The sequence below is a fragment of the Nyctereutes procyonoides genome, unplaced genomic scaffold, assembly GCF_905146905.1.
Source record: "Nyctereutes procyonoides isolate TBG_1078 unplaced genomic scaffold, NYPRO_anot_genome, whole genome shotgun sequence".
In the NCBI taxonomy this organism is placed as follows: Eukaryota; Metazoa; Chordata; class Mammalia; order Carnivora; family Canidae; genus Nyctereutes; species Nyctereutes procyonoides.
In genome coordinates, this window is record NW_026575134.1 from 28371104 (window position 1) to 28659461 (window position 288358).

The window sequence follows — 288358 nt, forward strand, 5'->3', positions numbered from 1 at the left end:
AAATTGATCAATGAAGTCAGTATTTTTTAATTATTTGCTTCTGTAAAATAGTGATGATTTTTACAAGGTTTTTAGCCATTTGTCTTCATTTTTATCTCCAATGGTTCTTCATCTTCTTTACCTATTCTTCTATTGAATTATAGGTATTTTCCTCTCTGGTTTATGGTGTCTTAGGCTTTACTTTTTTAAAATGCTTAAATTGACTTTTCAAGACTTAAATTTGCTCCAAATTTATACATTAATATGTCAGAAATAAAGCTGAAGATTGTTAATTTTGCATAGTAGTACTCTTGAATTTTTCAACCATCTGGTTTAGATACAGATAGATTTTGCTATATTTTCTTTAGAATGATTTAATTTTCTTGCTTTAAAAAAATACCAGTAATAAAGTAATAAAGTCTTTATCAAAATCCAAAGCATAACACTGAGCTATAATTTACAAAGAAACCCTCAGTAAAAGCTCCATATTACTGTTCAAATATACAATGTCATCCCTATAGTTTTCAAGCAAAAGGAACATCAATTTATATTTCTTTTTACAATTGAACACCAACCTTGCCACTAACTCAGGCAAAGGAAAGTCGAGATATGAAAAGTGACACATCAACTGTGATGACTGTCTTTGTTTCGGTAATTTGAACTCTGAAAGAAGATAAAGCAACAGAATTAATAAAAAAAAACTATAAGTTATTATAGTTTATATATTTTAAGTTAGGAAATAAATGAGAAACATCAAGCATCACTTGGTTTTAAGGTTTTTAACAGTTGAGTTTCCTTTCAACGGTCTTTGATGCTGTGACACCAGCAGACAACTTGCAAAAGAGCCACTGCAAATTCCGTGTTCTTAGTTTGTTTTGTGTGGCCTCTACCACCCGACGGTATATCCCTAACAGGAATATATGGGCTTGTGAGTTAATCCCTGCCGGTAAAACCTTGACCTTCAAATCTGCTCTCACCATAGATAAGTAACCTTATGGATTAATTTGGGCCTTTTGCAATTTAATTTTCCCCTCTCTTTGCTCTTCTGTATTTATGAAAGACAATCTCATTTGCCCTTAGTGAAGGGGATCCAGAATAAACAGACCTGGGATCATACATTGGAGATAAGTAATCAAAAGTTCCAATTCTTTCTGTATAGCCCCCATCCCAATTCATTCATCCATCCCATCCACTGCCACGCACAGTCCTTAATCACAGTGTCTTTAAAGGATAGCAATTTTCAACAAATTAGGTAGGTAAAAGTGGGTGTATAATTGCATCCTAACCTAACACTTCATTTTCCTATGTTTTCCCTGTTTCCTAGAGTAAGGGAATGCAAACAGTACTAACATTTGAACTCTCTACTGGCTTAATACTAACTCTAAACTGGCAAACAATATTAATACCTGAACTCTATACTGACCTCTATACTGGTGAACTTCTCATTTTTCTGCCCATGGAAACAAAAAAGAAATCAGAATTCCATATGCATAGTTTCTTTTACCCATTAGCCGTGTATATTGGAAAACAGCATATTGAATAGAAATAACCATATGTCTGAGCAGGATGGGTAGGGAGATGAAGGGGAGAGTTACAGAGAAAAATTAATATATACTAGAATAATGGAGAATATAAGCAATTTTAATGAAATTGTTCCTCAAATAAAATTTCAATTATTTATTTTATTTTTTAAAAGATTTCATGTATTTATTTATTTGAGAAAGAGAGAAAGCACAAGCTGGGGGAGAAGCCAGCGGGGAGCCCGAGATGGGGCTGGATCACAGGGCTCAATCCCAGGACCTTGGGGTCATAACCTGAACTGAAGGCAGATGCTTAACTGACTGAGCCACCCAGGTGCACCCCCATTCCCAGTTATTTATTTTAAAACACTATAAGGAAGAGTGACATACATACAGGCAATCTTTCAATTTTTAATCTCTTGAAGCCACATATGCTAAATTTTCAGTAAGTGCCAGTTTCCTCTTTACTCAAAGTATTAAAGTCACCTTTAAATTTTATAATTGTCCAAAAACATGGAGTTACCCTTCACTATTGCTCTTTACAGAAGCTCAAAAAAAGAGAAGAAATTAATAGAATTACAACTAAGTTCTACTTATTGTCCAGTCACCTAAAACACTTATGATATTAAAAGCAGTACTCTATGATATATACAAAGTTGTTGCCAAAAACCATATGTTACTGGTGATCTTGTTTATGTTGGGATCTAGGATTAAAAAAAAAAAAAAAAGAAGAGCTTCAGTATACTTAGGATGTTCAGTCAACCAACCAGTATGTTGCTTATTTTATGCAAGTTACTGCTCTTGGTCTTCGGGGTAAGACAGAAAGCAATATGACCAAAGTACCTATCTATTAAACTTATAGTCTATAATATTACAAATTTTATACCACATCACTTCACTTTAGAGCTCCATTAAGTTTTTTTGTTTTGTTTTCCCCATTTAAAAGTTGGAAAACAGCAGGTCCACATTCATTGAACTCTATTCCACTCAACAGGCGTAGAGTTGGGGTGTTTTTTATTCTAAATCCCATGCTATTCTCATTATATTGTGAAAGATAAGGCATTCTGTAGTTTGGGACAACCACTCAACTGTCCAAAGTAAATATAGCATACCTGACACAAACTTCTTTTCTGGGTACAAAGAGATTACTGATGGCAAAGTGGTGCCTATCAATCCTGAAGCAATCTAAAGAATCCAGCTCCTACAGAGTTAGATAATATGTTTCTGGGAGGACTCCAATGTGCGGAAACACTACCTGTCACATTGGGCTGTGAAGTCTGCCTTAATAAAGTGGAAGAAAAGGTGCAAAAACACCCTCCGGTCCTTTGTAACTGGTTACTCATCTTGAAACAGGAATAGGAAAAGGGTGAACACAAACATTCATCTATGGCTTTCTGGAGGCCCCTCAGTCATGGATGAATCACAGCTCTGCTCCCCTGCAAACCTGTAACATCAAGAACCTCTCTCTCTCTGTATAAACCAGTGGCCAGAAATAGTGCCACGCTTTTTCTCTATTAGACCCCCCCAAATTTTATTTTCGATGAAGGTAACACTGAATATATGAGACTCATGTACATTCCATACAGACCTCTAGAGAAAGTTTAGGTAGTATTAATTATTTCCCTGGAGTCATTTTCATTTTAAACATCATTTCTCAAATGGTTTTATCATGAGATTGTTATCAAGAGAAGTTTTCTGAGGAATGAGGTTAGTGTGGGTATACAGGCCGCGTGAGTGGTAGTTCTTACATACATTTCAGTCATGATTTTGATAATACAGGTTGCTGTGTTTTGATTACTTCTGATTAAAATTTGTTTAAAACTCTGCCTTCCAGAAGTCAGCAGCATGTATCCAAGCAGAATTTTAGTCCCATGAAGTGTTCTATACAAGTAAGAAAAGGGGAAGAGAGATTTCTGTAGTCAATTAAGTTTAATAAATACTCCAAACAACTAAGAGGTTACTTCAAGGAGAGTCACGATGCATACAATCACATTAAATTCTCTGAACTTCCCTGTAAAAATGGGATCTGATTAACTTTATTTAGCTAAATGATTCCAAAACATATTTGACTATTAAATCTTTTTTTTCCACATCAAATTCATTTACTGTTTGAGAACACATTATTTGCAGGCCTTGACTATTATGATAGAAAGAAGACAAGTTAAATTTCCAAACAGTCATAGGTTCATATGGAAAATTTAGTCAATGGGAAGCCTGGGTGGCTCAGTCAGTTAGGTGTCTGACTCTTGATTTCAGCTCAGGTCATGATCTCAGGGTCATGAGATCAAGCCCTATGTTGGGCTCTGAGTTTGATGAGGAGTTTGAGGAGTCTGCTTCTCATGAGAAGACAAAGTGCTACCATTTTGTTGTTGTCGAGGCTACTGTAATAGCTTCATGGCTGACAGCTCAGCTCTCATCCTGCCCCTAACCCAGCCTCTACACAGGAGCTAGAGTGATTACTTTTTAATGCAAATTACAATGTGTCATCTCCCTACTGAAAATCTTCCAGTAAAATCCACAGTCTTTACCATGGTCTGTGAAATCACTACCAGTCTTTCCCCTGGTTGCTTCCAAACCCTCTTCCCACTCAACTCCATCCCAGCTTGGCTTTCTCGTTAATTCTCGAAAATTCCAGCCTACTCCCACACCCAGGGTCTTTGTTCTTGTGATTCCGTTTGCCTGGAGTGCTTATCTAATAGCGATGCATGTCCCTCTACCTACTTCACTCAAGTCTTGCCTCAGATGCCTGCTCCAAAATGAGGACTTCCCTGGCCACTCTCCTCCACATTCTTCACTTTTGTACCAGGCACTTAGCATTAGCTGATATAATGTTTTGCATTTATTTCCTTTTCCCTTCACACTCATGGAAGTAATGTTAAATGCTATCGGAAATAAGCCTTGTGATTCTGGCAACGTAGTACAGTAGTAGACAGTTTGCCTATTTGTACAATGTCAGTGGCAGCACGAGGTGAGACTAGGGGTCTACGCTACACAGTAGAAACCAGGACTGACGCCCTTGGCCTTTTGCCTTCACGCTCATCCTGGCATATAGCCAGAAGGCAATGGAAGAGAGTAGATGGCAGGTGGGAAATATCTAGGAGCTGTACTTGCAAGTAGTGCACACACGTCCTTTCACAGTTATTTTGCTAAAATTCAGTCTTGTGCACATGCAGCCTTATAGGGGAGATTGGGATCTGTAGTTCAACTGGCAAGAAGGAAGAGGAGAGAGGTTTGGTGAGAGGCTACCTAGATTCCATCATAGCCACTCAAATTAGAAGGTAAATTATTTACGGCGACGATTTTGTTCTGATTCACATTATGCCCACTTGGCAAGGGCAGTGCCTAACATATGTTGAACATAGCAGATGTCAACAAAAATAAATAAATATAAACCCAATGCTCACATAATGCCTAATAGGTGTCAGGCTTTGTTCAGAATGTGTGGAATAGAGCACGTTACAAAAGGATCCTATAGGGTCATGTGATTACTGTCACGTTTTACACATACAGTTAATGAGGTGCAGAAACAATGGGGAAGTTTCCTGAGGTCTTAAAGCTACTAAAAGTCACAAGAGAGATCTGAATTCAATTTGTCTAGATCCAGAACTCAGGTTCTTTACTCCACACGGTGCCATTCTAGGTATGTATGGAATGAATAACTACATAAGTAAGGAATTCCAAAAGTTTAGCAAGCTCCTTCTATTTTACACAGACAAACACAAAAAAGTGAGTTCTTTCTTGCTGGAGGTATATTATCAGAGGCAGGATAACATCAGAAAAGGAGAGAGAATAAGAGATTCCTACTGTGGGTGGACATCCGAACTAGGAACATCCAACAAATAGTAACTACAATCCTAAGATTTCCTTCTTCCCTATCCTGGTCACCTAATATATTTTTCATGCTATAGCAAAGCAAACACAATTGGAATTCATTCCATTTTTATTAAATATTAATTCTTTATTTTCTGTTATTTTGGCTATTTCATTGGGAATGAGGCTTGAAAAGCCCTTTAATAAGAAAGTTCACCTGCTGTCTTACATCCCAATAACAGAGGACTTACGCGTAGGGTTTATAGACTAAAAGAGAAATGTTAAGCCTAATTTCTAATTCAGAAATCTATTTTTGTGATCTGTCTTTAAATGTCATCTACAGAAACCCGCCTCCTTCTTCTCCTTCTTGATGTAATATAAATACCAGTAGAGTGAACCTTCTTCTAGCACAGACACAGGTCACAACATGACTTCTGTGTTCACCGTAATGTTTTCTGCACCTGAAGGAACATAACACAAGACACGAGAACAATGATGAGACGCTGCCATGTAGGAAACTTTTCACTTTACAAAGGCCTGCACTTTTTTGTTTGGATATTTTTTGAATAGGACATAATTTAAAAAAAAGAATAGGATATAATATTATTTATGAGTGAAAAATCTATGGTTGCCTCATTGTTCTAAAAGTTATGAATACCTAGGATTTTGTGGATCAGCTAAATACTGGTTAATTAATAATTTACAAGGACTATTAATAACTGAGTGAATGATTTCAACAATGTCCAGGGGGTCAGATAACCATTATCCTATCGCTGTTGCTGCTGTTTCCATTGCTAATTTTCTTCTCACATAATTTTGCTAGGGTTATAGAATATAGAAGAACTCTGGGGGCGTTGAATTATAGATATATCACTAACATTAAACCTTTTGAAAGTTTTGAGTCTGAAAGGAATCTAATTCTTTCAAAATGGAGTAGAGAGGGAAAGTGCTTTTGCTAGTAACTCCAAAGGGTTGTCATAATTCCCATTTACGAAAGGGGCCATAATAGTGAAGAGTGAGCCCAGAGTAAAAGTTTTAGACAATGCTTTCAGATTACATTCTCCTGAGTGACAGCTGGTGATCTGTAGCAGAGAACATACTGAAATGAAAAAAAAGAAAAAGAAAAAAGAAAAGAAAAGGAGGCATAGGGGAGGAAGGAATGGGGAAGGAGATAGGAAAAGAGAGAAAACTAAAGTAAAAAATCTGGAGGGCAGGGGGTGGGGGTGAATGTGTGACGGGCACTGAGGGGGGCACTTGACGGGATGAGCACTGGGTGTTATTCTGTATGTTGGCAAATTGAACACCAATAAAAGATAAATTTATTATTATAAAAAAATCTGACACGGATACCCCTGATTATGTTGACACTTTATCAAAGCTCACTCTGATGACTGGCCGGGTGGCTGGCTCGCTTATTGACATTTATGTGTGTGTTTTATATAATACGTGCAGGGGTGTGTATTTTATTTGTGTGTGTGTGTGTGTGTGTGTGTATTTAGATATACAAAATATATATTTCTCTTGTGACTTCAGTATTCCATTTAATGCTTTGTTCATTATTATGCACATAATTGCTGGATTCTTGCAAGTAACCACAAAACATTGGGGATTGAAACCCCGGAAGGGAAGGACATTAGAAAGAAACATCATGTACCCTAATTCACACTTAAGCGTTGATGGGGAAAGATGTAAAACCTCTTATTGTGGGTTGAATTGTGTTTCCCCAAAACATATATTGAAGTCCTAACCCCTAGTCGCTGTGCATGTGACCTTATTAGGAAATAGAATTTCTGTAGATATAACCAAATTAAGATGAAGCCATGCTGGATTAGGACGGGCCCTAAATTCAATGAGTGGTGTCTTTATAAAGAGAGAGACATTGAAAGATACAAAAAGACACATGAGAGAAGGAAGAAGGCCTGTGAAGGTGCAGGCGGATATTGCAGTTATGCCGCCGCCTGCTAAGGAACACCCTGGAATCACCAAAAGCTAGAAGAGTCTAAGAAAAATTCTCATAGAGTCTTAGAGAGAGAGCAGGGCCCACCCACGTCATTTTTGTTGTTGTTGTTAAAATTTGAAACTCAGACAAATAGTGCATATATCTGAGTCATACTTACCCACTATTCATTGTTTATCTGGAATTTGCTTTTAAGTTTTCCAGCTTTTTCGAGATATAACTGACATATTGTGTAAGTTTCAGGTAGACAGTGTGATGCTCTGATCCCCACATCGATGGCATAATGATCGCCAGAATGAGGTTAACTAGCACCTCCATCCCCTTACATAATTATAATCTTTTTGTGTGGCGAGAACATTCAAAATGTAGTGTCTTCACAACTTTCAAGTACAAAAGACAGTCTGTTACCTACAGTCACCATGCTGCATGTTAGGTCCTCAGAACCTACTCATCTTATAACTGGACACTTGTGCTCTTTGACCAGCATCTCCCCATTTTCCCCACCCGGTTAGCCCCTGTGAACTTCCATGCCACTCTGCTTCTACAAGTTGTGATTTTTTTTTTATGTTCCCCATATAAATCAGATCATACGGTATCTGTCATTCTCTGCCTGACTTATTTAGCATAATGCTGTCAAGACCCATCCATGTTGTTGCAAAGGCAATTTTTTTTCTTTTTTTTTCCTTTCTCATTACTGAACACTATTCCATCGTGTGTATGTGTGTATCTCACTTTTTTTTTTTCTATCCAGTTCACCCATTCATGGACACCTAGTTTGTTTTAAGGTCTCGCCTATTGTAAATCGTGCCACTATATCTGTACAGAATATATAGTATGAATGTGGGGATACAGACATCTTTCTGAGATCCTGATTTCATTTCCCTCATATGCTTACTCAGAAGTGTGAGTGATAAATTGTATGTTAAAGCGATCTTTATTTTTTGAGGGGACTCCACACTGTTTCCCATAGTGGCTATAGCATAACCATGCATTCCTACAACAGTCCACAAGGGTTCTCTCTATCCATGTGCTTCCCAGCACTCATTGTCTCTTGCCTTTCTAATAACCTGACAGGTTATTAAATAATAATAATATTATTAATATTATTATTATTATAAATAATAATAAATAATAATAACCTGACAGGTGTGAGGTGATTCTTATCATTTTGATTTGGTTTTGATTCGCATTTACCTGATGATGTTATGTATCTTTTCACGTATCTGTTGACTATTTGTATATCTTCTTTGTAGGCAGGGTCTATTCAGTTTTTCTTTGCCGATTTTTTAACTGGACCCTTTGTTCTTTTTCCTCTTGAGTTGTATGAGTACCTTATCTATTTTAGATATTAACCCCTTATCTGACATATGGTTTGCAAATATTTCCTCCCATTCAAGAGATTGTATCTTCATCCTGTTGATTGTTTCTTTTGCTGTGCAGAAAGGTTTTAGTTTGATCAGTCCTACTTGTTTGCTTTTGTTTCCTTTGCTTTTAGTGTCACATCCAAAAAATTGTTGCCAAGACCAACATCAAGGAACTTTTCCCCTACTTGTTCTTCTGGAATTTTATGGTTTCCGTTACTGCACTTAAATCTTTAAAGCATTTCAAGTAAATTTTTGTGAGTGGGCTAAGATGGGGGTCCAGTTTTACTCTTTTGCATGTGAATATCTAATTTTCCCAGCACTAATTATTGAAAAGTCTATCTTTTTCCTGTTGAGCCTTGATGGCTCCCTTGTCAAGGAGTAGTTGACCATATATGCACAGGTTTTTTCTGGCCTCTCTATTCTGTTTCATTGGTCTGTGTATCTGGTTTTATGCTAGTACCATCTTGTTTTAATTAGTAGAGTTTTCAAGTACAGTTTGAAATTTGGAAGTGTATGTCTACTGCTTGGTTCTTCTTTCTCAAGATTGCTTTGGATATTTGGGGTCTTTTGTAGTTCCGTACTAATCTTAAATTTCTTAAAAATTTTTGTTTTAAATTTAAATTTTAAACCACCTGAGTGGTTCATTCAGGTTAAGTGTCCTACTCTCGCTCTCAGCTCAGGTCATGATCTCATGGGTTGGGAGACTAAGCTCCACAATGGGCTCTGCGTTAAGCAGGGAGTCTTCTTGAAGATTCTCTCTCTCCCTCTTCTCTTCCCCATGCTTGTGCTTTCTCTCTCTCTCTAAAATAAATAAATACTAAAAATAAATAAATAAATAAATAAATAAATAAATAATAAAATAAATAAATACATCTTTAAAATAAAATAAAATGTAATAAAATTTTTGTGGAAAATGCCATTAAAATTTCGATAGAGATTGCACTGAGTCTATGGATGGGTTATAGAATATAGAAGCATCTAATATATGCCTCATATACAGGAATATATCTAACAGAGATATTTTAACAATATTAATTCCTCTGATCAACAAATACATGCCATCTTTCCATTTATTTGTGTCTTCTCCAGTTGTTTCCATCAATGTCTTATAGTTTCCAGTGGACAAATCTTTCAACTCCTTAGTTAAATTTATTCTTCAATTTTTCATTATTTTTGATGCTATTGTAAATAAGATTATTATTATTTTTTATTTTTTAGATACTTCATTGTTACTTCATTGTTAGTGTAGAGATACGTTACTGATTATTGTATATTGATTCTGTATCCTGAAACTTTACTGAATTCATTTATTAATTCTAACAGTGATCCCACTGAGCTCCTTCCCGGGGAACTAAACACAGTATTCAGCATCAAGCCAGCATACCTTTGAACTGTGTCTGTGAGCATTTGTGCTTTGTCTCAATTTATTTTGTGCATCCATTAGCAAGATGTGTCCTAAGGTATCAGAAATTCCTGAGAGAGCTTATTTTTGTATGTGATAATCCAAAAAAAAAAATCTCTATCAATTAATGGGAATCACATTTTCATTTTATGGCATTTCCATTTACAAAAGGTTCCCTTGGAAGCTCTACTTTCAAATAGTGGAGGAAACCTGTGCTGTATTATGGCAGTCCGAGGAAGCACATGCCCTGCTGGAGTGTACAGTATTCAATTTTGAAAGGCCACAGGTGTCAAGAAAACTTCATCAGAATACTGTTTCTCCAGCATTAATTCTTATGTTACGGCACTTGGGCCAATGCTAGAAATCTGATCTTAAACTCTATCACATAAGCAACTGCAATTCACATATATTCAAATACAACTGCCTCTTTTTCATTAAGTTAATACCAGAATGGTCTAGCTTGTTGGATTTGGAGAATAACACTATACCAAGAAGGGAAGTCACTGCCAAGTGACGGTGCAGCCTCTACTTGAGTGCTCAAGTGACAATAAACTCACTACCTTTAAAGGTGGCCTCTTCTACCCTTGGAGAGTTTTGTTGTTTAGACATTTTTCATGTTAAGTTGAAATGGCCTTTCCGGTCACTACCATGTGCAGTTCTTATTCTAGGCCTTGAGGCACACAAAACCATTATAATCACCCTTTCTGGAGCACCTGGGTGGCTCAGTGGTTGAGCATCTGCCTTTGGCTCAGGTCGTGATCCCGAGGTCCTGGGATTGAGTCCCACATCGGGCTCCCTGAGTGGAGCCTGCTTCTCCCTCTGCCTGTGTCTCTGCCCCAGTCTGTGTCCCTCATGAATAAATAAAATCAAATAAATAAATAATCAATCACCATTTCCCAAAACAACCTGGCTACCCTGATTCCCTGCCAGTGTCCCCCGAGTCTGTTTGCTTTCTGCAGCCTCCACACCTTGCTGTCCCATCAGCAGGGCTCCTGCCATGTGGTTCCAGTTCACAGCACCGCCTCAGTGCCCCCCCCCAACGCATTGGCACTAACCACGTGCCCTGGCATGTCAGCTCCACGTCATTTTGCTGCTAGTCAGCACAGCCCTGGCCTCTGTTCTCCCGTGACATCGCTGTATGGCTAACTTGCCCAAGTAAAACAAGGTTTAATTAAATCTTAATGTTGCACCCGGCTCTTGCAGAGCCGTTGTTTTCACATCCTTGTGCCATCAGCAGAATGCATAATGAGAGCAGAGCGTATGAGTACAGCTTCAGTCCCACTTATAAAAAGTAGCATTTTGTCACTCACAACTTCCTTTCAGTGAGTTTACTTTTTTGGCTTACCACCGAGGTCTCAAGTTTTCCTCACAGACAAACAGACTTATATTTAGGGCGGTGTTTGTGATTTTTGAGTTATGGAATTGGCATCAAGAAAAGCTTAAAATACATTAAGAACTCTAAATGAAAAGAAGCAGTATTTGGTTCAGAAAGTTTTGTGGGTTTCCCTGCTCTTACCCATGACAACTCTTCTGCATTAATGAATTATCTAAGTTGAAACTACTAGTCTTTCTGAACTCTACAAACACTAAATAGACCGTACATTATTCTGTTTTTGAATTGAGCGATCATTCCTCTCCTGTTTTTAATTCATGACAGAAATCACCACCATGGGTTTTACTCTCTGGGAAACATAAACTAAAAAGTGATAGCACCCAGCAATCCCTGAGAGGACTAATTTTTCCAATCTGGTCACAAATCCCTAGAAAAAGTCCTGCATCTCAATTGTTAAATGCTGATCCAGTAAGAGTTATTTCAACAGTTAACTATCATTGCCTCCCCTAGAGAAGTACAGGATGGAATATGATGACATGATTTGATATTTGCATGATACTCATCAACAACTTCAGTTGTGTCCAACAGTGAAACTACCTGTGGACTTTTTGGTGCCGAATCATTGAACTGTTAATGATGTGAATATATTATTTCTGGAAGTTCACCTCTTACTTTCTTAACCTTTTTGCTTCAGGTGATAGCAATGATTTGCTCTGTTTATTCTGTGATAAAAAACCAAAGAGCTTAGCAGACTTTCTGGACACCAGACCCCCTCATTCTCATGTTAAATAAGAACAGTTTAAAGCAGCTACATAGTACGGGGCCCCCTCCCCCTTCAGGTAAAAATACCACAGCACAGAAGCTTGAGAGATCTCTTTTCACAGGAACCAGCCCATGGGAAACTAAAATATCGGGTTTGGGTGTAGATGCCCTCACTTTAGTTCCTCCTATGCAAACTAAATTCTTTTAAAATATATGTGAAAATCTTTCAATCTGAGTCATCTATGAACCTATGCGTCTATATTATGTGTCTGCTAACATGTGTAAAGATCATGATTATTTATATATAATGACTAGTGCCATTCTTTAAAAAAAAAGAATATCAAGTGCCAGTTAGAAACTGGAAGTATAAAATGAAAATAAAATCTGATTTTCTAAAAGATTTAAAGTTTTCAAAGATCAAACATAAAAGCAATCAATTTTATTATGTGTGTTCCTTAATTTTTGCAATAGCCCCAGAGTCAATATAGGGTGCTGTGAAGTCGATTTTCTGAATTGAACTCGGAATATTTTTTGTGAGCATTTAGTAGACTAAATATCTAGTGGATGTACAGGCAAAAGAGGGGTTATATAAGACTCATCTCTAATACCTTGCCCGGTGCATGGCTAATTTCTAGGAAATATTTATCAAGTGAATTTCTGACCAACAGATGAATTGACTGACCAAATCAATGACTATGAAAACATTCATACACTGAACTAAGAGTCAATAATTATTGGGAAGCCCCATAGCTTTTGATTAATATTGTCTTCTTAATGATGGCAAAGATAGAAGCCCTCTTCTTGGTCATTCACTGTCTACAAGAAACGGCAAGATTCAATTTATTTGAAATAAATCTGAAACACTGAGGCATCCCTTTTGGATCCTCCTATATATGCATGGAAAACTGGATTCATTATATCAACAAGACACCTCACATGATTCCAGAGTGCATGTACCTTCGCAGGTAGTCCCTGCTGGAAGGTCTTCAGTGGGAATCCACAACTTTCTGCATGAATCTGTCCAGATTTCCTCTGCCATTGCTGGAGACACCCCTTCACTGTAAGCCTGAACCTCAGCCCTCCAACACTGACCTTCTCCAGCAGCCACATTCAGCACTGAAGATATTCCAACCGTTGCCCCAAACCTAGGAGTCTTACCGTGTTACATTTTTCACTTCCAATCCAGGAGCAAATCTTAAAGGGATTTCTTCCAAAATACATCTCAAAGTCCTTCCACATTTTTCATATCCATTTCTATCCCTGGATGTGAGCCTTCATCACTCCTGCCTGGATTTATGCCATATTCTTCAACTTTTCTCCCTGCCCTCAACCCTTGCATTCCATCTTCTACACATTGGTTTATATTGTCTTTAAAAAATGCAAAGCAGATCAGTGTCACTATCTTCTTCTATCTTTGAGAACCCCTATTACACTGAGAATTAAATTCAAAACTGTTACCAGGAGCGACAAGTCCCTGCATCCTTTGTTTCCTGCCTACCTCTCTGATACCGATATCTCACAGTATCTCTTATCACACTCAAGATGCCACAGTTTCCTGTTTACTCCTTGAACATGGAAAGTGTCACAAATCAATCTAAGCTGAGTTGGTCCTGCTCCACACACAGGCATGAGAATTTGTGATAGATAGGCAAAGATAAGCAAAGAAGCCTGAGTTAGGTAAAGGTTAACTATACCCTCAGTACTAGGTTATATTAAAACAAAACACTGATTCAATTTTGCCAAATCCACAGATATTTATTAGGCATACATGTTTGTGTTAGTGAGTGAGCACAAAACAGTTTTAACAATAACCTTCTGAGAGGGTAAAAAAGTTATATATATATATATATATATATATATATATATATATATATATATATTTGTTCTTTCAGGTGCTCTGAATGTGATTAGCAGAGAGCATTCCAGAGGCAGTATTAGTATACATTTAAAGTAGGATCAGCCAATGAAATGTTATTCTAACTCATGCCTGGACAGGAAACCATTTATGGATCAAGCCCAGTGTATCTTCTGTAACCTAAAGATAGAAGCTTCATGCCCCACTAGATTCTTAAACTGTGCTGAAATAAGTGTGAGGAATATTTCAACAATACGTAGGTCAATTCCACATATCATAAATACCTTTAATTTTTCAAAAAGAAGCCTCATTTATATTATTAATAACGCTAAGTATCAAGATATTTATTTGCCAACTAATACCTCTTAGTAGTTTTTATATTGAATCACCTGGTGTTGGTCAACACATGGACTAAAGTCTTGGTGACTATCTCTGGAATGTGACTTTTCTTACATAATTTTAGCAGATGACCTCTGGATTATGGGTTCTTGATTGAGACAAGTGATCCCCTCCTCCTGGAGTCAAAGCCTAAGCAGCTGGAACTTACATAATATCATTCTATCCACCCTGAAATAGTCTCAGTAAGTTGAAGAAATTTTAACGTTATTTCAGGAATTTTGCTCTTGTTGCTGACTCTATCTAGAAAATTATGTAAATACCCTTCCTAAAGCTCTTCACATGGTTAGCTTCTTCTCATTCTTTAGGCCAAAGCCCAAATTTCACCTTTTGGAAGAGGGCTTTCCCTACCAAGCTATCCAAAGAATAGTAATAGTAAACACAGAGTAATGATAGTAACCACAACTATAATAGTAGCTAATAATTTTGAGGACTCCTATGTGTCATTGTACTAGGCTACTTACTGTACATTTTTTATCTCATTTAATCCTCACAACAACCCCATGAAGTGGAATTTTTATCCTCAATTATATAGATGAGGAAGTTGAGGCACAGGATCTTGCCACCATAACATAATGGGAAATGGCAGAGCTGAGATTTCAATCTAGTGAAGCCTTGTCCAGAGTTCACCCTCTTTACAATTCAAGCAACACTGACTAACCCCATGCTAATTATTGTCACAACATCCTGTTTATTCCTCAATAGGTTTAACCATAATCTCTAAATATTTTTTTATTTACTTCATTGTTCTTTCTCATCTCTCACCAAAATGTTAATTTCTTGAGGGCAGGCATCATGCTGTTTTGTTTATCACTCCACCACAGGATCTCATACTTTTCCTGTTACCTAGTTGGTGCTCAATAAGTGTATTTTTGCAAAAATGAATGAGGGTAGTAGAACACAGGTACACGATTGCTAATTATGTTTCTTTCTTTGACCCATATCACTCCACTGTCAAAAGGAAAGCTATGAGTCCTGGAATTCCTGATTCTCTGACATTCTCCACCACCTGTTTCTTGCATCTGGTATCACAAGAAGCCATCAGAGGTTTGCCAGGGCATACTTTAACATCTGACAACATTATGAAGAAAGAACAGCTCACATTTCATCTATTCTCTACAATGTTGCCAAAGTAATATTTCTTAAATCAGAATTCTAAATAATTCACTAAGACAAGAAAAAGAAATGAAAGCTATACTGATTGAGAAGAAATAAAACTTTCTCTGCAGATGGCTTGATCATCTATTAGAAAGTCTGAAAGATTCAACCAAAAAACTCCCAGAACTAATAAATGATTATAGCAAGGTCGCAAGATAAAAGGCTAATACACAAAAGTCAATATTTTTCCCTTACACCGGCAATGAGCAAGTGGAATTTGTAATTAATAACATACAACTATTTATATTACATCCACAAAAAAATTAAAAACTTATGTATAAATCTAACAAAGTAGGTGTAAAATCTATATGAAGAAAACTACAAAATTCTGATGAAAGTTGTTAAAGAAGAACTGAATAAAGGGCAGATATTCCATCTTAATGAAAGGAAGACTCAATATTGTCAAGATGTCAGCTCTTCCCAACTGGATCATAGGTTCAATGCAATTCCAAGAAAACTCCCAGCCAGTTTGGATATTGACAACTGAGTCTAAAACTAATGTGAATAGGCCAAACAGCCAGAATATCCAACACAATATTGAAAGAGAAAACCAAAGTCAAGGAAAGGACACTACGCAATTTCAAGACTTACTGTACACTATGGTAATCAAAACTGTATCACATTACTGAAAGAATAAACAAATGGATCATTGTAACAGAATAGGGAGCTCAGATATAGACCCACATGAACATAGTCAAGTCATCTTTGACAAAGGGGGAAAAGGCAGTACAATGGGGAAAAATAGTCTTTTCAATAAATGGTTTTGGAACAAATGGAAATCTAGACACAGACCTCAACACCCAACAAAAGCAAAAATTAGCCCCAAATGTATCATAGTCCTCAAAGTAAAGTGTAAAACTATAAAACTCCCAGAAGATAGCATATGATAAATCCTCGGTGACAATGGGTATGGCAATGACTTTTTTACACAAAGCACCACAGACATGACCCATGAGTGAAATAATCAATAAATGAACTTCATTAAAATTAAAAATTTCAGCTCTATGAGAGACACCGTTGAGACAATGAGAGGACAGGTCACAAACTGCAAAAAAAATACATCTGATAACGTGCTAATATACATAATCTTCGTAACACACAAAGAACTTTCAAAACTCACAGGAAGAAAACAAACAACCCTGTTAAACATAAGGCAAAGATCTGCACAGACACCTCATCAAAGAAGATATACAGATGGCAAATAAACATATGAAAAAATGTTCCTCATCGTATGTCATCAGGGATATGCAAATTAAAATAACAAAGAGATACCACCACATACCCACTAGAATGGCCAAAACTGAAAACACTGTCAACACAGATGCTGGCAAGGACCAGGAGAGACCCTCCCTTATTGCCAGTAGGAATGCACAATGGTACAGCCAACTTTGGGAGACAGTTTGGTGATTTCTTACAAAACTAAACATCTTTGTATCATGTGATCCAGCAGTTGCACTAGCTGGTATATACCTAAAGGAGCTGAAAACTGAACATCCATACAGACACCTACACACACAGATGTTTGTAGCAGACTTATTCATAAGTGCCCAAACTTGAAAGCAATCATGATGTCCTTCAGTAAATGAATGAATGAACAAATTGTGGTAAATCCAGACAATGAAATATTAGCACTAAAGAGAGATAAGCTGTCAAGCCATAAAAAGCTATGGAAGAGACTTAAATGCATATTTTAAGTGAAAGAAGCCAATCTAAAAACAGGTTATATACTCTATGGTTCCAATAACATTTTGGAAAAGGCAAAACTATAGACACAGTGAAAAGACTAGTGGTTGCCAGGGGCTGGGGGGCACGGAGGGATGAATAATGGTAGAGTGCAGAAAAATTTTAGGGCAACAGACCTACTCGGTTTGAATCTGCAACGGTAGATCTATGTCATCATATGCTTGTCAAAACTCACAGACTGTACGACACCAAGAGTGGATGCTCATGTGAGCTGTGGACCTTGGGTGATGACCATGTGTCAGCATCGCTTCATTAATTTGGACAAATGTACCACGGTGGTGAGGGATGTCCATGGTAGGAAAGGTTTTGTCTGGTTGGGGATAGGAGGGGTCTTTCTCCTTACTTCCTGCTCAATCCTGCTGTGGACCTGAAACTCCTATCTACATAAGGATTGTGACAAACAGACAAAACCACATCACAACTTCTGCATCTGCATCATTTTAAGGACGGGGCCCAATCCTTAACCTGGCATATGAGAGCTTTCTGAACTCATCCCCGCCTAATCATCTAACTATGCCTGTTAATTTGTTATATACCCACTCTCGTTTACCACCACGTGTACACACACGTGCACACACACCCTTGATGCCCCCTCTCATACCATCTTTTAGAACTTCTTGCTTAGTTAAGCAGAGGTGTCAGTCTCCCATATAGGCTCTCCCCTCTGAGCGGTGAGATTTCTGCTCTTCTTTGATTGACTAATGCCTACTTGCCTTTCAAGCCTCATTTCTTCAGAAGCTGTTCTTGGTTCTCCTCCAGTCTTATTCGGGTGCCTCGGACTGCACCCAAAATGTACCTTCTATCATTACAGAACATGCAATATGATTCTATAATCGTTTATCCGTGCGACTATCCTTCCATACATGAGGAGTTCCTTGAAATAGAATCGGTTGTTTCAGCACAGTTCTGTGTCCATAGTAGGTGTTCTAGAAATATTGGTTGGGTAAGATTAATTAAGGGAAAGGGGGCAGCAAGCTTTGATCCCGGCGCATTCCCAGGCCCGACAGTCATCTATGGCAAACTGCCCTTCAGGGAAGGTGTGTGCAGTTGCTGGAAGCATTTTACATCTTTAGTGAACAGGGCCAACTTCATTCCCTGGTGATGTCAATATGGCATCTTTCACCAGCCTGAAAATCCTCTGGCACTGAAAATACACAAAGTCTGGAAGCTGTTTATGAGACTGAGAAGGTGAGTCAATAGACCCTGTTCCAAGTTGGCAAGAAGGGACATAGTCCTAAACATCTAAAGCTCCATAATTCACATTAAGCTTCTCATTAATTTAAATGTTAATGTAAATTTAAAACATGTTGTATTGATTTGGAACTATTTTTGTATGAATATTGCATAACTGAGCTTTCGAACAGTAGAATCCAAATGGACATCCCTTCACATCAATTATGATGAAGAAAAAAAAGTGAGGCTTTCTATTTTTCTCTCTCTTTTCATTGTGTAGAATCATTTGTTTTAGTTACACATTCTAGCTATGAGAAGCTAGGAGAACCTCTGCCTTTGGGTAGAATTGATTTGGACAGTCCCAAGCAAAAAAGATAAATTCCTCAATCTCTTCTTTCACAGTATTACACATATGATTTCAGATATGTACAGAGACTGGTGTCTTGTCACCAAGGAGAACCTGAAAGTCTCTATGACCATGCTGGTGACTACATTCTGTTTTGTTAGTTTTCAGCCAGACTCTCCTTTCATTGGGATTTATATTTCCTTACCTAAAAGGAAAACACAATTTTCAGAGAATGTCTCATTATGTTAGGCTCTCATAAAAGAGATTATGGTGATGTTGATAATGATGATGGGGATGATAACTGGAAATTTTGCATGTGCTTGCTTACTCTGAGCTGGACCTTGATGCAAAGTCTTTTATAAAAAGTTCCCTCATAGGGGCACCTGGACGGTTCAGTGGGTTGAGCATCTGACTCCTTGTTTGGCTCAGGTCATGATCTCAGGGTTATGAGGTAGGACCCTGAGTCTGGCTTCCCGCTCAGTGGGATGTCTGCTTAAGTCGCTCACTCTCTCTCTCTCTCTCTCTCTCTCTCTCTCCCTCCACCGCTTTCTCTGCTCTCTCTCTCTCTCTCTCTCTCTCTCTCTCAAATAAATAAATAAAGTCCTCATGTAATCCCCAAAGCAGCACAGAGAAGGGGGCTACTCTCATCACCCTGTTTTACAGATTAGGAAACTGTCCCATGGAAATATTAAGCCTTCCCTAAAGTTCCAGAAGCAGAAAGGGACACTCCTTGCCCTAAGACTCAAGCTGGTCTGACCCCATGGTCTTTCTCATCACCACCAAGCTCTCTAGGTCTTCAGCCACACAATGTGACTGACACAGACAAACCTTGAACGGTGAATTTCTGTTTCTAAGAGACGCCTATAATGTACAATTGAGGATTCGATTATACTATTGAGAAGCGGGGTGGATGGGTGATCTCCAGAAATCCACTTGCTGGTTCATGAATACCTCATATCTTACTTCTTTCAACTAAACACTGTGAAATGTGAACTAATTGGTTAGTGAAGCTTCTTCCAGCCCCACATTCTATGAATCTGTGTCATATGACTCACGTTGTTCTAAACAACAAACCCTCTGGCCGGTTCTCCTCTTCACAGCCACCCACCACAGTGCTTTTTACACCCAATGCCTCTGCCTCTGCAGGCAGCCCCCCACCCCCAGCTCTGTTCTCTGTACAAACATGGGTACAAAGTAAGCATCCTGCCATCGACACATTTCTTTGAAACATGCTAAATATGAGGCAGAAAACTCAGACTACGAAGATGGGAAAAAGGAGCATTTTGTTCCCTTGAACATAGAAATGAAATACAAAAATAATAGTCCTGGAGCCAAATCAGACAAGGCCTTCTTATATCAAAAGTATATGAACCAGTGCATTCAGAGGCTCGCATACATATGGGCCTTGGAGAACCTATTGAAACGGAATATGTACTGGCCTAGGTGTAGCCAACAAGCTTTATAGTATCAGGATATATGGGATAGTGAGAAGGAGGATTGCTCTGGGGTCACACACACCTGCTGGCTCTGCCACCTAGTCCCTCTTTCTGAGAAATTGATTCATGCCTCAGTATCTTTACCCATAAAATAAGGGTCATAATTCAACATTTTCGTAGGGTTATTAGGAGGCTTACTCTGTAAAATGATGTAGGTAGTTTATCCCCATGTCAGAAACATGATAGAGCTTTGAGTGAGTCTCCATTATTCTAACACAACAAATCTTTTGTGTTAGTTTTTAAATTATCCTTGTAAGTAGTAATTTCAGCTACTACTCAATTTCCAATTTTAGGAACTGTTTTGTTTTTGCAAGACAATGACATATGGAACACCAGTTAGGTATGAATGTTTCACTCAGAAACATCTTTCCCCCTTGGGAGATACCTGAAAGGGGGAGGATGGGGAGGGAGTCATGATATAATGTCAAAATCTGTAAGCTGGCTTACAGGTTGCCCACAGCTTTCTCAGTTTCTTCAAAATTATAGGTTCTTTCCCTTAACATTAGGATAGCAGAAAAATAGATAAATAGAAAGATAAAGAACTAGATAATGATAGATAGATGATAGATGATAGATAGATAGATAGATAGATAGATAGATAGATAGATAGATAGATACCAGACTACTGGTCATTGGATGCCAAAGTACCATGAATCCCTTGAGTTAAAAATCAGATTTTCCTTAGTTCCATGACATACGCAATTGATTTTTTTCAAATCAATAGGTGATCCTGAAATTAATTGACTACAGTCACCTTACTATCATTTAATTATAAGTAACTAATTGTTCAGCAGAGATCGAAATGAGTAATTAGGTAAATATGATAAATTTATAAAAATTCAGGCTTTTTCTAAGCATGATAGGTTTGCTACTGCAAATTCTTCCTAACCATTCTACCTATACCACATCACATCTTGAGAAGAAAAATTATCACAAAATGTGAAAGATGGAAGGGCCCCAGGAGCAACTTTCTACAAAGTCTTTAATTTTTTATATGGAGAGACTAAGACCCAGTGAGGTTTGAACACTTGCCCAAATTGCCTGGCTAATTATGGCAGGGTTATTAAGTGAATCCGGTTCCGATTCTCAATCCAGTGCCTGTAATGACCTATTTTCTTGTTGCTATCCCAAACTGAGAAACCTATAAATTACAGTGGCTGTTTTATAGTTTTCTATGTCTGTTTGGCTGTTAGATTTGAAACAGAGTGATAATTATCTGTATAGTTTTAATCTATACAGATAATCTATACAGATTAATTTATAATCTATATATTATAGATTATTAATCTATAATCTATAATTAATTAATCTATACAGATAATCTATAATCTATAATTATCTGTATAGTTTTAATCATGACAGATGATTAGGTAAGAAAGAACAAGAAGTCCCTCAAGTGTATGTTCAAAATGATATTTATAGACAAATATCTTTTCCAGTGAAACACATATGGCACATTTCAATAATCAATGCAATGAACATTGGCAAAAGAAAGATTAGCAAATCTAGGATAGATACACTAAATATATGTATATACGCATATATGTGTGTGTTATATGTATATATGTTATATATACACACATATATCTTATATCACATATATGTGTTATATGTGTATATATATTGTGTGTTGTGTGTAGGCAACTAAATACATATAATACATATGTGTTATAGACATATATATTACATATAGACCCACATATTCACCTAGATATATGTGTGTGATATCTCTATCTATGTATTTTTGTTAGAAAGATGAATATTGCATCAATTCATTTTATTGGATGAAGTTGGCAGGCAGGAATGTCTACCCTAAATTTGTTCTCATTCATATAATATGATCTAAAAATATGTTATTTGTGTTGTCTTACTCCAGGTGTAAAATAAACATCATCTGCTGAAATCCAGAATGCTTCGTTAAATTCTTTGGGTTTTCTCAGGAAGATCAGAAACGGTTGGAGAAATTTTGATAAGGTAAGCTCCAAACACTATTAACCTCTTCTCCTGGAGTTTCCATTCTAGCTGCCCAAGTTCAGAACAAAGTGAGGTTTAATCAATCTAAGGAATAGGCAAATGGCAAGGTGGATGCCACTTTAATTAATAATGCAGCTAATATCTAAGTATGCTGTTCCAGGGTATGGCTAGAGTAGGCTTCCTACCATTAAACCCTAGACTTAGATAATCTGATTCACCCATCCAGACCCATGGCAGGATGCACACAGGAGACCAATACAGGGTCCCCTGACACGACAGCCTGACCATAAAATTCCAGCACGGAAGAGCAGATTCAAATGCACCTGTCAGCAGCCTGCTGTAAAGTTAGGAGTAAAGGGAATGAGTTAAACTAAAACTGACAAAGTCGTGCTCCTGAGTTCATGAATTAAATAAACAACTCTAATAACCAAGGAGAGAAGAGAGTACATGGAGTAAAAAGAGGCCAGGAGAAATACTATGGTGCAGTTTTCTTCAGATGAAAAATAATTAGAAATAGGGAATCAATAGTCTCCCCTCATCCCACTGTATAGGAGTGGTATAGGAGTGACCTGCAAAAAAAGAAGGGCCAGTTAGGGGTTGCATCAGGATTTTCTTAACCTTGTAGCACAGTAAGAGAATTTCTCCTGGGTCAGGGGGTGACCACAGCACCACGATTTCTCCGGCTAACCAGAATAAAGGCAAACTGCTACCAATTGTCTATTAGGAGTCATGTCTTTCCAGAATCTCAAGGGGCATATTGTCTGTATTGTCCTAAAGCAGAAAACTCTATGGTAGACTGTTGACATTTATGGTTTTAACTACTAAAGCAAAGCCCACTAGATAATTTTTTATTTTTCAGGCATACTCTTAAATTATTCTGTAAAGAAGATGTGGAGGGAACAGTTTATCTAGAGAGCACGTGAGCTTAGGTAACTCCTCAGTATTTTTGCCACAGTGGGGATTTGTAATTATAATCTAATAAATCATCAATGTTACTTAGATTTATGTGTTGGTAAAAATAAAGCCAAGGGAGGGGAATTCATTGAAATGACTGGAAAAGAACCATAAGCATGAATATAAGAATAAAATAATGTACCTGGTGCAGAACTATGACCAAAGCCAACCATCTATATAGACAATCTTGGTAGCAAGGTCCACTTAATATTTTCATCTGGATGATGCCTTTAGAAAGACGGAATGCTATTTCTTTTATATTTGTGTTTCTTTAGTTGAGGATATAGATCATGCAAGAAAACGTTTGCTTTAATTTTGGTCATTTCACTTGGTCCGGTTTTGGTGACATCCCCTCCCCTGACATTTACTAGCTAAGGATTCGCAAAAGAAAAATATAATGGATTAGGACAACTTTGTCTCCCATAATGGAGGACAGTCATCTGGATTCACCCATACACCATGAATACATATCATAGGGAAGAATGAATCATCAAAAATGAGATAGGATATCATCACGAAGAAGGAGTTTGATATTATTTGATATGTGATATTATTTGATACAAATAATATTTTATATTATTTAATACCACCTCATGACATAAGATGGTATTTCACCTATTTACATGAGTAATCTCCAAAAATGTATGGACTACATTGACAATTAGAAGGTTGATTATTAATGGGGCTCCTGGGTGGCTCAGTAGGTTGGGCATCTGACTCTTGGTTTCAGGTCTGGTTGTGGCCTTGAGGTCATAGAATCGAGCCCTGAGTTGAGCTCCATGCTCAGTGGGAAGTCTGTTTGAGAGTCTCTCTCTCCCTCTCCTTCTGCCATCCCTGCCCCCCACCCCTCTAAAATGCATGAATAAATCTTTTTTTTTTAATTGATTATGAGCAAAGGTCTCTTGGATATATCCTTAAAGAATGTCGAGGGACTATTCAGTTTGACACTCAAAACTTGTGCTTCTGCAAATTATGTAAGCTCAAAAGTAAGATCAAATCTATAAAGGTCCTGATCCTATCTTGTGCTCATTTTGAAAGGAAGGGACTATCTTTTGTTATGAGACCTCTGCTTCTACTGGGAATGTGGACTTCTGATATTTAAAAGAGGAGCCTGGTTTCTTAAACCCATCCCATTCAAGGGTGGAATGGGATCCCTTTTGATTTAAAATATTCTTCTAGCAACATCTATCCAAGCAACCAACCAAAAACAGTTTAGTGTTGTAATCTTGACAATGGGTATCTAAAACCACACTTGAACTAATGAAACCATACAAGAGGAATGCGAAAGAAAATTTAGTCATTGAGAAGGTGACCTCAAGAAGGGACATGTAGAACGGTCCAAAGACATTTTAGTGCCTGCTACAGATTTTGAAATCAGAAAGTACAACCACAAATGCACATATTGAGGAATTTGTTTGGCGTATCTCTTGTTGTCAGTGAGGTATGAAATGGATAGAAATGGGGCAAGTGTGTAATCTGTTTTCAGTCCTAGAATTTGGAGCCATGACTTCCTTCTGCTGTGATGCCAGTCCAGAGACCCAGCTATAATTAAATCCTGGGGGGAAGTAAAGCTCATTCAGTAAAGCGACCAGTCCCCCCAGAAAAACAAACAAAAATATTATGTTGAAAGAGAGAAGAGGAAAGTAAGGAAATAAAAAGACTGAGACCCCCCCCAAAAAAAAAAGACTGAGACCACCCCCTAGGGGAGCCAAACCTCTAAGTCCTTCACGAAACAAAGACCTTTAAAGAGGGAAGAAAAAAAAAAAGTGGTCCTAGGTCAGTAGAGTTTCCTGTTCCAGAAAGGAGCAAATGCAAATATTAAAATCTTTGGGGAGATCAGAAAATAGAACTACTCCTTTGACTAATTATCACATTGTGTATAAACACTGGCACATAGATTGTTGTCCCACTTGGAATTTTTATCTTACTCTGAACTGGCCCCGTCAGCACTTAAGTTTATTTCTGACTTCTCCTCGTTAATAGAAGGACTGAGAATTATTGTCTTCTGTAAGGTGGTTAAATGGACAGAGCAACAGATAATAACAAGTAAAGTTTCAAATAGCCCAGTCAGGTCTGTGATTCATATACAAAGAGTTGACATCTCGTGGTTAAGTTGCAGCGACTGTTCCTTTATGATTGATATTTTTATTTAGGAACAAATGGAGTTCGCTTATTCCTGGAAACATATCTATAAATTAGATTCCCCACGGTCTAAAATGAGATACGTAATTTCAAGTGAAACAATATCATTGCCTCAATCTTAAGAGAACTAAAAGGATACTTGCTATTATCACATCCATGGGAATTTTCTGATGAAAAGTATATAGCTTTTTCCAGTTTGGATTGTCTCTGAAATGTGGCTGTATTGGTAGTGACTGAAATAGTTATTTGATCTGATTCATAGATTTCATGGTAATAGAAAAAAACAGGCCCGCATTCCCATGACTCGGGCCCTGGCTAACAAATCTTCACCCCATAAATCTAATGTAGCCCTACTGAGGGAGAGCTCAAGCCCTCTGAGATGCCTCCTCCTTGGCCTTTAAATTAAAAACAGAATTAAAACACCCAGGAGTGGCAAGAGTATAAAGAAAGAACATTTTTATAAAGTGCTATCGAGAGAGTAACTTGGTGTAACCCTTGCAGAGACCAATATGGCATGTTACCAAAAGCCTTTAAAAGTCAGGCTGCCTCTGACCTCACATTTCCTTTTCTACGATTTATCTTAAAGAAATCAGTGGACAAACGGGTTGCAAATATCAGGAATAACCTATATATCTGACAGTAAAGGACCTGTAATATGGCCTAATGATTAAAAAAAAAAAAAAAAAAAAAAAAACGCCACACAGTCATTAGTGACGATACCATTGCTCTGAGGGTACAGACATGGAAATATGTTCACGATGTATTATTAATCTAAAAAACCTGATCATAGGAAATTATGTCTGGTACTGACAACTTATATATTATGCATTCATATGCACAGAAAAATATCTGAGTTATGAGATTATGGCTTATTCTCTTTATATATTCTATTTTTCTAAAGAAGAGACCAATAGGCGTGTAAAACAAACTTAGAAAATAAAATAAATTGCAAAAGAAGGGAAAAGATTTTCAAAGAATGACACTTTGCCTCCATGAAATGTCATGTACTTGTACCTTCTTTTTATAATCCATATAGTTTTCGCACCAGACGGAGGCCTGAGCAGGAAATGGATCTGTGGGGCAACCCTGGGAATGGGGCTGAGCTATGACTCCTATTCTCCTGGTTTATAACAGTGACCATCTCTTACCTGTTGTTTTAAGGTCTACGCCCTCTAGCAATATGCTAAAAAGCAAGTGGAAGAGGCCCCAAAACTAACATAAACTAGACCAGTTGATCATTTAGAAGTAGGACTACACAAAAAGAATGTAAGATATCATTCCCAGGGCCTGGGACTAAACAGAGACTTTGAAGATGGTTGGAAGGCGAAAAGCAATTTTACGCACACAATGCACATGCTGCTCAGCAATGAAGTAAATCCTAGATTACCCCGGGGGTGCTAGGTGTTTGAGGCTCAGCGAAGGGAGTGCATGATTGGTGGAGGGATGGCAGTACCAGGCTCACAATGCTGCAATCCTGTGAAGTCCAGAAGGAAGGGTTCCAGGAGGGTGCCAAGGCGCTGCTTCAGCCTCGTAGAACCAAGGTCAAATCTCTGGAAGCAGCTAATTGCTCAAGTAAATGCCCTTAAGGCTACGTCCCCTCCTGATTCGTCCAGGTTGTTGACCCTGCCCCTTGCCCTGGGATCATGGAACCACCACTGCTCCATACCCTGGAGGTGAAGAGTGAATCCTTGGCACCCGAGGCTAAAACAGGAGTAGCCCAATGGCTGCAGGTTCCATGGAAATTGCTTTCCTCTTAGCATTCTTGCATGGATCCTGGATGTTGATGCCATGAAAGGTTGGGAATCCCTCGAAGAGGTTTCGTTCCAGGGGAGTCTCTTTAGCCCAGGGCGCTTTATCATGGTAAAAATGGCAGAGAAAGTCAGGGAGGGGGAATTCCTGGGTGGCCCAGTGGTTTAGCACCTGCCTTCAGCCCAGAGTGTGATCCTGGGAACCCAGGATCGAGTCCCCATCGGGCTCCCTGCATGGAGCCTGCTTCTCCCTCTGCCTGGGTCTCTGCCTCTCATAAATAAATAAATAAATAAATAAATAAATAAATAAATACATACATACATACATACATACATACATACATAAATACATAAATAAATGAAAGAAAGAAAGAAAGAAAGAAAGAAAGAAAGAAAGAAAGAAAGAAAGAAAGAGAAAGTCACGGAGGAAGGGCCTCCGGTGCAGGTGGCTGGACGTAGGCTTCCTTGCGGGAATGATCTCAGTGGACCCTCCCAGCACCCCCTCTACCTTCCTTCAGAGATAAGGAGAAGTTAAATAACCTGCCCAGGGTCACCTGGGGTCACTCGAATAGAAAGGAGAAGGGTGAGGGATTCGCATCGGGGTCATGGGCCGCAGCCGTAATCCCTGGAGCCCTTCTGAGTCCCAGAGGAGGGAATACATTGTGATGACCATTGTTCAAAGGAACAGTAGCCATTGGGCTGACATCACATGTAACGAGGCAAGGGGTCCCTGGGACCCAGAAGGTTGACTTTTTGATCTTTTCACAACAGGAGAGGGTGGTTTGGGAATTAGCAGGCCATGGCTCTCCTGTAGCGTCCTTGTTCTGCACCATCATGGTCAAGAGCAAGAGGGGAGCGGGCTCCACAGCTCAAGGAGGCAGAGAGCTCGGGACACGCTGGCGTCCTGGGGCCCTGTTGCCCCCCACGGGGGGGGGGAAGCACACTCTTAAGTTCTGCTCTATCTGGTAGGTGGTGGCCCCCACATGGAAAAACAGGGGTGAAATGAAAATGTCCTGCTACATCGCAGCCATTCCACAGCGCATTTCAGGGGAGAATGCTTAAAAATAAAATACCTGAAAAAAATAATAATAAAAATAAAAAAATAAAAAAATAAATACCCGAGAAGGCAGGCTATTTGCATCTCTGTTGTACGTGATCGGCTTTTCCGCATGTGCGTGGAGAGAGGTGCCTTCCAGGTTGTCACTGTCATCACTGAGCGCTCCCTCGCTCATTCAGCAAATACTTACCGAGCATGCACATCACCCCAGGGAGCTGAGCCCAGGGTGGCCCAGGTGCATGACCGTGTCCTCCCTTCCATGCAGAGGGGCGAGGACGGACCCCGGGATCTTAGTGCCCTGATGGTATCTGGTTGGGCTGAGCGGAACAGATGCACATTAACCTAAAGACGCATAGGCCTGCCCACGTGGGCACGTGGTGGCTTGTCGCCGCAGGAGGCTGACATCAATCACACTGAAGACATCGACAGGCTGTCTGGGTGGCTTCCACCTCAGTCATGGAAGATTTCATGGACGAGTTGAGTTTTGGAAAGTTTTTTTGGGGGAAAAAGAAAATGCCCGAGTAAAGGGTCGTGGCACAGGACGTGGAGACATGTTCTGTGTTGGCGCAGGTGGCTTCGCAGAGGATCTGAAGGAGTAGAGCTGGAATCAGGAGACCGCGCAGGTAAGACACCCAGGTAGGGAGCCAGTATCAGGACTGATGCACGTTTCCAAGTGGCCGAGAAGCAGAATCGTCCTAGAGTCTAAACACCGCCTGCAGGGCCTCCCTTGGGAACCTAGAGCCGCCGTGCAGGACACGACGTGGAATTATCACCCCTTCGTTCTAATGAACAAACGCGAACCTAAATCCTCTGTGAAGGCTTGGTCCGTACAGCAAACAGGGGTAAAGCCCTTGCTTTGCAAATTACTTTTCAGACTTTGCAAAAGCGACTTTGTCTTGGGAAAGGGAGGGCCCCGGGCCCGGAATGCCGCACCTTGTCTGGTGCACAGGACACGCTCTGTGCACGTCACCCAGGTTTTCATCGGCAGCACCTCTTTATGGTCTCACTACGAACCTGACACGGAGATCCCGGGCCTGGGGCCTGCTGCGCTCCCGTGCACGGCTGGCTTTGCTTCCACAGTGAGTGGATGGGCCATGGCCACCAACCAGTTGCCGTGGGGAGCATGTGCTCCGGTTCCAGGTGACCAGGGTAGAGCCCCAGCTGCCAGGGCCCCGAGTGGCCTTAGCCCCCCACCCCGCCCCGTGTGTGCTTTTTCTCCCTGTTAATCTCCAGGCACCCGGCGATCTCCACGGAGCTTCGGGTCGCCAGGCACCACCTCGGGGGCCTCTTGCACATGTAGTCTGGAAGCATTTCTTGCACTTAAAAAAAAAGTTCCAGGTAATTAAGTCTTTTTACCTCCGTTACCGTGGGATCCTCACACGTGGTCTTCTGTAAGGCAAAGCCAGGGCTGGAGGGTGAGGGGTGGGTGATGGGAGTTTGGGGGCAACTGATGACTTAGGGATGCACCTGAGTGGCCCCTGCCAAGGGCACTAGTGACCCAAGCCCAGTCACCTGGGTCTGGAGCGAAGGAGGCCTCGGTTTTCCTTTTGAGCTCGCGTGGGGCCAGCTCTGGGGAGCACGGGAGGCCGTGGCACGTGCCCATGGCCTTCCCAGCCTCTTTGTCACCACCCTCTCCCATCTGGCCACACGTCTTTCCCCGCCACTTCAGGGTCGCTGCCCGGCCACTGGGGTCACAGCTCTGCTCCTTTCTTCTCCGTCTTCTGCAGACAAAGCAGTCGTAATAGCCGGAGTGGCGTGTGGCAGACCCACAGGCTGGAGGGTCATTTGGTGATAGGCAGGAGTGACCCTGGTCCGTCCTGTGACACGGGGATGCCTGGAAAGCACGACACCCAGAGAAGGCAGCCAGATGCCAAGGATGGGGAATGGCCACTAGTGGGGTCGTGCAGGCGATGAAATGTTCTCCGCTGAGAGGTGGGGTGGTTGCCCACGTGTGAGTAGACTGAGAACCACTGATTTAGGTGTTCCGGTGAGTGAATTGTGGGGCACGTGGGTTACATCTCAATACAACTTTTAGGCAAATCATAATCATGGAAATAATCAAAATTATTATAACTAGGGACACCTGGGTGGTGGCTCAACAGATGAGCATCTGCCTTTGGCCCAGGGCATGACCCCAGGTCCCAGGATCAAGTCCCCCATCGGGTCCCTGCATGGAGCCTGCTTCTCCCTCTGCCCGTGTCTCTGCCTCTCTGTGTCTCTCATGGATAAATAAATAAAGATATTTTTAAAAATTATTATAACCATGTCATGTCTGCATGTGGCAAATATTTTTGCGTATGTTAATTTTGAGTCTCCTCTTCCTAAAGATTTTCTTTATTCATGAGATGACTTTGCATTATCTACTGAACCCTCAAAATCACATTCTAAGGCCGCTCCCATGTTTATTCCCATCCTTTGAAACAAACAAACTCAGAGAGAAAGTGGATCTTCTAGGGCCCCACATTTAGTACATGACAGAGTTAGGACTTGAATTTAGGATGTCTAGCTTCAGAATCCTGTCCTCTTCGTGACGTCCCTGTCCACGTCCTACTGACAGCCTTCCTCTACCCTTAGATCTCTGTGATCTGGACACATGGTTGCGGCGACTGCGCCCAGGTTTCTCCCTCACACGTATTTGGGTATTTTCTTCTTTCCCTTTTCATTTCTCCCCATCAGTGAGGTACGATTGGTACACAAACACAGGACTCCTTAAAGTGTACGATTTCATAAGTTTTGACATCTGCAGCATCATGAAACTATCACACAATCAAGATAATCAATATGATCTGGATAATAAATGTATGCGTCATCCCCAAATGCCTCCCCATGTTCCCACATCCCCCTTACGACCTGATGCTCCTCCCTCCACTTGGTCCCAAGCCACTGCTCACCCTTTTCTGACTCTTACAGATTCGTTTTTATTTTGCGGAGTTTTAGATCAAGGGAGTCATACCATAAATAGTCTTTTTTGGTTGTTCAGATTCTTTGAGCCAGCATAATTATTCTCCGACTTCCCTGTTATCGTGTGCCTACAAGTTTATTTGTTTTCATTGCTGAATAGTATTCCGTACATGAACATGCCACAGTTCTCTCTTATTCGGGGATTGGTGTGACGTTTGGATTTTTTCCAGCTTTTAGCTGTTGCAGAGAGAAATGCTACGGATACTGGTGTACAAATCTTTGTAGGGACATATCCTCCACCCCCCCCTTTTTTTTTTTGCATGAATGCCTGGGAGTAGAATGGTGGAATCATACGGTAAGCCAAACTCTTTTTTTTTTTAAACTGGTTGTGACATTTCACATTCCCACCATCAGAGTGTGAGAGTTCTCGTCCTTCCACTTACTTGCCAACACTCTTTGCTCTTAGTCCTTCTAGTAGGTGTGTGGGGGTATCTCATGGTGGTTACAACATGCCTCCCGCTAATCACTAATGGTGTTGAGCATCTTTCAATGTGCTTATTTGCCATCTATATGGCTTATGATTTATTTACCATCTTTCTAGTATGGGTTGTCTGCATTCTTACTATTAGGTATTATGAGCCCTTTGTATATGCTGCTTATAAGTCTTTTATGAGATACAGGGTTTGCAAATATTTTCTTCCAGTTGGGAGCATGTCTCTTCTTCGTCTTAACAATGTCTGTCCCAGAGTTGAAGCTTTTAATTTTGATGAAGTCTAATTTATTATTTCTTTTCTTTTATGAATTATGTGTTTGGTATCATACCAGAAAGATCTTCCCCAAACCCAAGATCATAGAGCTTTCTCTCCTATGTTTTCTTCTATAAGTTTTATAATTTCACATTTTACAGTTAGGTTTATGATCCATTTTGAGTTAACGTTTATATTTGGCATGTGGTATGGACCAAAGTTCACAGCTTTGCATATGGATATCTAATTGTCCCAGCACTTCTTGCTGAAAAGACTATCCTTCCTTTACTGAATTATCTTTGTCAAAATTCATATATATATACATACATATGTATGTGTGTATAAGAATATTTATTACTTTCTCATAATCTTTGCTTATCAAAATCCCAATTTTCCTCAAAGTCAAGTTTAGATGCCTCACACTCTAGAAAATCACCCCAAATTCTCTTACTTATGATACTTTGTATTCATGATCAAGTAACAGGAAAAAAAAAAAACTTCTATATTAACAGTGATTATCTCCAGCTGTGGGATTTGTGATGATTTATATTTTGGCTAATATACTTTGTCAGTATTATCTGAATTGTCTACCATCAGCATTTATACTTCACAGAGAAAAAAATAATTTGATTTTATGTATTTATAGCATATTCTTTGCCACACAGTTTCACATAGATTTTTTTTTTCTGTTTTGAGTAAATAAAATTGAGCTTAACTATTAGACATATAGATACACACACGGGAACACACACACTTTATTGTCTCATATAACCACACACACACAAAAAAAAAAATCTCAGAAGAGAGTAGCCTCAGGCATGGAAAAGTCTAGATGCTTAATAGCCAGTATGTGGAATCTATCACCGCTAATGTCCTAGTCCTACTCTTCTCACTGCTCACCTTTTCCTCAGGCAGTCTCTCCTATGCAGAAATCCCCAAACCACCGCAGGCTTATGTTACTTTGGCAGTCTTGGGGGATGAAGGGTGGCTCCTTCCCTACTGTCCTTGTAAAAAGGTTTGTGGTTGGCCTGCCTTGTTACGTGCCGTCTCACAACCAATTGTGTTGACTGATTGCTCAAGCCATTCCTCAGTGCATAACCATATTAGGTGGTCAGTCCTGAGTGTCTGAGGGTTCTGTCTGGAGAAGATACATTGAGGCACTATATGGAAGGAATAGCTAAAACATAGCAAAAAGTCTAAAGTAACCGATGTCTACTACTTTCCCATTTTTATATCATCCAAACAATCTGGTTACATAGATATCACCTAAATCTCAGGAATTTGTAATGGAAATAATTCAACTTCACTGTCATAGTTTTCTATAGCTGCTGTAACAAATTACCACAAGCTCAGTGGCTCAAAACAACACAAATATATAATCTAATGGTTCTGGAGGGGATACAAATCAAGGTGTTGGTAGAGTTGCCCTTTTTTTGGAGGCTGTAGGGGAGAGTCTGTTTCCTTGGCTTCTCCCACTTCCAGAAACCTTGGCTTGTGATCCTTTCCTCCGTCTTCACACATCTTCAGAGCCAGTGGTGTGAGATCTTCAAACTGCTCTCTCTGTAACTTGGACCCTCCTGCCTCCCTCTTCCAAGGATCCTTGCGATTATATTGAGCCCACCTAGGTAATCCAGGATATTTTCCTCATCTCCAAATCCGGACTCATTCACACCCGCAAGGTCCCATTTGCCACATATAGTAACAATTCCACAGGTTCTGGGGATTAGGATGTGGACGTCTTCGGAGGGACAATTGCATTCAACACAGTCACAATGGGATTAGGTGGTAATGTTGAGTCTGAATTAATTAATAATTAATTTAATATATATTTTATTTTATTTTATTTTATTTTATTCTATTTTATTTATTAATGTTGAGTCTTTAAACCTTGTTTCCCAACTTGAAGATCAGTGTCTTTTCTCCTGTGTCTTTTCTCCTGTGTCACTACATCATGGAACAGTGGTTGTGTATCAGCTTATCTAGATTTCACATTCTGGGAGATCAGGGAATTTCATCTCCCATAGCAAACAAATATGTGTGGGAGCAAGGGGTTGCTTTTTTTTATTAAGACACAAGGTGGGGAAAAGTCGAATTTTACTTGTAACTTACATCATTCCACACTGGCAGTTGCCTCCTTGGCCCTGCCTCCTGATTAATAAAGCAATAGCGTAGATTTGTTTGCACCTCCTTTATTTGATAAATTATGTTTCTAGCAGAAGAATAGAATTCCATCAGTAGGCAAATCACTTAATAGTTTTCAAATGACAACTATAATTCTTTCTCAGTTGTTCCTACATATGCAAAGAGAAGCAGAGAACTAAGGCAGTTGTATGAATTATTTAAACAGTAAACCTCCATTGGCTCAATTATCTGATTATTTCAACAAGGATCTGGATTCGTTGTTAATTTTTTATTCTCGAAACTGTTTTAGTCTACTTTCATTGCCTTTATATAAGTCACTTATTTCTTCTATGTCTCAAATTCAACTTAATAAACAACACTTAACGAGCGACCACTATATGCCCAAAACTGTGCTCACATCTACGGTGGCTCAAAAAGACAGAAAACAAAGAATCTCATTCTCTGGGAGTTTTCGGCCCCAACAGGAGGGGTGATACGATTACACCAATAACTATACAGTATGGCAGCGGGTAAAGGTCATGATCGGAATGCCAAAATGATGATAAAAGTATCTAGAGGGAGAGAGATCATTCGGTTGAGAAGAATCAGGGGAAACTCTGATAAGAGAAGCATCCTGGAGGGTAGGGAAGAATTTGCAAGGCAGTGGTAGGGTAGGATAATGTTGCTGTAGAGAGACATGCAAAGCAAGGAAACCTAGGACTAATCTCCGGAGCCATAAATTCTCTGATGATACCAGGGAATGAGAAGGTACAAGAAGGTCCCCAAAACTAAGAGACTGAAAGGAACAGTTTATGTCCAGCATCTAAAGGTGTCTAGTTTATTCATCCCAACTATCCTAGTAGTTTTCAACATGTTTGTTGTGAGGGGATGATGTTTAGACAATGTCTGCAGATATTTTCATCTAAATGGGGGTGGGAGGCAAATGGGGGAGGGAGAGGGGAAGGTGATACTGCCATCTAGTGGGTAGAGGCCAGGGATGCTGCTAAATATCCTACAATGCACAGACCATGCCCCAAAACAAAAGACTTATCTGACCCAAAATGCCAACTGGGCCACCGATAAGAAACTCTGCGATAACCTCACGAAGTTGTAGTATTATTTTCTTCATGTTACCAGATGAGGAAATTGAGGTCTTTTTTTTTTTTTTTTTTGAGAATACAAATCTTGTCTGAGATCATTAAATGGTAAATGGCCTAACAAGAATAGGGCCACATTATAGGGCATGAGGAATGTGAATATATTTAAGCAGCTCATGAGATGCTCTGAATATGGGCAGGACAATCATGGGCACGACAGTTAAATGACAATGCGGGTGAAGTACTAGAGCACAGCGCCTGGCACATAGTAAGCGCTCAATAAATGTTCCTTGCTGCTTTGAATGACAGCTCGTGCTTTCAGCGACGAGCGTGAGTGCGCTGTGAGCTGGATAGGAGGGACCCAGGGCTTTAGGTTGGCCTGGGACTAGGGCAGGTGTTCAGAGCCTGAATTGGAGAGAAAGCATGCGGCGTGTAGAGGAAGGAATGCATGCAGAAATAAATGTTCCCCACAGAGAGCCAGAGAGCCTGATGAGCCAATGAACGTGTTGGTACGTGCTGGGGGGGGTGTGGTGTAAAGGTGACTCCGGTTTTGAGCATAATGAACTAATTTTCACCTCACTACCATGAAGTAGGCAGCTGCCCCATTAGGAGTTACTCTTCTCTCTTGAAACAGACAAACTGAGGTGCGGAAAGGTAAAGCAATTAGTGCAAGGTCACATCACATTCTACGATTTCTTTAGAAACTTACAGAGAAGGAAAATGTGACCTTTTGGAGGATACAATGACTAAATCTTTATAGGGAAGATAAGGACAAAACGGCATTTTTCTTTAATGATGCTTCCAAAAACAGCTTTAACAGTTATTTTGCTATGTATCTGTGTTGGTGAAAGTTACTTTAACCTCTCCCCAGGCATCCTGGCTGAAGGAGGTATGTGGAGGTATCACGGAAGAGTTTGCCCAACAGCATGGAGTGAGATTCTAGTCTCTTTGTCACACTGGCTGCGTTATTAAGAGATAGCCAGGTAACAGCGCGTGGAAGAGAAGAGAATCAGTGGTCCCTGAAGGCTTGGGGTGTTTACAAATGGTGGGATGTGCCCCCAGTTTGGAATGAGTACCCGATAGATGCCAGCAACTGGGCTAATGACTCATGTGCATTATTTTAATTTAATCTTCCTAACTGTGTAGAGTACATATGACACCACTGATAGATGAGGTCTTTGAGGCTTGGGGAGGCCTAATGATTTACCCAAGGTCATACCCCGAGGAAGTAGCCGACCCAATACTCAAACCCCAAGCGTTGAACTCAAGTGCCCAAGCTTTTACCCACATTATAGATGTATGGCTAGAAATTAGAAACAGAAATTCGTCCTCTTTTTTTTGTTTGTTTGTTTGGTTGGTTGGTTGGCTTTGACAAATTTAAAGAAGACCGCACATGTGTGGTCATTCAGTTAAGCCCCACCTAAGGGTGAGGACAGAATGGCTGCTAAAGGAACAGCCTGCGTCCTTCTCAAATCCCCACCTTTACGCCTTATCAATGCTGTACAGTGGCTTCCAGGTCTCACTCTTACCGCGTTAGCACTTCTGTCAAAAATTTGAATTCAGCATCTTCACTGTGCATTCTGAGTAGACGAGATAACAGCGGACAAGAGAGGTGTCCCAGGAACAACACATTCCAGCTTAGGTACTCCACAGGTTTGTTGTTGTTGTTGTTGAAAAAAAAAAAAAGACGATCAGATAAGCATTCTACTCAGAATTAAAATATGGCGATGTGATAGGTAGACATTGGGTAGATAATTCACCGGCTTGGGAGACATGGCCCGTCTTGGGTCCAGATCAATGTCAGCGCCAGCAAAGAATGTAAAGGAAGCGTTCTAGGCCCAGGGAACAGCCAGGGTCAAGATGCTACTGTTGGCACAGAAAGGAGGCCCCGTGAAGCTGTAGAAGCTGGAGAAGCAGAGAAGCTAAGAGCAGGAGCTGATGATATAAGATATAGTTGAAGAAAGACTATAAAAGGATGTGGATGCCAGGATGACGTGATCTCACCAATCAGTAGAAGGAATCCGAGTTTTCTTCCCAGTACAAGGAGATGCCCTCAAGAAGATCTCAACTCTTCCACCTGGGGGACTAATGTTGGAAAGGTTATGGGATAGGGAGGATTGTAAAGATACCAAGAAAAACGAATTCTACTTTGAGTTTATATGTTAATATTTCATACGAGTAAGAGAGAAAGTGAGAGAACCCCCAAACCCTTTCAGTAGCTTCATTTATATCTGAAAGGCCCGTTTTTGACACTTCAATCAATCAGTGGGCGCCATTAATCTGCATATTGTGTTACAAGAAGCTGCCTTTCTTCTCAATTTTCCTTTTCTTTTTGTTCTTCTCAGGAAATTAATTCATGTCATTTCCATTTGAAATCCCGTGGCATTTGACTGCACAGGCACTTAGAGGCACCCTTCTATGACTTGAAGCGCAGTGTAATGGCATCGCTTGTCAGCAGCGCTGCTTTCCATCTTAAGGAAAAAGAGTCTGGCCCCTCAAGATACATATAGAAAATGGCTTGATACATGACTGTAGGTGTGTGTGGGGGGGGGGGGGCTTCAAAAGGGTTGACTTTGGTGACTGATGGTTGTCAGTTTGGTTCTTAACATTTTCCCAGTGTTGGGTTTTGCTGTGAATGGAACATTTGAACAAGTGTTTATAAGATGTCATCGATTTCACTTTAGAAATGTTGCTTTCTAAAAAGGCTCTACTTGGAAACTTTGGGAGCATTTTCTGCAGTTTAATAGTCTGACACGCTGATTTGTTTTAGGACAGGCTGAATAATGTCAATCACACTGTTCTGTTGATCTGCGCAGAAACACTTCTCAAAGTAGACATATTCCGATAAAAGCATAAAATTTAAGAGTCCTAAGGGCGCCGAAAGGCCATCAGTGGAGGCCATCAGACTTTAACACCTTTCATGTCATTAACATGAATAAATATACGGTGGCTTGACAGAGTGTTCCCGAGTATTTATTTTACCAGATATTTACTGTTCAAACATCACCAAATAAAAATTAGGAAAAAGGAAATTATAGTTGTAAAAATATAGGAAAGAATCACAACCTGAAGATAGTTGCTTTCAATTCAACTAATTAATAGGACAAACCTACTACATTGCCCTCACTTGCCTCATTTTGCCATAGTGGGCCGGTGGACCTTTAATCGAGGACAATGTTTGCAATTGCCTTGTCCAAACTAAGCCTGCCTTAGAGACCCACCCACAACCACGGGCTGTGCTTGAGCAGCTCCAGTGACAGTTTTACCTGGCAGCCCGTTCCCTGTTCAGAGAGCTTTATTTTTAGGAAGTGCTTCATTATACTGCAGGAAGTTATGTATAGTCTCCATCTAGAACATCACACATTTCCATACACATACACAAATGAGCAAACAACAAGCATGCACATTAATGAAATTTTGTAGATTCTAACACTTGGCATGTTTTATACCAATCTCCTCCTCTCTAATCCCAAAGCTGTTGCCTTTGTTTGCATCCTCACAAGCTCCCATAGTTTCCAAATTGCTCTCCTAGGTCTGCTTGTTCTCCAATTCATCTGCGTAATGCCCCTTGAAATGTCTTTTGAAAATCCCAAACTTACCATGTTACTCCTTAACTTAATGTCCTTCGATGATACCCCTTTGTTTTTTGGATGAACTCCTTCCAACACACACACACACACACACACACACACACACACACAATCCTTGATCTGGCCACTGTAGGATCTTGACATTTCTTGGCATTTCAGCTCTTTCCCTGCCATACATTCTCCTTAAGCTTCGACCCTAACATATTTTCAGTTCACCTAACATACAGACAATGAATGTTTGTCGCATTCTAACTCAGGTCCTCACGATTCCAATCTTGCTGCTCTTGGCCCTACTGCATGGTCTGGGATCAAGCATATCCTCTTGCAGAGGATACACTTACCCTTTCTAAAAATGTAAGCACCTCTGAGGAATAATGAAAAGTTGTTAATACTTTGCCCAGTTGTAGCCTACAGAACCCACGGAAATCGGTACTAAGTGAAAATTTTGTTAAATAAGTGAATGAATTGGATTAGATTGAATTAAATTGTTAATTAGCACCTATTTGCAAATGTGTTTATTTTGTGTGTGTGCATGCGTGTGTGTTTCCTGGAGAAGGGAAATACCTATGATTGAGGCCTTAGGCTTATATAAGGATGAATAAAAAAGGAAAAGAGACCCAAAGGGGGCGGGGGGTAGTTCTCTTCAAAGATAAAAGCTTTGTTCCAACATCATAATTTGGCCACCTTCTAACCCTCGAGATTTAAAAAAAAAAAAAATAATTGAGAATAGAAAAGGTGGGAAAATTCAGTGGACTTTTTAATGCAGCCACTAAAATAAGAATAATAACAAAATATTTGGTTTTGAGTAATTGTTATTAAAAGGTAAAATAGGAAAACACATTTCCATGCAGCATCATTTGTTTTCTGTATCTTTGATGTTTTCCCCACCTTTTTGGAATATAATTGACCTATAACATTGCATGACTTTAGGATGGACAGTGTTATGATTTGACACATTGTGAAAGGACTATCACGGTAAGGTAACACCTCCACCACTCGCCTCATAATTACCTTTCTTAAGGAAGAGGGTGAGGACTTTAAGACCTACTCCTTCAGCAGCTTCCAGGTCATTAACCACAGTCATCATTTGATCCCTGAAACTTCTTCATCTTATAACTGGATGTTTGTGCCCTTTGAGGAAGTTTGTACCCTAATTCCCCGAGCCCCAAGCCCCTGGCAACCACCACACTATTCTCCTTTTCTAGGAGTTCAGCTTTTACAGGATCTCTTTCTCTAATTTATTTCACTTAGCATACAGTAAAATAATTAGCATAACCAGATGGACTTCAAGATCCAACTGTGTTGTCAAAAATGTCCTTCCTTTTCATGGCTGAATAATATTCATATCTATCTTCTGTAGTGGCTGCACTGATTGATAGTCTCACCAACAGTGTACAAGAGTTCCCTTTTCTTCAAACTCTGGGCAACACTTGTTACTGCTTGTCTTTTTTTTTTTTTTTTTTTTTTCCTAAGGGATTGAATCTAATTGAGTTTAAATGGTTTTTTGGTTTGTTTTTGTTGTTGTTGTTGTTTTTTTTTTTTTTTTTTTTTTTGGGAAAGATGGACGGGGAGAGGGGCAAAGGGAGAGGCAGAGAGAGAATCTGAAGCAGGCTCCATGCCCACCGCACACAGCAGATATGGAGCTCAATCTCACGATCCTGAGATCATGACCTGAGCCAAAATCAAGAGTTGGCCACTTAACCAACTAAACCACCCAGACACCCTTATCTCCTGTCTTTTTGAGAATGGCCACTCTAACAGGTATGAGACAGTATCTCACCTTGGTTTTCATTCACATTTCCCTAATGATTAGTGATTTAAGCATCTTTGCATGCACCTGTTGGCGATCTGCTGTCTTCTTTGGAAAACATCTATTTAGGTCCTCTGCAATGTGTCATAATTGTTATTTTAGGGGAAATATGAATTGCCACAAGATTTATTTAAACTTTTACTAAAAATCCTTTTTCAGGAAGATTGTCAACTGAAAGTTGTAGTAAAATGTCAAAGCCTCAATCACTTTACCGGTTACCCAGTGTTCAATCCGTTCAATAAGACCACAGTTCCATGACGTGTCTTACAATCATCATCTGCCACAGGGGTACTTATTTTACATCCCATTTCCCCTATAAAACTCATACAGTTGTGGATGGCTTAAAAAAAATCTGTGTAGTGAATCAAAGGATTCTCAACTCCCTCCCATTTTGAAAGTTGAGTCTGAGTACCATTTCTATATATATGCTTATTTTTGGTGGTTAGGGAATTCTTTCGTTCAAATGATAAAGGTGTTTGAATTTTCCTTGTAAATACAACAGATTATTATTTTTTTTCAAATCTGCACCTTCTCCCAGTCATTAACTTTCCTCAAAAATGCTGTGTATGTTAGAAACCTGGACATTTAAAAATGCAGATTGTTTCACATTATTTGAATCATGTGCCGCTAAATCAGCTGGAGGCCTAGAATCACAGATGTGCTAATGCATCTTCAATGTGAAGAGAACTGACTTTTGAAATCTATACACTTCATTTCCTGAAAACACAATAGTAATATGGTGGGGGAAACAAGGCTATCATTTCTCGAATCTGCACTGCATGGCTAATGCTGAAATAAAGTGACATTCTTTAGAAGTTGTTTAGTCTCGAGTGCTGATTTAGCTAGATAAAATGCAGCTGTCTTCTCAAATTACACAACTGGATTCACACCATCTACTAATTCCTGGTGGAGTTTTAAAGATACCTTTATGGCCAATTTTCTTCTCGGTGCAAGGAATCCTAATTTAGACAGTACAAAAATACCACCATGTAGTTTCTATGCACAAATCCCATCTCCCTTAGAAACATTTGATAAAGGAGACTGTGTTTTACAAGTGCTTGGGTCACCATTTAAAAAAGGATTTCTGAAATGTAATTGGGTCTAAATTGATTTAGAACTGGTTGCCAAATTGTCGTACAATTGTCTCTGTCGGCTTTCTTATTACCTTAAGTCACGCCTACAACTTGTCATGGTGCCTAGACAGTCTGAGAAAGGAAGGATCCTCCCTAAGATGATGCTCCCTTTCACTAGTGCTCTTCCTTCCAGATATCATTTGCTCCCGATATCCTCGAAGAAGGAACCTTTTAAGATTTCTTCCAAAATCTGAACTCTCTTGATCGCTATATGGCATCTAATATTCTGATCATCTCTTCCATGGCTGAGTACTTAATTTAGCTCATCTTTAACCCTGCTAATCATTGGACCACAATTTTTTTTTTTTTTGTAGAATGCACCCTATCCCTTGTTCTCTAGCTGCAAAATGGCAAACCCACATCCATCAACTGTATGCTAACATTCATGAAGCTCTTCACCCACTTAGATTTCCTATTTGTAAAGTCCTCTGGGATTGCCAACAGTCCTCACGAATTGCCTCCTCTGCTCCCCGCAGCTCTTTACACTTAGTGCTGGTAAAATTCTGTCCATATCATGTCATCGTTGCTCGTAATTGGCATGCCTACTATTTACCCACTTTCCTCACCCAAGTAGACAGCTCACTCATCCATCAGTCAAAATGTTGTAAGAGGCTAAAGGGCAAGGCACTTTGCTAAGTAACATGGATACCAATAAGTGTTAAAATAACCAGTTCTTCTGCAAATTGACTAATACTGTATTTTTCCCCACTCACCTGTACGGTTATTTTTGTTTTCCTTATTTATTTCTAATAGATATTTCTAAGAAATAGTTACATATTTAAAATAGGAATCCTTTCTCCTATGCATTGTGGAGAGTTTCCCCACTGTGGTTTTCTGTTGTCCATGCGGAACATATTTTCCCCCTTATTGTTTCTTTTTCAGAAGCTTCCTGGCACTAGAGATAGGGTGGCCCAGGTAAGAAGAAAGGGCGGTGGCAAAGGGTCTGCAGAGGAACCTGAGGGAGGTCTCCTAATGTAATATAGTAAATAAAGAGAATCGGGCAGATGTTGAGCCATTTTTGATTAGCACTAACAGACATGATCAGGGCAGTGGGGGTAGGAAAGGAGTCAGTGGCGATTTTCATAATGCATGACACATCATGGGACGTTAATGCCCATCTGTTAAATAACTGACTGATTGAAGGATCCCTTATGCAGAGAATTTTCTGTCCTATAAATCCCAGTCATTGTTCAGGAAATTTGTTATTTGTAAGGGATAGAAATTGGGGTTCATTGCAGTGACCACCCTGATTCTTCGCTCTCTTTTGTCATGTAACCTTACTGTGGCCCCCCATATGGGAGGATGACCTGTCCCATTCCTTGACAATGGGCTCAACTAAGTGATTTGCTGTAGCCAACAGAAAGTCAGCAAATTTGATTCATACAGAAGCATGAAAACGTACCCGTGCCTTTCTGCTTCCTCTCTTGGACTTCTCCTGTTGCCAAGAAATTCGCTTAGGCCAAGCCGATGAAGGGAGAGAGACATCGGGCGTGGAGCTGAGTTGCCCCAGCGACCCCAGCAGAGCCCATTTTAGATCAGCTAACAGTGAACCCAGCCAAGATCAGGAGAGCTGCTCAACCAATCTCTGACTGACCTAGAAAGACTCATGAGAAATAATAAACGATTGCTGATTTCAGCTACCAGGTTTGGGGATGGTTAATTATGCAGCAACAGCTAGCCCATACAGAAGTTAGAATTCTCTGATTAAATTATTGTATTAGTTTTCGGTTAGTAATTGCAGTAAGTACCTCGTCTTTCTAACGTTTGTGTGCCATAGTGAAAAGAACTCCGGCAAGAGCCAAAAGACATGCATGCTTCCATTGCCTAATGTCACAGTCTTAGATATTTATTCATTCAACTCTGCACACAATATTAGAGATAACAACAACAACAACAACAAACCCTCTCGTTAAATCAATCATGCTTTAGGGGGAGAATACAGACGTGAGCAAATCATTTCCACCCGGTGCTATAGGTAATAATAGGAAGTATCTGTTATAACCATGATCTCTGAGGTGAAATAACCTGAGTTAAAAATACCACCTCCATCACCTCCTGGTTGCTCCTATTTAACCTCAACTCTACTTTCATTATCTGTAAGATGGGATGGGGGAAAGAATTACACCTACTTCACAAAGTTGTGGGGAGGATTGCATGAGTTGATATCTGTAACATACTTAGAACATACTTTGAACTTGGCACTCATAAACTATCATTAAATGCCAGTTATTGCTTAAAAAAAAAAGTATGAAAGCACTGAAAAGGGATGCCTGGGTGGCTCAGTGGCTGAGCGTCTGCCTTTGGCTCAGGGCGTGACCCCGGGGTCCTGAGATCAAGTCCCACATCAGGCTCCCTGCATGGAGCCTGCTTCTCCTTCCCCCTATATGTCTGCCTCTCTCTGTGTCTCTCAGGAATAAATAAATAAAATCTTCAAAAAAAAAAAAAAAAAGAAAGAAAAGAAAGAAAGCACTGAAAAGTAAGACTCCATGGGGTGGGAGCTGGGTGGAGCTGGAGCCACTGTAGAAACAGAAACCTACAAATGTGCTTGGACTTGAGTATCTGTATTTCAAGGAGCAAAGAATGGATGACAACTAGGATGTCTTGTAGCTCTGAAATACAACATTCTTGTCTAGCATAACATTTTGGCTAGTATGACACATGCAGTAAGTTCCCACTAAATTCCACATTTTATCATTGAAGTAGTTCTCAAAAGAAGCTGGTCCAAAGAGGTTAATTCACATGTCATCACGTGTGACTATCACGTGTGAGGCAAGCTTGGTGTGATTATCACAGGACAGTCTGGGCCTGTCTCATCGACTCGGAGGTGAAAAGGGACGACGTGTTCCCAGAATTTATAACGTAAAGACCCAAATCATAAGTATGTATCGTGCTTGAATAGAGCAGCTTAAAGCCTGTTAAATCAAGTTAATAAACACCGCAGGCAACATCTGTATTTTCTCAATGTTGAAGCAGAGTGACTGAATTCCTTCTATTTGCTATTTTGTATTTCTGGTTACAAGATGCTGTCCTCTGCTGTCTGCTGAAGATTACACCAGGTAGAGTCACCAGCACACAGTGAAATAACACGATGGTTTTGTTTCACCGACCATAAAGCCTACAAATCAGGGCTGGAAAACAAATAGAGAATTCTGTACGTCCTTCGATACACCTGCCCTATCAGCGCCACGTTCCTCTTCTCCGGGGTCCTCTGGTTTTAATGGCACTTGTCCTGTCCAAGCGTTTGGTAACCCCGACGTGCTCCCTGGAACTGTGACCGCGTTACCGACCCCATTGCTCATCGGGCGATCACCGCCTCTGAACGAGCTCTGATTGGGAACTTCACTTGCACATATACCCCGTCACTGTCCACAGCACCTGGTAACTTCCACTGAATAAGTCTCTACATTCATGTCACGTCCAGTAACAGTTTAGTCTGCGTGTGTATGTGTGGCAGCTTGTTTGCTACTTATTTCAATCCTCTTTGAGCAAGATCACTGGGTGACAAATGTGGCAACTGCATTTCCCCACAGGGTTCCACATTCACCTGTGGGGCTCCGAGCTGAACACCGGGGCCTGCACGCCTGCGGCTGCTTACACATATCCCCCATACAATCCAGCAGCAGCAGCCAAGCCGGGAGAATTGGCAGCGAGTAGATCTGGGTTCAGGACCTGCCTGTGCCATTTACCGAGTGTGCAGCTTTAGCGTCACTTGCCCCAGCTTTCAAATTTCCCAAGGGGTTGTTTGGAGTTTTCAATCCACTGATGTGTGCGGGACGTCAGCAAAAGCCCATGCCCTGAGGATGCCCGGTAATCCCTGGATCAAAAAATTGAAAACCACGTGACTGATGCAAGCTCCTAGGGTGTGACGTGGAAAAAGAAATTGTAGGTGCCGAATGGGAAGCTACATAGGAATGGGAAGCCTTTCCTTTCTCCTTTTGGCTAAACAGCACTGATCCTTCCCTGCTGCTTTGTTTGATAGATTAATTCATTGTGAAAGCCTTTAAAGACGTCTGGTAGGTAGCTAATAATCAGCTTTGAACAACAAATCATTGGCCTTTCCCTTGCTGTCAAAGTCTCTAAAAAGAAAATTTGCATTTCAAATGGCTTCTGGTTTCCTTCAGAACCAGAGGGTAGACTCCTTTGAAGCCATCTAGAGCAACTAGTAAGTGTGCTTTTTAATGGTTTATTAGTTGATAAACTGTAATTGGCATATAAGGGTAAGAGCTTCAAAAGACAAAGTTCTAGTCAACTGCTCACTAATGTCTTAAGTCGATCAATTCAGCATTTGTTTCAAAAGAGAGGCAATGCCATCACGCCTCAACAAGTTCACCTGTTGATGAATTCATAACTCCACCAAAGCTCTCCCAAAAGATGGGGGAAGTTATAATAAATCACAATCCGTGGGTAAAGAAAGGCCTTTCCCCTTGCACATGCTGACATTTAAGACACATATTGGGGCATGTGCTTAGTACCCAAATAAATGTATAGATGTAGCTCTATTCTAAATGTCCTAATGCTAGTTGAGAAAATATCCATGTACTATAAAGGGAACAGGGGGGAAAAAAAGAACATTTGTTGTGAACTTGTATATGCCTCTGATGTTCCCTTAGCAAAAAAAAAAAAAAAAAAAAAAAGTCTAATGGCATCTCTCCTTATGATTAACTCACTTGGTTTAAAAGTGTCTTTCAGCCAAGTACATATTCTGATCTCTCAAAAAGGGAGAAAACCAGCACAAAGATGATGGGCCGGGGAGCCTGGAGCAGGTGCATGTTTGCCCTTCTCGTCCTCTGCGTATACTTCTTAATTTATTTATTTATTTATTTATTTATTTATTTATTTATTTATTTATTTATTTATTTATGATAGTCACAGAGAGAGAGAGAGAGAGAGGCAGAGACACAGGCAGAGGGCGAAGCAGGCTCCATGCACCGGGAGCCCGATGTGGGATTCGATCCCGGTTCTCCAGGATCGCGCCCTGGGCCAGAGGCAGGCGCCAAACCGCCGCGCCACCCAGGGATCCCCTGCGTATACTTCTTTACTGGCGAACGAGTAGCTAGCGGAGAAAGAAAGCAACAGGAATACAGGGCTGGTGTTCTGCGGGGCCCCCGGGCTTCCTGAGATGGCCCCGTGAAGGGGAAGTGTGCCCCTCGCACCCTCCTCCCCACCCAACCCCTTCCCAGGACCTGATGGAAAAGCCTACAGCTGGGAGCAAGGCTGCCGGGATTGAGCTGTCCAGGGAAGGCCCCTGTGCTGACACGGCCTCCTGCCCCAAGGCCCCCTCCTGGCTCCTTCCTGGCCCCTCCTGGTCCCCTCCTGGTTCCCTCCTGGGTTCCCGGGATGAGCGCATCCTGGGCAGCACGCGCGTGGGCCCTCACCTGCTAGCAGCCCGCCTGCCCGGGGTGAGGGGGGGTGGGGTGGAGTGGGGTGTGTGTGTGGGGGAGTGTGTCTCCTGCCCCCCACTCGAGGCAGGGGCCCTTGAGTGTGTGCTGACACTGACATCCTAGTGGGGACCTGGTTTCCGCGCCTTTTCCGTCCCTCCTGGTCCCCTCCTGGTTCCCTCCCGGTCTCCTCCTCGGTTCCTGGGATGATCGCATCCTGGGCAGCAGGTGCAGTGGGCCCTCACCTGAGAGCAGCCCACCTGGGGGGGGTGTCTCCTGCCCCCCCCCCCCCACTGAGGGCAGGGGCCCTGGGTGTGCGCCAACCCTGAGATCCTAGAGGGGACCTGGTTCCCTCCTGGTTCCCTCCTGGCTCCCGGGATGAGCGCATACTGGGCAGCAGGTGCCGTGGGCCCTCAACTGCGAGCAGCCCGCCTGCCTGGGGGGTGGGGGTGGGGGTGGGGTGTGTGTCTTCTGCCCCCCCCCCAGGCAGGGGCTCTGAGTGTGCGCTGACCCTGAGATCCTAGCGGGGACCTGGTTCCCTCCTGGTTCCCTCCTGGTCCCCTCCTAGTTCCCGGGATGAGCGCATCCTGGGCAGCAGGCGCGCGGACCCTCACCTGCGAGCAGCCCACCTGGGGGGTGTCTCCTGCCCCCCCCGTCCCCACCGAGGCAGGGGCCCTGGGTGTGCGCCGACCCTGAGATCCTCGCGGGGACCCGGTTTCCGCGTCGCCCCCTCGGAGGCCCGCAGGGTGAAACCCGTCAGGCTTTTGGAACAGACTGAGCCCCGCGCCCCCGCCCCCGCCCCGCCCCGCCCCGCCCCGCCCCCGCGGCTCCGCGCCCCGCCGTTCCCGCTGCGCCCTGCAGGTGGCAGCGCCGCCCCACGCTCGGGCCCCGCGCGCCCGCGGCCTCGGGGTTCCCGCGCGCCGCCAATCAGCGCCGGGATGACGGGAGGTAATGGGGTGACTGTGTCCCGCCGGGCGGCAGCCGGGGCAGGGGACCGGGAGGACAGGGGGCGAGGCGGGACCCGGGGCGGGGAGCCGGGGGCCAGGCGGGACCCGGGGGGGCGCAGGGCCGGGGGCGGGGTGGGGGCGCCCGGAGCCCTCGGGGCGCGGGGGGCGCGGAGGGGGCGCCCCGGGCACGCGTGTCCCCGCCGGGCCCCGCCGACACCCGCCAACTTGTGGCTCCGGGAGGCGCGCGGCGCAGCGGGGAGCGAGCGCGGACCTGCGGGCGCCTCCGCGGGGGATGCCGCGAGCCAGCGACCGCTTAGGGACCCTCTTCTCTTTCTTTCCTCCTTTCTTTTTTCCCCTTTTTTTACCATTCCTATTTGTTTTACATTTTTAATTCCACATTTTTAATGTTAATGTCACATTTTTTATTTTAATATCCTTCATTCCTTTTTTTCCCCGTATTCCCTCCTTTTTTTTTCCTTCCTCCCCCCCCCCACCGCGCACCCTGTCGCTCTCTTTCCTTATTATGATGATTTTGTGAATTTGCCTCCTTCCTCCCTCCGCCCGCCTCCCTCCTCCTCCCCCTTCCCCTCCCTCCCTCGGCCTTCCCCGTGGGAAATCAAAGCCCCCTTGGAACTCCCCCCGCCCCCCGCACCCCGGATGCGCTGGCCGCCCACGGAGGAGGAGGCGGGGGCCCCCCGCGACCGCGCGCCCCGGTGAGCCCGGCCGCCCACGTGTGCAGGTGCACCTGCCACCTGCAGGACCCGCGCCCGCGCCGGGGTCACGGGGGGGCGCGGCCCGAGCGCAGCGCTGCGCCCCGGGCCTGGAGAAACCCAAGAAGAAGAAAGGAAGGGGGGAAAAAAGTAGCTGCCGGGAGGGGAGGGAGGGGAGGGGAGGGGAGGGGGCGGCGCGGGGCGGGAGGGGAGGGGAGGGGAGGGGAGGGATGCTCGCTTCTTGACAGCTGACGGAGCCTGGAGCTGCTCCGCCGCCACCTCGGCCCCCGCCCCCGCCCCCGCCCCCCGTTTAACGTGAGATTATGAAATTGCAGAGGCGGCGGAGGGAAGGAGACGGGCTCTAGCCGGGACCCGGGCGGCGGAGAGGGAAGGACGCTGGCTGGCCCGGGGGCTGGCACCGAGAACCCAATTGCGCACTGGGTTGTGATGAGAAACCTAATCAGATCTTTGGAGAGGGGCCCGGCCTGGAGGCTGGCGACCGGGGGGAGCTGATCCCCAGGTTCTTCGGAGGAGGAGCTGGGGAAGAGCAATCCACCATGTAACCGGAGACTTTTTTTTAAATATTTTTTTTATTTATTTTTTAATTTGTATTATTTTTTTAACCCCCCTTTTGGTGGCGGTGGCGCTTGGGTGCCTTGCAAACATGAAGGATGCGGGACGCAGCTCTCTGTTGGACCCGAACGCAGTGGACGGACTGATTGTGCAAGAGAGGCGGAAGAAGGGAGGTTTTCCTTGCAAGACCTGGATCCTAACACAAACGTGTGTGTGCGCGCACAGGGAGCCTCGGGGAATGCAATAAGCCAGTGTCAGACCCACGGGGCTTGGTGTGCTCTGACATACATAAATCATAATAAAACAGCCGTGCCTCCCCCACCCTCCCCCTTTCCCCCAAAAGGATGATTGGAAATGGAGAACGGAGGATCCACAAAGGAAAAAGTATGTTCGCTGTTCTCTATCAAGGAGAAAGTAAGCCAAGGAGATTATTTTCGGAATTCAAAGTTTGGGGCTTTTTTCTTTCTTTCTTTCTTTTTTTTTTTTTTTTTTTTTTTTTAGGAAAGTGAAGACCTGCTATGGTGGCGGTGTTTTCTTTCCTTTTTTGAATTTCCCACAAGAGGAGAGGGGATTAATAATACATCTGCAAAGAAATCTCGGAGAAGAAAAGTTGACCGCGGCAGAATGAGGCATTGATTGGGGGGGGGGGGGGGGGGAGAAACCAGCAGAGAGCACAGTTGGATTTGTGCCTGTGTTGACTAAAATTGATGGATAATTGCAGTTGGATTTTTCTTCATCAACCTCCCCCCCACCTTTTTTTTTTTTTTCTTTTTGGTGTCAAGATCATGCGTTTTCACTTGTTCTTAACCACCTGGATTTCCATCTGGATGTTGCTGTGATCTGTCTGAAATACAGTGAGTGATCCTTATTTTCTTATTTTATTGATGAAGAAAATGCCCATTCGTTTAGCGTTCTCGGTTCCTTTATCCCCTCACCCCCTTCAGTGTGATTTTTAAAGACCTGGCTTGAAGGGGTTGGGGTGGGGGGGATGAGTGGGAAGAGAGAGAGGGTGGCCCAGGCGTTTGTTCCATCAGGTTGTGCTCACCAGTGAGCTGGTTTGCTATAATGATGCAGGTTGTCTGCATCCTGGGCAAACGCCTTTGCAATCGTTCACTAGAAAAAAAAAATCTCCCCAAGAAAGCCGCTGCAGTGTGGGGTGCCTGTGCTGAGTGATTGACACTCTAGAATGTGTTTAAGTTGCATGGCAGCCCTGGAGTTGGAGGCACAAATGTTTAGCCATTGGAAATCGAAGGGACCCAATTTAAATTTCATTATCCAACCTGACATTGCAGATCAACCGAATGTATTAACACAAAAATATGATAATAAACCAGGCTGGGGAAGGCTGGCTTCTGGCGGGTGGGTGGATGGAGGGAGGGAGAGTGGGCAGGGGGGAGGAAGTGGTGGAGAGAGGTGGCTGCACTTTCCTCTCTCTCCCTCCCTCTCCCTCTCTCTCTCTTTCTCTCTGTCTCTCTCGTGCATACCAGGGCCAAGCTCAAATGTGGTCTTCGGATGACCTAGGTTCCCACCAGTGCTAAGAACGGGCGGGAGGACCCACTTCTTTTCAACCCCACCTCCCTTCAAACCAACCACTTCTTTGGAAGCAGAAAGGCTGCACAGAGATGGAAGGTGGCTTGGGCAGTTGGCTTGGGTTTTGCCAGAAACCTCCCCAACATCCCCAAGACAGGGCTCTGGAGGAAAGGCAGACATGTAGTGTCCTGTGGTAACTTAGACAAGCAGCTGAAGGAAAGGTCCGTATGTCGGTGCTTCTCATGTGCCAGCTTTGTCTTGGGAGAGAGAGAGAGAGAGAGAGAGAGAGAGAGAGAGAGAGAGGCCGATAAAGAAAAATAAGAGAAGGCTGAAAAGGCTTAGAGAGCCCAGGGGCCTGGAGGGGCCTGGAGCATCACCCCTCTTTCCGTCTTCTTCCTTCCCCATGGCTTCCAGGGTCAGGGAGCTGGCTGGCTGGCTTCCTTTTCCTAACAGAACTCCTCCTCTTCATCCTTCTCTATTCCTCTCTGGGGTCTTCCATCAGAGTCATGGACTCACATAACTTTAGAGCCAGAGGACTCCTCCGAGACCTCACGCCCGTAAAACTAGGAAACTGAGGCCTAGAGATGCCATAATTGTGACCGGCAGCCGAACCTTGGGAGACAGGTAACTCACAGGAGCCTTAACCAGCAGACGAAAGTCAGTCTGGGATCTAAGCTGGACAAGAATCAACCATACACAGCCTGGCTCCTTCTGTCCCCACAGCTGCCATTTTTATCCAGAAGGGTCAAGGAAGGGGCCTGTCCTGAGAGCTTGAAATAAACTCTGAGCGCTCTGGACCTCAAGAGCAGCCCGTCTCCAATATCCACATGCTGTCTTTGACTTGTTTTAAGCAGCAGAGCTCGGATGTTTTAAGTAGCAGAGCTCAGATAACCCTAGTTTTAACACTAAAAAAAAAAAAAAAAAAAAAAAAAAAAAAAAAAAAAAAGCCCCAACTCGGGCATATCCCAAAGGAGATAAGAGGCAGACACCTCCTGGGTCGCTCCACGGTGTTGGGCACATTTAATCTGGTGAGTGGTGGTCCCTGGAGAGCCATTAAGCACCTCGGAGTTAGATTTATATTAGAGAGGTGATAATAGAAACCAGAAACACCCTGCTGAAAGCCTCTGAGTCTGTCCTCACACTCACATCATCTATTCTTATCCTTTTCATTACTCCTTAACCAGCCTGCAGCTGAGCACTTCTTTAATTTATTTTTCTGGGCACATGTTTCCTGTTGGGACACAGATGGGGCAACACATTTATCAACCTATGAACATAATCGTGCAGGATTATTTTTATTTTTTTCCGCTCCCCCGAGCTCCTTGCAGGCTATCGCCGACCTTAGGATCCCTTGCAGGTTTGTGTGTGTTTATTTGCTTTTTTTTTGTGGTTCGTTCTGGTTTTTACGTGGCCATGGGGAGGTCTCTGCTTGCGATCACAGATTGACTCAAGTTCTCTCAAGTTGCTCTTAAGTTGCAACGTAGCACAGCTGACAAACGGAGAAAGAAAACAGTGCTCTGATGTATTTTTTTTTTTTTTTTTTACTGCTCAGCTCTGGACTTCACGTGGGAAACCCACGCAGTCTTGCAGTCAGCCTGGCGTCTGCCAATCAGTGGAGGTCTGTCTTTCTTTTCCTTCCTTCCTTCTTGCCTTCCTTCCAGCCACCCTTCCTTCCTTTTTTGAATTCAGATGTCTTCACCGCTACTCCAGTTAGACCTCCCAGTATGTTCCTCTGTTAAACGTTGTCAGCTCCCCTCAGCCCCCCACCTCCCCCCAACACTAGTGGGACATGTGCAAATGTCTCCCTGAGAAGGAGAGGGAAGGAGGGAAGGGCTGGTGGGCGTGGGGGATGGAGAGAGAGAGGGGGTACAGGTATGTTTAAGGTTGTGGGCTGAAACGTGTCCTCCCACCCACCACCACCTAACATGTTCTGTGGGGCTAGAGCGGATGGAGCATCTAGGGTGGCATCATGCTTTGTGCACCTGGTTAGGGACCCATTGCCCAGCTGGGGGGCGGGGGTGGTGGTGGCTAGCTCCTTTCCTTTGATGTGCAGAGTTGGCCCAGCGTGTTAGGCAACTTGCTGGAGGACGGAAGGAAGAGTTAGGAGCAGGCCAGACCAGGAAAGTTACCCCGTGGCAGCTCATTCCAGGGCCAAGCCAGGTGCCCAACGAGCGGCCTTTATGAATAGGGTGGTTGGTCGTATACTCAGATTCTGCGGAGGCCGTAGGCCCGGAAAGCTGCTGGATTTTGCAAGTTTTGAAGTTACTTTTTCAAATGCCCCCCCCCCCCACTCTGCTGTCATTGCTGCGCGCCCTCGGGGCAACAGCAACTTGAATTGCTCCCGACACTCAGTTTTCTCATCTCTCTAATGGGAACGATAATGTCAACAAATTAGAAATTGTTTTGTGAATTAAGAGCAACATTACGCAAAGCCCCGAGCGTCATAGGCCCTTTAAGGAGGGCTGTTGGTTCTGGTTGGTCTCCGATCCATTTGGCTTAACTTCCTGGGAACTAGTACAGACTGGCTGAGCCCTTTACCAGTCCTAGTGGTTACACTTGAGCCCCGGGGAATGTGCCACCAACCTTACAGGAGTGGCCACATTCCTCTTTTGATGTCTTATCAGGACAGATTGGCTGCAATATTATCGTTTTAGATATGAAATGCTGCTTCAGGCCAGAAGCTGAAAAATCAGGATTTTTCTCCTTAAAGTACAGAAGCCTGAATCTCAGCAAAAGTAATACTGGAGGAAGATTTTAGGGGAAAATAATGCTGTTGTGTATACTTTCGGTCTAAAAGTTGCGTATGATGGCTCCTATATATTAAATGTATAATTTTAGCTATCTGTTACATCGCCTGCCTCCGGAATGCTCCAAATACAGGCAGATTTCTCGGCGATTGTATAAAGTAGGCAGTGTAACGCTCCGTCGCTAATAGGAAGGGCCCCAAGTCCCCAACTTGGATGCACAGTCCCCCGGATAGAAGGAACCCCGGTGTCAGTTAAACACCCGTCGTGGTGGGATGAAGGCAGGACGGAGTGCATGAAATCCAGATTTCCTGTAGACACACTTGTCTTTGTCGTTCGCACGCGCTGATGTTCCAGCACCAGCCTGCCGGTGGCTTCCCGAGGCAGCCAGTCGCGGTCATTGCTCATAATTTCATTGTCCGCGACGGCAGCCCGTGTGCTGTCCGTTTCCTCAAGATGTTTCCGGAGACCTGTTCTCTCTTGGAGGGGAAAAGCGTCCCACTGCCTCAATTATTGTCCTCCTAGACAGCCTACCTGCAGAGGGTCACAGGACAGCCAGGCTCAGCAATTGCCCACCGGAGGTTTATACGGTTTCTGTCCACTTAGGAAAACAATTTAAAATCTGTTAATTTTGGGGGGGGGGGGAGGAAGCAGGCTGAAGCTCATCATTTTCCCTAAGGAGAGATGGAAATCATCGATGAAAGTCCTTCCCATTTCATAACATCTTACTTCTTTGGCGTGTTTTGTAAAAGCGACTAAGAAATTAGGCGAACTTGGGCTCTGGCGTCTTCCGTGGACTCGAATATTCAGCTCTGCCCTGGCACGCACCGCGTGACCTCCCTGAGGGGTCTGTGTGCTCATCTGTAAGGCAGAGGTAATAACCCCCACGTAGAACTGACGGCCACGGGGATGACTGCATGTGTCATGCACACTAGGCATTCAATGAATGCATGCTTAAACTGAGCATCAATGATTTTAGTTTAAGTGGAAAAAAAAACACATAAAAACTGGTATGGTCTTGTTTAGGGAAGCCGTTCCTCTGAATTCGTGTTGGTAAAGATTTTTAAAAGGTGGGCTACATTAAGGAGGCGGGAGTAACACAAATAGGTACATTTTTGGTAAGAGCCTCTGCTTCTTTAAGTCTTTATTTTAATCACCAGGTGCTCATCGTGGCACGTGCCCTCCTCAATCCCCATCACCTGTTCCCCACCCACCTCCTCACCCCCTCTGGTCCCATCAGGCTGCTCTCTATAGTTAAAAGTCTGTTTCTCAGTTTCTCTGTCTCTCTCCCTTTGCCCATTTGTCGTGTTTCGCGAAGTTCCTACACTTTTAAAACCTACCTGGATGTGCTTCAGTGAATGGCGTTCCCTCAGGAAAGCCCGAAACATGCTTAGCGTATCATGGAACGTAGACTCCGTGTTCCTGTAAACTTTCCTTAGATCACCGAGTGCTTTGTGACACAAATATGAAAATATCAGTGATTTATAAATTGTGTCTTGGAAGACTCTCCAAGGTAAGCAAGAGCCTCTTGCATCTTACTCTCCTTCAAAATGATTTCTCTGGAGAAATGTAAATTGGACGGTTGAAATCGTGGTGCGGCTGAGACAGTGCGCTTGTCCCGCTCCCTGGCGGCAAGAATCGCGTTTGTCCCCTGGCGCGTTCCCGGCACCTCGGGAAGCTGAAATAGTGTGCAAGTGTGCAAATAGTCTTCGAATGACGAACTGGGTCTAGTTTGAGACATCCCCTCCAAAAAACCCAAATGCCTGTGTGTCTGCGTGTTTGCACCTGCGAGCGGGAGCACGCATACCTGCAAGGCCGCCGGCTCTCGGGAATCTGAGAAATACCAACGGGTGTGCTGACTGTGCACGTAGTCACGTCCGTACACACGCGCACAGATATTAAGCAGCTACCGAGGGGCTTCCTGAAGTCACACAAGCGCAGGCCTGAAAGGTGATGCAGTGTATATTTCCTACCCTTGGTGTGGCCAGTAATGGGCTGCAACAATTCCTCTAAGTCACTTTGCCTCTCTTAGGTCAGCCTTATAGTCTCCTCTACAAATAGAGGCACAAACTAAGATTCCTTCAAGCTATGATTTTTGGCTTCTGCATTCCTAGTTGACTACCTAGGGACTCAGGATTCCTAGCAGCATCCTATCCATAGTATCCTATCCATACCTAGCGGTATCCTATACCATTCCTGGCAGCCTCCTATCCATACCAGGATACTAGTTGTTGCAATGCGGACTGTAGTTCTCTGAGAGGAGAGCAGAGCCACTGTTACCATGGTCGGTATGGAGGGTAAAAAAATAAAATAAATAAAATTTCTTAAAAAGTGAAGGAACTCTCTAGAGCGTTTGTAGGGGAACCATAAAGCGGTTTGAAATAGGCAAGCATTGCGTCCCAACTTTGTTTCCCACCTGTTAGCAGGTGGATCCTGAGGAGCAATTCACCTAGCAAGGTCTCGGTTTCCTCAACGATCAAAATGGAAATAATGTTTTATGCCGTTGTTTTGGGAGCTCTGAGATGTCTACGTGTTCGGCCCTTGGTCGGTGTGTACTAAATGCTACCCCTCTTCTTTTTGTTGAGATCCTTGGTTATTTTTCACAGAAATGGGAACATTGACCTGAAAGTCTTGTGCGTTGCTTTATACTTTATACTGACGATGTAGGAGTTTTGTCTTTTGTTTTTTGTTTTTGTTTTGTTTTTTTGCTGACTTTGCTATCAAAGTCGGTAATATTATCTTTGACGATCTTTTCCAGCGTCACTCATATGTATGATGAACTCTACGATGATGAAACACTTGTGTAAGGTTGATAGACTTATTTCTGCTTCTGCATAAGCTGATGGCAGATTTCTATGCTTATGTCATGGGAGCTTTGAACAGTTATGGAGGTGACAAGTATGATTTCTTGGTTGCCGTAGTGACTACCATTGATCTACTGAGCATTCGCTATGCACCGGGCACTACGTCGAAATTATGTATTTCTCTGCTCGCTTCTCGCCTGGGGAACTGAAACACAGAGAGGCTAAGTCATTTGTCCAAGGTCATATAGCAACTAGTCCGTGGAGCTGCAAGTAGAAGCTACATTTCTTGTGACTTTAGGCCCCGGGATGAGAATCAGTAAATCCAAACCTGTTGACTTGGGAACACACACACCAGCGCGCCACTGTGCGGCCTCATGTCAGTCTGGACATTCTCATTGAGACCCAGATGGCTGCAGGCCCCCCTCGCCCTGCTTCCTCTTAGCACAAAGGTCACGGCGAGATGCTGAGGACATGTGGATGTCGCACATTTTTGTCGGTCTTCGGTTGCAGCCAAGTGTGCATCTAAGTGAGAAAGGGACCACTCAGAAACCCTTGCAAGCAACTGCCCCAAGTCGCTCACCATCCGAGCAGAAGGGCTAAAGGGCCGGGAGACCTTCGGGGACCCCACAGCTGTGTGCGACATCAGGTCACGGCTGACATTAAGTTCGGTGCTCAGTTAGGATCGTGCACGAACGGGGGGTGCCCCGACCGGTGGGCACCCGGGCTCTCAGCAGGGTTAATGCATCTGCTGCTCCTGCCACCAGGGCTCCCTGTGGCCTCCTGAGACCCACCACAGGGCTAAGGTGCTGCTCACCCTCCCCGCCTTTACTAGGCTCAGCCCTCCTGCCCCCCCTTAAATGTTGAGGCCGCCCCCCTGGGGATTTGTCCCACTCTCCATCTCTCTGCGCCCCCAACAGATGTGGGCTGGGCTTATGGTGAGAGAGGAGCTGGGCACCCAGGCCCCGCCGGCTCTGGCCCCCTGCAGCCCTGCTCACGCTACCCTCAAGGCTTGGGCACTTCTAGTTTCAGGCGCCACCAGCACCTCGTCCACGTCCCTTGCACCCAGTGACTCCTCCAGTCGCTCATCAACCTTCTCTCTGTCTCAAACCCAGCTCCCTAGTCCCTCAGTGGTTTGGAGTCGGCTCCTTCTCTGCTGGATGTCTGCTGGTGATGCCGACTTTCTCCCGTGCAGCCCGTTCATTCTTTCTCTGAAAGCACGAGTCCCTGAAACATGGCGGGACGTCCTCTTCTCTAGACTCTAGAAATCCATTTACAGACGGAGCTCGGACTCCTCCTCTTGCTGGAAGGGTCTGGCCCACCTGCACGCACCTCTCCGCCGGCCTGCATCCCCTGCAGCTACGCAGGCTGCGAGCGGCTCAGGCTTCCCGAGGCCTGAACCGTGCTTCTGGCAGATGCTCAGATGTCCAACCTCAGGCCAAGTCCCCTCCTCTGGGAAAACCTTCCCCAGCCTCCCTAGAGCCCCCCAGGCGCCCTGTCCTCTACATCAGCCATTTATTTATTTATTTATGTATTTATTTGTTTATTTATTTGTTTATTTATTTATTTATTTGTTTTTTTACATCAGCCTTTTGTTCATAGCTCTGCTATAGCTCTTGTCACTCTTGTAACATCTATTGACTTGGCTAAAACCCACTAGATGGTGACATTTTTTAGGATATGGACCTCATCTGTTTTTTTTTTTTTTTTTTAGATTTTATTTGTATATTTGAGAGCAAGAGACAATGAGAGAGAGAGCACACGAGTGGGGCGAGGGGCAGAGGGAGAAGCAGACTCCGCATTGAGCAGAGAGCCCAGCGTGGGGCTCCATCCCATCCCAGAACTCCGGGTCCTGACCTGAGCTGAAGGCAGACACTCAACCCACTGAGCTGCCCCAGCACCTCTGGACCCCCCCTTCCCCTGTCATCTCCCGTGTGGAACTAACATAGTGCACAGGAGCTCCATCAGTCTGCTAGTGCCAATAAGTGAGCGGACTGGCCCAACACTTCTTTGGGGTGAAGAGTTTCCTTCAGTTTGGCTTGTGGTGTAGGTAGGCCATTATTCTGGCATTTGCACCATTGGGATGACTTTTTATTATTTGTGTTTATTATTTGCTTCCTTTGCAGGGACCCAATGTTTCAGAACTACTCTGATCCATAAATACATTGCAATTTTTTTTCCCCTCCGTTTCTCCCCAGTTGAAACAAATACGTGCCAATCACCACTCTTGAAATAGCCCAGGTAAACATCGCCGCCACGGCTTGATGTAAACTGAGCCAAAAGAGAGGGAGTTTTAACTGCCGTATGCCATCGTCCGAGTACGTGCGTGATTTTGAATCCGCTTTTAGAAATATTGGTAATAGCTGCTGCCTTTGAGGATCCCAGTTTTGAAAATAGTTCTATAAATAGATCGAGCATGAATTCTTCTGCTCTCATTTATAGCTGCTAATAGGCTCGCGGCAGGCATTGCTATGCAGACTCCTCGATGGTTCTGTTCACAAAGGATATTGTTTACAGAGACCAAGGTGCTCCTTGGAATCGCAAACCACACAGGCTGCACAGTTACGTGAAGTGGGCCTTTGTCCTCTTGAGTGACTAGTGGAAAGGGACTTTGCCTTTTGATTTTAACTGTTGTCCAAGTATGGACTCATGCAGTGGGAAAATAAAAAAAAAAAAAAAAAAGGAAAGATGGTCACTTTAGTAAAAATTCCTGGATTGGGATCCCTGGGTGGCTCAGCGGTTTAGTGCCTGCCTTTGGCCCAGGGCGTGATCCTGGAGTCCTGGGATCGAGTCCCGTGTTGAGCTCCCTGCATGGAGCCTGCTTCTTCCTCCTCCTGTGTCTCTGCCTGTCTCTCTCTCCCTCTCTCCCTCTCTCCCTCTCTCCCTCTCTATCATGGATAAATAAATAAATAAATCTTTTAAAAAAATGCCTGGATTGAACAATTTGGTGAGCTGTAGTCACTTTTTCCCACACGTCAACAGCTGATCTCAGGGAGCCTGGTACGTCTCAGGAGATGTTCTGGCTTCAGGCTTCAGAAGGACCCCCCCCCCTCCTTTCTCTCATAAGAAACAGCAGAAGACCCTGGATTTGATTTTTTTTAAGTGTTAAATATTAAAGACTACTATGGTTTTATTTTTCAATCTTTGAATACAAATAAATATCTTGATTATGTTGAATTAGAACATTTCTTCTTAGCTCTTGTCTTTTTTTTTTTACAGTTCTTCTAGTTTTAGGTGTTTTTTTTTACCCCCTCCAGTTTAGAGATTACTATTGTTGATCTCTAATAAGAGTAAATAAGAGAACATTAATGTAGTGCTTCATGGTGCTTTTTAAATCCAGCTCTCCTGGGACACCCAAGTGGTGCAATCAGTTAAGCACCTCTTGGTTTGGGCTCAGGTGGTGATCTCAGGCCCTGCCCCTACGTTGGGGACCGCCTTCAGCTTGGAGTCTGCTTGAGATCCTCTCTCTCTCTCTCAAATAAATAAATCTTAGGAAAAAAAATCCTTTTGAATCCTCTCTACATTTTGGTCCCAGAATTTCCAAAGCAATCATTCTCTATTAACTACATCCTTTGTGATAAAGCATCAGGATCTGGTGTGTGTGAGGGGGGAGGAGGGGGGTCGTGCAAGGAAAGGTTTCTTTAGAAGATCAGGCGCTATATTTGGTCTCTGGTTCTTGCCAAATTATAAACTATGGAGATAGCGGTTTTCTTGGAGGGGCCCGTTTGTTTGATCCAATCAATTTTGGGAGAATTTAGCCGTTCAATTCTATTTCCTGAGGTCTTGCTAAGGTAGATATCTGGGATCGGGACAGGTTCTCCCATGAAAAAAAACAGTAAGGTCTTTTTCTTATGACTAATACTGTCCCCTAATGATTAAGATCATCTGTAATTGTGATGTGGCCCTGCCTTAGAACAAGTTTTTGGTTGATTTGTGACGCCTCGATACATATCCTGTTGTTGGTACAGCCGGTCATTTAATAGGGTTCTTGGAGCCTAAGAGACTATTCTCAGGACAATAGATCGATTTTCTTGAACCAAGCACTTGATGGTGAGAACTTCAGGAACCAAGTAGGGGCGCTGGGGGATGTGGCTAGACAAGGTGCTCGGCATCTGCAAATGCAGACAGGAATGGTTTGGGGGGAAATGCTGTACAGTTGTGGGGTTCACAGCTGAATCTGAGGCAGGACTCAGGTGAGAGTGAGGTGGGGAGGGGGCAAGGGAGAGGGGAGGGAGGGAGAGCCGGGGAGGTGGAATGAGGTTCCCCCCTCCCCCCCCTCCGCCCGCTGTGACCTGAGCAGCCGGAGTGAGGATGCTTTAGCCAGATGATCCCTAGAGGGACTCACCTGCTGGGACCCGAGCAGGTGTGTGTGTGTGTGGGGGCCCGCCAGGGCCTCTGCTCGCTTCCAACAGGAGAAAATGGGAAGACACCCCAAAGAGTTAACATCTACCCAGTGGTGTTCGGGGACTGTGAAGGCTTTCTCTGTATGTTTGAACGTTGCCATGGCAATAGTTTCCAGCCAACTTCCCTGGTTTTCAGTGCCCAGCCTCACACAGCCTTGCCCTCCTGCTCGGCCTCCCTCCCTCGCTCCCTATCTCCTGGCCGGGTCCCTATCCCCCCCCCACTCCCTCCTCCCGCCCTCCTTGCTTTGGTTCTCACTTTCTCAACTGTTCGTCGCCCCAGCAAACCTATACCAACCCCGCGCGGTCACTCCCAGGCCCAGAGTGAGCCAGACCCATGGCCTGCACCCCGGGTTTGGGTCGGGTTGCCCCTGGGCCTTGGCCTTGGGGGGTCCCCTGCCCCCCCCCCCGGCAGGTGCAGAGCCCCGGGCTCTGACAATTAGAGGGAACAATGGCTTGACTATGAGCAGCCTGCACTCCTAGCCTGGGAGGATTAGCATGCCGGGCAGGTCTCTAGAAGGTTCTTGCAGCCCGCCCCCCCCCCCCCAGGAGAGCTCTGCAGTTGGAGCTGCCTCCTGGCTCCTTAAAGCTCGGCTGCTGCTCCTCGTGCACCCCCACTGGCTGACACCCCACAGCAAATGAGAGGGGTGGTGGGGGGGCCGACCTGGGGCAGGAGGAGCCCACTGGGGGTGGTGGAGGGGGGCAACCTGGGGCAGGAGCAGCCTGCTGGGGACCGCGATGCAACCTGGGGCCGGAGGAGCCCCCTAGGGACGGGGGGAGGCTCCACCTGGGGCAGGAGCAGCCCGCTGGGGGCAGTGGGAGGGGCAACCTGGGGCAGGAGCAGCCTGCTGGGGGCAGTGGGGGGGTGGATACCTGGGGCAGGAGGAGCCCGCTTGGGGCAGGGGGGGGGTGCGACCTGGGGCAGGAGGAGCTTGCTGGGGGTGGTGGAGTAGGGACACTGGACAGCCTGGGTGGCTCAGCGGTTTAGTGCCACCTTCGGTCCAGGCCTGGTCCTGGAGACCTGGGATTGAGTCCCACGTTGGGCTCCCTGCATGGAGCCTGCTTCTCCCTCTGACTGTGTCTCCGCCTCTCTCTCTCTCTCTCTCTGTCTCTCATGAATAAATAAATAAAATCTTAAAAAAAAAAAAAGAAAGAAGAAGAAATAATGCTAGCTAAATTAAGGCAGGGGGTATTTATTGGCCCTTAACAGTTGAAAAGTCCTGCAGTACACAGAGTTCAGGTATGGTTTGATCTAGGTGCTAACAAGGTCATAGGGACTCCTGCTCTGTTTTCTCTGTAATTCTCGTAGCTCAGCCTTCTTTCAGGGGCCACTTTCACCCCCAGACTATTGTTTCCCTCACTCACCTGCCAAAAAAAGATCCTCACTCTGGTCCCACCATTTGCAGGAGACGTCCTGGGACCTGAGCTGACTGCACTAGCTTAGGTTCTGTGCCCCCTCGTTGACCCAGCACTGGCTTCAGGGCAATGGAGCTGACAGTCCAATCCTTTTACCCAAATGAAACTCAGAAGCTAAGAAACAAGATGAATTAGGTGCTGGGGAGATGACCACAGGGAAATACCACCTGTCGGACGGGGGGTGGTGGAGGATGGGGTTTTCTACTCCCTGGGGTAACTTGCTACAAGTGTTGATTTTGTTCACACTTCCCTGAAACACTACATTTAATGACCACCTAGAGGGGTTCCTGCTTCCTGCAAATCATCTGGCTGGAGCTACCAGTTTTTCAGAGGAACCCGCTCACCTGCCTTCATTGCTATTTTTGCATCCCTCCTTTCATCTCCTAGGAGCTGGCTCTTATTCCTGAAGGGGAGTTTAGGAGCTTCTCTAAAAGTGTGGAAACAAGAGCAAAAACAAAAGCATCCTGGAGGGGCTCAGTGAGTGAGCGTCTGCTTTCAGCCAGGGGGCCTGCTTCTCCCTCTGCCTGTGTCTCTGCCTCTCTCTGTGTCTCTCTCCTGAGTAAATAAAATCTTAAAAAAAAAAAAAAAAGCCTTGTCTTCAGGCAGAGGCAGTTCATTGGACAGGGTTGTCTACACAGCCCCCCACGGCCATGTTCCCGGCCAACTGCACCAGCCACGGTTGTGCCTCGGTCCAGCTTTGATTTCCTCTCCCCCGTCGTGGCAGAGATCTCAGCAGAGAGGCATCCCTGAGGGGTGCACCTGCCTGCCCTCCGCGACACAAAGGTCCCAGGAGTGCGGCCCCGGGCCCTCGGCTCCTCAGTGGGGAGAAATGACTCCCTGGGCTTTGGGTCCCAATGTTTGGATGCCTGTTCAAAGCCCAGGATGATGGCCCAGGCCCTGGGACTGCGAGCGCTCCCCTCTGTGGTCCTCACGCCATGTGGGCCATGCCGTGGATGCTGATTCCCGGCCACCTGGGCACTTCTCCGAGCTGAGAGCCCGGGCAGGTCCAGATGTTTCCGAGAAGGGCTGTGGGAGCATGAGCTGCTGATAGAGTAGGCTGCGCCTAGGAATGGACACCAGCTCACTGACCTCCTTTTTAGGGTGGAAGTTGTAGTGGGTTATTTTTTCATCTGATCTCCTTGGACCCTCACAAAAGCCACAATAATAATAATGATGATTAAAAAAAAAAAAACAATGCAAAAAAAAATGCCGATAATAGTTGACATTGACCGATTGCGTAGACACTCTTCCAAGAACTTTACCTTTGTGATGACGTGGAATCCATCAGCAAGTAAGCTTTTTTTTTTCCATTTATTATTATTATTTTATTTTTATTATTATTTTTATTTTTATTTTTATTTATTTTTTAAAGACACGAGGAAAGAGAAGTTTAGATAGGCTCAGTTGACATACATACCCATGTCCCAGAGCTACCAAATGACACAGCCCTGCTTGGAAATTCTGGTCAGCTCTGTGGTTGGTCTGTTTTGCGAGGCTGCCTTTCACGAGAGACGACTTCATTTAAACAACGGCAGCAAAACGCCACAAAAACTTGGTTTCTTTCTTTCTTTCTTTCTTTCTTTCTTTCTTTCTTTCTTTCTTTTTTTTTTTTTTTTTTTTGTAAACTTGGTTTCTGGAAGCTGAAAGCAGTCAGAAAACCAAAGACCTGCAACTTTCTCCTTTAACCTTACTTGCTCCTTGACCCCCCCACCCCCCGTCCCTGGCCCCCGACCTGCGTGCTCTGGGCCTTGCCGATCAATGTGTTGTCCTGTTTTGCAGCCTCGGGTTTGGTGGAGGGCAGCTGCCAAGCCACAGACTCTGGATATCTAAAAGCAAAACTTTTTCCTGGGCCCTTTCTTGCGAATATATCAGCCGTGTGAGGTCACCTCGAGTCGGGCCCGTAGGTGCTCTGGGAAGCCTTGGTGTTTGCGGGACATGGGCTGAGTGAGGACCTGCTTCCTGCCACCATCGTGGCCCTGCTACCCCCATCCGTCTTGTTTGTAGTCATCGGAAGACCCGTCCATCCTCCACACATAAGGCACTCGGGCCACCATCCCTGAGACTCTCCTGTCCCCGACGGGCATGGTTGTGGGACAGGCTGGAGGGGAGGGACTCTGGGCCACCGCTTTGGGGCCGTTCCCAAGCAGCCACGCAGTGACGTTGCTGACCCCAGGCGCTGGGCCAGGCAGCAGGCAACCCCACGCAGGTCCCCTTTCTTACCCTGGGGCTGTACCCCACTGTGTTTTGCTCACAAGATCACACCAGAGGGCCCAGGCAGCGGGCACGCCCAGCGCCGCTACAGGATTGTGGACACCTACACTTGCACACTGTGCACCTACACCTGCACCTGCTCGTGCGCCGTCCCACCACAGATGCCCGTGTTAGGAATTCCCACCGGCTCCTGGGAGGCCTCGAGCTGTTGGGCTGTGTGTTTGACCCAATGTCTTCTGTTTAAAGGACACAAGGTGCCTTTAACATCAGTCGTGGCTCCTCATCCCCAAATCTAATGCTTTAGGCAAACACACGGCAGAGGCCTGATGGCTTGTCGCGATGTTACGATACCTGGACAGCCGCCTCCCGTCCCGCGGAGCTGGCAAGACGGAGCGGCGCTTCCGCACGTCCCTGCAGATGACACCCCTTTGCAGCCGTCACCCAGGCTTTTGGCACCGCCAGGCCCCGGGTCGCTGAAATGGGGTACTGCGTTGCCCTTCTCCTCCCCGTCCACCTTCTCCCCCAACAGACCTCACCTGGAGCACGAGTGCCCTGGAGCCCGGCCCTGCTCCATGTGGCCCTGCTCTAGGTGGCCTTGCTCTGGATGGCCTTGCTCCAGGTGGCCCTGCTCCAGGTGCCTCTTCTCCCAGCCCTGCCCTGGGCTGCAGGAGTGCTCCCTAGCTCCGCCGCCTGGTCTCTGCCTCCTGCTTGCTGCTGTGCAGGGCCGAGCGTCCTTTGCACCCCATCCTGGCCTCCGCAGCCGGAGCGAAGGCTCCCCAGGTCAGCCCCTCGGCTCCCCGGGCTGCGTCCTCGCCCCCGGGCCTCACCCAGGAGGAGGCACGGCCTCCAAATTCACAACAGGACAAGTTTGACCCATAAACTTCCAACTGCTGATCTTGAAAAAAAAAAAAAGAAAAAACAAAACAAAACAAAAAGCAAGCCTGGCTTTGTCTCCCAGGAGTCTGCCATTAGTTGCCCTGATAGACGGGCTCCTAGGCTCCACGTGGAGCTAGGCGACCCCGCCGACCAGGGCCCCCACTGGCGGCGTGTTATGCTGGTGGCGTGGAGCAGTGGTCTGGCTGTGGGATCCCCTGGGAGGGCCGCCGCCCGCAGGGCCCTGAAGCTGAGCCTGGGCTCCCGGCGGCCACTGCTTAGTGGGCCGGGCCCGCAGCTCCCGGTCACTGGTCACCGTGACGGTCTGGGCGCAGGGCCGCTTGCTCCTTCGGTCTGGGCGCAGGGCCGCTTGCTCCTTCAGACAGCCGCCTGCTTGGCTCTGTCGGGGCGCAGGGCGGCCCAGGTGGGCTCCGCGGGGCTCGCTCACACGCAGGACGCTACTTTCCCCAGCTCCCGGTCGGGCCACAGCGGGGAGCACGCCATGAAGCTGCAGCTCCTGAGGCTTTAGGTTCCCTGCCTGTGTCTGTGCAGCCCTGGGACCTGTGGCCTCGGGCCTGAGGGTGCGTGGGGAAGCCTCGGGGCCCCGGGGTGCGTGGGGAAGCCTCAGGGCCCTGGGGTGTGTGGGGAAGCCTCGGGCTCAGGGTGTGTGGGGAAGCCTTGGGGCCTCGGGGTCGTGGGGAAGCCTCGGGCTCAGGGTGTGTGGGGAAGCCTTGGGGCCTCGGGGTCGTGGGGAAGCCTCAGGGTCAGGGTGCGTGGGGAAGCCTCAGGGCCCCGGGGTGCGTGGGGAAGCCTTGGAGCCCCAGGGTATGTGGGGAAGCCTCAGGCTCAGGGTGCCTGGGGAAGCCTCGGGGCCTCGGGGTCATGGGGAAGCCTCAGAGTCAGGGTGCGTGGGGAAGTCTCGGGGTCAGGGTGCGTGGGGAAGTCTCAGGGTCAGGGTGCGTGGAGAAGCCTCGGGGTCAGGGTGCGTGGGGAAGCCTCGGGGTCAGTTTGCATGGGAAAGCCCGCACCAGGAACCAGACAGTGGCCACGAAGCAAAACGTTACTGAGAGTCTCCCAAAAGTAAATTCACACGATTTCAAAAGCTGGCCTCTAGTTTTACTCCTTTGTCATTTTGTTAGGGTCAAATGTCCTTTCTTTTTTCTTTTCTTTTCTTTTCTTTCTTTTCTTTTCTTTTCTTTTCTTTTCTTTTCTTTTCTTTTCTTTTTTTCTTTCCTTTCTTGTTGAACGGCTATGATATATATATGCTGTTTAAAAATGTTTTCTCCTAATGTCATTGTTGGGCAGGAGGATACGAGTTTTATGCGTTCTCGTGTGTTTAGGACATGTGGCCTCCGTGTCTGTCATTAACTTCAGTGGCTCCGCGGAGGCTGGGACCGTGCAACGACCTACAGACACTAGAGTCCTGGGAAGAGCCTAACACATGGTTGTGGGTAAAATAGAGAATGTGAGCCCATGGCAGCAGAGCATTTTTTTTTTTTTAAGATTTTATTTATTTATTCTTGAGAGACACAGAGACAGAGGCAGAGACACGGGCAGAGGGAGAAGCAGGCTCCATGCAGGGAGCCGGAGGTGGGACTCGATCCCGGGACCTCGGGATCACCCCTGGGCCCAAGGCAACTGCTCCTGGGCTGAGCCCCGAGGCGCCCCAACACCACAGCTCTGGCAGTGGCCCCTCCCCCGCTGCCCGCCAGCGCCCAGTGCTGAGGGTGCTGCCCCCTGGCCTGGGTGCTCTCAGGATGCCCCCCTCTCAGCTGCGGTCTCTAAAGCGATGGGTTTCCATGGAGAGGCCTCGCTGCCCTGCCCTCCCTGAACTCGCAGACGCTCCCAGAGCTATTTGCAGGGAATAGGACGCGGGCCAGGGAGGGTGGAAATGCATCTTCCCGTTCCCCTCCCCAGGGATCCCCGATGGCGCATTTCCTCCTGCACATCTCGCCCTCCTCTGCCCCCCCACCCCCGGCCCCCCACTTCTTGCTTGTCGAATGCATTTCTTCCCTCTTCTATCTCTGCCCGGCCTAGTCCTCCACAGGGAGAGTTGCCTTTTGGGTGTGTGTGTGTGTGTGTGTGTGTGTGTGTGTGTGTGTGTGGCTATTCCGCAGGGTCAGCACTTCATTTCAGGCTTGCTTCCACTAATTAACTACGAAATTAAGTAGGTGAATTCATTGATTCAGCACCGGGGTTGATGTTTATATTAACTCATTAAAAGGGAAGCCCTGGATGTGGCCAGAGGCTTGACGGGAATTGTGCCCCCCCCCGCCCCCCGCAATCTCCCCTGACTTCCCACACTCCAGAGCTCTCCGGCTGTTTCTCAGAAGCATTCATGCATCTGGGGCGCAGCCAAATGATTGAAACCGGGATGGGCAGGAGTTCCATTCCCGGTGTAGACGGAACGCGGTGCTTCCTGGCCCTGCTCCGGTGCTGCTTCCCACGGGCCTGGTGATTCCCTCGGGGTGCCCACGGGGATCCGGGTGGGCTCTGCTGCCGGCCCATGGCCCAAGGACCACTGCGCACCTGGCCCCCCGGAGGAGAGCAGACCTCCTCGGGGGTCGCCATCCTCACCTCCCCTCCATCAGAAAGAGCTCACTCACATCCCAAGCTTTTTTTTTTTTTTTTTTTTTAAGATTTTATTTATTTATTCATGATAGACACAGAGAGAGAAGAGAGACAGAGACACAGGCAGAGGGAGAAGCAGGCTCCATGCAGGGAGCCTGATGCGGGACTCGATCCCAGGTCTCCAGGATGGCACCCTGGGCCAAAGGCCGACCCCAAACTGCTGAGCCACCCAGGCATCCCTGACATCCCAAGCTTTAACAGGGGTCCACACCCTGCAGCCGAGCCCTCAACCGGTTTTCCGGAAAAGGATTGACTTAAAATCTATCTTCATTTTTGTTTGCAGCAATCACATCCTGTTTCGTTCTTCTTCGCCTTGCACGTAATAAGCACAAGCGAATGACAGGAATGGTGGCCATTTGTCACAGACTTGTGCTTACCTTTTTTTTGGGGGGGGGATATCTTTTCCATTTATAGGAGGCTTTGTGTCTTTTTTTCCAAATCTCTATAAATAGGATCTAGCTGATAAACGTGCTTTGTGATAAACTAGAGTGGAGTGTGGTCTGTAATGGAGCAGCGTCCATCGTAAAAGAGGCCTTCTTTGGAGCCCATCCAAGCAGTTCAGTTACTTGTCTAAAGTAATTGGATTAAAAGAAACACATACTAAATATATGTTGTCTGACTTTCTCTCCCTTCTATACCTTCCGCCCTTGTTAGAAATCCCCAACTAAGTGCCGTTGCCTTCAGACAGGTCATTTTATTTGTTCCGTTGATTAAATTGTGTGTGCTGATTGGTAGCATACATTGGCCTTCTCTCCCATCGCGGCCGTGGCCGTGACCTCTACCCGTCTCGCCCAGCCCTTCAGATGCACCTCCGCCGTGGCACTTAGCATGTCATTTGGTAATTGCATCTTTATTAATATTTTCCCCACAGCAACCTGAGCTTTTCTCTGCATAGGGAGCCTGTCTTATTCTTCGTGGAGCTCTTTGACACGTAGTAGGTACTCCATCAGTGCTGGAAGAAAATAAATGAAGTAGTGAACACCACAAACTTGGAATTCGTTTAAAGTGAGATGCAATCCCTCTGAGTATAATGCAGTTTGAATTTGAGTAAACTTTTTTTCCCCCTGCAAATGTCGTTTTCATAATATTATGAATCACAATGTCAATTAGGACTATTAGGGTTTGTTGTATGCATTTGTGTTTTAAGACGCTACTTTGAGTTTTAAGATATTCACACTTTTTTTCTTACATATTGTTTTTTTTATTTTTTTAAAGACTTTATTTATTTATGATAGACACACACAGAGAGAGAGGCAGAGACACAGGAAGAGGGAGAAGCAGGCTCCATGAAGGGAGCCTGACGCGGGACTCAATCCCGGGTCTCCAGGGTCACGCTCTGAGCCGAAGGCAGCGCCAAACCACTGAGCCACCCAGGGACCCCCTCTTACATATTGTTTTAACGTGAATGAATGTAATTCAAGAAATTAGCGTTAATCAATCCGTTGTTGACCTTTGGTGACTTAAGAGATCTTTTTCAAAATAGCTCTTCATTTTCTAGTGCAATCATTTTATATTTGCAAATTTATCCTGAAAGAAATAGACAAAGAGAAGAAGCCTCAGGTCATATTGGCTTGTCTTATATGGACCAAATTGAATTGATGATTGTCAAGTCCTTTTTAACTTCCCATAGAATAAACATAGACACGAAAGCTTTTCCTAATACTTTGGATTTAGATTTTAAAATTTTCCATTTTAATATTTGAAATTTTTATATGTACTTGTGCATATGCATATAAACATGTTCGCATGTAAAAATATATACATGTATCCACACACACAAACAGATACACGCATGTATTTCTTGTTATATCATCATTTTGAAGTCTAAATTCTACTTGTGGTGTTTTCCTGTATAAGACGTTGCAACATAACAGCATTACACTACTGTCAAGATAACCAGTTGAAAAAAAAAATAAAATAAAAAAAAGATAACCAATTGAATGTGGGAGATAATAGTGTAATGAAGGTTTTTTTTATGTTTTTGCAAGAATGACATATTTTTCATTAGAAAGGGGATCTACTTATGGTTAGAATTAAGTGTAATGGAATTGTTGCTCATTCAATGATTCGTACAACGAATATTATTTCAAAATAACGTTCCTTCAAAATGCAGATACTATTGGTTTAGCTGTTTCTAGCAAAGATCACAACCCAACTAGAAAGTTAAAAGTAAAGAATAAAAAAAAAATGCATTAAAGAAATGTCCGCATTGCTTTCCATTTGAGAGCTTATTTGCTGCTAAATACCAGCTTCTAACAGATATTTCTGCACTTGGCTAGGCTAATTGATTAAAGTAAAATGAAGTCTCACAAAGTAACATTGGGATTTGGACAGTTCGGATACAATTTTTATAAGTATGGACTCGAGAGAAATGTGTGCATTCCACAATATAAGATCTGTGGGAAGAGTAGGAAGGCTAGTATATACAGATTATCAACCTTTAGTCAAGGACCTTGGATTTTCACATACACCGCTCCATTTAAAGGGTGAATTATCATCCAGAAATCCCTCCCTTTGAGGGGGGAATGCATTGGGTGTCTTTGCAGTGACAGAAAAAAATAAATGAATCCTAGGTTTACACTCTATGCATGAGTCTGGATAATTTAATTAATGCTTTTATATTAAGACTTGCTTTCCTCCAAGATGATTTTTATTTGAGACTTTGAAGCAAATGAAGATGTTTCATTCAAATTGTGGTTTCCACTAGCAACAGTTTTCTTTTCTTTCTCCTTCCTTCCTTCCTTCCTTCCTTCCTTCCTTCCTTCCTTCCTTCCTTCCTTCCTTCCTTCCTTCCTTCCTTCTTCTTTCTTTTTAAAGAGTTAACTGGCCCAGGAGCCAGTTGTCCTTTCTCTTTGGATCTCATACACCTTAGAAATGTAATTAAAGCTGAGGGATTTTCCCCTCTTCCTTCCATGGACATGACTTTTCAGCTATTTCAGGGAAAACCCCCTCTAGGGGTCTTTGCTAACCAAGGGCTGTTCCTTGAAATGGTCTTATGTGCATCATCTACAAGGCTGGAACCCATGGCCATCCTTGTATATCTTGTATAGGCTTCAGTTTTTGAATCAGACATGGGAGGATGTATCAAGGAAGGTCTGGGTCCATTATGTTCCTGGATGTTTGTCTTCTCTTGTTTCATGAAGTATTCAGAATTGGAGTCATAGTGGTCTACACTTTGTGGACAAATTTTGTCATCGATATTTGCTTGCTTTTTGTTTTTGTTTTTGTTTTTGTTTTTTGAGTTCGTGAGAAAAAAGGCAAAATACAAAATAGCTCTTATGGAGATGTCAAGTTTTTGTTTTGTTTTGTTTAATTTTCCTTCTTTTCATGTAACTTCTACTTAAAGCCTTCAGCTTTCTGGAACTCCTAAGTATGTCTGTGTTTAGTTCAGGTTCAGGTTGGAGGATGCCCGTTCTAATGTGCGGGAACGGATTGGCTCATCATACTAAGGTTTTCAATGACATTTTTTATGGCAATGAACTTCAGATAGAACCTTTAAGAATAGGACTCAATGCTAGACTGCCGGGAATTATATTAATAAGTGAATGAATTGGGAGATGCAACACGTGGCCTGCATACCACAGTTCCTTCCTAGTTCATCACATCATAAGATGCGATGGAAGAAAATGCGATCATGTGATTTCTTGAGTCCATGATGCAGTTCTGGGTGAAGCCACTGACCTCTGCTGTGATGTTGTCTGTCCATGCATGTTAGCCGGGAAAGAGCTCTTCCCCGTGAGAGCTTCATGTGCCCTTGCCTAGATTGGCAAGTGGGGGTCTACACTCGGGGTTGATGGAAGTGGAGGATGATGAATACCCCAGTAAGAGGCATAGGGTTGAGCAGAAATACTGTTTTAGTAGCTGGAGGTGGCAGGGCAGTCCAAGCTCAATTCATTGAGGCGGCGAGCCTCCTGGAGCCAGGAGGTGAGCACACTGGATTTAGCTCAGCTCAGAACAAGTCATTAAATGCCCGTTACAGAGTCTGCTAGTCACCACCACCATGTGCCACTCATGAAATCCTATCTATTACGAGGAGTTCTGAAGCTAGGAAGGGAAGAAATTCGACTCTCATTCTCCACCTTTGTGTTCTCTAATTTAGGAAAAGTCATTTAATCCTTCAGGAGCTCTCCACCTTCATCTGTTCAATGCGGCTGCTGTGCTGTGTCTCTCACGTTCAGTGTTGTTGAAAGGAGGGAAGCAGTTGGTAAAGCTACATAATTTTTATATAAGAGAGGCTTCGGGTTTGCAGTCTGCTGGAAAGGAAGGGGTCCCTTGGAGACTGGTTTTGGAATAGCAAGCTAGTTGCTTTTCCTCCGGGAGCATAATATATCTGGGTCGAGTTGGGAGTCGGAGGGTTGATTTAAAAAAAAAAAAAATGTTTTGAGACCTGAAGTGCATCCGACTCTGTAGGGTATGAAAGTCTCTATAGGTCTTTAAAAGGACACTCTGGGGCACCCGGAGGGCTCAGCAGCTGAACATCTGCCTTTGGCTCAGGTCGTGACCCCGGGATCCCAGGATCGAGTCCCACATCACGCTCCCTGCATGGAGCCTGCTTCTCCCTCTGCCTGTGTCTCTACTTCTCTGTCTGTGTCTCTCATGAATAAATAAAATCTCTAAAAAATACTAATAAAAAAAAATAAAAGGATACTCAAATAGAGGGTTCAAAATTCTGTAGCGACACCTGGCTTACTGGCGTGCACCGGTGTCATTCTGCTCAGCTTTTATCCCCGGTAACCAACTTATTGGAGAAGGAAAAATAGGGAAAAGTATTAGAGCTGGCTCACCCAGGCTGTTTGTATACACTACATGATCAAGATCCCCGGACACGCATGGTGACTTTCAACTTCGTTCTGCCTATAAACAGTCAATGATCTTGTTAGTCGTAGCCGGAGCCCCAGTGGCAGTGGAAATCTTTGTTTATTGAATTTCCAGCTTCCAATCAACTGTGCAAAGAGCAGCTGTGCAAAAGTAAAAGTCACTAGTCACCCTCTTCTCTCCTCCCCTCTGCCTCCTTGAAAGAAGGATCCGAGTTCATGGATTGGTTGCAAGAGTAGACATCCTAGAAATACAGCAGAAGAGAATCTTTCTCTATTTTTTTTTTTTAAATGGTCATGGGCTGAACGGTGTCCTCCAAAGTTCATAGCTGGAGGTGGTCCTGACCCCCAGGGCCTCAGATTGTGACTGAGTTTGGAGACAACTACCTCTAAAGAGGCAATGGAGGGAAATTGAAGTCTTTGTGCTGGGCCCTCATGCAAAACAACCAATGACAACCTTAGAAAGAGGGGACGTTTGGACACAGGCCTGCCTGCACAGAAGACCGAGAGAGGACAGCAAGGAGGTGGCCATCCTCCAGGTCGGGAGAGAGGCCCTGATGAAGCCAGACTTGTAGCCCCCTTGATTTTGGACCCCCCGGTCTCCAGGACTGCAAGGAGATGCATGTCTGCCGTTGAAGCCGCCCCGTCTGGGCTGTCCTGTTACGGCAGCCCCAGCGAAGTGAGACAGTGCCTGTGCACCACGTCCTTACCCGGATGGTAGGGCCACGACGCCACAACAGGCAAAAAGCACAATCTGATGCATGTACCCACGCAGAGGAGAACGTTGTGTCGATGTCACCTCCAGCTGGTAGGGCCCGTAAGCCTGGTCGTCCTCCCGAATGGCAGGCGAAGGGCGCCAGCATGGCTCTTCCAGGAGAGTTGCTGGGTTGGCCCTAGAGGCCCCCCTCGTGGGCTAGTTTCATGCGACTTGGATCACGTCACCTACTTCCATTCTGTACTTCTTTAAGGAGACGTAGATTCCGGGAAAGAGTCCTGAGCTCTAAGAGGGAACTTCCCAGCCAGACATTTCAGGATCTGCCTTGACTAGGGGGATGCCCTTAGGCCCCCCCGTGTGAGTTCCTAAAACTGGCCGTGCAAGGATCCTTTACCCCTGGAGAGAGGTAGATCAAGACATGGCCTTGCCCTGGAGACACAACCCAAGGCCACTTGGCAGTAGCCTATCCAGGATTAGCACGACTGTGCTGCCCACAGGGCCACCTCGTGGCACACCTCCTACTGTCCTTTACTGAGAGTGAGGGCTTTTGTTTTCTTTCTTCTTTCTTTCTTTCTTTCTTTCTTTCTTTCTTTCTTTCTTTCTTTCTTTCTTTCTTTCTTCTTTCTTCTTCTTTTTTTTTTTTTTTGACAAATTTGGAGTGTCAAGACTTGAATGCAGGAAGCAGTGACTCCAGACATGGTAGAAATAGCCAAAGAAGGAGAATTCGGAAGCGTAGCCCAAAGATGTGATGGGATCGTGACAACGTCATGGTAAAACTTGAATGGGTGGGGAGCTGCTTCTCGCGAGCGAGCAGAGAAGGTGGTTCCTTGAGATGGAACCTGCTCCTGGTGAAGATGCTGGGGAGATGCGTGGAATGACAGCAGTTGACTTCAGGTGTCCCCAAAACTCAGGGGATGAGGCAGGGCCAGGGTTTGGGAGGATGAGCTCCAACCCTGGAAAGGTTCTCCTGCGGAGAACTGGGCAGGACCACGTGGCGCAGGGAGCACACTCGTAGAAGGAAGAGCCCGTCGATGCAGCCGACTTCACTGTCATGTTACTTCCAGAGATCACCCCAGCCGTCAGCACCCACCCCCTGGCTTGTCCGCAGCCAACACCATGAGGCAACACCCTCCACCAGCAGAAAGATCACGACTCCTAGGAGCTCAGACGATGGTTAGCAATTTTAGTGACAAAGTATTTTTATTTATTTTTATTTTTTTTAAAGATTTATTTATTTACTTATGATAGAGAGAAAGAGAGGCAGAGGCACAGGCAGAGGAAGAAGCAGGCTCCATGCCGGGAGCCCGACTCAGGATTCTATCCCAGGACACCAGAATCAGTCCCTGGGCCAAAGGCAGGCACCAAACCGCTGAGCCACCCGGGGATCCCCCCGACAAAGTATTTTTAAATCAAGGTATGTGCATTACTTTTTAGATATGACGCGATTGCACGCTACAGTGTGCCTAATTCTATTTAAGCAGAATTTTTATTCGTACTTGGAAACCGAAAAACTCACCTGCGTCACCTTTTTGCAATACGCGCTTTGCTGCCACGGCCTTGAGCTCCCAGTGCGTGACGTGTAGCATCTAGTGCCGCAGATCTCGGATGAAATAAAGGAGGGAGACATGGTGGGACTCCGTTTGATTTCGGCCTTGTTGTAGGGCAGTGGTGGTGATCCGTTGGGCGCGTGTCTGAAGCAAGATAGACCTCAGACGTGGTCATCACTGCGTGTTATCGCCTCGGGCTCCTTTGGAACCGTGTTTCCTACGTGTTTCCTTTCCTCACCATCAACACAGCTAAGAGGGGCGTGATACAGTCACTGCAAATGGGGATGCGATTAATACCCACTTCGTTCTGTTATCGAAAAGAGCAGAAAAAGAAAAGAGCCAGCACCGAGCTGACCGCTTGGCACCTACCAAGGATTCAATAAAGCCTGACTGGTAGGAATTAGCCCATAAGGCCTTCATTTTCAACACATTCCTTTTTAGTGGAAGACCTTTTAGGCCAAACGGTTATGTTGTGCCAACGTGACTGCTGGGTATCGCGGCTCTTTCCTCTTGTTGCAAGATGTAGCATGTTTCTAGCATGAGGGTTGCAGCTGGGAGGAGACTCCAGAAATGCTCCAAGACAGCAGCATCAGCTGTAGATTTTAAATAAATTCCCAGTGATCCTATGTGAGGCCTGGAGGCCAGGGTTCTAGCTGAAACACAGAGCCTGGGTGCCTCGTTTGCACAGTAGGCAGCGCGTCAGTCTCATAAAACTAAGACCCTTGGGATGCCCGGGTGGCCCAGTGGTGGAGCATCTGCCTTCGGCCCAGGGTGTGACCCTGGAGACTCGGGATCGAGTCCTGCATCAGGCTCCCTGCGTGGAGCCTGCTTCTCCCTCTGCCTGTGTCTCTGCTTCTCTTCTCTCTCTCATGAATAAATAAATAAAATCTTAAAAAAATAAAACACAGAGCCCTTCAATGGCAATATTAGCTTCATCCTTCGGAAGGTGAAAGCTGAGATAGAATCGCCAAGAGCTGTAGAAAGGGTGGACAGCCACAGGTAAAGGAAGATCCGTAAGTGCTTCCCCCAGCGTGTCTGGGCCTGTGGCCCCCGGCCGCTGCTGTGCACCCGGGCCCCCCGGAAGCGTCCGGTGGTCCCAACCCGAGCGCAGCCTCGCCTGCTGACTCAGACTCTCCAGGGACGGGTCCTGTGTATGAGCGCGTTTCCTTTTGGATCGCTCCATGCGTGATCCTGAGGCACATATAGCCTGTGTGGATGATCAAGGTTCTAAATAGATTCTCCATATGGGCCCCAAAATGTCATGTGTTAAACGCCGTATTTTTAAACCCATCTTATTTTCTTACCCGTCTCCTTGCCAATGCCACAGTTTGATGTTATATAAATACTAATCCAGTCTCTGCAAATGATGGGGTTTTCCTAAAGAATGCTTATTTATGTTTTCAATAGTTCCCCATCCTCTCTTCTTTTAAATATATGCTGCCGTTCAGAGGGATACGATTTCAGGCTGCGTTTTAGAGCTCCGTGTAAAATGATAAAAAAAAAAAAAAAAAACGTAAGCCGTATGCGGTGTTTCCCTAATATAAACTCAGAATCACAAAGCAGTTTGTTTTGTGCGCCATTGAGGAAGCATCATGGTTTCTCCCAAGTTTTCTCGAAGAGACGGTCTGTGATGCAGCGGGAGCTACGACCCTCCTGCGTTTCACTTTGAGGTGTCGTTGGCTGTTTAATAGGTAACGGTATCCGTTTCCCCTTATGAAAAGGGGGGTACTGGGTGATTTGCTAAGTCACCAAGCAAGTAGAAAGCCCTGTTTGTGTCTAAAGGAGCTCAGCACCTAGCAGGATGCAGGTTAGGATACGATATTGCCCTGTCTCCCACGAAAGCATCCTTGCTCTTTCCTACGCTGCGCGGAAATTTGGTGACACGATGGTGCATGATCCATCGCTTGGTAGGAAGCTCCATGCCATTCTCTTAAAAGACCGGATTTCCCTTCCTTTTATTGGCTTGCTGTCCCTACACAGTTTCATCTCCAGATGGAACAGGAGCAGGGGAAGCGATGAAGGTCTGAAGCAGGGGGTTTGCGAAACAGAAAGCCGATGATTATAGAAAGTTAAATATGTTCCTGGAGAAGGCAGGGAGTCTATCACACTTTCCGGGATTCAAACCTAACATTAGTTTCATTGAAGTGCATTTTGTATTTCCCTGCCTTATGGGACAGCGCTCCTCCCATTTAAATGAAACAAACTTAATACTCGAACGTATTTACACCTTAAGGTACGATGATTAGTTCCATACAAAGGGACCCCCACAAGGTCCAGTTAAGCACCTCATTTGAACACAGTAACTTCATTAAAAAAACATATTTGTACTCAACCAGACGGAAAGCCCTACTGTGTGGATTAAAGGACCTCTCATTAATATCATATAATTCAGTTATAATAACTCAGTAAATCGCTAAGTTTTAGTTAAACATTGATTAGGAGGCAAGATTATTATTATTATTTTATTTATTTATTTTTATTATTATTTTTAAAGATTTTATGTATTCTTGAGAGAAACACACACACACACAGAGATGCAGAGGGAGAAGCAGGCTTCCTGCGGGGAGCCCGATGGGGGACTTGATCCCAGGTCATGCCCTAGGCCGAAGGGAGACACTCAACTGCTGAGGACCCCCGCCTCCCACCCCCCGGAGCCCCAGGAAGCAAAATTGACATATTTCTTAAGTGGAGAATTATTACATCCTATCTGAGGACACAAAACTAGTTCTAAGAACTAGTTCCTGCATCCCTCGGCGCTGGTAGGTTCTCAACAACAGAATTCGGTAGCAAAACAGTACGTGCCAGTGACCGTCAGAAAGGGAAGGTTTTAGGATGAAAGTAAGCTGAATCTGTCCATTGACAGGGAGGAAAGTAAGAGTGACGTGTGTGTGTGTGTGTCTGGGACAGAAAGGAAGTGTTCTATGCTCTGGAAGACAACTTCTGAAATGAACTTTGGGTCAACCAGTCTGGGACAGTGGGAAGAACATGGATATTGGAGCCAAAGCAATCTTGGGCTAAGGCCTGCCTCCTTTTTTATTGACCAACTATATTCTGTGGGGAAAGATAGGAATCCTTTCTTAGTTTTTTCCCATCTTTAAATGGGGTTCATAGAGAGTCCTTGTAAAGATCCCATATGCTACCTATGCCTGGGATGTCAAGGGTGTGTGCTCCTTCCTTTCCCATTCACAGTACCTCTGGCAGCGCTGTGTTCACTATGATACATGAGAGACTCGCCAAAGAATCAAAGAATTTAGATGGTGCCATGGACTAGGACCTGACTGGAGCAGTTTGTTTGTTTGTTTGTTTATTTATTTATTTATTTATTTATTTATTTATTATTTTTTATTTTTTTATTTTTTATTTTTATTTATTTACTTTTTTTTTTTTACTGGAGCATTTAAAAATTTTTTTTATACAAAGTTGGAAGATACGCTCCCCCGTTTTACTGAAATATCAACCATCCCCAAAAATGTTCACTATGATACATGAGAGACTTGTCAAAGAATTTAGATGGTGCCATGGACTAGGACCTGACTGGAGCAGTTCATTTATTTTTTATTTTTATTTATTTACTTTTTTTTTACTGGAGCATTAAAAAAAATTTTTTTTTTTACACAGCGTTGGAAGATACACTCCCCGTTTTACTGAAATATCAACCATCCCCAAAAATGTAGAGATGAACTATCTGTATATATTTAAAATCTGTCAAATGCTTCCTTCTGAGCCTGTAAACAAACAACTTACGTGTAGATTTGCCATCGTCCCCGCGGCAGCTCAGATCACCGTGAGCCACGCAGACTCCTGGCGGGAGGATTTTAATGGTTTATTTATGTATGCATATAATCCCTCCATCGAATGCCGACCACATACTTGTCTGCCTGAACTGAATTTTATTGATATTTTTCCCCCTTGCTCCTAACTCTACTGTTCAGATTTTAATTCCTGACAACGTGTTAGTGCCAAATGGCACCATTAGTGCTGTTAGGAGTTGGGTTTTGCTGAAATATTCGAGGCCTGCTGTGTCTGTCCTCCAGAAAAGAGAACAATTTAATCTTCTTCATTGGTTGTGACTTTCGTTGAAGTGTGGTTTTAATTTGAGACACTTGGGGGTTGCAGAAGGAGATCACGGAAAACCTAGACCAGGGAGGATTGAGAAAGCGGGGCACAGATCGAAGCCCCCTTTTAAGTGTCTAAATCGGCGCCGTTCACTTCGAAAAATAAGTTTCCTGGCGTTATGTATATTTTCAAAGCGCATTTCAATTCCTTCAACAGCTGCAGTAATAAAATGACACTGGAAAGCATGAACAGGAAATGCATGAGGCAAAGTAAAAGGGCAAAGTAATGAGATCAATCATGCCAAGAGGATAATGAAAGACAGACCTACAACAGGGCCTTCTCAGGGAAGGAAAAAAAAAAGGCATGGGAGCAGATATTTAGGGCACAATGGAAGAAATGTCGATGGAGTGTTGCACAGAGTGCTTTGGGAAATGGGAGAAGGAAGCAGTGATTGTGCTGGAGACGGAGGGAGAGGGAGCAGAGGAAGGGAAGGTTTTCTTTTAAATCCACGTCGCCTTTGCAACAACTGACCTCCCAGTGGGTCCCCGAACATGGGTCCCCGAACAACACCGCCCGGACTGCCCTTTACACGTGCAGCCTGAGCCCCTGACCTTGAGCTGTTGGACTGGGTGTTGCAATGCAGGCCCGGACGGGGTGTTCCCGGTCCCCCCAAGGAGCCCAGGGCCGTGCACGGAAGCAGAGACACGTGGTGTGTGTGGCCTTGCAGGCTGTGCATTTGCAGAGGGGGGCAGATGGGCCTGGGGCCCTGGAGGCCGGGGCGGGGAGCTCCTTCTTCTCCCCCTGGATGGGGCGGGAGATGAACACGGGCTCCAGTGGGACAGCCGGGACGGAGTCCTGAGGGCCACATGCCTCCCCTGGGCCCTTCTGCCCCAGGTCAGCACCGAGAGGAGAGCGGAGTGGAGGCCGGGGAGGCCTGCACACCTGCCCGGCCCAGCAGCACGGACACCAGCAGCCCAAGCCCGACGGCGGCAAAGCACCTCTTCTGGGCCGAGGATGCGTCCTCTGCACCCAACAGTTGGAGACTCCAGCCTGGGTGGTAGGCGCAGGGCTCCTTGGCCTCCCTGCTTCTCCCTGCCAGGGTTGATGGGGCGCCCACGGCCCAGAAGGACAGCCGGCGATGAGTGCAGAGCTGGCTGCCAGGTCAAATTCAGTACCATTGGTTTTTTACCATTGTTTTTTTTAAGAATCATGATTTTGAATTGAGAATAGCAGTAAAAATTGGGGAAGGTGGGGGGAAGAGGAAAACAAAAACCCAAAAAAGCAACAACTTCAGCTTATAGGGGATTTTAAGGTGTTGGCAACTGACGTGCTCAGACCAGTACCCTTGGCTTTTCGACCCCGGCGCTGGAGGCAGCAACCGTCTCCCCGATGGGAGGGGACCTGGGCTTCAGGGTGCATGGTGTTGTTTTCAGATCCTGGTGAGGTCGGGAGGACGGAGGGGACACGTGGGTGTGGACAGAGTGAGAGGCCCTGTTATGATGCCCCAGGTGTGGTGACCTGCCTGGTAACCCACAGTGACCCTCCTGGTGACCTGCCAGGTGGCCTGCCAGGTGGCCCACCAGGTGACCCGTGGTGACCCTCCAGGTCACCCCCCAGGTGACCCACTCTCGTCTTCATCTCTATAGGCAGCTGGCCCAGGCTGTGTTTGAACTCACGGCTGAGGAATCCGGATAGGCCAGCCAGGCGGGTGGGCCGCCCCCACCACTGTATTTCCCTCCTGCCTCAGAAGCCAGTATGGTCCTGACTGGTAGCTCGGGGCTGCCAATACAGCGATATGATTACGATTCTGCTGTATTCTGGGAACTAGGGAGTATTGGGGGTTTGCTTGTTTGCTTGTTTGCAGTTTCAGTTTTAGTATTTTGCTTTGTTTTTCCGGCAGGGGGGGAGATTGAGTGGCTGGATTCATTGAGCATATGGTGGAGATTTTACCACATGATCCCCCCCACACACACACACTCACACAAAAAGCCCTTTTCTTTAGCTGCATTGCTGCACAGAGCGTTTGTTTCTGGTACGATGTGGTCATGGTCTCTGTTCAGGATATGTTTCCCATAATTGAACCTATGAGTATCAGGCCCTTTCTCTAGATCAAAACTTTTGAGACTTGATTTTTTTTATTTGTTCATGAGAGACACAGAGAGGGAGGCAGAGACACAGACAGAGGGAGAAGCAGGCTCCATGCAGGGAGCCGGACGTGAGACTCGATCCCAGGACCCCGGGGTCACGCCCTGGGCCACAGGCAGACGCTCCACCGCTGAGCCTTCCAGGCATCACTGAAACTTTTTTTATCTTCCAGATGGATAATCTAGTTAAGTGTTGGCTTGGCAAGATGGAAGTGCTCTATGGTCTTCCATTAAGGACACACATATTTGCTACCCACTGAAGAATGCCTTCCGCTGCCTTTTCCCGAACCCTGGAAAACATTTCAACCCCAACAAATGGTCTTTTCTTCTAATAAAACTTAACCCCAACCTACCCTATTTTGGAGGCACTATATTATGAGAGACAAATTCTAGTGAACGTTAATTTGTTCTTCTCTTTTACCAAAAACATTCGGTGCCTCTCTTTTTTTCTTTTTAAATTTACCATATATTTTTTTGTTTGTTTTTTTGTTTGTTTTCTTGTTTTGTTTTGTTTTTTTTAAGAATTGCTTTCTCGGGACCCCCGGGTGGCTCAGCAGTTGAGCATCTGCCTTCAGCTCAGGGCATGATCCCAGAATCTGGGATCGAGGCCCACGTCGGGCTCCCTGCATGGAGCCTTCTTCTCTCTCTGCCTGTGTCTCTGCCTCTTTCTCTCTCTCTGTGTCTCTCATGAATAAATAAAATCTTAAAAAAAAATAAAGAATTGCTTTCTCTATATTTTCTGTTAGTCATTTTGTATATGCATGCATCTTGCATTTTTTTCTGGGTATCTTCTAGAAAGATACTCCCACCTGTGGGCGAAGCAAGTTCAAACAAGTATCTGAGCATTTAGTTTGGGTCCAGATCCAAACTGGAGGACCAAACATTCGGATGCATCCCTACAAACGACCCCCCTCACTATAATTGCAGGTAGAGATGAAAGATTCACGTAGGAATCGTGAATAATGAGACAAATGAATCACAGTGCTCAATTTTGCTATTTTTAGGAGACAGGCCCGTGACTGTAACTTTTAACCATATGCAGAGCAACTCGCTTGGTAATTCCCGAGTCCCTAAGGGGTGTGACAGGGTTCCTGTGCCCTATTGGTGCTTTACCACGACCTGCTACAGGCTTTACAAACTGTTGTCCCGACTGGCTTTTCAAAGGTAAAGGCCTTCCTTTTCACGTAGCGCAGGACGTACGGAGGACGAGTGCTTCTGGGTCATCTCCGTGGCTCAATGGCAGCATCCAGGGTACACATCACCGTCTGCCTGCCGCCCGGGTCTCTGGCCACCCCCCTCCCTCGTGGTCAGGAGAGATCCACATCGGTCATGGGCGTCACGTCTACTGAGGAGTGAGCCCAAGACCGAAGAAGAGTTCCTGTCTTCCTGGAGTCTTCTTAAGGAAAACTGTCCCCAGAATCTCCCCTGAACCCCCTTTCTTGATCGTCTGCCCCAAGCAGGGGCCCACAGAGGAACTGGAATGACCCTGGTTGTCCAGCCGAGCCCCGTCTTAGAGGGAGCCTTGAGGGCTTCAGGGAGGGGGTCCACCGAGGACACTAGGCGGGCCAGGCCACGGCTACGCGGGGTTGGGCGTCGGCTGTATCTGTTCCACTTGACACCCGGCACAGTACCCTTACTTTCTTATTTTTCTGAAAGACATAAAGGAGGCAAGGAAGGGAGGAAGAGGGAAGGATGGAAGAAAGGCCGGGAGGAGCACAGCGAGACACACAGGGCTTAGGCTCTGCTGCGCAGCCGGTAGTGTTCTTCTCATCTGTTTGTCGGTTCCGGGTGAAGCCAGTAAATGCCTCCCGGAGCCGCACCTTAGGAGCCTCTTGGCAGAGGCTGACTAGAAGTGGGTGGCCACGGCTCCTTCCTTGGCAAGGGGGCGATCCGTTGCAGTAATGCATTAAATAGTCCTGCAAAAAAAAAAAAAAAAAGAGGAGCCAAAAAACCAACGTCCTTTGGAACGAGCGCCCTTAAGCAGTATCCAAATTAATGGCAAGTGTCCACACTAATGAACTGAAACATCAGGGTTTTGGCAGGAGGTGGTTGGCAGAAACACCCGGTGGCTTGATGCGTCTGTCTCCTGAAAACATCAGCAAAGCCCTCCTGGTAAGGGGGATGGATCCCCGTGGCCAGGCCTGGAGTGCTGGTCTAAGAGGGGGACCCCCTGCCTCCGCCCCAGCACCTGGTTGCTCAGCTCTCAGCCCGAGCGCCCTGCACCTGCTAAGTCAGCATCCTGGCTCTAGACACAAGAGCCACCATCAGCCGTCGTAACCACTACACCATTTGGCGTCTTAGCAAGAGAAGACACCACAACGGGATGTCGTTCCTGGGGTCATGTAGTTGGCGGGTCGACGTACGAGTGTCCTCATTTTGCTTATTCATTCAGTGACCCGTCCACACGTACCTTCAGGTAACCGCTGGAGCGTCTGCTCTTTCCCAGGCCTCGCCTCGTGCCGAGCACCTCGAGGCCACCCAGGCTTGGTCCTGCATGTGGACCACGTGCAGGCAGTGAAGGAAGGCCAGGGAACAATGCCGGGCTCGCCTCCACGATGCTCTCCACATGGATGCCCGCCTAACGCTCCGCACAACCCTGTGGGGTTTCCATCATTCCCTCCGGTTCCAGGAAAAGGAAATGGAGGCTGAGACATTCAGTGGTTTGTTCATCGTGACCGTCCTTACTGGCGGTGACCTTAGTGTTGAACTCACAATTGTGTTATTCGACAGCTGGGGGTCATCCGGCCTCCCCCCACTGCCGTGAGGCAGATTGTTTTCTCCCCGAATGACCCATGTAGCCTGATCTCTAGATGCCCAGATAGCTTTGCTAACAAGTCCCGCGTGTTAGTTCTCAGGTTTGATTCTCTGGGATGCACGAGTGGATCCAAGCCAACCCAACGTGACTAAAACGATGGTGCGTCTCGGAGCTGAAGTCAGCCGGGGGTAGTACTAGAAACTTATGGACTCAAGAATATTAGAATTCTGCCTACGGAATGGATGGATGAGGCAGAATGAGAGCTTTCGAGCTTCTCTAGAAATAAAACTTATGAGAGTCTGCTTGAGATTCCCTGATTCTCCCCCCTCTGCATACACACTCTCTCTCTCAAATAAATAATATTAAAAAAAAATTGAGCGGCACATTGCTTACACCGTCCTGTCCAGCCTTTCTATCCCTCTTACTCCCAATTCATGGCGTCACTCTGCTCCATTCAGACTTTCGGTGCCTTTGTGGTCTTCTCTAACATCCATCAAAGTCAACTTTCTAATCTTCATTTTACACTAAAGTGTGAACAACTAGCATCCTTGTACTGGTCTGATAGGACTGGGCCTATCATGCTTTCTGTAGGAGTTAGGATGACTTTTTGTCTCTCTGAAGACTTGTTCTTGGCAATTTGGGGCTTGGTTTTGGGGCTTTGTTTGGCAGTGGGGAGCCTTGCCACTTTTGGGCCGGGTAGCACTGACACTCATGACACAACCATGACCCAACTGTCGCCAGGAAAGGAACAGGGAAGGTCAGAAAAGATTGGCCCTTGGCATTAAGCGTGCTCGCCAGATAGCCGCAGTCTTCTCTAGGCACCTTAGAGATTAGATAAAGAGAGATTGAATTCATCTCACCATGTGATCTTCTGTTTGGAAGATTAACACAAGGGGCAAGGGCATGATTTATTACTATCATGGATTACATAGTGGGGATGACATTGTTATAATGGGTAGGGTACCTCAAAGTAATACTAAATGTTTAGTATTACTAAATACTAAATTCTAAAAGAAATATTTAATTAATATTTAATTCTAAAAAAATAATTTAATTTAATTATAAAAAATATGTGTACTTAAATATCTCAATGTTTTCCCATTTTAAAGTTGAGAAATCTGAGACTGGGAACGGTTAAATGACTCACACAAGGTCCCTCAGCTGAGTTTGAACCCAAGGCAATGGATAATTACTGGACTCTGGTGCCTCTTCAGGGGTAGGTTTTGATAATCCATAAATGAGCTTATTTTCATCATCTCCCTTACCAAGAACCAACAATACTTCGAAAAGAGGTAGGAACAGGACAACAGAGGACGTTGCTTACTTTGGTCATCTGACTCGATCGTCCTGAGTATTTCGGGGATAGTTACTGTTATTCTCATTTTTATAGACAAGATAACTGAGACTTACAGAGATTGAGTAGCAAGTCTTAGGTCCCTCTGCTAGAAGTACCCAGGAAGTAACACGAGGTTTACCCGATTCTACACCAGCTCTGGCTTCTGGGTTGAGAGTTGGTCAAAAACACCAAGTACACAGGCAAAACGAATAACAAGAGACTGTTTTGGGTGGGTTTTCTGGAATACCTCTGGTCTCCAATAACATCGTTATAAAGTCAAACATATGCCAGACAGTAAAATCTTGGACAACTCCCCTTGAATTCCACAGTCCAGAAGTAGCCTTGGGGATTTGGGCATAAAAGTATAGATTGAGAATGTGGGTGAATGATAACTCTGGGATTAAGTACAAATAGTTTTGCAACCCCAATAAAAAAAAAAGGTTAGGAATTGCTACCCTTTGCATAAACGCCACATGACGTTTTATACATCCCTTGGGGATTAGGTGACATTTCTCCTGATACAAGGATATTTCCTCTCCAGTCACAGACATCCCTAAAATTTCACCCAGACATCATGAAAGTGTTTGCTCAAGCACTTCATTTAGTAGCAAAGAGGCAGTTTTAAAGTCTGGGAAGATGTCTACAGTCTTAAATTTGTCAAAAAGCCAATATTGATGTTTTTTTGCAGCGATATGTCTATATGAAAGTGCTTTGACAAGACATTATTTATGAGGAAACATCAAACATGCCAGATATTTTAATATAGGAATTACATAAAGCTTTTGATTGCCTTGCTTTCATTTCTCCTGTGTTCTCTCCTGCAACAATATAGGAGTTTTCCATTTTGTGTATTAAAGGTCATAGGGACAAGTAAAATTGATCTCAAGCCCACATTTATCAGCTGGGCCATTTTATCTTTGCCATCCTGTGGGTTCCAAACCTTCTCTGCTCGGCACAGAAGCCCTGAATGAAAGCAAAAAGGAGTAAATATTTTCAGAAAGAGCTTTTTATTTATTTATTTATTTTTTTGTCTCCTCTTGGAAAGCTAAATCGATACTTGACCTTTTCACACCCCTATCAGAATAAAATGGACTCTTTCTGTACTGGCTTGGAATTCTAAAGTGTGTGGTAAGATCCATTTGTCTTGAAAGCCCTCCGTTCTTTGAGGCACTCCATGAGAGCACACACGAGTGTGTGTGCGTGTCTGTGTTGTACAGAATTGCCTGGTCCCTAGATGTGAATAATATTTTGTGGGTTACTCAATGCTTCCACCGGTAACATTTCATTTGACTCTTTGGATTCTGTGAAATACATTGGATGGATGGATGGATGGATAGATGGATGGATGGATGGATGGATGGATGGATCAATAAATAATAGATACATGACAGATAGAGAAGATAGTAGATTGACTATCAATGATTCTCTAAAGCTCAGTGAAGCCATGTTCATGTTTAGTTAAAAGATGGGACCCCATGAAACAAACCTTCTAACACTACGCTTGAAAGGGGGCCTCCCAAGATGTACCCACAAAATATAGGGGCCCTAGGTGAGCGTGTGACCTCTATTGTATCACTGCACAAAATGCTGCAGCAAGAGTAGCAGAACATGACATTTGTCAAAGCGTTCTAAGGAGCAAAATCTGTGTGACGCGTGATGTAAGCTCTTTTAAATTAAAGTCACTTATTGGCTCCCAGGTTCTTTATGCTGAAACCAGAGAAAAGGGGACCCATTGGTATGCAACCGGGCGGTGGAAGTGCTTGCTGTTTCTTGGTCTCTTGCCTCAGGTATACAAGCCCCCCAACCTCAGCATCGCACTCTTCTACAAATGGCAAATTCTTTTGCATTTCAGTGGCTTGTACTGTCCTTCCTGGTGGCCTCTGGGGCTTGGGGCTGAGGTCAGCCCAGCGGGTGAGGAAGTGAGGATTTGGGAAGTAGCTCAGGCTGCAGGTTTGAATATGAATGTGGGTGCTCTTTGGAGGAGGACTAGGGGGTGTGCCAAAGGACCTGCTGGGTGCTCCGGGTGCTTGCTGTGTGTACCTGAGAAGAATCCAGGGGTGAATCAGTAAGTGGAACAAAACACTACTGACTGAGTAGTTAAATGACATCACACAAATTTTTAATTGTCTTGGTATCGAGTCACTTCCTCTTTGTAGGAGCAAGAATCATCACTATCTCATAGTATTGTAACAAAAAGTGGAATCAAGGTATCCACAACCAAAAAGAGGCAACCAATGAGACGTTGGCTCCTGAAATTACAGCCTCGTAGGATTCCTAGGAGATCACGCGGAGTAGTGCCGGGTGACCTCCTTTCTGACTGCTCCCGAGGGGCTGGTCTGCTTTTTGCAGTTGTTTCTTGCAAAAATCACCAACTTGCCAGATGCACCGCTGCTGCTGACAGTAGTGTAGCAGTGGGGGTAAGGGGCCCATAGATCTGCGACCATGAGGAGAGACCAATCTGTCTCACGTTTGGAACTTTAATTAAAGACTCAGCTCGGGAGACAAAGGAAGCTAGGCGGGGCCAGTGAGAAAAAGCCTTTCAGCACAAACTGCTATGAAGATCAGAAGCCGGTTCTGCTTTTCAGTCCAAATAAATGGTTAACTAACTAGTCGACAGAAATAAGCAAAGTCGGATGACTTTAAATTGTTCTGCACTAAATTGGGAAGAGATGACTATCGTATCAGGAAGAAAGGCGATATCACACTGTCTGTGCTGCTTTATTGAATCAAGTCCCTCCAATTTTGAAATTTCAAAATAAGCATCACTTTTTTCATGAATGGATCTTGGGGGGGGGGACGTGTGGGGAGCCCTAGCAATTCACTGCATATTTTAGCGAACAGAGCATGTTAGGTATGTGTTTAGACACGTCAGATTACTTCTCTGTGGTTTTCCAGGAAAGGTGATCGTGTTTATGGGTGCATACATGCACCCATGAACTATGTATTTCGTGTATAAAAATACAGGTAATGCATACTTTTTTTTTTTAATTTCTTACAAATAGCCAGAAAAGTATTTTTGGTCTATCTATCCTGACGTCCAGTGGCTTTTGATCTCACTTTCCTTGAATCCAGAGTTTAATTTAGCAGTCATGTTTGTTTCACTTTGAACAAAGTGTGAATTTAGTGCACTTGATAAGTCAGGATGTAGGTATTGGGAAATGAGAGTAATTTAATTCCAGCCAACAGATTTTAATTAACCGTTTGCTGTGGGCCTGATACTCCCTAGTGTACTGGATGGAAAACAGTACAGTGGCTGCTCCTGCGGTCCCCATGATCTAAAGAGGGGGTGTTCATGGGAGGCGATCCCACCCTCCCTTCAGAGGAGACTTGACGATATCTACAGACGTGTTTGGTTGTCACAATGGAAGGGGAGATGCTGCTGGCTTCCGGTGGGTAGAGACCTGGAATCCCACTAAACCGCCTGTGATGCGCAGGGCGACACCATTGCGAAATAATTACACTGTCCCCCCAAAGCCAGCAGTGCTGAGGTTGGAAAAAACACCTGTTCTGTGGAGTGAGAAATATGTAATGCACCATGATAAGCGCTATGTTAAGGACTTGATAAAGTGTTTGGGGGAAAACTCAAAAGAAAGAGAACGAGGGGTGGGGAGATGCTAAAAAAAAAGCTTTGTGGAGGAGGTGACATAGGAAGAATGGTTTGTTTCGCTAGGGAAGGTGGAAAAGCAGAGAGCATTCTGGGTAAGGGTGCAAAGAGGAGCAAAGCCCAAGAAACTGGGGCTTTCCACAAAGCCTTCACGGTACACAAATGCCACTGAGGCCGACCTCGATTCTTGCTTGTTCAGACATGTCAGGTGACTGACCGAACTTTGAGTGAGAGGGTATTTGTTCTTGTTGCTTTGTCCTGTGTGTGTGTGTGTGTGTGTGTGTGTGTGTGTGTGAATTTAAGCTGCATGCAAAACTTCCTGAGACAAGAGACCTAAAATCATTTTCCACTAGTGGGAGGAAGCTTTCCCCCTGGTTTCAGCTTTTCCAGGGCCTGGTCACTATGTCTACAGGTTGACTAAGCTAATTCTTGCTGTCTTCCAAACCTTTCTAGAACCAGAGCTCAGGGAAAGAGCTTTACACAGCTTAGAACCATTTTGGATTTAACATGGTCCCCACGTCTGGACAACCCAGGATAGTAAGGCCTTCAAAGAGCTCTCTGATAGGGGGAAAAAAGGACCAGGATGTAGTTCAGCATTTCCTTAGTAGCAGTGGTGACTGGGTGCAGTGACCGAGGGTGGCATCTGGAGTCCCACCTCGAGAACTTACCCAGCATGTGACTTTTGATAAGTGGTAAATTTGTTTTTTGTTGTTCCCATCATCTTTTTTTTTTTTTTTTAAGTGAGCATAATGGTTTCTATATCATAGGGCTGTTTTGAAGACTACGTATCATGCATTTATGGACCGATATGCAGTAGGCATTCAAGAGTAGGTCTTTTCAATTCACCCATTGTGGTCGGAAAACATGGGGATTTGGTGTAAGGACCAGTCCTGTGTTTTGGGAAATACTACAAGCAAGATTCTCACCCTTCTGGTTGGTAGAGAAGACATTGCAAAGACAGCTTTGTAATAGGAAAATGCTAAGTGCTGTGGGCAGATAATGAGGTTGTTTGAGATTCATTCAATTAACAAAATGAAACAAGTGTGGTGCACTCAGTGGGTGCTCTGAAGATATCTTCTGAAATGTTGATGCCGAGGGCGCACACATGGTGATTAAAAATGGGTCCATATTTAAATTAGTAAAAAAAAAAGAGAGAGAAAAAAAAGAAAAGAGAGAAGAGGAAAGAGTTATAGGATCAGTGGAGTAAGGTTGAAAGCAAGCAAGATTAGTTTAAATAAAAAAAAAAATCAGTCTCTTGAATGATTAAAAGACAACCATAAACTCCACCTGGGGAAATCATGCCACTTCATCTCCTGATGAGAAGTTGGTATTATTCTTTGCTTTTGTGTGTGAAATGTTCAGTTTCCTATTAAGTCATGGCAGGAATAGTAAACAAATTATTTTTTGCTTTCTATGAGTATTAATACTAGAAGAAATGCTATATCACATATACACTTTTTATTTCTGATGTTTATATTTCCGTTTGAAATCTCATTGAATCACGAATTTTATCATTAAATAATGATCTCTTTCAATAATCTAAAAAAGATGGAAATAAAAATATGAGACTTGTACTTAAAGCCTCCTAGGTAAACAGTGATTTGATGTTCAAACTAGAATTGTTAAAAAAAAGTCAGAAGGCATGTTTGTTTCTTTTAGTTAATATCATTCCTCTGGTGCAAATATTAGAGGTGAGGGAAACCACATGCTTCTGTTCATATTTCTTCCACGAATAGAAGATGAGCTGACTTTCATCACAATTAAGTTAGAAGAATGAATCTGTCGTATATGTCACCTCATAGAAACATCTAAATGAAATGCCAGTATTATTATTTTCCACATCCCTTAATCACTATGGAGGTTAAGTACGTACTAAATCATAAGTCCCCAGAGTTAACCACAACCAAAGTGATATTGAGTATTCAATGTCTGGAAATGTATGTACCAATTCTGTTCTTTTCTTTTTCCTTTCCCCTAGTAACTGATTAAAAAGTGAAGAATTCCCTGATTTGACAATCCGTATCATGTGTATGAGAATCTAACGTAAGACTCCAAATACCCTTAAGTAGAATTAATGATAAGAATATAATAATCAAAATAGGTAAAATAATAACATCTATAAAAATAATTAATGTGTCTAAACCCCAAGCACAGTGCTAGCAGTAGTATTTTGTTTAATACCAAAATCAACCCTCTATAGATATAGCATTATTATCCATATTCTACAAATGAGAAAAATAACCCTTAGAATAAATGGACAAGGTGACTGAACTCATGCAGCCACACAAGGTGCCAAGACAAAGTCGGTCTGATCGTTCAAAAATCTGCAATTTTATTTAATGAAATAGATTGAAATCAGATGGAATGGAAGAAAGTAGGATAGAATGGGATGGGATGGGATAGCATAGAACAAAAAAGCTAGAGTGTACCACATGTTGCAAGCTTTGATCAATGGAACTTTGTTTTCAGTTTTGACAGTAGGGGAAAAAAGAGAGAGGGAGAGAGAGAAGGAGAGAGAGAGATGTTGCACAGTACAGTGGATTTCTTACCGGGAGCTACAATACCCAAACTAAACATTTGGAAGCAGCTACGCTAAAGAATGCTGGCCCCCCTCCAGCCCCTATGTTGCCATTAAACGATCCAAACAAAATAAGTTTCATATTCTGTACCTGGTTGACTCTTGTAGTATTTAAAGACCTGAAAGAATGCGTCTCTTGCAGCATTTCAGCCAGTTCTATTGGGTTATAGAGACATAGACTCAACAATGGATTGACCCTCTAATCCAAGATGGCACAGCTAATTGGTGGCATATTTGGAAGTGGACTATGGATATCGTACTACTGTGAGATGTTGTGCTTTGCATTGCTTTCTTTCTATATTCCTTTCTTTCTTTTTTTTCTCCTGGGAGCCGAGGATTAAATTAATAAAGCATCAGAAATAACAAGTTGTAGGCTGTCAACTCCTACTCATGGACTAGTATATCTGTAACACATGGGAGCCTCTCTTTTGCAATGAAATTACAACAGTGACTATTTGTTAAGTGCCTCTTTAGCAGAACATTGTATTTAGCTAAAGCTATGCCTCATATTGTCTCCAGCTTCTAGTATAGATGAGAAAAAAAAGGTATTCATTTATAAATAATGTAGTGACATATGTAAATACTAGGTTAAAAAAATATTTTTCAAGTGAAATGTACAGACCATTGCATTGTTCAGAGGAGGGAGAGGACATTTTGACTTAGGTGAGAATTGTCAGGGAATTGGGGAAAAAGCAGAAATGAGTCTTCTTAGAAACTTAAGTGGTGTCCGGATATACCAAAATTGATGAAGATCTGGTCAATTCCTAAATGCTTCCTGAGTTAATAGGTGAAAAATCAGGATTGTCACAAACAAAGCCATTGAAGAATGAACTGCTCAGTTGCTGAATGCCTCTTTAGGAGCCTATTGATATTATAATGTAATTTTGTACTGGTTGTTCATGAGCTATTAATTGGGGGAAAAATCTATTTAGGTAGTTCTCCCAATGAGCATGTGTCAAGAAATCCAGGTGCAATGGACTATGCCAGTGTTTCTGGTACAATATACATAGGAATAAATGCTTCAGGGTCACATTCTACTTCTTTGAAGCCCATTCAGATTATTTTTTTTAATTTTTTTAAGATTTTATTTTTATTTATTCATGAGAGACACGGGAGGAGGGGGAGAAAGAGAGAGAGAGGAAGAGAGGAAGAGAGGCAGAGACACAGGCAGAGGGAGAAGCAGGCTCCATGCAGGGAGCCTGACGTGGGACTCCATCCTGGGTTTCCAGGGTCAGGCCCTGGGCCCAAGGCAGCACTAAACCGCTGAGCCACCCGGGCTGCCCCACTCAGATTCTTTTTTTTTTTTTTTTTTTTTTTCCCACTCAGATCCTTAAAGTCAGTCCATACTGAGCTTTTTCTCTCTCACATATAAATTGCTACCCAGCATGTAAATATTGTCCTGATGCTGTAAAACAAATGCTTTGTTTGTGCATCTCAGATTCTTAGATTATAGACTTTTAGCTGATCTCGAATTTTTCTAATCACATTCTTAGTTCTTTGTACATGCTATGTGATGAAAACAGATTTGACGATTGGTTAATAGAGATAGGATGTCTCTTTATATATATAGCTTAGGAAATTACAAAATTAACTTCTCAAATTCTCTTGCTTTCCTGTGGTGTTAATTACATGCTGCCAAGTGTTGTAACTCTATACTTGGTACATCCCCACTGTCTTTTAAATGCTTGTGACAGGTAACAACTCTTACACTCACCTTAGCAAACTATACCATATGTAGTGCAGGCGACTAGTAGATATTAAGTGAATAATTGTCAAATGGAGATTGAATGAATTTTAAAAATAATAAGCATAATAAATACTGGAAGTCTACCTACAGAATGGGCACAAGGAAAGCTCTCAATAAACATAAATGAATGAATGAGTCATGGATTCTAAGTTTTGCCATTAGCTACTTGTGAAACTTGATCAAATCAGTTTCCCTTTTGGGGGACGCAGTTTTTTTTCATCAAGAATATAAGGCATTTGGAGAAGAAGGCTTGTTTTCTAACTACTTTTCAGACTCTAAGAAGGTACTTAAGGACTTCCATGAAAAATGAAGTGTTTTCTTAGCCAATGATATTCATTTAAAGGGTCTTAGTTTATGGTGGGCCTCGGATACTCTTTAAAAAGAAGAGTCCAAAAAAAAAAAAAAAAGAAGAAGAAGAAGAAGAAGAAGATTCCAACTGCTAAAATTACTTGAACAATATTGGAGTAAATTACAGCATGGAAATTTTTCTTTTTCAAACCAATTTGAACACATGCAATTTATTTATTCTTATTTTTTAAAGATTTTATTTATTTATTCATGAGAGACACACACACGGGGGGGGGGGGTGGGCAGAGACACAGGCAGAGGGAGAAGCAGGCTCCATGCAGGGAGCCCGATGTGGGACTCGACCCCGGAGTCTCCAGGATCATGCCCTGGGCTGCAGGCGGCGCTAAACCGCTGAGCCACCCAGGGATCCCGAACACATGCAATTTAAAAGTCCACCTGCTGTCTGCTATTCCAGATTCAGACAAATTTGACATCAACTTCCTAGGAACATTGGAGACAACGTTAATATATTTCAAAGGCACTTAGCAGCTCTTGCACTATGCGAAGAGAGAAATATATGTTCATTTGTAATTCATACAACAAGCATCAAAGAAGAGTAATTTTTAACAGTTTGAAATAAGATATTTCATTTTTTGGTCTTTTCCTCACCCCATATTCTCTTTTTTTATTGAAGAGAAAAGCGTGTTGAAAATACTTTATTGAGTTGCCTGTTTGATGAACTCTTGGGTGGTTTGGGTGTGTTTCCTTCTACCCAGACAGTTTAGATTGACAGATTGACAGGTAAAATCTTGTTGCTTTATTTTTTATTTTTTAAGATTTTATTTTATTTATTCATGAGAGCCACAGAGAAAGAGAGAGAGAGGCAGAGACACAGGCAGAGGGAGAAGCAGGCTCCATGCAGGGAGCCTGATGTGGGACTCGATCCCGGGTCTCCAGGATCATGTCCTGGGCTGAAGGCAGCGCTAAACCTCTGGGCCATCAGGGCTGCCCCTCTTGTTGCTTTAATTGACCTATTGGAATGTAAAAATGACTATTGATTGGTACTTTTGGGACTATAAAACCAAGATCCTGGGATGCCTGGGTCTCTCATGAATAAATAAATAAACATCTTTAAAAAATAAAATAAAACCAAGATCCTGAGCCTGACATATTCTGTGACTTAGTAATAATCACAATAATAATGGTAGTAAATATAGTAGCAACAATAACTAAGAGCTCTATTTAATTGTATTTTTTGCTTACTAGGGACTAGGATTAATCCTTTACATACGCAATCATGTGTTCTTCGTGACAGTCCTATGTGGTAGGTTCCATTATTACAGGAGAGAAAATCGAGCACTTTCCCGAAGTTAATACTGGGCATGCGGTAAGTCATGATTCAGTCAACTTGCAGTCTGCTAGGAATGAGAACAAAAGGACACACTTAGATTTCACATGAGATAGAACATAGTAAGTGCTATGGGAAAGACAAATCAAAGTCATCATCCTCTAAGATTGTTCATCGATGTTTGGATTCATTTGTTTGTGCAGCCATACTCTTGGTGTTCGCATATGCTGAACGTACTTGTGTCCAGAATTCTAGGGTTGGTGGGTCCTTACCCCAGTTCTTCTGTCCATGGCCTGAATCCCTCTATAGAGAGCCGGTCCCAGAACCCTGTTCCTGAACACTCCCTATGGGCAAGTGTATGTGCTGCTCAGCTGGCAGGTTAGTTTCCCTGTACCTTCCCTGTACCGTCCAATGGTTTCGCTCAGTAGAGCCAATTCATAATTTATGATCATTGTTTTTCAACAAGCTAATTGTTGTTGAAGGCCAGTGTTTGGCTCCCTTCCATCTCCACGTGTCTTTTTTCAGGGTTAGCACTGTAGTGTTTCTCTAAGGTTAGAACTTTGTAATCATGGAGTGTATTTGAGGAGAGTGCACGACACATAATTTGTGATATATAAATAATAGATGATAATGATACTAATAATAGCATGATTATTATTTATTGGATAAGACATAGTTTACGGGTTAGAACTTTGTAATATGCAATGTGTTTGGGGAGAGTGCATGACACATAATAAGTGATATATATGAATAATGGATGATAAAAATGATACTAACAATAACATAATTGTTATTTATTGAATAAGACATAGTTTATAGAATTCTTATTCTCCTGGTTGAGATGGTATAGAATGATTTAGATATAGATTCCAGCTTTCCTTAAATATGCTACTGCTAATAGGACACAGTACTTCAGGTCCACTTGTGTATGTCATTAAAATGAGGCCAATAAATTAAACTTAGTTTAATGATTGACTTAATCAGTAGGGATATTGGCGGTGCCCATTTTTGCATAAATAATGTCTGAGTTCGCCTCATGGAGTCCTTATATTTAAATACCCTTTTAAAAACCTAAACCATTGCCTGACTTTTTGATCGCTCATTAGAAAATAGTAATAATAGGGGAATCCCTGGGTGGCTCAGCGGTTTAGCACCTGCCTTCGGCCCAGGGCATGATCCTGGAGACCCAGGATCGAGTCCCGTGTCAGGCTCCCTGCATGGAGCCTGCTTCTCCCTCTGCCTGTGTCTCTGCCTCTCTCTGTGTGTGTGTCTCTCATGAATAAATAAATAAAATATTTTAAAAAATAGTAATAATGAAAAAGAAAAAAAAAGGGAAAGATGGAAACTCACCTAAAAAAAGAATAAATAGAAGCCATTTCAAAGATAGAACCCTATCTAAGAATGATGGCAGGAAGATAAATACATGTACTTGAAGCATTATCAGGGCAGCCCTGATCATTAGATTTTCATTAGAAAATAGTAATAATGGGAGATCCCTGGGTGGCTCAGTGGTTTAGCGCCACCTTCGGCCCCGGGCATGATCCTGGGGACCCAGGATCGAGTCCTCCCTCTGCCTGTGTCTCTGCCTCTCTCTCTCTCTCTCTCTCTCTCTCTCTCTCCCTCTCCCCCTATATATATATATATTATATATATACACACACACATATGAATTATATATATAATGAATGAGTTATATATATAATTAATATGTATAATTAATTATATAAATATATAATTAATAAATAAATAAATAAACTCAAAAAAATAAATAAAGTATGATCAATGATAATGGAGATCCTCTACTCAAAGGCTGAATTCACTTTTTTTTTTTTTTTTACACTAAGCAAACAATTCTTTATTAACAGAATGACATTGCAATAAAATGTGGGGACCTGGCTGGCTCAGTCAGTACAGCACAGGACTCTTGAACTCGAGGTTGTGAGTTTGAGCCCCATGTTGGGTATAGAGATTATCTCAAAATAAAATCTTCAAAAAAAATTGCAATAAGATGACAAGGTTTCACTACAGATCAAAGCCAGACCGCTGATTAAAAGATGCCAAAATGTTCAGCTCCCTGGAGCCTGGAGTCCCTTTTAAGATTGATTTTGAAAGACTTGTCCAAGCAGGGAATCTATCAGGAGGAAATGCATCTTTGTCTAGGGTTAGGTCAAGGGCTGGATGCCCATGGCTCCCGTGAACCTTGAGGAGAAATCTCTGAGGCAGAGCTCAGACAGAGGAAGTCACTAGATCCTCGGAAGGAGAGGAATAGATCTGGACTGATTTTCATTTGCAGCACTTCTCGGGTAAAGGATATGCCTGAAGCTGTTCTGTCCTGGTTTTCCCATTGGTGGTAGGTACCAGCAACCCATGTGGCTCTGAAGTCTCAAGTTGAGGTTCCACATCAACAAACTGGAACACTAGGAGCACCCAGTGCCATTTACATTATCTTTTCATCTTCTTGTATGTTGCTTTGGGGGGGGGGGGCTCTTCTAGGATGTGGCTCTTAGTCTTGTAGAATAATGACATTTTCAGGCTTTCTGGAATCTCCCATCATCTAATCCAATCACCTCATTATGCAGATCAGGAAACTGAAACCCAGAGAGAGGGGAGTTGCCCAGAGTTACTCTAGCTAGTCAGTGGCAGACAGCAGTGGAACTTGTGCTAAGTTGTGTAGCCTCTTTGGGCTTCTCTTTGTGAATCTATAGATTGGAAACGAATGGTAGGCCTACATGATTGCTCTAAAATTCCTCCTTATGCTAACATTCTACTTGTGTGATGTTTAATTTTAGACCTCTGACTTCCAGTGTGATTCCCATTTTGTAATAATAAGAAGCTTTTACAAAAAGGATGATAAGTATATGCCTAAATGACAGTGTTCAAGCATTCCGATGAAGGCTAACATCTAGTTAATAATTTTGCATTATGTACAGATATGTACCTCTGTATATGGCATAGATTTGGATTAAAGATTTTGAAAATGCACCTGGTTTTGAATGTGGTTGATGATTTGTTGTATTATATCCCAAGGCTACAAACCACTTCTTAATGGACCTACAGTAGTAAATGTTTCCTTATGGCTATTGCCTCATGTTGTTTTATTCATTGCTGGAAAGTTCAGGTCACATGAATGAGTAAGGTTGCTCAGGAAGTCCTGCCATATAGAATAGAAATGCCCAAGTTGGTTTGTGCTCATTGAAAACTCCATTGCTTGTAAGCAAGGATTGGCCTTTTTTTTCCCCTCTCATTTCTTTAGCAGGCATAGTCTCAATAAACTGACAGCAAATCCATTACATAATGGCAGCTATAAGAGCTTCATCAAGAGTGTGCATATTTAGTATCTCTGTATAGGATAAATTGAGGTATGGCAGTGGCAAGGGCAAAAGACTTGAGAGTAAGATCCACCTGGGGTTTCAAGTCCTTGGTGCCATGGACTTTGGCTGGAGGTTGTGGGGATAATAGGAGGAGCAAGGAACTTAATATCCCCTCTTTTGTCTGTTTCCCCTAAGCTCATGAGATACAAGTTTTTCCAAACTCTGTGAGATACTTTAAATATCCATTTCCCCCTCTTAAATATGTGGATTCAATTATTTTTTTAAAAGTATAGTTCGTGGGGATCCCTGGGTGGCACAGTGGTTTGGCGCCTGCCTTTGGCCCAGGGCGCGATCCTGGAGACCCGGGATCGAATCCCACGTCGGGCTCCCGGTGCATGGAGCCTGCTTCTCCCTCTGCCTGTATCTCTGCCTCTCTCTCTGTGTGTGTGTGACTATCATAAAAAAAAAAAAAGTATAGTTCATAACAGAGAGAATTCTGAAGGTAGAGAATTCATCGGTTACAGGGGAAGCATCTTTATGCCGGTTCTCAGACACGTATTACCTACATGACATTTGACAAGTTATGCATAATGGTGTTTACAGAGATATCTGAGGGATGAAATGGAATAATGTACATGAAAGAAATGTGCACAATTGAAAGCATGAACAATCCTTGTGGAGTTTTTTTATACCACATTTTGAAGGAAACAGGTGTATAGAAAAGAGTGAAGGGTAGAGAAGGAGAGGCTGTAAGAAGCAAATATTTTACTTTCACAATGAAATCATGGCTTAGAGCAAAGAGTCTACTAGGATGCAAGTGAGATGTTGCTGCTAGAATATCAGGTGTCCATGCTTCTTAAAATATTATGTACAGTTGAATCACTTGGGGGTATGTTAAAACGCAAATTCTGGTTCTTTAGATCTGAGGTGAGGTCTGAGAGTCTGCATTTCTAAAAAATCTTCTAGGTGATGCGGAGGCTGCTGGTCTCCAGCACCCTGAGTAGCACGGTCCCATTCCATCAGATTCGCAGGGATAACCAAAAGTCAACTAAGTATTTTACTAGGAAAGAAATCATATTGTTTACATATTCTTGAGGATTCATATATCAAGGAAATACCATCCAACCTGGTTAGTGTCCCTCCTCCTTGCCACCGATAAAAGAGCTTTCTGCACTCTCTGATTTCATTATTAAGTGTTGAGAAAGCACTCTGCGACTACTAGTTAGGGTTTCTGGCTAAAGGGTAGTAGCAAGATAGGGGTTTATATACGGTATAATTAGGAATGCGTAAGATCTAGAGAATCAATGCATTGTGAAGGCAGTTGAGTTGCTTCTTGTTCCTTTACCAGGTCTTACCTAGTAGAGGTCATTGGATTGTGCCATAAGAATTTTGCATATGTGATTGGTTGTCTTAAATCTCTTTTATTGCCTAGTCGCATTGCATATTTACGTTGTCTTATATCACTCATTTCCCTAAAAAAAGTATGAACAGGGAGAAAACATGATATAGTTTAAATATTTTAAATTCAATTCAACACACATTTACAGAGTACTGGGTACACAGTGGTGGACTAGGTACGCACTGGGAAGGGCATAAGGATCTGGAAAGTAGTCCCAGGGATTCTCTGTTTGCGTTTTGAGGATACAGGTAAAATAAATAACCAAATACAAGGCAGTTTGAATTTTAAAAACTGCTAGATCTGAAAAGGAGATAATGAAATCTGAAAGTAATAGTAGACAACAGTTCTGCTGGGGAGGGACATAGGAAGACATTAAAAAGGAAGAAGAATTTGGAACATGGTCATTTGCACAGAGAAGCCAGAAATCAGCTTGAGGCAAAATCCTTGTCATAATGTAGACATATAAATGGAGAGCAAAAGCAGAGACGTAGGTCAGTGTAATTCAACTAACACAGTGCTGAAATTAAAATATCCTTCTTTGGAATTCAGGCTAAAGCCTAGAGCTTGTGTGGGATCGCTGGAGGTAAGGAAGGCCAGACTCGGTAGTGTTTTAGTTGCTATGTCTCTCGAACTCTATCTATCTATCTATCTATCTATCTATCTATCTATCTATCTATCTATCATCTATCTATCTATTTATTTATTTTCTTCTTGGGCCTAATTCCCTAGAATCTGCAGGAGAAAAGATCACCTTTTCTAGAAACATGTCTCCTGGGCATTTGGAACACAGCATGTTAGAAGACATATGAATCAGGAATGGGAAAGAGAGAAATGATTCCAAATTGCCTTAAACTTATACTTCCAGAACTCATTGACTCTTTAGGTGCTTGGACTCTTTACACCTCTGACACTCAGATGTGATAATGTTGCTCATTTCTCTAATTTATGTGAAGTTAAATTTCTTTCCAAATAAATTTTTGCCCTGAGAGTTACTTGGGAGTTTTAGGGGGAGGCTTTCATAGCTCTTTCCTTGACACGCTGCTGGTACTTAGCCATTAAAAAAAAGTGGGGGAGGGGGGCTCTGAAACCCTTTTCTGAATACTAATTGCCCTGGCTGCTGCCACTACCTGTGTAGAATGGGGCGGGAATGTTACCTGGGGTCACTGTAGTCAATCCCGTCTGAGAATCCAGTGCAGATAAAGGGAGAATAACCAAAGAACATTAACGGTTATCAAATCTGAGGGCAAGTTTGGGGTCGTAGTCAGGAGGTGAAATAGGTGAAATAAGTTCATAACTCAGAGGAACATATCAGGAACCAAAGTGGACCAGTGCCCACTTGAGGAATTACAGTCGTGGTGCTTGTTCTCACTGGATTTGACTTGTTGACTGAGACTGGCTTATAGGCACAAGAACGTATCCGAAAATGCCATTCCATCTTCTTTATTACCCACTCTTGGAAGATATTTTCTTAGGAGCATAGAAGAACATGAAGCTTCTGTTTCTATCTAAACTTCAGAATCTTTTGCATCCCAGTGAGCAAAGTGGTGTACCCCCTGTGTTGGATTTGCCTTACATTTATCTGAATGAATTAAAATCCAGGAAGCTATAGGCAACAGTGACTCCATGAGACTCTATTTCCTTTTTTTTTTTTTTTTTTTTTTTTTTTGTAAAACTCCATTTAGCTGTGGCTGCTCACAGGTCACTGCACCCTTTGTCATTCCTTCTGTCATTGCTTATTTATCTTTAATGCCCATACTCTCCTGCTCAGGCTCCAATGATGGTCGTATGGGATAGCATTTTTCTGTTCTTGCAGCATGCTGTCAATTCCAAATTCCCAGTAATAAGCAAACTTCAAGGGCATGTATATTTCATACTGAGAGGTGTTTTGAGAATCATCTAGCATTCATCCGCTTTGCCTATCAGTCGAAACAAAGAAACCAGACATTGAAAGAAAATATGGGGGAAGGCTAAGGAGAAGGAGGTGAGATCAAGAGAAAGAAAATGAAGAAATGAAACCAGTGTTATATTATGTGCTAAAATATAACAAACTCTGTTAGGTTCTTTGTATACATTGGGCTACTTAGGTGTTGCCATGACCTTGGGTTCGGATCATCTTTGGGCCCACTTTATCAGAGGGCAAACAGAGAGTAAGAGAAATTCTAATTAGAGGTCACAATCATGCAGAGCGGAGGTGAGAACCTGGATCTCTCAGGCTTTCTAGAACCAAGCTGAAACGGCAGATGGTGGCGGCTACAGTGAAAGTGCTATCCTTTCCTTGTCCCAGAGTAGCTTGAACTACAACACGATATGCCATTTAGATAAAAGGCAGAAATGGGATGAGGAAAAGTCACAGATCACATCCCTTCCAACCAAATTACTCCCTTCATTCATTTTGAACCTAACATATACGGGCTTCTTTATGGAGGTAATCATCTTTTTGCATGAGCATGACCTGTCTGTTCCTTAGTCAGCAACATGCACTCACGCCAGCTAGCCCCTGAGCTGTGTAGTGGCTGATAAATAGTCTGTACATGCTTAATATGCAGAAATTGATTTTTCTAAAATAAATCAAGATGACTTTTCTCTTCCCTTATAAGCCACATCTAGAGTTCGGTGTTTCTACTAAATGGTGATCTCAGCCCTGCCCATTCATTCCTTAAGGAGCTCCATAATAAGCCCGTACTATACACTAGAAACCGTGTTAGGAGCTCTAATATTCAGAATTGCCTACATTCTGCCGTGATAACACAACAACCCTGAACTCTAAGTGGATTCGCACAAGCCAAGTTTTTGTCTGTGCATGCTAAGTCTACTGGGGGCCTCATTCCTGAGGGCAGCTCCCTCGAGGGATGTGTGACGGGGCCACGCTGCCTCCACCCTAGGGCTTTGCCTTCTGAACGCATGGCTTTCAGCTCACTATCCCAGGGAGGAGAGAGCTGGAGATACATCAGGGCTTTCCTCTGCCTTCCCCAGAAGTGACACACTTCTATTCTATTTTTAATCCATTTGTCAGAAGTCACCTGGCCCCACCTAACTAGGAGGGTGAGAAAGCTGGGAAGTGGAATCTTCTCTCAGCCTATGAAAGAAAGAATTAACAGGTCCTTGTAAGTACTGCCGATGTATCACAAGTTCCAGGAGAACAAAGAACGTTTTTTGAAAAGGTGTTTCAAGATTTACTTATTTATTTTAGAAAGAGCATGTGAGGGCAGGGGGAGGGGCAGAGGGAGAGAGGGAATCTCAAGCCAATTCCTCACTGAGCACAGAGCCCGTTGGGCTGGGGCTGGATCTGAAGACCGGGAGATCATGACCTGAGCTGAAACCAAGAGTCAGTCACTTAACTGACTGAGCCACCCAGGCTTCCCACAAAGAACATTTTTAAAGTCATCACCTTCTATGAAAGCTACGCAGACATATGAGGAAAGAGGAATTCCAGGGGAGTACTGAGGGCTGTATTACAATTTGGCAGGGCCTACAGCTCCTTAAGCCGGCAGCTGCTGTTGTCTTCAGAGCATTCCTTTTTTATCCATCTGAAATAATTGAGTTAAGACTTAAAAATTCCTTGTGGTTTTGTGTGTGTATGCGCCTGTGTGCTCATGCTGTCTGCTTTGATTTCTTAAATAGAGGTCAAAATGTGTTTGGCAAGTAGGCCTGGGTCTTAGAACTTCTTTTCTTGAACCCATGGCCTTGTGACCGCCGTCGCGCCATAGAGTGAAGGGGATTTTCGCTGCTCACTGTGAGTCATGAAGGCTGCAAGGAAGCTGTGCACCCTCGTAGCTCTTTCTTTGTTGGGCTCTTGCTCTTTATAGATGTCCCGGCATGTGTGACTGGCGTGGTTAAATATTGAGATAGTTTCCTGGCATTAACCATTCAAATAGCAAAGTGTATACAGCTGGAAAGATCTATACTTGAAGGAAAGAAAAGAGTGGCAATAAAAAATAAAAAATAAAAAAAGACCATGCAAGTAAGTTTAGGCTTGAGAGCATGAACGTAGAGCTGGGTCAAAGATGATAGTCTGCTAGAGAGTTTAGATATTGTCTTTTCATGTTTTGTACATAGGTTTCTGTTAAAGCTCTTTTATTTAAAAACAATCAGTGAAGGACTGGAAAATTCATGTCATGTTGATTTGGAAGGAATGGAAAAACAAAGACCTGTACCATTTTTTTGAAAGTTCTTACAGTGAAAACAATTTTCACTCGTTGTGACTTATCTGTAACTGTAAAAGCGTCTTATCCATTGACTTAAGAATCTGAGCTTTCACTGTCAAATACTTCCTCTCAATTCTCTCTGTACCTTGATTTTCAACATCTCTTGACTTCAAGTTATATCCGTATAATGGATTTGCTTTGGCATATAGATGTGTGATAGCCTCCAAGTAAATATTTTCGATGACATTGGAGAGGAAGTATGATGGTCCCTAAGCTTTTGAAGACAAACGAGAAAGGCAAACTGTGAAAATTATACACATAATAGTAATGATAATAATAATAAAATGATGAACATTAATTGGGCATTCATTATGATCCAAGTACTGACTAAATGTTTTTTAAAAGGTGTGTTCATTTAACCTACATATTGATAAGGGACTATTATCAACTTCATTTTAACAAGGGGTTTAAAGAGGTGTTGAATAAATTGCCCAGTGTCACATGACCAGAAATCACTTGTTTGACCTACTTAAAATTAGCCAAGGTTTGTCCCACTACACAGTATTTCAGTGGTTTCTAAATGTGTGTATAATCGATGACACTGAAATATGAACAAAGGAAATTTCAGCCTAAACTGTGTATTTTAGGGGCACCTGGGTGGCTCATCGGTTGAGCGTCTGCCTTCAGCTCAGGTGGTGATCCTGGGGTCCTGGAATCGAGTCCCATGTCGGGTTCCCTGGAGGGAGCCTGCTTCTCTCTCTCTGCCTCTCTCTGTGTGTCTCTCATGAATAAATAGAATCAATCAATCAATCAATCAATCAATAACCAAACTGCATATTTTAGCTTGCATAAAGAAGCTATGTTTTAACTAAAGTACTGTAGTGAGAATAAAGCTTGGAAAGAAAAGTGAAGGAGGAGGAGTGTGTTCAGTTTTCATCCAGAAGTATCCCAAAGAAAAGTTGACTGTCTAGTGCAATGGCTCTCAATCAGGAGCAATTTTGCCTCCCAACCCAGGGAGCATTTGGCAAAGCCTAGAGACATTTTTCTCCTCGTGACTGGGAGGAAGGGTGCTCCTAGCATCTTGCAGGTAGAGGCTAGAGCTGTGCTAAACATCCTCCAGTGTGTAGGGCGGCCCCATGTACATCCACACGGAAATGTCATTAGTGCCAAGGTTGATCTTGTGTCAGAGTCTTGTCTTATTATACAGAGTCTTGTGTGTAATTAAGGGCTCAATCTTTGGAGTCAGGGTACTTGGAGTTCAGTTCTGGCTCTATTGCTTGACTTAGGGAGCTCAAGCTCTCCAAGTCTTCATTTAGTTGCAAACACACTGGAAATAACCATACTTACCCCACATGATTGTTCTGAAGATTAAATGAGAGAACGTATGCAACGTGAGTAGCGTGGTCCCTGGCTTTCATAGATGATCAATAACTTTAGGTGAGAAAATTATAAACTTTAGTTAAACTGTTGTTGTATTGGTGTTCAAGACACTCCAGGAATGCTGTTGAACAGGTGTTAAAAGAGAATTGTCTTCAGATCGGACAGCTTTGTTTTAGATCTTCTTTCCTTTTCTTATTAACAGTATGACCTGCCTGAGTGCCTTAGACCTCTGTGCCTTGGTTCCCTTATCTGTAAGATGGGGGTAGTAAGAAGTATTATCGATCTTTTAGAGTTTCTGTGAGACTTAAATTAGAATATAAGTGTGAAGTGCAGAGAACAGTGTCTACCACTTAGAAGCAGACAGTCGTTAGCTCTTATTATTAATTTACTTAATATTGTTAGGTAAGACATAGCATATAAATTAATTTTCTAAGTAACTGAACCTTGAAATACCAGGCTCTCAAATACTTGAAATAGCTCTGGAAATGCCAACCCTTTGTTTTATTTTAGCAATTAGAATAATGGAAATATCTCTAAAATTATATCTTAAAACTATTTGCTTATTTAAAAATAAATACTGAGGACTTTTTCATGTTTCGTGGTTAACTCAAGGTCTCTATCCTTGTGCTATCATTTCTTGTATAGGATTATGATACATGGATTTTTTAAAACTATTGAAATATGAGGATTTTCCTTACCCTAGGCTGCTGGACTGTTGAATTCTTTGATCTGCTTTTTAAAAATACTGTTTTTGCTTCCTTACTATCAACAATCAGCTGTCTTACTCTCATAGTCTCTACTTGCCTTTTCCAAATTTCTGCATCTTGATCAGTTGAACAGTATTTATTGAATGTATTATATGCTGTGCTCTCTGAGGTATGTTAATGACCAGAACAAATTACTTCTTACATGGAGCTTACTCTTTATCAGAGATAAACACGGAAGACGTAACAAGTTAAACAGTCCCTTGGTTCCAATGGACCTATGCAATGACTGAGAAGTATCAATCACTATGCTCAGAAGCAAAGCCCTCTAGTGTGGGCTGTAAGACAGGCCTTCTGTAGAATGATCACGAAGTATCAGTCTGAAAAGTGAGCATCTCTGGCATTAGCAAGGCAAAGACAATAAGCATTACACGTAGATGCAATTGCAAAAGTAAAGCTCCTGGTTTTGGACAAGGCACAGCCGTTAAATAAAGGAATTTTTAAAATCTCAGTATGACTAAGAGACCGGAAACAAACAAACAAAATCCAGGTTTATGGTAGCATTGATGAGGCTGAGAGGGATAACTAGGGTCTCGATCATCCAGTCTTCTAAAGCACGTACAAGTTGGCTTTCTGCAATAGACAAAGGCCATTGGAAAGTTGAAGTGTATTGTTGACCTGGTAGATTTTTATGCAAAGAAGGGCTTAGAAACAGGAATGAATGTAGGAAAGGTAGAGACACCAAGCTGAAAACTATTACAGTAGGTCCAAGTAGGGTGTGATGAAAGCAGTCCAGATTGTGTCCATATTAGAAGTGGTCTCTGATGACGAAGACCTGAAAACTCTCCCGAGGGAGGAGGGCTGATATTTAGTTTGTGGTCTTGGAAAAATTTATTTGGCTGTTTTGGCTATTTACCTTCTACCTTGTTCTTGGCTACATTCCAGAGGATTGCAGTTGATGAATAATCAGTTTCCGAAAGAGTGAAAATACAAAGCAATGACAAAAATGAAATTCTATTTGTGTAATAGTTGAAACTCTTTATTTTTATTGCATTGAATCAGCAGCTTTTCCGAACGAGTGATTTTCACCCACCCTGTCCTGAGAAGACTGCGTTCTTAGTTGACGTACCTTAATTTATGGGCAGTAGGAAATTTCTCCCTCATAAGAGGAAATTCCATTTGTCCTGTCTCACGGAGAAAGTTAAAATTGAGCAGAAGTGGTCTTCCATATTGTTCTTTGCCCTGTAGGAGAGATATAAAAATGTTGATTTATGAGATCCTGTTTGAAACCACTAGTGCCAAAAAAAAAGAAAAAAAGAAAAAAAAAAAGAAACCACTAGTGCCTTGATACAAAATAGAAGACTTTAGTTATTTAAAAAAGATGTTTACCGACATCTATACATGCAAAATATATGCTGTGTGAAATATGAATCGTGTGAATATTAAATACATACACATACACAGCTGTATTGTGTAGGGCCTTGAATGCCATATTTTTAAAAAAATCAAATATCCCTACTTTGAACATCTAGAAAAACTGTACAAAGGTCAATAAATGTCTGTTTCTAAAATATGTGTCTAAAATAGATACAATAAAAATATATAAAAATAAATAAAAATAAAATAGATATACTAATTGCTTTCTCTTAGGCTGATTGTGAGAATTAAATGTGCCTCATTTAGCACCTTGCATCTAATAAATATTTAACACATTTAAATATTCATTCATACTTTAAATATAATTTTATCATCGCACATTGGCTATATGTTTTTTTTTATAAATTCATATATATTGGTAATCTGACATAAAATTACATCACAGAGTTCAGTATACACACATGCACATAGATGCACTATATCCGCTATTTATTATTATAACAAAAAATGGTTGAGCCATGATATTCAACATGACATATAGTCTTGACAGCTGTCTTTGATAAATTGAGTCTTGTTTTGTTTTGCTTTGTTTTCTGATTATTTTCTCTCCTGGGAGGTTACCATGAATCAGAAATTGAATGTTAGCCCTGAAGATACGGCTTCACAGGAGTTGAGATTCTGACCCAGTTTCTGCATCCTGCTTTCTCTCATTTACTCATTCATTCCTTTATTCATTATCTAAACAAATATTTACTGGATCTCTACTCTGTGCCAGCCACCATACCCTGTCTTACAGTCTGGCAGGGGAACAAACATGCAAGCAAATTACTGCAATAAAATGGTGTGAACATCCTGCAATACGTCCTTTTAAAGTGAAGAGGCATTCTGCTCTCCTGCATGACATGTGGTTAATTATTATGTACATATTCGTCTATCATTAAATTAAATAGAGAAGAATAGAAATGAAATAGAGGAAACTTAAAAGAGCATTTCTTTCTAAGTACCTGTTTTTTATTCATTCTCTTGTCTTCATCTACCACCCACCTGCTGAAGACATCCAGTGATTATCAGTAATTGCGATCACTTTCCCTTACCCCAGAATCCTATTTCCATCTGACTTTTGGCAATCTGTAGGTAGATGTTCCATAGATATCTCAAATTCATTCTGCTTAAGGCAAATTCATGATGTTCCTTCCGCTCACAAAAATTAGATTCTCCTCCTTATATATATATCTAACCCTTGTTAAAGGTTTTATCTACAAAGACACCCCAAATGAGGTTTCGGGGATCCCCCGCCCGTCAGTGTTCAGCGCCTACCTGTAGCCCCCAGCCACTGGTTGTGAGATGCTTCTCATCCTGCCAGTCTCCTTCCTCCCCCTTCTAGGTAAACACATGCACACATACCTCATGCCCCAAATTAGTAGGATAAGAAAGCAATTTTCAAGTTGCTAGGCAGCAACAGTTGAAGAGAGAAATTAAGTTGGTGACTCGGTTATTAAGTGTTATCACTATGTGGTCTCTTTTTCTGTGACTAGAGAATGTTTCTCTTTAACATGGAATAATAACATTCAATTCTGTTGATCTACGAACTTCAAAAAACATCATCGTACACATCTCCACATCGATACACTTGCTGAATTTCTCTTTCGCTGCCATCGCTGATATGTTATGCTTCCAAGGGCAGTTCCAGCTGTGAATCTCGGAGTCCTTTTCCGATGCCTAACTACTCAGGATCTGAATGGGAGATTCCTACTGCAGTTCATGTTTCTGGAGGAGTATGTTAGCTGCTGATATTCGTCACTGAAAAGAAATGATTGACATCACAGTATGAAAGATTTCATCAGTTGGCCCTGATCATATTCTGAGTGGTCCTGAAATTCCTTTCTGGCTCCTACTCTTAAAGGGTGACTTGTAAATTCATAAGCGTAAGTGTAAAACTACCTGGAACATGTTAGGTCCAAAGTAAGCGGTGCACCCTATTCTCTCTTGTAGAACATCTTTTAAAAAATTAGTAAGTGTTGAGTTCTCTAAACCACCCTAACCCTAGGAAAATGTGAAGTTCCTAAGGAAATTACATTGGAAGAGGAAATAGAAGTTTTCTTTTTCCTTCTTTAATATTTATTTATTTATTTATTTATTTATTTATTTATTTATTTATTGAGAAGGAGAGAGAGAGAGTAAGGTGTGGGGAAAGGAGAGGGAGAGAGAATCCCAAGCAGACTCCATGCTCAGCACGGAGGAGATGCAGGGCTTGAGCTCACAGCCCTGAGGTCACAGCCTGAGCTGAAGTTAAGAGTTGCATGTTTCCCCGACTGAGCCACCCAGGCACCCTTCAAGATCTTATTTTTCAGTAATCTCTACACCCCACATGGGGCTCAAACTCACAACCCCAAGACCAGGAGTTGCATGCTGTACTGACTGAGCCAGCCAGACACCCCCTCTGCTTTGCTTTGCTTTGCTTTCTCTTTTTTTTTTTTCTTTTCTTTCTTTTTTTTTTTTAAGTGCTCCTAAATAGTTTTATATCCTGGCAAGCATGTGGGGTTGAGGTTAACGTTAACTATAGGTTAAAATGAAAAATTTAAATATCTTTAAAATGTGGTGTTTTAAATGGGATAGTACAACAGATAGAAGGAAGGGGCTGCTTGGGGAGGAGGAACAGATAAAGGAGACAATTATTCCTGGAAGAGGTAGACGAAGAGAAGATTAAAATTGGCTTTGAATAGTTCTTAAGGAAATGGATCATTACTTTCTGAGCTCCCAAGGGACGATTTTCCTTCCTTTTATGAAGAATTGAAACTTCTGATGTGTCTTAACGTTTCACACCTTTTTTGGCCTGTGCATCCTCGTCTGACCTGAGCGTAGCATCGCAAGCACGCAGCAGTGTTGCTGATACATGCGGATTTAATGGGCCTCTGCTAAAATGAGTTTTGCTGAGCAAATAGATTTTGTGCATCCCCCCCAAACAGATCATTTCCCAGGATGCCCAGGGAGACACTAACAATGGGTTTTACTTTGTCCTTCATCAATATGTTATCATATTTACCAAACAGGGTAAGAGAAAACTGGACCACGGGGGGAAAGGTAGTGATTCACTAACGTAAACGTCTCAGGTGCGGACAAGAGCCATACATTTGAAAGGATGATTTGTGAGCATCATCACACAAGCAAAGGATCGTTGTTAGCACCTGCTTATAATGCACGGTGGGTGCTTCAGGATGATGTTGCCACTAGTCATTGTGTTGCAGTTATTCTGCTTTCTGTGACCCAGATGAATGTAGGATTATGTGCATAGGCCCAGCTTTCAGCACGGATGTAGGGGGGAAGTTTATTACCTGTTCTCTGTCCTCCCCTGGGAGAGATTTGTTTCATTTTGAAAGAAGATTCTCATAAAAAGGCTGCAAGTCATAATGCATGTTGTAATGGTCTTGGAATGAAGTCCAGACTATAGTCCCTTCTGCTTTGCAAATTGGTCCAGAAGCCACACAAACATGAGCGAATCTGGGGATCAGAATTCAGCTCGATTTTTGCCCCACTGGAAGTCCACACTTGAGGTCGCCCTGCGAATATCCAACCTTTCTGACATTGTTTAGTTGAGCTGGGCTAATGGGACCTTGTGCAGCAGAGCTGATTGGAGGAGATGAACAAAAGGACAAGCTCTGAGAACCATGTGAGTTAAGGAAAGAACAAGCTCTTGGCAGGGGACTCCAGGTGAGAGAGACCTAGGTTTCGTGTTTTTTGTTTTGTTTTTTGTTTTTTGTTTTTTTAGATTGATTGACTGATTGATTGAGAGAGAGAAGGAGCATGCAGGAGAGGGGCAGAGGGAAAGAATTTCCAGCAGACTCCCTGCTGAGTGGGAGCCTGGTGCGGGGCTCCATCTCATGACCCCAAGATCGTGACCTGAGCCCAAATTTGGACGCTTGACTGACTGGCTCCAAGGCACCCACTGGACTTGGATTTTTATTCTCTCTCCTCTTGTACCAGCACCTTCTCTCAGCCTCACTCCCCTCTTTTGCAAAACACATTTGTCCACCTGTAACGCACCTGCTAACCAGATGATACGGGGAGCATACGACTAGCCACGCCCTTTACCTTGTGGGCTGCAAGTCTACCCTGAGTGGGGGCTCTTTGTAGCTTACCTCAAAGTTTTTAATTGAAATTCATGTTCTTTGTCAGGTTTCTTATTTTTCAACTAACCATGCTTAGGCATGTATAATATTTTGTGGTGCTTTTGTTTTTCTTGTCCTAGTATTCTTATACTCTGTTCTTTTTTTGTTTTGTTTTGTTTTGTTTGTTTTTTTGTAGAACCCATTGTTTCAATAGATTATAACCCTCTGCTCCCAACCAGAAATCACTTTTGTAGAACCCATTGTTTCAATAGATTGTAACCCTCTGCTCCCAACCAGAAATCACTGACTCAGAGTGCAGGGGAATGATCCTGCATTCAAATGAGAAATGGCCAACCCTCTATCAACCTGTGACTTTATACCTCCCACCTCCCTCCTCTCCTTCCAGAAAACAAACAAACCTGTCCTTCAGCTTTATGACCTTTTGAACCAGATGTATACATAAATATTTGGGCAGGGGTGGGGGATAGAGGATGGTGTCACCAGGAAACTCACTGACTTAATTCTAACTCTGAAGAGAAGCTGTGTTTGGGAGGAAGATAGAATAGGGGAGGCAGACTCAAAACTGTCATCAATATAATCATCTTCAAAGGAGCATCACCTGCTTTCATAGATTGAGAAAGAGAAATATAGGGTCACTTTTATAAGGTCTGATAAGCTGTTGGAAGGAGGGAGAGGGGGAGATCATTGATTCAACACTGAAATTATTGTCAATTTTTAAAAAGATTTATTTATTTATTTATTTATTTATTTATTTATTTATTTATTTATTTATTTGAGAAGGAGAGAGCGTTAGGGGAGGGAGAGGGACAAGCCGACTCCACACTGAGCATCGGACCCTGAGATGAAGACCTGGGCCGAAATCGAGTCGGTCATTTAATCGACTGAGCTACCCGGGTGCCCCTAAATTATTGTCAATTTCAAAAAACAACTTCATCTGCCAGAGGCTCCCACCATAAAGATGTTGTACCCCCCATGCCAGCTTCCCCATTCAGCTCATTTGCACCCTGTGTCCTCCACCCAGCTTCTTTTTCAGACAAGACCCTCTGTGTGGGTTGCTAGGTCCTTAGTGCACTTGTTCCAAAGTTAATATCATTTTGCTGGCACCATATGGGCGATGGCAGAGAATATCAGCCTTTGAGGTCTCACCTTTCAGGATAGGGGTGGGGGTGTGAGACTTAATTAATGAATGATGTAAGATCCTCTAGAATCCCGAGATAAAAGATGGTTTGTAGAATCAGAGACCTGCTATTTCTTTAGTTCTAAATCAATCCTTGCTGAGCTAACAGGTATTTAAATAACTAGATGCAAAATGTGCAGTGTGGTTGTGTGTGTGTGTGTGTGTGTGTGTGTGTGTGTGTGTGTGCAATAAAGTACGTAGTTATCCTGGAAGGGAATTTAGGCTATCCCTCTTATATTAGATCTTTAAAAACTGAAGCTCAGAAATGAATGTACTTATTAGGGCCAGATACCAAACTAGAAACCAGATTTCTTAAACACATTGTTTCCTGCACCCTACAAGTCAGCCTCCTTGCAGATGCTCTGTGCAGAATCTATGGAACCTGACCAAGAACAAAGGAAAAATTCTTTGTGACTGGCCTTAAACCATTTTTAAGCATCAGCAGGATTATTACTGTTACAAGAAAGATCGTAAATGACTTTTCATCCCATTGGGTGTAGGAGAAGATATAGGCTGAGAGCCAGCTCCATGCTAGGGAAGTATTACTGGCAACATTCCATGTCATTTGCCAAAGCAACAACCACCGTCCATGTGGAGTGGGGTTTAATGTATCATTGTGGTGGCGTGAAGCCATTGTTGAAAATTCCTCATAGGAAGTACGTAGAATTTTATTTATTTATTTATTTATTTATTTATTTATTTATTTATTTATTTATTTTAGATAGCTAGCCAAAAGAAAGACTCACAAGTGAATTTATTGACCCAATATTGATCTAGCTTAAATTGTTGTCGATAGGGTAGGAGGAGTCTATCAAAATGGAATAAGCTCTGGATTTGAGATTAATTACCCAGACCAACATTCCTGTAACTAACTGTGTGATTTCTGACAAGTCCCTGAACCTCTCTGAATCGCAAGGTACTCTTTGGAAAACAATCAAAATAATAATTTCTAGTTTATGTAGTTTTGGGAGGATTACATAAGATAATTAGGGTAAAGTTGCACTGCCTAGTGCTTATAACGGATTTTGAATCTAAATCTAGAGAAACATGTCCAGAGGCATTAGGAAGCATGGTTAGGGTTTGTTGTGTAGAAGGCAGCCCTCCAGAGACCAGCAGTGGAGGAGGACGTGTTTATATAACCAATTAGGGCATCTATATCCTCCACTAGTTATGTAGCTTCCCTGAGAGACCGCATTTTGAGATGTTACCTCCCATTGCCTTACATATGGGTGGATAGCAGCTCTTGAAAAGGGTGAAACAAACAAACAAAAAAATAGAGACTGTTGGGTTGGAAGCTTCATTTTTATAGGAAATTTCCACCTTCCTTGTAGCTTTATCTTGTGACAAGTTGTGTGTGTGCGTATGTATATTTGTATTTATTTCACGTTGGCACCAGAGTCAGCTTAATCACTGAATCCTAGGGGCTCCTCGTTGGCTCAGTCAGTTAAGCATCTGCCTTTGGCTCAGGTCCCAAGGTCCTGGGATGGAGCCCCGCACCAGGCTCTCTGCTCAGCCGGGATCCTGCTTCTCCCTCTCCTTCTTCCTACTGCTCTGCCTATTTATGCTCCCCCCCCCCTCTCTCTGTCAAATAAATAAATTAAATCTTAAACAAAAATCACTTAATCCTAAGGTTGCAAGGAAGCCATACTTATCTCTATCTTTTAGTGTTTGGTCCAGTGGTGTTCAAGCTAGTTCCATGCCAAAGGTTTTGGAACTTCAAATAACTGATGTTTTGTTTTTTTTTTGTTTTGTTTTATTTTTTTATCTAAGAATAATGGAATTTGGCCATTGTTTCAAGTAGCTTCAAGTGGGTAATTAATGTTTTTATAGAGGCAGCTTATGGGGATTCATTTCCACAGTGTCTTTTATTGTTCTCATCATATTTTACAATCACTTTAACTCTTAGTCAATAATAGTGGCCTATACAACAGATTCTTATGAGTCATTGTGGCAAATCCATTTTATCTTAAGAGAATGGGGTCGACCTGGTCTATCTGACATTGTTTGGATGGGTTTCTGCCTGAGGGAAGGTGATGGAAGACAAACAAAACAACCTTCAGGAATAATCCAACTTTTCAAAGCTTTGGAAGCAAAATCAGTAAAATTAAAGGAATGGATGTCATGAGTCTTACTCTGTAATTGATGACTTCAATTCAGAATGGCTTATTAATTAATTCATTTAGTGCCTCTTTTGTGTTATGTTGTTAGATGATGGAGAGACACCATGAGTTAAAAAATATGTTCTATGTGAAGTAGCTCCAGCTCTTTTGGGGCATAGGACCTGAAGAGGTAATCGTATTATAGTGTGGTAGATAGAGTGCAAATATCATGACAAAAACTAAGTGTTCTGTTAAGTTCTCCTAACTGAATTTGGGTGGAGTAGTTTTTGGAAATATTTGCCGAAGAGCTAATGCTTGAGCTACGGGTTAAAGGGGGTAGAAATTAGCCTAGAGAGAAAGATTGAAGGAAGAGTTTAAGTTCTTAGCTTCTGTCCCATACCTTTTTTGCTATTACTCCAGTACTGTCAGATGACAAAACATGATACCTTCAGGTGGCCCTTTACGTTAACAACTGAGGGAACATAATGAAGCACAAATAGACCATGTTTTGTTAGAAGTACAAGAAATGGTAGCAAAAGAAGGACTGTTTGCCAGTGGGGGATGAGGAAGGTGTCTTGGGATCAAAATGCTTTAACATACTTTGTAATAAACATGTGTAATCCCAACAACAAATCCGTAGGTCTAACTTTTTATTATTTGGAGTTTATTAATGAATCAATTAATAAAGACTTATAGGAAACATAGGTTGTTTTCTCACATACATACAGATAGTGCAAGAGTTGAACTAAGAATCCGGTTGGTTTACTTGAGTCTAAAGATTATGATCTTTGGGCTATGTTGCCTTGTCTTTAAAAATTGTGTTTGTTTTATTGCATTTATTTGGGGCACCACAAGTCTTGAAAAGTGTAAGGTTATTCGATAAAGCCCACATCATGGGGAGAGGATTTATACATACGTGTTGAAAGATGCTAAATGGAATTGGAATTATATATAACCCAGATCAACATTATATAATAAGAATTTTAATGAATGTGAAGGCTATTGAGTATTTGACAGCCTCTATAGAATAAAAAGCTATTGGATTTTGAAAGTCATCTCATGGGAAATATTGGAAGCTGAATCACTTGAGGAATGTAAAGCTAAATTGGATGAAACATATCTCCAATCTCCAAAATGATCTCTCTGTGTAAAACGCACGCACAAACACACATACATTCAAACTTTTAATTTTTACAAACTGCATGTCTCTGTGTATTTAAATAAAGGTTTTAATCTAAGTAAGTACAACAGTTAGAAGAGAAAACCTTTTTAAAAATCAATTTGTAAGCAAAAACTAAAGCATTATAGGATAAGTTTTAGAAACTGAAGGCTCCTTATAGTTGGACAGAAAACATGCAGTCATTTAAAAATAATTAGTTTTGCAAAGGGATACATGAATGGAAGGTCTTGGAAAGGAGGCAAAGAATTAATTTCCCAAAAGGCTCTGCAGATAAAATTGTGGTTGGCACATTTCATTCTGCAGATACACCTCTTACTGGTATCTTGTCTATTCTCTTGGGTGACATTTTGGAATAGTGTGTGCTTAAAAGATTGTCCAAGAATGCAAATGAGAAAGGCACCTTTCAGACATTGCACTCTGGACAGACACTCTGGTCAGTTCCTTCTTAAAGAGGTCTAGAAAGAAATAGAATTAGTTGCCCAGACCTCTATTAAGCGGGAGGTCTTATATCTATTTCCCCCCCGATTCTCCTTATTTAGCAATGGAAGAGAAGATCGTGATACTGAAACGAGCCATCCAACTGGCCTGACATTTTCTGTTTGTTTGCCCTGAATCCTGGGATCACACTAGCACTCATGTTCTCTCTATGCTTACTTAAATGCTGGTGCCCTTTCTCCTGGTTTCTAAGAAAAGATTTTTCTATGTATTTCATTTCTTGCACCCTAAATCAACCCAGGCCTCAACTGCTTCCCTAATGACATGATGAGATATGATGCTGGATTTCTCATTTTAACTAGTACCAAGTGGACTCAATGAAATCTGCCATGATATCCCTATCGCAAACATAATTAGGATAGACTCATTATCCTGTGCTCAAAGTATTTTATAATATGAAAATAGTCTATGTTTCTAACCTTTTCTTATATTTTCTTTTCTATACTTCTTAACCTTTTCCACCATAAGCTTTTGCTCCAGACTAGTGGCTAACTCACTATTCCTGAACCTTGGCTCATGGTTGGCCACTTTCCAGCATTTGCTCAAAGTATTCCCTCTGCCTTGACACCATCTCCCTTACTCCTTGTGCTCTCTCTGTTCTATTTACATTATCTACCTGTTGAGACTGTACTATCAAATTCTAAAAAAAAAAGCAGACCTTGATCTTCCCTGCTAATGAATTCCATCCCTCCACTGAGCCTCCATAGCACTTGCCTGGGATCTCCCTTGTGCACTCATCCTAATCCACTATGGGCACTCATTGTGTTATCTGAGGTTTTTGTCACAGGGATTTTAACATGGAAGGTAACAGATAAATATTTATTGAGTGTATAGGAATTATTTTTTTGAAATCCATTGCTTTATTCAAGTGAAAACTGAAATCAGAAGCATATAAATGCCCAGAGGTAAGAAGATGAATAAATGTGTTATAATACATCCATATATAGATTATGCTGCAGTCATCAAAATCAGGTTTTCTAGGAAGTTTCTTTTTTTTTTTCTATTTTTTTTTAAATTCCAATATAGTTAACATGCAGTGTTACATTAGTTTCAGGTGTACAATATAGTGATTCAGCAATTCTATATATTACTCAGTGCTCATCATAATAAGTGTACTTGATCCCCATCATCTATTTCCCCCATCCTGCCACCCACCTTCCCTTTGGTGACCATCAGTTTTCTTTCTATAGTGAAGACTCTGTTGTTCATTTGTCTCTTTCTTTGTTCATTTGTTTTGTTTCTCAAATTCCACGTATGAGTGAAATTGTATGGTATTTGTCTTTCTCTAACTTATTTCACTTAGCAAATACTCTCTAGATCCATCTATGTTGTTGCAAGTAAGATCTCATTCTTTTTTATGGCTGAATAATGTTCTGTTAGGTTTACAAGGAAGTTTTAATGCCAGGAAAAATGATTCTAATATGCAGTAAATATTTTATATCCACAAGGAATTCTTCTTGCTCTCTTTAGAAGAGCCTCAATTTTTAATAATAGCATAATAATAGTAGCTAACCCTTACTGCTTATTCACAACATGCTAGGTCATCTTGAATTGTCCTCTGTTCATATTTGATCCATCACTTGTATATTACTTGGATTTCTGTTTGTGTCATTAACTATATAACAGACAAAAACAGTTATGTGTATCAAAAAAGACACCTAAATACAGTACTTACTTAGCACTGCACCAAAAACAGAAAGTGCTCCTCCAAAGTACGTATTTGCATTTTCAGAGTCTAGGATGGTACCTCACTAAATGAGTATCTGCAGAGTGAGTGAAGAAATGTGAGCAATGTCTGAACTCAAGTCTTATTGGCAGTCTTCAATGTGTTTTCCTACCTCTGAGTGACATCCTTGCATTAGGGCAAGTTACTACATACACAGCAATGAGTATAGAGAAAAAGAGCCACATTGAGGTCCAAATTATGGGCGTTTTAATAGACTCACTCATTAGCTTAAATTATTCATATTCCCCTCATGAGTGAAATTTGTATCTTGGAAAAATACAAATGATAACAAGCCAGTGGCATTTGAAATAAAGAGTTGAATATATGAATGCCAAGGATGGTTGTACTGTTAAGAAAGGACAGCTGGAGGGTGGGGGGCACCTGGGTGGCTCAGTGGTTGAGCATCTGCCTTTGGCTCAGGTCGTGATCCTGTGATTGAAGTCCTCATCAGGCTGCTTCTCCTTCTGTGTCTCTGCCTCTGTCTCTGTGTCTCTTATGAATAAATAAATAAAATCTTAAAAAAAAAAGGAAAGCTGGAAATAAAGTAAAGATATATAACATTGTAAATACTTATTTTAAAAATAGGGTTGGAAATAGACTCAAAAGAACTATGCCCAATATTAAGAGGGATTGCATTTGTAATATAAGGTTATACATGATTTCCCTTTTAAATATTTTTATTTAAATATTCTGTATACTTTTTAATATTCCATTAAGTTCAATTCTGTTTATTATAAGAAAATGTATGATAAAAATAAACTCAGTTCTATAAAAGTTAAAAATACTGAATTTTATAGCTACAGATCTAGAATTTTCTGAGTTATAAGAAACGATTTTTACAAGGCAAATGCATATCTAAGCCATAAAATCAAATAGATTGACTGATGGCCTCCATCCACCAGCCATCTATATGTAACCACCATGATGTGGGTATGAAAAGCCCCCTGAAATGAAAGGCTCAACTCCTGAAACTTTTATGATGGTTGACAATTTTTGGCAGGCTTAGGAGTTGACAGACTTTTATGCCATATATCTTGACACATTTCAGTGATTTTCACTCCAGCACAGAAGACAAGTGATTACAAAAAAACCCGTAGTCTTAAAAGATTTACCGTTTAGAGATATTTGGACAATTATAAGCAACATATAAAGTAGCTGTGGTGAAATGCAGCTGAGGGTGATTTGCCATGTTGAAATAACCTTGGAAGAGGAGTAATGCAACTGTTCTCTTATTTCTGACGTTTTTAAGGGGAAAAATGAATGGTTCTGTCTAAATCCATTTATTTATTTATTCAGCAGATATTTATTGAATATCTGCTATGGACGATGGACTATACTAGGCACTGGCCATCAATGAGTGAGGGAAAAAAAAAAAAACAGACAAAACTCCTGGCCTTTTGGAACTTACAATTTAGGGTGTGCATAGGTGAGTTGGTAGGGGGGATGATGACAGTAAACAAATATATAAAGTGTACACATGCCTGAAACAGCACTGTCCCACAGACATTTCTTCAATGATAGTAATACTCAATAGGTGTGCTTCCCAATATGGTAGCCATTGACCACAGGTGGCTATTGAATACTTGAAATAAGCCTAGTATGACCAAGGGGCTGGAATTTAAATGTTAACTCATTGTGACTAATTTAAATCTAAATTTTATTTTAAATTTATTTATTTATTTATTTATTTAAAATTTATTTATTTTATTTAAATTTAAATTATTCACATGAAGATAGTGGCTACCATATTTAAGAGCAAAGGCCCAGACAGGTAAGAGTTCAGAGCACATATGGGAAGGTAGGCAGAGTGTAGAGAAGTGGCTGCAACTATAAATAGAGTGGTCAGAAAAGGCATCTTGAGGAAACGTGGGTGAATATCAACAGAAGTGAAAAAGTAAAACCTGCAGATACGTAGAGGAAAATTATTCCAGGCACAGGGATTGGAAAGTACAGAGGGTTTGAGCTGGGTGCCACCTGGCTTAGAAGAGGAATGGCGCAAAGGCCAATGTACATGCCAGAGTAAGCATGTGAACAAAAGGTAGATGAGCAGACCCAAAAGGCTATGGTCATGGTGAGGAATCAGGAACTCCACCTTAGGTTCAGTTAATTCATATATACACACATATGTACAAATATATATAAAAAGTAATTTGTGTATATGTATACACATGAATTAACATATATTAATATATATTAATATTAAGAATATATATAAAAACTCAGCCTCTAGGTTTAAGAATCAAAAACAATAAGAACCTCTTTATGTCTATAAAACTACTTGTTGTTCTTATCAGTCTGCATTTTTACTTTGTAAGAGATTCCAGAATTTTAGATGTTCTGTGATTCTCCAAGTCGCTCCCAGACTTGCATTTCCCCGACCCAGCTGAGTAGCATTTGTGACCATGACAATCTTGAGGCTTCTCCTTGCCACAGAAAATTTGTTATTTTCTTGGGATTTAATTTATCTTTAAAATTCAAATGTAGTGGGTACATGTTACGGAAGAAAATATGCCACTTTTTATAAACAGGCAATTCTGTAAAATTAATGAGAATTATAGGCCATGGTGCAGAAGGAGATCTGAATGCAAAACGTTTTTAGAACAAAGAGCATTAGTCACGTAAAACTGTACAGGGTGTTCAGGAAATTGCAGGTATTCAGATTTATCTTGAATTTCATCTCGCTGAAATATACCTGTCACATCTTAAACCTTCTCGACACGTATTGACACTTAGCCACCGTATGATAGACTTTTATCTTGGATTTTGGCTTTACCTATGACTTCATTTTTAAAAGGGGCCTGACTTCTTTGTTAAGGGTAGTTTTAATACCCTCTTTCCAAAGTGGACTTTTAATCAAGCAGATGTATACACAGGACCATATTTTTCTTCAATTATCGGAATTGCTATCTTCTTCATTTACTTTTTTTTTATTATTTATTTAGTTAGCTACTTAAATAGTTAGTGAGTAGTCCTTATATAAAGAGAGATGGGAAAGGATGAGAAAAGACAATTGTTTTAGTGTCCACTGTGTACAGGGTCTGTAAAATAATAATAATAATAATAATAATAATAATAATAATGTTATTTTTGAATGACACAATAAATTTGAGTGGACAAAACAATGAAAAATGGCTTTTATTATTACTGCCTTTCACTGATATACTATGCACTATACATGCATTATCTCATTTAATTTGTATACCAGACTTGCAAGGTAGCTAAGGATGCTTTTGTTTAAAGACCAGAGATAGAGGGATCCTGGGTAGCTCCGTGGTTTGGTGCCTGCCTTCAGCCCAGGGCGTGGTCCTTGGGGCCTGGGTTCGAGTCCCACATTGGGCTCCCCGCATGGAGCCTGCCTCTCCTTCTGCCTGTGTCTCTGCCTCTCCCTCTCTCTGTGTCTCTCATAAATAAATAAGATCTTTAAAAAAAAAAAAAAAAAGACCAGATATAGAGGAGATACACAAATCTGCTTAAACACAGGCACTCCTAGTACATGAGAAAACCAGGACTCATCCCAGAGCCCTTTTGACTATAAAGCCTCTGTTCCTTCCATCACCTTTTCTCTCTCAACTTATATTTTAATAGTATCTGAATTATGATATTGTGGCTTCCTGGCTTTGCTGTTTACTAGCCGCATTTTACTCTTTCTAATTAAAGTTACTCACTCTTGCTAGGCTTTCATTTCCTTATCTATAAAATGGGATCCTAACATTAAATATATTGTAAAGCCACTGTGTTACATGGGATGATCTATGTAAACACACAACAAAGTGCCTAGGACACAGTAAGCACTCAACAAATGTTAGCTATTATTGATTACTTTATCCGAGTTTCTGTATGTTACTAAGAAATGGAAGAAATTATTTCTCATGTTAATTCCGTGTGGTGCAGTAAAACAGATTTTGTGAATCTTGTGCTCCTTCAGTCTTCCCAACCACACAGCTCTTAAATTTGGATCTCCCATAATTTACAGACTATGGGCAGCCAGATACCGTTATTAATGAGCCTAAAGGAAAATTGATTAACCACCTAATGACTTCCTTCCTCAGAACTGAAAATGATCCTGGATTTCCCCAGATGCTCTGGGATCGCAGCTGTCTGCCTGCAATCAGTGTTGTCAGAAGAATTGACTCTGGCATCTTGTTTGTCCCTTACTTTCTACCTCTTTTTAAAAAGTTGAGGTCTTCTCATTACTTGGTAACAAGCTAACAACTTATTACCAACCCTGTTCCTTTGTGGTGCAGAACCTTGACCCGCATGCTGTCAAGGTGACACCTTGGTTTTCATTCTCACTTTTTCCTAACTGGAGAAATTCACAGAAAAACACTATGTTGTTCTGCTAGTTTCTGAGAAGCCCCTGGGTCTTTCTCTTGCAGTTCTGGGTTCCTTCTGGGCGTCCTAACTCCCTTGTTTCCCATCTTCTAGTTTATCACATGGTATCAGAGTTCGCCTGTTCTAATCCAAGGATCCATTTGGCATCATGTCTTTCTACTGAAACAAACCAAAATTCCCTAGTCAGACAAAAGGAAAAATGCTAGGTGGCACCACCTTCGATCTTGTAGGCCACACTTGGATCCATAGAACGTAGGGATGATCAGTGAGGGGATATGGGAAATCTGTGTTTTGTTGGCATCTGAATCTTTTTGGCTGGCTGATTTTGGGAAACGATCATGTGGACATTTCAGCTCTGAGGACCGGGGGCTTACAGTGGCTATAAGAATAACCAGATTCTATCATCCATCCTCCACCACAAATGAAAGGGTCAGGTTTGTCTTCATTGTGCAAGTATTAGCAGAATATATGAAAGCCACCATACGGCTGGGGTTCTACTAATCGTAGAAGTCTATAGCTTTGCCAGTTTATAACTAAGTAGAAAAAATGAAAAAAGAAAAAATACAAGAGGGAAAGGAAGGGGATGAGGTCTCTGTTCTTACATATAAATAAGTAAAAACTTTCCCGAAAGCGGTGGATGCTGAGAGCAGCACCCCAAAATAATACATTCCAAAAGATCAATGTTTGAATAGTAACCTATTAACAAGAGGATTTTTCCCTTCTTTTAGTTGCTCCATGTGTTCACAAAGAGATTAATCTCATTACCAGCTTTGAACAAAGAAGGCCATGTTTCTAGACTCTCAGACCTTTTCTCTCTGTTTTCTTGAACGCTTCACAAATTTCTCTCTCAGTTCTCTGGCCTTCGGGCTTGCCAAAGAGTCCTTATTTTTTGAATCCTCTCCTTAGACTTTGCCTTCCTAGAAGATCTTAATTCTTTTCTTTGTTTCTATCTTGAGCCAGTCCTGAGCTTGGTCCTGTCCCAGACCGAGTGTTTTCTCTCCATGGAGAAATTTCCATGGGTCCCCTCACATTTACTCAGTCAATGCCAGGGTTATGTCTTTTATTTATTTCTTGGCCCCAGAAGGAGCTTCCTGCCTGTTTTTGTATGTCCGTTTCTGAGTTAATTGGACTAATCAATCTAATGAATTTTCTCGAAGTTGTTCAACAACCATTGTAGCTCCAAGAGCTCTCCGGACAACAGTTAGTGCAGCTAATCTGTGGCCCCCCAAGGGCTGAATTTAGTTTTGCTGGACATCTTTTGAGAGCCTAGTGCACCAACTGGAAATAATTCCTGCCATCCTGAAATGTATTAGGCTTCTGGGAAACATATTTAAAACATGATAAAATAGTGGATGTGAATGTGCTTGGTAAGAAAGATGGACATGCAGGCAAGTTTAGAGGGAACAGGGTGGGGAGCCCTGGATGGTGATGAGGGACCTGGATTTGTGCTTTGACTGCCCTGATGAGCGAGCCCGGTCGGTCTCAGCAGCTCTCCCAGTGCCACTTGCCTCATCTGCAGGGTGGGGAAAATGCTTTGTGGTGGGAGAGGGTGAAGACTTGTCATTAGAGACGAATCGCTGAACTGTTTTTAAGAACTGTCCTCGACTTTGAGATGCTGGTAGTGAACACAGAATAGAACCAGGATAGTGGAAGGAATAGTAATAGCATAAACTGTGGGGGTCCTGGGGGGTGACAGGGTAAGCATTTGGCACCCAGGGGCATATTTACTTTATTAGTTAATGTGGATTTTGCAGATGGCAGCAGGGACTGCCAGGTAAAGACATGCAAACTGTGCACTGCACAACCCCAGGGAGCACAGATAACAGAATCGAATATAAAATGAGGGCTCACCAACTCTGTAACTATTTTTCCTTTCATTCCTCAGATGTTTTAGAGCACACTGACTAGGCGTGGCTTAGCAAAAAGAGCAAAGAAAAATCTGTGGAGTGTTTTAGTCTTCTAAGCTGCCCTAACCAAGCACCAGAGGCTGGAGGGCTTAAACAACAGAAATTTAGTTTCATATGATAGTGGAGGCTGGATTTCTGAGATCGAAGATCAGGGTGCTGACATCTCGGGCTCTGGGAAGATCTCCCTTCCTGGCCTGCGGGTGGCCATCCTGTCGTGTGTGTGTGTGTGTGTGTGTGTGTGTGTGTGTGTGTGTGTGTGTTCACACAATGAGGGGAAAGGGAGCTTTCTGCTGTCTCCTCTTATCAGGACACTATTTCAGTGGGATCAGTGCCCGACCCCTATGACTTCATTTGACCTTAATTACATCCACAAGATCCTATATCCAAACAGTCACATTGGAGGTTCGGGCTTGGATATATGAATCTGGCGGACGGGGCATGCACAGTGTAGTCCACAGCATGGAGTGAGACAGGTCTGAATTTAAATCCCTTTTCTTATAACCAGCAAACTGTGTGGGCTTAAATTTCTCTCTCTGCCATTTTGTGGGTGTGTCAACTTGCGCTAGTACTTAAATTCTCTCTGAGCATCCTTTTCTGTTTGGGATTATATTGGAGATTGTGTTACCCACCACGTAGGCTGTAATAAGGATTACTAGGTATGTAAAACATATTACCAAAGACTTGGTGCACATTAGATGCTCAATCAATGTAGCAATCGGGGGGAAGGAAGATGAAACTCAGGGTAGTTAATGCACCAACCTTTCTCTGTCGCTGGAGAGGCCATCTGCCTATGCTCATAGCTCTCTGAGTAGGGGAATCACATACCAGAGCATCGTGATTTTGTGAGAGGAAGCTCTTGGGGATTGGGGTGTTCCATTGAATGCCCTTTTGGGCTGCCCTCCTGGGAAAGACAAGTCACCATAATTTAAGGGAATCTGCTTAATATCGTTTGGCTACTAAATAGCTGAGCCAGGATTCCTGGCCTCTTGACTCCAGGCTAGTGTCCTTTCCACAACACCTGCTCTTCCTTTTTGTCTGCAGGTGTTGACTGTGTGACAGATCCCCAGGGATGCTGGCAACCACTAGTTTGGTTACATTAGCCAAACACCATTCATTTTGCTCTTACTCAAAGAAAAAGATGAAAATGCAAGCACGTGGGAAAGCCTCTCTCTGGGAAAATGTTGAATATCTTCTAATTGTAAGGCTGAAGGCATCATTTTCAAACTTTACTACTCCACACTTACAGCAAATCACTTGGGCCATACCTCAAAATATTGGCCTACTTGTAGTATTTCGTCAAAGAGGTTGAGAATCAGGGGCACCTGGGTGGCTCAGTCGGTTAAGCACCTGCCTTTGGATCAGGTCATGATCCTGGGGATCTGGGGATCGAGCCAACACTGGACTCCCTGCTCAGAGGGAAACCTTCTTCTTCTTCTTCTTCTTCTTCTTCTTCTTCTTCTTCTTCTTCTTCTTCTTCTTCTTCTTCTTCTTCTTCTTCTTCTTCTTCTTCCTCCACTCCCTCTGCTTGTGTTCTCTCTCTCTCTCTCTTTGTCTAATAAATAAATAAAATCTTTTTAAAAAAGAGGTGGAGAATCAATGCTCTGAGATGAATTCAGCCTTTTTTTTTTTGAGAGAGAGAGAGAGAGAAAGCCAGAGAGAGCTCAAGTGGGGGTGAGTGAGGAGGGACAGAGAGGGGAGAGAGAGAATCTCAAGCCTACATGGATCCTGACATGGGGCTCGATCTCAAGATCCTCAGATCAAGAGTCGGACACGTAACCAGCCGAGCCACCCAGGTGCTCCTGAGTTCAGCTCAGCTTTAACCAAGAGGGGACCACAGCACAGCACTTACAGGTGCTGCTGGCATCCTGGTCCTGAGATGTGTGGCCTCTACCTCTACATTTCAACCTCAGCCCCTGTGGCCTGGGCATCATTTCCTTAATTTTCTCTGGTTGGCAGCATTTCCCATGTGGCCACGTCACTAGAATTTCTCAGGATGAGCCCCACGTCATAGTTGCTTCACAGCCGTCTCGAGGCCATGACGGTCTGATGGCTGAGCACGTGCAGTCGGAAGCTCCCCTGCTTAGATTCCAGTCTGGGGTCCAGTGGTGACCTGACGTAGGACCTGAGAAGGTTATGTATCACTTTCTCATCTGAAACACGAGGAAAACGGTAGTATCTATCTCAGGATGCTGCTGTGATGCTCATATCATTCATTACGTGTAATTTATATCAGTGAATGTGGGGGCCTGAAGGGAACACCATGCATAGTAAATACTCTTACAAGTGAGGGCTATTATTTGTTCCCTGGGAACAAAGTCTCGATCTAACCCCTTTGTACAAACTAGAAGAGACATAACAATTCATTTGTAATTCCCAGGCATTTAGCTTCCTAGTAGCTCCAGAGAGTCTTAAAATACAATCCCTTTATTTTTCCTTATGTTTGTCTTGCTTAGGCCCTGTAAAAGTTGTGTGTTTTTGCAAACTACTAGAAGTTTCCAATCTGAGCATGTAATTACCCTGAGTGCTTGGCTCCTAAATCCACAATAACAAGCTTTTAGTTTGTTTTTCAGAGCTATTGTGCATAATTAATATTTATGCAGGACTTAGTGAAATCATGAAAATTAACAGATGTCTTTATCCAAACAGGTGGTGAATGTATCAACAATTGTAATAAGAACAGTGATGGTACAACCGTTCTTCTTTAGATCACTCAGACTCACTACCAGACTCAGAGTCTGGTAAGCGTGGTTTCCACATTTACTACCAATCTGGTAAGCGTGTTGTCAGGCGAGTAAACAGGGCTCAAAATATTTTAAGATATTCACATGAAATATGAACTCTACTTCGCGCATAAAAACAAAACGAAAAATAACACGGACATCAACTCCCAAGGGTTATTCTGTTCCACGGAAAAGTCTAGGAACAGTGCAGAGTGGGTATGATGGCCCTAGAGAATCACACAGGACCGGGCTTCGTCTCTGTCTCTGCTCCATCATTTCTAACACCAGGTTTCAGCCTCAAGGTTAAAACATGACCCACAGTGGCTGCTAAAGCTCCAGCCATTATGTCCGTATTCCAGGAGGTAGAAAGGAAAAATAGAAAAAGGACGCTTTAAGGTCATCTCTGATCTGAATTTACTCCTTGAAAGCATTATTCGTGAAGGTGTTGTTATTCCCGTGGGTCACTTTGATGTATCTCCCATCTGGCCGGAACTTCGTCATGTAACTACACCGAGGTACAGAAGATTCTGGAAAATTCACTCTTGTGTTTGGGGCTCAGTGTATGACCCAGAGTGGGATTTTAAGGAGAAAAGGTAAAAAAAGCCTTTGGATGGGAAACTAGCACACTTAAAATTGACCTTTTATTTTGTCTCTTGGCATATTGTTGATTTTCCTCAGAACTTAAATTTTTAAGATATATTTACTTCCTGTGAAGCATTTTTCTAAACCCTTTGAAGTCTGTTCCTAATTAGTCATTTTTTCCTGTTTTTTTTTATTTTCTTCAAATTTATTAATATATAGCACTTGTTTTCAAAAACTCTGAGAAACTTTTTGTACAAGAAGGAGGGTCATTTGTTTTCTCATTCATCTTATTTAACACAAATGTACTATGTGCCCCCTATGTCCCAAGCCCTGGTTAGGTGCTAGGAACAAAAGAGTGAGTGACACAAGGTATCAAGCCAATATGGGGCTGACATACGGATGGGGCAAGTTAAAGAATAAAAAGATCTGTAATGTAAGGTCGCGTTGTAGTAAGTAAAGCCAGGTGAGGGACTAGACCATACTAGATGACGAAGAGTGCTATTTGGGGCTGGGTGATTAGGGTCAGCGTTCTGGCAAAGAGAGCAGCAAGACAAATGTCCTCGGGGGAAGGTTCTAGAAGGGGCCCATCCCCACTGTGCTCAGGAGCAGCGAGCAGGGCAAGACGCCTGGACATCAAGGAAGGAAAAAGAGATTTGTAGGAGATGAATTGCACAGGGAGTGAGATCAAAGCCAAGTAGATCAAGAGGAGGGCTAGCTCCAGCCCTTTGAAGAATACAGCCAGCACCCTACGGCTGCCAAAGAGAAATCGGCAAGGAAATGCCCAATTCTGTATTCAGGACTGATTCTTCTCGACTTCTGTTTACCAGTTATTTAACGTGTGAGACTCTGAGACTCTTCACTTAGGTCCAGAAGAAGAAGCATGAATCTCAAACATTCCCTGTCCTCCAGGCTCTTACTCTCTAGAGACTTCAGATGAGCTCAGAAAGCTTCTAAGCGCTGACCTTTGCACCTGTAGGCCCCGGAAATTTCATTTCTTCATATTCTCTTCTGCTTAGTGGATCCATGAAGGACAAAATGAGCCTTAAACACTAGAGCTTGACTCTAAGTTTGTTTGTCTTCACTCTTGAAGATGGGCAGAAAGCTCACTGCCCCATCCCATCAGGGCACCTGCCTGACCTCTTTTCCTGAAGGATCCTGTATTGTGTACGTGTGTCGAACTCTGTGTGCACAGCTTCCTCTGCTCCCTCCCTTCTCAGACAAAGTCTTACTCTTCATTCACAGAATCTCCTTTAAAAGGATTTTGTCCAGATCACTCTCACAGAGTTAACTGCTTCTATCTCTATCCGGTCCCATACTTATCGGAGGCATCATAGTCTATTGGGATTATCTGCGTATATTATCCTTTACGTTCCTTAGGAATAGACTGTAATCCTTATTTATTATTAAACCTCTGATACCAGCAAAGTGCCCGGCATATAGTCACTGTTGGAGAACATGTTTTGTTACGTGAAAAAAATGCCCCATTCAAGACAAATGTTTATGTTCACCGCGCAGAGTATATAGAAAATTCACAAATTCTGTGTTGCTTATGCAATCTTTTCTCTCCGCAAAATCATTATTTGAGGGGAAGCTTTTAGCCTTTATCACAAGTTATTACTAAGTAAGATGTGTGTTTTTACATTCCAATGGAATCCTCTACATAATCTACTATTTATATCCTTTGAAACATCTAGCGGCTTCACACTCCTGCATATTTCTTGAATTGCATTGGCTTAGATTTAATCTATTTTATAATAGACAGTAGGCACAAGTCTGTTGTGAAACCAGCCACCTAGGGGAAGCATAAACCCAAGAACAACCCCACGTTGATAAATTCGTAAGTTTATTTACTAGACCGAAAGCTCTTCACTAGACTGTGAACTCCTGAAGGACAGGGAGCCTAGCTTATTTCCTCTCACGCAGCCTGAGCAGAAAACACACACACACACGCACATGCACACACCCTGACTTGCAGCATTTGCCTACTTTCTTCTGTAAATATTCTCACCTTGGGTAATTCCAAGCCACCACGTTAAAGTCACTGAATGAGAAGTTGAGAAGAACACACACGGTGAGTAAGGCGTAAGCGGATTCCCACACCCTGACACACCATCGCTAAAGTTCCAAACGGTTTCAGAATTCAGAAGATCACTGATTTTACGGAGCTAATATGTCAATAGGCTGTATATTACATAACACCTCCAGACTCATCTTGGGCATTATTTGCAATAAAATATGTTAATATTTCTACACCAAAATAAACAGACATCACACTAGGACACATATAAATACCAAATGTATAAAAAAGTAGCTCAGCTTTCAGGATTTTTTTTTTTGTAATTTAGAATTACATAAAAAAATATTGAGACTCTCTATCCACATTTTTTAAAAAATACAGTACTTGAGTGGAAAACCATTCATATCTATTATGTTCCCACCCAGGTCATTTGCATCTACTCCCATTCATTGTCTTTGCACTATTTTACACTTCTTTACATTCCAAGCAGCTGATGGATATGCAGCGTCTCTCTGGTCCAGAGTATTTCAATGGACTTCCCTCATCCCCAGTGAGAACATCCGTTTGCCTTCACTTGCATTTTAGCTCGACATTCCTTTGTCCCATGTAATTGTGTAGTATTTTGACTTTAACTTTTTTTTTTGACTTTGACTTTAAACTGGTGTAACCCCTTCTTAGTTCATTCATGTCATATGAACAAAATCAATTTGTGAGCATGTATGCATCTTTACATGTCCGTGAGAGCCATGATTTTCCTTTTTTTCTGAAAATTTCTTTTAAGGCAATATAGGGAAGAGATTAGGCATTTTCGAAGATGTTTCTGAGGGCCAATCGTGGATTGATGTAGGACCGTAGGAGAAGTTTCCCCAGTGTCAGACACGTGGAGCCAGGTAACAGTGGCCTGGGCTTCCCTGGAGGATGGATTCCTTTCACTGAGGATACTCCAAAGGGGCTTCGTGCCTCTGACTGTTATATGTAAGGTGGTGCCATAGGACTGGATGAAATGCTATCTTTCAACTTTAATTGAAGTCTAAATCTAATTATTTTTTAATGGTTCTAGCTCCTCATTTGAGTGTGAATCAAGTGACATAAAAGACTCAATGAATCATTAATTACCTAAGATGAGCAGGAGCTTAGATGAACCCATGACTATATACAGATAAAGCTGATAAAGGCAGGCCTTATTGGTATCTGGTATGACTAATGGATTCATTAAAGTTCTTTCTTAGGAGATCAAAGATGTTTTAATTATCAGAAAAGTAGCTTTCACAAATCTCTTGACTTTCTTATCCTGTAAAGCGATGGTGTCTGGCTTTATGCATGACTGTGCCAGATTCATAATTTCCCACAGCCTAGAAAGCTGCTCTGTGTTTATGTTCTCTCATTCAGAGTTCTCACTTCTACTTCCAAATGAATCCGTTTGCAGGAACATTAAAGGGAGGAGAAGGATCCATTTCAGGTCCACCAACAATTCTGTACGGTATATTAAGATTGACCAGGGCTTGGGTAATGAATTCATGAATAGTGGCTATCTTCTGGAACTAAAAATGTCAGAGGCTTGATAGGTTGAGTTGTGGATAGAAAGGGCTGCCACCACTCTTCCAAAATAAGGATCTAAGATTTCATTTGTTGGTGAGTGGGGACAGCATCCCTCTTTCCCCCAAATTTATACCTCTGGTTGCTTTTATAATAGAGAAGGCATTCCTTTTAGAGCCAACTTGAATGAATATAGGGGTGTTATCTGTTCAGAATAGAATGAAAGCTGGCAAAATGCAAGTTTGGTCCTCCCCACCTGCACATTAACATACATGTGCACACACATACTGAAACTGAGGAGTTGGGCTTCTAGTGTGTCCCTCTAAATAGCGAGAAATGACACACATCTCCAGCAGACATGGATCCCGGTACTCTAGGTGTAATTGTTCACCCCAAGTCATTATCATCAGATGTCCAGTCACTATTAGGAGGCATCGTCTCCCACACTGAACATTAGAGAATGACTTAACCTCTCTGAAAAGTGGTAATAAATAATAATTTCTCTATCTTACAGGACTGTTGGGATGATTTACTTAACTAATTTTCTCAATTTTTATAGCTTTGAATATATTTATTGAGATATACTATGTGGCAGCACTAGGCTGGTTATTATTGGCCGTATGGTTATTATGAGATATTTATATAAGGATAAATAGCTTTGCCCTTGAGAAACTCTCAGCCCAGAAGAGAAGATACCATCCATACATAGTGCGATAAAGTTGATTTGAAAGATAATCCATAAAAAGTGTACCAGTAAAATACTATTCAGGTTGTAGAAATAAAAAAAGATGACTTTTGAACCGAAGGGGTCGTAGGAGGGAGTGGCAGAGATGGTGGATATAAATTTCTTCTAAGAGGAAAAGTCATGTGATATTCCTGTGGTTTCCATCCTTCCCTCGAGCACCAAGTGTGCCCCTCGGGGTCAACTATTAACATACTTGTAGCTTATGGTATTTTCTTGGGTGGAAAACCTACTTAAATAATAAAAACTGATCGATTACTTGTTTGAATGGTTGTCCCTTTATTTTAAACCAGGTCTGATAAAAGGGGACATTAGAGAAGTACATTTTGATAGAGGTGAGAATATAGGAAAACATCCAGAACAGGCCAATGCCTGGACCTTAAAGTGGGGAAACTTCATGTAATTACGGAGGGAGAGTAAATACAGGAGTGCGAATCACAAAGTCTGCAAGGGAGACGTAGAATAAAACAACTAATTTTATGAATCTTACAGGTTTTTCAAGGTTTGTACTGTAATCATGATCAGAATTGCCAGCTCTTATCCTTCTCACCCTCAAAACTGGATGTGCAGTGTATATTCTCGGTGGCTTTAGGAGACAAGCACCAAGGACTATTGGTGTCCTTACCCCCGGCCACTCAAACCTCAACCAGATTGCTTTTATTTATAGGGTTAAGAAAGCATTACTGAAAACGGAATTCATTTGTAATTCATCCCGGTGACTCCTGTTTTGTGAGTCATACATCCATTATCACACCATAACTTTATGTCTTCCTGAGGTAAAACAAAACCCCTTCAGTTGCTTTTTCTGGACCAGTAGGCACTGTATCCTCAGGTATTACCTTAGGGAGGTCTTTGGACAAAGCTAAGTTCAAGCCCTAAGGCTCAGAGCCCTCTGTAAAGGCTGGGGAAGGCTGAACATGCAGGACAGACGTTTTCTTTAGTAATTTAAAGGGTGTGCAAAATAATTAGGCTTATTCCATTTCAACCCCAAAGGCAGAACCGGAGTTGATGAGTAGAATTCATAACGATCATGATTGAGGTTCCTTGTAAGGGAGAATTATCTAAGGTCAGGGAGGATCAAGGGGTCAATGGCTGCCCACGGAGGTGTTTGGGACCCTTGCTCATCATTAAATAGTTTTAAGCAGGAACAGGATTAACATGTCAAAGCAAAAAATTGTACCGGCCAAAGTTAATCAGACAAGGAAGACTACTTGAGGCGATAGCTGTAAGGACCAGAGGCCACAACTATGTCAAAACTCATCTCCACAGAAGAAGAGGTAGGGTTTTCTTTTTCTTTCTTTTTTTTTTTTCTTTTTTTTTAATTTTGTTTTTGTTTTTGTTTTTATGGGCTCATGTGAGCTAATGCAAAAGTCCTGGAGGATTTTAGGAGAGAGTCATAGACCTGGGCTTGCTAATTGCCTTTACCCAAAGGGGGGAAAAAAAAAAAAACTTCTCACATCTTTATGACAGGAGATGTTTTGCAACTTGGAGCAAGGCACTCGCCAAAGTTAGGTTTCTACCTTCCTGTTGAATCTGGGAGGGAGATTGGGATACTCGTTGCTGGTTCCATTTCAAGGAGATGGTTCCCAAATCCTCAAGAAAGACATCCCTGCATTGTGGGGTCGTGAAACTGGAAAGAAGCTTTTGAGAAAAAAAAAAAAAAAGATTTGCATGTCAAAGGGGGCAGAGAAGAGATTTGTTTATTACAAATTACAAGTTTTCTTTTTTTTTTTTTTTTGGTCTGATTTATTTTGGAAAAAATCTTTTTTTAATAATAAATTTATTTTTTATTGGTGTTCAACTTGCCAACATACAGAATAACACCCAGTGTTCATCCCGTCAAGTGCCCCCCTCAGAATTACAAGTTTTCTTAAGTAAATGCTGTAAGAAAAGGGCGTGAGGGAGTCCGGAAGAAGCCTGTCTGAAGTTGAGTCAGGCTGTGGGAAATGCTAAGGCCACCGTGGTGAGACAGGTAGTAGGGATGTTATAACTGGAAGTCAAGAATAGAATGTGTGGTTAGGGGATCCCTGGGTGGCGCAGCGGTTTAGCACCTGCCTTTGGCCCAGGGCGCCATCCTGGAGACCCGGGATCGAATCCCACGTCGGGCTCCCGGTGTATGGAGCCTGCTTCTCCCTCTGCCTGTGTCTCTGCCTCTCTCTTTCTCTCACTGTATGCCTATCATAAAAAAAAAAAAAAAAAAGAAAAGAATGTGTGGTTAGAAAGATGATTATTCAAATATCTGACAAAAAAAATAAAAAAAAATATCTGGCAAGTCTGAAGTTTCCTGTGCCCTTGGTTTAGCTAGAAAGATCAGGAGTAGGGGAGAGGGGGTTCATCAAGGAATTTCACGCATTTAGATAAAGGGCATCCAGTCGGCACCTCCTTCGACGCTTCCTTGAACTGCCTACACTTTGAATGGAACCTTGATCTAAAATCCAGCATCCAAATCCAGCATCCAAAGCCCCATTCCCCCACTGTGGCTTCTCTGGGGCTTTTCTCCAGGAGCCCCACTGATGTCTCACCTGTTTGTAGAAGCCAGAGATTTCAGACTTCACCCCTGTGCAGCTGTCTTCAGCACCGTCAGGTGGAAACGTTTGGTGGTGCCTCCCATAAAGCTTTGCTAACTTCTACTTCCAGTGATAAACTCATTCATTTTGTTAGGGGAAACCCAGGAACTATGGAGCCAATGAAATCCAGCAATCCCTCGTCCCCTTTATGGCACCTGGATGGAAGGAGGGCTTACAAATACCAACAAAACCCGTACACTGTTGTTTAAGAGCTGCGATGAGAAGAGAGAAAAGTGTCACTAGAGCCTTTATTCTGCTCTTAGTAAGGGGCCTTGTTATTGGTTGGAGTTCTTGTTTCTATTGTCTCGTGTGCTTTGTTGTTCACTGAGATTCATGGTGTTGCGTGACTCACAACAGGCTCGGATCATCGCAGACTGACTGGGATCCCGGGCCCAGGCGTCTTTCGGGGGGGTCACAAGCAGTACTACCCAGTGGCAGAGGGGTGATGGACCTTGCCAGGAGGGCCCATGTGAGGCTTGCTACTGGGGGGGGGGAGCATTTTCAAACGTTACAGCAGCTAGGATTCCCCTGGAGAGGTCACTTGGGCTTAGCTCGCCAACCAGCGTTTAAATGATATCATTTTCAGAATCATGTGCAAAGAGGGATGAAAAAGTAAATAAGTGATCTCAGGATTAATACTGTAAGTGTGACTCATTCAAGACCCATTTGTCTTTGTGGGAGAAGCAGCTGGGCCCTCGCTGGTGTCCTGCTGCAGGCTGCGAGGCCCCGGGAAACGATCCCAGAGAAAAAGCAGTGAATTTGCCTAACAGCCGCCCCATTAAATGGTCAGGCTTTGATCATTACCCTTAATAGCGTTGCCCCCTCCCTGCGGCCGCCGAGCCCCGTGGGCAGGTTTCCTATCGCTTCCCTTCTGATCCCCTAATTGGAATTGATAACTGCCCATCATGCAGGAGCCCGAGACAGAAACAGCCCCTCCTCTGTGGGGGAAATTAAGCAGAATTTTAGAATTTGGAGCCTCTGAGCTCGGTCTAGCCCAACTCATTCATTTTACACAAAGGGAAATGAGGTCCAGGAAGGTTCTGTGACCTGCCTGTGGTAGTATAATTTGTTGGGCACAGAGGGAGAATTATAACTCAGATGTTCTCTCTCTGCCTGGCTTTGCCTCCAACTGACATCATTTCTTCCTGATTGAGTAATTTCCTCAAGGTTAGGGGAGAGGTTGGGGCTGATTTGTGAATGGAAACACAGTTGTTAATCAGTTATTCTCTCCAAAACACCGCCTTCTTTTGGACAGCCTCCCCGTGGCCACTCTACTGGGGAGTCCCCTCTTTGCAGTCATCAGCCAGAAGCCCGCAGAGGAAGGCTGTTTAGGTTCGGAGTTGAATACACATTTCCCACACTTTATTTTCCTCAATGAACCAACCACTTCGCCCTACTGTACCCCGGAGCTGATGAGAGCCAGAAGCGATCCGTGCTGGCCCGTACCTCGGCTCTGAGTGCAGGACATGGCATTTGAGCAAGGGCTTCGGGGAGTCTTACAACTGGGTCCTTAGCCAACCTGCAGCGCTAGTTGGGCTGCATGACCATCCTCGTGGGAACAGCCTATGGAACTAAGTAGGGGGGCCAGAGTGTTCGCAGTGAGGACCCTGTGAGGTGACATTTGCTGCCCGGGACTCCTTCCTCTCTTTCTACCCCTCCCACCCCCTCTAGCATTTCAGCCTAGGTTAGATCCCCACCCCCCTTGGTCACTATGGAGACGAGCAGCTGTCCTACAACCTTGGCTCCCTTCAGGAACTGATTTGCCTCCAAGGTATGCAGCCTGGAAACAGCTCCAGTTCAGGATGGACCCATGAGCCTTCCTGGGGGTTCTCTGGGTCAGACTCACGTGCTTCTGTGGGCCCTGGGGACCTCCCCCGACCCTCGACCCTCGGAGAAGGAAGCCACCAGGACAGCAAAGAGCTGCTAAGTGAAGGCATCCACTCCCACCCCTGAGGGAGGAAAAACGAACGCCTCTCCATTGCAGTCTACTTGGGAAGATAAGAGCGCAAGTCTTCTTTTCTTTGAAGTCGGAGGAAAGATTTGTTGACTTGTGTTGCCGTATCTAGTAAGACTAATGCCTTTCCTTGGGTTGGGGTTGGGGATACTGGTTTAAAAAAATAGTGAAAAAAAAATAAAAATAAAAATAAAAAGTGAGGGAGTGAAAGAATGACAGATGACTAGGAGAGAAGCAAGATCTGCATAGATGGATCAAATATTTCATTTGCAAACTGAACTATAAAGAAAACAAAGTTGGTCATAGTAAGCAACTGCCACTGCCAAGTATAAGGTCCAGGGCTCAGGCTGGCAAGTTGGGGCCGGCTGGTATGTGCTTTCTGCCTCATGTGCCCTGGGGATGGGACCCAGGGGCATGGGGGTGGCTGTACGGTCGCATGGCTGGAATCCTGACCTGCCTCTCTCATCCTCTCCCCTTGCCCTGCACTCTTGCACACACACCACATGATGCACCCCCTACCCTCCCATGCAGCTCACCTCTGGAAGCTTGCTTTCCGCTGGCTCTTTCACAGACAGCACACGTTTTCAGGACGGCTATAGTTTGCTGGAAGAGCCAACAGAACGGTATGACCCTCAAGAGCACAGGGTTAGGGGTGGAACTTCACCTGGCCAACCAGGGCTCCAGTGGTGGCTGTCTGTGCTTATTGAAATAGTGGAAGGCAGTTTGCAAAGCTCAGATTTTTATTTTTAAAAGTTATCTTAGAAATTTTAACTGTCAAGCAGGGAACATTGGGTCAGCAGGGGATCTAAGTCCCCAAAGGCAGTGGGTCCTGAGATCTAATTTTGTCACCAGCATCTCTAGCCCATGTGGTCTTGGGCCAATTGCTTTCTCTCAAAGTGTGTCTTCTCATTTCCAGGAAAATCATGCCTACTTCCTAAAGGTTCCAGTGCGGGTTAACTGGAACATTTCTGTGGTCATTTTAGCTGGACGGCGGAGGCTGATTTTCATATTCTATCGCCCTTCTACTTTCTGCAAGAAAATTTCCCATAAGAGAAAACAAACCAAAAAAAAAAAAAAAAAGAAAGAAAGAAAAAGAAAATTTCCCAAAAAGGAAACTAGTTGAGCAGCAAATATGTTAACAGATTAAAGAAAAAAAAAAAAAAACCAGAATCAGATAAATTTTGGCAATCTTAAAGGGATACTATGATTAAGCTCTAAAATACTTAATTTCCCTGTAACAGGACCAGTCGTTCCATCCCACTAGGTAAGGTATCCTCTTGCATAATTACTCAAGCTCAGTTCAGGAAGTGAGAGGGAATCCTTTAAAAATAAGTCCTTTGAATCACTTTGTAGCTCAAAGCCCAATAGTCCATTTCAATGTGGGTAAAAGCCTTATTTTGAATGATGTCCCACAAGGCCCTATGCGGTTGGCCCCCATTTCTTCATCGGCCAGAACAAAGGTAACACCTCGCCCTCAACTTTCAACTCCCTGGATGCATTTCTATTCTTTCAACCGGTTGGGCAGGCTGCTGCCTTCGAACCTTCCTACTTGTCTCTCCACTGCCTGAGTCATTACCTCCCATATACGCACACCGTGTACTCTGCTGCCTTCTGGGAGAGACGTGGAGAAGGTAATCCCACCCCCACGTTATACTTCTGTGATTCATCAGTTACGAGAGGGTCAGTTTCTGACCTTGTGCCCCAATTCCAAAGTCCCCTGGAGCTCTGTTTATTCCCCGGGCCCATGACAGCAAATATTTTGAAAGCTTGCTGAATAAGCCGATGGAGAGAATGTAAATACATGTAGAATTATTCCATATTTCAGAACCAGAAAGGCCTGTGGACACGGATGGGTGCGTGTGCTAAATCAGGGCTGGCGTAAATCTTCACCGAGAATTGGAATTTTAAACTGAACTTTATTTGAGCTTTCAAATGGACTTTAACTCCCTCCAAGGAATAAATAAATAAATATAAAAATTGATTACATGCTATGGTGCATCTTGACATGTAGATTGGGGAAATTTGCATTGAGATTATAAGAAAGAGTATTTGTGGAGGAACTGTCTATCTCATAACAATTGTTAATCGAGTAAGGAAGGTAATTGAATCGTTGAGCTTAGATTTCCACTAATTCAAGTGTGTAATGGAATTGTGGTGGTGGATCTCTGCTGAAAGTAGATGGCTGTAGATTTATGAGTTAGAGTCAGAGCTTACGCTTCTCACAGTAAGTATGTAGATAGGTGGTCTGTGGGATGTACGAGTCTATCTCTAAATTCATTTCTCTATCTATTGACACGTAACCAAAGCACAGGAACATGTAATTATACTTTTTTTTTTCTTTTTCTTTTTTTAAGAAGGAAAGAGGGAGTGGGAGAGAGAGGGAATTTTAAATAGGCTCCATACCCATCATGGAGAGCTCAATCTCCCGACCCTGAGATTATGACCTGAGCCGAAATCAAGAGTTGAATGCTTACCTGACTGAGCCACCCAGGGACCCCCGTAATTAGAAGTCTTTAACACCTGCTCTTCCTCTCATCTTCCTTCTTTCCTTGAATCAGTTATCCATTCAACGGGGAGATGGTACCTGCTATGGAAAGCCGTCTGGATCCTCACCTTGTAGCCACTATTGCACTTCCTCCTCCAGAGCATGAATTTGTTTTCCATTCCCCACTTATCGTAATTCATTGAAAGTGCTGAGAAAGTAATTGCCTCATTCTTATTAAGTATAAGAATTTTACTGTTACAAACGAACAGCAAACATGAAGCACCTGGATGGCTCAGCCAGGTAAGCATCCAACTCTTGATTTCAGCTCAGGTCATGACCTTAGGGTCCTGAGATCGAGCCCCAGATTGGGCTCTGTGCTTAGAAGGGCATCTGCTTCAGGATTCTCTCTCTCCCTGTGTCCTTCCTCCCAGTCTCTCTCTCTCTCTCTCTAAAATAAATTAATTAATCTTAAAAAAAATAGAACGGTAAACAAGTCTACCTTGTTCACTGTTGTATTTTGGAGTAATTAATATTTGGTATATCATGGGCGCTTAATAATATTTGTTTGATGAATGGATGAACTGACCCAGTGTTGACCAGTTATGAAGCACGGTATAGGGCTCTAAAAACATTTAATATCAGAAATAGTTTTAGTCTCCCAGGAGCTTGCAGTTTTGTTGTGGAGATAAAACCCATTTTCCCACCCTGGTCAAATACAGTAGACTATGAGGAACACAATGATTGCTAAGATCAGTATTGTTGGAATTCAAAGATGAGCCAAGGCCTGTGGGCTGTTCCATGGGGGACGATACAGCAGAATTTGGATGAAAAAAAAAAAAAAGGGAAATGTGGTGGAACCGCAAGACTTACATGCAGGTCAGACCTATTGGACAGTGGCTTGATGCAAAAAAATGGTGGTGCACAAATTTGGATTAGAGGGTGGGTCCATTCTGTGGAAAGCCGTGAATGGGAGCTGAGCTGTGGAAGCCTCGGTCATTTCTGAGCAAAAAAGGGATTTGATGGAATCACGCTTTCAATAAGATTAATATCTGGCCACGTAGTGCAGCATGGATTATCTATTGCCAAATAAAGTCCATTTTTGTGTGAACCCATGAAGTGCTAGTCTGACTAATTACAACTCCCCCGGGTCAGATAAGCAGGTAAATGGAAGGGGCTAATCTTGAGGTTAGCACAATTTATGAAGTGTTGCACTTGAGAGAATTTAGTGCAGGAAGCTTCAGGGTACACAACATTAATTTTTCAAGCAGAAACAAACTTCTCCATCAATCCCATAGTTTGTGTCTCTGAGTGAGGCTAATAGACTATAAAATGTCGTCTGGCTCTGGCTTAGGTTAGCCGTTTTGTCATTGTTTATTATTTTGTTTGACTTTTTGGGTGTGGGTGGGGGTAGGACATGTTTTTAATCCCTTCAGGATTCAGTGTCCAGTCTGGATACCCCTATTGGAATGCAGTTTGGCACAAGAGAAAAAAAACATAGGCTCCAAGGCCAGTTACCCCAGGATTTTAATGATAATACTTCTCCTCACTGGTAGCCTTGGCTAAATCACAACGTTGGCTGATTGTGCCACACTGAATACCCTCATAGGACCATTATAAGGATTTGTAATCAGATTGGCACATCCAGACTCATCAGCCTCTTTGACAATCTTTCCAGCTTTACTGAGATATTTATTGACTTAGAACACATAAGTTGAAGGTGTATAATGCGATGATTTAGATACACGTACGTATCATAAAGTGATTACCAGAATAAGGGCAGTTAACATCTCCACCTCTCTACATAATTTCAGTTGTGTGTGCGTGTGTGACGATAACATTTAAGATCTACTCTCTTAGAAACGTTCAAGTACGTAACACAGTGATGCCAGTTACGGCCACCATGCGATGCAGAACAATGGCGTATTTAAGGTAAGACACATGCCCCTTGACTTATCGGTCAAATTAGAGGGTTTCTGTCCTGTGAAATGTTATTCATGGATTTAGGAAATTAAAGTGGATCGATTATCAGAAAGTTGTTCAAGCCCGTTTAACGTGATCATTTTAATGACGGTTAATATTCACCTGTTATATTTTTGCTGCCATGTGTCAGCCGCTGTGCTCAGAGCCCAAATCGAGTATCTCATTTAATTGAACGGATACTTAAAAAAAAAAAAAATAACAGGGCAGCCTGGGTGGCTCAGGGGTTTAAGCGCCTGCCTTCGGCCCAGAGTGTGATCCTGGGGTCCCGGGATCGAGTCCCATGTCAGGCTCCCTGCATGGAGCCTGCTTCTCCAGGCTGTGTCTCTGTGCTCTCCTCTCTCTCTCTCTCTCTCTCTATCATGAATAAATAAATAAAATCTTTTTAAAAAATTAAAAAATAAAAAAAAAGTCTTAGATCTACTCCAACCCACTGCAGGAGAAGTATGCCCCATTAACGCACGTTGTTCTGTCTTGTTTCCACCTTATCGTGCATAACTGTGCCTGTGTGAATATGGGTGCGTGTGCACGCATGTGTGTGTGTTGTACAAGAGAGATAAATGCAAGGTGGGTAAAAGCTGGCAGGTAGGTTACAAGTTAGTCTGGTCACCAAGAGGCTTATCACCACAGATCAACACGTGGGCGGGCCTGTGCGGCACAGTTGGTTTTGCTTTGGCTTTTCCCCTTTATTCCTTTGCGTGGCCCAGGATGGTCCTGGCTGGTTTTCCATCACCATCCGGCTGGCTGGAGACTGGCTTCTCTAATTGGATCACAAATTCCATAGAATTAGTGTATCTGTTCCCTGAGGGTTTTATTTCTTTATGTCCCAGGTTTTCATTTTGTTTGGACCATCCTTTATTTCCACAAACCACCCCCCGCCCCCGCCCTGCCCCGTTGTGTCTGGGCTAAATCTTTACTAAGCTTTCCTTGTCAAAGCCTTTGTTCACTCGCTCAATTCCTATCCACAACCAAGTTAAAAGCTCCTGCTAGACGCAGTTTAGTCTGCAATGCATTGCAAAATTCTGGGTTAGAAAGAAAAAGAAAGAAAGAAAGAAAAAGAAAGAAAGAAAGAAAGAAAGAAAGAAAGAAAGAAAGAAAGAAAGAAAGAAAAGAAAGAAAGAAAGAAAGAAAGAAAGAAAGAAAGAAAGAAAGAAAGAAAGAAAGAAAGAAAGAAAGAAAGAAAAGAAAGAGAAAGAAAGAGAGAGAGAGAGAGGAAGGAAGGAAGGAAGGAAGGAAGGAAGGAAGGAAGGAAGGAAGGAAGGAAGGGAGGGAGGAAGGGAGGGAAACTGCTTTCTGAGAAACTGAGATTCTCTAAGCTTTATGATGCCCATGGTTCAAGTAAACTGTCTTTAGCCAAAATATAAATTCACTTTTATGTAGGACACTATATAGATTTTTACTAAAGTGTATCGGGAATTCCATTTGCGGTGATTTTTGACAAATTGCCCAGCATTATAAATGCTCCATGTCTCCACATTGTGGCCTTGTTCGCTATCTTTTAGAGAAGTTCTAAGAAATTCTACGCATATATTTGGACTTTCTAATCAAGCCATGCTTCATCCTCTGGAACTTAAGGGAATCTCAGGACTCGTTATTATTCTTAGAATAGTCCACATACCGATGTGGTCAACGTCTTCCAGATTCATCATTGTGTCCATGTAGTGTTCACATAGACCCATATTTAAATACGAAATGATTCACGGGTTTATGTAACGCTTATGGAATTTTAGACTTAAAAATCAAGAATAACTTTAGGGAATATATAAAGTCTGAATAGCAAGTAGGTCTCACCCTGCACGCCAACTCCGATTGATCAGATGTGATTACCTAAGTTGCTTCGAGGTGGGGGACCCTTGACTGCATCCAGCTCCCACCATCACTCCGTGATGTGCTGATGTGACAGGAGTGGGGAGGGACCTCGGCAGGCGTGCCAAATATTTGATAGCTGTCCCCCTTTTAAAATTAAGGGAAAAAAAACAACTGAGGTGCAAGAGTATGTCTGTGACTTGCAAGTTTGGGGTGTGGTGTAAATGTGAGTTTTGAGTGTGGATGTGAGAAGATGAAACATCTATTTTGGAAGTAGAACTCAGTTGGGGAAGGTGAAGGAGGGAAGCAGGGAAGCGGGTCCCTGGTAAAATCATTGAAGTTTGGGTCTCTTAGGCTCAATTTGGTATGTGAGGCTGTTTATGGGAGGCGGTCAAGCAGCCTTGGCGTCAGGTTACCCTGCGTTCGAATTCTGGTTCCCACCTCTCTGAGCCCTTTGCCCCCCCACTCTTTTAAGATTAAATACTGGATCGACTGATGTGACCCTGTGTTAACTGACGTGCTCAGCTGCTCGACATAGAGCTACATCTGTGAGTAATCGTTCAGGAGTGGTAGCGGCGGTGGCTGTTGTTTTCTCTGGCTGGATCAGGGGACTAAATGAACTAATTTTGACCGAATGAAAGACTTCATGAACCTGCAAACACCACAAGCTCCCTTTGATGTAGCTCTTCCCTTCACAGAATTGGGGCAGTGGTGGCTTTCGAAAATGCTTGGAAATGCAGTTTTCAGCAGGCTACCAAAAAAAAAAGACATAAAAATGAAGTGTAGCTTTCCTATTCTTATCATCATGGGGTTTCTTCTTCATCGTCTACTGTACCTTGGTTCTCGAAGGCTCCGTGTTTGTGACTATTATTTAAGGAATTCTTACTTTCTAGATTACATCCCCAGGTGAGGTCTTTTCATGTTTTAAAGACTTCGTTAGACTCTCTCCCCCTTTTTCTTTAGGAATCATCACTTATATATATAAAAAAAACCTCTGTGTTCAAAGCATATCTAAGCAAGAAGGTGACTTTTCGGGTTCATGTTCTAATTGATGATGCAAACTGCTAATTAAATGCATCTGTGTCTAATCAAAGCATATCTAGAATTAAGCTGTTGCAGCTGTGTGCCAGGGGAGCCACATGATAGAGCTGATTGGTGATGGCATAAGGACATAATTTGTCCTTCGTCCAGTGGTCCCCAAATCCAGTAGAACCTCAGAATCAGCCAGAGGAGCTTTTAAAAATCATCCAAACACTCTCTCTGCCCGGCCTCCAAAACTAGTGCCCTCCACAAAACTGGATGAATTTTTTTGACCTCCTAAGCCAAAGGCTGATGACCAGGTAGGATCAGAAGCCATAAGGCCTAGATGTGAAGTATAGTTTGATGAAGTTGGAAGCAAGGCCTGGCTTGGTCCAGAGCTCTTGATTTGCCTCTAAATTCTCTCCTTGTCTTCAAAATCCCCTTTCAGTCTTGCTTGTTACATCGCTCCTGTCATCCCTGTGGGGTTTTGCGGCCATGGAAAACTGCAGCTGTTTTTATTTAAATGGAAAAGGCAGGTGAGTCTTGGGCTTTGTTTCAGGGCTCGGTGACTGTGGAGGTTTCATTTAAAATACTCCGCTTTTTGCAAGTGTCACTTACGGTCATTCTTTGCATGACCATGAAGATTTGGTCCGAGGTAACTATACGTAGGTCCCACGTGAAACAATGACGGGTTCTTGTCAGTGACAGGAAGAGTGACAACATGGTGCATTTTGAATAGCGTCTATATTTAAAAAGTTAACCGATTATTGCATAATTTTAGCCTCATGGATTGTATTTTTTTTGTAAAAGATGTTTCCATAGTGTTCATCATACTCAGGGTCCTTTCTACCCCTAAAGGCAATCCTGCTCTCAAGTGGGCACCGGGAGTCAAATGATCCCTAGGGGCCTCCTATAAGCCAAACAAAATTTAAACCTGCATTTGTCATCTCTTGTTTCTCTCTCTCTGCTTTTTTTTAAGTTACAGTTTGATCTTTTAGACAATTTCCCTTCTGGATATTATGTAAACCTGTGTCCCACCAAGGAGCTACCAGGGGATGGGCCAGGTCTCCTACTGAGTATGTCCCTCCATGATCTCAGCTCTCTTCATAGTGGACTATTAGGAAGGTACTGCAGTTCGTCTTTTCCACAGTTTAGGGAACTGAGACCCACTAAGATAAGCAGTTTGTCAAACTGAACAGCAGTGTGAGCCCAAGTCTCCCTGACCATAAAACCCATGCAGAGCTATGATATATATAGATATAGATATAGATATATATTTATATTTATATTTGTTTTTATTATTTATATTCATATTAATTTACTATTTATTTTATATTAACAAATAAATATATATGCCATTTGAGCTATGATATATATATGTTGTATATAAATATATGTATTTTTATATTTATTTGTATTATATTTCTATTAAATTAATATTTATTTTGTATTTAAAAATAAATATATATCATTTGAGCTATGACATATATGTTATATATAAATATATATTTTATATTTATTTTTATTATTTATATTTATATTAACATTTATTTTATATTTAAAAATAAAAATATATGCCATTTGAGCTATGATAAATATGTTACATATAAATATATGTATTTTTATATTTTTTATTATATTAATATTAAGTTAATATTTTGTATTTAAAATAAATATATATATCATCTGAGCTATGATATATATTATATAAAAATATATATTTTTATTTATATTTATGTTAAATTAATATTTATTTTATATTTGAAAATAAATACATATATTTGTTTTGGTCTCAGGGTATTTGCCTGAGGCAAAATTATTGGTTTACTCTAGTAGGTAAAGAACTAGAATTTTAAAAACCAGTTGGCTATAATTTAAAACAAATAATAATTAGGAAACTAATTTTTTTTTCAAGTCCTTACCAGACACTACTAAAATGCAAAATGAAAGAGGAACAAAGAAATCGCTTCTTTTCATCCTTACTAGATTGCACCAGAAATGGAAGGAAGCGAGTCACAGGTGGGTGACCTAAATCCGAGGCCCCAAGCACATTAATGTAGACCTGGCCTAGATCCAGGAGGGGAGCAGCAGACGTGCTGGTTTTGTGGACACACAGTGATATTTTCCTGTTACATAATAAATTCTCCCTGATGCAAGCACACTGGAGGGACTGAAAGAAAGCCTTCATGACTGTTTGGGGCAATTTAATGCCAAAATTTATTCCTTGGAGGAGTTATGCATCAGTAGGATATCAAAGACTCGTGCAGGTGTGCACAAAGGAAGCTTTCATTGTCAACTCTTTTTTGCATCCTTTTCATTTCATATCATCAGAGTCCACTTGGAAGCTTCTTTCCAGGAATCAGGACCACAGTTTGGTATTTACAATTGGATGTAGACGTGTTTCCTTTCCTCCTATTTGGGGTTAGTTGCTCCCTGGTTTGTAGAGCTGAGGAGGAAACCTTGCTGCTTCCTGTATCAGCTTTGAACTGATGAGCAAATGCTGCTGTGATCCAAAGCTTCGTGTCCCAGTCTTTTGAGACCATCAGAAGGATGGCGCTGAGCTGAACGTGTCCCCGGAGAGACCTGCACAACGGGGAGGAGCGATGCAGTTACGCAGTAAAATGTCTTTACATGCTAAGGGGTAGTTTGCATTCTCTTTATGTTTTTGGAAATAGAACCTCCGCAGACATGCTGTCCTGATTTTTACTAAAAATACTATTACTTGGTGCCTGATGTATTATGTTCACGTGGCGTCCTCTGGCCTTCCCGCCACACCAGGCTGACCTGCTGTGTTCTTCCCTTTCTCTCTCTCTTTCTCTCTGTCTCCATCTCTCTCTTTCTCTCTCTCTGTCTCTTTGTCTCTGTCTCTGTCTCTCTCCCCCCTCCCCCTGTCTCCCTCCCCCTCTCTTCCCTCTCCCCTCTCCCCCCTCCCCCTCTCTCTGTCTCCCTCTCCCCCTCCCTCCCTCTCCCTTTTTCCCCTCTCTCCTTCCCCTCCCCCGCCCTCCCTCCCCCTCTCTCCCCCCTCCTACCTCCCCTTCTCTCTTCCCCCCTCCCTCCCCCTCCCCCCTCCACCTCTCACCCTCTCTCCCCCCTTTTTCCCTCTCCCCATCTTCCCCTCTTCCCCCTCCCCGTCTCCCTCCCCTCCCCCTCCCCTTCTCCCTCCCACTCTCTCTCCTCTCCCTCCCACTCTCTCTCCTCCCCATCCCCTCCCCTCTCCCCATCCCCTCCCCTCTCCCCATCCCCTCCCCTCTCCCCCTCTCCCTCCCTCTCCCTCTTTTCCTCTCTCCTCCTCCTCCCCCACTCTCCCTCCCCTCTCCCTCCCTCCTCCCTCCCCTTCTCTCTTCCCCCCTCCCCCTCCCCCTCCCCGTCTCATCCCCCTGCCCCCTCCCTCCTTCCCTCTTTCCTCCCCCTCCCCCCTCTCTCCTCCCCCTCTCCCTCCCCCTCTCTCCTCCCCCTCTCTCCTCTCCTCCCCCTCTCCTCCCCCCTCTCACCCCTCCCTCTCCCCCATCCCCCTCTCCCTTCCCCCCAGGCTGAGACTGGCCCTGGCCTGGAGCCCAGGGCCGGGCATCCCCTCCGCTCCTCCCCTCGGCGGGGCCCCGGGCGGGAGGAGACGCCTGGGGGAGGGTCCGGGTGTGTCCTGGGCGCCGGCGTGTGGAGCCCGTGGGTCGGGTCGGTGTCCCGGTGGGGCTTCCCGGGGGGCTTCTGGCGGCCCCAGGTCGTCCACCGCGGTCCCTACCCTCAGGAGGCGGAGGCAGCAGGGCCCATGCCTGGAGCAGGATGCGGTGGGGGACCTGGGCTGCGGGGGACACCTGGGTCACCGGGTCACCGGGCCACCTGCCGGCCGGGCCTGGGTGTCATCAGGGCTGGGGCCAGGCTGCCCATGCGCTGCTCCCCCATCCCTGCACGGGCCCCAGGTGGCTGGGGAACTCGATCCTGGGTCTCCAGGATCACGCCCTGGGTGGAAGGCAGGTGCTAAACCACTGAGCCCCCCAGGGATACCTTTTTTTTTTTTTTAATGCAATTCTTCTAGAGATGCTCCCCTTCTAGGCTGGTTGAGATGGGGCAGCACTGGTCCTTCGTCTGGAGAAGGTTGAGGTAGGGGTTGGGGGTGACCCAGAAGCCTTTCTTGAGCTCTTGAGATGGACTTTGTTCACACTTGCCTATAATTCACGTGAAGCCCTGAAGGCTGGAAATCTTGGTTTTCGGTCCCATCATCCTTTGTCTTTGAGTAATTAAGGCCGAGGTAGCTCATTCTTGCTTGGGGAAAATGGCAGCATTGCAGGCCTTTCCTTTTAGTGGCTTCCCAGCCTCCTCATTGGGTCCCTTTCTCCATCTCCGCAGTCACCCTGCCCCTCCTGATGGTGCCCCCATTGTGCCCCATTGCCGTCCCCAGTGGGCTGTCAACCAAGGTGTTAGCCGGTAACAGATTCTCACTGACAGTTTCCCCAGTGAGGTTTTACACCTGTCCTGGAACCCGTTTAAGACTCACTTTGCACACTTTATTTAAATTTTATTGTGTGAAAGAATCTGTCCGGGGATGAACCAGGGTTTGCCAAAGCAAGCACTGTAAAAGGAAGGCGACCTGTGAGCACAAGGTGTCCCAACAGGAGGACGATGGGCATGACTCACGCTTTCATGAAAGAAGAGTGGAAGATCCCTCTATGCGGATTGAAGACTCTTGGCCAGGAGATGACCTATCCTGCCTCCAGTGGTGTAATTTTCCGGCCATCCTCACCCCCTCTGTTCTAAGAAAGAAATGGATGTGAGCGAGACGTGCGTTTTGTTTGTTTAATGAAACTCTGATTTTCGCTGAGATCAAGCTCTTTCTTAAAATCTAGATGAGATTTCACTCCCCTCCGTGCTACTGGACGTCTTGTCCGACATCCTTGCTAAGGCGACCACAGATTCCTATGGAGCTGGCATTGCTACAGTCTTCTGGCTCCCTGTTTCTGCCTTTTGTGGTATTTTCTTATTCTTCACTCATTTTTTTTCTATGATCATTTTTTTGTTTCCTTCTGGTAGCAACCCAGATACTGACCACAAATCCTTCATGATTTCTGTTTCCCTCCCTCTGCTCGCACTCGGATGAGACGGTGTGGCCAGAAGAGTTTATTGGCCAGTGAGGAGTCCCATTGAGGAGACAGACTTGAAATCTCCATACTGAACATTATTCTTCCTCAAGGGCACCTCCGCCATTTCCACCTGCAGGGACTTCCACTTCCTTTTTGATCTTATGAACAGTTTAACTTAACTACACGCACATCAGCAATTCTTACCGTGCCGTGTAGTTTACCTTCCAAATTAGGACACTTGAGTGGACAACAGGCATAAACCAGGATTCTCCAGGGTGACCGGGATATCCTGTCACCGAAACAGCACAGACAAAGCTAAACACCCAGTTTGGCACCTGATTTTTGCCTCTGACTCTCCTTAATTTTTATTGGTCTGCCCCGGCTGTGATTCCGTTCTTATTCTTAACTCTAAGCTCAGTCTTCTGTTTCTGATGTAATATTCTTGCCTTTTTTTTTTTAAGAAATCTCCAGCATTCATCTCTTGAGAGGAGATGAATTCTACTGATATCCCAAATTCCATCTGCATTTAGAGGGATGTCCAACAGTCACGTCCACAAGGTTTAATGTTTAGCCCCAGACTAGGGGTCGGAGAGCAGAGAGTGAAGATGTGGAAAGGATACAAAGTCCAGTGGCCTTTGCTGAAATTCCCACTTCCAGAATGCAAATATTCTGAACAGCAGGTTTCTTTTTTCTCTTGTTATCTCCCAACCTTTCAGTGAATAATAATAATCATTTTTTTAAAAAGCTGCACAGAGTTTCCGATTGGTTTTATAATGAGATCATTATCCTAGCTTCATCACGTTGTGGAAGCCACTTTCCAGACCATAAACTGCGATGTAGAACTGAAGGTCTTGAAAGAATACACCTGAACAGTGGTGGGCCTCTCAATAATCAACTCCACTCTCCTACCCCCTTGGTGGCAGGTGGTGTGACGTGACTGATTATTACAGGAAGAGTATTCCAACCCAAAAGCTTAGCTGTTTGGTACATTTTGGGAAATGTGAGTAAAGGAAAAAACCCACAAACATTCAGATGTCTCTTTTCTCCCCCATCCCAAATAGGGACTCCATGGTAATTTCATCATTGATAATTACAAGGGAAAAAGCACTCACATGCAAAAATTAATGTCCAATTTGCCTTTTAATGGCCCGAAGCAAATCTGATGGCTATTGCAATCTGATGAAATGACAATTGTGAAAGGGGGGGGGGGCTTGATTAAACTCCTTCTGCACTTGCCCCAGCATGTACATCTTTCCTTTTCCCTGATTATTACCATATTTGCAGAGTACATTTAGAAAGTAAGATAATGTGAAAGGTGTTCCTTCTAATTATAAAGCTAGTGTTCTTTTCTTTACGTTTATTTATTATTTGAAAGAAAGAGCAGATGCTGGGTGTGTGAGCAGAGGGAGAGAGAAATTCAAGCAGGCACTGCCCTGGGTAGGGAGCCTGAGGCAGGGCTCTATCCCCCTACCCTAAGGTCACAACCTGAGCTGGACCAATGGCTGTGCGGCCTACGACCAACCATCATAAGCTTCCTACCCTCTCTCTTCCTCAGTTTGCTCATCTATAAAATGGGACCGATAATAGTACTCACCTGCTAACATCGTTGTGCAAATTAAATTAGTTAATACACGTAAAGTTCTTAAAATAGAGTATGGTGAGCGTTCAGTAAATGTTTGCTATGGAGGAAACCACAGAAAACGACGGAAAAACCAAGTGGGTAACAATCAGCTATCCACCCAGAGCCGAGCACACCTAACATTTGGCGTGTGGTCATTTCGCCATCTGGGTATTTGTGTGTACGTGTGTCTGTATCATATTGCAAACATGGCTGTGTATCTTTTTTCTGTTTCCACTAGGCATCCCCATTGAACGTTTTATAGGTAGTTAGAATTGTTTTCATCCATTTTGGGCTGCGTAAAGTCTAAAATAAGAGCTAAAAAAGAAAAAAAAATCATGTATTCTGTAGCATTTAGTTTGTGTGATTATCTTAAGTAGTAAGCCTGAAGTTGAGAGGGTAAAGAGAGAAATTCAATTGAGTTATTCTTTTTTTTTTTTTTTTTTTTTTTTTTACTTATATGGACTCCGAATAACCCAGAGGTGATTGCTTTTCCTTCTCCCTTTTGATCATTTGTATCCTGTGGTGCTGAAGGCAGGGTGGTATACGTGAGCTTTGCATCTGGGCTTTGAGGCCAGGATGGCTGGGACGGTGGGGAGAAGGGAGGGACATCGTTTGGGAAGACAGAGGTAATAATGTCTCTCTTTTAATAGTGTGATGAGGATAAATAAGACTTGAACGGAATGTGCTCAGCATAGCCAGTGTGTAATACATTGTAATTAGTATTATTAATAATTTTCACTTATTCCTTTAGAGAGTATACTTTAAGCACTTTCAAATTAATAGGGAGAAATAGATTTAAACATTTGGGTTTGCTTCATCCTGACTCAGTTAACCCCTCTAATAAGAGCCGGAGGGCATCGAGGAATGGAATTTCCTGATGACTACATTTCCTCACACTGATGAATATTTCATTCCCTCTTATTCCTCATTTACCACTTAGAGATATGAGAGGAAGGAATTGGCCCCAGGAGGCCCTGCAAAGTGGCAGGTGGAATCTGAGTCCGGGGCTGGGCTTGGGTGTGGCTCCGGGATCCCTCTACCCAATGGGGCAAAAGTCCATTCCCTTCTTCCTCTTTTGGTTTGTTCATTTACATGCCTCCGTGGCTTTCTCATCTTCCTCCCTATTAAACTCTCTCTTCGTGGTTGACTAAGAATGGCCCAGAAGTGGATCTAGTGGCCTTTCAGTTACCCACATTATCTTCCTGTGTTGCCATCAAGTGAAGCTGAAGTAGCTGGCTCTCAGACAGCCTGTAGTAAGGTAACGGAGCCCGAAGTGGTGCCCACGATGGTCATCTGCATGAGAAGTCCACCACCAAGCCCATTGCCCACATTGAACGTGAACCCTGTGCTGGCCTAAGTTTCCCATGTTTGCAGCTGGTCCTATAAACCAGAAGAATGGAGGTGACCCTGGAAAAGCTGAATCAGAGACTTGTTTGCCCTACTCCTTATCTTCCAGTGAAGTGTAGGCAGAGTGTAGACATTTAGTTCCCAGCTCACTGGAGGGAGGGGAGGGAGAATCGAATGACTTATTTTTTCTTTCCTTTTCTTCCTTCCCCCACCTCCTCTTTCTCTCTCTCTCAAAAATTATATATATATATATATATATATATATATATATATATATATATATTTGTAGTGTCCTCTATGGTCCTCTCAGATAAGGGAAGGGTAGGAGGGAAGAAGGGCCTAGAGCATCCTGGAGAGAAAGGATGGTAGTGGGATTATAAGGAAACATCTCAGGTTGAGGCACAGAGAATATATTTTTCAGGCTGATGATTGCTACAGAAAATCATTTAAAAATTCTCAAAAGTTGTTACTTTTGATTGTCCTCCTGTTTCAGGATAGGTAGACATAAAACTGCCTGGTCAGACGTGTTCGGTACATGTGAGACGCCATATAGCCCCTTGTGGGAATTTCAGTTCCAGCGCGCTAAGGGCCTCGGAGAGGAGATCCTACAGCAAAAGAAACAGGCTCAACTTTCTGGACCTGTATAGGCAAAGCTTAACACACCATGGACTCTCCCCTCCCTGCCCTTCCTTCTGCTTCCTCACCCTCCCATCTCCCTCTTCCCTCCCTCCCCTTCCTTCCTTCCTTCCTTCCTTCCTTCCTCCCTTCCTCCCTTCCTCCGTTCCCCTTCCCTTCCCTTCCCTTCCCTTCCCTTCCCTTCCCTTCCCTTCCCTTCCCTTCCCTTCCCTTCCCTTCCCTTTCCTCCTTCTCCTCCCTCCTTTCTTTCCTTCTCCCCTCATTCCCTTCGCTCCCTCCCTCCCTCTCTCTCTCTCCTTCCCTCCCTCCCACTCCACTTCCCCCTCTTTTCTTTCCTTCTCTCTCTCTCAGCCAACTTATTTCTCAGTTGTACGGACCAGCACATTAGGGACCCTTCCTTCGGGCCTCCCTGTCATTTCCCATTATCCATCATTCCTGGCTCCGGCAGCCTCTGGCTTGGCTCTTTAGCTTCTGTTTGCTCACTTCCATATGCATCACCTTCCTGAAGAGCCCCCGTCAGATGTCCCATGGAAGAGGAGATGTGAGTCAGACACGGACATGCCTTTGAGGAGCATATAGTCTAAGGAGACAAGATAAGACATGTACACAATTCTGAAAGATTCAAGGTAGAAAAGGACAATCTCATTTGGGAGTTGGAGATAAAGTGCTCTGGGAATTCAAAAAAAGGAGATGGATCCCTCTTGTCTTTTCTCCCTCAGTGACTACCAGAAATTACTGAGGGAAATGGAATAATTATACTTTCCAGGTATGGACCGGGCTGGGAGGATTAAAGGCCTCCTCGTGTTATTTGTTCAGAATAAATGTTGTGCAAAGTGACCACCAGGCCAGGAGTAAGTTCCCTTTGATGAGGTTTCTATCGAATACCAGGACAGCTCTGTCCTTTCCCTCCTCTGTCGTCTTTTCCCCTCCATCCGTTCTTCTGACTCTGCCCAGTTTTTGGCTATTTTGATAATTTATTGCTTTTTCTACCTCCTTCCTTTTCAGTCTTCTTTTAAATCCTCCTCTTTCATACTTACTATGTGTGAAATATATCATCTTACTATGATAAATATATTACTGATCTCTCAAAACAATACCATGAGGTATATTACATACATCTAATGATATATGTAATCAATTATAGAAAAATGTATACCTTTATATAAATTATAATAAATTATATAAAATGATACATTTGTGTAAATTATAAGTATATATCTATAAATATGTTATACTTTATTAATTTTCATTCATTTATTATTATTATTTTTTTAAAAATAGAGAAAGTTGGCAGGAGGTCCAGTGATTTGCCCAAAGCTACACAAGGGTGTAGGAGACAAGCAGGTCTCTAACCTAAGTGCATCTGCCTTAAGCGTGTGCTTAGACATGGAACTCTACTTCCTGCCGCTAGCAGGTGGCATCGTTGAACTTCCGCACCACCGGTGTTCACAGTCAGGGCCATAGTGCTGCCCATTTCTGACCTAACTCAACTCTTCAGCTGCTGATGCCATAACTTAAAACTGTGGCATTCTTATGAAAAATGCAGAGCAAAAATGACAGGATGGCATTTCCGCTGAAAGGTATGCACGAGTGTGTATTTACATGCTGCTGCACACACACATACACACGTACACATGCACTGTTCTCTACGATAAGGAAATTCAGCAAAAGAAACTGCCACTTGTGGGTCAGCAGAGTCACAGTGACAAAAACAAAATGAAGAAGAGTTGCTGTAAGGGTCCAGGAAAGAAGTGGGAATCACAGTGGGAGTCAGAGACTCCCAACATTATTACCAGCTAGGTGGGGCTATACGGATAACAGTTGTCTTCCCCATTCTGCCCCTTTATCTAATTATAACATCTTAAACTTTCAATTTCTGAGGGTTTATGTTCTACTTTCACCTGGCGATGCCTTGGATTTCTGTCTTCCTTCTGCAGCCAATGTCCCGTATTCACTCACTGATCATTTAACTGACATTTTTAGGACACCTGCTAGATGCACAGTTCAGATCTTTGTGCCTGTGGCCCTGCCCCTGAGGAATGCTCAATCTCCAGGGAGAGGAAGACATAATAAGCAAATGCTTATACTACAACGTGATAAGTTACAGCAAAGCAGGCCAAGAAACTCATATTGTTTGGGTACTTCCTTCCAGGTCAGTTACTTGGCTATTTTACAAGGGTTGTTTGATTAAATCGTCACTTTAGCCCTAAGTATATAACTTTTGCTTTACTGATGTGAAAACTAAGCCTCTGAGAATTCATGTGTATTATTGAGGCCTCAACAGGAAACTCAACAGCTGGTATATTCAAATTAGAATAATTCAAATGAGGTTTAAGGAAGGGATGCCTTTTCCAAGGAGTGAGTGTTTGGTGAGCCCCAAAGGTTGGTGCAGTAAGTAACGTGTTGCTACTAAGAGAAGAGCTGTCACGAGTCGTAGGCCTGGAGAGACAGCAGGAGGGAGAACGTTACTAACACCCAGAAGGAAAGAGTCATACAGAGAAGGTCCCCAAGGGCAACAGCATTTGCTTAAAGGTTACAGGGAACCCAGATGATCCCACAGGAAAGGAACTAGGGAAATAGATGGCCTGCCTACACACTTCCACTCTAATCTCCTGCTGGTATCCCCATCAGCTGAAGCCCACCCGTAGTTAGAGGTCCAAGGAACCCAGTGAAGCTATGTCCTCCCAGGCAGAGATGCATGAAGAGTGGATCTAGAGGGGCAAACATGAAACACACGGGGCACTTTGATGTCTGTGGAAGGCCACACAGTAGCCTGAGAATGGAACATTTAATTGGTCCTTATCAGATCTGTTCTGTAACTTTCTGGCTTACCTTTCCCTTAAGCAGCAAATGGAAATGTCCAGTCTCGTTGATTTCCAGCCCTGCAGCTTTGCCACATTGACCAGCTTTCTAGTCTCTCCTTTGAGTGACCCACGTTGTATTCTCTCTTCTGCTCATCATTTCACAACTGCTCACTCATCTACCTTTTAAAAATATCCAGCTTAGATGGACAGATTGGGCAAAACCTATCCTCTGTCCCCTCGTGTTTATCAAGGGGATGAATTTACATTTCTGTATTCTTTGGGAACTCTCTTTCTTTCTTTCTGTTCTTTTCCTGCCATTGGGGAGCCCAGCTTCCAGATGTCCATACAATGACTTGCTGGTCTGGTCTATTTTGGCTCATGCTGTTTGTGATGCTAGTGATAAAATGCTGACTTATAAGCATATGGGACCTCATACTTTCATCAAGATTTTAACATTTATTATAGCATTCATTTTTAATAACCACCTTGCAGGCTTGGCAAGCCATACACACCTCCTACTGCTTTATGTTTACCAAAACCAAAATCCTTACTCAAATATCTAAACATTCAATGCAATTCAGAACCATCTCTGAAGTACTTTACTATATGCCAAGCTCAATACTAGGTCTAAATGCTTAGGATATGTCAGTGGGGGAAAAATATAGACAAAGATCTCTGTTCTTGTCAAGTGTGAGAATATAGAAAACAAGAAAAGGTAAGTAAATTATTACAGAGTAATGGCTGAGTGAGATATATGCTACATATAAAGAAAAAGCAAAGCTGGGTAAGGGGGAAGAGTGGTGGGAAAAGTGGAGAATGAAATTGTGAACTGATTGCTTAAGGGAGACTTTATGAAAAAGTGACATTTAAGGAAAGACCAAATAAAGGTGAAGGAGTGAACTTCATGGCTGTGGGAGAGGACAGTTCTAGGCGAATGTCTAGAGACATTCTAGATGTCTAGAGACATTCTAGAATGTCTAGAGAATGGACGGAAGCATGCCTGGTTTATCCAGGGGGCGCCAAGAAGTCCACGGTGATTGAAGGGGAAATAGTCAAGGGAAAAGAGAGTTAAAGATAAGGAAAGTAAGACATAGTGATTGTGTACAGCCTTTCAGCCATTGGAAGGATGATGGTTTTTACCCTAAGTGAGATGAGTAGCCAATAGTGGATTTTGGTCAGAGAGGGTCCTGATTTGATTTGCGTTTTAAGTGAGTGCTTTCATTGTTTTGTTGTGAACAGATTATAGGAGGACAAAAGTCAAAACCAGGAGACATATTAAATAATAAAGTATGTGCTATTAAAAAAAAAACAAATGTAAAAGTAGAAATAAAATCAATGTAGGATCTAAAGTTGTGTCTTAAGATTCAATCTCAGGGCCTCCCAGGAGGCTCAGTTGGTTTAGCTTCTGACTCTTGATTTTGGCCCAGGCTGTGATCTCGGGGTCCTGAAATCCAGCCCAACGTCGGGGCTCCAGGCTCAGCATGGAGTCTGCTCGTCCCTCTCCCTCTGCTCCTTCCTCCCTCCTCTCTCTCTCTCTCTCTCTCTCAACTAACTAAATAAGTAAAATCTTAAAAAAAAAAAAAAAAAAGACCCAACCGCATCATGTTATTCCCTTGCTAGAATATCACGCTCAGCTCTCTTTATCTCCTGGTCATTGATTCATTCATTTGTCTCCCAGCCATTGATTCATTCATTCATCAACCTTTGAACAACAGGTTCCTCAATAGCTACCATATGCCAGACACTGTGCTGCCTGCTGGTGATGAAGCAGCGAAGGAAACACATTGTCCCAGTGCTCAGTGAGTTTATGTTATGGCAGGGAAAACCTTCTAGAAGTGTTCAGTTTTCTTTACTATGGAATACCACTTGGGATCCCTGGGTGGCTCAGCGGTTTGGGGCCTGCCTTTGGCCCAGGGCACGATTCTGGAGTCCCGGGATCAGTGCCACACCTGGCTCCTGGCATGGAGCCTGCTTCTCCCTCTGCCTGTGTCTCTGCCTCTCTCTCTCTCTCTCTCTGTGTGTGTATCATGAATGAATAAATAAAATTAAAAAAAAAAAAGAAAAAAAAAAGGAATACCACTCAGTTTAATTCCTTCATTCTTCGGTGCAATCTCACCACAAGCACCATTTGACATTGTTAAAACATGCCAGACCAACTCTTTAAAACTCGGTGAGTTTTGGTCATATTCTAACTACCTGAAGTACCCTTGCCTCAGCCCATCCTCCTTTTCTACCAGGGAATGTCATATTGATTATTACGTCATCTCATTCCCCCTTAAACCCTCCGAACGATGTATTTATCCTGTCAGCATAGGTCTTGTTGTTGTATCAAGGTAAGCTGTGAGTGGGAGGGTCTCTCCATTTGTAGGGTCACTGGGAGCTGCTGCAGCCCAAGGCTTCTATCACCTTTCTCACCCCCAGGATCTCGCTCAGGGCATGGCTCTGAGTGCATGGGTCCGTGTGTGTAATAGTGACACGATGAGGTGCTTTGGGAGTTAAATGTGAATTAAATGACTAAGGAGTGTGTTGGAGAAACAAGAAGGGAATACATGAAACAATTAGAGAGCAGAAGACAGTATGTAATCAAGTACTGAGATGCCGCAAACAGAATCTATAGGGAGGAGACCTTGTGTTCTGGAAGCTTTAAGTGAGGCTGTGGTGCTTGGGGACTGATGAGGTTCCCGGAGTTTACGGAGGTTAAGTGTTTGCCTTTCGTACGTCTGTAGTGGTACCAAAGGGTCGGGGGTGGCTCATCCAGATGGTGAGAAATTGCCGTCACTCTGCAGAAGAGGCTGGTCTGAGGCTGCTGCGATGACAGTCTCCAGCATCCCCTGAAAGACAAGGCTCTGACTTGAATCGTTTCCCAGTGTGGCCTGTCAGCCTGGGTTTGGACACTGTTTAGTCTGGGTGGAAGAACTGAGCTGTGACTTTGACTAAGTGGAGCATTTCCCGGAGAGAAGCAGGACACGATCCCTGGTTTTCCTTGTTCCCCGGGAAGCCTGGATGTTGCACAAAGATGGCAAAACAGCCCTTGTGCCCATTGTGCTACGAATTTTGAGGTCATTTAGAATAATATCTAGACAACTTTCTGAATTTTCATTCAATGGCACATTGAGCCAGTGACAGTGAGTCTCTTTGTGTATAAGCAGCATCAAGTCAGTTTAACACAATCAAATCTCTTAGGCAACCATGGCTCTGCGGTGTTAGTACTCACGATGGGCAAGATTGAGAGTTTTCAAAGCTGGTCGCCTCAACGGATCTTACCTGGAAATGGTAGAGACAAGCTGTGTTCATGCACTCTCTCTCCAGATCATCCATCTGTGCATCTCACTTATTACATCATTGCTGCAGCAAGTTGTAGTGGGAGGAAAGGCGATTTGAGGTTGAAAATCGTCGATGTAGTACCATCTGTATCTCGAAGTGGCTCCGCGACTGCAATCAAAGCATTTGACCTCGGTTCCCTCTACTTTGAAATGGAAATATTACCTACAATTATTTGACCTGTCTTCTGGGAGGATCAAGTAAGCTAATGAGTAGAAAAATACTTTATCAACTATAATGCAGCAAAAAAATAAAATCCATTGGTTATTTTTTAAAGATTTTATTTGTTTATTCCTGAGAGACACAGAGAGAGGCAGAGACACAGGTGGAGGGAGAAGCAGGCTCCATGCAGGGAGCCTGATGGGGGACTCGATCCCAGGACCCCGGGGTCACACCTTGAGCCGAAGGCAGATGCTCCACTGCTGAGCCCCCCAGGCGTCCCAGATCCCTTGGTTATTTTTATGATGCTTGCACTTTTTCCTTTGTCTCTGTGATTAGTATTGTCATATGGTCAAACACCAGACTGCTGTTATGGCTATAGCATAGGAAGAAAATTTAAATTTAAAAGTCTCACACGTGAGACTCTTCCTGTGTCTGCTTCATAAATACAGCTTCATGCAGAAAAAGAAAATTAAAAATGTCACATACACACATACACACGCACAACTGAATCCCTCTTTAGATTCATCATGAAGCGTAGACTCTTTAGCCATCTAACAGGCTCAGATGACAGTTTAGAGAAGGGTTACTTCATGTTTCTTTAGCATTTTTAGATACATCAATTATTTGGAGATTATAAAACAACCCTGGGCCTATGACTTCTACACGTTAATGTGACTACTGGTCTTCAATTTCATTTAAATCAGTCAGCCCTCAGTTAGCGGTCACGGCCAACAGAAGGAAAAATAGGATCCCATTGTGCACCTACAATATTTCATTCATTGAGTGAGTTAATGGGTTTGTAAGTTTGTATTTATTAGTGGATTCTGTGACCAGAGGACTCGTATGATAACATTTACTGCGTTTGCACTATTTGCCATGCAGTGTGCTGATACCTTGCAAACATCATCATTTTCCCATCAACATTTTAGGGTAGGTACTATTGTTTCTTACTTTTTTTCCCCTCCAAAGGGTAAGGGGGGGCAGGGAACTGAGGCCTCAAAGAGAACACAATGTGTACGAGGTCAAGAGAAGGAGAGGTAACGAATTTTGCCACTGTATTTAGTAAGTGCCTCGGTTTAAAAATACGTGTGATTGGGGCCCCTGGGGTGGCAGGGGCTCAGTGGTTGAGTGTCTACCTTCAACTCAGGGCATGATCCTGGGGTCCCGGGATCTAGTCTCACACGAGCTCCCTGCATGGAGCCTGCTTCTTCCTCTGCCTGTCTTTGCCTCGTCTGTGTGTCTCATGAGTAAATAATATCTTAAAACAAAAAACAAAACAAAACAAACAAAACAAAAAAAAAAAACATAATTAAAACTACCTGAGACCCAGGTTTCCTATCAACAGTGGACCCAAACCATGACATGTGTATGGGATGGGTGGAGAGAGTATTTTCTATTTGTACCCTGCTTTTCTTTCAAAGGATTCTTTGCTTTTTCCTCTTCCTACAAAAATGTCACCGATGTTCCCTAAGTATCGTCACCTGAGCACTAAGTAAGACCCACTGGGGTTTTAGTTCCGTAACAATCTATAGACCTTGGTAAACAGAGGCACACACTGAATCATACTCTTGGGAAGGCTCAGGCTTGGAGGATCCTTAGGGGAGAAAAAGCAAACAAGCAAATACAGCAACTAGCAATGAATGGCTGGTTCCAGGTGTTCTTGGTGATCGTCCTCAAGGCTTGGCCCACGTTTCCCTTGAGTTTCACCATCCGTTGACTCATAGTGTAGATACTGAGCACCACATCTCCACCAGACCCACCAGACTCTCTCTTGGGACCTGGCCACAGGACAGATAACAACACAGGCGAACCCACCCCCCGCCCCTCCCCTGATGGAGTGTCCTCTCAGAGGTCGAAAATAGGCCATAATAAACTGAAGGAATGATTGCAGTTGTGCCAAGGACCACAGGGAATGCGGCCAGCACAGTCCATCAGTCCTGGGGCTGCCTGACCAAAGCCCCACGAACTGGGAGTTTGCATTGCCTCGTGATCCTGGAGGCTGGAAGTGAGCCCTGTGATCGCTCTGGGGAGGACTCCCTTCCTTGCCCCCTTTGGCTTCTAGAGCTTCCCAGCAATGCTGGGCCTTCCTTGACTCACGGACACATCACTGCGGTCACCCGGCTTTCTCTGCCCCTAAGTCCTCCCGCAGCCACCCCTCTGTGCATGGCTGTCTCCGTCCAAATTTCCCTTCTATGGGAGGACACCTGTCATTTCAGATGGTCCCCACTGTAATGACCTCATTTGATCACGTCTGCAAATGCTCTGCTTCCAAGTAAGGTTACCCCTTGGTTCCCTCTCCTCATTTCTAGGAAATTGTTTCCATGTGCACATGAACCCCATGCCTTAATGTATCTGTGACATAAAAATCATAAAAAAATATCAACAGTACATGAATATAACTGCTACTGCTAGGGTCCTGCACATGCCAAGCACAATGCAAACCGCTCTAACGCCTTCCCTCCTTTAATTAATAGGTCTAGCAAAAAGCCGTGCCCTACATCGGCAGGTCTCTAGATACTCGTAGCCATTTCTAGAATTTTTATTCGAACATTTTCACCCTGCTTCTCTAAATTCCAAGGTCTTAATCTTTGCAAGCTAAGTTGAACTGCTGAGCTTCCAAGCGATTTTATTTCAGGCATCAAGTAAACGATATCAGCGTGCAGAAACGATAACGACGACAACGACAAAACCGAGAGAAATCAGTTTCTGATCAAGTTTGGTTGTTACAAGAATTACTAAACCCCACCCCATGGTATAAAAACCAATTCCTAAAGTAACGCTAGAATAACTTTTTCAGAAGTTTTCTTTTTTTAATGGCTTTTACAAATAGTGCATTCTTTTTAGTGTAAGATACTGTCCAGTATCTTACCTGAAAAGTTTAATTCAGCTTTCCCTAAAACAAGCTTTGGGGAGCAAAAGTAAATGTAAGTGCTTTGGATAAAGGGACACTCGATCCACTTTCTCACCATCTTTTCCTTGCCTGCCGCACATTGGAAAGGGTAGAGGTCATTAGCAGGTCAAAGGCTCTGAGAAGTCCTGCAAATAAAGCAGCGTGCTTTACCTTCAGGACTAGTCCCTGGAAAGGATAATCGCAGACGCCCTCTTCAGAGTGTATCTAGCACATCGTGAACAAACATACTCTAGTTTTATTTCTTGCTCCTGTGTTGGTAGGTAGATAAAGGGAGCCTGGAATTTCCAGAGATGGGGCTGTAAATCCACAGGTGAGCTGCCACCAGGTGACCAGCTATTATGTCTCTTCTCCCGTACCCTGGATTTCTCATTTCTTAGCAACCAGACATGCTTACAGTAGACTTTGGGTCTCTTCTAGCATCTACCTAACCCTGGAGACGTTAGCAGAGCGTCCATTGCATACCACGGATATTTCTGGAATGTCCTCCGCTCTCTATCTCACTTTTTCTTCCACCCTCTTCTCCTTCCCTCTCTGGTTCATTCTGCTTTTTTCTGCTCTCTTCCTCTCTTAATGCAGCTTTCACCATGAGGCAAATGCCCCTTGAGTGCACTGGGCAACGAGTACCTTACTTTCCCGAAGACGTAATTTTGAGGCCTTGATTTAAAATAGACACTGCAGATGTTTTCCCGGAGTGAGCCCTCTAGAGCATCTCCTTGGGTGCACAAGGTTCTTTGCTTTTGTGTTTACCCCTGGAACCGAGTTAGCATCCAAATTAATGTGCAGCTATGACTACAGTGGAACAAAGCAGGGATTGTGTGATGACTCATCGGGGAACTGTTTCTACTTCCTCCTAGCAGTTCACATGTGTGTGCTGGGTTGCAGGAGGACACACGCAAATATTCACGAGCAGAGGCCCACTCACACGTACCCCTCCTCTGGGTGGGCTTGGGGCACAGTCGAAACGGGGCTCCGTGTTGAATAACGCCCCACGTTGAGGCTGTACCAGGGCCCACCGTGTGCATCGTGTGACCACGAAGCCATGCCAGCCTTCCTAGTGTGTCCTTTACACAAAAATAAATTAAATGTGTCTCGTAACTCAAGTGTAACGTTAGCTTGTGTCTGCAAAAGGGAGAGACAATGAGAAAGTTCCCGAATTAACATTCTCATAACATAGCGGTGATCAACACTCATCTGGGATTTGGTTGAAACAAAATGACCTGCCTTTCTATATAATTAACACATATAAGGAAATGGGGTGAACTGTGAATTTTACCAGTGATGGGAATTTATATCTTTTTTTTTTTCTTTAAGTAAGAGACTAGACTCAGTCAAGGCAGTTGCAGGGTCAGATCCATAGCAGGTGACAGACGATATCTCTTCACAACAGAAAGAGAAATGGGATCTCAATTGACAAACACGTGCTTATTTTTCCCCGACTATAAACAGAGCACATGGAGCTGCCTTCATGGAAGTACGACATTGCAGGCGTAGGCGTACACATCGTGTACCTACTAAAATACAAAATTTGCGCATCTTCACGGTGAGCCCTGGCTAATAATTAAATCAATTTATTTATTTGACTTCTTGCTCTCCCCACCTCCCAAATATCTCTCTCATGTGCTATAAGAACCCCCTTGGCAGAGTTCGTTTATTTATTTATTTATTTATTTATTTATTTATTTATTTATTTATTTTTAATTTTTTCAGCAGAGTTTTAAAATAATAGTTGCATATATATTAATATGTTGTGTCCTCTCCGATGCCAGACTTTCACTCTTGTGGAATAATGTTGGGACCGTGTATGGAAGGAGCTCCCTGCTGCCCAGCCAGTGGGTTGGTTGACGGGATGCACACACTCTGAGAACGCCGGGGTCCTACGTAGAGCCTCAGAAAAATGACTCTCAAGGTTATATAGTCCCAGGACCTCATACTCACGTCCTCGATGTCTATAAATGTGTTTATATAAAGGCACGTGAGTGCACAGAGGGCACACTCAGTCGTGCTGCTGTTACTGTGAACGACAGAGCCTCATGCAGCTGTTTTATGAAAGTCAACGCTTAAGAGTCGCTCATCCAAGAGTGAAAAGGGAAAAGCTGAGGCAAATACGAGATCCAGGTGACTCCAGGCTTTGCTCTTACGTGAGGTGATGCAAAGGTGACGACTTTTAATCAAAGTGGAACCGCTGTGTCCTGGCGGCACAGGTTTGATCTTGCCTCCCTGCACCCCTCAGAAATGATACATGTAAAAGATGTAATTCACGGAAAATTAAAGATTCCCCTTGATTCTTGTTCTGTGGAAGATTCCCTGTGCCCTTCCTCCCCCTGCCCAGGCTTCTTGGCTGCTGTGGAGCCTTTGAGGTTGTGTCTTCCCAGCGCATGAGTCAGCACATGACTCAGCGAAGCAGGACTGTGGTCCTTAAGGCCCACGTGAGGTCTGTCTCTCCCCCGTGACCCTTCACGGAGCAGGGCCTTGGGCTGTGGAGAGGGAAGGAAGCCTCCATCCTCGCAGCTTCTGACCTTGAGGAGCTCAGAGGAATGCCCCTCACGCCCTGGAGATTGTCGGGGTCCTTTCCTTCTACTTAATAGGACGAATCCACACAGATGTGAAGTGGCTTCATTGACTTGAAACATCCGGAGATTTGGAGCCAAATGAGAGCCAACCTGAGGGAGCCCTCGGCCCCAAACCACGGTGCCCCGTTGGTCGCTGCCATCCCGTCCTGCAACTCCCTTGCTTCTCGCTCTTTGCCATGCACAATAGACCAATCTGAATGGATTTCCCTAAAAAAATTGTAGTCTCTTAATCATCTTGCCCCTCGTCATCGTCCCTGTAAACACGAACCCTCGTCATTGTCATCATTGTCTCCTGTCCTTGTTTTTCTTTCAGCACCATTTAGTCCCCATGTGATTGTGTCAAGAGCCCTGGGATGACAACCTCTGTCCCTTAGTAGAACGGGCTCCCTTTCCAGCCCTGTCCCCTCCTCTGTCTCCGTGTTTTCAAACTCCTTTCCTTGGGAAAGAGTATTATGTATAAGGGGGTGTGGAGTGAAACGGCCCCCACCTCAAGACACGGCCCTTTCCTACCTGCGTGAATTGGAATTTTACCAGGACTCCAGTAATGAGCCTCCCCCTACACAGCTGCCCCCCTTTTCTCTCCCTATGCTGCTTCCCCCCCCCCCTTCGCTCCGGAGCCTGTTTGGTCATGGAGCATCACCACTACTGATTTCCGTGGGTAAACATGTCCCACCCCGGGACATGGAGCGCTGCCTAGGCCCACCTTCTGCTGGTGCCTTATTTTTTTTGTCTTTAATTTTTCCTCAGTGCCTTGTATTAGTGACTAATTTTCACATTGACACATTTATCCAAACATAATATCACATGTTTACAAACATCTTCGCTGGAATTAATTAAATCAAGGGGTATAAAAATAGCTATTAATTATTATCTTCATCCCATTATTTTGGGGATATGCAAATGAGTAATATTTTCCATTCCGCGTCTTCACGGATACACAGTGCTACCACTTGCTGGATCTGCTGCAATGTTACAGGGAAAAATGGTTGAAACAGTCTCTGTACCTTCAAGACAAACCTTCCATGTGGAAGATGCCAGTTTTCCCTGTTGTGTAGGAATTTGCAGAATTGTAGGCCAAATACTGAATGGGAAGTTTTAGGTGTTGGGTCAAATGGCCAGGAGGGAGCAATCCGATGGTTGATATTACTGATGGATATGTAGTTAGAAGTGCTGTGAGCTGTGATTGCACTCTGGGAGCCCCCCGTTGAAATGCCTGTTTGCTTGGTCGATGTGGAATGAGTGAGTTCTCTGGTCCAGGGGGTCGTAATGTAGGGATGGGCTATGCAGGAGGCATTCAGGGAGCCTAGGATACCGCGACGTGAGCCTATATCGTGGGTATGTCCTCGCAATAATTTTAGCTCTTTTCGGCTATGACCCATAATAAAAGTACATTTTACATCTCCACCCAGTTATAAACACATACATATCACAAACAATTTCCACTATATCATGCACTCTGGTATTTTCTGTTCTAGTCCCTTTCATTTTATTCATTGCAGGTCATGATCCATAAATCAATTTCCTGACCACCTAGGGATTATTACCCGGTTTGAAAACCATTTTCTTCTAGGGCCTCAGATCACGGTTTTGTATGGATTATTATTAGCCTGTTGCCTGACACTACGAGAGTCTTGAAAAATTTTACTATTAATATTTAATATTGTAACAACAAGGAAAGTACACCTATTGGAAGCCTATATACCCATGGCCTTTCACACATTGAATGCATTTAGGTAACCAGTGCCCAAGATAGGAAGCTGGCAAATGTCCTTACCTTGGGTGCCCCCCTCGTACACTCCCCAAGGATGATCACTGTCGGGGCTTCCAAGGGCCCAGAGTATGTTGGCCTATCTCGATTACATTGGCTTATTTTTGTGCTTTATGGAAACCATGTGCTGCTCTTCTGCATCCGCTTCTTGTGTTCACACTGTATTTGTGAGACCCGTTCATGTTATTATGAGACTAGACGTTGCTCGTCTTCATTTCTATACCGTATCTCATTAGGTGCATATGCCACAGTTGATCTATTTATGCGTTGGTGCTCGTTGGGGCCGTTCTAGTTTGGGTCTTTGAGGACTAAGCCCTGAGGCTCTACGCATTCTAACGTGTGCCTTTGGGAAACGTACATACACACTTGAACTGGGGACAGATACCTAGGACTGGGATTACTGGGTTATAGGCATGAGTATGTTCAGCTTTACTAAAGATAATCACATGGTATTCTAAAGTGGTTGTACCAGCAGAGTGATGGCTTTAATTCTTACCATCTAATTCATTTTTTTATGTGGGGAAAGTAAGATTCAGAGCGGAAGCAGGTTACCAAAATCACAGAGCTAGTAGAGTTGACCTTTGGACAATAACAGATTTGAACTCTGTGGATCCACTTACGTGCAGTGTTTTGGCTCGTTTTTTTCTTCTGATAAATATAATATAGTACTGTAAATCTATTTACTCTTTCTACGGTTTTCTTAACACTTTTTTTCTAGCTTGCTGTATTTTAAGAATATAGTATATGATACATGTAACATGCAAAATATGTGTTAACCAACTGTTATTGATAAGGCTTCCAGTCAACAGTGGTCTGTTAGCAGTTAAGTTCTGGGGAGGTCAAACGTTATACATGGATTTTTTGACTGTGTGTCTGTGGGGGTGGATCAGGGCACCTAACCCCACATTGTTCAAGAGTCAACCGTATATTGCAGAATTAGAACTAACACTAGATTGCAGGATCCAAAGTCAATGGTTTTTGTTTGTTTTTTCCTCACTATTGCTTATTAATATTTATAAAGGTCTCTGGAGAGGTCTGTCTTTTTCCCCCTTTTAGCAGACCCCCTCACACACACATACACAGACACATACACATCCTTGGCCCCCATGCAGACACACGCGTAGACTCCCACAACACCCAGTCACAGAGGCATATACACAGACACACACACACATCTACAGAGGCATACATAGACACGTGCAGCTGTGGGCGTAAAGACACTTTGCAGACCCACACACAGAGAGACATAGGCCCACATCAAGATACACACATGAAAATGATATACTGGTCATACATCATTTTTTTTCACATGCTCATACTTTTGCTAACAGCAGAATAAATTCCTTAAGATTATATTTGTATGATGCATGGTTTTCCAGTAAATACCTCTGTATATATTTGGTTTGAGGGTGATATTATTTTCATATTTTTAAAGATTTCTGGAGAAAAATATTTATATCCTGGTTTGGTAACATGCCCTGATCTTTTTTTTTTTTTTTTATGTTTTCTTTTTTTTTTAATTTTTTTTTTAATTTTTATTTTTATTTTTTAATTTATGATAGTCACAGAGAGAGAGAGAGGCAGAGACATAGGCAGAGGGAGAAGCAGGCTCCATGCACCGGGAGCCCGACATAGGATTCGATCCCGGGTCTCCAGGATCGCGCCCTGGGCCAAAGGCAGGCGCCAAACCGCTGCACCACCCAGGGATCCCACATGCCCTGATCTTAATTACCGGATTGATATCAACCGTAAATTGTTCCTGAAGCATCTACAGCACATATCTATGTCCACTTAGTTCATCATCTGCAATATCTAATTTAGGATGCCTTTTTACTCTCCCAAAGAATGTTTTCTACTCATATCCTGCTGAATTATCGAAAGGAGATACTTTTGCTAGTGATCGAAACATGGGCCCTACAATTTCAGGAAATAAAGAGGGAAAATATATTTATATGTATTAGTTTTCTATTGCTGTGTTTTAAATTGCTTCAGATGTGTTAGTTCTAAACAACATATATTTATTGTTTCAGTTTCTCAGGATGTGATTCTGGATCCTGTTTGACTAGGTCTTCAGTTCAGGTTTTCAGAGGATTTCAATCCAAGTATTGGCCATACTCTAGGTAGAGCGTGGGGTTCTTTTCTAAGTTTAAATAATTACTGGCAAGATTCAATTCCTTATAGTTTAGGACTGAGGTCCTAGTTTTATTTCTGGCTGTCGGCTGGGCCACATGCTCAGCGACTAGAGGCTACTTACAATCTCTTGCCCCTTGGCTCTTTTACAACATGGCAGCTTAGTTCTTGAAGGCCAGCAGGTGAGTCTCCTGCTACAGCCTCCTAAGACAGATCTTACATAGCATCATGTAATCACAGGAATGCCCTCTTACTACCTTTGCCGTATAATGTACTCCAATCAAGGCAGTGACTATCCCAGCACTTTTGTAATTTTACATTGTTTGGAAGCAAGTTACAAGCCCTACCCATGCTCAAAGGGTGGGGAGAGTACATGATAGTGTGGTTTGGGGTCATCTTAGAGTCGGGCCCACTGCACATGGCTTGAGAGTTTTCTTTTACTTGGTACTTCTAACCATAATTGCTGTGATGCTATTATAAGCAATTTCTATTCATAAGATATATTAACTCTAGGGGCAACGTACTGTCCGATTTACATATAATAACATTGAATTTCAGAACATCCACATATTCACACATATATAGATATAAGCATTCATATATAATTTCTTTTAATTTCACATCCTACCATAGAACTGAAATCAGCCACAGTTCAATGTATATACTTGCTACCATGCCGTCACTTGTCTTTATAGCATAGATATGTTACAACCCAGTGATTTCTTTAAGGCGGACTTTATATTCCCTTACTCTCACCTCCAGTATGAATCAGAAGAGATTTAGAACATCAAAGGAAGTGGTGACTCCTTTTGAAATGCTGCACACTTTGTTCTAAACCCTCTGAGAGACGGCCAATCCTTATTAAAATCAAACCTTCAAGATAATGTGAAACTATCATTCTCTCTGGGCTGTATTATAAAATTTGGTTCAAAATAGATCTGAAACTTTAATGGGAATAAATGTACTTGCACATGGTATGGTGGATTGGGTATGGATAAGATGCACTGTGCTTTCTGGGAAACATGCCAAGCAGTGGCTTAAGGGGACCACTATAAGGACTTTTCTTGCTTGGCTCCCTGACAAATGGCATGCCTGCTTAATCAAGACTAGGTGCAATATGGTTGCTGCCCTTTAACAAAACTATAATAGAAGACAAAAGACAGAAGAGATAGGTAGTGGACGTGATTAGAGGGATAATGAAGCTTGTAGATGGGGTGAGATGGCAAATGAGAACATCTCATCCAGAAAGGCTATGGGGAAGTTGGGAGTTCAATCCTGTTTCATGAAAATGATCACCGTAAAGATTGTCCAAGCCTTTCCTTCTGAGCAGGTGCTTAAAAAATACAAGTTAAAGTGCCTCATCTTTGAATTTGGACAGCCCGGACAAGCAAGTGGGCTTCCCTACTTACAGCTTTGGCCGAGGCGATTAATCTTATGAAGTCACTGTTTCTTTGTCATTGAAGTGGACAGACTGACATATCTTACATAAGGAGCTCGGTATAGTACTTGGCATTCTCAAACCTAAGAAAACAAGGAAATTAGCAGAGGAACTTGTGGCTACAAAGATGATAAAACTCTTGCTGGTTCTTTCCAGAAGCTTGCTACTGAGGCAAAGGCATGATTACAGAGCAACCTGCTAGCTGCCAGAATAATGGCAAGACGTTTTCATCTTCAGGAGACAGCAGAGATACTCAAACAGGTTGCTCTCCCTCTTACCCTGGGCCTCAAGGAAGCAATTTTTTTTTTAATCCATTCCATTGGTGTCTTTCTCTAGTTCTGTGCCAAAATATATATATATATATATATATATATATATATATATATATATATATTAGAATCACTTTTCCTTTAACCTCTCCACCAAAGAAAATGCCAAAAGGAAAGCAAAGGGGTAGAGCATTTGCACATGGGATGTTTATGAGCTAATGAAAGTCCAATAGACTGGGTCCCTTGGAGAGGAGACAACAAAACTGGGGACTTGGAATGACATCTGGTACAATAATGATCAAGTGGTCAGGTTCTGTTTTTTTTTTTTTGTTTTTTTTTTGGGGGGGGGGAATTCTCCAGATAATAAAAAAGATGAAGATGAGTAAGAACTTAAATAATTGGAATGATGAATATGACCCTTTGTCCCCTTGCACTCATTCATGAATATTTAAAATACTGACTTCTTAGCCAAATTAATCTTTATAGTGTTTTTCTGGTCTTGAGGGACAAGTGTTAGGGTAAAAATACTATCTTTGCTTTGCTTCCCCATTTCTCTTCCTCACCATCAGTAATGGTTTCTAGGATTCCAAGTCAATAATGAGAAAGGAACAAAACCGATCACAACCCTAATTGCTTTTGTCTCTGTAGCTCTGGACAGAGCATAGAATATGTGGCAATATTTTCAAATTGGTTGGTATGAGGACATATGAGTTGCAACAAAAGACTTCTATTTAGAGTGAATTTTGTCCACATAAATTAGAACGTTAATGTTTGTGGGTTTTTTTCTATTAATAATGCTTTTAAATTGCATTTTTATTTTTTTAAGATTTTATTTATTTATTCATGAGAGACCCAGAAAGAGAGAGAGAGAGAGAGAGAGAGAGGCAGAGACACAAGCAGAGGGAGAAGCAGGGTCCATGCAGGGAGCCCGACATGGGACTCGATCTCAGGTCTCCAAGATCAGGCCCTGGGCTGAAGGCAGCGCTAAATCGCTGAGCCACCTGGGCTGCCCTAAGTTGTATTTTTCTTAAAGATTCCAAAAGACACAAATACTAGTTGGGATAGATATGCAACTTGGCTATTTTTCAACTTTTTGACCAGGTCAATTGATTATTCTTTATTACAGGATATTGAAGTTTCAAACACTCCCATAAAAGAGTGAAGCAAAGGGGAAATCTGGGCAACCAAACACAATTCTTTCTGGTCTACTATTTTATACAAACATGAGAACTCACAAAGACCCATTGAGGCTAACAAGTAGTATCCTTGGGAGAGGTTCCTTTCAATGCCTTATTTTTCACCAAAAGCATTCATTGTTTTATATTTTCCTAAGCTCTGTGTCCTATGTATTTTACCCCATCTCACATCCACACATGTATACATAGATATTTTATCTCATTCTTCCAGGTTCTTTAAATTGTTCTGTAGAGTAGATTTCTTTCCAGACAATATGGAAAGACCTATTGCTTCTAATTTTAAAAAAGCAAACAAACAACAACAACAACAAAACCCTCAAAAAACTCCTGAATGTACCCTTCTGTCATGAGCTCTTTTATAAATACCAGATTCTTTAAAAATATTTAAATATTGGCAGTTGTTTGTTGCTGGTTGCAAAATAATTTATACGTATCAATTTGGGAGCCTGATTCTCAAGTTAATTATTTACTTAACTGCCACTATCTTCATTACTGATCATTAGCAAAATGTGAAGAAAATCTGACGTAAGTAAGGTTAAAATTTAAAAATGTAGAATTTGATAGGGAATTCATATCTGAAAGTTCATAATGTGGACCCCCTGTGATTTGAAATCAGTAAAATTATTGTAACTATTATTTTGAAGGAATACAAACTGTGGATGTAATTACAAGGCAATTTGATTTTCCTCTCACATTTAAAATTTACTCAATGTAACCAGTTTGGCTTCTGCCCCTAGATGAGAACATTCTGGAAATGTGTATATAATGTAAGGCACTATGGCATGTAATTAACATATCCAAATTATATAATATTCAAAACTTTGAACTTATTTCAGTATTAAGATTCCTGCCTTCCTCAACCTAGGCCTGATTTCAGATAGGGAGCCTGATTATCACAGACTGGGGAATGGACATGACTGGGTTCTTCTCTGTATTGTATAGAACCTTCTATTATTTCTCTTCTCCCATCTCCCTACCCCTAATTCTGACTCTTACTTGTTATCATAATCAGGGAAAACAGGTAAAGTGTTGTGTGGATTAGCTTTTCCTTGCCTGGCACTGTCTTGAGTTGACATCAGCATCTTTGGGCTTACCACATGTTTGAAACTGACTTTCTCAGAGTAAACTTCCCTGTGCTTGTGTTGTTTGGTGACCTCCCCCTTCTCTGACTCCTCCCAAATTTGCCTTGCTGAGAGTGAAGTCCTCTTCCCTGACATATCACTTACTCTGTCAGCAGCTAGATGTGCATAAATACTTTCAGATTCCCTCTGGTAGGCTGTTTACTTCTTCAAGCCACCCTTTTACACAGAATCTAAAATATCTTCAAGATTCTCTCGTCAACTCCCTCATATGTGTGACCAACATTTGGTCTCCTGCTTTTGAGATTTTTTTCAGATGGGATTTAGACACCACCCTCCTATGGTTATATTATATATTCCGCTCCGCTGTCACAGCCCTATCCTTAGTCTTGAGGTAAGGGATAGGAATCCTTGGAGCTCTTTTGGGAATTGGTCTTGGAATTAGTGACTGTAAGTCATAACTCACTGACAGGAACCTCCAAAAATCCTCTAATGATCTTCCTGAAGTCCTTCTCTCACTAAGCTGAGGGTTAGGGTGTAGAGACTACCTGCCACTTTCTTTAGGAGTGGGACTCACTGCATGACTCTCGCCAAAGAAATCCCCATCATGAGCTTTCTCGGTTCACTGATGGCTTTGCTCTGTATAAGAAGTTCTGAGCTGTGCAAACGTATGACGGCCCCCACTATAAATGTGTGCCCTCTTTGGAATATATCATCTACTGTGTCTTGGTTCCTTAGCCCAAACCTCCATTTCAATATTCCTATTCTTCTAACAATAGAGAGAGATACAGTTTAGGTAGTGATTTTATGAAGACATAAAAAAGGTTCTTCTCATTTTTTTTCATTTAATAATTATTTGAGTGACTTATCATGTGCCAAACATTATTGTAGCCTCAGGAAATAAGATCGTGAACGTTATATAATTCCCCCCTACTCATGAAGGTTATATTCTTCTGAAGGCAGGAATATAGTTTTAGAAAGAGAAAGATAAGTAAATAATGTAATATCAGAGAAAGGAGATGAGTCACTGTGTGCAGGTGAGTAAAGGGTTCTTTTAGGGAAGTTTCTGAAGAAGATTGTGAGAAAGTGACATTCGTATTTTTCGTAATTTTTGTAAGTTGATTCGTAAAATTCATATTTTTCATGATATTTGTAGGTTATTTAAATTAATTGGGAATAGGGATACCCGAATGGCCCCTGTTCATGCTCCCTCTCTGCCTCTCATTCTCTCTCTCTCTCTCAAATAAATAAATAAAACCTTTTAAAAAATAAGTTAATTGGGAATAATTGAATCTATATCATGGAGTTAAAACATAAACACCCACTACCAGGGAGGCTCCATCTCAGGACCCCAGGATCATGACCTGAGCCGAAGGCAGATGTTTAACCCACTGACAGGCCCCCCAAAAGTGTACACATTTTAATATATTTATGTACATATTATGCATCTATGAATAATATGCAGTGGAAAGTTTCATTTGCATTTCTGGTTCTTCCTCCCTTGGGACTGGAGAAGAAATGCTGCTCTGTCCTAGGAGAGATTTCCTGATCTGGTCCAGTCAGGTTCTCCATCTTTCTCTTCACTGGGTCCCACACAGCTGGCCTGCACTGGGATGTTTGTGACCTTGTATCAGGGCTCTTATTACATTTGTAGACTATTCTTAGTCTCTGCTAATGAGATCGCTCAGAGTTCGCTTTGAGTATCACATCTTAATCACTTGATTTCTGCAGACGTTTCCTTTCTCCAAATAAACTCCTCAAAATGCCTGCTGCTCTGTGCTCATTAACCTGGGAATGGCTTCTCTAACTCCAATTTGAAAATTCTCCCCGACATCTGAGACTTTCATTCCTGATCAGGATTCTCCAGGCAGTCACAATGGGAGGAGGATTTCAAACTCAGGAGTGTGGAAAAAAAAAAAAAATCAATGACCAAATTTCCATCTGCAAGGGGATTTTCCCTTTATGCAGACGTAGGGACTGCACTCTCGCATCACAGCATAATTAATATCCACCCAACTCCACCGTCTGCCCAATTCCCACTAAATCATTTTATGCTCAGTGAGGTTTAGGTGACTCAAAGATAACAAAATAATTAGTTAATGAGTAAATGAATGAGTAAAGAGATGAATATTCATCAACTAGGAGGTTTGCTTTTCTCTCTTTCTCTCTCAGTCTCTTTCTACTCTTAACCCACAGTTGACTTGAGGCAGGCTTCAGGATGAGGACAACAGCTCTCATTTAAACAAACCCAACCTATGAATAGAACTAAACGTCAGTGTAAGCATCTACAACATTTTTTCCACATGCTGATGGATATTAGGTTGGTGACCTGTATTTCTATAGAATTTCCATTTTGGATTACATTGGGTTACATTAAAGGCCTTTCAGATGCACAGATGCTCTAATCCAGAGCCAGAAAGCAGCAGCGCCTCTGTTCACCCTTGCCAAATGTTCACATGCCTGGGAGTGTACAGGCATGTCCCATTTTATTGTGCTCTCTTTTATTGCACTTTGCAGATACTGAGGAATTTTGTTTGTTTCCTTTTGGTTTGGGTTTTGGTTTGTTTTTCCAAATCGAAGGTTTGTGCAACCCTCAGTCAGGAGGGTCTGTTGATGTCATTTTTTCCAATCACATTTGCTAACTCTGTGACTGTCGCATTTTGGTGATTCTCACACTATTTCAGACCTTTTTGTTATTATATTTGCTATGAGGATCTTTGATCAATGATTACAACTCACGGAGAGCTCAAATATAATTAGCATTTTTTAGCAATAACATATTTTAAATTAAGGCATGCATATTGTTTAGACCATGCTATTGCACACTAAACAGACTAAAGAGTAGTAAAATATAACTTTTGTATGTATTGAGTAGCCAACAATTCTTTTGATGCACTTCATCTTATCCCTTGCTTCATCGTGGTTGTCTGGAGCTGAACCTGCAGTGTCTCCGAGGTGAGCCTGTATTTTCTCGGAATGTTTCAAGTTCTCGCTCTAATAAGACTTTCTAAATACTGTTGGTTTTGGAATACCGAATCCTACAATATACTTTGCATTTAAAGGACAAAAGGACAAATTACATGCCATAATTGATAAATTGAAAATACAGCTACAGATAAATGGAATTTTGAAATCAAAACTGGAAGTTGAAATCATTCTGAAAAGTTGAGCTTATTTAAAACTAAGCACTTACGAGAAGAAATACTACGCAGACACTCTGGAATGTCTTATGGGAACAGCTCATGGGGGAACAGCCCAAGGTCAGGGAATAATGACAAGGATCTCATGTTGTTTTATTTATCCCCTAGAACCCAACAGTATCTTCTTAGGCTGCCAGCCGGATTCCCATAAAATGGCTTGCTCAAGATGAAACTTTGGCCTTTATCAAGGGTCTTCAATTTACAAACGATAGTACACAGCCGTCTCTACCTTTAGTGAACTACTCAGAACATTTTAAAAGACTCTCCTCTATCAGTACTTCGGTCTAATGAAGGATGTAGATTACACTTGACTTGCATTATTGAAGGAGATAAATTATACTTGACTTGAAATCATAATTTCTTCAGAAAAACATAACTAATTGGTGTTATTTTTATGAAGCCAATCTCTTTGTGTATTCAGGAGGGGTCCCTAAAGTAAAGAGACAATCGAGAAGCTATAGTTCTGTAGAGATCCAGGTACAGAACACACTCAGGCCACTGACATAGTAATTGTTGTCTAGTTAGACTCTGAAACTTTGTCAGACCTATGGCCAGAGAGTTTTCAGTCGCCTTGTTCCGAAGAGAATGCACGCGGGGGTAGGACTTGAATGGTGCGCCATTTTCAGGGTGTAACCAAGTCACTCAGTTATGCTCTGCTTGGATATCCCTGGGAACTGCCTTGGAATGAGAAAGAATTGGAACAGCCTCGTTTTAAAATGAGATTGGTCACTGAGAAGGGCAGACTCCTGGAGTAAAGTTAGACAAAGCACAACCATCCGTAGGAACTAGGACGAGGCCTAGGCTAACGGAAAGGATAATATTTTCAAGGATGTAAGGAGAGCAAGGGAAGTGGAGGTGATCCCTTCACTCCAATACTCTTGCAGGCATATGGAGCATGGCAGTGGGGAGTTCTGGAGCAGATGATATTTGGCCAGCTGTATTGGGTAGGTGGCAGATGGTGGTTTTTTGGTTTCTTTTACCACCATCCCCGTATGTAATCCCTAAGCAGATATTCTTGATGCTGCTCCAGAAACAGTCGTTAATTTTCTAATTCTCTCTGTTCTTGCTGCTGCCACTCAAGATCAAGCCGCTCTCACAGGTACTACTCATCTACGATGGACCCCTCCATCAGTTCTCACGCATCGCCAGAGCGATAGTTTAAAAGTCTAAATCGGACTATATTATTCCCCAGTGTGAAACTCTGCGACAGCTTGTCATTGCACACAGAATGCAAAGAAATTGTTTTTCCCAGGCTGCCAGGCCTAACTCTGTAGTGGATTGAACGGAGGCTCCCTAAAAGATAAGTCCCCACCCAACCCCCCAGAAGCTGTGGATGTGACCTTATTTGGGAAATTTTCTTTCCATTTGTAATTAAATTGAGGCCCTTGAGCTGGGAACATCTGGATTGTCCAGATGGGTCTGTATACAATGGCCATTGTCCTGGTAAGAGACCACCCATGGGATAGACCTATGGAGGAGAGGGCTGTGTGGAGGCTGAAGCAGATTAGAGCATGTGTCCACAAACTAAGGAAAACCCAGAGCCACCAGAGCTGGAAAGGACAAATTCTCCCCTACGGTCTCTGGAGAGTCCTGCTGGCATCTCAATTTCAGGCTTCTGGCCTCCATAACTGAGAGAGAATCGATTTCTGTTGTGTTAAGCCATCAAACTGTGATAATTATTGTGGAAACCAAAGGAAAGTAACACACTCTCCATCCACATCTCCCCTGATGCACGCCTACTCTAGTCCTATTGGACTAGCCTAATTTCACCCCTTGCCATTCTTTAAGTAGAATACGCTTCCCGTCTTCATCTGCCTGGCCTGCTGGAACAAGACTCCGTGGACCAGGTAGCTTATAAGGAACAGCAATGTATTTCTCATGGCTCTGGAGGCATGAAACCAGAGATCAGGAGCCAGCCTTCATGAAGACTTCACCCTAATGACCTCAACACCTTTCCCAAAGGCCTCACGTCCTAATACTACCACATTGGCATTGGGATTTAACCTATGGATTTGACGGAGGACACAAACATTTAGGCCTAGCCCTTCCTCAAACTTGGAGCCTTTAAATTAGCTGCCTTCTCTGCCTGGAATATTTTCTTCTAGATCTTTCTGTCTTTGAGTTCTTTCTTGCCATTATAGAAGTTAAGCGTTTCTTTTGCAAAGGGATCTTGCTAGACCAAATCTGTATAACATTTCCCCTCAGCCTTCCCCTGTCTCGTCCCTCTTTTATTTTCATTTCAATACTTATCTCTATCTGATCTTTCCTGGTTTATCTGTCTACCCTCTTAGATGCTCCAAGAAAGAAGCTCCATGAAAGATGCTCTTCACTATCTGACTCACTACAGAATCCTGAGTGCCTAGAATAGTCCCTGGTATTCAGGAAGCGTTCAATTAATGTCAAATGAGATACATACCAAGAGGCTATAGAATCTGATGGGGATGAGGGTGATAATGTCCAATATCTAGGAATTTAAGAAACAAACCAAGTCCTTAGTTATTGAGGTCCTGGGATTTGGGTTATGCTGTAATACAAAAGACTTAGACTTATAGAAGAGGACAGGAATCCCATAAGAGATCGCAAATACATATGGGGGCACGGTCTTGGCACTAAATTGGTGCTATTTCCCAAAGTAGTATATCTCTGCAAAAGCTATTGGAGCAGAATATCAGGGCTAAATCTGGAACAATGATGTCATGAGGCTGTGTGTGAGAGTGAGGCTACAGAACATGGCCAGGATTTGTTCTGCCTATAGGGAGAGTTCATTGCCTACCATGAACTGGAAGGAGGGACTAACAACAATGGGGAAAAGTCAGGCAATAGGAGAAAAAAACTGCAACTGTCAACTGCTCTGGCAGGAAGGAGACTTGGCCTTCTCATAATCCAGATGTAATTTTCTAGTGAACTAGATCAAAGGGGCTAGATCCTTTCCCAGCAAGGCTAGCTTCATATTAGGTTCAAGTTTGAATGCAATAACTTAAAATGATCCCACATGTTCTCAATGGTACTGCAGCCCTGGAACATAAAGGCCATATCCAAAAGTAGGCAGACACTGAGCACCCACATTATCTAGCCATGAGGGCTGGGAGGGGAGAGCATCCCTGATGATGCCATTATTCAGCCTTTTGTGTCCTGTCCACTTTACCAGCAATTTAAGAAGCCTAATGAGGTCATCCTAATCCAACTCAGAAGTCGAGGAATTCATGTCTCCTGAGGATAATGAATATCATCTGAGAATACAGTAAACCAAAAGGACTGCTATATGACCAGAAGGTATTAGAAGCTACTCTGTTAGAACCACCATCTTCACGAATTTTCCACAAGTGGGAGAGTGACTTAGTGCAGTATCCTTGGAGGGTCTTTGCGGTTTTCTCATAACATTAGCCTAATGACAGCAGCCAGAAAACCATGGAAATCCTATTTGAAGGCTCGCAGCCGTTCTAGAGTGCTCAGAGATAAGGTGTATTGACGTTACCTCTCGCAGGATATAGCTTGTCCTATAGAAGTCATTTCAGCATTTTTCATTGCCTCTGGCTTTCCCAGAGGTTCTCTGTTGTTACTGTTAGCTGTATATTTGGAAAATGAAAGACAATAAGGTTGAGGAAAAGGCCTCCTGTATGTTTGTGTCTGGAGGAGTAAATGTGAAATAAATATATATAATGCATGGTGGTTGATATTTTGTGTCATCTATCTTCACTTGTGAGGAGAGATGGGATAAGCCATTCATGACTGTGCCAGTCCTGATCCATTCTTCATGAAGATAAACGTCACATTTACACAGACCACAGCTATCACATGTCCTTTCTGACCATAGATTTAGATCGGTTAGACCAGGAGGTTGACTGGGTGCGGTTATTTGAAAATCAAGTACACTTTTGTTGTACCATCTCGTGTACCCACATATCCCGATCCCTGTTGTTAAACTAGGGTACCGTTGCAGCTAAAGAGATATTTAAACAGCATATGTATTTTCACCCATGTCTATACTTCAGATGCTCACCTCACTCTAATTTAAAATTATTTTCTGCGTATGGCCAGCGCAGTGTTCTGCAGTGGCAGTTGATTAATAGGATACAGTGTTGGTTCTCACATGGTGATAAGTGGTATAATGAAGAGTGCTATGGAAAAAAAATGATAAATAAGTGGTTAATTCTCTCTGTGGGCAAGTCAGATGACAAAGGAGAAAGTCAGAATAGAACTATTGAAAATTAGTAATATTTGAGCGGCTTTGTTAAGAGAAAACCACATGGACACCTTAGTTTTCCCTGATGTACAAATGGCTGCACAATTGGATTTTAAGGCTGTGTCAGAGCAAGTGTCTTCTCTGCCCTGTGCCTGTGGACCCCGCTATAGGTAATCAATAGAATATGAACCCTTTATAACTCGGTACTGACTGTGCTTATTCTGGTTTTGTCTGTAATTACTGTCCTACATATTGAATGTCTGAAGCTAGAAGACTTTCCATTGAAATAAAATTATTGGCTGTTTTTCTCTTGGTTGGTACATGAAAGTTTATACAACCAGACATAAACTGAAAAGGATCTCCATAAGTCCCAGAAATTTGATTGGAAAATTGAACATTTCCAAAATCACCATCTGTCTGAAAACTCTTAGTTTGAACCCTATGAAATCATTGTCAGTTTCTGATTTGGGACATACCAATTTTATGTGTTTCATTCTAATCACATGGATGAACTGTGTGACTCAGACTCAGGGTGTACTTTCAGTTGGTTTTTTCTGTATATAACTAAGCTATTTCATTTGCTTATTGAAGAAACATTTATTGGGCACTAAGTGGCAGTAACTGGATTATGTATGCACATAAACTGGAATATAGTACCTGTCTCAACAAGGTATGGAGCCTACTGATGCTGAAAGACACATGGGTAGGCAAGTACAACTCGGATGTCTAACACAATCATTGATAATTGCTCAATACGTGTTCTTTCTGTTATATCCATGTGGTTCAATATGTTTAAAAAGCACACAGAAAAGCAAGTTGTGGGGCATCTGGGTGGCTTGGTCGGTTAAGCATCCAACCCTTGATTTCGGCTCAGGTCATCATCTGGGGGTGGTGAGATTGAGTTCCGCATCAGGATCCACACTGGGTGTGGAGTCTGCTTAAGAGTCTCCCTCACCCTCTGCCCCTCTTCTATCTCTTTCTAAACACACACACACACACACACACACACACACACAAACACACAAAAACCAAAAAAAAAGTTTCTACAACTTTAGGAAACCTAGGAACAATGAATGACAAAAGTACCTCCTTCCATTCCTTAACTTGTTCACACCAAAAGATTATGTACTGGGCAGGGCACTAGCCTGGAGCTCTAAATATTTAACTTCTTGTATTAACTGTTTTCACGTATCAGTCTTGCTCCTTTTAAATATGACCACATTGGGCAGCCCGCATGGCTCAGTGGTTTAGCGCCACTGCCTTCAGCTCAGGGCATGATCCTGGAGTCTCGGGATCGAGTCCCACGTCGGGCTTCCTGCATGGAGCGTGCTTCTCCCTCTGCCTCTCTCTCTCTCTCTCTCTCTCTCTCTCTCTCTCATGAATAAATACATAAAATATATTTTTTAAAAAATAAATAAATATGACCCACATTACTTAACCTCCTTATACACTAACATTTTCATCTGCAAAGTGGAAAAATATAATCTCTTCTGCCTACCTCCTGTAATTGTGAAGGTCAGACGGGATAATGAATATGAGAGGATTTTCGAATCTGTAATGTACAATATAAGCAAAAGGTAAGATTCTCGTTACCATCTTTCTTGTTGCCAATCTTATGTTGATGGTGCTATGTGATAGATCAAGGTGGTATATTTTCCCGTGTCTAGGCCCGATCATGTATTTGGGGATAAGTAGCACGTTCAGCCCCAAATAATCATTTTATAAAAGTGGGTGACTTGTTTAGTGACTCCTCAGGTCAGTAGAGAAGTACTTAATACGCAATGAATGAAACTCTCTCAGATAACTATAATCATTCCTGCTATCCAAGAGCTTATGATGTGCCCAGCTTATTGGTTTATGGGCGTCACCTCATTTCATGTTTGGAATAACCTTCTGAAGTTGACCCTGAACTTTACAGATGGGGGAATTGCAGTCTAAAAAGATGATAGAATGGGCCTAAGTCACAGAGTTGCTACATCTAATGACAGGATTCATCTACTTAACATCTGGGCCCTATCACATGCCTGATACAGGATTCATTACCCTCTCCATCTTTGCACTCCCTTCCCTGCTACATAATCTCCATTTTCTCCAGGGAAGCTCTCAGAGAGGCACTCAACTTCTCTAGTAAGCTTTAGTCTCTTCATCTGTAAAACTGTACTGCGGATGGGGCTCCATCCATAAACGAATCACACAAACTCCATGTTCTGGGACCTCACAGTGTTGGAGAAGGCAGAAATGCATACACGTGCATTATCTCTAGTTGTGAGAAGGACAGTGAAGAAAAAGAAAACCAAATAAGGGAAGAGAGAGCAATAGGGGAAGGGCAGTTATGTTCTAGGCAGCATAGCCAAGGATGGCCTCTCTGACCTGGAAGAAGTAAAGAAGCAAAGCGTGTAGGTATTTGGATGAAAGATAGTACCATGGTTGTATGCATGCAAGGCTACAGGTCTGTTTGGATGAAGAATGTTCTAAACAGAAGGAACAGCAACTGCAAGTTTTCTAAGGTAGCAGATGTGCTTGGCGTACTAGAGGAACAGGGTGGAACCGGCGTGGCCAGAGTGGAGGGAGTAAGAGCAAGAGTGGTAACAGGATAAGATCAGAGATGTAAGAGGGCTATGGAACAAAAATATAAATGGCCTCATAGACTACTGGAAACACCTTGATGTTACTCTGAGTGACATAAGAGGCCTTTGAGCATCGAACAGAAGAATGAATGTGATCTGACTCTCATTCTGACAGGATCTCTCCACTGTGTAGAGAAAAAAAGTGAGGAGACGCACACATAGAAGCAAAGATACCAGACATTGGACCAGGCTATTGGAATAACTCACTTATGCAGCTAGAGAATGCAATAGGATTGCACTCCACTAGTGGTGGAGGTGACGAGACTCAATACATATGATTTCTAATGTATAGGCAATAGGAAGTAAAGGTGACAGGACTGGGTGTAGAGGTAATATGAGGCCATAGTGGGGATGAGGTGGAAAACGTGGAGATTCAAGGGGACATTGGCCTCAACTACTAGGAGGACGATCCCTGGAACGATGCTTGGCATATGGTAGGAGCTTAACATTTTTTGTTGAATGAATGAACAAATGGTTGGAGTTGCTATTAGTAAAATCTTTCCTGGGGATGGAGGTTGAGTTGGAATCAAGGGTTTTATCTTGGACAGATTGGTTTTTGATGGCTCCACGTGGAGGTCTTGAGTTAGCAGTTGTATGTACGAGTCTGCATTACAGACTGGAGATGTCTGTTTGCAGATGGTGTTTACAGCCACTGTGAGATCACGTAGAAAGGAAGTCTAGACAAAGAATGGGTCCCCTAGGTGAGCTCTGCTGCACCCCAGGGTTTAGTGGCCTGACAGATAAGGCACAAGTAGTGATGGAGGTAGAACAGATTAACCAAGGAGATAGAGAATCGAGAGAGTGGTTTCCCAGGAGCCAAGTGCAGACAGTGTTTCGGAAAGGACAGAGTGGTCACTACGTCAAATGCTGCGCATTTTCATCTGATACGAGAACTGAGAATTGGCTACTTGATTTAACCATGAACATGGTTTTCTCCTCCTACCTCTTCTTTCCCTGCTCTACACACGCTAATTGTTACCCAATGCCTCGCTCTCACATCACTATAAATCCCTGACGTGTTGACTTGTCAGTCACATTTCATATTTCCTATCTCAAGGATTCTTGAAACCAGGAGGTTTGGGGAAACTATCTATGAGGTTGAGTTCTGCATCTTTTAAAACCAATAACAGAAAACCCACAGACCACCTCTGAAACAATTTTTAATTATATTCAATTTTACTTAAGTGCTAATAATAATAATACTCACCAGTGATATATTGCTTTGAAGTCTGAGACGCAATTTACTTACATTATCTGTTCCAAACAGATCCATCTAACACGATAAAGTGCCCAGCTTTGAAGCTTACACCATCAGACTGTGCCACCTGCTAACACCTCCTTGTAGGAGTCACCAACAGACCCGCACTTCACTCCTCCTCATTCCTTGAAGATTTTAACACCTGCCTCCCTGCTGTTCTTTCCAGTCCCACTGCTGATGGAATCCTTGGTGGCTTCAATACCCATGCCAGTCCCTTGATCTTGATTACTAATTGTGTGGGTTTTTTCCATCTGTATTTGTTCAGGGTTTCCTCTCTATGCAGTTTGCACCAACTGTATGTCGAAGCTTCGGCTGTAAAGATCTGTGTTTGTGGGAATCAGAGATTCTGTAGTTGACCTCACTGTGCTTTGCGCTCTCCCTCCATGTTTGCCCCAAACACTGTGTGGCCCTCAACCTCAGAATCTAATTTTTAATCTGTCATTGCCATAGGAGTGTGTGTGTGGGTCCGGGGTGAGGGGATGGGAATTGGGAGGCATAGGAGGAGGAGACACTATCTCTTTTGTTTTGGGATGTGGACAAAGACACAACTCGAGTGTACAGCCGATGCCTACCTCAAACTCTTAACGTCCCATTTGACTTTGGTAATTGAGTGTGTTCTATTTAACTACTCCCCACCCATCTTCAAAATATTTTATCCCATTTGAACTCCCGAGGTGGTTTTGATTAAGATGCTGGATCAGAAAGAAAATGTGACCTATTGAAGGTTATGCATCTAAGTCAGAATCAAGTGTAGGCTATAGAACTTTGGACTCATTGGCATGAAAAAATGCATTGTTCCAAACGGCCAGTGGTTAAAATAGCTGCCTTGGCCCTCTGCCCAGGAGAATGTTAAAATACAGTGGCAATTCAATAAATACTGTCACCAGTGTTGTCTGTGGTGATGGTGGTGGCAGCAGATCCAGAAATGTGCTGAATTGTTCTAATGGATGCTTTTTTTTACGTATTTTCATTTATTTATTTATTTATTTATTTATTTATTTATTTATTTATTTATTTATTTATTTTAGATTGGCAAACACATTGCCTCTTTATAGAGTAGAGACCACAGTGGAGAGCTAGGTGGGTGATGATTCATGCTAAATCTTTTCCCACAATATGCTGAACACTACAACAGCAGCTAATGTGAAGTGGCTCATTATACACCGTCAAATCCAATCACAGCAACGACTGGCTTTGCTAGCACGCGCAACTTGTGGGAAGCCCAGCTCCTGCAAACCACTACTGAATTTCAAAAAAAAAAAAAAAAAAAAAAACAGGCTGCAGTATAGTAGGAAAGACACAGTCACTGAGTCATATTTGCAAATTTCTGGTATGTTTGTCTTTGGCAGCTGAGAAACAGCCTTCGTGTTCCCAGCCTGACACCAGAGATGACTCTCCTTGGGATTCACTTCTCTTGTGAGTGCCTCCTCCTTCGGTTCTACTTTATGGGCTGAAGATTTTGTAAGGGTAGGGGTTACTCGAAGGCAGATCTGGAAAGGGGGTTCTCCTACAGAAATACACCCAGAGCTCCCTCCTCGCCCTGTCGTCCACCAGCCAGTCGTGCCGTACGCATGAACACATGCAAGTCCTATAGCACAGCATCCATTGGTAGCATTTTTACCTCCTTAGTGAGAGGCCATGAGGCAGCAGGTGGGGGCACTGACTCCTTGCTCTAAGACTTATGACTGTGTGTCTTTTTGCCTCCATTTAATTGTAACCTCCTGGAAGGCAGGGTCCTAGATTTATTGATCTATTTAGTCTAATCCCTATAAGCCATAGTTGTCCCTCCATAAATATTTATCCGTAAAATTAATGCATTCCCTTCTAAGGAGTCCATAATTAAGCTAGGGACTGGGGTTTAATCTTTTTGCCTCCCTCGTCCCTAGCACAGTGCCTGATAGATAGTAGGTAGAAACTACATGTTCCTTCAGTGAGGGAACAAGGGTATGAATGAGTCCATCAATCACATGGTTCCCTGTGGCCAAATTAAAGGCTTAAGCAAAGCTTTTCCAATCATCAGGGACAGAGAAGTGATGGCTTCCAATCCTTCTTCTTCGGGCCACCAGGAGTATTGCCCTAAAAGTGGTTGTTTATTTTGGAAGGCAAAAGCTAATCTGAAGCTATTTTCTTTATTTTTTTATATTCAGATATCTATAAAACAGGAAAACACCAGAGACCTATTCATTGCTCACAAATGATCTATGGGGTAATAACGTGCTTGCTTTTCCAGCTGTGCTGCACTTTGTGCTATCCTGGCTTAATTGAAAATATGCTGTGACCTTGGTTTTGTTCACTGGGCATGGGGGGGTATAATTGGCATGAGGCCTCTGAAGAACTCCCTTTTAATGAATGTCATTTGGCTAATTTGGGGTTCGCCTGCAGGAAATAATGTCTGAAGTCCTGTAAAAACAAGATGCGTTTTATTTGCATGCAGTTCACATGAAGGTAATGACTTAAATGTGTGTTTTTTTTTTAACTTTTTATTTTGCCATAGCCATCCGTTGAATTCTAAATGCTATCAGTATGATAATAGTATTGTCTCTAACAGTCTCATGTTTCATCATAATTAAATAAACAGCTTGTGAATTGCAGTCCAAAAAATGTCTGTGTTCCACTCTTAACTTAAGGGGTTTCCATAGAAACTGTGGGCAGCAAGTTTAACTGACATTCGTTGGACTTGAGGCTACACGCAGCGTTGCTATCTCTGTTTTTCTGTTACTCGGTGTAGACATCTCTTTCTCTTCCTTTAACCCTGAAAACCCTCTCGCCCTCGGTTCCCCTCCTCCTCCCTCCTCTTCCTCCTCCTCCCCCTCCTCCTCCCCCCCTCCCCCCCCCTCCCCTGCTCCGCTGCTCCTCCTCCCCCTTCTCTTATTAGCAACGAGGAAGTAATTTGGACTCAGATTTAACAAATGCAATAATACTAAAATGAGCTCTGATACTTAAGTGTAATTGTGTTATTAGCTGGAAATGTTTTTCTTCAAAAACAAAAGAATTGAGAGTGAAGTTTGCTAAGGAAACACATGCTGGGAAGAAGGAACCCTTGGCTGCCAGTTGAAAGTCTGCAGGCTGCGGGTCATGGTCCATGTTTCTACCCCAGCGGTGGCTTTTCCTTGATTCGGGGAACCCACACTACTGCATTTCTTCCTCCTCAACCCTGATTTTCAGTCTTCTAAATGGAGCATAAAATCACTGGGCTGACCATATTCCAGGAGGAGGAAGGAGTTTATTTAGGGAAAAAAAAAAACCCATGCTATATATCGTGTACCTACTGTGTGCCAGGTATTTTGCTCGGTACTTGCATTTAGGCTTCTTAGTTAACCCCACAAAATTCATCGCCAGGCAGTGTGCTGAAGGGAGAAAACAGTCTGGAGCTGGTGGTCGAAGTCTAGACCCCACAACAAGTTGGCTGTGGTGCTCAGATGCTCTGTCTTGGTTTCTCAAAGACAAAATGAGGGTGAGTGAGCACTTCTAAGAAATGGTGTTTCATTAAGATTAGTTGTGATAACGCAGCCAGCACACCGGGGGAGAGGTGCTGTGCTTCATCCCTTTAGAAATGAGTTGCCAAAAGGGTGAATTGCTTCTCCAAAGCCACGTGGCTAGTAGAGGATGCATCCATCCCTGCAGTGGCTAAAGGGGCTCAAAGGGGCTAAAACTGACCTGAGGACACTAACCACTCGTGTGATTTGGGCTGAGCCCCAAAACAGTATCTGCTTCATGCGGTTGTTATGAGGATGAAGTTTACTGGGAAGTGTGCAGAGTATCTGCCGCATAGAAAGCTGTGGTTTTACCCTTTCTGCCAAGATGGGATGCTCACCATGGCTGGAGAGCATTCTATTGTTACCCCACCCTCAGCCCCATCCTTCCTGCGTGTGTGCGCGCGCACACACACACACACACACACACACACACAAGATTAATCAGAAGGAACATTTCTTTAATATATAAATCATCATAAGGCTTCAAAGAACTTGGACTAGAAAACATTAGCTCTGCCATTTTTGCTTGTGGGCACTGATGCCTACCTCATGATGAGAATATTCATTCTGTGTGATCTCTGAAAGAGTCCCTTTAAGCTCCTTTCTCCATTTTATGTTAGTTTTCTTTTCTTAAACTAAATAAAGAATCCCAGAAGCCACTTAGCCAGACCCACAGAGATTGTCATATGTCACCAGGTGCTGGAAACCTATGAGCAAGAAACCAGAGCACAGACCACCCCGCTGTGCGACGGAGCCCCCTCCTCTGTCCGGGATGCCTCACATGTGTTACATGACCCATGGAACCACTGCCAAATCAGTAAAACCAAATTCAAATTCTTTCTCATTATTGAGGTGGAAGTTGGTTATAAATAGAGATTTTGATATTTTTCTTCCACGCCCTAATGAATCTTCTTGGCAGGTTTGGGATTGAAGAGAGTGAATTAAGAGAAGGGATTATCATAGATTCTCCAGAACAAGGTCAGCAAGCTTTTCCTGTAGAGGGTCCGCAAGTATGTGTGTTGGGCTTTGCGAGCCTTCTAGTCTATCACAACCACACAATTCTGCACTTTAGTGCAGAAGCAGCCATAGATAATACGTACATGAATGGGTGTGTGAGTATTCCAATAAAACTTTATTGAAAAATCACAGGTGGTGAGCCAGATTTTTGTGTGGGGGCAGTAGTTTTCCAACCACTGATCTTAGAATTTTGCCTACATCTGTCTCCACCTTCCATCTCGGTGCAGGCGACAGTTGCCACCTAAAAGATGGCATTGAGGAGTGTAGGGGTGACCCCCACATCATCATTTACCCTCCCTCTGTAGATTTTGCCTTTTGTTACACTTCTTTTTGATTACACTTTATCTTTCCAGGATTTCTTTGGCACAGAAGAGCAAATATTCACTCTGTCTTCACTTTACAGAGAGTACAGGGTACAGAGAGTTTAAGGGGTTGGCATCAGTGTCACCCAGCCTCTGTGATATCTGTATTAGAATCTGTCACCTTTGTGGTTTTGTTTTTTTCACTTGGATTATTCTAAGATGCATCCTTTAGAGAATAATAATAATAATAAAGAAAAGATAGTGGGAGAGGTAATCAAGGAGTAATTCTCAGTATCCAAAGAGAGGAAAAAGTAGTTCACTTCTGACTTCAATAGGAGCGTGCACAGGCGTCCCTACTTTCTTAGTCCATTAAGATACGATTGGGGATCCAGTTGCTTATTGCTTTTCATGGATTTTCTTCATCTTTTTTCCCACGGTTATGTTTCTGCGTTGTAGACAAGTGAATATCAGATAATACTCGGAGTCCTTGTTTTGCACAGCTCTGTGCTAACCAAAGCTTGTTCATGTTGGAACGGAGTCTTCATGTTGCAAGGTTCCATGGTAACTGAGAGCGAGTCTGCTACAGGAGAACTGTGCAAAAAAGAGCACTTGGTGCCAATATGCATGACCTGTGTGTAACACGGCACCCAGCGAAATGAGGGCTGCTTTAACTAAATAACTAAGAATCCAATTTCCAAATGTCTGCATCTGCCATATAATTCCCTCTTTTGTGGTCATTAGGGGGAAACAAAGAAATCACTGATTACAGTCATTCCCATTATCTGACATGTCATCACCAAGGTTTTGTCATTATGCAATGTTAACAGTGTTGAGGTTACTTGAAACCAGCTCCAGTTCCAATTAGGAGGCCATCCCTGCTATCTGCATTCTGATTAAAGGACGTTGCCTGGAAATCACAGAAGGAGTCTACTCTGTTTCCTCCCCTTGCTCAGATCTCATAAACACAGACTCAATTAAAGAGAGTTTCCTTATCAGGTTTTTGTGGGTCATTTTGGTGAATTTATTAAACTCTCGAGTCATGCTGAAAACTGCCAGGTGGTGGCTCAGAGATCTTCAGTGGGAGCCAGACCTTGATGGAGGGGGTTGCTCTGATGTTTTAGGGAGTCTGAAATATACAGATGTCAGAGCAGCCAACCATGGGTCAGGAATCAAGGAAGCTGATGAAAACTGAAGAGAGTCTCCTGGTGTAAGGTTTGGGGAGCAAAGATGTGGAAATTATAATGTCATGTCAGCCTCTATTTCAGCTAAAAAGCAGAGCCTAGTCCAGGCCCTCATGTTTTATTCCTCAATTTTTGAAATAATTTCTTCACAGACCTCAGACCTCACAGGGTACTCTTCCCTGTCCATGCTTCATACTACTGCAAATTTGTTTTTCCCTGGATACTCCTCCCATAATGCTATTTCCTTCCAACACAAGGAGAACAGTCAAGTCCCTACAACCCATCTGATGACTTAATACAGAATCTAAGTACTTTTTTGGTCTATTTTTCACAATATGGTGTTATTTTAGTTATCCTACCTTCTCTCCCACTGGTTTTTAGTATGGATTCCTCATAAGAGTCATCTTGTGCCTCTCTGCCCCATGTGCATGTTCACATTCATACGTTACCCACCAACCGCATGCTCTTCTCCAGCAAACTCTCTCTCTCTCTCTCTCTTTCTGTTATTGTGTTCTCCTAAAACATGCTGTACATTCTTGTCTAGCACTTTCTGCTGCACTGAAATCCCCTATTTATTCTTTACGAATCCCACTATACCGTGAGGCACCTGATAGGAGACACTGAGTCCTACGTGTCAAGAACTGAGACCTGTACTTACCCAAACCCACATCTCCTACTAAAACCCATGTCCGCATAGCCTTCCCTGAGTGTTCACCCCTTCCTGGTTCCCCCTGAACACCAGGCGACTTCTAATTATCTGCACAGCCACCTACACACTCACTCAGTGCAGCGACTTGGCATTGGTTCATGACTTTGTTGTTTATGTTAGGCTTGTCACAGCACAGTGTTTCAGTGATCGGTGACAGGGAGTTACTGAGTGGAAGGGATTCCCTCACAGGGGAAGTTCACACAGTATTGGTACACATACTTGGAATCATGTATTATTAGAGCTGAAATGACTTTAAAATTTCTCTCTCCCAGCATCCTACTATGAAATGAGTCCCCAACATCATTAATACTTTGCCTGGGGATATTTTACGTGTGTGTGTGTGTGTGTGTGTGTATGTTTGGTTACTGTCTAGGAAATTTGGGGTTTGTACTGTTTAATAATAAACAGGGAAGAAAGCACCTAACACAACATTAGAAGGTAATTTTAAAATCGGAATGACTCTCTGCATGTGATATTTATTCTCTTCAGATTCCCTAGCATGGCAATTTAAATTACATTACTCATTACAAAAATCTATATGCCTCTTTGGATGCTACTGTTGGTTTGTTTGTTTTCAACCCATAAAGGCAATGATGACCTTGCACAGGGCATTTCCTAAGGATTAATGAGCAGTTGAGGGTTAATGGCTATCAACTCCTCCTAGCTAGTCATCAATCCAAAGGAAGCATGGGAAGCAAGGTCATTAACTGCATTATCAACTTTCTGAAATCAAATCCTTCTCTATCTGCCTTGCCGAGGGTTTATGTTTAAGATGGACTTGTTAGATTTTTAAGTTCCTTTAGTTACTTGCCCTGTCATTAACGTGGACACAAAAATATATAAATGTTAATGTAAATATGAATATATAAAAGAATAAGCATTAGCCTCTGTGGACTGGAAGAACAATGTCCTGAGTAAAATAATTTTTCATACTTTGATTAAACATAGTTTGAAATTTTCAGCCTCTTTTATCTGCTTTATTTTTTTTTTCCTATTTCAAACTGAAAGCCTGGAATCATCCTAATGTGCATCCTGAGTGGCTAACACATGTGTCCAATTTCTGCAGTTAAACCTCATTCAACAATAGATTTTGTGTTTGTGTGTGTATTTTGGGGGAGAGGGGAGATTCTTATTGGGGTTTTGGTTGTATTGGTTGTAAATGGGATATTATTTTTTGATGCATTTCTGTTATACAGTTGATCTTCACTAATATTAATAAGCATGGTATTTTCTCTTTTGGCATCAGTCAGAATTACCCAAGATATTACAAGAGATAGGTAGACGTTAACAATTCAGTTACACTACCTCAGGGCATTTTCCTTTAAGGAATAAAACTATGGCCAAATGAAGGATAGTTATGGACCAGAGAAGTCCTCATTTCATCATGCAGCATCCTGATTCTTACATTGACACAAATTCCTTAAAAAAATGGCATGAAGTGGCAAATTGTCTCCTGCATACCACTGTTAATGTATATGACAAGGATTATTGTCACCAGGGAAGACTGCATTCCAAGACCTTTTCCAGTGGACATTCGTCTTGAAGAATCTACTCAAGACATAGGTTTGGTCCTAAATTTTAGACTCTCAGAAATTTGAATTGGGTAAGCTCATCATATGAAAGTTGTAGTCACACTTATAAAGGCATAAGAAATGGATATAGAGAGCAGAATGCCAGTTGGTTAAATTATACCTAAAACTATAACAGACACTTCAAGTACTTCAGTCTGTCAAATCTTTTTATGTAGAACTTAAACTTTTTTGGAGTCATAAATCTCTTTGAGAATATGATGGTAAAACCAATGAATAATCTTCCTACACAAATACACAATCTCCATATTTATACAATAATTTGCATATAATTTCAAGAGATTCATAAATGGTTAAAATTCATTTGTGAGCTTCTTAAGAACCCTTGGATTGAACTCTGCATTTTCATAGAAAAACATTCTAATTAAATAAGGCAGTTGATGAGAAATCAAACTAAGAAAACTTAATTGTATGATTCAAATTGCCTTAGCATCAGATTATAATTGTCTGATGTATCAATCATTCCTCATAATTGGACTTCAGCTGTCACCGGGACTGGATAAATAACAATAACAATAAATACAACAACAAATGTTCATACAGTATTGGCTATGTATCAGGCACTGTTTTAAATCCTTCCATATATATAAGCTCATGTATTCTCACAATGATAGAGTACATAAATCAGAGTATCCGACCTCTAGGCAGTTTCACAGATGGATACTGCACACATTTTTATCTCTGATTTTTTTTTTTTAGATTCTATATTCCATTAGCCTTCACTTAGTTATGTAAGTAGTTGGTACATACCAACTTTTTCTTGAGATTCTTTCTTTCTTTCTTTCTCTTTTGCTCTGTTTTTGTCTTTCTTTCCTTCTTTTATTATATATGTGTATATATATATAAAAATATATAAAATAAATATATATTTATATATAAGATATAAAATATATATAAAATATATACTTTATATAAGATATATATAAAATATACATATATAAAATCTATATGAAATAAATGTTTCAATGTACTATGTACTGTGGATGTAATATTTAGGATACAGCTTATTTCTGGTAAAGAGAAATTTTTACTTAGTTTATTGTTATCAATCGCACATTTACATGCTGGTTTGGGGCAATCTGCCTTTTCAGAATTTATTTTTACATTTTTGTGTGTATGAGAGGGCAAGGGGTAATTATCAAACCCTCCTCTTTATCACTTGTACTAAGTTGTAAAGCATTTTAATTTTTTTGGTTCTCATGCAGGCCTTATCAATGGACCTTGATATGTTATTTGCTATTACAAAATTAGTTTATCGTCCTGGCTCCTGACTATGAATTAAAATGTAGGCTACATTCAGTAATGCAATTCAACAAATATTTACTGCATGCCTAGACATCATCCAGTTCCTATCTTTAAGAAGCTTATGATTAAATATGTTGGATACATACCCAAACAGGTAGATTCAAACACAGATTTGATAAATGCTATAGTCTCAGCATTATAGACACTCATGGAAGGATAGAGTCATACCAGCCAGTAAGACCAACGAAAGCCAAATAGAAATGGTCATTGTAAAATTGGCTCTGAAACTGAGTACAATTTTGACAGAAAAATCAGAGTAGGACATTCCTAGCAATGGGAAAAACAGGAGCAAGTCTCTGAAGAGGAAAAGTAGGAGGCATATTTTTAGAATCAGAAACAGACTGCAGCCTAGACTGTATTATGGAGAACAGTGGGAGGTAAGACAGGGAAAGCAGTATGGCGCAGCATCATGGAGTGTCCTATGTGTCACACTAAGGCGGTAGTTTTTAGAGGGCAAATTTGCCCTCCAGGGGACATTTGGCAGTGTCTGGAGGCACTAGATCCTCACAACTGGGGGTGCTACTGGCATCTAGTGGGTAGAGGCAGTAAAGGATTTAGGCTTTATTCTCTAAGCAAATGGGAACTATTGGTGGGTTATGTTTTCTTGAACAGTGATTGCCTAGGATCCTGGGGCTTGTTACACTAAATCTGCAAAGTGTTAACTGTGTAGATCACCCCCAGGAAAAGTACAAGAAGAAAAGGCCAATTTGGGAGATAAAGAATGACATATACTAACCACTTTGTGGCCCTTTTACCTGAGAAAAGAGAAAGAACTAAAAGAAAAAGGAAAGAATTGAAGTTTTCATGCACTCGTAGGATCCAGACCTAAAAATATTAGTGCAGAGGAGAATGCAGGCATTTCTGATAATTGGAACAGTCTGATTTCATTTCCTGAAGAATGGAATATCAAGCAGTATATGGAGCTTAAGGTTTTAAGCTTTTTTCTTCGGGTATTCATTTCACAAAACCAACAGAGCAAACATCTATCATAAAAATACAAACATATCTCTGAACACCTCAAATCCCACCCTTTAATTTGAGAAACAAGTCAGTCATCTATATTTCATTTCTTCATAAATAATAAACGTCAAAAAGTGAATATGATCAAAAGGATTCATAAACAGCCAGACACTTCATGCCAGGTATGTTTATCTCTCTTGCATCATGTGAGACTAAACAAGCAGGCAAAAAAAAAAAAAAAAGAATTAATTTTATTTTTAGCCTTGCCAAGTCATTGGCTATATTTATGGTTCTGCTTTTCTAACATGAAGTAGATTTGACTTCTTGTAGCTAAGACAGAGTTGGAGCTGCGACCACCTACCATAATCCCTTGCCTATTCCGTCTTGTTCCTTTGGATTGTGACAAAAGAATTAGGAGGTCTTATTCACTCGTGGATTTTCTAATTAATGGTTCAGATGAGTTCCAGAGGCAGAAGCACGATGATCAAGAAGCTCTTCCATTTTAAAGGGGATTTGAAGACTACTTGACTTTCTGCCATATGAATTCTTGTGCTCTATTCTAAGTGGTCTGATCCAATGGAGTGACTAGGAAACTGAGCCAAGCCTCCCTACTTCCGACGTCCATGTAGGTGCAATGTGAAGAAGCAACTCAGGAAAATAACTTAGGCATTATTTACATTAGGATTTTCAAGGCGACCATGTTATTTTAGGCACATACAGCAGAGGGCATTGTCTGGCCAAACTTAAACAGGGCTGCTACAGACAATAATAAAGAAAGAAAGAGGGAAGCCTTCCCCTGAAAACAGACAAACTAACAAAATAGAAAAGAGAGTATGGAAACAAGGAAATGAGCTTTATATTGTGTTGTGCTCCCAAGCTTTTCTTTGTAGGAAGGGCTTTTATGAAAGTAGTTAAACACTAGACGAGCATCATATCAGAAATTGAGGCAACTCCTACTCTATGAGTTGGACTCTACTAGGTGGTAGGGATCAATTATTGAATGTGACATTACTTAGGTCTTCAGTGAATTTAGAGCCTTAACGATCTACAAGATACTTCTGTGTGCTTATACACGATTCATTCATTCATTCATTCATGCATTCATTCAGCAAATATTTAATGAACATTATGCCAGGTGAAAACTACTGAATAGGACAGACAAGTCTCTGCTCCATGGAACATTCCACTCAGATGAGAACATTCATCTAAGTATATGAGAAAAATATCCATACTAAGTCTTACGATGGAAATTAAATATGGTGATGTGATTGATGGTGGTAGAGGTGCTTCTTTAGGCTGGATGGTCAAGAAAAAAACTGAAAAGGAAAAATGTAAGGGATGTTCTGAAGGACAAGGGAAACCAACCATGCAAAAATAAAAGGACATTTGTTGCAGGCAGAGGGGACCCTCTTGCAAAGGTCCTGGGAGGGGGGAGAAAGCTTGGAGCATCTGAGGACCAGAGGAAGTCCAATGTGGTTGAAGACAGAAGGGAGGTGAAGAAAAGTTGAGAGGCATGAGATGCAGGCAGGTATCAGACAATCTTGATTTGGGGACCAGAGCAGTTTGCATTTTACTCTAAAATGATCTGGAGCTAATAGCATTTCAACGGAAGGATGACATGAACATATTTTTATTTTAAATATTCACTTTAAATGCCATATGGAGAATTAATTGTGGTAAGGCAATTGCAAAAGTAGAGAAACTGGTAAGAAGTTATTTCAATGGTCCAAGTTAGAAATGAAGATTCTTGATCTGGCCTAGAGAGGGTCAAAGAGGAAAAGCAAATGGATCCAGTTATATATTAGTAATAGAGTCACATGAATAGTGTTGTGCTGGATATAAATAAAGAGGGGAAAAAAAGAAGATTCTTACATTTTTGCATTGAGCAACTGGGTGTGTGGCAGTGGCATTTTTGGAGGTGCAGGGGCTGGTTTGGGGATCTGTTTTTAGTATATGCTATGGCATTTAATTCAAGTAATTCTTTCAATGTCTATTTATTAATGTTATTACAATCACTCCCACTTAGAAAGGTGCAATTTGGAGAAGGCTGATTTGCCAAAGATCAGTCAATCAGTAATACTAAGCCAACCTTCCAACCCTCCTCATTACATTCTCGATCTGATTTTTGTTCCTCTAGGTTTTACTAATATGAGTTTCTGGTTCTTTCTGTGCTTCAGCATTGTTTCAGGTTGGAAAGTATAATATTTTGTTAGGGAACCAAAACTGAATGTGTGTCTAGTAAGTCCTTTGTGTGCAATTTCCAGAGTAGGCATGAGCAGCACCAGTGATCAGAGATGCCTCTTTCCTGATGGCCACATCATAATTTCCAAAAATCATCCTCTGATCCCTGTGTACACTGGTATTTCCTAATGTGACCCTATAAAGTAGCTAATTTTGCCTTCACTGGTATTTCATGCTCAAGGGATTTCAACTAGGGCTGATTAATTTCCACCTGCACATCTCAGTAGTCAGATTGTCAGGTTGATGATCAGTTTCATTCAGGTTTAAAGTAACGCTAGGGCCATTGATTATTGAAGTCATAGGACTTTTCCATCAACCATTCCTCTCTAATTTCTTTTATACACAAGGGCAGATCATTCTTTTTACACACGGTGCTCTCTCATCAAACCCTTTCCTGCCTAAGGGGATTGTGGTTTCTTCCTGTCTCTTTATTGAAGCAAATCCAACTTTCTACCAGGCTTGCAGAGCCTCTCAGTTGGGCCAACCCAACTATCTAAATTCTGCAGCATAAGCCCTCGGTTTCCAGTAAGTCAGTTTTCCCTCATTTCATGCTCCTACTCATCTGCTTTTTAAAGTAATCTCTTACCTCCTCCACCACCACCCTGCCTCAATGCAAGCTTATGTCCCTTTAAAAACCTACATAAAATCCTGAATCTTCTTAATCCTTTCTCTGATTATCTATGACTTGTGACAATGCTTTATGGCACTTAAATCTTGAATATGTTGGTTCGCATTATATATACAATATATAGGACACACACATATATATAAATATATATATACTTTTTTAAATTTTTTATATGTATCTGTACATTTCTATTATAGTTGCAATAAGATTATAATGTTCTAGAAGGCCTAGCCCCAATGTCATTCTTATAATCCTGACTCTACTATCCAAACCGTAGCAACATGTTGGCCACATGCTTTTTTTTTTTCCTTTTCTTTTATTTTTTTAATACATTGTTCTCTCCATTCACTATTTCTCCTCACCTAATGACACTGTGATTGTGTCACCTCTAAACTCCAAACATATGTATTCTTTTACTATAAATGAGGTAAGTCTTCGAGAAAAATGAAAATGCAGACTCAGGCGTCATCATCTTCTTCTTCTCCAATCTCAATTTCTTACAATTTTCTAGAAACGTTGCCAGGTCTGTGTGTTCAGCCAAAGAACCTCCTGTTGACTTGACAGGTTGAGTCCCTAGTTTACAGCTTTTTAAATGTTGTATCACTTCCATTACATTTGCCTAGAGGGTCAGCCTTAGGCAGAGTTACAAACATTTTCTTCTCCCTGAAAATCTGCAGAACCACATAATACTATTTAAGGAGTAGAGAAAACTCAACAGACTTGTGAAATTGTGTTTCAACTGGGGAAAAAATGGAACTATGTTAGAAAATATTTCTAAAATAATTTTGATTTGGAGAGGTAAGCTATCTTTGATAATGGTGTTATTCGAGGTGTTGTTTTTCCTTCTCCTGTGTATTCTAGTACTCTTTAAAATTTAAAGAGTTATCCAGAGAAATGATTGCAACAGAAAGCCTTCTTAGCATGGTAGGGATGAGTCTCATATCCTTTCTGACAAGCAGTTCATGTTGCCTCAGCTTGTTTCCTTGGGTAAGTCTCAAATGTATAATGGTACAAGAAATCAGAATTTTTCTATCGTCTTACTTATTGGTTTTTTTGCTATTGGTTGCAGAAAGGGAGAGATAGGAAGAGGGAGGGAGAGGCAGATGAAGAGGGAGAAAGAATGAATATGTACATTATCAAGATAGGGTTACTGGTAAGTAACCAGAAAAAAATGTTTTGTTTATTTTGTAAGGGATTGAATATTTTACATACTAAGAAAATGTAGAGGAAAGATAGTCATAGGATTCATTACTTCAGCTGCCCATCCCAAATACCAAAAATACAAATTCTTCCCTTCTTTCATTTTCCTTCCTTGACATAACAGCTTTATCCTCCGGCCTCCTCCTCTCTTGGCCACAAGATGGCTTCAGCCACTCTAGACATCTTATACTCACAACAATATCTAGAAACATAATAAAGAAGTATCACTTCCCCATGCTTTTTTTTTTCTCCTTAGCAGGAGAAAAAATAATTCCCAGAACCCATCAGCTGACTTCTCACATCTCATTAGACAAATGGTGTCACGTGTCCCAGACCTAACCATTCTCTGGAGACAAAGTGGTACAACCAATCCTTGTTTAGGCAAGAGCTCAGCAGACTATAGTCCAAAAGTTAGCCCTGGGAACTAGGAATGTTCTTGAATTTTTAAGTAGTTAGTAAGAAATGTTTAGAATAATATTTTGAGGAGCACCTGGGTGGTTCAGTCGGTTAAGCAGCTGCCTCTGCTCAGGTCATGATCCCAGAGACCTGGGAAGGAGCCCCGTGTCAGGCTCCCTGCTCAGCGGGGAGTCGGTTTCTCCCTCTCCCTCTGACCCTCTACTCTTACTTGTGTGAGCTCTCTCTCTCTCTCTCTCTGTCTCTCTCTCTCTCCCTCCCTCCCTCCCTCCCTCCCTCCCTCCCTCCCTCTCAAATGAGTAATGTTTAAAGAATAATATTTTGAGACATGTGAAAATGGTATGAAATTCACATTTCAGTGCCCATAGAGTTTAATCAGAACACAGCCATCTCCATGCATTTACCTTTTCACTACAACTACTTATGAGTGTGAGTGTGTTTTCGGGGGGGGGGGGGGGAGTGGTTGTGGCTAACAAATTTACCTTTCTTTCACCTGGCTCTCCAACTAGTTCCAATTCCTAGATGCAGCTTATGCTAACTGAGCAATAATACTGCACTAAATGAAGCACCACCACCACCACCACACCCCCCCCCCCCCCCGTTTCCTAGTGCACAGAAGCATGGGTAGGGAAAGAAGAAAGGTCTGTTGACAAAGTCAAAATATCCTCTGGGACAAGGCTAAAAGTATTACAGTTTAATTCAAAACCCATACAGATCCATTTGTAAATAAATGCTGTCAGATGACACTGTAATGGATAGTGCATACTTTTAAATTGATTTCTTTTTGATGTGATAAAAACATCTTATGAAAGAGATGTTGAAATATGGCTTTTAATGTAAAGTAACATAATTTAGATTTTAAAAATAGAAAACGTTTTGTTGACGGTAGTGTATTTGATTCGGTGCATGTACCAAGCATTATTTTCTGTGGGTTATAAATTACCTTTGAACCAGCTATAATTCATAAATCGTTACTTATGGCTGATTTATAGGAAATCTCATTAATAGCAATAGCAAAAAGACCTTGAAGTAAGCAAGAAATAGAAAATAAAACAGCCTGGGGATTGGAAAGGGAGAGACACATGCAATCTACAATTAATAGCAAGGGATTATATTTGCATATGAAAGCATGCTTTGGATCCTCGCAGGATTTACTTATTCAAAGTTATGGATACTAGGTATTCGTGTAATCCCTGTCTTATATAAGAGGAAGAAACTGAGTGTCCCATCAGCTTATTTTTAGTTTTAGCATATTTTAAATATCTATTATGTATTGCTTATTATGAGCTGGTAACATAAATTTTTATATATAATGTGATATTGCTACCCTAAGCCCTTTGGGTGGATGACAGTGGTGTTCCCCTTTTGTGGACGGTGAAGACAGGTGGAGTAGCTTTCCCAGTTGTAGTTATGGAGCTGTCAGCAGGCATTTCAATTTTGGAAGTCTTTCCCAGAGCCTTCTCCCTTGACCCTGGGACATGGCTGCCTTGCTATTTCTTATTGTAAAGAGAAAAGGAGAGCAAATGGCTTATCGTAAGCAAAGGACTTAATCTTCTTCCCTCCTATGCCATATTCAGTTAGTTATTTCTCTCTATCTCTATTGCCAGAGACCCTAGGATTCAGAGAGTCAGTCATAGTGTGGGAGATGGAAGGTGAACGGGACGGGCAGGACCCTGGGACCCCAATCCTAAAAATGCCAATCAGTTAATGTACCAGAGATGTTATATGCTGTTTTCTAAATGCCCAATTACCTTAAAATGTGTGTGTTGGACAGAGGGGAGCAAATGTAAAACTCTACCAAATCATAAGAATAAAAAATTTTCAGTGGTCATGTCACTGGAAAATTAAGTAGGATTCTATATAAAGTGGAAATCTACAAGGGTTTTTAAGGTCATGTACACATTTACAATAAAAAATAACTAGCTCAGGGTGAGAAGCCTTCCAATCACATTGTTGTCAGGGTATAGACGGAACAATAGAATAGACCTATAAAGCCATCAACAAGATTAATAAGATGAGCAGGGCCCCGCCATTTAGTGAGTAGTTGTTTTAAAATGTAGATTTTATTATTATTTCGGTATGATGAGACAAACAAATCAGGAGACAATTGTCACTGAAGAGATACATTATTTTTTTACTCACAGTTCTCAAGAGGAGGGAGCATGCAATGCCACATGGCTCATGCAAGGAAGCACCTGGGTCAGTCAGGGGGTAGAAGGAGCAAGGGAAAATCTGAGTGACAATCTTTATTATGGTTTGTGAGACAAAGCAAGAGAAGGCAGGGTAAGCAGACTTGCAATCTGCTAGCCCTGTGAGATCCGGATAAAGGAGGTGGTTGGGATATAGGCTTCAGGCTGATGGGTTTGCATTTGAAAGGCATGCTGGTGGGCAAGTCCTTTACTACCTCTAGAAATTGCCTAGCCCCTGGAGGGTTCTCTCTGGAACAAGGCCCCGGATATCAAAACATCAGAAAATATAGAAGACAGGGCCACCTGAGTGGCTCAGTCGGTCAAGCGGTCAAGCGTCAGACTTTTGATTTCAGCTCAGGTCATGACCTCAGGGTTGTGAGATCAAGGACCTCCCGTATTGTCAGATGCCATGCTCAGCGGGGAGACTGCTTAAGATCCTCTCTCTCCCTCTCCCTCTGCCCCTCCTCCCATCACTCATAAGTTCTCTCCCTCTCTCTCAAAAAAGAAAAAAAAAGAAAGAAAGAAAATAGAGAAGATAGAAAGTCATGATTAATATATTAGTGCCAATCACTACGTATACACAGAGTTGGAATTAGATATTCAGTGTTTCTGCACATTTGCAACAGCCATTGAACATAATGTACCAGGTACCGTGTTGGTGGAAGGCTGAGAAAAAAAGCATCAGACATGGCCTCTGTCCTCCTTGTGTTCACAGACTAGCTCGCAGACTCCCTGGAGAAGCAGAACCAGGGACTAATGATCATAGTACCAGGTGGTTTGAAAAGTGGATCTAGAGCTGCAGCCCCGAGGAAAGAAGTAAGTGTCTTTCCCAGGCCTTCCATCCTCATGCCACAGGGGACCGTTGGCAGTTTACTGTTCCCTGGATGCACCGGCATCCCTCAGGGTCCTTGTCTTAGCCTAAGCTGGTCCCTAAAATGCTCTTCTTTCCACTTTCTTTTAAATTAACTTCTAATATAAAACCTAGGGCAGATGATACTCTTCTTTGAAAGTCCTCAGATTTACCAGCACAGATGGAGCCCATCAGTGCCCTTGTGCCAATGTGGCCTGGTCTCATACCAATGAACGTATATTACTGTACTTCACCTGTTTGCCTGTCTCACTTTTTGAATTATCATTTCTTCGGGGTTAAGGATTATATTCTTCATCTTTGTATGCCCTTTTCTTAGCACGGTGTCTGGGTAAGAGCAACAACAACAAACAATAATAATAATATCTAACATGACTGAGTTTTTACAATGGAGGAGGCATTATTCTAAGTACTTTGTGTCAACTAATTTTATCCTCACAATGCCACCAAAGGTATATAATATCATCATTCCCATTTTGTGAGTAAGGAGAATGTGTCATGGAGAGAAGATTAGTAAGTTGCCCAGGGTGACACATAATTAGTACTAAATTAGTGCCTTTTTGGATTGGAGGGTAGTGATCCCCCCTGTCCCTTTTTTCCTTTGTTTCTAAGAGATTCATAGGCGAGACACTGTTTATGGACATGAGAGATTTGGAAGAAGTCATTATTACACAGGTTCCCAATTCATGATAAGAGTGGGACATACCCTGGGTAACCCAAGCCCCTTTAAAATTCCTTCTTGTGCTGGAAGAGATGCAGAAAGTGAGTTATTTTATTCCCCTTCCCACAAATCTAGTTAAAATCAGGAAGAGTAGGGGCACAAGATATATAATATTTCTGTTATACTAAGGTACCTCTACATAAAAGTTATGTTTCATGGAAATGCTCTAATTTGTGGTATGTCTGGCTCTAGGGAGCAGTTGCTATATTATAATGAGTTTGGATATTTGGAAATCTCTTAAGTTTTATGTATGTTTGCGCATGCCATTGTTTCAGGGTATCTTCACAGGTACTATAAGTCGAGTTGCCAGGGCTTACAGCAGAGGTCACTCCCCCAAAAAAGGGTATTTTAGAGAAATAAATTGTGAAACAAATATTTTGCCTTTGCCATCGTTCTCCCAGAAACTTTTTCATGGAGTGTTTGAGATCATATGCTCTTGGACCAATCAGATGAGTGTGTGAGTCCTGGTTCTTTACTTACTAACTTTGTGACTTTATGCGTGTTTTAGCCCTATGATTAAGCCTCTTCACTTTGGAAATGGAGACTATAAAAGTCCCTACATCAGAGCAGTACTGTAAGGATGATGAAGGATCAGTCCACACAACCTATGCGATTGAAAAGGGCCCCATTCTCAGAAGGGCCCACACTTGGTAAATGCTCTGTGGTTACAGATTTGAAATTCTTCATAATTTTGAAGAAGCCGTCCCCTAGTTTCATTTTGCACTGGGCCCTGTCACGTAGGATAACCCTCAATGAAATACCAGCTATTACCAATTTTGCAAAGAAGCTTTTAGTTGGTTGGGTATCCCAGATCTTATTTTCTGAACTTTTCCAATCTCGTCTGGACATTGAACCTACTGGTGGAGGACATCTTGTGTGTCCTCATGCATTCAAGTCATACTTGGTTGTTCAACACTCTAGTAATTACCTCATTTTTCCATTCCTCTGTGAGTGCATATTTGATGGGTATGGACTGTGGATGACTGCTAATTTGAAGTACAGAAACATTTTCTCTATAAATATGAGCAGCATCGCTCAGTGAGGGACATCGGATTTGTTGTTTGTTTAGACTGAGAAATGATGGCATTCGCTGATACGCTGCATCACTGACACGGCTCCAGAAAGACATTTGGCGGAGATCTAATACTCTTTTTTTGCTCTTATATTGCAGACTATTTGAACTCCAGAAGGACCAACACCAGATAAATTATGAATGTTGAACAAGATGACCTTACATCCACAGCAGATAATGATAGGTCCTAGGTTTAACAGGGCCCTATTCGACCCCCTGCTTGTGGTACTGCTGGCTCTTCAACTTCTTGTGGTGGCTGGTCTGGTGCGGGCTCAAACCTGCCCTTCCGTCTGCTCCTGCAGCAACCAGTTCAGCAAGGTGATTTGCGTCCGGAAAAACCTACGTGAGGTTCCAGATGGCATCTCCACCAACACTCGGCTGCTGAACCTCCATGAGAACCAAATCCAGATCATCAAGGTGAATAGCTTCAAGCACTTGAGGCACCTGGAAATCCTACAGTTGAGTAGGAATCATATTAGAACAATTGAAATAGGGGCCTTCAATGGTCTGGCAAACCTCAATACTCTGGAACTCTTTGACAATCGTCTTACTACCATCCCAAATGGAGCTTTTGTATATTTGTCTAAACTGAAGGAGCTCTGGTTGCGGAACAACCCCATTGAAAGCATTCCTTCTTATGCTTTTAACAGAATCCCTTCTTTGCGCCGCCTAGACTTAGGGGAATTGAAAAGGCTTTCATACATCTCAGAAGGTGCCTTTGAAGGTCTGTCCAACTTGAGGTATTTGAACCTTGCCATGTGCAACCTCCGCGAAATCCCTAACCTTACGCCTCTCATAAAACTAGATGAGCTGGATCTTTCTGGGAACCATTTGTCGGCCATCAGGCCTGGCTCTTTCCAGGGCTTGATGCACCTTCAAAAACTGTGGATGATCCAGTCCCAGATTCAAGTGATTGAACGGAATGCCTTTGATAACCTTCAGTCACTCGTGGAGATAAACTTGGCACACAACAATCTAACGTTACTGCCTCATGACCTCTTCACACCCTTGCATCATCTAGAGCGGATACACTTACACCACAACCCTTGGAACTGTAACTGTGACATACTGTGGCTCAGCTGGTGGATAAAAGACATGGCCCCCTCCAACACAGCTTGTTGTGCTAGATGTAACACTCCCCCCAATCTGAAAGGGAGGTACATCGGGGAGCTTGACCAGAATTATTTCACATGCTATGCTCCTGTGATTGTGGAGCCTCCAGCAGACCTCAATGTCACTGAGGGCATGGCAGCTGAGCTGAAGTGTCGGGCCTCCACGTCCCTGACCTCTGTGTCTTGGATTACTCCAAATGGGACAGTCATGACACATGGGGCGTACAAAGTGCGGATAGCTGTGCTCAGTGATGGCACGTTAAATTTCACGAATGTAACCGTGCAAGACACAGGCATGTACACGTGTATGGTGAGTAATTCCGTTGGAAATACCACTGCTTCAGCCACCCTGAATGTTACTGCAGCAACCACTACTCCCTTCTCTTACTTTTCAACCGTCACAGTAGAGACTATGGAACCTTCTCAGGATGAGGCACGGACCACAGATAACAATGTGGGCCCCACTCCAGTGATCGACTGGGAGACCACCAATGTGACCACCTCTCTCACGCCACAGAGCACAAGGTCGACAGAAAAGACTTTCACCATCCCAGTGACTGATATAAACAGTGGGATCCCAGGAATCGATGAGGTCATGAAGACCACCAAAATCATCATTGGCTGTTTCGTGGCGATCACACTCATGGCTGCAGTGATGCTGGTCATTTTCTACAAGATGAGGAAGCAGCACCATCGGCAAAACCATCACGCCCCGACAAGGACTGTGGAAATCATTAATGTGGATGATGAGATCACAGGAGATACACCCATGGAAAGCCACCTGCCCATGCCTGCTATCGAGCATGAGCATCTAAATCACTATAACTCTTACAAATCTCCCTTCAACCACACAACAACAGTTAACACAATAAATTCAATACACAGTTCAGTGCATGAACCGTTATTGATCCGAATGAACTCTAAAGACAATGTACAAGAGACTCAAATCTAAAACCTTTACAGAGTTACAGAAAACAAACAATAAAACAAAAAGACGGTTTATTAAAAATGACACAAATGACTGGGCTAAATCTACTGTTTCAAAAAAGTGTCTTTACAAAAAAAACAAAAAAGAAAAGAAATTTATTTATTAAAAATTCTATTGTGATCTAAAGCAGACAAAATTATGTGTATTCCTCAGAACCTGTTTTTGCTGCACTTATTTACTATTTTCCCACATCTCATCCCTGCCTTCCCTGGTTGCCATATTTTTCATAGGAGATCTCAAGTCCCTAAAGAACTGGCCTAGGAAATTTTGTAAGAATTCTGTTACACTTTGAGATTTTTATGGTGAATTCTAGTGGTGAGATCCAGTCTCTTTTGTCTTTCTTTTTTTTTTTCTCTTTCCTTTCTTTCCTTCATGCCCTTCTGAAGTAGTCCAATGGGGAATGCAATATTAGAAATAGATTTTTAAGAGAGAACAAGATTAAAAACACACAAGATCTTATATTTTTCATGTAATGACCTGTTCTGTATTTATGAGGAGAATCATTCAATGACAAAGCAAAAAAAAAAAAAAAAAAAAGAAAAAAGAAAAAAAAGCAAAAACAAAAAAAGGAAACATTTACATATGAGCATCATAAAACCCATTATCTTTTAAATGCCTCTAGAACCAGAATTTGTAGTTCAAAAACTAAAAAAATAAGGTTATAAATAAAATATTGTTGGTTTTTCTGTACCTGGACACAACTCATTTGTAGTATGGCTCCAATGTGAGAAACTTGAAGGTAATTAGATTTCCTACTTTCTAAGAAAGAAAAAAGTATTATACTCTTCTGTCACAGCATCAGTCTCTATAGGGTCCTATTTCATTAGTTGACTTGAGTGTTGGATCTATATTCAACGATGCTGTGGCATTTTTTTTCCTTCTTATTAGAAGCACCCTTTGTAGAATGCTCAGATTAAAAAGTAATGATTTTGTGAAGTAAATTCAATCCCACTTGGAAGAAAGTTTCATTATAGTTTATTCACTGTCTCCTAAGTAAAGTCCTACTGGCTAGATAAAGTACAAGAGAATGTGAAGATATTCTAAATTATCGAAGTTGAAAAAATATTTTTTGGTGCTGAGTATCAGCAAATTCAGCTCAATTCCACAATAATTATTAAAGACCTTCCTCTATTGTCTAAGTACTGATATTAGTACTGTGGGTACACGGTTGACAAGACCTGCTTCTTGTTCTTAAATCTCTCACAATCTATATGAAACATGAGTAGAGAACTATCAGCCTGCCATTGGGGGCTAGCTCTAATTTTACTGTTAGGCTGTGAATTGAGAAGCTGAAATTTCAAAAATATTGGGTTACTGTTATTACAGAAACCTTGATTTATGGTTTCTTCCATCCTTTCTGGAAGATCTGACTCTCTTCTTTCAAACGCAGATTGCAGAGCTGTAAAGATGTGTGAGTATGGATTTGCCAGGATGGCTGTGTGCTCACCAGGAGACAGCAATGCTAATACGGTGGTAATTCGCTAACAGTACTTTAAGGAACTGGAGAAATTTTAGGTATGAGAACATATGCTAGCTTCCAAGTAAAAGAGGAACTTGCTGGTTCTTGGTACCTCGGCGCTCTCCTGATACTTTAACACAGTATGTCTATGACTTCTGTCTTTATGGGAAACAGTGAAAACAGCCACCTCTCATTACTGACCTTGAAACCTACCACCTCACTGGTGAATCGAGTGATGCCCAATCTGGAGAAAACTTCATCTCCTAATGGATGAGCACTGTGTATACTCACACATACCTCTGCAGGCTGGAGCTCACGCCCGGGTTTTGTGATCTCCAGATGTGGAAAATCAATCATTACTAGCAAAGCAGGTCAGAGAAACTAGAATGAAGGGAAAGCACATGAGTAAGACCACATAAGGGTTTGTTAGGTTTTCTGTTTTTTTTTTTTTTTTTTTTTAATCACTAATTCTCCAGTAGCTTTTTCCTCCCTTGTATTTTTACTTCCCTTTGTTAGGAACACAATTCACATTTCCTTTTACTGTGGAGAAGACCCAAGAAACGGGAAAACACATGTTGGCTGTCATTAGCCAAACTATTCACTCTAGAATGTACTTAATATATTCCCAAGCTGCAGATCACAAAGCAAATAAACAACCCACCAAGGAATATCCAGCAAGTGCTGTTATAAAGAAGAGTAGTATAAGCCAAGAGGGAAAAGAATCCTGCCTTTTCTACTTGATTTGTGTTCACCGAACTCTTTCTTTGCTGACTCTGAACCTTCATTCACTTTGAGCTGATAATTCTTACGGAGTTAGTCCCAGCACACAACTCCCCTTGGCTATGAGGTTTGGCTGAAAAATTCTACTAAATAGACTGAAAGGCAAACTCAAACTAAAACATTAAGTAAGAAAGAGCATACATTTCAATCCTAGGGACTTTATAGTTGCTCTAGTAAATACATTCTGGAAGAAAGGGTACTGATGAAAGACTGGTTAAGCCAAAACTTGACCTTCACAGTAAATTTAGAAACACTTTGACCAAAGGTCCTCATTGCGGGTTTTGGGGTTGAAGAGTGGAGTGCTATAGGTGTATTACCTAGATGTATGTATTGAGAGGTTCATGATTAGCAGTGTATTTGCCCTGCATAACATACATGGCTTTTGTCCTTCAGTACAGGAGTTGCACGATGTGTTAGAGACCATCACACAGTGGACCTCTTGGTCCAGCAGAAAGGTCACGTGACTATTTAAAGGTCGTGTGACTGTATTTCTCATATATCCTTGTAGCCAAACACAATTCTATGTCAATCACTCTTTTTATTCTATCCAAAGGCAACCAAGTGGTAGTACTCTTAAATACTCATGTGCACCCAAAACGTGTCATTTATAATTAACCAAATTAATGTAATCTGATGATAATTTTGTGTGTGCGCGCACGTGTGTACGTGTGTGTGTGTATTTTTCCTACTAAAGTTATGCAATTTGTTTCAGGGAAACATCAGGGGTGTTTTAGAAAGAAGATTCTGCAACACTTCCTTTTTCTATCAGTAATCCCATATACCTGGCTATCTCATCAATCTCCTAATTCTTTGGAATGTGTACAAATACATTTTCAGTGGCAAAATAGAAGAATTTGGCATAGCTCATGCACATAGGCCTGATACAGCTTTACTAATTATTCCCTCATATCCTGAATATTCTGTAATCAAATACCATCTTTTCCCAAATTGAAATGGGTCTTTTGATCTTGGAACATTGACAAGTGTTTGTTTGAGGAGAAAAATGTTGCAAGTCCACGATTGCTCTGAGACCTTGTAATCAAAGAGTTAAAAAATCCGGGTATTTTAGACTCCACACTATGAAATTCTGAATATATAAAGAATGCTGGAAAATAACTTGACAATAGAAGGGGTATTCGTGTGGGAGGCAGGGAGAGGAAAAGAAGCCATTTTTTATTAGAACAGGAGTTACTGAAACATGAAAATAGAATATTATGTGGATGGTCCCAGAGTATTCAACTTTTCCAAGGTAAATATTGAAAGGTGGAAAAACATCAGCAACAACCCTGAATCCCTTATCCTTTTGGGATAATCTTCAAGATGCTTAGATAAGTAGAAGGATCAGATGAGTGGGTTTGAACACAGCGCAGTGCTCTAAAGCAATGTAATTTTTAATGCATTCAATTGTTGATTTGGTCTTCATCTTACTAGTTTCAATAAGGATATTGAAGACAATGATATCATTAAATATCACACACAAAACATATCGGTGACTGAGGAGTCAGACTCTTCTAGGAAACTTCCTTTGTTTCCCATAAAACATATTAGCACAGAGTCAAAACTTATTAAAACATCTCCTTCTAAACGGTATGCATGTACTTATATTTGATTAGAATGTGATTTCTGTACAAAAGCTACTTTATTTTTTTTTGAGATTTTATTTTTAAGTAATCTCTACACCCAACATGGTGTTCAAATTTATAACCCCAAGATCAAGAGTCATGCTCTCTTCTGACTGAGCCAGCCAGGGCCCCTGTACAAAATCTACTTTAGATAAAAATGAGTTTTCAAAGTTGCCTTAAAATAATCAAGGTCCCTTCCATTCTTTTTCTTCTGCCATAAGGAGAAGTACAAATTCCTCACAACTCCGTATTAGATAGAAAACAATTGTGACACGGTTGTCTTTCCATGCTCTAGCAGGATACAAAATAAGATACATCTGGCTCCACGCGAGGAAAAAAGAAATGTAGAATGAATGACAGTTCACTATCAATTAAGATCCAAATTTAGATGCTGAGCAAAGCATTCTCACAACACACATCGGTTCATGTCCTTTTGTTCTTTTTCAAGTGCTGCCAACAAAACTTCCGAGGCTTCGACCTTTCTTAGTGTTAAGAAATACATACAAATCACATATACAATTATATAATTAAATCGTATAACAAATGTTTAGCAGCAGTAAGTGAAGCTGCCATTCATTTTGCTTTTGCCCAAGATAAATAAAAGGAAAAAAAACAAAAAAAGGAGGGAGGGGGGATATGCAGCATGACAATCAATTAAGCTGTTTTAATGAAAGCACATGATACCGGAAGATCCTTCTGTTTTGTAGATTTTGTCATGCACTGTAAACAAAGATTCTCATACATCCACTGAACAAAACAAAGAGAGTAAGGACCTCCGAAACTCCAGACCAGAAAGCCTGATCTTTCCATATTTGGCCCAGTAATTTAATTTCACCTTCTGGGTTAGTAAGGCCACACTTTATTGTCCATGTGATGCTGAACTGCTGAATTTGCATTTGTCCGAATGGCATCAATCCTGTCTTTATCCGGTCGGCAGAAGTAGGGAATACATGGCTTTTAACCCAGATGAAAGGGAAGCTTCATTGTTGTTTGAAGGAGAGGGACTGGTCTCGGGTGGCAGTGGAATCCCTTATGATTTATGTCCCGTAATCCTGAGAACTTGGCAGACTAGCACCTCGCTCAGCCCCGGGATATGGTGATGCGAACCCATGATGGGAGCCCCCAGCATTGATTAGGTCCATATATCAGTAAGGCTTCTGAATGACAAATAGTAAATCTCCTTACTTCTCAGCCCACAGTCCCCCACTGAAAGAGGTAAAAATAAAAACTTAACTTCTATCTAAGCACAGTTGCTAGTTTTGTAGCGTGTATAGTTCTCTAAGAGAAATGAGTGACATGTCAATCCAACTAAATATATTGAAGCATACACAAAAGTAATTATGATATATTTTATGGTATATACTTTTTTTATGGAAGCTACTCTAAAATTTTAAATCAAATAATTTGTAATACTAGGGAAATCATGAGTTTCTTTACTAACGGAATCGTTATGAAGAATAATTAACCTTAACAAAATGTGTAAAATGCCTCAAAACTCCAATGTTGAAGTGGAATTCCCAGTCCTATGGCTAGTTCTGTTTTTAAGAAAATAAAGTTTTACAAAATGAAAGAGAGAAGTAATAAAGTTTCTCTTTCCAGCATCCTTCAAGCAGGATAACTCATAATTGTAAAGATTTCTCAACATAAATTGACTATTAATGAACTTTAGTTCACTCTGACCATAAAAATGTCATGTAGCTATGTATTCGGATCTGAAGTTTTTTTTCAAGAGTCTTGCAAACAAGTCACTCTTAAAAAATCAATGCCAGCTTTTATATGCTTAATTGCATTTTTGTTTTTTCAATATATATCCTCCCCCCATGTAGAAGTATTATTTTTTCTCAGCATGATTTCAGGTCTCCAGACATACTGTCTGTAAAATCAGAATCCGTCACTTCGACACAGCATTTAGTTACATGATCTGGAGTTTAACCCTAATGATATTAGGGACAACTCAATAAATTATTTCCTAGGTTTTGTAGGAGTGAGGTACCTCTTTTAATTTCTATTTTTGAACTCTGCGTAATGGATCTTAATGAATCTATTTTTATTATGATCAATGTAACCTCTACCTCCAAGAAAATTGAAGAAAGCAGGAATTTCACAATCCTGAGAAATGCTTAAAAAGCTGCAGAATATATTTATATATATAAAATTTAAATATATATAATTTATCTAATCTATAATTTTTAAACACAAATGTGTTACCATACTTCCTATCAAAGACAAATGCCAATACATATTGGTTATTCTTCAGAAAGTAAATGTTAATAAGAAAAAAATCTCATTTATTGGCCAACATGGTTTCAAATTATTGACATTATCATTAAATTATTTTAAAACTCAATCTATAACGAACCTTGAGAGTGATTTATAGCAGGTATTTAAAAGCCATTTTAGTAATCAGAGGAAGTACTCATGCTAAGAAGTAAAGATCCACGATTAAATTAAATCAGAAATAAACTGGGCTTGTGGAAATTAGTGGGATACCATTAAGTAATCCTAAGGTAACTCAAAAATAAAAATTGTGTGCTTTATAGCTTAGAAAGCACTTTCATCTGTTTTCTTATTTGTTGAGCCTTGAAAGAATCGTATGTGAGTGTATTTTAAATAACATGTCAAATGTTCCCTGAATAGCATATTTGTCTGTATGTAGAACTGTTAATATATTGAAGCCCTAAACAGAATAAAAAGAAAGAAAACAAAACACTGGGAAAGTGAAAAAGGAAGTGGTATAAGGAGAACACATGGTAAGATTATTTGTAGGTTTGAATAGATGGATTCCCATAGTGACTATGAAATGAGCAACCTGCCTAAGTCCAGGCACCATTGAAGACTCTGGATACACAACAATGAACAAAACAAAGCCATGCCCTATATTGATAGGGTGACCAATTCATCTTGGTTTAGCTCAGACTTTTGTGGTTTTAGCAATGAATGTCCTGTATCCTAGGGAGCACTTGATTCAGGGCAAGCCAGGATGGTTGGTCACCCTCCTCCAGACCTAACGTTCTAGTAATTGTTACCTTGATTCCGTGATTCAAATTAATTGCTTATCTCATTGCTAATGGCAATGCCAGATGACATTGGCTACAAGGGAGCAGTGGCCAGAAATACCTTGTTTCTAAGTTGGGCAAGGGCATCGCAAGAGCAAATGCTTGTTATCTCAAATTCCCTAGAATAATTTCCAGACAGCACTCTGTAGAGTCCAACAAAAGTACAGAAAACAGAACTTTCCCTCAAGGATCAGTTATAGTGTGAGCATGTCAACAATCATATTATTGTAGCCACCATTTACAGGACCCCTATACTCCTCATCTCCAGTACTTACACAAACCTAGAGGATAGGCATTGTCTTCTCCCTTTTAGGAAGGAAGAGATGGAGAGCAAACTCTTTCCACTGCATGAAAATTAGAAAGAAAACCCAGGATGAAAGAAGAGAATTGGAGTTTTCAGATGGCTATCTCAAGCCTTAATTTAGCAATGATATTTATTATTTAGAATAGAAAATCCTGATGCTCTTCTCAGAATATTCCATGCCTTGGATTCTATTAGGTCATCTCCTCCTGGAAAACAACAGCCTTCTCCTGGGGACATACTTTGGTTATTAGTGTCAGCCTAATTTGTTCCTTATTCAAATTTATTAATGAAATTGGTAGGCCAGTATCTTTGAAGCACTTGATTGGGTAGTGTAGCAGTGTTCAAGATACTGATATGTTGAACTTCACAGAAGAGCTTCAAACGAAAAACATTATGGATCAGCTAGCATTCAAAGAAGAAATGAATCTGTCAATACTATTACCATCATAATTAATCAGTTTTAGGTATTTTATTTGTAGGATTTCATTATGATTCACTCTTATATTCTAATCAAATGTCTTTGATGGATACATTCACGAATAAGACAGTAGCTGAAGTATCATATTTCAGCTCCTTTCCATGTAAGAAAAAGCCTCTTGACCAATCTCAATAGCTCTTTAACATCTCATTATGTAAACTGTTTTCATGAAGTCAGTAAAAGCACCCAACTTCTCTTTCTTACAATACAACACACTGTTTAAAGTCTCCTAAGCTATATAAGAGGTAAACACTAGGCAATACATTTTTTTAGGCAGTACTTTTGTATTTTCAAAGTATCTAAAAGCGATAATTAAAAAAAGGAAACACCCCAAAAATGCAAGTTATACTCCCAAAGCCAGAGGTTTAACTTGAAAATTGGAGATTCAAATGAACAATTCTAAATAAAATATAATTTATTTCAACCAAGTATCCCTTACAAATCTAAGCCTCTATACTTTAGTTTTTGTAATTATTTTTCACACCAAGTAAAAGCATTCCTCCTTGATAAATAATGAATGCATCAAAGTGAAGGTATCATAAAGATAGATGACCACATGAGAGAGTTATTTGGTTATACGTACCAGCATTAAAATATTTTTGGAAAGCTGTCTCTCCATATAAAGGTATGAGTGACCAACGAGAATGTGTCTCTAGTTGTATATACATCTTTTAATATAGCACCAGTGGTCAGTTTTAAATCTTCAACTCTATTTGGTATTTTTTTTTTCATTCTTAAATACTTGTATTCATGTATGCAAAAAACATTCATCGAGTGTTTGCTATATGCCAGCACTGAGTAAAGGTGTCAGGAATACAAAGAATAAGGACATAGTCTTTGCTTTCAAGGAGTACTAAATCACAGTATTGCAAATCCAGTAGATACATTGAACAGAAGAAGCAGTGCATGTTGTGTAAGTAGAGAGCAGGGCAGCAGATGTAGGCTGTGTGGTTAAAGGGGGGAAATTATGTTTGCTTCTCATACAAAGTGATGCCTGGCTTAAGCCCTAATAGATAAATAGGAGTTAGCCCGGTGGACGTTGGGGATACATTAGCTCTTCCAGCACGATATACAGGAAGGTCAAGAAACAAGCAACATCATATAGGATAGAACTGTAAGTGGTTTAATGTTGTCAGAGCAAAATAATTCTATTTGGAGGACAAAACAAGGCCAACACAATGATTAAAGACCTTTAAACCATGATGACCCTATTGAATTTAGCATATATGATGATGAAGTATGAACATTTTCTAAGTAATGGAGTGGTATCCTCAGATTTGAGCTTTGGATAGGTCACTTGCATGACAGTAGAAGAAAAAAAAGCCATTTTGGAAACCCATTTCACTACTACAGTGAAGAGATGACTAGTCAGGACGCGTTAAAGGATCCACCTGAAGGAAAAGGCAAGCTTAGTTAGCTGGACTGATGTCTCATTAGATGCTGTTGAGGAGAGGAGAGGAAGTCAAGATGTGTTATATTTGTTAACTAGTAGAAATATGGAGGTGAGTGGGAGGTCGAAGATAATGTTTGTAGTTGGCAGATGAAGTAGATAGAACATGCTTTTCTGGATGGGTGCTGGGGAAGGAAGGTTGTGTCCTCACTAAGTTTTAGCTACATGGAGTCTGAGTATTGGCCATTGCCAAACTCTGCCTAAGGAATAAAACAAAGCAGAAAGATGAATTTATTGGAATGCTTTCAACCAGCAAGCAGACTGACTCAAAGATATAGGAACAATGACTTCCTAGATGCTCACAGGCTAAGGGATGTTTATGGGATTAATAATAGAAATTATTTGACTTTTGTAGCTGCTTGGTTGCCTATTGGTCTTTTTCCCTATTTGGATCAGGTTATCTGGGTCAGGGGAACAAGAAAGTACAGACACAATGTGAACAAATTTGGCATTTGGGGAGTGACTGGTGTTCTTTACTGACTTCCAAGGAAAGTTGCAAATTCTGTAAGGTTAGGTCAAATTTCCTTTATGCACCTGTGTTGACCATCTCCCATTTTGTCCCTGACATAAGGGACTTCATTTTAGTTTGGCTCTACAATACCTTTGACAAATCCAGGCAGAGTTGTGCAGCAGGAAGCTTCTCTGGATTAGCAGTGCCAATCTTGTCATCATTAATAGAAAATTTAGTAAATAATAGAAAATAGTAAAAGAAAAATGAGTGGGTGGGTGGGACAACCTAGTATGCAATACAGGAAGTCCAGTGGGTAAAGGACAGAACAATGCCATTTGATAGGTATGGGGAGGAAAAGAAAACCATTTCTCAAAATCCATTAAAAAATTATCCCATCTCTGCTCCATGCCAGGTCCTACGCTAGACTTTGGTGTTATCACTTTAAAAATGAGTCCCAAGCTAAAAAGGGAAGACAAATGACAAAGATAATTATTTAATTGCAGCTGTGGTACTAACTATAAGGTAAAATTGCAGGATCACATCATTGAGAATGTAAAACAAGGAAATCTGCTCTCATCTGGAAGATCTCTTTAGCGGTGTTTAAAGGGCAACAGGAAGAATGAATTGTTATAAGGCCAAACAGAGTGGAGGCAAAGGGATTTTGAAATAGAGGAACTTGTCTGGGTTAAGTGCCTGAGGCTTCAGGAAGCAGATGAAAGAGAAGGTAGAAGAAAAAAAAAAAAAAAGACAAGAACCAAGAGAAGATTTATGACAGCTAGACAAATAGAATTTTGTGAAGGGCGTAAACCCAATAATCTAAGAAATTTGAAAACATTCACTGAATTTGGCAATTGGGAAGTTAGTGATAGCTTTAGCAAAAAGAGTTTTAGGAAATGATTGTATGCATTGGTGGGAGAGGGGGGCAGGGACAAAGAAAGGGAGGCCATCTTATAGCAAAGAGGAAATTAATGGGAGGAGCAGAAGTGGAAGCAATGAGATGGATTCTTTTGAAGGAATTAAAAGGAAAATGGAAATAGACTAGAGGTAATTAATGTTAACTAGAAGGAGAAGACAGAGAGCAACAGAAATTGCTAGTCTGAGGCATTCAGACCTTATTCTGGAGGCAAGAAGGTACCCATAGAAGAGACAGGTACATATGGACCAACAGTCATATCACATGTGTAATCTATTAGAACAAAATGGAGCACCACTGAGATTATAAATCCCAATCTAGTGAGGCTAGAATAAATGACAGGAAAATGCTGTGGATTTGTTTTTAAAAATCAACTCTGTACTTTCTGATCTGTAGCATAGGAGTAGACTATTACTACCTGGAAATAAAGAGAATTTCCTGAGGCATCATGGACTCAGGATCTCTATATCCGGAATGGTTTATAATGTACAATAGTTGAAAGAACAAGAAACAAATACTTTTGATACATTTCCTGAGTGGCTAGTTAATCAATTTTAGGAGGCTCTTTCATCTCTTGATATCCAATGAAGTAATAAAATTTGCATTTAAAGGAAGAACAATGAAACATGAAATTTAAAATACTTCAGAGTCCATTATGGGAGTCAAATTAGGTTACCATCTATTAAATAACACTAATTAATGCCATAATAGCTTAGAACAAAAGAGTACAGTTGCTGTTTTCCGATGCCATCAGATAAGAACATGATGAATGAAAGGAGTAAAGGCTTTTAAATTTGCGACTAGAACATAGAAGAGAATTTCAAGGAAAGTAGTAAGAGTTCCAACATGGAATAAATGAAACCTCTAGAGACCATACTACAGGTAACTATCTTGCTGTGAACAGGAAGACACAGACAAGAAGTGTCCTAATACATCTCTTCCATCTCATTAAATGTGTAGTTGAATCACATGTAATACGAATCCAACCATCGGAAAGCTATTCAAAAAATTTTGGTACTTATTCCAAGAGAAACGATATTAAATCATGAAATCAGTAAATAATTGACAAAGATTTCTAATTTATTTTTACGTAAAACATTATTTACAAGGGATCTGCTCATAGCGAGAGATAGTAAGATGTATTTATCAAACAATAATAAATTTACTTTTGTATTAATAATTAACAGTCTGAAAAGCGTTTAAGAAAAGAAGGCTGGAGTCTCCTTGCTGAGTCATGATGACTGGGTTTGCCATGATTGGCATGCAGGTCAGAGTAAAATATTTCTATGCTAACCATTAAGTAATGAAAATGAACCAAAAGCCATGAGCAGGTTAAAAAAAAGCCGTGAGTAGGTAACCTCACTTGAATCAAGATGATAATTATTAGAATTGAGGACCCAGAAGGGGGGGGGGAGTTTTTAATTAGACACAGTGTGTTTATTTTTGTAATTGACTTTATCAAACTATTCATGAGTTGGGCAGCAATCTTTTTAGTAAGTAGAGATACGCTCCCCAGACACAGTGTTTAAAACAAATATTACAGTTTTTCAATTCATAATTGTTTTTTGTTGTTGCTATTTTTTGTTTTTGTTTCTTTTTAAGATTTTATTTATTTATTCATGAGAGACACACAGAGGACACAGGCAGAGGAAGGAGTAGGCTCCAGGCGGGGAGCCCGATGTGGGACTGGATCCCAGGACCCCCGGGTCACGCCCTGAGCCGAAGGAAGACGCTCAACCACTGAGCCACCCAGGCGTCCCTCAAGTCATACATTGTTAACATGAAAAATAAAACCTTGAGGTAATTTACCAGCAGGAATAGGTCTATTTAGGAATGACAGAGAATTGGGATTTGTGACATGCAAGCTATTGCCAAACCATAGGCAATTCCAAAGAACAAAGGAGAGGAGCCCGTCTTATAGAAGACGGGGAAGAGATAGGACAGGCTGGTATAAACAGAAAGTCCATTGGAGCAAACTGGGTGTTCAAATGTAGGGGATTTCATTGGCTGAGTTGGGATAGCTTCTCATTAGCAGGGCTGTTGCTAGGGGAAGAGAAAATCTTTCTTCCTCCTGCTACAGTGAGAAAGTATCAGCTTTATCCTGTACAGAACGAGGTATTGGTTCTGTAGTGATGTCAAGTGATGGACCACGAGAGCACTCACTTCTGGCCTTCCATTTTTAGTAAAGTTTCTCTTCATTAAATTTCACAAAACCTAACACCGGTGGTTGGGACTCTACATTACTTCCTTTGTGGTTCTTCAGTTGGACCCTTCCTAGCTCAGCACCCATGCAAGCCCATCGTCATTTCATTCTCCATGACCTCTTAGCATGTCTCAAAATGGACACTTCTGTATGGAATTTAGATGGAGTCCATGCTTGAAGTTGATCGTCTCTAATTTAACTTGACTAATTTAAGTGATTGATTAAAATTTAATGGATTAATTAAAAGTCCATGAGCATTTAAACTCTGTCTATACCCAATGAATCAAATATATGTATCAAGTTTTGACTCTTTACCTTTTATCTTTTTGTTCTTTTGGTACTCAAAAAAGTGACCACAAACATATCTCTAAAACAAATGATTTTGATGGTGCTTCATTTTATTTTATACCTGGAAATAGTTCAACTTTTTCATAGTTATGGAACATATCCTACATTTTAGAATATTTGTTTTATATACTGCCTTTAAATATTTGGCACAAACATTGTCATTTAGCCGTAATGTTTTTGGACCAAGTCTTACCCTATTAGATTTACCCATTTGTCACTGAATTTTAGTCATAAACAATTTTTGGAATGGACATATCTAAAGGAAAGGAGAGAGAGTATCGTCAAACAGTCGTATCTGGGCTAATTCCAACTATTCAAGTTTTCAGTTTCAATTTTTTTTTTTTGTCTTAGCAGCCACCCACTCACTAATTGCAGTTCTTTAGCTTTTATTTTTAGTTTCCAAATTTCCATTAAAAAAAAAGATTTTAGTTTTTTTAAGCTGCGTGACTGTAGTATTTGTGTGACTGGATATATCTGTGTACATGTTTGTGTGGGTATAAATCCATGTGTTTCTTTCCCATACTTATAATCTCCTTTCTCTTGCTACTCATGAACCCAGATTTTATCAGTTTTTAGTAAATATGTAATACAGTTTCTCTCTTCCAGTAGTTTCGTAGGTTAAAACTTGAGAACAGGAGAGGGCCATAGTATGTGCTTTTTCTGCTTTATTAATTTGTGTAGTTTCTGATAGATTCAAACTATTGAAGATAGTATCAAATTGAAAGCTACATTATTTTTCAATATACTTTATTTTTCTTTTCCTTCTGAGAAAAACAGTTCTTGCTTAATATGCAATTTGTATATCTACATTATTGATAAGCATAATTATCATTAATTATAATCAATATCATTTTTATAGTTAACATTCAATAAATTCTCAGCTCTTAGGTTAATTAATTTGGTTCTACATTTCTCAATTTCTCTAACTGCTCCCAATATTAAGACTAAACACTATTCTTTTGAGAAAAATAAGGCACGAGTTGGAAGATTTCACCCCAGTTAGAAAAAATTAGAACCAGAGTTGCACATCCCTTTTATTCCTTTTCTACTAATGGCTATTTCTGGGGAATGGGAATTTTCCCTCCATACTTGTTGCTTACATAGAGAACCTGCTTTATTAAATCCTATTTGGTAGGACAAAGGAAGAAATGAAGAAAGTGGTTAGTAAATCTATACTTAATTTCACTTCAGCCTCTCTTAGGTCCGTAAAAGGGAACATGACCCGCAGAAGTTAATCACACGCAAAATCTCTGGTTCTAAACTATTTCTGTGTCCTGGAAATGTGTTTCAGAGTTACAGAACCCTTTCAGTGACCTAAAACTGAGACCTTGAAAATGTAGCCTGAAGAAATCCATTAGGGATGTAAAAGGAGTAAGTGTGAAAAGCACGGTTTATAATTTTGCAAAGTTGATGCCCAGTCCTTCTCTCTTCCTGATATTTCTAATGACCATCTCACTAAACAGAACTGAGTTAATATGGGCTCCTGGGACTTCACCTCGTGGCCTCAATCATATTTCTGCCAATCCACTGTGTTTTCAGTCCGAAGGCTTTCAGAAAATATCTAACATGATGCAGTTTGAGAATTTTTAGTTCATCTTGCATTTGGGGATACTTAAAAGTGGAAAACTTGATCATACGATACTGAAACACAAAGACGTCACACGTAAAGATGCAATAGATTTTAAAAGTACGATGCACACACCGGTTACCAAACACCACAGAATCATGTCAGTGAATTTAAAAGAAAACTTTTGCGAAGCTCAGCTACATTTGTTTCACGGCACCAAACTTTTATATGTAGTTTGTAGGTATTTTTGCCAAATATTCTCCTTACTCTTTATTCAGCTTTACTCACTCTAAAGCCCCTTTTTCAGGGTTAGAAGGGACCTTAAGAGCCCTAGACTTATTTGAAAGTTGGCCTCTTTTCTCTATGTTCTCCCTTTAGAATGATTCCATCCTTAGGATTTTTGCTAAAATATGTTAGCAGAAAGCCTTTGAAATTTCAAATCAACTGACGAGAAAGTGATGGATACATCAGAAATGTTGCAGACTGTATAGAATGAATCTGTAGATCAGTTGTGTGGCAACATTTTACTTTCAGCAAAGATTATTTGAATCAGGGTCAGCAAACTACTACCCTTCATCCATGTGCACTGCTCGTAAACGGGACGAGCATCCCTACATGGACACGTAAGCCAGGTCCTTGGCTTAGGTACTCATTGTCTGTAGTCACTTTCATACCACAAAGGCAGAGCTGAGTAGTTGCAGTTAGGACTGTATGTCTCAAAAAGCCTAAAATATTTACTATTTGACTCTTTACTGGTGGTTTGACAACTCCTGGTGTAGAAGATGGAAATTAATTAGTTAGTCTCTGCAATCATGAGCAATCACTTACGTAGGATTAAATGGTTTGTCATTGTTTGATTCTGAAGTCCCATATCTGTATCCTTCAAAACTACCTTCTCCTCCACATGCTATTTATGAATTAATTCAATGAATTCTGCATTGGACTTGCCCCCATGATTTAAAATCTTGTCGTCTTTGAGATTCCTTCGGTGTTTCGCTGGTTGCAGAATCTATTACCACTTTCAATATTTTTTATTGCATCAGAGCAAACCAACAAGACTGTCATGGTCAAAAGCAAACTGGCCAATAGGTTGATCTTCTTTCTGTAAAGAAGAGATAAAACCAATGCACCACAAATGGGAGTGTTCCCTAGAAACTCTCCCCAGTATCCTATGCTAAGCTTATATGTTGAACAGATTCTCCAGCTAAATGCTGTTTTCCTGAAGAAATATTTATTTTTCTGTGTTGATGATTCTTTTTCAACTAGAATTATTAGGGAAATATAGTCAGGCCTAAAAATAAAGAAGACAGGTGTTCAGGCAACCATGACAAATTTAAATGGCTTGATTACTTCTCTGTGGTAGATGATTTGTTTTATTGTCTGAAATAACACAATTACATTGCGTTCTACTTCCATCTATAGTTACATCAAAGAGAAGATAAAAGAATAAATTAAGCTGGTTTCAAGTACATTTTGGATAATAATTGCAGAGGATTTGAAACTTGGCAGGGCAGTTTAAATGTGCCCACAATTCACTAAAACTAATATCTAATATTTTGAGGAGTCTGACTTCACATCTATCTTCCAAGTGCTTTTGAACAAGTTCCAGATCTCCATTTGGAATAATGAGCAATAAGGAGATTTTTCTTTGCTTAGTAATCCAAGATAAGAAAAGCTTCTTTACAGATCATTTTCCCATAAAGAATCTATCCATAGCCTCTGCTTCCCACTTAAATGTCTAACTCAGGCTCTCTCAATCCTGACTTTGCGTTACAAACACCTTGGAAGTTTTTACATAATACAGTATTCAAGATCCATGCATACTTCAGAGGTTCTGATTGAGCTGGTCTAGGGTAGGACCAAAGCATCAGTATTTTTTTTTAATCCCTTTGTAGTTATAACATAGACTAGAGTTAAAAAAAACTGCTGATCTGAACACTGTAATCGCTGCAGGCAGATAGACTCTATGGAATGACAAACCCAATAGACCATCAGTAGTAGCAAAGTCTGTGAAGTTTCTGATGGAAATTGGGATGGACTTGAATGAGCAAAGCAATGCATGCAAACTTAGTTTCTAACACCACATGTAAAGCAGATGACTAGAATTTACTTTCCAGATTAATGGTATTATCATACCTGTGTATGGCGTTCCATCATTCCGTTTGCTGTGTAATTTCATACTCAACCAATACTCATGATGGCTTAATGGTATAAACTTATATGAATTGAAACTGTGCAAAACAGGAGTTGGTTGTCAACTATATGCTTTTATCACAATGAGTTTAAAGAGCAGCTATTCATAATCCTCGAGGCTAAAAGTATCTGTGAGTATACATAGGACCTGGAATGTAGGGATACAGAAAATTACAATGCCATCAGTGGACATCTTTGAGAATGAGGCAGTCACAAGTTTTTTCTAGGATAAGAAAGATACAAACTTCACTGAAGATGGGAAGTTGAATTTCCTAGATAACTAGTCAAGGGCTCATTCCTGAGGCAGAGGAAGATAAGTAGAGGGTGGAAGAATGAAAAGCTTAACCTTCAGATGTGGCACTATGGTTTGATCTTGTGATTCGACTCCTGGATTGTCTAGTGAAAGCAATGCTGAAAATAATGTCACAGAGGCAGTGCTCAGCTAGCAGATGAAAATAAGAATGCCTCAAAAGAGCTTTGTTCTCTCACAAAATGTAATTCAATGAGTTCTAATACCTCGATAATTTTTATTGTTTTTTTTCTCATTAAACATATATAAATACATAAAAATACATAAATCTATAGCTCTTTTTGAAATATTGTGTATTATACCAAATATTTATTTCGCTGTCATTGTTTGAATTTCTTACATGCCCTATACTGTTACTATTACTTCTTCCTACCTTCCTTCTTTCCTCCTCTTTTCCTTTTTCTCTTTCTTCTCCTTTTTTGTTTCATTTTTTTAATTCTAAAATTAATACACACTACTAAAATGGAAGAGCTAATACGATAGAGGAATATGTAAAGATGTTGGGGCTTCTGGGTGGCTCCATTGGTTAAGCCTATGATTTCAGCTCAGGTCATGATCTCAGGGTCCTGGGATGGAGCCCCGCATCAGGGCTCTGCTCTCAGTGGGGAATCTGCTTCTCCTTCTCCCTCTGCCCCTCTCCCTTCTCGTGCTTTCTCTCCTTCTCTCTAAAATAAATAAATAAATAAATAAATAAATAAATAAATAAATAAGTAAATAAATAAATAATAAATAAAATCTTAAAATATATATATATATATTTCAAGATAAATATGGGGTTTATCTTGCAAATGATTATTTTGCTTAAGCTACTGTCATGAGGTATATATATATATCATATCATAATTATTTATGATAATTATATGTCATATTATATATCATATATATATCAATCATATCATAATTATTTCCTACAGGAGAAAGAATATTCCTTGTACCAGCAACTAAGTAAACTAAGTGAAGTCCTTACTAGTTAGTCCCCTGGATTTAGAAAGCCTCTTTGAATCTTGCCGCCAACACTCACCAGAAAGGAAACAATTTAATCTCTGAAGCCCCAGTTCATTCATCTGTAAAATGAGAATAATAGCCTAACTACTTCATAAAGTAGTTTGTGAGGCTTTATGTGAAGTAATAATGTATGTATATAAAATATCAGGAAGGGGTCTGGAGCCTAGGCGATTACAAATAAAGTATGACTTTTATTACCAATCAACTATTATCCTGATTAATTTATGCATTTTAGGAAAGAGGGAATTCCCAAGTTCTTTCTCTCCAATCTGTGCAAGAGCTATTTTCCAGTGTACTACAACAGGACCATCTGCAGCAAGACCCCCACGGCAGCAAAAGTAGGAACAGAGCTTGATTTCAGGGAATTTCTTGACTTAAGTTGGAGGTGAAGGAGTATTTTAAACTCATTCTGTAGAGAAGGACACTCAAAACAAAGACAGACATGGGTGCCAAAGGAAACACACAGGGATTATTTTTCAGTTATTTTGTTTGCCAGGGTGGGCCTGTAAGTATGAGTGAGGTGAGGTGACCGGCTTCCCTGAGTAAAGAAGTAGACGTGCGAGAAAGCAATGACTTCATTTTCTCAAACTCTTCCCTGAGAGAAGCTTATATGTTTCCGGAGAGAGAGTCACCCATAGTTAAGGTGCTAGATACTCTGTTTCACGTGGCTTGGGTGTATCTTAGCCTCAGTGCTAACCATAGAGCAGGTTCCCAGTAAACATGGGTGAGTGGATGGACAGATGGATGGATAAAATGTATGGCCTCCCATCTCACTCCTGCTTTTTTTTTTTTTTAAAGATTTTATTTATTTATTCATGAGAGTCACAGAGAGAGAGAGGCAGAGACACAGGCAGAAGGAGAAGCAGGCTCCATGCAGGGAGCCCCATGTGGGACTCGATCCCAGGACCCGGGGTCATGACCTGAGCTGAAGGCAGACACTCAACCGCTGAGCCACCCAGGGGCCCCTCACTCCCCTCACTCTTGCTTTCTACTAAAATGACTAACAAAGCTCACAGAGGATTGTGTGAAATGTCTTTGGGTTAAGTCAGAATCTCTAACAAATTCTCATTCTTGGTATGGCTCCAATTTTTCTCGTCTCCTAATTGGAGCTCATATTCCCCTCAGTGTTATGGCACATGGGTGACTTCAGGAAAAAAAATAATTTCCTGTATAATAAGTATTATGAACTAGGGGTTTTATTAAAAAAGAAATGGAGTTATATGATGTACTAAAAATGGAGCTTTATATGGGCCTGGCCCAATGTGGAAGAAGGTGAAATAGTTAATAAATGAGCAGATAAATAAGTGAATGGATGAAAACATCTAGATAAAATTCAATCGAAGCTGAGCTTCTGCAAATTCACTCTATGCCTTGAGTTCATGGTGAAAGATGATTAGTCACACATTATACAAGGAGTCATCAAACTGGGGGCCAGCTGTGGGACCTATCCATCCTCCTACCCTGCTTTTGCATGGTTCGTGTTGATATAAGAGTTTATGGAAATTTATTTTCCTTCTGGATGTGTCTCTGCAGAATAGTCTCGATTTTGCCTCTTGACCCACAAAGCCTAAAATATTTCCTATCTAGTTGTGTACAGAAAAAAAGTTTGCCGAGCCCACACCATACAATAAGCTCCAAGAGGGGCAGACCACATTTGATACAAATACTATTACCTACACAGCACCTAGCTCACTGCCTGGCATGTAGGAGACATTCACTCGATGACTGTTGAATGGATCATTAAATAAATAAATGTACGACCATATTCTTCACTTTCCTGCTCAACATCACATGCACCAAACTTCAGCAGAGAAGATATTCCTCATCAGAGTTCTCTGAAACAGAGATTTTAAATTTTTGCCAATATAGGAAAGGTGATTTGAAAACCATGGCCATATTTGTATATATTTTTAAAATGCACATTGCTCGAGAACATTTCAGAAACATGGTATAGGTAATGATGGGAAATTATTTTTTAGCTGTCTCTGAGACAGAATGTGCTTCGGCCCTTGAGGGTTGACATTCTAGCCACGTGCTCTTCCTCATGTGGATATTGTATGAAAGATGATTTTTAAAGAGCAGAAAAGCTTCTTAAGCATGGAGTTTACCTGGGAGCATTTGTCTTTTCTTGGCCCTTCCCCTCTCTTGAAACATCCCAGGTGGGGAGAATTGCATATCCGATTAGGTGAACGAACCCACAGAGGAGGCTCCCTGGCTTCACCCTGTGCGATATTCACGGTTTGGAAAGATTCCCTCTTAATATAGTTCTCGGGACCATGAGAGCTGCGTGACTTAAAGCTAAGTACTCTCAAGATTGTCAATATAAATAGAAAAGAGTCTGTTTAATTCTATGTGACCTTTATTGCTATTTATAAAATCTATCAGCTGTTATTTTCATATTTCTTTCCCTCTTTGCTTTTTTGTGATTGGAAATTTGTCTGCTCTGATTTCCTCTGGTCTTTTAATATAAATCACTTCAAATCCTGTTTTGAAGTAGGTAAGGTAACCATAATTGTTAAATATATATAAACTGTGCTTATGATCTTACTTCTGAGGCATATCCGAGTTAGTGATTTTCTCCTCCAAGTCAAACAAACGATATGTATTTATTTACAGGTAATAAATAAAAACCCCAACACAATATCCATGGGGTTCTGGAGAAACTTAGTAATGGAAGCCATACACCATATATTAAATAGCTAAAATTTATGAATGCAGTTAACAAATTGGTAAATGAATGTATTCTCTTACCCTGCATTGACAAATATGCCTTTATCCACACCTAGGCCTGGAAGGAAGGTGTGAATTTAACTTCCTTGCCCTCTCACAATGCGGTAGTTCAGGGGGAGTCATGCTGAAGCCCTATCACCTTCTCTTCTTCCCCCTTGTTCCATCAGTTCTTCCGGGGACCGCAGATGCAATAAACCTCCTAAGTCCACCATGCTGACCCTTCACCATCCCCCAGAGCTTCAGATGTGCCATAGTCCACCTCAAGTTGGCCCAGGAATACTTGGGTAGAGAAATCTAGGGTCCTGCATAACTGAAGTGTGGATTAAAATGAGGGTGCAGGGGCCCTTGGGGGGGGGTCAGTGGTTGAGCGTCTGCCTTTGGCCCAGGATCCCAGGGATCAAGTCCCGCATCAGGCTCCCCACAAGGACCCTGCTTCTCCCTCTGCCTGTGTCTCTGCCCCTCTCTGTGTCTCTCATGAATAAATAAAAAAGTCTTAAAAAAAATAAAATACAATGAGGGTGCAGGCTGTGATGGGCATGTTCTTTTAACCCTATGTTTTTCTCACTCCATGAGAAGGCAGAGCCAGAAGGTCAGAGCGTGTCTTCTAGACCCATGGGCCCCTGGCACAGTCTCCTCCAGAGGGTGGTACTGTGTAGTGCAATGGAAAGAACCTTGGCATTGAAGTCAACTGTAGTTTCAATTTCAACTCTGCCTGTTATTAAAATTCTGACCCTGGTCAAGTTTCCGAAAGTCTCTGGACTTGGTTTTCTATCTGCCAACTTTGCTATGAGTTTGTTGTGAGATATAAACACGGTAAGGGATGTAAAGCATCATTAGCACGTGGCTTTACATCCAAGAGGCATTTAAAAAAAAAAAATGTTAGCTCTTTTTACTATGGTGAAATTATAGTAAATAGGGATCCCTGGGTGGCTCAGCAGTTTAGCGCCGCCTTCAGCCCAGGGCATAATCCTGGAGTCCTGGGATCGAGTCCCACATCCTGCTCCCTGCATGGAGCCTGCTTCTCCCTCTGCTTGTGTCTCTGCCTCTCTCTCTCTCTGTCACTCATGAATAAATAAATAAAATCTTAAAAAATAATAATAATATTTAGTAAATACCTATAAAATGCCCCAGCTTGTGCCTGGTGCAAGCCAGTATACAGAGTATTATAAAGAAGTTGTTGGTAGCTTTTGGGACAAACATATAGAGTGTTTGCTTTCTAAGCATTGCACATAAACGACATCAAACTAAACCTACAAGATAAATGCATCAGTAGCCACTTTATAGAGAAGTGGATTGTGTGTGGGCATAGGGTTCACTAAGTTAGTAATAGGGTGAGGACTAAAATCCAAGGCTAACTCCAGAGTCCATGCTTCTAACTTTAAGGAGTTTGGTAAAGCAGGACTAACATAAAGCAAAACACCAGGAAAGCATTAAATAGTTATTAAACGTAATCTAACAAAGCCCAAGTTTCAGTTCTTTAGAATAGCAGTTATAAAAAAGGCTCATTTCAAGGCATTGTTTTCAACTTAAAATATGTTGTTTTCTGGAATGGGTTCTTTCTTCCAATCTAATTAGTGTACAATTTTCGTAAAGTCCTCTCCGAACCCCATAAATCTTTTAAGAAAAGTGTGGAATCCAGGTTTAGCAGACTCCATGGCCCCAGTGAAGCATAATGAATCAGATCCTAAGACTGTATGTCCCAGGGGCCTGAACTGAACAAGCATTTCAGGAGAATTCTTACACATACTCATCTGTGACCCTTGAGTCTCTCTCTGACTTAATTGATGTAGAGGAGGAGCCAATTTAGTTGTTTTTTTTTTTTAATTGCTTTCCAGATGATTTTAATTTTGCAGCCAAGGTTGAGAACTCCTGGCAGGAGAAGTGTTTCTCTTTAAAATGGAAAATCTCAGGTAGAAGGAAGTTTCAAGTACAAAAGTTTGGCCTGGTAAATTCAGTAAGTCCATTCTTGAAGGCTTAATTGTTCATCACATAGTAGTGTCAGGCCCTGGGCATGAAAGTGGGAAGAAAGAGGAAAGGGACAAGATACTTGTTTTCACATATAAAGAAGCTGAAGGAAAAGACCGGTGAACATCCAAACAGGTAACACAGTGCTGTGAAACTGAAGAAATGGGAAATGTCCTTTCTTTGGGTGTTCACGGAGGGAGGGATTCACTTTTTCAAAAGGGGTGGAGGTGTGTTATGTCATTACAAATACAAAGCCCTTGAGATACACATTTAGGACAAAAACAAAAAAAAAAAAACAGTAGTGGTATTCTTAATTTTAACAGATTTTTCAGTGGATTTATTGATTATTGACTATAATGACTTCCATTTTTGTTGATTTTATCGATTATAAAATTTTACTCGCACTCCCTTGCATCATTCACATCTGGCAGATTAAATCAAGAGGCTGCTTCAGTTTTTATGAGTACGTAAATGGAAATTTCCTTAAGAACCTCAATTTTCAAGGCTGAAAGTGTGTAAGCCCTGATGTTTGACTGGTTACATCTGCTTGCTTCTCACTTTTTCAATCAATTGATACCTAGGTTAGATCGGTAGCTGGCTGACTTGGGACATGTTTGATCTTAGAATAAGGGTCGGATAATAAATAAATATCCCATGGAGTCTTTTAGGTTTTATCTAGGTGAAAAAATCTCTTTTATCATCAGGATTCTTTGATGTGGGCAACTCTCTGGTCTTTTGATGTGCCAAATGCCTAGAAGGAGAGAGAGTCTTAACAAACCAGCAAGTCCAGGTTTGGTGTTGTAAAGGTGAAGAACTAAATGATTTCTAGGCAACTGAGAACTACATACACATGCAAATCCACACCCCAGTCCCTTCCTTCCATTATATTCTCAAATTGCTCTGTCAGCATAAATTGGCTAAAAAGCCATTGGTTTTAGATTTATTTCTTGCATCCTTTACATATATTTTTCCTGTGTCACACAACTCACCATTATACATTTTGTCATGGCTGACAAAATAATCACTTTTAATTTTCACAAGTACTTTACACATTTTTAACAATAATGAGCAAAAAAAAAAAAGTGATGACTATCCATTTTGGACCACCATATACAAGGCACAAAGACACAATTATAAAAAATATAGGGGAACCTGGGTGGCTCAGGGGTTGAGCATCTACCATTGGCTCAGGTCATGATCCTGGGGTCTGGGATTGAGTCCAAATCAGGCATAAAATCTTTAAAAGCTATCTTCTATCTATCATCTATCTATCTATCTATCTATCTATCTATCTATCATCTATCTACTATCTATCTATCTATCTATCTATCTATCATCTATCTCTATCTATCTATCATCTATCTACTATCTATTTATCTATCTATCTACTATCTGTCTATCTATCTATCTATCTATCTATCTATCTATCTATTCATCTATGCTCTAGGGGGTGGGAGGGCAAGGGAGGTGGTGGTGCTGATACCTACCTTAGGAAAAGTGCACATGGGAAAGGCTTCTGCACTGAGGGCATCAGATAAGAATGGAGAAAAAAAATAGAGATAAGATGGTGACCATTTAGAATCAGCATGGGAATGGACAAGAGTGGGTGGATTCAAGAGATTATTAGGTGTCCAACAAGATGTAGGATTGAATATACTATCGGTGTGCAAGGGAAGGGAAAATTCATGGTGAAACTTAATGTCTGACTTGGGGAAATTACTACGATACCGTTCCCCTCACTGATTAGAGAGCAAAGAAGGAGCGGGTTTGGGTGGTGGAGAAAGTGGCAACCCTTTGGTTGGTTTGAATGTTAAGAGCCATGAGACATTGAAATGAAGAGGAGATGTAAACGCTTGAAAACGTGGCCAGGAGCTCAGAAAGGAAAGCTGAGCTACCAATAGGGATGTGAACATCTGGAGCATAATGGTATCAACTGAGGCCAGCAGAGTGGATAAGATGTCACGTCGAGGGATCAGCACCCACAGAGCCATGCTACTGTCGTGTATTTTTTGTTCCTGTTTTTGTTTTTTAATTAATTAATTAATTACTTAATTTATTTATTTATGATAGTCACACAGAGAGAGAGAGAGGCAGAGACACAGGCAGAGGGAGAAGCAGGCTCCATGCACCGGGAACCCGACGTGGGATCTGATCCTGGGTCTCCAGGATCACGCCCTGGGCCAAAGGCAGGCGCTAAACCGCTGGCCACCCAGGGATCCCCTGTTTTTGTTTTTGATGACATGAGAAGTCACAAGAGAGCAAGCTGGTAAGAAACCAGGTTATGCAAAGCTTTGTCCTCAGCAAGAAAAGGTTTGGACCTTTTCCCTTTATGCATTGGAAATACCTATTTGCTTTTAATTACCTGTATATTGTGCATAAGCAGGTGTCAGAGGTGGGGGCAGGGAGTGTTGGTGTGTTTGTGGGTTATTGTGAGTTTCTGTTCATGTGCATTTAGGCAAAAGGGCCAAGCAGATGGCAAACTTTCAGGCAAAGAGATACTGAGGACTCCAAGTTTGGTGATTCCTGGACATGCTGGGGAAGCTCACGGTGGCCCCTGCATTTGACTTAATGGATATGTTTGTTTTGGACAATGAGGAGGAAGAGGGAAGGAGAATCATTCTCAGCGGCTCAGTTTTGTAGGTGGAACAAAGCAGCTGCAGTGAGGTGGTCCTTCCTTTAGAAAACATGAGAGACAAAAAATAAAAAAAAGGAAAAAAAAGAAAACATGAGAGACTCCTAACTCTGGGAAATGAACTAGGGGTGGTGGAAGGGGAGATGGGCGGGGGTGAGGGTGACGGTAACGGGCACTGAAGGGGGCACTTGATGGGATGAGCACTGGGTGTTATTCTATATGTTGGCAAATTGAACACCAATAAAAAATAAATTTATATAAAAAATTTAATAAATAAATAAATAAAAGAAAAACTATATCAAACTTACTTTCTCTTTTGATGGTACAAACGTGCGAGGCAGCTCACGGTAACATTGGTTTTCTAATTATTGACTCTTTCATCAAAAGTGTTCATTTTCAACATAGAACCTGTCACTAGTTTTGGAGCAAATATCTGCAAATGCAATGATGAAATCATATGATAATTAATAATTACACTTTTCCTTGGGGTTTACAAAGTCAGAGTTGCAATTTTAAATTGTACACCTATATTATAATATAATAAAACAAGATATGTTTTTTTGCTCCCCATGGGTGCAGTCTTTTTTTTTTCCCTCAAGCAAATAAAATTTAGTCATATACACATGACTTAGTCTAAATAGAAATCTAAGAAATACGATTAGCTCCCAGGGCAATTGCTGCTAAGAAAACAGAGAAATGGGAGAAATGATGCAACAGGTTCAACCACAAAATAGTCTTAGAGTTTTTAGATTTGGTAGTTTGGGAATGGTTAATACTTTGAATAAATGAACACAATAATTCTGGGAGGACAAAGATTTGGGCAAGGAAATTGGGAATGCTTCTGGCCAAGTGTTTGCTTCTCAAAAATTATTGTGTTCTCTTTTTAAATTCATTTTTTTTCATTTTTAACTTTTGATACACAAAGTCACAAAAATAGAACACAAGTTTCTTTAAATCAGCTTTCCCAAAAGACAATTTATAGAAACACAAATAATCAAAAAAATTATGAAATTAACATTTACGTAGGACTACTCAAATTTTGTCAATTTGGCCAGTAAGTCTCAGTAATGCCTTTTTGTTGTTTGTTTGTTTGTTTTTGATGTGGATCCAACTTAGGATCCCACATTCCATTTAGTTTTTACATATCCTTAATCTCTTTTTTTATTCTGGGAGCATTTCTTGGTCTTTCTTCATCTTTCACGACCTCTGTATTTTTGCCTGGTTAGAAATTTTGTAAAACTCCTTCAATTTTGATCTGAGGCTCTCATATGATTAAATTAAAATTATGAATTTTTGGCAAAAAAAAACAAACTTCAGAATGATGTGCCCCTTAAACATGGGGGCTTCTGAGGGTTTCTATTTATTAACCCTTATTCTCTTTGCCATGAGATTTTTAACAAATGGAGAAATAGTCTTTGGAGTTATGTAGAGAAAACATATGCATTATTATTTATAAAGCTGAAGTACATAGTACATGTTTGGCTTAAGCTCTCTTCCTCCTAAATTGAGCTACTTACTTAGTCAAAAGCAGAGCCTGTAGACAAACCTATAGGACTTTCCTTGCAGAGGTAGGGATCCCAGGGGTCTAACTCAATTCTGTGAAAGAGAGGAGCAAACTCTAAGACATTACACTTGCCCAGCAAAACCAAAGGCCCAATGCAAATTACGTGGGTGTAGTCATCAGAAAAATTCACTAAATAAATTTAATTTGGCTTTTTGGCACTTGAAAGGATGACACTTTTCTGCCCCCATGGAGCTAGATGCATCCCTGTGACTTGTTTTAGCCAATAGCATGTGAATAGAAGTGGTAAAGGTCATTTCTTAACGGAAGGTTTCTTACAGACATCTTACAGTGATGGCAACTTTGGGGTTGGCCTGAATCAGGGAGGCATAGAACAGAACTAGCAGGTGATTGCAGTCACTTAGGATGAATGAAAAAAGGATTTTGATGGTTTAAAACTCTAAGTGTGTGGTGTGTTGGAGGGGGTGGATTGTTAATGTAACGTGGTCTAGATTATACTGAATGACAAAGACTTTCCCCATCTTATCAGCCTATGGAGGTAGTTTTTCTCGCCAACAAACGGAAGGAAAGTATTGATAGAAGTTCTAATTTTATGAGACAGCAGGGACTTTGCAAAGGAGAAGTTAACCCCTTCCCCAGAAGATGATAATGATATGTAGTAATAACTATATTATTAAAACTAAAGTAACATTCATGTCAGCTGCCATTGTAGAGCGCCTATTACGTCCCAGTAACTGAGAGACATTTTATATGTGTTATTTCTTTTAATTCCCACAAGAACCTTAGGAGGTAGCTATTGTTATATGTCAGTTTTGTTGATGAAGAGCTGAAGCTTAAAAATGTTAATTCTCTTATCCAAAGACTCAGATCATAAGTAAATAAGTAAAACTAGGATTCAAACCCAGTTCTATTTGGCTGTACATCTAAGCTTTCATTCACTGTGCTGTACATTTAAATATATATAAAGCATAAAGTAATATTTAATCATACATACATTATAGTAATAAATTACTTATGTATTTACATGATATATTATGCATAAAGACTTGAATATAATAGGCAATTTATATAACAATATAACTTAATAATAATGTATATAATATACATAGATTTGCTCTGAAGCATTTGCATTATTAATACCTAGGCTACTTTGCCTTTCTTTAAAAGTATCATAAAAGAATTAGAGATGGTTGTCCACGACCCTTGAATATGGAATTTCTGTGATTCACTAGGTAATATAATCATTTCCTAGGGCTGCTGTAACAAATTGCTACAAACTGTATGCTTTAAAACAAGAGGAATTTATTCTACAATTTTTCTGGAGGCTAGCAGTCCAAAAACAAGGTATCTGTAACACCACGTTCCCTTTCAGGAGCATAGGAGGAATGCTTCTAGAGAAGAATCCTTCTTTGATTGTTCCTTGCTTCCACTGTCTCTGGCAATCCTTGGTGTCCCTTGGCTTTTAGCTGCATCGCTCCAATCTCCACCTCTGGCTTCACTTGACCTTCTTCTATCTGGGTGCCCTTTCCTCTTCTAACAAAGATACTAGTCATCAGACTTCAGGCCCACTCAAAATAACACCAGTTATCATTATCCTTATTTTTACATAAGAGACTGTCCTCCCAAGCGTCTATTGGTGTGGACTATAAGACCAAGTAGCCCATGGGAAAGTTATTTTTCTGCTACCTATAGTGGGTCGAAGAGTATACCCTAAAATGTGGGTCCACCCAGAACCCCAGAAAATGGCCTTATGCCAAATAGGATGTTAAAGAAGTATTATGGAATTTTAGGGAAGGAGACATTATTTGTAGATTTTAGAAGTTGAGTCAAATCTAGTGCTTCGAGTTCTTTTAAAGTGACTCAGGCAATCTCGGGAGAATTGCGAAAAAAAAAATTTGCCAACATTCTTTAAAATACGTAAAATTTGCTATCAGATGACATTGTTACATATAAGTGCTATAATAGAGATGCAATTTCAGTGCTGGAAGAGTGAGAAGACTGTGTTTCTAGCTGAGGGAATATAAATTGCAAGGTCTTCCAAGTAGGAGAGAGAGTTCATGAACTTGGCTGGCAAGTTTATATCATTATCTTCATTACCTTCTAACTGAAATTTAGTATTTCTTTAATACTTTTTGGCTATCAGTGTGTGTGACAAAACTATTATTTATTATCTATGAATTCAGGTGATAAATCAGAAGTATTAGTAGTACCTGTCATTTGTCAACCTTGTAACTAACAGATATTTTCATGTATCACTACAGTAGTTTTATTTTTTAAATATTTTATTTATTTATTTATTTATTTATTTATTTATTTATTTATTTATTTATTTATTTATTTGTGAGAAGCACAGAGAGAGAGAGAGAGAGAGGGAGAGGCAGGCTCCATGCAGGGAGCCAGATGCGGAACTCGATCCCGGGTCCCCAGGATCAGGCCCTGGGCTGAAGGTGGCACTAAACTGCTGAGCCCCCCAGGCTGCCCCAGTAGTTTTAGATATCTCACCAAAACATATATGCTCATTGCTACTTCAAACTTAAGTTATGACTAGATCTTGTTATAACTAGATCAATTATAAAGATTAACTGAATTTAGTTAACTGAATTTTGGTGAATTTTTCCTCCCTTGTGAAAAAAAATATTCATAATTTTCAGGGTAAAAGAGAGTTATGGAAAATTAAATTTAGGGGTGCTTGGATGGCTCAGTTGGTTAAGAATCTGCCTTTGGTTTGGGTCATGATCTCAGGGTCCTGGGATCGAGTCCTGCTTGGGCTTCCTGCTCAGTGAGGTGTCTGCTTCTCCCTCTCCCTCTGCCCCTCTCCATCACTCTCTCTCTCTCTCTTTCTTTCTCTCTCTCTCTCTGTCTCAAATGAATAAATAAAATGTTTTTTAAAATTGAAATTCAAAATGATTGGAACCCACTAACTGACTTTTAGAAATTGTTAGTCATATCCTTGTTCATATTTCTGATTTCCACTTACTGCCACATGCATACAACAAGTGCTTGCTCAGTGTGGTACCCTGTGCAAGACATCAAGGAGGATACAAATATAGAGGAAGCACAGTCCTTGTTGACCTAACTGGGAGAGAGGTGAGGCTATGAAGAACTACTAACAAAGGATTCAACAGAAATAGGATGCAACATTTTGAGGAAAATACGAATGTGTTAAAGGGATCCACGTGTGAGATTAATGGGTAGATAAAATTTTCACCAGCACAAGAGTTAAGGGAGGCATCTCAGATAAGGAATGTTTTGTGAGCAAAAGCAGTGACTTTGGAAAGTTAAGGGGATTTTGGCCACAGTTGGGCCTCTGTGTTTGGCAGCACCTTGGAGATGCTTTTGGATAGGTAGCAACAATAGCTAGGAAGACTCGAATACAAAGACAGAAAAAATCATCCTTAATCTGGTAGCTATTGGAGAGTTGGTGAGTAGTTGAGCAGGATATTGTCAGAGCTATAATTTAGGAAGATTAATCTGGTGGCAGGATGTTGCCTTGGAGACCGAGAAGGCAGTAGACCAGTGAGAAGGCTATTACAATGACAAAGTAAGCTTCGTTATGAAGACCTGTATTATAATGTGTAACATAGGTGAGAATGAACAAAATATGAAGGATACTGAGAGCACAGAATCTAGGTGATTAGATAACAGAAGTCATAAAGAGGGATCAAATCTCTGTGACTGGTGCTATTAGCGGGCACTCTAAGGGAAAGGTGACAAATTCTAATTTGAACGTGATGGGTTTATAGCATGAGTGGTCTTTGGACAAGACACCAGATGGCTTCTCCAAGCAGTCAGGAACGCAGGTCCGAGTTTCTGTAAAGGAGCTGATGTCAGGAAAGAGAGATGCCAAAGTCCAGAGAAGTACATTTTGAATTAATAAATAGCCCCCACTCGAATAATCAGGACTTCAGCTTGATTAAACTGTCAGGGAGACTTGGTTTCTTTCAATATGTTGTGATTTTTCAGTCCTGTATTTGTAGCCTCTTCAGAGCTTGTATTTGGTTTAATATGGACCAGCATTACATTTCCACTATGACCAGGGTTAGAGAGCATGTTTAGCGGAAAACCTGTTCTTGGGCAATTTTCCAGTCCAATTTGCAAACCAAGAAGTTCTGATTTGCTTTCTAAACTTTAGGTGCTCATCCTAGCAAACAAAGATAGATATACTGCCCGTTAATCTCCATACTCAACTCAGATGTTCTTTCTACCTTAGAGCAAGATGATTTAGAGTAGTAATATGAAAGGAAATGAACTAACATGATATAAAAAATGGTGCATAACTTGGAACCTTAACTAAGTTCGAAGTTGCTGCTGATTACTTTCCGATCTCATTCTTTATTTGCAAATGCCACTGCCTCATGGCCACTGAGTTCTTATTATATTATTGCATCATTAATCATTATAGGAATCCCAATACAGCTCTAGGATAAACACAAGCATGCTCTATCTTTCATTTGTGTCTTGCAATGTCTCTCCTTTCCTTCATTATCATATAGGAACTTGCATTTAAATAGCCACTTGTTTCTGAAATATTTTCCAGGTACTTTGTGATCACTGATGTGAGATTCTCTGAGGGAGAAAAGGAACAACTATTTGGAATTGCATTGGAAGATGAATTTAGAGACAGGAATAGAAAATTTCAAATCCATCTGAATGAGGGAAGATTCAGTAGGTTAAATAGAATATGTTTGTGTTTAACAAGGCAGGGAAAGTGCGCTATCCCAGTGGAAAATGAAATTTAATATTAAGTGAAGTCTTCTTCACTTACTCATGTACACACTTCCGGTGTAAACAAATTAATGCTTTACTCATCTGACCTAACAGGAACAAATAAGATACCATGGGCAATATTTAGTCAACAAATATGTGTTGAGCGCGTGCTATGTACTAAGGTACTGTGATATGTCAGCAAGCCAAACAAGGCAAAGATCATTTTTATAAGGGGAAGATAGACACTTAACCACAGATAAAATGAATACATATATTATATATTAGAAGGCAATAAGTACCCTAGCAGGGGGAAAATGTAGAACAAGGTAAAGGGGATTTATCATGTGGTTATGACAAAAAAATTATAAAAAATTATAATTTTAAATGGACTTATCAGGGTAGGTCTCATGGAGAAGATCAGATTTGATAAAGACTGAAAAGACAAGAGAAGATAGCTGTGTAGATGTGGGAGCTGGGGGTGGGATAGCATACCAGGAAGGGAATAGTCATGAAAAGTACCAGGATGAAGGCCGATGCATTTTGAATTACACCTTATATTAACAGTCGTGGGATGCCTGGGTGATTCAGTGGTTGAGCATCTGCCTTTGGCTCAGATCGTGATCCTGGGGTCCTGGGATCGAGTCCTGAATCAAGCTCCCCACAGAAACCTGCTTTTCTCTCTGCCTATGTCTCTGCCCCTCTCATGAATAAATAAAATCTTTAAAAAAAAAATCTTTACCTATTCACAGAGAATAGTGTCCATTGAATATTAAAAAAAAAAGTATTTACCTATTCACAGAGAATAGTGTCCATTGAGCTAAACCATTTAATAGAAGAATTCTCTGTATTTAAGCTCGTATTCTAGAGCAATAGTTAGTAAATCACACTATGGGCTAATTATGGTCCAATGCCTATTTTTGTAAATAAAGTTTTATTGGAACATAACACTCATTTGTTACAGTAATGTCTTGGCTACTTTCATGCTACAATGGTGGGATTTAGTATGGCCAGAGAACATTTGGCCTACAAAACCTGAAACATTTCCTGCGTGAGTATTTACAGAAAAGTTTGCCAACTCCTATTCTACACTCTTTAAAACACCATAAAATTAATGAATCAGAACCCCTCTAAGACCCTTGAATATAAGGACTATGTCTTTTTGGGTTTGCTTTTATATATTTTTTTATTTGTGAAATATAACACATTTGGAAAAGTATTTAAAACAAATGCACAGTGGAACAAAGTATCACAACATACAAAGACTAGGTCTTAAATAGGACACCATGGACTTTTGAACACTATTTGAATACTCTTTTCACCAATTCCTGCGTGATTTTGAAAAAGTTACTTAACTTCCTTAATCCTGGTTTTCCTGTAATACCTACTTTAGAGAGTTAGAGATGCATTGAATCATGTAGTAAAACTCTTGAATCTAAATATCCTATATAAGAGTATTTGTTTCCAATTACTGCTACAACAAATTACCATAAACCTAATGATTTAAAACAACACTCTTGCAATTATATCGAGTCCCTTAGAATTATACAGTATAATTCACTCTCTCAAGGTTAGCTCATTAGCAGCTTTTATTCTACCTGTAGACTTAATTCCCTTTGCCATATGACCTCATGCATACACACAGGTTCTGGGGATGAGGACCTGGACATCTCTGGAGGGCTATTATTTTGCCCACAGCATTAATATCACAAAGTGTCTTACCAAAGGCCATTCAGCGTATCACCTGTAGAGTTAAGACTAAGACCCAAGCTTCCTGACATTGGTTGAATATTGCATGTCCTTTCAACGTTTTTATGCTGCTTTCAGTAGAAGACATTTGCTTAATTTGATAGAAGGCACTGAAACTATACTGCATCAACAGAAAGAGTATTTTCCTTACAAACAAAGATCCTAGTATTTATTTTAAGTCTTTCATCCATTAAGACCTCATTAACATCTGTAGAGATGGCAAAATCAAAAAAAAAAAAAAAAGAAGAAGAAGAAGAAAAAGAAATGTTTACTAATGCTGTAGGACTTCTAAGATTTGACTTAAATAGGCTTTCTTTATTAAATTCCAACCAGGGATTAGGTGAGATAGGTCAAGACATAGGATCAAGGTGAAAAAAAAATGGGACTGTATCTCTTCTGAACACTTATAAATGTTTATCTCTAAAACAATGGGGATAATGGCAGAGGCTGGCATTACCTTTCCATCCACGTCCATTTTTTTCTTATATAGTGATATAAATCCTACCTAAGCACATGGCTATACACCCAGACAGGCACATACCCTACAGTCTTCTCTGCCCTTAGGTGTAACCATGTGACCAGGTTCTATCCAAAGGCGTATGAGCAGAAGAGATGTGATTATTTTTTGGATCATGGCCTTAAAAGAAAGAGGTGCACTTCTCTCCTTTTTTTCTTTTCATATGGCTCTACTGCAGGTCGGAGTAAGGGGTATCTTTAAACCATCATCAATGTACAACATGTTCATAAAGGCAAAGACCAACAGAGAGAAGAAGCCTAGATGCTTGCTCTCTTTTACCCTCTGTAATAGCCCCGTAATAGGCTATGTAAGATAAAAATAGCTTTTGTACTGTATAAGCCACACTGATTTTGGGGTCTTCTGTATAGAAAATTGATCAGAATCCCTTTGCAATGCATGGCTAATCAAGTCTCTTGGTAACTATAACTGTTCCCTCAAATATGATTCTAAGTTTATGTCATTAACAGATCCTTGTTCATATCCAGAAAGTAGCGACATAGTTAAAATGGAAACCAGGAAATAAAGCCCCCCCCCAAAAAAAAATGGTGCCTGGAAGCATTAGATTCTTTTGGTGATGATTAGCTTTGTAAAAGGAAAGGGACCTTTGCTATTGTTCATGTTTATTTTTTTTTAATTTTTTTTAAATTTATTTATGATAGTCACAGAGAGAGAGAGAGAGAGAGAGAGAGAGAGAGAGGCATAAACACAGGCAGAGGGAGAAGCAGGCTCCATGCACCGGGAGCCCGATGTGGGATTCGATCCCAGGTCTCCAGGATCGTGCCCTGGGCCAAAGGCAGGCGCCAAACCGCTGCGCCACCCAGGGATCCCTATTGTTCATGTTTAAAAAGAAAAATATGTTACAAAGGCTCTGTGAACATTTTATCATTTTTAAAGTTTCCTAATTAGCTCTCAAATGTGTAGATAATTCTAAAAGCTACAAATGTGTTGACACTATAAATGAAACAGAAAGAAATTAAGAGGATTTATCCATAATTTCACACAGATTTGCCGTTTGGAGCCGACCCATTGCTCAAAACACAATCAAAGTGGAATGTGCTCAAATGGTTTTAGTTGTTATGGAATTATGGAACTCCACAGGGAAGAAATGAGGAGAGTGTATCACAGTGTGTTAGCACAGGTAGTATAGTGCACCGGGTAAGATTACTGGACTAATTCTGGAGTCGGGAAGACCTGGGTTCCTGTCCCAGCTTTGTCATCATCCCACTCTGTCAATTTAGGGGAGTTGCTTCCATTCTGTGGCTGTTTCCTCATCTGTCAAATGTGACCAAGCTATTCTTTTCTATGGTAGGTTTGACAATAGGACATGGGACATACATTGCACACAGCAAAGTGCCAAGCAAACCACAAACACACAATAAAAACTAGTTGCTAAAAATGTATTAATATCAGCAATTGTAAGAGTGTTTATTCACTTAAAGCCAAATTGGGCCATCTATCAGAATTCACTGAGGAACTTAAAAAGTTCAGATTCACCTCCAGAAGTTTTTATTCAGTAAGTCTGAACTAAGCCCCCTAAATTTACATTTTTCCCAAATTCAAGATTTGAGTAGACACTGAGGTCATCTCAACTGCATCTAGCATTTGGCAGCCTCTTGTTTGAATACCCTCTCAGACGGGCTCAGTCGGTAAAGCATCTGACACTTGATTTTGACTCAGGTCATGATCTCAGGGTCATGGGATTCAAACCCTGCGCTGGGCTTCATGTTGAGTGTGGAGCCTGCTTACAATTCTCTCTTCTCTTCCCTCTGCTCCACCCCCACTGCTCATGCTCTGTAAATAAATACATGCATACATACATAATAAATAAATAAATAAATAAATAAATAAATAAATAAATAAATAAATAAAAACAACCCAGATGGAGCTGTGCATCTGTGATAATAATGGCATGAACTTACAGGCAACATTTAGCAATTATTTTCCCTTTCATAATCACCCTTGAAGTAAGTTAATATCATCCCTATTTTACAGATAAGAAAAATAGAATCTTACTTGCTTATTTTTATAGCTTATCAACCTTATATGTATATGTGCCATTATATATATATATATTGCACATATAATGTATATACATTATATATGTGTGTGTATATATATATATATATACAATCTCTATATCTAGTATTTTTAAAGATACATATAACATTTTAATAGATCTAAAAGAAGAAGTGGGCACATTTAGGAACTTTTTCTCTTTTCAATTCTCCTTTTCATGGACACAAATATTGAAAATTTAAGAGAGCTAATCTTGTGTTTACTGTTCACCAGGAATCCTATGTCAGTGTGAATTTCTTTCTAATATCCATGCTGAACATGAGGAAGTAAGGATGAAAGTGAGCATTGAGTGTGAGGCAGTGATATGGAGGGAAACTTGGATCAGGAAACTCCTGGAGTTTTTTTTTTTTTTTTTTGTATTGGCTGTGCCACAGCAAGTCTTAGCGTATTCATACCATTTCTATTTTAAAGAGAAATTCAGATTCCAAAGAGGCATTTCGAAGACACAGAATGAGTGAGACTTTTCAGACTAATTTGAAACTGGATGGGTTAAGAAGAGCAACATTTTGTGAATATTTCAGGACCAAAGAATGTATACCCCAAGTGGAAAACATATTTTAAAAGACTATCATATATTTAAAAGTATATATTCATAATGACTCTATCATCATGAGCCCACAATTGAAAACTATAATTATTCTAAATGGAGCATCATAAATCACTGTGGTCTTTCATATGAAGCCCACTCAAGACTAACCACAGCCCTTACCAAGATATCATCGACAAGGTGGTGGACCAGGACAGCTGCAGGTACAACTCAGTCCAAAGCTGGGGCTTAAGAACCAAAAGCTCCAGTTGTCCCAGGGAAAGAAAACATGGAATGTCCCCATTGAAGAAAAACATTAGACACACACACACAATTGGATGTTCCAGCTCAAAAAGGCAGAGAGATAGAGAATGTGTCTTTCCTCTACTTTTAGTTCTGCTTAGGTCCTTTAACAGATGGGGTAATGCTGGCCCACACTGGTGAGAATGGAGCTTCTTTACTGATTTAAATGCTAGTCTCTTCTAAAAGTGCCCTCACTGACATTCCCAGAAATAGAGTTAACCAGCTATCTGGGCTTCCCTTAACCAAGTCAAGTTGACACATAAAATTAACTATTATGAAGACAAAATCCTCCAAGTTGAGTTGGCTTTTGCCAACACATCCATAAATACTTTTGACCTACCTCCTAGTTCCACTAGCCCCACTCCCTATCCCACCTAATCCCATGTTCTAATGTGCACTTATGTGTGTGAATTTGGCCTTAACTGGAAACTTCCTGGATCTGGATCTCTCTGAAATCTAGTTCTTGTGTTACTGTCCTTAAGAAATCTAGACTCTACATAACTCTATCACCAAGAAAACTTTTAGGGCTTGTTGCTTCTGTTCCATGGTTTTATTGATCTTTGTAGTCAGTGGAGATAACTCTTTGAACTCCATCTTCACCCATCCTCCTTCCCGACCTTATCATTATCAAATTAGATAGCACCATCTTTTTCCTCCTCTTTCTCCCTTCTTTATTAATATAAAAAGAGTTGAATGCAAAATCTAGGTGAATCTGACCAAAGGCAAGTTCAAATCCAGTTTTACATTCTAGATGAATCCTTTCTGTATGCCTGGAATGTAGGTATTTGATTGAAGGTCACTTTTAAACCTCTTATGTACAGCTAAAGCCATGAAAGGATTCACTATTACTGTAGGTATTAAGATACAAAGAAAATCCAGAGTTTTATGAATTTCCTGGGTCGTTTAACTTTGTCCCTTGCTTAACAATGAATTTAGCTAGCATATTAACTTGTATTAAATTACAAAGCTACTGGTTCTACCTTTATCTTTCTTCTGAAAATTAGATACTGTAACCTAGCCAACCCTAAGTTGACTCTTCCTTCATTGCAACAGGTTTACTGACACTGTGTGGGCCCACAGGTGAAATTAAATGAAAAGTAAAGAGGAGATAAAATTGTTGTGTTTTCTTCTTACCAGCTGTGTGTTGGATAAGTCTCTCAGTTGCATCATCTCTACAATGAATATATTGAATTTTTTTAATATCTTACTGATCTGAAAGCAAGATTCTGAGGGTAAAGATAAAAATCGGTAAGTTTCATTAGGAAAACTGATACTCGTGACAATACTGTGCAAATATACATGAGTAATGAACAAAACATTTTATCTCTAGAAATGCATTTTTAAAATCTCTCTCTCTCTCTACAATATGGGACACATCATTAAAACTGAGATACAGGAAATACAACTAAAATAACAACAATAAAGAGGGGCCGGATGATACTGCAAGTGCATCTACATAATTAGGAATTTTACTCTTACAGTCAGACTTGGAATTCATGATTGGCCCTGTAATTGATGCCAGCTGCACTGTCTTCACAGACCATACCCTCCACTGCATTTTAAGAAATCCTAGTTGTATCTGTATTGAGACATATTTGGGATAATATGAGCCAATCACCTTGGCCATTTTTAATTAGACGTTGAATGGACATGAGATATAAACTGAATCATGGGATCCCTGGGTGGCGCAGCGGTTTGGCACCTGCCTTTGGCCCAGGGGGCGATCCTGGAGACCCGGGATCGAATCCCATATCGGGCTCCCGGAGCATGGAGCCTGCTTCTCCCTCTGCCTATGTCTCTGCCTCTCTCTCTCTCTCTCTCTCTCTCTCTCTCTCTCTGTGACTATCATAAATAAATAAATCTAAAAAAAAATTAAAAACTGAATCAGATTCCCTTCCTATTACAAAGAGATTATTTACTCTCTGGGTGACTGAATACATATTAAACTGAAAGCTCACTGGGAATGTGCTTTCTCACATAGAGAGAAAAATGCAGTGAGGAACAGTTTCTAGAGCAGGAGAGAAGAAAGAAACAAACATGCATCAACAGAAAAAGCAGAGATTGAAAAAAGATACCCTTGAAAATATCTATACTACTATTTCTAGTAAATTCCAGGGACCCAGCTATATGCTTCGTGTAGATTGTCAGGAGCCCCTGTCCCTCCCTCATGAATGTTAAAGTACAGAAAATAAAAGATTATGTAAAATTATGCAAGTTTTCAAATTTATCCCTTTTTAATATCCTCATTGAGATAATTCCTTTCCTTTTTTTCCCCTCTTTTTCTTCACTTTTTAAAGTTGATTCCAAGCTTCCCCCACTAAGTTCCCTGGCTTTTTACTACTGATTCTGAGTGATGAGTAGATAGATCTGAAGAATTAGGAAGAAAAGAGCTTTACTTTACATTGGAAAGGGACATTAAAAATAGGCAAGACTATAGAATTTTGAAAAGGGAGGGGGCGGTGCCTGGGTGGCTCAGTAGCTGAGCATCAACCTCTGGCTCAGGTCATGATCTCAGGGTCCTAGGATGGACTCCTCCATCGGGCTCCCCACAGGGAACCTGCTTCTCCCTCTGCCTGTGTCTCTGCCTCTGTCTCTGTGTCTTGCATGGATACATAAATAAAATCTTAAAAAAAAAAAAAAAAGAAAAGGAGAGGAAGGGAAAAATGGAGACGATCTACTTGAGGGGGGCACTTGGGGCACTTTGGATTAGGGGTGGACTCAGTGGGAGTTGAAAAGACAGGAGGCTTGTCTCAGTACATGAGGGCTGTTGGGAATTAGAGAAGTGGAGAATTTTATGAAATACTGTGAATTACAAATCCATCTCTTTGAATTTGTTTGAGACTTCAGTAAAGATTTTAGTTAGTTTTCTTTTATTAATAATTAAATTTGATTAACGGATCATATTTCTTTGAATGTGCCTGGATGGGCCTATATGATATTCTATATCTTATTCAGTTAATACTTATTTTAAAAAATTTGTTTTGTTTTGGAATGAATTCAAGTCCTGTTTTATTAATTTTGACCAGAAGAACCCTAATTAATACAGGGTCTATAAATTCCTCAGTTTTATATGTGGCTGGAAAAACAGATAGTACATTCTGCAGATGAAAGATATAAAGAATATTATGTATACTTATTGACAATATATTATCATGGTAATGGTCAAAAAAAGGGTAGAGATATTTCCAGGCTCCTCATCTTACAGAATAAAGCTGGATAAGACTATGGAAAGTGTTTAGCTGAATCCCAGAGAGCTAAAGATATTTACTCCCAAAATCATTTCACAGATGAGATTAGAAACCAAGCAGATTGGTACCCAATCTTGATCTTTTTCCAATCTTCCATACTGTATCATCTTTCCCCAGCCTGAAAAGTTAAATTTGTCATTATTTTGGATATGTGCTAAGCCATTTATTTGGGAATGTTGGAGAGATAAACTTAATCTGTTGAGAAATATGCCAGATACTTGGGAAGAAATGTATTCAAACCATTACAGGCTAGAGAAATTTTCACTTGGTACCTGGATGCAGGATGTGACATTGTTTTCAGAAAAGATCACTAACAAGGGTTGCTTTATGCCTTTCAACAGCCACAGGCTGCTACAGATTAGCATCTGTTGATTGGGGTTCTAAAATTTTCCAAGAAAAACCGGATATTCTCCAAAACATAGACACTAAACTTTTCTACACAACTGGCTAACTACGTTCCTAGTAATTATGCTGCAAGATAAGAGCTTGAAGGTGGATGATAGACTTCCTCTTCAGAAGAACAGCAATTATTTTTTTTTTCCCAAAATCTCTTTGGGCAGGTTGAAATCTTGGATCCTAAACAATAACTTCCTCTAAGCCTAAATGAGTGAGGTATAAAGAGTCTCATGTCTTTGGCTAGTATTCTAGAGTTTTCAACAATCCCAATTACAAATATTGGCTCAGCAGGCTCCTTCTGGCTTTTTGGGCTTGGCAATCACGATCAAGGCACCCATGACCCATTCAATCCCAAAATAAATCCCTGACTGTGAAGGATAGTATAAGTAAATGTCAGTTTTACAAATGTTGCCTTCTTTTTGTCCTTTCTCCCCAAACTCGAGAGAATTCTCCCTCAAAGATCCTCTCTGGAAATGTTGGGTATAAAAAGCATAGGCCTTTTCTCACTTTAGAAAAGTTTATAATGAATACAAAATGTGAGTTTTGAATTCTGCTTAGATTTATTACCCTTGGCAACCATTATAAAAGTACTCAGCTCCTAAACAAATTATATGTAGTTACAATATTGGCTGAGTCAAATATCCTTGTGTGACAAATATGGAATCTCTGGTAAATACATTAAGCATGATGACTCAGTCTTAAACTGAAATATTTAGCATCTGTGCATAAAAATACTACATTGCATCCTGGGTGGGCTGTAAGGGAAGCTTCTTCAAGACTAAGTGATCTAGGTGGGGAGTGTCAACCCACATCAAGATTTAAATATGCTACTCGAGAATATAATCTGGTGTTTATGAACAGGGAAGAAATCCGTATGGAACCGGATTGATCTCTGAAGGCTTCGTGGAGGTGGTCAGCTAGATTGGTCTATGACAAGCTCCACAGTTGTGAGGGCTTTTGCAGGATGACTGGCTTCATCAGATACCCTCCAAGGCATTTCTCCAGAGCAGCACAGAAACTTTGGGATTTTCCTGCCTTAGTTTAATCAAGGTATGAGTAGATTATATCCTCTTAGTTTACACTCTTCTCTTTTTTCTCTTTTATAATATGAGTAAAGAGTTGGCAGGCATAAAATGTAGGGAGACACTTACAATGCTGTTTTTAATCTTTCTCTTTCAATATGCTTATAAATAGCATGGTAAACTGTGAACCTCTTTCCTTGAGAAATGCTGATACCCTAAGGGCTTAGTCAGTTTCAAGGCTTTTGCAGAAAGCTGCATTACTTGGGTTTCTTTGAAATGAATACAGTTATTAAAATAGCAATGATTGTAGCTACTTGGTGGATTGGCACTAAAAATTGGTGCAGCCTTTGAGCTTCTTTTTCTAAAATTCACATGCACATAAATGTGTCGTGTAAAGATGTCTGTCAATAGCATGTGGTTAAAGCTGTTGAAAACTGACCAGTTTCTCTCTCCTTAGGTAGCTTTACCTTGGTTTGATGTTGTTCTAAAAATTCCCTTTAATTAAAAAAAAATACCATAACGATGACCAGCTTTTGTAGTGCTGTTTATGAAAGTAATGAAAGTCTGTAAGTGTGCTATTCCTTCTGAAATTTGAGAAGAAAAGACAATTCTTACAATAACATGGTACTTGGCGATGATTCCAATACTGTGTCTCTCCTGGGGAGGATTCTTGAAGTCTCCTGAGTTGATTGCTATCTTATACTGGATGTGGTAATTCTCCCATAGAAAGCCAAGGAATGGCATCTTAAAAACAGCCTTATTATTTTCAACACTTCCTACACACCAGGACAAAAATGCCATTGGGATAGGGTTCCAAACACCGTTCTCATCCCTCTCCTTTTTGTCTGTAGCCACAAGTGGGAGAGTGTGGGCAGGAGGCATGTGAATGTGTTCACATACAGCTCATTGAGTGCCTAAGCAATTCTGAAGCCCCCATAGAAGTATCTTCATATTTAGGAGTTTACACATCCTCAGCTAACCGCCTCTACGATCCTTTTGCTCTTTTTTTCTACCTCTGGCTATATCTCCATCTGCTCTCTAGCTCTAGCTTATTTTTTTATTGTTGTTCTCACTTTCCTCTGTGTCTCAGTCTCTATTTTCCCTTCTAGTCAATGTTTCTGCCTATGAGTTCCCAAATGTGTCGGGTTTTTTTTTTCTCCTTAAACTTTTACTAAGCTGTTGGTTATGTGCCATGAGTGCTTATTTTTCTTTGTAATAAAGCATTAGTATTCTACTTAAGAAGAATTCAGAGTATGCTTTCTCCCCAAAGGTTTTTCTCAGTATCAGCAATAGTCCTAAGCTGTCATCATATTCCTTGATGACCGAGGTTTTCTTTTTTCTTATCAAGATAGTAATTTTATTCAAATTTTATGGCACACTTATTATTTGTCATAACTCATATATGATAATGCAAGGACTCTCTTTCAGATATATGCTAAGTTTCTAATTTATTGGGGTATACCAGTGCACACTAATTAATACCACCACCATGTCAAAAGTGGTCATTTAATTTTGTGAAATGTGAAAATAAATTAAGAGATATAGACTCTAAATCTAGAAGAGTTTATCTTTATGTGACATGTGCTAACTATCCACTGTATCTGTCCATATATTCGACTATAATAATGTCCCTCTTTCAGTGTCATTATACTTTCAAAACAAATGTTCTAATTTTTTTACTTGCCTCTTCAAGGCTTTACCTAGACCAGGGCTTCTCAAACGTCTATTAGTATACAAATCACCTGGAGATTTTGTTAAACCACCTCTGCCTGGTTCCAGCCCTTATGTGTTCCGATTTTATGTGTCTCTGTAGGACTCATGGAGTTACGTTTAAAACAAATCCCAGTAATGCCAATGCTGTTGGTCTGAAGGCCACACTCTGAACAGAACTGACATAGATCATTAAATAGCATGCATAACTATTTTGTTTTTTTAGCTAAGGACTAGCTTTATGTGCCAGGTATGGCGCTATGTATGTCAGTAGTGAATAAAACAATTGCAGCGTCTGATCTTAAAAAAAATCCCAGGGAAGCAGCATATAAACATTGTTAAGGGAGGAATGTGGCGATGAGCTAGCTTGATATATAATGAATGAAATATGACTTCAGAATGTTCTGGGCCATTAGCAGAGTTAAAAATTATTTATGATTATTTAGTGTTAGAGTATTCAGAATTTGACTGTACACTTATCTTAATGGTGAGTTTTATACTTTTATGTTCCCATATTAGTAGCTAGTGTCTTTAATTTTAATTTGAGGAACACTCTTTAGCTTTTGTTGTAAAGCAGGTCTCGTGGTGATAAACTTCCTATGCTTATGCTTGTCTGGGAAAGTATTTTTCTCTTAATTCTTTAAGGACAGCTTTGCCAGGTAGAGTTTTCCTTTTTCTTTCTTTCAATACATTGGATATATTATCCTACTCTCTCCAAGCCTGCAAAATTTCTACTAAGAAATCCAGTGGTAGCCTTATTGAGATTCCCTGGTGTGTGATAAGTACCGTTAGAGAAGTTTTCATTTTATCACAAATGTAAAAGGATTAAATTTGCCAATCAAAAGACATAGAATGGCTAAATGGATGAAAAAACAAGATCCAACAATATTCTATCTAGAAAAGATTCATTATAGCTTTAAGGACACAGATAGGCTGGAAGTCAATGAGTGGAAAAAAATATTCCATGAAGATAGAAACTAAAAGGGAACAGGGATGGCCACACTTATATCAGACAAAATAGATTTTAAATAAGAACTGTCATAAAGAGACAAAGACATCATATAATGAAAAATAAGGCATCATGAAAAGTATACAAGGGCTGTTCTTCCTCCACTTCCTCCCACAGTCCCTGATGTGGGGTCAGTGGACGAGACAGGCAGGGCGTTTGAGCAGACAGGCGCTCCCTGCACCCAGACCAGGCCATGGTGTAGACCTGGTACATGGACAAATCCACGTATGACCTTAGGCAGTCCCATCACACCAAGCCAGCCTCCAGGTCTGCCTGGAGCAGATGCACCAGCTGGGGCTTCTTTCTAGAAGTTGGTTGCTGACAAACATGAGAATGATTCAGAATTAGAAAAATCTGGAGAGCAGCTACTCCTAAATGGACATAATAGCCATATAAAAAGATAAACAACTACATCACAAAGGAAAGATTAAGATGTTCTGGGTAAGGGGATTTATACATCTTGGGTGGCAGTAGCTACTTTGATGGGAGAGATAAAAAGGACAAGTGGATCCACATTTCCATGTTAAAAGGAGGCATGATAACTCTTCCTGCAGAAATTTATCACTGCTTCATGCTGGAGGAAAAGAATTATGTGAAGTCCATTGGCTGTTTGCAGGAGAACCATTGTGGACAGTGTACAACCTAACAGCTGACCATTTCGAGGCTGGGGAGGGTGACAAATGTGGAAGTTTTGGCACAGAAAGTACAGTGGTGCTCCTGGTGCCTACCTCACCATTCATTCACCCTTGTGAATGTCCTAAACATGATCACAGCAGAGAACCCATCCTTTCTCCTTGCTTTTATATTGTAGACTTGGGACCAGGTGAGTTTCCTTTGCAAGATTTGTTCAGAGTACGTTTTGATGAAAGGAGCTTTATTATAAAAGTGATTTTTATATAGAAGCAACTGTGGGAATGATCTGGACCAATCATATTCATTTTACCCAATTCGAGATCAGCAGTCAGCAGCCCTGTGTTGGCACATGCATTGGATTTTAACCAGAATAAGAATCCTCTCTCCAAATGTAAGTGCTGAGCTGCTCCATTCAGACCTGGTTCTTTGACTGTAAGCAGATGTCAGTTGATGTCTGCCTGCCTTGTGAAAAGATATCATAGTAGATGACAGGACTGGGCAGAGAGAAAATACTTTTCTCACAAAACTGTGTGGAGAGTACTATTGGGAGTGAGTTCTCATATTAGTGGGATGATACTCAGAGTTACCTACATCACTTTCTTGTTCAAAATAAAGTAGTTGCCCTAATTTTATATAAAAAGTATATAACAACCTCAAAAATATACACAACATCAGGACACTTAAATACACAAAGTAAATATTTACAGAGCAGAAGAGAGAGAAGTAGATAGCTATACAATAGTAGAGACTTTAATACCTCACTTTCAACAATTGATAGATATTCCAGACAGAAATTCAGTAAGAAAACTGGACTTCAATAAAACCATAAACCTAATAGACCTTACGGATGTAAACAGAATATCCCATCCTGCAGTAGCAAAGCATATATTCCATGCAAGCACATGTGGAATGTTTTCTAGCATAGATCATATGTTGGGCCACAAAAAAATCTTAACAAATCGGGGTTGAAATCATATCAAGTATTCCTTCTCCTCACAATTGTATGAAACTAGAAATCCGTAATAGGAAGAAAATCAGAAAATTAACAAACATGTGGAAATATTAAACAGCATGAATGTGAACACCCAAACGGTTGAAGAATAAATCAAAAGAGAAATAGAAAACTCAAGAAAAATAATAAGGGGGAAATACAACATATCAAAACTTTCAGGATACATAAAAAGCAACTCTACTAGTGATAAATGCCCAAGTAAAGAAAAAAAAATCTCAAATAACCTAATTTTATACCCCAAGGAACTAGAAAAAGAAGAAACTGAGCCCCTAATTGGCAAAAGGAAGACAATAATAAAGTTTAGCATAGAAATCAATAAAATGGACATGAAGAAAACAAATAGAATCGACAAAACTTAGTTGATTTTTCAAAAAGAACATTAACAAGTCTTTAGCTATACTAAGAAAAAAAAGATTCAATAAAATTATAAATGAAAGAATAGACGTTATAATTTTACTCAATGGTGAATAGCTGAAGGCTTTTCCTTTAAGATCAGGAACAAGATAAGGATGTCCACTCTCCCCATTTCTACTCATTATCCCACTGGAAATCCTAGTCAATTAGGTGAGGAGAAAGAAATAGAAGGCATCTGAGTCAGAAAGGAAGCAGTAAAGTTGTCTGTCTACAGATGACATGATTTTACATAGAAAACTTTATAGACTCCACCAAAAACAAAACAAAACAACAAAACCCTGTTAGAAATAATAAACCAATTCAGTGAAGTAGTAGGATACAAAACCAACATACAAAAATTAGTTGCATACAGTAATAATGAACTATCCAAAGGTGAAACTAACAGAACAATCCCATTAATACTAACATGAAAAAGAGTGAAATACATAGAATTAAATTTAAGCAAGTAGGTGAAAGATTGTACACTGAAAACTGGAAAATGATGATGAACGATTGAAGAAGACACAGATGAATGGAAAGATATTCTATGTTCATGGATCAGAATAATTAATATTGTTAAAATGTCCACAATACCCAAATTGAAGTACAGAGTCAATGTGATCCTTATCAAAATGCCAGTGGCATTTTTTCATGGAAATAGGAAAAAATCATAAGATTCATGTGGAACCCCAAAAGATCCAGAATAGTCAAAGCAATCTTGAACAGAAGAGTGAAGCTGATGCCATCCCACTGCCTGATTTTAAGATACTGCGAAGTTACAGTGCGTTCCTAGCATGAATGCAGACATACAGACCAATGGAACTATCAGAGAGCCCAGAAGTAAGACCATGCAAGTATTTATCTGATATTTGATATAATATATGTATAAAATACATAAATATTTAGATGCAGAGAGTAGAATGGTGGTCACCAGGGGCTGGAATGAAGGGGATACAGGGAGGTGTTGTTCAAAGGGTGCAAAGTTTCAGATGTTCAGGATAAATAAGAGAAATAATATACAGCACAGGAACAACAGTTAATACTGTATTGTATATTTAAAATTCTCTAAAAAGTGTTCTCACCACAAAAGAAAGGTAAATATAAGTAACCTCTTTTTGTCAGTCATACCTCAGTAAAGCAGGGGGAAATACGAAAGCTGTGACACTAGCCCTTTCCTGACGATCTTGAGTAGAGTAGCGGGTCTTCCATGACTACCACTGAATCATAATAAGGGAATAAGGCCTTTAGAGCTGCCAAATGATGAATAAGGTGTATAATATTTTAATGAACGAGCAGTTATTTTAAGACTATAAATGTTTGATCACTATAGTATGCCGGTGATGATTCATATCAGCTCTTTTGTCCAACCTTGGGGTGATATTTACTTAAATAACACAACTCTTGGAGGTTTATAGGAATATATTCATTGCTGTTTCTAGGTAAATTAACAGAACCTAAGAAAGTTTCAGTTAATATCCCAAGGTCACAAAGATAATAATTGAGAGATTTTTAAAACCAGAAATCCTAACTCCCCAACCAACCATTTGCCACTTCATAGAATGTCATGCAGGTAAAGTCAACCCTATAGTCTGCACCTCTATAAAGTGACATTTTGGATACACTCAACAACTGAATAGGTTATTTTTATTGCTGTTTTAATGCTTAGTCAACAAGATGAAATTACAATGACTCCTGTCTAATCGGATGTGTTGTATTTATTATTTTATGTATGCTTCTGTTAAGCATATACCAAAAAAAAGCTGGATTTGCTTTCAGTTAATTCGTATAAATTGGGTTAATCTTTTTGAGCAGGGATTATGTGGCTCTTGGATGACATGCGATAGAAGACAATTAATGTTATGAAGCATAATGGCATTTTGTCATTCATGTTTTTCCTTTATTTTTCCCTTATCTTTCCCATCTTTTTGTCCAAATTTCTCCCCTTCCTCGTTTTTACTGTTCTCTTGAGTGTTAAAGGGATGTGGTCGTGTATTATGACATGTATTTTTCTGTTGTTTGATGCTGAAATTAATGTGTTTTGATATTGAATTCCCAATGAGGCATTTTACAGATCACCTTATTACTTTTTATTCTCCTCATGAGAATTAAGTTAAAGGACTAGCCTCGTCCATATTTTTAACTACTGGGAGGAATCACTGACAGCTTCTTATAGTAGAAAAAACAACTTCTTAAGAGTTAGAGTATGGCTTGTCTCAGGACATACGTGATCTGCCCTGCCTGTGTCATACAACCTAGTAATGTGACTCTGGCACTATCTATATATCCTTCACCCTGAAGGGATGGTGAGTGGTTTGTCCAGGATTCTTCAGCTTAGGTAGTGACCCCTTTATAGCTCGATTCTTGAGTAGCTCAGGTAATGGCCCCTTTCATAGGTCCAGAGCCTACTATCAAAACTTAGTGTCCCAGTGACCTTGAGTTTGGGACATGTTATTGATAGAGCTTTGATTTGCTTCAAATGACCACTTCTTCTTCACATGACTCTGGATATATATACCCTGACTTTAGTCTCAGGGAGGGAAATCTTCATTTATTCTTCATTTTTTTAAAATAATGATGGTGTTCCTAATTCTCTTGGCATCGATGGTTCAGGGGGTAGGTGTATGTAACTCAGCTCTGTCCAGTGGGGATGAGGAAAGACTGCTGAGGAATTCTGGAGAAGTTGTGGATCTGGATGTGAAGTCTGTATCTGTCACAGCCAGGTAACCAGCATGAAGGCCAAGCTGACACTGAAGGAAAATAGAGATATTTTTTTCAAAGACAGCCTTTGGTAGCATCACTGATGTATTCAACCAACGGAGAAACATATGCAACTAATGCTCTTCCTATTATGTGATATAATGTATTTCTGTGTTGTTGAGACCAAGCAGATTCTGGTTTTGCTATTGCACGCTGCTGAACGCAGCTCACTCACCTAATGCCTGCTAGAAATCTGACAATACTAGGCTATGCCGCAGTAAGAAATAAGCCCCCATATCTCAATCACTGTATACAATAAAGCCCATTTCTTGCTTTGACTCATCACATGTGGACCAGATTGCTTTTCTCTACCTTGTTGTTATGTCACCTGGGACACACGGCCTTCAAGGTTGCTTTGTAAGAGGACGAGTGAGTTGAAGTTTCAGTAGGATGCTTTTAAAGACTAAGCCTGAAGGAGGCTTGCTTTGCTTTCACTGACATTCCACTGGACAGAATTCAATATAACTACGGAGGAGGCTGGATGATATGGTGCTCGGAGTTCCCACAAAGAGGATTGATATGGTAGAGTACAATATTTTGCCTACCATGGGAAATAGATTGTTAAATGGCTCAAAGTATATCAGAACATGAAACAATGTTTTAAGGTTTTCCAGAGAAAACCAGTAAGGGCTGTGTGTGAGTGTGTGTGGGTGTGTGTGTAAAAGTCTATATTTATCTACCTATGTATGTATGTATCTACCTATGTATCTATCTATCTATCTATCTATCTATCTATCTATCTATCTACCTATATATCTATTGATCTATCTACCTACCTACATACCTATCATGTATCTAGAGAGATCTAGAGAAAGAGAGAGCCAGGGAGAAACAGAGAAGATGAAAGAGAGAAGTTGAGAAAGATTTAAGGAACTGGCTCCTGATATTGTGGAGGCTGGCAAGTCTGAACTCTGGAGGCCCAGGAAAGAGCCAATGTTGCAGACCGAGTCTGAGGATAGTCTGGATGCAAAATTGCCCCTCTGCTCCTTGAGGGACCTCAGTCTTTTTCTCTTAAGGCTTTCAACTGATTGGATGAGGTCCAATCACGTTATGGAGGGTAATCTGACTTACTCAGTTTACTTATTTAGATGCTAACCTCATCACAAAATACCTTCACAATGCCCCCTGGTGTTTGACATCTGGTATAAAATGATGTTCAACTAAACATATGGGTACCATGGCCTATCTAGCCAAGTTAATACATAAAATTTACCAGTGATAACACTTAAAATTAGCTATGCACACCTAGAAACTACAGATTCACTTATTTTTATGAATCTACCACTATCATTTCCAGTGATAACCATCTGACTCTGCTTGTGAAGTAGTGATGTAATGTGTCCTGACACCCTCCAAAACTGGTGTTACTGATCCAACTATTCAGTTTCACAGGATTGGAAACCTAATGGCTAGATTCTTCAACACCAATCTCTGTTGTAGAAATAGTTATTTTAAATTAGGGTTTCTTTTTAAAGATTTATTTATTTGAGAGAGAGAGAATGAGGGAGGGGCAAAGGGAAGGGAGAAAGAGAATCTTAAGCAGACTCCCTGCTGCGTACAGAGCCCATGTGGGGCTTGATCACATAACCCTGGGATCATGACTTGAGCCCAAATCAAGAGCTGGAGGCTTAACCCACTGAGTCACCCAGGGTCCCCTAAATTAGGGGGTTTTGGTGATCAGTCTGGTGCAGACATGGAATAACAACACAAAGAGAGAAATAAAAGTGAGATAGATGATGCCTTCAGGTCCTAGGAGAGGGCAGCACAGTGTACTCCTCAGAGGGACATGCAGAGGGAGCTTCAAGGGAGCAGGCTTATCCAAGCTGGTGTAGGGGAAAGAGAGAGACAGAGCCTGTGGACAAGTGCCTTCCCTGGGAGTCAGAATGAAGAACTTAAGCAGAAGGCATGGAGGGATTTTCCTGGTGCATTTAAATGTCACTAGATCACAGTCAGAGGAGGGCAGGAAGAGGGACTTGTGGCAAGAACCAGCCTTACCACACTGCTGCACCTGATAACCCAGGCAGGGTGCTCACAGCCTTCTTGTGGATGTCAAGGCTTCAGGAAAACATGACCGTTAACAAATCCACAATACATAATCATATATTAAAACTCACCAGAGAAAGCTTTATAACTCAATACCGCTGTTGGGACTTTAAGGATTATCAAAGCAGAAACAAACCATCAAACATTTATTTGACTAGTCCACTTATTCAATGTGAAACAGGGACACCTTTTTTTGTATGTAAGACTAGCTCAGCTCTGTGATTGGTTGACTATGAACCAGGCGGAGGAGTTAGATAATCTTAAAAAGTTATAGTTGGTAAATCACCCTGATTCAAACATCTGGAGCTTCTTATATGTGGTGTTATAGCATCCCTTGCCCCTGGCACCACTGTCAGACCTAATTCATCTGTCAGACCTCATTCATTCTCCATGATTTCCAGTGATCAAATGCCAGTAGCTTTTCTTGGATCCTATCCTTATGTCAACTTTCCTAATTTCAAAACATTTTCACAGCACAATATGGTTTCCAAGTTTGTGCCCTTAAATTCTTTTCCTTGTGTGGGTATCATAGAAATATGCATATGCTGGAATTTTATGTAAAGGCAGCACATGATTAGGGAGAAATTACTGTACATATTTATAGGAAAAATTCAAAATAGATCATTTGAATATATAAAAAATTTTAAAAAAAATTTGCACACTTATTACACATAAGTCTTTTTTCTATGCATAGGTTTGGGGGTTTTTGATTAATTATACTCAAAAAATGACATATCTGCTATGTATTCTTAATAGTAAGTCATAAGAAAGCCCATATTTTATACTTTTTTAAATAAAAATTGAATGCTTAAGAAAAAAGAAATGAAACAAATTGAGAATTTTGGAGATATGGTCAAACGAGATTGAGTTTATCATTAAATATACTCTAATAATTACAACAGGGAAGTCTTATATGTTTCCTGTATTATTGTATGATATTCCATATTTAATTGGGAATGTTAGTCTTTACTTTTCCCCACTGTTTTCTATGTTACTCTATAAACTTTACCGCTATTTTTAAAACTGTATGATATTCTAGAGTGGATGTGATCAATTAGATTAATCAGTTTTATGTTATTGATCACTTGATCTTTGTCTTTTATTAAATAACATACAATTGTGAGATGACATTTTCACATAAAATATTTTGTGTTTTTATATCATTTCTTTGATTATATTCACAGAAAATATATCAATTGATAAAGGATTACAATCAAAAAAATTTAAACCTATTTTGGTTTAATTAGTCTCACATAATCTCTTTTTTTTTTTTAATTTTCTTTCACCATAAATAAATGTCAGTGTTGGTGGTAGATCTTCTTTTAGAAAAATGTTCCAATTATCCACAATACCCTTGCAAGGTGACCCTGAAGCTCCTCCCATTAAGAAGTAGGTAGGCCCTACTTTCCCATTCACTGAAAGAGTTTATCATGTGACTTGCTAAGGCCAATAGAATGTAGAAAAAATGATGTATTTGTTCTGAAATTAGATTTCACGTAGCCCTGCTAGCCCTGCTTGCCTCTGTCCTCCCTTAAAATCCTGTCACCACCACAATAATAAGCTTGAGCTTGCCTGATGGATAATGAGAGGCCAGGTAGACTCAGTTTACCCCTGAGTTCATTGAAGACCAGCCTAGAGCTAGTCAATCAAACTTACTTGTAAGGGAGCCCAGCCCAGCTCAGTAGAACTGCTTCCTTGACTTGCAGTTGTGTCAAAGAGCCAAGTTATTTTCAGAACTGCCCAGATAACCCACAAATGGCAAGCGAAAGTAAACATTTCTTGTTACACCCCACTGAAGCTTTGTGAGTGTTTTCCTCGGTAGCATTATTATGGCAATAAATAGTGTCTAATTTATTACATTCTCACCAGCAAAGGATATTTTATTTATTAATTTTTTTAGACAAAAAAAATGTAATCTGTCTTCCAAAATTCTGACTCAAGTCCTCAGGCATAAGTACAAGTTTGGAGCAACTGAACAAAGCCATACACTATGGAGGCTACTGCATGTGTGTTTAAAATTTTTATTGTGTAAAACCTATGGTAGGTTTTACCACCTGAAAAATAAATACAGTACCTACAAGTAAGAAACCTTTATCCTTAATCTGAAGGATATAGCTCATCATTAATTTGTTGTTTAGATTTTGTAATATAAGGTCATCAGAGAAAAGAGAGTGATGCAAATATAATAAACACATACATTAGCTAACTTTGGGTGAAATTTCAATTTAATTTGGCTTGGATGGTAATTCTGGATTTAGGTAATATTCTGATACTTTCATTTTTAAAAATGTTCATGGTAGACTAGCAAATAGATTTTAAGTGTTAAAAAATGCAGTCATGTATTAAAACAAGGATGTAAAGCAGAAAAAATATATGCTTTTTTTCCTCCTGAATTTTTGCATTATGAGAATGCAGACTACTTCAGCACCAAATGTGAAACAAGATGTGTCAGTGTCTATGCTCAGGAAAGTAACTAAAATAATGCCTTGCACTTATTAATAGAATGCCAGCTGTGTTTAAAACAGAGAGGTAGAGGTAGTAGAGCACAAGCTCATTTTTGTCAGGATATATATTTTAAATATATCTGCCATTTTAGTACTGGGGAATTAAAATTGTCAGGTTCGTGCTAAATGTGGGTTAGCCTATATATTGGCAAACTAGTGAACAAAGAAGAAAAAAATAGTCACGGAAAGTGATACCCTTGCTGTTAATGAAGAGCAGTAAGACAGGAGGATTACAAAACCGGGACATGTCTAGTAAGGTAATATCCAGAGAAGGGCCTCCAAAATAATAACTGTTAAGAATATTTGAAGTCTGTAAATAAGCGAGAAAGTACAACTGAGAATAAGGAGGATAAAAAATGAGTTAAGCTCATGTGCCAAACACATTACTTGAGTTCTCTACTTTCAGTGTCACTTCCTGTATTTATCCCATGGACCCCTACCATGTCCTGTGGTTTCAAAGCCCTCTTCACATGACTCTATGATAGATCATCTTTCCAGAGTGTCCCCCAAACACAGGCTTACATGCCCGTCTCCTTCACAAGATGGCAAAATCTCTGGGTCAGCGCTCTTCTATGAACCGATTCTGCATCCTTAATTCCTTACATGGTACTTGATTCATTGGGAGGTGCTCAATAATTTTCTTTTTTGAGTGGATGAATAACATCTAGGTAGACAAACAGAAGTGGTGATCCTAAGCCCTAGGGTGCCACGACACAGCAAAAAGAAAGCAAGCCATGATAATGTTTGAGGCGCCTGTGCTGACTAAAGCTTTAGACGAGGTGGGTTAGGGATCCAGGGACAGCAGAAGGAACAAATGAATCAGCAGAGCCCAGGAAATACTGAAGCACAACTTGACATAATAAATAATCTCTACTTAGGAGTACGTGGACTCAAGAGCATCACCCACCTAGAAGTTAGAGAGGAGATGGGACAAATGATTGTACACGACTGAAAGGACTGAGTGAACACAACACATCCGAGTAATTTAATACCTTGTTATATTGATTTCTCTCTATCCAATTAAGTTTTATAAAGATTAATTTTATGGTAAAGGCATTTTAGTAGATTGTTGCCACTGTAGTCTCTTGATTATGTAAAGTCGCATGCCATGCTAATTTAGCTTCTTCTTTTTTTTTAAGGTTAACTTAGCTTCTTAAACTTAGTACAATGCCATATTGCTCACCAGGCTTATCTTTATTCCTTTTAGAATGACAGTGGGTCATTAGAAATACAACTTCCCATCTAGTTCCAGAAGTCTCCTTCTGTCTTTGGCAAAACAACCTACACAAGTTGTACACAGATCTCCAGTCCTCTGAGGGATGTTGACCTCTGTTCCCTGAACAACTTGGAATAAATGTTTGGTTCTTAGGCCTAGCCTTCCTGTTTACTGAGATTTCATTACAAAACATGAGTTTGGTTTCATCACCAGATCCATTTTATGGGGGAAGTTAAAAGTAGGCAGGAGGTCAAAGTCTTGGGACTGGTTTGCCCGACCCAGCCAAGATGGTGTAGACTGTGCCTTAGGAGAAGGGAGTGTGAGGAACCTTAGTGTAAGGCCATCAGGGTGGATGATAAATGTGCAGTTGGGCATCTCTAAGAACCACACAGCCTTGTTTCATACTACTAGGCTGATGATGACATCTAGGTTATGTCAACATGAACTGCTTCGGCACAGGGCGGGCTGTTTTCCAGTTGTGTTTTAAGCCATGATTTTGTTGGTTTATTTGTGTTGTTTCGTTTCATTTTCCAGGGCCAGGCTTTTCATGGTTTGATCAATTCATGGAAATTTGGGAACATATAGCTGGTCATTTGGTTGAAGAACAGAAATGCACACAAGCAAATTAGAAAACAATGTATAACCTTGTATAATATGGATCTTGAGTAGTGCTGCAGCGGGAGTAATCAGGAGAGGCTTCAGAGTGAGGTGATATTTTATCCTCTTTCACACAACAAGATACACATTTGGATGAGAAAGGAAAGTCATTTTTGAGGATTTAGGCACAATTGTAGTCAGATCACAAGACAAAACAAATACACTGGGAAAATATTGACATGTATGAATACAAAGGAGTTAATATCCTTACTACATAATAATGCTTAAATATTAGTACACAAAAAAAGATAAATAAACCAGTAGAAAAAGAGAAGAGATAACAAAATCTCAAGTGAAAAAATAAAAATGGATCCTTACGTACATAAAAAGATCTTCAACATTCTCTCAATTAAACAAGTTACACCTCAAGAGGCTGACATTATCACTTTTGTATATAAGATTCAAATGATTGATAACACCACATGTTGACGAAGATTTGGGAATATAGGCACCCTCATACTTTATGAGTGGGGATGTAAATTAATAAAAACTTAAAATTCTTTATTCACAGACACTTTCTCAATGAGTTATACCCTAGCCACCCTGTTCAAAATTGTACTCTTTCAACTCCCCAACTCCAGGCAATTTTTGCCTTGAATGTACCACCATTAAACATAATATATAGTACATTTACTGAACATTTGTTTCAAATGATCTTTCTCCTCTCAATATATTGTGTATTTCAGAAGCCTAGATATATTTTAGTCTGAGTCACTGATAAAACCTAAGTATCTAAAACCATGACTGACACACACAACATATTTAGTATTTGCTAAATGAATAAAGAATGAAGGGATGGATGGATGAATAAGTATGTACTGAATCTGTAATGTTCATATATTTTGACCCAGAAATTCCAATTTTAACAGGTTATCTTAAAAAAATCTTCAGTAAATGTGGAGGAATGTTACTACAGTGTTAATGAAAATAAAAAGAAATGAACAAAAAAAAGTCCATTAACAATAGATCAATTTAATAAATTGACACTGCATACCAAGGATTGCAATACATTATCAATGATTACATTTGTTGAAAAATCTCTTATAAATTAACAGATAGATATACTAATATTTTTTTAAAGATTTAGAAGGACACACATCAGATAAAATTGGTCTATCTCGTGTAAATATGGGTGCAATTTTACATTTTTCATTATCTACCTCTATATTATTTGAGTATTGAGTATTATTTGAGTATTGTTTCCTAATAAGCCTGAATAACAAGAAATCAGTAAAGATATAACATTTTGACATAAATTAAAATGCCAGAAAAGATATAGCTTTGTTAGGAAGAAAACATTCTTGTTCCTCTTGTATTTTAGACATGACATACCTTTTACTATGATTGTGACACATCTTTCAGTTAATTTTGTAAAAATCTCATCACACTGTTTCAAAAATGATGAAACAAAACTATGAAAAAAAAAAGTCTTATTGTAAGCAGAGGAGTATATGTCTGCCACTCTGAATTTCAAGTTTGTAAAATGAAATTAATAATGTCTTTATCAGAGGTTGTAAGAATAAAAGGAAGTTTTATTGTTTTTTAATTTTTAAAAATATTTTATTTATTCATGAAAAACATAGAGAGATAGGCAGAGGCATAGAGAGAAGGAGAAGCAGGCTCCCTGCGGGGAGCCCGATGCAAAACTCGATCTCAGGACCCAGAGATCACACCCTGAGTCGAAGGCATATGCTCAACCACTGAGCCACCCAGGTGCCCCTAAAAGGAAATTTTATTAAGAAATTTTACTAAATGCTTGCTGTATGGAGGCACTGAGGAGTAGTCCCCTTCTACTGCACCCTGTCCCTTTTCTTTATAATTTTCCAATTGGGAAAATAAAGTTCAGCTTTGGAATTTTTGCCAGGAAACCTCTCACACTACAACTGACCATATCAGATGCCTTAAAAAAGCATCTTTGTTCACTTTTAGGTCAAGCACTCATTTAGTCAACAATTATTTATGTGTCCTTGAATATGTCATTGGCCTGTGAAGCCATTGGGAATCTTAACATCTGACTCCTCTAGGGGTTGAGAGTGAGGATAAACATAAACTTTAAAGAACATCAAATGTTTAATGTAGGGAAGCATTTAATAGCATGATTCTCCCCTTTAAGTGATAAATTAGAAGCCAGTTTGCAAGTGAAACATGAAAACAGAGAAGGAATCATGAACTTGGCTGGCAGGAACCCTGAATCCGTTGGCATACGCTTGCTGCTTTTATCCATTATCAGCCCAAGACACTCTCACACCAACTGCATGGAGATAAAAGGCTGAATATCTTATTACCAGTTCCCTTGAGCCCCGTGGCCAAATCCTTTTGTGATTTCAGCTTAATTACCTCGAAAGAGGTGCATCAGTTTTATGAGGTTACGAATAAAAAGAAGATTTAGATCTTCCCTTGTGTGAAACTGGTCTATAGATTGAATTCTAAACAATTGTCACTGCTCCAGCTTTGTGAAAGGCAAGTAAATCATTTCTTTAAAGGAGTACTCAGTGCCAAGTGATCCTGATCTCCCAACTGGCATTAAATAATGGTGATAACAATAGTGGTAATGGTAATAATACAAAATAAAAAAAATAAATAAAGTTGCTCATGCAACTCTTAAGGCGCTTATAATTTCTATTAAGTACAAAACCTTCCGTTGTTGTTGTTTTTCTTATCTCCCTTCAGGATTTTAACAGGTGAGATCCCTCACATTTGAATTTTAAACCTTGAAAATGTCATATTTCAGCATGAAGTTTGACCACAGTGCTTAAGTTACTTTAGAACACTCCGTAGGCCACACTTTTTAAATCAGCGCTACTATCCTTAGAGCAAATTTAACAGCATTCAGTGTGTTTAGCTGTAAATTATGATGGAATCCTGGGTGTGCCCTCTCGGCCAAGCAGCAGACTGGGTGGATTGCCTGTGTAGGGTAGGTGTTCTCTGAACGACCTTTTCAACTTCACAAAAGACAAATATGGTTTATCCTTATTATAGAAAGTCAAACAAAAACAAAAACAAACAAAAAACAACAAAAAAAGAAAGTCAAATAAATTAGTTTTATATGAGTGTTTCTATAAGATATTTAGCAGTTAGCTGTCCTTAAAAACAATGGAAATGATCTAGTAGAAGAAGTTGAGAGTTTGCAATGTGAGTTTAGGAAATAATAACATTAGTTAGTAATAATGTCCACAGGGTATCTTAGTTGGCTCACATGTTGTTGAAGACAAATGAACCAGAGACCAAAACTTGATTCTTCACTGAGCTAGCTACTTAAAGCAAAAATAAACTCCTTTTTACAATAACTTCTCAGTGAACTAGATGTTGGAAAATAAGGTGATTAATAGGATTTTCCCTTTCTTCCATTAACTCGCCTATGCTGTGAGACTGCGAAGACAAGTATGATCTTGTTAAGGACAGACATAGGGAGCTTTTAATGTTAATTATTTGCTGTTAGTTCTGTGTTTTTGATCCTCTGTACCTCGTAGCAGTTTCTCTGTTTTTAAACTTATCTCTCCTCACCATAAAATTTAGCATTTATTGTATATGGCCTTCCTCTACAATATTTTAGGAACTCATATGTGTATCCATTAAAAAAAAAACCACCATCCTTCAAAGGTGATAAATGAAAAAGAAAGAAACAAATATTTATAAAGAAGTGTAAACCTATTCATAACTTAGGTTCAGTGAATTTTAACTTACTTAAATACATCTCTGAAACCACATAATGCTATCCCACCGCACAAAATACTGTATCTCACACATTTATCAAGGTTCCATTAAACATACGTAAATCTGTCCCCACAGGCTTCTCAATTTCTTGAAAGCAGAGGTGTTGAGTTTTTATTGGATATTCCTCTGATGTCTAGATAATGTCACACTAGTTACTTATTAAGAAAATAGCTAATTGAATATATATTAATATATATGCAGCTTTTTAATATATAACTTGACAATAGACCAGAACAAATATATTAACAAAATTTTTGAGTGAGATTCTGTACTTTTTCTGTGTTTTAGCTAGAATAACAGAAGAAAAACCTAAATCTGCCCCTTGACCTCCACATCGAATTCAGAGCAGTGCCTAAAACAACAGGGTTTTTAGAAAAGAAATATAACTAAGAAAGGAGGAGGCTGTGAAAACCGCCAATAGGGACTATATACTATATTTGTTTAATCCAAGTCAAAGTAATTAGTGGTAAAAAGTAAGACTCAAATTGTCTCTAATTTAATAGCATAGATATTAAATTAAAAGAAGACAGGGAGATTTTGAGTGAACAGTGTTCCAACAGACTATTCTTGGCTCCCTCAGCTAATTAAAATGCTGAAATTAAAAAGTAGAGGTTTTTACAAGTTTATTTCTTCATTCCACAAATTTTATTGAGTACCTTCTTAGATGATAAAGATAAAATGCTCATTTAAAACACAGCATATCAGAAGAGAGGCTATGCGGGGATGGGTGAAATAGGTGAAGGGGATTTAAAGTGCACTTATGATGAGCCCTGAGGAATGATGGTAGTGTCGAATCACTGTGATACACCTGGAATTAATATAACCCTGTATGTTAATTATACTAGAATTAAAGTGAACAAAACTTAATAATTTAAAAAATAAAGATAAGATGCCAATAAAACAGACATGATTCTTTTCCTTATGGAGTTTAAATAGAGTGGAGAGACAAATATTAAAAAATCTGTGAGTACGATTATCACGAAGTAATACAGGAAAGCTATGCATGAGTATAATGGGGTTTGCTACCTTAGACTGGGGCCCAGAAAATGTCTTTCTTTTGACAACTGAAATGTGTTGCGGCAAAGAAAGTGCTAGGCAGAGAGAACACATATTAATCTAGGGATAAGCCAGATATGTTTGAGGAATTAGAAAAAAAAAGACACTTCAGTTGAGGTACAGAGCATGACTTCTATCAGATTCACATAAAAAAGGAGGCAGTCCACATCTTATCAAGTCTTGAGAGGTATTAAATGTTTTAAAAATGCTATTATAATTGAATCGGGGAGCCAATGAAGATTTTCATGTTGTGTGTTTGTTTCTGGGGAGTTGACATGATCAATTTGTTGTTGAAATTCTTTTAGTTGCTGTCTGTAGAATGTTTAGAGAGAAACAAGGGTCAGAGACTGACTGGAAAGCCATTCCATCAGCTCCGTCAAGAGACACTTCTAGTTTGGCCAATTAGTATGGCTAGTGGAGAGAGAGTGGTGAATTTAGACCTTTTCCCGAGTTAGAATTTATGTGAATTACAATATATTGAATATGGATTTTGAGAAAAGGAAGTACAAGGAAGATATCTCATATCTCTGCCTTGACCAACTGGGATTGTGGAATTGTCATTCAGGAAACCTTAGGAGACTGACCAATAACTTCCATTGGTAGTGGAAGCAATCCAGTCTCAGGTTTGGACATACGGGGAGAAGTCTGTGAAACAACTAAATGAAGAAGTCAGGGGGATATTTGGGTATGTGGGTATGGAGCTCAGAAGAAACACCTGAGCTGACGATATCAATGTAGGGTCTATCAGCAGACAGACAGCATTTAAATTCATGGAAGCTAATAATATTGTCTAAGAGGCAAGTGTAGAATAGTAGATGCAAAAGTGTATGAGTGCTTCCGTGGGTTAAGTGTCTGCCTTTGGCTCAGGTGATGATCTCAGGGTCCTGGGATCAAGCCCTACATCACTCTCCCTGCTTGGAGGGGAGTCTGCTTCTCTCTCTGCCCCTCCATCTAGCTCATGTTATCTCTCTCTCTCTCTCTCTCTCTCTCAAATAAATCAATAAAAACTTGGGATGCCTGGGTGGCTCAGTGGTTGAGCACCTGCCTTCAGCTCAGGGCGTGATTCCGGGGTCCTGAGATCAAGTCCCACATCGGGCTCCCTGCATGGGGCCTCCTTCTCCCTCTGCCTGTGTCTCTGCCCCCCCCCCCCATGTCTCCCATGAATAAATAAAATCTTTTTAAAAATTAATAAAATCTTTTTAAAAATTTTGCTTCCATAGATAGCAATATGGATATTCCTTGAACGTGCAGACCATTCTTTTTTGGCAAAACTTTATAGAAAGATTTATCTAAATTTAAAATAATAAGACACAATATTATAAAATAAATTTAAAATAATAGTAAGAATTATAAAAATGATAATGTAATGATAAACTCATTTCATTTATCTTAGAGAACCTATATTGTTGTTAATCATTGAATAGCCTATGACTTTCAGTTAAGTGAAAGAATCTTCAACCGTAATTACTATTTGCATCCAGACATCTTTTTCTTGGTTTTTAGTTCTACGAATTGGAAAATCCATCAGGAATGGCCCTGCTAGATAGTTTTGGAAAGTTATGTAAAACAAAGTCTAAGAAACTATGGACAGGTTCCTCCTTAAAAGCATCCACATCACTTTTTCAACTACTAGGTCAGAGAGCACATCACACTGAAAACTGAAAGTGTGAAGGTTTCAGCATGTGAAGTCATGGAGAAAGGGTTCCTAAGGGACGAAGCTGCATGAAACCTTAAAATCTGCAGATTCAGTTTTCAGATGTTCTAAGTGTCAAACCTACCTCCTTCAAACAAAGGAACTTGTCATCATCAATAATTTCACTGTTGCCGTAATCTCAATCTCAAATTCATGCATTCCATTCCCTGACCATAATCTTTCATAGTTTCAACTCATTCACTCTACACCCCAACTCCAGCCACCACCCTTCAACTACTCCTTGATCACTCATCTATTGACTCAACGACTTTAACTCTGACCTCACTGATGCTCTGCCCTCTTCCCCTTTCCCATTTCTAATTCCATAGTCGGGCATTATACCTCCTCCCTTGCATAGAGCATCCACGCCATTGCTCTTTGCTTGACTTTGTGATTTTCTCTTTACAAAGCCACAAACAGGATGAGATTCATACCTCTTACTACTGCACTTTTACATCTGATTCCATTAAGGAAAAGCACATAATCGTGCTGCTTGGCCTCATTTTACTTTCATGTCCTCAAATTGTAAGTGACACATCAAATCTGTCAGGCAATCATATGCTTTCGTAGACCAGTTGTTCGCTCATTCCACTAGATGTCTTTCACACCTTCCCTTCACACTCCTAACACCTTCTCCTTCTCCTCGTCCTCAGCCCGAACCCTTGCTTCTTATCCGTAATGTGAAACAATCCTAAGAGAAGTCATGCAGGCTCCCACCAGCTCATCTACCACCAATGCCTGAGTATTTATACTCCGCTTACCCATCTGTCATGGTAAACAAATGATTCATACTTGTACGTGGCTTCTACATTCTACGTACCTCATCCTCTCCTATTCAAGAACATAGTTTCATTAACTTTCTCCTTTCCCTTCTGGATGATTATAATCAGCAAACATGCTGTAATTTCCCCTACCTAAAATGAATGAAATAAATGCATGAGTGAATGAATGAATACAAAATGCACTCAGGATCTCACCGTACATGCTAGCTATCCTCTCATCTCATTTCTTTCTTTCTTTTTTTTTTCCTCCTTTTCTTTTTCTGTAGCAACACATCTCAGGAAAATTTATTCAACTTGCTATCTCCAATTCATGCCCTTCTATTTTCTCAAAAATTTATTCTAGTACGACTTTCGTTCCTGTACGTGAACAAAATGGGTTTTGTTGACGTCTTCAGTTAACCTCCACCTGGTTAAATCCAGTTATCAGTACCCAGTCCTCATCTTATCTGACCAACCTGCATCTTTTAATATAATCATAGACTTCTTGATAATCTTCCTTCAGTTGGCTTCTAGCATACTATTGTACCTTCCTCGGCTTTCCTCTCAATCTGGTCCTTTATTCCTCATTTCTTGTCGGGATCATTTACTAATTCCTCCCTTTTTTACCCTTACTACTTAGTATTGCACATCTTGTTGCTCAGTTCTTGGTTGTTTTTTCTTGCTACGCTCACTTCCTTGTTGATGTCATCCAATTCCATGGCTGAAATGTGTCAAACCTCTATCTTCAGCCTTCTCTAGGAAACTATTGTCATAAGTCCAATGGCCAACTAGTATCTCTACTGGGATGGTGATTAGAGATCTGAAACTCATCATATCCCAAACTACTACTGAATGTCCCCTCACCTGGGTTGCCAAAAAAAACACATGATATGCACATATTTGAGTTTCAGAAAAACAAATCACTGTGGTCCAAGTTTGAAGTTACCATTATTTCTTACAGAATTAGTACAATAGTTTCCTGACTGGTTTCTCTGACCATATACTACCTCCTTCCCCCTTCCAGATAATTGTCAACTCAGCAGTTAGAGTAAATGTTTTAAAATAGAAGGCTAAAAAAAATAAAATAAAATAAAATAAAAGGCTGTTTTTTTTTTTCCAGACTCCATGATAGCTCTCTACTTCATGCAGTTCTTGTAATGGCCTACACATCCCTATATGATCTGTCAGCCACCATGTTCCCTTCCTAATCTTATCCTCTACTATCTCCCTTTACCTCGTGCACTCCAGCTATATTGGCCTTCTTGGTTGTTCTCACACGTAACAGAAATGTTCTCACCTTTGTAACTTTGTCTTGGTTATTTCCTCAGCCTGAAACATTCTTCTTCAGGTGGATATAGAGCTAAAACTTTCATTTAAGTTTTTCCCCTCTCAAATGTTATTTTTTCAATGAGATCTGCTCTGACAATTGCATTTAAAATTACACATATTTCTAGTCCCTCACGCTGTATCACTATTAACTTGCTTACTCTTTTTTCTTTTTAAACAAAAGCACTTATCATCTTACAATTGATTACATAATATATGCATTTATTATATTCATTCTGAGCATTAGAGTAGTTTTTGGCACATCAAATGTGTTCAGTTATTCGTTAAATGAATAAATGAAAAATTGGATTTTACAGGACCTTGATTCTTATGATTTTGATCCCAAAGGCATTCTCTAATTATAAAATTTTGTGAAAGAATGTGGTAAAGCTTTCAAATTTAGATACAATTTTTAAACAAAACATGGTGCACATCAATAGGGTTTTTATTAAAAATACTTTTTTACTTAAAAAGTTGAAAAAATAACAAGAGGTTCATAGTACTGATAAAGATAAAGATAGATCATCCAAATGCAATGCTCATAAAAAAGATAGATACAATTCATATTAGTGCTGGGAAACCTGTAAAGGTAAACACAGTATGAAGGAAAATACCCACATGAAGTGAAAATATTTTACCACAGCTCATCTTACTCTGGTAAATGCATCTCAGATTAAATGAGATGCATTTATATATATATATATATATTTTTAATTCAACTAGCCAACATATAGTACATCATTAGTTTCAAGTGTAGAGTTCAACAATTCTATCAGTTGTGTAAAACACCCAGTGCTCATCACATCATGAGCCCTCCTTAATGCCAGTGACCCCATCCTCCCTGCCAACTCCCCTACAGCAACCCTCAGTGTGTTTCCTAGAGTCAAGAGTCTCTCATGGTTTTTCCCCCTCTCTGATGGCTTCCCCTTCAATTTTCCCTCCTTTACCCTGTGACCCTCTATGCTGTGTCTTCTAGTCCACATATGAGTGAAACTGTATGATAATTGTCTTTCTCTGTTTGACTTACTTCACTCATCATAATACCCTCCAGTTCCATCCATGTCCCTATAAATGGTAAATATTCATCCTTTCTAATGGCTGAGTAATATTCCATTCTATATATAGACCACATCCTCTTTATCCATTCATCTGTTGAAGGACATCGAGGCTCTTTCCATGGTTTCGCTATTGTGGACATTGTTGCTATAAGCATCAGGGTGCAAGTGCCCCTTTGGATCAATACATCTGTATCGTTGGGGTAAATACCCTAGTGCAGGTGCTGAGCCATAGGTTAGCTCTATTTTTAACTTCTTGGGGAACCTCCATACCACTCTCCAGAGTGGCTGTACCAGATTGCATTCCCACCCACAGTGTAAGAGGGTTCCCCTTTTCTGTATCCTCACCAATATCTGTTGTTTCCTGACTTGTTAATTTTAGCCATTCTCATGGGTGTGAGGTGGTATCTCATTGTGGTTTTGATCTGTATTTCCCTGATGGCAAGAGATGTGGAGAATTTTCTCCTGTGTCTGTTGGCTATTTGTTTGTTTTCCTTGTAGAAATGTCTGCTCATGTCCTCTACCCATTTCGTGACTGGAATATTTGGTTTTGGGGTGTTGAGTATGACTAGTTCTTTATAGATTCTGGAAAATAACCCTTTATCTCATTTGTCATTTGCAGATATCTTCTCCCATTCTGTGGGTTGCCTTTTAGTTTTGTTTACTGGTTCCTTTGCTATGCAGAAGCTTTTTATCTTGGTGAAGTCCCAATAGTTTATTGTTGCTTTTGTTTCCCTTGTCTTTGGAGACATCTTTAGAAAGAAGTGGCTGAGGTCAAAGAGGTTGCTGCCTGTGTTCTCCTCTAGGATTTGGATGGATTCCTGTCTCACATTTAGGTCTTTCATCCATTTTGAGTTTATTTTTGTGTCTTGTATAAGAAAGTGGTCCAGTTTTGGGATCTCTCTCTCTCTTTCTCTTTGTCTCTCATGAGTAAAAAAATATTTTTTTAAAAAAATAAGGATCAGTGTTATATACTGATTTAAAAAAAAAAAAAGTGGTCCAGTTTCATTCTTCTACATGTGGCTGACCAATTTTCCCAACACCATTTGTTGAAGAGACTGTCCCTTTTCCATTGGATATTCTTTCCTGCTTTGTTGAAGATTAGTTGACCATAGAGTTGTGGGTCCACTTCGAGATTCTTTATTCTGTTCCATTGATCTATGTGTCTGTTTTTGTGCCAGTACCACACTGGCTTGATGATTACAGCTTTGTAATACAGCTTGAAATCTGGCATTGTGATGGCCCCAACTTTGTTTTTTTCCCCTCACCATTCCTCTGGCTATTTGGAGTCTTTTCTGGTTCCATACAACTCCTAGGATTATTTGTTCCAGCTCTGTGAAGAATGTCAGTGGTATTTTGACAGGGATTGCCCTGAATGTGAAGATTGCTATGGGTAGAATAGATGTTTTAACAGTATTTATTCTTCCAATCCATTAGCATGGAATGTTTTTCCATTTCTTTGTGTCTTCCTCAATTTATTTCATAAGTGTTCTGTAGTTTTTAGAGTACAGATCCTTTACATTTTGGTTAGGTTTATTCTTAGGTATCTTATGGTTTTTGGCACAATTGTAAACAGGATGAATTCCTTAATTTTTCTTTCTTCTGTATCATTGATAGAGTATGGAAATGCAACTCATTTCTGTGCATTGATTTAGTATCCTGCCATGCTGCTGAATTTTTGTATGAGTTCTAGCAATTTTCGGGTAGAGTCTTTTAGGTTTTCCACATAAAGTATCCTGTCATCTTTGAAGAATGAGACCTTGATTTCTTCTTTGCTGATTCGGATGCCTTTTAGTTCTTTTTGTTGCCTGATTGCTGAGCCTAGGACTTCTATTACTATGTTGAACAATGGAGGTGAGACTGGACATCCCTGTCATGTTCCTGACCTTAGGGGAAAAAACTCTCAGGTTTTCCCCATTGAGAATGATATTTGCTGTGGGCTTTTCATATACAGCTTTTATGATATTGAAGTATGTTTCCTCTATCCCTATACTGGAGAGCTTTAATCAGAAAGGTTGCTGTATTTTGTCAAATGCTCTTTCTGCATCAATTGAAAGGATCATATGGTTCTTGTCCTTTCTTTCATTAATGTAATGTATCACACTGATTGATTTGCTAATGTTGAACCACTCTTGCAGCCCAGAAATAAATCCCACTTCGGGGGGACCCCTGGGTGGCTCAGTGGTTTAGTGCCTGCCTTCAGCCCAGGGCATGATCCTGGAGTCCCAGGATACAGTCCCGCGTCGGGCTCCCTGCATGGAGCCTGCTTTTCCCTCTGCCTGTGTCTCTGCCTCTCTCTCTCTCTGTCTCTCATGAATAAATACATAAAATCTTTTAAAAAATTTTTAAATAAATAAATCCCACTTCATTGTGGTAGGCGATCTTTTTAACATACTGTTGGATCCTATTGACTAATAGCTTGGTGGGAATTTTGGCATCTATGTTCATCAGGGGTATTGATATCTAATTCTCCTTTTTCATGGGCTCTTTCTCTGGTTTTGGGATCAAGGTAATGCTATTTTCATAGAGTTTGGAAGTTTTTCTTCCATTCCTATTTTTTGAAACTGTTTCGGAAAAATAGGTATTAATTCTTCTTTAAATGTTAGTAGAATTCCCCTGGGAAGCCATATGGCCCTGATTTTGATTACTGAATCAATCTCCTTGTTGGTTATAAGCCTATTCAGGTTTTCTATTTCTTCCTGTTTCAGTTTTGGTAACTTATAAGTTTTTAGGAATGCATCCATTTCTTCCAGATTGCCTAATTTGTTGGCAAATTGTTGCTCATAATATGTTCTTAAAATTGCTTTTTTTATCCAATCTAATACTCCATGTCTTTTGATTGGAGCATTTAGCCCCTTTACATTCAGAGTAACTATTAAAATATATGAATTTAGTTCATTGTATTACTTGCAACATCCCTGTTTCCTGTCTCTGTTTCTTTCTGGTCTATGTTCTTTCTGAGCTCTTCTTTCACTTACAGGATCCCCCATAATAATTATTGCAGAGCTGGTTTAGTAATCACAAATTCTTTTAGTTTGTTTGTCCTGAAAGCTCTTTATCTCTTATTTTGAATGACAGCTTTTTTGGATAAAGTATTATTGGCTACATTTTTGTTTGTTTGTTTGTTTGTTTGTTTTTTTCACTTAGGACTCTAAATATATCATCCCAGCCCTTTCTGGCCTGCCAGGTCTCTGTGGATAAGTCTGCTGCCAGTCTAATGTTCCTACCCTTGTATGTTAAGGACTTCCTGTCTCAACCTGCTTTCAGGATTTTCTCTTTATCTCTGAAATTTGCAAGCTTCACTACTATACATGGTGTGTTGATCTATTTTTATTGGTTCTCTGTACCTCCCGGACTTGAATGCCTGTTTCCTTCCTCAGAATAGGAAGGTTCTCATCTCTGGTTTGCTCAAATATACAGAGAAATGTCCCTCTTTCTCTTTCTTCTTCTTCTAGGACCCCAATAATTCTCATATTGCCAATGTATATTAACAGCATTTAAAAGCTAAATGATCCTGGGATTCTCATTCAAGATAGCAGCACAGGGAGACAGCTGGGTGGCCCAGTGGTTGAGCATCTGCCTTTGGCTCAGGGCGTGATCCTGGGTCTGGTGATGGAGTGCTGCATTGGGATCCCTGTGAAGAGCCTGCTTCTCCCTCTGCCTATGTCACTGTCTCTGTCTCTCTCTATCTCCCACAGATAAATAAATAAAATCTAAAAAAAAAAAAATGGCAACATAGGACAACCTCCTCCACAAATACCAAATCTATTTATTTATAAAGAAATTCCTTCTGAATAACTGAGGGCTGATTGAAAAGCTTATGCACAGCAAAAGATAGAGAGGCCACATAGAGAATGCCAGAGAGATGGGAGACACCATGAGGAAGGGAAACCCCAAAGCTGTGAAGGACAGTGGGGAAGGACAAGACTGAAAGATTAGGAGTAGATTCATCTGCCCTGAGGTACAACAAAAAAAGCTTTGGTTTAAAAGGGACCTAGAATATAAAAGATCCAGCCCTGGACTTCCACCAGCCACAGCAAGGCAGGGGTGAGGGGAGTGTTGGAGGAGTGGCTGGAACTCTCTCTCGGTTGGAGGAGCTGGTGAGCACCACGGTTTACATGTCCCCTGCACCTTGATAGTGCAAATTGAGACAGGGCCCATGTGCCATAACTGGCCTACCACCTCAACAAGTCCCAGGCCCCAACCCACATCAGCCCCAGCCATCCCACCAAGGTAGCCCCAGCATGGCACACACCAGGGCACCCTGGCCAGTGCTCACTACAGCTCCAGCTATTGTGACAAAGTGATATCATTCCAAAGTACCTTGGAACACTCTAGGGCCATAGCACTTTGTCTTCAGATGGCTTGCTTGGGTACCCTCACCCCAGCACAGAACACTCCAGGGCCCCCAGGCTCATGCCTGCTTAAGCTCTGGCATTATTCATAGTAGCTAAGAAGTAGAAGCAGCTCAAATGTCTATTGACGAATGGATAAGAAGACTATGGAATACATCTCTCTTCTCTCTCTCTCTCCTCTCTCTCTCTCTAAATTTTATATAAAATGTTTCTCAGCCTTAAAAAAGTAGGAAATTTTGTCACACGCTTCATGTATGAAACTTGAGGTGAAATAAGCCAGTCAAAAACCCCAAATAATGTATGATCTCACTTATATGAGATTTATAGAGTAGTCAATTCATGGAAACAGAAACTAGAATTGGGGTTACCAGGATTTGGAGGGAAGGGGAAAGGGGGTTTGTTATTCATTGGATATAGGTTTCCATTTTGCAAGATAAAAAAGTTCTGGAGATCTCTTACACAACAATGTGAATATAGATAACACTACCAAACTCTACTCTTAAAAATGGTTAACAGAGTTTAAAAAAAAATCAAGTTGAATGATCATGAAAATTGTAATGGGGCTTCTGGGGAAAAATCATTTAAAAATCTTATATTTCATATTTGTGAAATACTTGGAAAATTATATATGTATATATACTATATGCATAAAATGTATATATTATTTATGTATTAAAGTATGTAATATTGTATTTATAGTTATTATATAAAATTAAATATGTTAAAATTTATATATTATTTATACCCACATGCACACAAAATTACCTATAGACTACTTTAAGACCCATTAGGAACCACAGTGTTTTATAGATCACACCATGAGAAAACATTTATTCTTACTGAGCCTAAGGTCGATCGCTAAAGAACATTCTACACCTAGAAGCTTGAATTTGGTCATTGCCATGAATCCCTGAAAAGGAGGCTGGAGCCTATTTCTCACTGAATTTTTAAATCAGAGCAAGAAAAGGATGGTTAAAAAAACCTCAAATGTATTTGAGAAACAAGGACACAAGAAAAGTACACTTTCCTTCTGGCCAGAGCCCTGTGATAGTCCTGGCAACCAGAGAGGAGAGTGGGACCTTAACTCAGTTGTAGACATCAGCCCATAGCTGGGCCCAGGGCAGGTGAGGCACATCCCAATGGATGTCAGGACAGAGCATTTCTATCGTGGACACAGCCCACCCATCAGTTCCTGGAGCATTCATAAAAAGCCCTCTTATATGTTTCATCAGTATTCAATATGTACATTAGAGTAAAATGCAGTAAAATAGAAACTGCTGCATATTAAAACCAGAATATATATCTCCATTAGTTTTATATGTTCATTTTAGGTGACATTTACATTTAGTTTCTCCCTGTGTTTTTCACTATGGAGTCCATTTAAAAATTACCAATTTGTGATGCCTGGGTGGCCCAATTGTTGAGCATCTGCCTTCGGCTCAGATTGTGACCCTGGGGTCCTGGGATCGAGTCCCACATCGGGCTCCCTGTAGGGAGCCTGCTTCTCCCTCTGCCTCTCTCTCTCTCTCTCTCTTTCTGTGTCTCTCATGAACAAATAAATAAATAAAAATTGCCAATTTAAGACCATCTATAAAAGAAAAAGCTGATCATTTGATGAATAAGCTGTCATTTAGATCACATTTAAGACAATATCCCATCAGGCAATAAAAACTTCCAGTTCAATTTCCTCTAATAGAACGGTGTTTTCCCTTGAATGAAATTCTCTTCATTTGCTGATTGGGGAAGACAGCTCATTTTAATAGAGATCGTCCCTCCATGACTCTCCTACATTTGCAGATTACTTAGGAAATATGAATTTCAGGAGGAAAAACATCATTAGCAATAGAGGTATTTAGAAGAAGTAAAAGGGTAAAGTGTACATTTAGCACAAAGCAGCAATCTCTTTACTCATAGCTCCAGGGTTATCAGGATGCCATTAACAGCTTTTCACTATGTAAATGTTTTCAAACAAAATAAGCTAAATGAGTAACAAGGTGAATATGGTTCATTCCAAAACACTTATTTAGTGTTGCTTGAAAATTGAAGGGGAAAAAAATGGTCCCATTCCAGCTCCTTTCCATAGTAAACCCCAAAAATCTTTCCACTGCATCTAATCAATTTGTGTTCTAATGTAATTTGGATTTCATAGTATTTAGGTCAAACACTGTTTTTAGAACCCTGCTGAGTAACAAATGTTGTCACATATTTCTGTTTTATTTTACTTCTACCTAGCATGCCACAGAGAAGTACCTTATAAAATTTTACTTTGGTGTGGTCTAAAAGTCTCCCTTTTCACACTTGAAGAGATGAGCTGATTTCTAATAAAATGGCCAAAGATTTAATGAGAGCACCCAGGAATGAAGCAGAATTTGTTTTTCTTATTGCAAAAGAGTAACGAGGAAGTGGTTGATCGTGTGACCGGTTATACAGCATGCATTCACCAAACTCCTCCCTCAGAACCAGGCCCTGAAGGAAGTTCTTGAATAGGTCTCAAACCTTTCCTTTAAAATCCTCCTCGTCTAGGGGCACCCGGGGGGCTCAGTCGGGTAAGACCTGACTCTTGATTTCGGCTCAGGTCATGATCTCAGGGTCCTGGGATAGAGCCCTGTGTTGGGTTCTGTGCTTGGCAAGGAGTCTACTTGAAGATTCTCTCTCCCTCTCCCTTGGCCCCTCCCTCCACTCGTGTTCTCTCTCTCTTTCTTGAATAAATAATTCAACCTTTAGGTAAAAGGCTGCTAGTCTAGAGTGAATTGCAGTTCAGCAGCCAGTCCATATTGTTGATTTAGAAAACAAACAATATAGGGGCGTCTGGATGGTTCAGTTCGGTTAAGTGTCTGCCTTTGGCTCAGGTCATGATCCCAAGGTCCTGGGATCCAGCCCCATGTCAGTGGGGAGCCTGCTTCTCCCTCTCCCCCCACCCCGCTTGTGCTCTCTGTCTCTCTCTCTCTCTCAAATAAATAAAGTATTTTTTTTAAAGAAATAACATAAAGAAAATAAACATTGCCAATTATGGCACAAATAAAATTATTGTGAATATGCTTGTATATATCTTTTCATAATTTTTCTGTGCAATTATGTATATATGTTTTCTACAAGTGGGACTATACTATCTAAAATTCTTGATTGCTTGCTTTTTAAAACCACTCTCCATTTATTGAATAATATGCCTCTATGTCACCAGTTTTAATGGTATTCACATATATGAGTATATGAAATTTTTTTAACCATCCTTGAAGTGCCAGACATTTTTACATTACCAAAGTTTGTAATTATAAAGGAAAATGCTGGGCTGCTCATTACTATAAATTTTTTCATGATATTTAATCATCTCCTTAGAATACAAACCAATAGATAAACTTCCTGTAATAAACGTTAGGCATAATTTCAAGATTTCTGAAACGTACAGCCAAATTGTTCCTTTATATTGGTTTTTATTGGTATGAAAATAAGTTATGTTGTTTTCTTTTTCTTTTTATCTTTAATGAGTCTCATTGTTTTTTTCTATTTTATAGTTTAAAAAAATAGCTTCTAATTTGTGAGTAGTTTTCTACTGGGTATTTCCTAGTTTTTTTTCCTTTTTTTTAAGTTTATTTTGTAAAAAAGTTATTTATATTAAAAATATCCTCCTCCAATTTTATCCCTTCTTTTCAATTGGTAGATATGGAGGGCCATAGGCAAGGGCCAGGAGGCAGTGTCTAGGAGATGAGAACATCCATCTCCCATCAGTATCCAACAAAGAGCTGGAGACCTCAGTCCTCCAAACTCAAGGAAATGAATGCGGCTAATAATCTGGATGCATTTAGGAGTAAATCCTACCTCAGAGCTGCCAGGTAAGAGTCCAGTCACCTTGATGTTAGATTTGTAAGACCCCAATCAGAGAAGCTATCTAGGCCCACCCACTTTTCTGACCTACTGAGCTGTGAGCTAATAAAGGGAAGTCATTTTAAGCCACTAAATTTGCAGTAATTTGTTACTTGACAATAGAAAATTAGTACAGCCCTAAAAGACAGTGATGGTGAGTGACTGACTCTTCTGTTCTAAAACATTACAAATAATCTTGATTTTGGTAGTCATTTTAAGCAAAATAAACAACATATTGAGGAGGTGTACATTATTCCAAGTTTAGTTAGAGCTTTTAATAATAATAGTAATAATAATAAAGACACTACATCTCAAATGCTTTTATAGCATTTTTATAAAGTTTGTGTGTCTTCTACTCTGATTTATTTATGTGATGATTTGTATCAAATATTTCCCAATCAGATTTATTTATGAAATAACCCTTTTTTTGAGTCTCATATATTATTATTTATTTCAATTATGGGTTGTTATTTTATTTGAGATATTTTATATCTATTTATAAGCAGGAATGATGTGTAAAATTTTCTTTTATTTTCTGCTATTATTCTTCTTATATAGGTTTTAGGATTATGCCTGGGTCATAACATGAATTGAAAAGCACTTCATCATTTTTACATGTCATATGAAATATTTGTTCTTAACTATTTGAAAAACTAACTTGCCCATAAAATAATTTTTGACTGGAAACATTTGAGCAATAATTCTTTAAAAACTTGTTCATTGTTTGTCATAGCTATTAGTCTACTATGGAGTGCAGATAGAGGTATGGACAGGGGCATTTAAATCCACACAGGGTGGGAGGTAAAAAGACGGGGATGGTTTTTGATGAGAAAATAATGCTGACCTCGTTGTGAAGATTGGGAAGACAGCAAGGCAAACAGGGCAAGGAAGGGAATTTCAGGAAGAACAGGTTTTACAAAACCATAGGTAGATGCTCGTTGTTTCCTATCTGCTATCCATTTTATTCCAAATAATTTTATCCTGCCACGTAGCACACATGCAAAATGAAGCCCAGAAAATTTAATTAATGTGTGTAAAGTTACCAGCAAATGCAAAAATGAAACTCACATTCAGTTCCATCGAATTCCAATGTATACATTTTATTTCTTCTATAAAATATTGTGACTGGAAACAGAATGAAACCTCAGAAATCTAAAGATGGCCAAAAGGGTTGGAAAAATGGGAAAATAGAAGTAATTTTGTTGATTTCTATCCTATGTCTATATTGCAATGATTTTGATCGTTATAGGATACGAGCTTTATTAGATTTACATCAATACTTAATATTTATTAAGAAATAACATATTTTTCATTTAAGTCCCCAATGACTATGTGATACATTCTTTACAATCCAAGATTGTCTTTCTCAAGGACCTGGCAGCCATACCTTTGAAATGTAATCATCAATAAAGATAGATCCTCTCTCTTCTAGTCTCTGAGAGGGTAGGAATCTCGCTTTGATAAGGGATGATTCACCAAACACAGTGGGCCAGTCTCCCTGACCAGTCTTCTCCTCTAATATTTTCCTGTACTTTCCACTAGCTCAGTCTAGCATTTAAAATTCCCTCAGCCTTTTCTTCTGCTAATTTGATTTCAATCTCTCCCCCCAATTACAATAATCTTGACCTCTATTACAATCCTCTGGAATAAAATCTTCCCTTCTATTTTTAGCAAGTGTCCAGTGCAATTGTTCTTTTACAATACATGTTACAATTCACTCTGATTGTATAGTTGTTGAGTAGCTCAGCTGAGATTGTAATTTTTCCATCACATCAAAATTGCTTGGAATGTTTACGGATAGGTACTGTGTCACTGATAAAAAAATTAAGTAGATATATCTGAATAAATCAGGCTTTTTTAAATGTAGTTCTGTTCGATAAGCATTGATAACTTGAAATGATTTTAGTAGCTGACATTCAGCTCAGGTTGGTACCTGCACAGTATAGGGGGTTTGGATGGCAGGTGATCCGAACCTCAATCTATATACATTATCACTCAAAGCTTTTATAATTATTTACACAGTTATTTCCGTTATGCTAACTGATGAGTATCTATGTAAATAATCACAGCTTCGTGCTTCAAGATCATTGTTATTGAACATGCACCTTGGAAATATAGACCCCAATTTTCCTTTTTGTAAAGCCATTTACCAGTATTGTGTCTTTGGACAAGTCTGTTCTCACTCCAATAAAAATCGTATGATATATGCTTCCAAGCTTTGTGATGAAGTACAACAAATTAAAGCACTTTGAAATAGACATTACTGTATAAGAAGAAGTCTCTACAATTGGTCAATGGAAATTCATGGGATTTTGAAATTGTTCCCATAATGGTTTAGGTAAAATTTGAAGTCACAGTAAATAATAATAATAATAATAATAATTGACATTTAATAAAAAAATAATACATTTAACTTTTTTAAACAAAAAACCTCCCATTTCCTCATATATCTATTTAATTCAATAGCTTCAAACAAATGAAGTATTCTAAGTTTCATTTATTTTTTTGTCTCGGGATCCCTGGGTGGCGCAGCGGTTTGGCGCCTGCCTTTGGCCCAGGGCGCGATCCTGGAGACCCAGGATCGAATCCCACATCAGGCTCCCGGTGCATGGAGCCTGCTTCTCTCTCTGCCTCTCTCTCTCTCTCTCTCTCTCTCTCTCTCTCTCTGTATGACCATCATAAATAAATAAATAAATATATATATATATATATATATATATATATATATATATATATTGTCTCCTATTCCATGAATAGTACTTGTCTTAAATTTTTTGTGTAATTGATATCTAAGGGTTTGAACAAGGTTGAGCAGCTACATTCTGCCACAGGCTTAAGGAAGTCAATGGAAAGTCTTTTTATGAACAAAGACAGTTGAGCATGCAGATTCTGTAAATTTATAATAGTTTTGGAACATATGTTCAGTAATGTATTTGGACTCATTTTGAGCCAGGTTATAGAAAATTGGTTCAATTAGCTTTAAGTGGAAAGGGTACATGAAGCAAACTGCAATAGGAGATGGGGTAAAACTGGTTTTATTAATGACGATGCAGGAATGCCAAGGTCATCAGGCCTATTGTTTTTGCATTGGATCTGGTTTATTTATTTATTTATTTATTTATTTATTTATTTATTTATTTATTTCATTGTCTTTTATCACCACTTCTCTTTGATTTCAGTTCATTCTCTTGGACAAGCTATCTCCACAAACCCAAGACCATGGCCACATGCTATTTCAGGCTTTTTTTATGGTATAACCTCGCAAACAGAAAAAGAACACTTTTCTGCCAGTTTTCATCATTAAAAAATTACTAAGAAAGACATCTGATTGATGTAGATTGGGTCATGTTTCTACCAATGGAAAATGAATTGAAGACAGAGTGATGAGTTGTTTTGATAGTTACCTCCAATAGGAAGGAGTAAGAGCAATAGCATTTCAATGCTCTGGCCTTGCAGAGAATAAAACCAATGCTGTATTACAGATTTCTGATAATGGGTTTGCTCATTTTATTTATTTATTTTTAAAGATTTTATTTATTTATTCATGAGAGACACAGAGAGAGAGAGGCAGAGACACAGGCAGAGGGAGAAGCAGGCTCCATGCAGGGAGCCTGATGTGGGACTCGATCCTGGGACTCCAGGATCATGCCCTGAGCCGAAGGCAGGCACTCAACCACTGAACCACCCAGGCATCCTGGTTTGCTCATTTTAAATCATCATATATCAACAAGCCCAAAGTGACCCAGTAGATCTGAATTTTCCATATTTATAGTAACATTTTCAGAATCTATTTCATTTAATCTATGACTACCTAAGGTCTGTGTTCAGAATTATATTTCCTTTTGGGGCACCTGGGTGGTTTAATGGTTGAGCATCTGCCTTGAGCTCAGGTCATGATCCCAGGTCCTGGGATCAAGTCCCACATCGGGCTCCCTGTGGGGAGCCCGCTTCTCCCTCTGCCTGTGTCTCTACCTCTCTCTGTGTGTCTCTCATGAATAAATAAATAAAATCTTAAAAAAAAAAAAGAACTTCCTTTTGAAGAGTAGTAACTGAGTATCATAAAAATTGATTATTTAAATACAATATACACATTTTCAGACCTGCAAATGCGCTTAATATTAATATAATTCAAGACAAGAATCTGGAGTAGCAGGCATATTTGTAAATGTGATTATTTATAGTTGGAAATGGGTAATATATTTATATAAGATGAAAAAACTCATATACATAAACACTTTTGAAATAGTCATTAATTTTCACTTTTCTAATCATTGTGCTAAGGTTTCTAAAGTAACATCTACTTTTTTTTTTCGCATAGTCTGAAACCTAAGTCCATTGAACATGTTTGATAAGGCCTATTAAAGCACTACGTACACCTAACTAAACCATGGGCTCGTTAAACATAAGGGCCAATGTTTTATTCATCTTTGTTTTCTGATTCCTGTCAGAGTAGCTTGCATGTAGCAAGTGCAGGGGCAGAAAATGTTCTCCTTCCTTTCTAGGTTCTTTGGCTGGTTTAATAATTACATTGTTATAAGACAAATTAACAGGAGAAAAACAAATTTCATGCATATGGGAACCCCAAAGACATGAGACCCAAAGACAGTCAGGCATCAAGTCTTATATGCCATCCTAAGAAGCAGTAGGATTCTGGGGCTTCACAGGGGAGTAACACAATTCACGGGGAGATGAAGAGGACAAATGTTTGGTAAACACATCTTTGCCATGACATGCAGATGAATCTGTATAATAAAAAATTATTTTTGGTATTAGTTCTTTCCTGGTACAGGCCCTCTATCTAAATTCTTGAAGGCAGTTAAGGTGAAGGTAACCAGCTCTTGATTGTCTACAGCTTGAAATAATTCACATGTCAAAGTGGCACATTTTGGGATCACATTCTGCTTCCTCTCTCTGTCCATGTTTGTGAAAATGAATCAGTGGTTGGATATTAACATATTATTGGATAACAAATAAATATGTAGCTTCTCAACTCAGAGAAATCACTGAGAAGGTGATATTCAGATAATTTATGGTCCTTCATTTTCCAAAAATATAGGTACTGAATAGCCATATTTCTTACATAACTAAAGACATATCTGTATGCTATTTTTTTTTGCTATTTCTCTCATTCAAGCCCATAAAAACAAAATAAAACAATCATGACCGATGTTTTGTGGTTTCTTGCCATCAGTGGCTCTTGCAGCCATACGTTCCCAGGTGTTTCAGGAAGCCCACCTATGTATCTCCTCTTACACTTCGTGCCTCCTGCCCATCCCATCAAGTTCACTGCTGCTACCTTGATTACGAGCAGGTAAATGACTTCTGCAGCTGAATCTCATTTGGCATGAATTCTTCCCAGGCTTCTCTGCAGCTTCTGCTCATTATCACAGTAGCCACTTAACAGGGCTAATCTGGTTCAGAGCAGGCTGCCACACAGCTTCCAGAGTTCTCAGGGCCCCAGAGTGGCACTGTGTCATCCGAAGTCTTCTGCTGAAGAAACACTGCCTTCCAGGTAAATGTAGAAGATATTTTCTTCCTTACCCTTAGCTGCGTATTGGTATCTGGTACGAACTCTGTTTTGTCCCCAGTTTGTTAACAATACTTTTAGAAAGTTATCATTTAAGATTGGACCTTAGAATTTACATACTCCAAGGACTAAATTTGAATTCAGAGATTATAACTAGAAAAAGTCACAGCAATAAGGATAATACAGCTCACCCATGATCAACATGGGCTTGAACTGTGTGGGTCCACTTCCACACAGTTTTTGGTGACTATGATATGGGACTCTAAGTATATCTTCTCTTCCTTATGATTTTCTTAATAACATTTTCTCTTCTCTAGCTTTAATTTAACATAAGAATATAGTATATAATACAACATGCAAAATATATGTTAACTGACTTTATGCTATCAATAATGCTTCCGGTCAACAGTAGCCTCCTAGTTAGGTTTGGGAGGAGTCAAAATTTCTTTAGAATTTTTATTATTGTGTATATGCTCTCATCTGCATTTGGAAGTTTGACTAATCTTTGGGAGAGACCCCAAATAAGCAACTTTATATGTATTTTTGTATTTGTGCCCCAGGAGTTTGTGCATAAGTTAAATGGCTTACCCACTTAAATACTCATTTATGTCTATTTATAAGCCCAAAGTCAGCATAGGTACAATTGACCTAAGAGTCACTTATAGATATAAATTACATTTACATTTTGATTTGAAGAGAAAACCCATCTCAATTTGTGTCTTTATGGCTCCCTAGGCAGGGAAGAGTCTCTTGCATGTGGTGGGGTTATATACTGAAGACCAGGCTATTTGGATCACTGATGTCTTTAATTAACACAGAGAAGTTCATGTGAGTGCCCACGAGCTGCCCATGGCAGATGCTTTGCCTAATCATTATTGGATCCAATCACTATTAATCACTAAAGTTTCATTGGGGTTTGCAAGTGTTGAGAGGAAACAGCAGGTTTTTCTACACAGCCCATTGAAGTCATTCTTCTTGTCCATTAACTCTTATGAGGTCATGAGCTAATGCTTTCCCAGGAGGACCGTGTATCTTTCCATACACTATGTGCTTCTGGTTTGAATCGTAGAGCCTGGTTTGGATCACAGCCTACATGAGTATATCATACTCTTCATTAATGAAAACATTCCCATTTAGTATGTCAGACAGTGCAGGGCAGTGTCAGGAGCACAGAAATAAATAAGGAGTTCAGTTTGATCATGACCATCAAATAGCATTATTAATAATAATGTGGCCCTTTGTACTTGGGCCCCTTGTACTTGGGCCATTTTTCTCATTGGACAAGATCCAAATATTATGCATGATTAAAGAGAAGCAGTTCTGAGGCTCAAGTGGATCTTGAACTAGATGGACATCACCAAACAATTATACAATAGCTGATCTATTTTTTCCTCTGTAGGGTGCAAATGACCCAAATTCGTATTTAATAAATTATCAGTTGGTAACCAACTTCCAAGCCAGCATTTCCATTCTGTTTATTGTTTCTACTCTATGTGGGCCCATCGAGTTGAGCAAATATTTCATGACCACAATAAGTTTCAAACCCTTGCTGGGGCTATAGATGCTATATAAGTAGGCATGGAAGAAAATATAAATATTCAGCTTTCAGAATATTAAAAAACAACAGAGAAGATGAAATCTGAACACTAAAAATATAGACAAAATGTGGTAAATACTGTGAGATGAGTTATAAGCAAATTGGTATGCAAGTGTGAAGAGCCCCCTCTGAATACAGAATAAAGTATAATTGTTTAGCAGGCTATTCAAAGTACTGTAATATGTAATATTTTTCTCAGCTCTTTGCATGGGCTTTACCTTTCAGTGGGTCTGCACGGTGAGCCCCAGTTTCAGCTTAACTAGGTTAATTACTATTCCCACATTACATCTTCATCTTCCTTCCCTATGCTTTTTTCTTTCTTTCTTTTCTTTTGGAGAGCTGTTACCTTGAATACTAGTGGTCAAATACCCTTTTAAAGATCACTTAGAATGACCAAACACTGATGGAATTTTAAGAGAGAGAGATCAAAGTTCTCCTTAATGGTATCGTTAATCAAAAATAAGAAAATTAAAAATAAGGAAAAAAGGAGAAAGAGAACAATGCTAGCTTAAAGGTTCAGGAAATAGAAAAAGTGATACACTCCTTATTTGGTATGTTGACTCTGAGATATCATCCTGTCATCGTGGGGAAATACCCAGATATAAATTTAAAATGTTTCTCTGCAGCTCTAGGAGAAAATGTTGGGCCTAAAGAATTAGATGTAAAAGACATTGCATTAGAAATTCTATTTGATACAAGAGATAATCAGAGGGAGGCACATAAGAAAAGCATGGAAGGTAGTGTCAGAACCTAGGAGTTCCTACAATGTATGGGCAATTGGAGGAATACAAAGCTGGAAAAAAAGAACATAAATATATAGTCATCTGGGAACTTTGAGAAAGAAACAGATGTAAACGTAAGTTTAAAGAAAGCAGGGCTCTTTACTACTATCAGCTACTGGAAAAAGTCAAAGCTTGAGTTTTAGGGAAAGGGCTTTGGCTTGGAAGATGAAATTAGTCATTGACCTTTACCAAAGAGGACAACTATTTCCAAGGCATAGGTATTGAGTGGATAGTAGAATAAGATTTTTTTTTCCCCAAGGGATTCAATATAGAGTATCAGAGAAAGTAGCTAGTAACAAGTTACTTCCCCTAAATACTTGTAAACTTATCATAACCTATATTAACACATTATTATAAGGATTTGACACAATACTAGCAACATAAGGACTTGCTAAATACTATTGTCTATTATTATTTTAACTATTATGGAATCCAATCTCCCTTTTCTATCTTTGGTCAAAAACCATTTCTTTTTCTCTTGATTGTCTTCACTTTTTCTAAGCAAGTGCCACTTGAGCTAATTTCCACTGTGTCTCCTTGGCCTTGGGGTATCAAATGGTCTCCCTTATTACTGCTCTTGAGTTCTTGTGTTTGAGACCCTGGTTCCTCGGGTGCATATTGCTGACAAGAACTGGTGGGGATATGCACATTTTTCCAGAAATTCATTTTGGAAGAATAGTGCCAATCCTCTTTGCCACATCGTTGGAACTGCCTACATATTCTTCTGGCTGCTGCTACTGACATCCAGGGTTCTTTAAATATCAAAGTTAAGGTATGACTATGGCTAAGTTGCAGTATGAAGGGCCCTTTGCATTTCCAAGGACCATGTTACTAGAAGGAAGTGAAAGTCTAACTGCCTTGAAGACTAATGTTTATTTTTTTTAAGATGTATTACTTATTTTAGAGAGAGGAAGAGCAATCATGGGAGGAGGGGAGAAGGAGAGAACCTCAAGCAGGCTCCACACCCAGCATGGAGCCCAATGCATGGCTCCATCCCTTGACCCTGAGATCATGAGCTGATCCAAATCAAGGGTCTGAGGCTTAACTGACTGAGCCACCCAAGCACCTCAAAGATTAATGTTTAGATCCAGAGGTCTCGTTGCAAGTTTAGGGGTCCAGGAGGTAGGTGAGTGGCAGTTCTGAGTGATACCTTACTGTGTTCAGAATCATTTGCCATTTTAAAATAAAAATGTCTTAATTATTTTTTGAAGCTAGGATCCCTCACTCCCTCAGATGAACTGGATAAGGCAGTCCTTCCCTGACAGTTTGTCAAAAATGACCAAACACTTTGAATTTCAGTCAAGCCTAAACCCAAATTGTACCCCTCTGCTGCACAGATCAATCTCTACTGCCCACTGTTAGAATACAATTCTTTATGGGTCTTGTATGGGTCTTCACATTTGCAAGCAAGACCACTGCTGCCCTTTGCTCCCAACATCTTTTTAGGAATGTCTATTTAATAACGACCGTGGAAGATCGAGATAGTGTCTTCCTCTGGAGCAGAGGGAAGGCAAGCTTACTGACCATTATAAAAGAATCAGGTGCCTTAATTCAGAATTCCTTTGCTGTTGTCCAAAACACACTATGTGCTCCTCTCCCCTGGACTCCTTTCTGTCATCCTGTGGAAATGGGGCACAATAATACATTAATCCTCCAATTAATGCTATTTCTGTGAGCAATAAAGCACTTCATTTATAACCCTAAGCCTCCTGCCAGCATTCACCCAACGATGGCAGGCTAACTTGTTAGCTTTCCAGCACATTTAAAAAATCTTAGATTCCTCCCAGCTTTTCCACACTTACCTCATAGTAAACACTCTAAATAAGAGCTATTATTAGTATGCAGAGCATTATTACCACAGAAACCTCTGAGTTGGAATAGATGGTGTCTAACATGTCAACCTTCAACACATCTGACTGATAGTTTTAAAATGCGTTAGGGAAAAACGAATTTTAGTATTAGAACTCTGTGTTCTTTAGAAAGTTACAACTTTTCTAAGAGTTTTTATTCCTCTGCGTGCCTCACAAGACTTCGATGGAAACCAAATGAAAAAGTGGGCAACGCATCTTTGTAAACTGTGATGTTTATACAATTCAAGTTTGTACCTTTTGTGCACATGGAAAGGA

The 288358-nt window shown here is 41.0% G+C and overlaps 1 protein-coding gene across 2 annotated transcripts; it reads left to right on the forward strand.

Moving 5' to 3' along the window:
- Positions 1–49909: 49909 nt before the first annotated feature.
- On the forward strand, positions 49910–205433 carry LRRC4C (leucine rich repeat containing 4C). 2 transcript variants are annotated; one of them, XM_055301135.1, is made up of 2 exons: positions 49910–50029; positions 203042–205433. In XM_055301135.1, exon 2 carries the CDS (start codon positions 203084–203086, stop codon positions 205004–205006), a length of 1923 nt encoding a protein of 640 aa, XP_055157110.1. In that variant the 5' UTR covers positions 49910–50029; positions 203042–203083; the 3' UTR covers positions 205007–205433. The 2 variants fall into 2 exon arrangements, with proteins under 2 accessions (XP_055157110.1, XP_055157111.1); XM_055301136.1 differs by lacking the exon at positions 49910–50029 and adding an exon at positions 184420–184486.
- Positions 205434–288358: the final 82925 nt, after the last annotated feature.

What these genes read in the sequence shown, in the direction of transcription:
- LRRC4C (XM_055301135.1), top strand. Translation starts at nt 203,084, where the DNA reads ATGTTGAACAAGATGACCTTACATCCACAGCAGATAATGATAGGTCCT.